This window comes from Plecotus auritus (genome assembly GCF_963455305.1).
Source record: "Plecotus auritus genome assembly, chromosome: 9".
Lineage (NCBI taxonomy): Eukaryota > Metazoa > Chordata > Mammalia > Chiroptera > Vespertilionidae > Plecotus > Plecotus auritus.
The window spans coordinates 135,685,753-135,964,786 of record NC_137783.1 but is presented as its reverse complement, the minus strand read 5'-3'; the positions used below and the strand labels follow the sequence as shown (position 1 = coordinate 135,964,786).

General features: G+C 49.1%; 15 protein-coding genes and 1 pseudogene across 37 annotated transcripts in view; 7 read left to right on the top strand and 9 right to left on the bottom strand.

Annotated features, from left to right (window-relative positions):
* Positions 1-6,847, bottom strand: part of PRG3 (proteoglycan 3, pro eosinophil major basic protein 2) — a 22,516-nt gene extending 15,669 nt beyond the window's left edge. The window contains exons 1-7 of the mRNA XM_080640687.1: positions 6,822-6,847; positions 6,344-6,477; positions 5,608-5,924; positions 4,310-4,432; positions 3,421-3,514; positions 2,709-2,718; positions 1,384-1,451 (exon numbers count right to left, since the gene is read on the bottom strand). Of these exons, the coding sequence (XP_080496813.1) occupies positions 1,384-1,451; positions 2,709-2,718; positions 3,421-3,514; positions 4,310-4,432; positions 5,608-5,924; positions 6,344-6,404 (673 nt within the window). The 5' untranslated portion in view covers positions 6,405-6,477; positions 6,822-6,847. The remainder of the gene's footprint in view (positions 1-1,383; positions 1,452-2,708; positions 2,719-3,420; positions 3,515-4,309; positions 4,433-5,607; positions 5,925-6,343; positions 6,478-6,821) is intronic.
* An 8,743-nt stretch (positions 6,848-15,590) lies between these two features.
* SLC43A3 (solute carrier family 43 member 3) lies at positions 15,591-40,267 on the bottom strand. Its single transcript, XM_080688198.1, has 13 exons — positions 40,140-40,267; positions 39,117-39,487; positions 38,311-38,440; positions 29,997-30,043; positions 26,193-26,269; positions 25,898-25,990; positions 23,393-23,532; positions 22,268-22,362; positions 21,011-21,184; positions 20,663-20,782; positions 18,069-18,255; positions 17,326-17,449; positions 15,591-16,779 (listed from the first exon to the last, which is right to left on the bottom strand). Exons 2-13 carry the CDS (start codon positions 39,298-39,300, stop codon positions 16,675-16,677), a joined length of 1,476 nt encoding a protein of 491 aa, XP_080544324.1. The 5' UTR covers positions 39,301-39,487; positions 40,140-40,267; the 3' UTR covers positions 15,591-16,674.
* A 27,644-nt stretch (positions 40,268-67,911) lies between these two features.
* Positions 67,912-81,851, top strand: RTN4RL2 (reticulon 4 receptor like 2). Its single transcript, XM_080688211.1, has 3 exons — positions 67,912-68,147; positions 72,961-73,442; positions 80,518-81,851. Exons 1-3 carry the CDS (start codon positions 68,117-68,119, stop codon positions 81,265-81,267), a joined length of 1,263 nt encoding a protein of 420 aa, XP_080544337.1. The 5' UTR covers positions 67,912-68,116; the 3' UTR covers positions 81,268-81,851.
* Positions 81,852-87,504: 5,653 nt separating this feature from the next.
* Positions 87,505-113,262, bottom strand: SLC43A1 (solute carrier family 43 member 1). Its single transcript, XM_080688196.1, is given in 16 exon segments — positions 87,505-89,142; positions 90,098-90,221; positions 92,093-92,166; positions 92,446-92,587; positions 94,436-94,574; positions 94,781-94,816; positions 94,909-95,055; positions 96,158-96,327; positions 97,233-97,366; positions 99,012-99,104; positions 101,727-101,803; positions 101,934-101,989; positions 102,098-102,239; positions 102,242-102,274; positions 111,588-111,754; positions 113,026-113,262. Coding segments are annotated over 15 exon segments (1,668 nt in total). The 5' UTR covers positions 111,742-111,754; positions 113,026-113,262; the 3' UTR covers positions 87,505-88,995.
* Positions 113,263-122,108: 8,846 nt separating this feature from the next.
* Positions 122,109-125,417, bottom strand: TIMM10 (translocase of inner mitochondrial membrane 10). 2 transcript variants are annotated; one of them, XM_080688368.1, is made up of 3 exons: positions 125,223-125,417; positions 124,630-124,739; positions 122,109-122,529 (listed from the first exon to the last, which is right to left on the bottom strand). In XM_080688368.1, exons 2-3 carry the CDS (start codon positions 124,698-124,700, stop codon positions 122,328-122,330), a joined length of 273 nt encoding a protein of 90 aa, XP_080544494.1. In that variant the 5' UTR covers positions 124,701-124,739; positions 125,223-125,417; the 3' UTR covers positions 122,109-122,327. The 2 variants fall into 2 exon arrangements, with proteins under 2 accessions (XP_080544494.1, XP_080544495.1); XM_080688369.1 differs by having other exon boundaries at positions 124,841-125,231.
* A 4,043-nt stretch (positions 125,418-129,460) lies between these two features.
* On the top strand, positions 129,461-143,643 carry SMTNL1 (smoothelin like 1). Of its 8 annotated transcripts, none has more exons than XM_080688203.1 (9): positions 130,401-130,552; positions 133,504-133,602; positions 135,749-136,440; positions 136,691-136,823; positions 136,930-136,981; positions 138,041-138,199; positions 138,406-138,520; positions 138,633-138,784; positions 142,755-143,643. In XM_080688203.1, exons 3-9 carry the CDS (start codon positions 135,751-135,753, stop codon positions 142,897-142,899), a joined length of 1,446 nt encoding a protein of 481 aa, XP_080544329.1. In that variant the 5' UTR covers positions 130,401-130,552; positions 133,504-133,602; positions 135,749-135,750; the 3' UTR covers positions 142,900-143,643. The 8 variants fall into 8 exon arrangements, with proteins under 8 accessions (XP_080544328.1, XP_080544327.1, XP_080544331.1 ...); XM_080688206.1 differs by having other exon boundaries at positions 133,504-133,683; XM_080688204.1 differs by having other exon boundaries at positions 130,417-130,552; positions 133,504-133,698.
* A 943-nt stretch (positions 143,644-144,586) lies between these two features.
* UBE2L6 (ubiquitin conjugating enzyme E2 L6) lies at positions 144,587-202,752 on the bottom strand. 4 transcript variants are annotated; one of them, XM_080688341.1, is made up of 8 exons: positions 202,681-202,752; positions 202,504-202,547; positions 191,978-192,581; positions 190,255-190,423; positions 189,781-189,929; positions 150,737-150,832; positions 146,766-146,952; positions 144,587-145,403 (listed from the first exon to the last, which is right to left on the bottom strand). In XM_080688341.1, exons 4-8 carry the CDS (start codon positions 190,289-190,291, stop codon positions 145,252-145,254), a joined length of 621 nt encoding a protein of 206 aa, XP_080544467.1. In that variant the 5' UTR covers positions 190,292-190,423; positions 191,978-192,581; positions 202,504-202,547; positions 202,681-202,752; the 3' UTR covers positions 144,587-145,251. The 4 variants fall into 4 exon arrangements, with proteins under 4 accessions (XP_080544467.1, XP_080544469.1, XP_080544468.1 ...); XM_080688343.1 differs by lacking the exon at positions 190,255-190,423; XM_080688342.1 differs by lacking the exons at positions 202,504-202,547; positions 202,681-202,752 and adding an exon at positions 193,893-193,934.
* Positions 164,297-174,563, top strand: SERPING1 (serpin family G member 1). 2 transcript variants are annotated; one of them, XM_080688200.1, is made up of 8 exons: positions 164,297-164,382; positions 164,825-164,902; positions 166,540-166,786; positions 168,156-168,290; positions 170,083-170,283; positions 170,478-170,617; positions 173,021-173,240; positions 174,143-174,563. In XM_080688200.1, the coding sequence occupies exons 2-8, from the start codon at positions 164,849-164,851 to the stop codon at positions 174,394-174,396; spliced, it is 1,251 nt and encodes a 416-aa protein (XP_080544326.1). In that variant the 5' UTR covers positions 164,297-164,382; positions 164,825-164,848; the 3' UTR covers positions 174,397-174,563. The 2 variants fall into 2 exon arrangements, with proteins under 2 accessions (XP_080544326.1, XP_080544325.1); XM_080688199.1 differs by having other exon boundaries at positions 166,339-166,786.
* On the bottom strand, positions 188,235-189,651 carry LOC308257762 (large ribosomal subunit protein uL22-like; annotated as a pseudogene). The gene is made up of 2 exons: positions 189,640-189,651; positions 188,235-188,713 (listed from the first exon to the last, which is right to left on the bottom strand). The product of its transcript is annotated as a large ribosomal subunit protein uL22-like (transcript).
* YPEL4 (yippee like 4) lies at positions 200,943-205,569 on the bottom strand. 2 transcript variants are annotated; one of them, XM_080688353.1, is made up of 6 exons: positions 205,339-205,497; positions 204,675-204,768; positions 202,681-203,006; positions 202,504-202,547; positions 202,039-202,147; positions 200,943-201,870 (listed from the first exon to the last, which is right to left on the bottom strand). In XM_080688353.1, exons 3-6 carry the CDS (start codon positions 202,819-202,821, stop codon positions 201,781-201,783), a joined length of 384 nt encoding a protein of 127 aa, XP_080544479.1. In that variant the 5' UTR covers positions 202,822-203,006; positions 204,675-204,768; positions 205,339-205,497; the 3' UTR covers positions 200,943-201,780. The 2 variants fall into 2 exon arrangements, with proteins under 2 accessions (XP_080544479.1, XP_080544478.1); XM_080688352.1 differs by lacking the exon at positions 204,675-204,768 and having other exon boundaries at positions 205,339-205,569.
* A 3,788-nt stretch (positions 205,570-209,357) lies between these two features.
* Positions 209,358-212,548, top strand: CLP1 (cleavage factor polyribonucleotide kinase subunit 1). Of its 2 annotated transcripts, none has more exons than XM_080688209.1 (3): positions 209,358-209,492; positions 210,438-211,065; positions 211,446-212,548. In XM_080688209.1, exons 2-3 carry the CDS (start codon positions 210,460-210,462, stop codon positions 212,115-212,117), a joined length of 1,278 nt encoding a protein of 425 aa, XP_080544335.1. In that variant the 5' UTR covers positions 209,358-209,492; positions 210,438-210,459; the 3' UTR covers positions 212,118-212,548. The 2 variants fall into 2 exon arrangements, with proteins under 2 accessions (XP_080544335.1, XP_080544336.1); XM_080688210.1 differs by having other exon boundaries at positions 209,399-209,492; positions 210,413-211,065.
* Positions 212,549-220,051: 7,503 nt separating this feature from the next.
* Positions 220,052-243,962, top strand: ZDHHC5 (zDHHC palmitoyltransferase 5). 4 transcript variants are annotated; one of them, XM_080688186.1, is made up of 12 exons: positions 220,052-220,382; positions 223,687-224,875; positions 232,517-232,638; positions 236,981-237,138; positions 238,324-238,496; positions 238,649-238,751; positions 239,422-239,513; positions 239,944-240,076; positions 240,787-240,910; positions 241,553-241,665; positions 242,112-242,971; positions 243,466-243,962. In XM_080688186.1, the coding sequence occupies exons 2-12, from the start codon at positions 224,772-224,774 to the stop codon at positions 243,629-243,631; spliced, it is 2,148 nt and encodes a 715-aa protein (XP_080544312.1). In that variant the 5' UTR covers positions 220,052-220,382; positions 223,687-224,771; the 3' UTR covers positions 243,632-243,962. The 4 variants fall into 4 exon arrangements, with proteins under 4 accessions (XP_080544312.1, XP_080544313.1, XP_080544314.1 ...); XM_080688187.1 differs by lacking the exon at positions 220,052-220,382 and adding an exon at positions 220,433-220,603; XM_080688188.1 differs by lacking the exon at positions 220,052-220,382 and adding an exon at positions 220,559-220,603 and having other exon boundaries at positions 224,751-224,875.
* Positions 241,891-252,284, bottom strand: MED19 (mediator complex subunit 19). 4 transcript variants are annotated; one of them, XM_080688328.1, is made up of 6 exons: positions 251,906-252,284; positions 247,236-247,492; positions 246,976-247,072; positions 246,614-246,708; positions 245,625-245,679; positions 243,071-243,140 (listed from the first exon to the last, which is right to left on the bottom strand). In XM_080688328.1, the coding sequence occupies exons 1-5, from the start codon at positions 252,210-252,212 to the stop codon at positions 245,656-245,658; spliced, it is 780 nt and encodes a 259-aa protein (XP_080544454.1). In that variant the 5' UTR covers positions 252,213-252,284; the 3' UTR covers positions 243,071-243,140; positions 245,625-245,655. The 4 variants fall into 4 exon arrangements, with proteins under 4 accessions (XP_080544452.1, XP_080544454.1, XP_080544453.1 ...); XM_080688326.1 differs by lacking the exon at positions 245,625-245,679 and having other exon boundaries at positions 241,891-243,140; XM_080688327.1 differs by lacking the exons at positions 243,071-243,140; positions 245,625-245,679 and adding an exon at positions 245,815-246,419.
* Positions 252,285-252,471: 187 nt separating this feature from the next.
* Positions 252,472-260,835, top strand: TMX2 (thioredoxin related transmembrane protein 2; the record flags this gene model as incomplete). 2 transcript variants are annotated; one of them, XM_080688349.1, is made up of 8 exons in its annotated part: positions 252,472-252,741; positions 257,044-257,104; positions 257,350-257,463; positions 257,725-257,801; positions 258,036-258,142; positions 258,318-258,383; positions 258,476-258,605; positions 260,028-260,835. In XM_080688349.1, exons 1-8 carry the CDS (start codon positions 252,553-252,555, stop codon positions 260,172-260,174), a joined length of 891 nt encoding a protein of 296 aa, XP_080544475.1. In that variant the 5' UTR covers positions 252,472-252,552. The 2 variants fall into 2 exon arrangements, with proteins under 2 accessions (XP_080544475.1, XP_080544476.1); XM_080688350.1 differs by lacking the exon at positions 260,028-260,835 and having other exon boundaries at positions 252,481-252,741; positions 258,318-258,372; positions 258,476-258,568.
* Positions 260,836-261,290: 455 nt separating this feature from the next.
* SELENOH (selenoprotein H) lies at positions 261,291-263,333 on the top strand. The gene is made up of 4 exons (XM_080688355.1): positions 261,291-261,548; positions 261,633-261,778; positions 261,887-262,017; positions 263,119-263,333. Exons 1-3 carry the CDS (start codon positions 261,427-261,429, stop codon positions 261,985-261,987), a joined length of 369 nt encoding a protein of 122 aa, XP_080544481.1. The 5' UTR covers positions 261,291-261,426; the 3' UTR covers positions 261,988-262,017; positions 263,119-263,333.
* A 135-nt stretch (positions 263,334-263,468) lies between these two features.
* Positions 263,469-272,456, bottom strand: BTBD18 (BTB domain containing 18). Its single transcript, XM_080688370.1, has 2 exons — positions 271,408-272,456; positions 263,469-265,867 (listed from the first exon to the last, which is right to left on the bottom strand). Exons 1-2 carry the CDS (start codon positions 271,529-271,531, stop codon positions 263,850-263,852), a joined length of 2,142 nt encoding a protein of 713 aa, XP_080544496.1. The 5' UTR covers positions 271,532-272,456; the 3' UTR covers positions 263,469-263,849.
* Positions 272,457-279,034: the final 6,578 nt, after the last annotated feature.

Below are 279,034 nucleotides of genomic sequence, written 5' to 3'. Positions count from 1 at the left end.
TTTTTTATTTCAGTCAGTGTATGCTTAATTTCTAGTTGGTCCTTTTTCATATCCTCAAGGGTCTCGCTAAATTTATCGGCCTTTTCTAGGAAATTCTTGAAAAACCTTATAACCATGGTTTTGAACTCTATATCCAGTCATTTGCTTTCCTCCATTTCTTCCCTTTGTAATCTGTTTCTTTGTCTCTGCATTTTGGCTGCTTCCCTGAGTTGATAGAGTGGCTTTGTGTGCTAGGTGTCTTAGAGGACCCAGTGGCTCAGCCTCCCCAGTTACCTGAGGTGGACACTCTTGGTGCACTCCTTTGTGAGCTGTATGCACAGTCTTGTTGTGTTAAGCCTTGATTGTTGTTGGTATCACTGGGAGGAATTGACCTCCAGGCCAATTGGCTGTGAGGATCAGCTGTGTCTACGCTGGGAGAACTTCTGTGCTGGAGACAGCCTTATGAGACAGGACTTGCAAAAGCCTCTCTGCTCAGCTTGGATGGGGCAGAGTCTCAGGGCGGAGCAGACAGCATTGGTTTCCCATCAGCCCTGCCCTAATAGGCCCCTGTGTCTCAGTGTCCCGTGGTAATCGCTGCAAGCACCTCTGAGAGAAAGCCGCCCGTGAGTTCCGCCCGCAGGCAGACAGTCCAGTTTCTCCCCGAATGAGTCTGGATCCCCAGAGTCTCGCCTGGAACTGGAGTTCAGTGCATTCGGGAGCTTTTGTCTCCCTCCCGCTTGAGAAAGCCAGCCGCGTACTCAGTTGCCCATCTCTCTGCACGCCTCGATATCTCTGCCTTCCACAGTTCCTCTGAGTCTCAGTGTGCTTTTCTCTTTCCTTCTAGTTGTAGAATTTCCACTCAGCCAGCCTTCCTGTGGTTCTGGATGATGTCCGTCTTGCTTTTAGTTGTAGTTTTGAAATTGTTGTGTGAGGCAGACCAAACACTTTGCTACAAGGAGGCTCTGACATCTATTTCCCCACTTAATCTTTACAATCACTCTACAAAATAGGTATTGCCGTCTCTAGTCTACACACCTACTACAGAAGCTCGGAGAGGTTCAATGACCTGCCCAAGTTCAAACAACTAGAAAGGAGTGGCATGGCTGACTCCTAGGTCCTTGCTTCTTTGATTCCCCAAGACAGTCTGCATTACTCCCAGTCAGTCCATCCAATGCTGCCAACGTTTTCAGCATCTGTGAAACTCCGACTATCTGGCTTATGTTTGCATTTATGTTCCAGGGGGTTTCAAACTCTGCCTTTTGTCTAAAGGGTCAGTCCAGTCCCACATTAGGCATTGGGTGGGTCTTAAGTGTAGTGTGATGCAAATGAAGGGCAAGTCCCAGAGTGTCAGTTTTCTCATCTGGGAGCTGAGGCTATGACAGAACCTGCCTCTAATGAGATCACCTCCAGTAAAGCTCTCAGGACGGAGCTTGGACCTGGCACTGTCAGGAAACTGGAACTGGAACTGGGACCTGTGTCCACAGATAAGCACTGTCTGGATTGCGCTTCCACTCTGTGCTGGCTCAGTGGACAGAACACCAGGAGTTCCGCCCTAAAGACGAAGCTTAGTTTCACAGAGCTTAGCTAAGCACCTTGTTGGGATGGAAAAGCGCATATTTTGAGATGTAAAAACAGCCCTTTTATTTCATTACTTTTACTTTTTTATTTTTAATCCTCACCCGAGGATAATTTTCCAGGAAGCTTTAGAGAGAGTGGAAATGAGAGGGAAAGACAGAGAGAAATATTGATGTAAGAGAAACATATCAATTTGTTGCCTCTTGCACGTGGCCCTCGCCCTGGGACTCAGGAGGAGCCTGCAACCTAGGTACTTGCCCTTGACCAGAATGGAACCCAGAACACTTCAGTCCGCAGGTCAAAGCTCTATCCACTGAGCCAAACCAGCTAGGGTTGGTAATCCTCTTGATAGACCCCTTCCAAAGAAAGGTGACCTCCCCTGAAGCAATGCATTCTTTGCTAGAACCTTCCTTCTGCCCCTTCTGCCTATAAACGCCTTCCATTTTTACAGCTTCTCAGAGCTTCTTTCTCTTTGCTGGATGGGATGCTGTCTGATTAATTGGCTTATCGATGAATAAAGCCAATTTCATCTTTAAATGTACTCAGTTAGATTTTTAACAGTATTCTAGTTCTTGAATCAGTGATATCACAATCATTTGGAAAGCTGCCCCACTCCCACCCCACCCCCACCCTATACTGAATCCAAACAAAGCAGGAGGGCCAGTCCCCAGCCCCCAGCCCCCACCCAATGAGAACTTCCCCCTGTGCAAGGGGTCGGGGGGATGGGGCGGGGAAGGGGTGGAATCTCCCAACCTGGGCTGAGAAGGGTCTTGGGAGAGCCACCCAGCCCTGGATCCGCCCCTAGGTGGCGCTGCTGCCCAACCCGTCTACACCCCATCCCCATTCCCACACCCCCGTGGGCTACTGGCCATCCTTTACTTTCCTCAAAGCCCCACCCTGCACGAGTGAGGGCTTCCAGGATTTCCGACCCCTGGGAGTCCTCCAATGAGCAATGAAGAATCAAGAGTCAGGAAATGCGGTGGGAAACATGGCTTTATGACCAGGAGAGGTGGGGAGTCCAGCCCAGTGCCCAGGGTGGGCCAGGGGCAGCCAGGATGGATGTAGGAAGGAGACACCGAAGCAGGATCTCTTCCGGGCCACTGGCTTAGTAGGAGCAGATGAAGGGCAGATGTGTTGCACAACTTGATTGTTGCCAGTAACCCCCTAGCAATAGAGAACACGGTGAGGTCAGCTGCCAGCAGAGTGTGGCCTGTGCCCCCCTTGCCCTCCAATTATCATAATATGTTTGCCACACACCCCTCCCCCCTAGCTTGTGTTTGTTAAGTTTTCACCCCAGGAAAACAGGGTGCTGAGTGCTTTCTGTGGGCTCCTGGCTAATCCTCACAATGACTCCCAGAGGGACGTGCTGGCATCATCCCCATTGCACAGATGAGGAACCTGAGGCTCAGCGGGGAAATCACTTGCCTGTATGCCAGTGGGCAGGTGGCAGAGCTGGGATGGAAATTGTGGCAGCCTTCCTCCAGTGTGTTTGACCTTAGCCATAGTCCTGAGTCCCTCACCTCTGGCATTCAGCCATTCCTCATTCCCACACCTCTCCCTTGTCCCTCATCCACACCTTTCATTCACCTCAGCTACTCTCATTTGTCACCTCAGTAGCAGAGGAAGGAAAGAAGTCCCCAGGTCCCAGCCGAGCTTTGTCTATGAGGATGGAGAGCCCCCATCCAGCCCTCACACAGGGCACCCCCTCTCCCTACTTCACAGCCCTCCTCACAGACTGGACGTTGGTTCTCCAGTTGTGGGGAGGCTGTGAGTTTGATAAGGTGTGCTCAGGCAGCTCAAAGGGTCGGTGTGTAAGAATCCACCCTGCCATTCCTTCCCTTTGCCCTGGTGCCCAGTCCCCCTCACCTCTCCATAGGGACACACAGTGGCCTTGCCCATGATAATGTGCCCAGTAATTAAAATTTACACTGCTTCCATCAATCCAGTGAAACCCGGAGCACTAGAACGAGAGAGGGGATAGGCTGGGTCAGAGGCTGATGTTCAGAAACACATACAGATCCAGAGGTTCCAGAAAATGCCCACTGAGTGTCCCTTTCTGGGCACTGCCCAACCAGCTAGGAGCCAGATATCCAGGACACCCACCCCTCGGGGTTCCCAAGAGATCACAATGGAAGTGTAGTGGTCCCTACCCCCCGCCCCCCTGCACACAGCTGGGCATCTCAAACTTTCTGTGAATACAAGTCTCCTGAGGATCTTTTAAAATGCAGATGCTGATTCAGGAGGCTCAGGTGGGCCCAAGACTGTGCATCTCTAACAAGCTACTAGGTGATGCTAACACTGCCTGGTTACATATGAGTGGCATATGTAATAGCACTTATTCACCCACTATCCCAGAACCACTCTGATAGAAGGACCCCATTTTAGACATGAGCAAACCATTCAGCTTGTAAGTGACCAACTGTGAAAGTAAAGGATCTCCTGATTCCAGTGGTGTGCTGGTAACTGTTTATCAACCAGCTCTGGGGGAAGCTGAGAAGGCAGATGAGGGAGGAACCCTGATTTGTAACAATAGCCTATTTTCTTGGGGTAAATACACCTGCCATGGCAGATTTCATGCCACAGGCATAAAGTCACTGAACATGGACTTGGGAAGAGATGCGCACAATCACCAGTTCTCTTTAGCCAGCACCAGCCAGCTTCCCTACTGCCTCCCACCGGAAGGTCACTTGGCTGCTGAAATGAGGCCTAATGCCAGAGAGAGCTTCCTGTACCTGGGAGCTGGCCCCTCACTTACCCAGCCCCCGATGGCGCCTCCAATCCAGACCTGGAGCATCCTGGCCAAGGCCTGGATTTGATAGTTGATGCTGAGGTTATGGACAGAGACCAGGTTGCCACTGTAGCACCTCCTGCAGGTGTCCTGCAGAAAGAAGAGGTAGAATAGAGAATTCACTGGGTTTTTTCCCCTCTAGTTTCTGAGTTTCCAGGAGAGAACTCTCCATCCCTGGTTAGGTCAGAAATCAGGGATCTCCTTGCTGCTTCAATCCTACCTCTTGCTCCTTTATCTGTCACCTGGAACTTCTTGCAGGAAATAATAATAATACTGAGAATAATTTTAGCCACTGTTTACTGGGAGTTTACAATGACTCGAGAACTGTTCCAAATGCTTTCCATGTATTACCTCATTTAATCCTCCCCACAACATAAGAGGTTGGTACTATACACTGAGTGGCCAGATTATTATGATCTCTGAATGCATAATAATCTGGCCACTCAGTGTACATCCTATATAATAAAAGACTAATAAGCAAATTGTCCCCTCGACCAAGAGTTCGACCAGCAGGCTGGCCAGTCAACTGCCCATGTCTCATCCCCCTGGCCAGGCTGGCTGGACCCCACCCATGCACAAATTCATGCACCGGGCCTCTAATATACACTGAGTGGCCAGATTATTATGATCTCTGAACGCACAATAATCTGGCCACTCAGTGTACTTCTCTTGAGTACATCATTTATTTGATATCAAAGATACTATAAATTGTGCACCTGATTAGTTTTCCCCTTTGCACTGGCTGATAGACAGCTCAGGGCAAAGAGGTGGTTGATCTCCAGCAAAAGTCTAGAATACTCTTGGTACCCATTTGAGATACAAATACACTGAGTGGCCAGATTATTATGCGTTCAGAAGTCATAATAATCTGGCCACTCAGTATATATTTCCACTGTACAAGTGAGGATCCTGAAGCTCTAAAAGGTGAGGTGACTTGCCCATGTAACATGCCAATGATGGATGGAGCCAAGGTTTAACACAGGTATACCTAATACCAAAGCCTTTTGGCCAAATCAGTGATTCTCAAAGTACTGTCTCCAGACCAACAATATCATCATCACCTGGCACTTAGTCCTAAATGCAAACTCTTGGGCCCCACCCCAGACTTGGTCACCCTGAAATCTATGCTTCAACAAGACCTCTAAGAGATTCTGCACACTAGGGTTTGAGAACCATTAGTCTAAATGAATAGGGAACAGGAGGTGGAACCCACTCTCTTCTCCTGCCCCTGGGCTTCCTTCCACAGTAGTTTCCCTGCCATTTACCTGAGCGTCTGCAAAAGTTAGGAGGGTCTGCACCAACACGTAGTGGCAGGTCTTGCACCCAGGACGGCCACTTATTTCCACTGTGTCCTCTGCCCTGGGGCACTGCAAGTTCTTGTCTAGGGCACCTGAGTGTGACTCCATGGCCTTCTCGTCATCCTTAAAGGCATCTTGGTAGCTGGAAACCTGCACATGCTCTCCTTCAGACTGAATCGCCTCCTCAGTCAGGACTGACTCTCCCTCCTGCTCCCCTGAGCCTTCCAGATCCTGGCTCAGGTCTGCCTGTGACTCTTGGCTGTCCAGATAGGGGGCATTATTTCCTGGGAAGTAGAGGAAACCTGCCATCAGGTCAGGGGCTCCCTTCTTCCAGGACCACGGACAGCTCTGACCGCCCCACTCAAATCTTCCTAGTGCTTCTTTCTGGAGCCTAGGCCAGAAGGATCTCCTCCCTGTTGGGTGAGGTGAGAACTCACACAAAGGGGTGAGCACCTGGTGCTGGCTGACAGGTGTGCATTTTGGGGGTAGGAAGAAGCTGCTCTGAGAAGGTGGGTGGTTTTTACTTAAGGAGGAGACCTGGCAGAATATTCAGGTCACATTCCTGAGCCCAGGAGAGATCTTACCTGAGAGGAGCTGCATCCACTGAAGAAGGAAAAGCTGTGGCCTGACCCAGAGAGAGCCAAAGAGGTGCCAGAAAGAGGAGAAGGGGTCAAGCTGGATGAGAAGGGAAGGAAGGACTTACTCAGATGAAAAGCAGCAACTGTCCCCAGCAGGAGGAGCAGCAGGAACAGGGGGAGTTTCATAGTCACTGGTTCTTGTGGCAGGGACACCGCTTCACTTCCCACCGTGGGGCTGTCCTGTATGTCTGCACAGCCTCTGTCACACAACAGAGATGCAATGTTTGCTTGAGTAGCTGATTAAGGCAAACTAGAGAGCTTCCTTCCCCTCCAGTGAACACATGCTGACCTGGAGAAGCAGGAAAAGTCCCTTTTACCGGAGGGCTCTATCACTGGCCCCGGGAAGGCATTTAGCCCAGACCCTGCCCCTGCAGGAACAGGTCTGCTCAGGGTCAGGGCCCATTTTACTACACTGAGGACGGAGTGGAAGGACAGTGGCCATCAGGGTCCGAAGGACGGGCCTCCTTGGTGTTTGCCATATAGGCTTCTGCTTCCTCCCAAACCTTGGACCCCTCCTCCCTGGGCAGCTGGGGGAGCACTCACCTCTCAAGTGTTGGAGACCTCCACTCTTGGTGACTTGGACTGCTGGGTCCCAGAGGCAGTCCTTATATTGGGCTTTTGGGGAAGTGCGAAGAGCCAGGATGATTGCCCCAGGCTGGGTTGCTGCGTAGGGGAGCTGATAATAAGGCATTTACTCAATTCTCTCACCTGCTCCCTGCTGGGACTGCAGGGACTAGCCTTCTGGAGTCCACTGACACATATGGGTGTCCAAACACCCAGGTGTGCTGCAGAAGACCCCAGATGTCTACTGCCCAGATGTGCTTACTATTAGCACCCCTAAAGTGCCCCAGTCTTAACCCCAGGAGCAGCCTTCTTCTGGTCAATATCCCAGCCAATGAAGTGGAGCATCCTTGGATGCTGGGGAATCAGGAGGCGAGGAGGGAGGAGGTGCCCAGCTCCTGATTGCTTGTCTAGACCAGAGACTTCATATGCATCCCATCCCAGAATCCTCACCTTCTCCTCATTCCCATGAGAATGTATGATGACCCTAACTTCACAGGTGTGAAAAATGAGATTCAGAGAGGAAAAATCTCTTGCAAGTGTGCACAGATAGTGGCGGATCTGGGATTTCTAGTCCCTCTGGCTCCCAAACATTCTATCTATCTATCTATCTATCTATCTATCTATCTATCTATCTATCATCTATCTATCACTTTTTTCTCTCTCTCCCTTTCTCCCGGTCTCCCATCCATCGCTCTTTTTCTCTTTCTCACTCTAGTTCTCCCTCTTTCTCTTTTTTCCTCTTTAATGTGTGAAAAACTCATGCTCTTTCTTCTATGCTATAGATCTAGATCAAGGTTCTCAGTCTTTGCACTTTTACTATTTGTAGTAAAGTAATTCTTTGTTGTGTGTTGGGGGAGGGGGGACTATAGAAGTTTAGCAGCATCCCTGGTCTCTACTCACTAGATGTCAGGAGTACCTCCCCCATCAATCTGATTGTCCCCCAAGATTATCAAAAACATCTCCACATATTTCCAAATGTCCTCTGGGGAGCAAAGTTGCCTCCATTGAGAATCACTGATCTAGAAAATGCCATTTAGTCCAACCTCAAGGCATATCTTCAGGCAAAGAGGCGACAGCTGCCATGGGAAGCTTCATGTAGAATCTTTCAGACACCCTGGGGGCCACCTCCCCAACACCATCCTCATCTCCCACCAGCCCTCTGTCACCACCAGGGTCAGGACTAGGGGCCAGTGAGTGAGGCACTCATCTCAGGTGCAAAGTTTAAGGGGGCACTAAAGAATTCAGTAGTCAAGATAAATAATGCTTTCATTCAATCTTTCTTGGAAAGAAAAATAAATGCAAAAACATCTCTGATGAGTAAAATATAAAAATTTTAATCAACCCAGCTCCAGCCACATTCACTGCAGTCCAATGAGAGGCCAACAAGTGCCGAGCCCTGGCACTGCTGGATATTCCTGCCTGGTGTAGTGGCCTTGGCAGGGTGGGTGACCCACTCTGTGACATTCCCCCTGGGCAGTCATATTTCTTCCTCAGACCCCAGCCCAGTCCTCCAGGGCTCAGGGCACTAGAGACAGGTAGCCCAGAGGGTGAAAAGGCCTTCCCTGCCTCCCATGTCCCAGGCGACCTACAAATGGAGAAGTGTCCGATAGGTTACTCCTGGGCCTGATTGCAGAGTAACGGTCTTGGCTGTTATCTCTCTGGCCCAAAAGACCAGATCCCCAGCTTATCTAACGACATGGAGTGGTGGTAGTGGGGGGATTGACCAATTCTGGGGCCCAAGAACCTGATCTTGGATTTAAAGTTTGAGTCCACCCCAGGTTGGGGGGAGATGGAAGAGGTAGACCCCTCCCCGGCATTCTCCTCCCTCTGGGAGCTCAGGCCAGGGGCATCATATCATTGGCTGGTTGGGAATCTCAACTGCTCTCAAGGGCCATTCAGCCTCACGATGGGCTGTACACACACTTCCCTTGAATAGCCCTGTGTTACAGATGTGGAAACGGCACCTCAAAGAGTTTGAGCAAGTTGCCCAAGATCACACAGCAAGTCAGAGACAGGCCTAATGGCAGGTCTTCCAGCTCCTTGTCCCCCATGGCGGCTTGTCCTCTGCCTCCTCTCACTCACCTCCCTTCTCCACAGCCTGCTCCCCGACCCCCGTCTTGTTTGCACTCCAACGCCATGCAAAGACATTTCAATGGCTTCAGTGACCACAGTAATGTCTGATTTAAAACTGGAAATATCATTTTTGAAGGGCCACCACAGACCAAACACTTCGCTACATGAAGGCTCTGACATCCATTACCCCACTTAATTTTTATAATCATCCTAGGAAATAGGTATTGCCGTCTCTAGTCTACACACCTACTACAGAAGCTCGGAGAGGTTCAATGACCTGCCCAAGTTCATACAACTAGAAAGGAGTGGCACGGCTGACTCCTAGGTCCTTGCTTTTTTGATTCCCCAAGACAATCTGCATTACTCCCAGTCAGTCCATCCAATGCTGCCAACGTTTTCAGCATCCGTGAAACTCCGACTGTCTGTCTTATGTTTACATTTATATTCAAAGGGGTTTCAAACTCTGCCTTTTGTCTCAAGGGTCAGTCCAGTCCGACATTAGGCATTGGGTGGGTCTTAAGCATAGTGTGATGCAAATGATTGGCAAGTCCCAGAGTGTCAGTTTTCTCATCTGGGAGCTGAGACTATGACAGAACCTGCCTCTAATGAGATCAGCTCCAGTAAAGCTCTCAGGAGAGTGCCTGGCACCTGGTGCTGTCAGGAAACTAGGACAGGAACTGGGACCCAAATTCACAGATGAGCACTGGCTGGATTGTGCTCCCGCTCTGTGTTGGTGCCGTGGATGGAACTCCAGGGGTTCCTTAGTTTCACAGAGCTTAGCTAGCACCTTGTTGGAAATGGGAAAGCCCATATTTTGGATGAAGGCCAGTCCTCTTATTTCATTTTTTTTAAAATATATTTTTTATTGATTTTTTACAGAGAGGAAGAGAGAGGGATAGAAAGTTAGAAACATCGATGAGAGACATCGATCAGCCGCCTCCTGCACGCCCCCTACTGGGGATGTGCCCGCAACCAAGGTACATGCCCTTGATCGGAATCGAACCCGGGACCCTTCAGTCCGCAGGCCGATGATCCATCCACTGAGCCAAACCGGTCAGGGCCTCTTATTTCATTTTACGTTTCTTTTTTTAATCCTCACCTGAGGATATTTTTCCTTGATTTTTGGAGAGAGTGGAAGAGAGAGGGGGAAAGACAGAGAAATATTGATGTGAGAGAAACACATCCATTGGTTGACTCCCGCATGTGGCCAGAGCCTTGGTCAGGGCCAGGAGGAGCCTGCAACCAAGGTAGGTGCCCTTAACTGGAATTGAACCCAAGACTCTTCAGTCCGCAGGCGTACACTGTATCCACTGAGCCAAACTGGCTAGGGCTAATTTTACAGTTTTAAAACTTTACTTGTGGACATATATTAGGCATCTGGTAAAGTAGATGAGCTGCTTGGGGAATTTTTACAGAATGAGTGTACCCACATAACTGTGCCCAGATCAAGGTACGGAGTGTTACCAGGAGCCCAGATGCCTCCTTCTTACCCCCTTTTTGACATTAATACCCCAAGGGGGTCCTTACAGACTGGACACCACACTTCTGTCACAACCCCCACAGAAGGTTTATGAGGGACAAGGCAACATTCACCCACCACTTAGTACGGAGACTGGAACCTGGTAAATGCTTAATAAAATGGAGTTTTTCTTGCTTTTTATTAGGAATATTTGAATAAAGGGAAGCAATGCCTTCTCACACCAGGATGTGAAGTCCTTGAGTTCAAGATGGCAGCAGAACTTCAGCCGTACCCTGCCCAGCACCCAGCACCTAGCACAGAGCTGAGCCCCGCACAAGTTTCAGAACTCCAGCTTCGGTTTGATTTCTATCTCTTTCTCAACTTACTGTGCAACCTTGAGCAAGTAGCTTCTCCGATATGGGCCACACTAAAAAAAAGTAAAGTTCTTCACTTGCCTCTCTAAGACCCTGGTCCCATCTCTAATCCCCTGAATTTGAGGAGTCTCGGAGGAAAAGGGCTTCAGGCATGGACTTTCTGCTCACCTCCCCAGTGCAGAGAGGGTCCGGGATGCCTGCCTTCCTCCCCTGCAATTGGGAATCCCTCATCTCCACCTAGACTGGACTCCTGTGCCCCAAGATGTACCCTAGGGTAAGGGAGTTTGCCTGCCTCCCCGCAGTGCTCCATCCCCACGCGATCATGTCCGGGAGGCAGCCAAGGCTTCCACCACGGAACCTAACGGTTAAAAGAGCATGCTCCAGTGAGTGAGTGATGGAAGAAAGCAATCCTTGTTTAAGATTGCCACGGAGAGCCGGAGAGCCAAGCAGATGCTCCCCGAAATGAGATCTCAGGCAGGAATGTCAATGACAATCACAGCAGCAGCCAGTGTTCAGGAAGCACTTTCTGCGTGCTAAGTGTTTCTGGGGCTTCATATCATTTAATCTTCTCAACAATGCTAAGGCACATACCACTGTCACCCGTGAATTACAAAAAGAATGGGGCTCAGACTGGTTAAGGTACTTGCCAGGTAAGCGTCAAAGGCAGGATGAGTGGAGAGCCTGCCTTCTTACCCTCCACACCACACTCCCCAGGGAGGTGAATAAATGGCACAGAGCACCCATGGGGACCCTGGAAGTGAGTGGGACAGGTGATGACACGGGAAGCATGGAGAACGTGCTTCTTGGAATTAAAAGGACCCTGGCTAGGCGGGCACCTCACCTCCCAGGCTCTACTTGCCTGTCTGTGAGTTTAGTTAAGGATGACAACCTCAGGGGGTTTGAGAAGGATACCCTGGGAAGCTGGTTGTGCAGTGATCTACGGCACATGGTGGGTCTTCAACAGACTCTCCTGAATATTATCCCCGTTGTAGAAAGCAAGGCTCAGAAAGGTTAAGTGATGCTCCAGAGTTCACGTACTAGTAAACGGTGGAGCTTGGAAAGGCATCTGTCATCCACGAGAAGAGATTTCTGAGCATGTTCTACATACGCATCACTGCATGGGGCAATTCACAGCTCCCACAAGAGGAGCCGAGTCACCAGCACCTGGAATTACATCTGCCCCTCCCCCCGCCCTTGGAAGCTCAGCAACGAGATTGGAGGTTCTATCCAGCAGGGAGGTTTGTGTCTGCTCAATTAGGGCCCATTGATTTCAGCTGACTCGCTGATTCCCATTTGGCAGAGGCCGGAGGAAGTGAATGGGAAATCGGGAGGCCATGGTTATTAGTGGACTGGACTTTCAGGCTTGTTGGTCTCAGCACCAGGCTGATCACACAAACCATCTCTAGGCAGTTCTGCCAGACCCCCAGAAGACTCCCCGAGATGACTGAGGGGGCCCAGGAGAGGGGCGGGGTGGCTCGGGGTCTTCCTCCTCGATAGGCCATTCTCTCTTGGCCAGGTGTAGGGGGACAGCATTCTGACTTAAACCGTCCATCCTTCCATCTCTTCCCCAACATGACACCCCAGAAATACCCAACCTTCTACAAGGCCTCCTAGCTCACGTCTCCCTACAGTCTCTGCAAGCCAATCCCTGGGAGGGGGGGACCAGAGATCTCAGGGTGGTGGGGGAGTTAAAGAGGCTCCTTCTCTTCCTTCCTTTATTTTCTGTTTTCCTTTCTTTCTCTGTCGCTCTTTCTTTCTTCCTCCTTTGAAGATTTCCCATTATAAACAGTACAAGAGAATCTGTGTCGCTTTGTTAGGCAGAAACAACTCATGTTGTCAGCTGTCCTTTTATTTTTTAACTAGTAGCCCTGCGCACAAATGCGTGTGCCAGTAGCTCCCCAATAGCTTGCTGCCGCCCTCCAGTAGCTCCCCGCCCGCTGCACCACCCTCCTGTAGCTCCCCCCTCCCCTCCCCATCATAGCTTGCTGCCCTGCCCCCTCCTGTAGCTCTCTGCTGCCCGCTTGTAGCTTGCTGCCCCACCCTCCTGCTGAACCGTGATCCTGTCCTTATGCAGTCAGCCATTACACTTCACTGCGTAATGACCATTTGCATAGTACATCTTTATTATATAGGATGTTTTTAATTGATTTTGGAGAGAGAGAAAGGAGAGGGAGAGAGAAACATGGATGTGAGAGAGAAATATCAATCAACTGCCTCCTGCATGCACCCCAACCTGAGATGGAGCCTGCCACCTGGGCATGTGCCCTGATCCGGGATCAAACCAATGACCTTTCAGTGCAAGGGATGATATTCTATCAACTGAGCCATACCAGCCCAGACTCAGCTGTCCTTTAAATGGCAGGGGCTCTCCAACTCATGAGGAGTCCTCTGCTCCCAGAGAAGGCCCACCCCACTGGGCAGGCAGCCTCTGGAGGGGACAGATTTGCTCCATTCCCTCTGCTGAGGCTGGTAAGGGAGAGGAGGGTTGGGCAGGGACCCTGTTGCTGAGTGAAATGAAAACTTGTGAAATTCATGAGTTGCCTCCTTCCCCCTTTGAAAGAGCGGTTGGTCCCTTTGAGGAAGAGGTTACAGGAGGCAGGCTCTAGGGACAGAAATAGGAGGCTGTGCACATGGCTGCTTCCCTCGCTTACTCATCTGGCCCAGAAATCATCTCTGACTCTCTCTGGATATGTGTTCCTGAGGAATCCAGGCACTATATATATATTCCTATATAATAAAAGGATAATATGCAAATTGTCCCCTCGACTGGAAGTTCGACGGGAGTTCAACCAGGGGTGGGACCAGCCCTACCCCCAATCAGCCCCCTGCCCCCAACCGCCCTCGGCCCCTCCCCCCAATTGGCTCCACCCTACATGGAAATGTTCATCACCCTACAAGGGAGCCCCTTCCCCATTAGCCGTCATCACCTGCTCCCCCTGCCCCGGGCAATGCCTACTCTACTTTCTGCCTCTAGAGATGTGCCTATTCTGGACATTTCACAGCCAAATGAATCAAAGACTATGTGTCTCTCTTGACTGGCTTCTTCCACTTGGCATAGAGTTTTCAAGGCTGATCCGTGTCTTAGCTTGTATCAATACCCCATTCCTGTGTGTTGCTGCATAATGTTCCATTGAATGGCTCTATCACATTTTATTTCTCCACTCAACACTTGGTGGATGTTCGGCATTTTTTTTGAATTTAATATATTAACTGTAATGATAGCTGTGATCTGTTGAATACCTACCATGTGTAGGCACTTGACCAAATTCTAATCCTTAACAGTCCAGGGAGGCAGGAGTACTTTTCCCATCATGCTGATAAACAAGCTGAGATGTAGAGGTGAAATGGCCCATCCAAGGTCACACTAGTGACAGAGCTGGGATGACAAAAGGGTTGGCCTGGCCCCTCCATGTACTCCCACTGCACCTCGCTGCCCCGCCACCCTGGGTGCTCTGTTATCTCCTTCCAGCTGGCTCTGAGGCCAGAACAAGAAAGAGTCCACTCACCTAGAGATTATTACTCAACAAGCTCCAACTGGCACCACACAGGTGGCAAGCACACATTAGTCATTGAGCAGTTGAGACCCGGATGCCGCCTCCAGGTGAGGTGAGGTTGTCATTTGAGGAGCCAGATGCTTGTCACCAGGAAGGGTGTGACCAAGTGCCAGGAACTCAGGGCTGCTGAGAGCCCAAGGAAAGTTTTTAGAGGAGATGGCAGGTTTCCCTGGCAGAGACGGGGCGAGCCCTGGGTGCAGAGGAAGTGGGCGTTCACAGACCCAGAGACCAGGAACTTGGGTCCATGGGGATGAGTTCTGTGTCCCTGGAGGTGGAAGGTGAAGAGGGCAGGGGAGAGGAAGAGGTTGGCATCACATTGCTAGGAGCCTTGAATGCAAGGCAGGAATCTAGACTTTTTGTGTGGGCAACAGGGAGCCTTGTTGAAGACAAAAACAGGAACTTTCCGAGCAAGATTAGGTGAAAGATACCCGTTAGGGCTCTGGTGTCGGTCTCCAGACCAGGCTCCTGGACCCCTGGAAATTACCCTTCAGCAGTTCAGAGAAGAGCTGGCTTCAGACCCTGTGCATCTCATATTCCCAGCAGCTAGGACCATGCCTGACCCATTTATTGTAGGGGCTCAATAAACATTTGTTGAATGAATGAATGAATGCCCCCTCTCCTTCACTGTCCTCCCCCAGTTCCTCTCCTGGCTAAGTGGAATGTAACATCTAATGTATTGCAGATTCTCCCATCTCCCTCATCTACCATCTCTCTCCCTTCTGGCCCCTCTTCCTCCCTCCTTGCTACCCTCTCCTCTCTGGCCATGGGCAAATAAAAGAACAAACACTCATGTGTTCCAGCCATGTGCTAAGCAGTAGCAATTACTTTAAATTCTCACCAACGCCCTCAGGATAGAAATGACTAACTGCACTTCGCAGGTGAGGAAATTGTGATTCAGAATGGTGCAGGGACTTGCCCTGGCAGCTAAGTGGCAGGCGTGAGACCCACATGGGGACCTTCTGACTCACCTAGTGTTCCCAGCTAGCAGGGAGGGAGGGTGCAGTGTAGAGGTGGAGGTGGGGTAGGGAAGAAGAGGAGACAAAGGGAGAGATTCCTTGGGGCAGGAGGTCTCAAACCCTCATCCCAGGACCAGGTGGGTGGATCCCAGTCTCAGGGCTTCTGTTCCACCTGTGAATCCAGCAGCCACATCAGGATGCTGCAGTCAGATTCCTCCACCTCCACTTGGGTGCTCACTGCCCCAGGCTGGGGACCAGGCAGGAATACACACCCATGCCCATGCGCCCGTGCACACACACACACACACACACACACACACACAGCCCCAAAGCCTGGAGAGGCAGAGCAATAGTTGCCTTAGGCAGAGATGCTTTATTTATCTCAAAATTATCCCCCAGAGAAATCTTTTGTTTAACACTCTAAGTTTAAGTAATCATGCCCCTTCTTGAAGATGAAAACATGCCCAAAAGGCTTCGTCGGAAATCCTTTGGTCAAGCAGGCCAGCTGGTTCCTAAGGCTCCTTGGGTGGCCTGACTCCGTCACTGTTCTTAACGCCTTCCAGAACATCAGAAAGAGCCTCCAACTCCAGAATCCTCTCGTTTTACAGATGGGAAGATTGATGCTTAGACCAGACAAGGGTCTGCCTCTGGTCCTCCAGCATCAGTGGCAGAGCTGGGACTTAGGTCCAGGGACCCCACCCCCACCCCGTCTGCTCCTCTTTCTCCCCACGGCTCACTGCCATCCTACCACTAAGGCTGTGCCTGTGAGGGCGAACTGGGTGCCACCACTAGATGCCAGACAGCGTAGCTGAGGCATGACGACCTGACCTGGCACTTCACCTGGAAAACCACCTGACAGCACAGAGCCCAGGCACATCCGGGCTTCAGGGCCAACCATCACCTCACCTCCCCTGCGCCAAGTCTGCCGAGGCCCTGGGCTTCCTGCCCTGGACGGAAGGAGAACCTCCACGTGCCTTTGCCTCAGGTATACATGATGTCAATCAGCCTGGCAACTGAGCTTTTTTTCCTGCTGATAAACAGTCTCGGCTGGCAGTTAAATACATCTTCTTTTTTAAAAAAAGATAAAATAATGGCTACTTGCCCAGCCAGCATGGCTCAGTGGTTGAGCATTGACCTATGAACCAGGAGGTCACGGTTTGATTCCTGGTCAGGGCACATGCCTGGGTTGCGGGCTTGATCCCCAGTGTGGGGCATGCAGGACGCAGCCAATCAATGAATCTCTGTCATCGTTGATGTTTCTTTCTCTCTCCTCCTCTTTATTCCTCTCTCTGAAGTCAATAAAAATATATTTAAAAAATAATAATAATAATGGCTACTTAATACAAGTAGCCAGGGTGGGCAAAGTCTTTCTGGACACAGGTCCTCCAAGAAAGATAGGCAAAAGCATCCGGAGGGTTAAAAGGTGGTTGCAGGGGCGGTTGCTTTCTGCCAGCACTCGCGGTACACCAGGACGGGGTGGACGAAGGTCAGGAGAGTGACCAGCACCAGCATCACGTTCACCTGGAGGGGGAGAGGCGGAGTGAGGCGGAATCCAGGACTCTGAGTAGCATCCACCACCAGCAAAGGGACCAGAATTCTCCCTGGTTCCTCTTCCACTGTCCACTCAGACACAATGGTGCCTCAAGGAAAATCTAGTGGGTACTTTCATTCTGCTCTGCGGAGCAGGCTGGGGAAAGGATCCTATGCCCATGTCACAGGTGAAGAAACAGAGGCTTCCAGAGCAGCCAGTGACCTGTGCAAGGTGATGTGGGAAGTGGTAGAGGCCCCAGCTAAACACACCTCTCCTGACTATTAAGTGAGGGCCGTCCAATGTCAATCTAGCAATTCTCCTCGGTTGTAGGTTCAGTCCTTTCTTTTTCTCCCAACAACTGGTTGGAACTCTCATTCTACACTTTGCTGACCTTTTAAATGCAGCTGACAGTTGTGTGGTGGTCAGGGCACTTTCAGGTTTGGGGGTGCCCCCTGCTGGGGTCCCACAGAGTTGCCCCAGACTGCATGTCCTGGCTGGTCAAAGGCCAGGACCCCTGATGTCCCCAGGGTACTCACATAGAACGGGTCGTTCTGGAGGGGACCTTTGATGAGCATGAAGATGGGGAACTGCAGCAGAGACACAATGGCTGACAGGGCCATCACCAGCCCAAAGAGCTTCCCAAAGTGCTCGGAAGGGAAGCTGGGGAGAGACAAGGGGGTTGCAGTGAGCTTCAGGGTCCCTCCCCCCAGCAGGGGCCTGGCCTCGGTGGCCCTTTGTCAGCCACTTGCTCCCGACTCCCCTGACCTAGGCTTGCCTTCACCCCCCCACCCCCACGCAGCCTTCCCCTCTGCTGTGGCTCAGCCTTTCAAACCACAGAACACAGAGAAGGCATTGTGCCAGGCCTGGGAAACCAGCAGGGACCCAGACACAGGCTGTGCCCCGGGGAAGCCTCAAGGAAAGGACAGACACATCACAGATCACTCTACGCCAGATGATGCGAGCGCCGAGGAAGCAAGACTAGGTTGGGTGCCAAAGGCACAAAGAAAGAAACTTTCTATCCTGGGAGAGTTGGAACAGGGGGCCCTGCAGGGTGAATAGGAGTTCACTGAACTGATAACAGAGGCAGAGGGGAGAGCTGATGTGAAGGCTCCCACCAGCTCCCACCTCCAGGCATCACCCCCTCCACCTGCTCCCAGACTCTATCTCCCTCACCTGACCACCTCCAGGTCCATCCTCACCTCCTGATTTCTTACCTCCAGCACACTTCTTTTTGCCCCAGTGTGTCCCCCATTATGTAACACACCCCAACCCCACTTACGCGACGGTGAGGAAGGCAGCGTTGCCCCCGTAGAGGAAAGAGCGACTGATCACTTGCAGGACGAAGGTGCCGTACTGGAGAGGGAGGACGGGGACCGAGGCACAGATGGCAAAGCCCAGGCACAGCAAAGCCGTCAGGGCCAGCGAAGGCACCGCTGCGGAAAGGGCCACGACTGAAGCCGAAGAACCTGGTTCAAGGGGGGAGAGGAGAGGCTGCCTGGAGGGGGCACCATGGAGGGCAGGGAGGAGGTGAGAAGACGGGGAGAAAAGGAGGAGCCACCATGCACCCAACCATCCAGGCCGAAGCCTGGGGTCATTCTTGAATCCTCCTTCTCCCACATGCCCCATCTCCAATCCATCATCAATGTTGATAATCACTGCTTAAATATCATTCAGATGTATCCACTCCTCTCCATCCCCACTGGCACTTTCTGGTCGTAGGCCACCATCAACTCACTCATAGATTCTTACAATGACCTCTGACTGGGCCCCGTATCAGCTCTGGCGCCCTCCAACCCAAAGCCAGTTTTTCTCAGTAGCACTACAGGTGATGGCCAAAGACTGGAAACCATCCAAATAGCCACCAAGAGGGGAATGCCACATCCACTCCACTGCAGCCACACCCGGAGAACCAGGCAGCAGCCCAAGGGATGAGGGCAGATCCCTGTGGAACGGGATGGGGGTAAGGAAAGAGTGAAGAAACCAAATGGAGTCACTGTAGTCAAGCTGACAAAACCAACCCCTAAAACCGAGAGGATTACGCCTAGAGGTCACAGGTACTAGATTGGTAAAATTTCCACTGGCAAAGATGGGACAATTCGGGCATCCAGAAGAATGTTGATAGAAATACATTCAAATATATTTAAAATGAAACTCTTAAAGACAAACAACGGGTAGTCACCCTAGAGGTTGCTAAGGCAACGTCATTATTATGAAATGCAAACAGAGGAACAACCAAGCATTTATTTCAGGATAACAAATAGAACTTTCCCTCTTTCCAGGGGAATTCTAGCTATTAAAATCGAGAGGGAAGCTAGGAATAGAAAATCGCCATTTTGTAACCCTAATACAATAATGGGTCCAGGCATTGATCCTCAATGGCGGCTAAAATCATTAGGCAGGCAGCTGATGGGAAACGTTATAATGGGCCATCGGACGGACGATGTCTGAACCTACTGATCAATCCTAACATCATAAAGCAGGGACAACGGTACCAGGGGCCCACTGAGCTCCAGCGCTGAATCATTCTCACCAAAAAATATTACACCAAGACTTCTCAGCCTCCAATCTGCCTGTTTACAAGAAATACCCAATCGAAGAGACATTTTTTTCAGTGACAGGAAAAGGATGCCAAATCCAAAACTGGGAGATTTCACAGGCCAAATGACCCGGTTTCTTCAACAAATAAACAACAGGGTGGGGGAAAAGTGAGAGCAGGATACAGATTTTAAAAGACAGAAAAGGAACACCAAATAAAAATACACTATGTGGGTAATATTATAATAGTTAAAATCCTTTTATTCTTGAAATATTAATGTTTATTGCATGTAATATTATTATATGTAAGATTATTTTTCTTGAATAAAAAAAATACACTATGTGGACCCTAATTTGAACAAACCAACTGTAAAAAAACCTATTTGAAACAACTGGAGAAATCTGAACAGAACTGCTTATTAGATGATAGTAAGAAACTACTGGGGGTGTTTTAGGGGTGATAATGACATTATAGGGATGTGTGAGTAAGAGAGGCCTCATTTGTTAGAGATACTAACTGAAGTGTTTACAGATGAAATGATTTGATGTCTAAAACTTGCTTTCACAGACTCCATCCAGCTGGGGTAGAAGAGAAGCAGTGCCAGAAAGTGGGGGAGGGGTATGGATGAAACTGCAGAACAGTTACTCTACTTTAGTCTCTCCCCACCCCCGACCTCCACAGGTTAATATATCTCGGTGCCCCTCTCTTCCTTCAACACCTCCAAGGAGCTTGGCCTGGTGTGCTGCCTGCCCCTTCTTACTTCTCTCTCTCCACCCCTTTCCCACCACTCCCTAGCACTCTGTGCCCTAGCAAGTCTGAATCACTTTCTGGAATTCCCCAGATTCCTCAATGTTTCGCTCTCTCCTTCACCATCTTAACCCCACTATATTCTTGGGCCACTCCCAGGACCCTCCTCTTCACTCCTCACTTCTTACTCATCCTTCAGGTCCCGGCTCAGATGCCACTTCCTCCAGGAAGCCTTTCCTAACACCAATCCCATCCTCTCCTGGACCAGGTTATGTGCCCTTCTTCATATCCCCATAGCCCCCTGCAGGTTTACTTCATGGACTGCAATGACTGATACCTGCCTTTCTCCAACCTCTAGACTGAGAACAGCTTGACAACAAGGTCATATCTGCCTCGTCCATTGTTGCATCTGGAACTGTGGATGGCACATAATTGGCACTCAATGACTAGTGGGTGAGTGGATGGATGGATGGATGGATGGATGGATGGATTCAAGTACAAAAAAATTAAGAACAAAGAGAAGATGGGCATGGAGGTTAATGAAGACCTCTCCCCTCCTGCTCCTTGATCCTGAGGAGCCCAGTTCTCACCCGTCTTTCTCGCTTCCTTTTGGTACTTCTGCTTAAGCTGGTCCATGAGCAGGCCGTTCCAGGGGGCACACAGCATTCCAAAGAACTGAGTGATGGCAAAGGCATTTGTGTAGCTGCTGACTGCAGAGGACAGAGGGGGGTTGGGTGGTAAGAAATTTCCAGAACTTTCTTACAGGAGAGGATTTTTCTCCCCCTGCCCTTACCCAGCCTGATCCTCCTGCCCATATCCCTGCTCAGATCTTCCTCTGGAGCACATAGCCCTGCTAAGCTTAGCACCCCACACCCTCGAGGTTCCAAGTCCCCAGTGGGATATGCAGTGGGCTGCCTCCCCCCAGCCCTGCCACATACCCAGTGCCCTGTCCCCACTGGCCAAGTTGGTCAGTAGAGAGTTGAGGGTGCCAATGAAGAGGTAGTGCCACAACTGTATCACAGACAGCCACACCAGGTGCCAGGCAAAGCGCCGGGAGAGAACAGAGCTCTTGAAAGAACGGGACTCCTCCAGCTGCCCTGGTCCTGGGATCTCTGTCGGGAAAGGAGGGTCTGGCATGAATTACAAGGCATATGGAAGGCTGGGATGGGCAAGAATGTGGAGGCCCTAGTGGGAGAGCCTGAGGTCCAAGTTCGCCTTCTCTTCTGGCCTTCTAGAACTCATCCGGCGAGCAGTCCGAGCTGTCTGCAACTCACACATCCCCTCCTCTAAGCCTTTGTCATCGGCTCTACCACCTTGAATGACCCTCCCTGTGTTCTCTGTCTGTTGAAATCTCATCTGTCTTTCATAGCTTGGATTCAACACCACTTTTTGTACTGACACTTTATATCAATCTTTCTCAGCCAGGGTGGTGAACAGAAAGACAAGGAGAGGAGAATGGTAGAGATGAGCGGAGGGTTAGTGGTAGACAGCTGCTGTTTTGCCTGCTCCCCATCCCCCCGAGTTCTGTTTGGTCCCAGGATCCAGGTTTCTTCTGGAAATCTCCCCTGCCCTGCTCTTCGTGGTCCAATGGGACTGTGAGTCCTGTGTTCTGTGCCTCAACCAAGGTGAACCAATCGATCGTTCTTCCTGGAGAAGCAGACAGGCTGTGAGTTTGGACTAGGACCCCTGATTCTGTGCTTCCTGGAGCCTGGCAAGTTCATTTTCCCTTAATTTTGTGAGCTTCCCAGAATCCTATTCTTGTTTCTACCTTAGCCAGCAGTGGTTGGTGATGTTTATACCAAAGATCCAAAACAGACAGAGGAGGGAAAGGAGGAGGCCATTGGAGATGGGACAGTGAGAGAGGACAGACCCAGGAGACCTGCAGAAATGGGGACAAATAAGCCAGACTTGGGACTAAGAAGTTAGGGGGAAGGAAGACAATGATCGAAGAATGACTTCAGGGGGGGAAGGGGAGATGAGGAGATGAGAAAGAGGAACAGAAAACGGAGAAGAAACAAGTCTTGCCCCTCTCTGGACTCTCTATCAAATGAGGGGATTGAGAAGATCCTACAGGTCCTTTTCCACCTGCCTTTCCTGACTCTGAGCCCTGGGGGAGGCTCTGGAGGTGGGGAGCCAGGTCAGCCGCAGGGAAAGGCAGGCTCTGAAGGGGAAATGGCTTACCCAGCAGGGCTCACCTTCCTTTGGTGGCAGGAACTCCTTGGCCTGTAGATCCAGCTCTTTGGACTCGGCTGTCTCCTTCTTCTCTCTGGTGCCAGCCCCAGAGCAAAGGCTGTGGAAACAGAAGCCCCACCAGCCCGAGGACTGTGAGCAGAGTCTGGGGTTCAGGCTGGAGGACACAGTGGAGTGGATCTCCAATGTCACTGCACATTGGAATCACCTTTCACCAACCCTGATGCCCAGGTCGCAGCCCAGGCCAGTGAAATCAGAATGCCTGGGCATGGGAGCCAGGCTTTCGTATTTTTCAAAGACCTGCAAGTGATCCCAGTGATTCTCATATGCAGCCAAGTTTGGGAAGTGTGGGAAGAGTAGAACACGCCTGGGTTCAAATCCCAGCTCTGCCTCTTCCTAGCTAGCAACATGGCTCATACTTAACCCTTCTGAGCTTCCATTTTCCCATTTGGAAAATGAAGAAGAGGATATATAACCGATAGGATGTTCGAGAGACAAAACAAGAAAGCACAAGGGTCTGCAAACAGTAAGTGAGTGGCAAATGCATGCCCTCCCTCTGCTTTTGGTGGTGATGGACTACAAACAGTCGAATTTTCCTTCACCTCCTCTGTTCCCCACCCTAGGCAAAGGGACTGCAACTCCAACTGTTCCCCACGCCCAGAGTTTGGGCCAACCTTGTCAGCAGCGTCAGCTAAGAGGATGAAGCAGACACAATGCTGTACCAATTCCAATTCTCAACTTTAGGAAACCTCTCTCGAACCCTGGAACCACCATGTGAAGAAGCCCAAGCTAGCCTGCTGGAGGATGAGAGCCAGGTGACCCAGACCTCCCTGTCACCGTAAATGACCACCATCCAGACCAGCCAGCCCCCAGCTAGTCTACTGATCAGATGAACTAGCCAGCTACCCACAGACTTATGAAAAAGAATAAATGCTTAATGTTTTAGACCACTGAGTTTTGGAGTTGTTTGTTATGCAGCAATAGCTAACTGATACACCCCTGTTCTACTCTTCCTCTTCTGTGATGGGTTTCCTCTGCCCTACTATTACCATGTCTGTCCCTTCCCCTGCTTCCTACCTCAGGTCACCGGAGGGGCTCTGGCCAGCAATCACCAGATCAACAGTCCTTACCCATAGCTGTAGTTGGGGGGCAGTGGGTAGGGGATGTGCCCCCGGGGCATCAGGAGGAAAGTACGCCCAACATGCCACACACTGCAGACAGAGAGGAAGATGAAGGAGGCCCTGAGGCTGATGCCCTTTTCATAAAGGAGCTGCAGAAAAAGGAGGAAAAACTTAGTGTAACACCCATGTTCACAGCAATAGTTTTCACAATATCCGGAAGGTGGAAGCACCCAAGTGTCTATCCACAAATGAATGGATAAATAAACTGTGGTTATACATACGATGAATATTACTCAGCCTTAAAAAGAAAGAAAATTCTGCCACATGCTACAACATGGATGAACCCTAAGGACACTATGCTAAGTGAAATAAGCCAGTCACAAAAGGACAAATACTATGTGATCCCACTTATATAAGGTACTTGGAGTAGCCAAATTCACAGGAACAGAAAATAGAATGGTGGTTGCCAGGAGCTGCTGAGGGGGAGCAGGAAGTTATTGCTTAATGGGCACAGAGTTTCAGTTTTACAAGGTTGAAAAGAGTTCTGGGGATGGATGGTGGTGATGGTTGTACAACAATATGAAATAACTTAATGCCACTGAACCTCACACTTAAAAATGGCTATGATGGTAAATTTTATGTTATACATATTTTGTCGTACAAAACAATGTCAGTGTAAGAAGCAAGGGCAGCCCTGCTGGTGTGGGTCAGCGGTTGAGTGTTGACCTATGAACCAGGAGGTCACAGTTCGATTCCCGGTCAGGGCACATGCCCGGGTTGCAGGCTTGATCCCCAGCAGGGGGCATGCAGAAGGCAGCCAATCAATGATGCGTTCTCATCACTGATGTTTCTATCTCTCTCTCCCTCTTCCTTCCTCTCTGAAATCAATAAAAAATATTTTTTTTTAAAAAAGAAGCAAGGGCAGGGACCCCCATTTCCAAGAATAAGTCTCTTGCCCTCCATTCTAGAAGCTAACCAATGGTACACACATAGCCTCACCCTCACCCTGTGGCTCAACCAGCAGCAGAGGAAGCAACATGCCACCATTCCCAGAGCCTTGTAGAGCCTCCAAGTATGGCTTCTTGGGGGCCTCCTAATCTTTTTTTTTTTTTTTCAATAGCAACAAAGTCTTTTTTTGTCCAAACAAAAAAAAATTATACACAAAAATTCAATTCATGAAACACATCAGTAGAGAGCGTCCCAGTCATTCTCCCCTCATTCTCCTTGGTTTACGGCATAACATCAAAGGGAATCCTTCAATGTTCCTCAACACTCAGTTTAAAGACCATTAATCTAGCCCAACTCCCTCATTTTACAGAGGGTAAAAGTGACATCCAGAGAGGAGCAACGAGTTGCTCAAGGTCAGAGTAAGCAGCAGCAAGGTCAGAGTGCACTAAGAACTCCAGCTCTTGCTCTGGCCCTTTCTCTTCTTCCAGCTCTAAGGAGGGAGGAGGGGAAGGGAGGAACATCCAGGGGAAGGAGGGTCAACCCAGGAAGTGGCTCTTATACCAGAGGTAGGAAGGCTTGAGTAAGTACCCTAGAGGCTCAGTCTTTAGGTGACCTTTCAAGCCAAGGTGCTCATGGGACGAAGCTAGTCTCATGTCTGGGCGGTGACTCCCGGAGCTCCTTCTAATCTTCCCCCATGGCCCACAGGCTTTGCCTCTGGCCTAACACAAAGCCCAAAGGGAAGTGCCAGGTTTGGCAGGTTGGAGTGTCAAAGACTCACACTCATTCTTTTCACTCATTCTTAGTGTACTAACTTTTGTCCTGCAACCAGTTGCCTCATAATCACAGTATGGCTGCCACGTTTCCAGCTATAACATCCACATACAAAGAGGAAGGGTGGGAAGGGGACCAAGGAGAAAGGCTTTCTTTTCACTCTGCTCTCACCTTCTATCAGAGAGGGAAATATCCCCTTCCAATATCTACCCCCTTCATCTCATTAACTAAGACCACCTCTTCCCCCACTAACAAGGGGGAAAGGGATTGTCAGTCATTTAGATAAATCAAGATTCATCCCCTGGGCTTGGCACTTCGCTGTCCAGATGAAATCATCAGCGCAGTGAAGAAGGTGGAATGGCTATTGGATGGGCCACAAATAGCCTGGCAACAACCCATCCTCCTGAACCCCAGCAGTAGCCTTTAGGAGAGCTGGAGAGGCCTTAGTATCTGCTCCTGCAGTCCCTTCTAGCCACCTCCCACCTCCTTGTCCAAACAAGAGGCTCACAGGTGCAAACATCCCATTGCAAAGGGATCCCACCCTATGCCCAACACTGACCCAAGCACATCATAGCCATGCCTTCCCTTAGCTTCTGCCCAAAATCCTATTAAGTTGAAAAAGGGGGCTAAAGGGTTACAAGCTCAGGCTCTAGAACCAGACAGGCCTGTTGTCAAGCTCAAATGTCACATCTCAAGCTGCAGAAGGGATGATGGAGAGAAATCATGCAAAGTTTACTAGATAGGTGTCTGGCATACATAAGTGTTCAGTAAAGCTTGGCTGGTGCTAATTTTTACCTTAACGATGAGAAAGACGGCTGAAGAAGAATCAAATGCTCCATTGTAGAGGGTGATGATGGTCGAGCGGTGTTTGCCAAATAGGTTCCCAACCTGGAGAACATATAACCAGCCTGAGTCACCTACATATTCATGGGAGCAATGTGCACCCAGCCTGTGCCAGGTCGTTATACCCAGACCACCCTCCACCCAGCAGCCACCACCCTGGCTTGGGCCAGCCCCCTGTTGAGGCAGCTGATGTCCTTATCCCTCCCCAGCCTCCCGCCAGGTGCCTGGGATGTGGGCAGGCTTCTACCTGCAGGTTGGTCATCAGAAACAGGATTCCCCCAACGGTGAGCATGGGCATGGCCAGGAAGAGCAGCATCGCTGAGCCTAGAACAATCAAAGACAGAGGTGGGTGGGTTCACAGTGTGGCCCAAACACGGAGCCTCAAACTCTGGCTCCCACCTGCTTCAAATTCTCGACAGCCCTGGAGGCAAGGCCCCAATTCTACCCAGCCTTCTAGACATTAGGGTCTTAGGATACTGGTCTGGGCTCCCCCAAAAGGAGGGACCCTGCAGAGGTCTCCTGAATCACCTTAGTCCGCACCAAAGCAGGCCCTTGGTCTGTGGCAGGATCCCTAAAAACATAGGAGGACTCAAAGTGAAGCCACTGCTCCCTGCCCTCACCGAACCAGAGCGACCCTCCACTCATCCCTGATACTGTGGGGAGAAGCCTGGACTCCCCAAGCCCAGCCCCTCATTCACGGCATGACTTTGAGCGGGATTCTAAATCTATGGCTCAGTCACCTGCTCCTCCTGCCTCATGGGGTGCTGTGAGATCTCAGTGAGAAAATGGCCATGAGCTGTCCTTCCTTTGTTCATTCAACTTTGAGCACTTTTTTCAAGCCAGGCATTGTGCTCGGCATTGGAAATGCAAGCTGAGTAAAGAATACTTCTTGCCCTTGAAAAGACTGACACGCAAAAAAAAAAAAAAAAAAAAAAATCATTACAATAGGTCTGGAAAGTGTTGGATAACAGCGAAACAACTAAAATGCCGAGGGGGAAGGGCGGCTTAATAATTAGTCTTTCCCAGACCACGAACTTCTGCCCACCTTCATGATTTTGGCCATAACCCACGCCTGTCCTAGTGTAGCAGGATAGTAAGAAGCTAGGAAAATTCCTGGACAAGTGGAATGGGGAAACTGAGAAAAGAAAATTAAACAAGGCCAACCAGTTTTGGGCAGCTTGCAGCCAGCTAGTGAATTGCAAGACTTGATCTTCCCTAATCAAGGACACTTGAGAACAAATGGTTTCTACCTCTCCTCCCTGACAGAGAATAAATAGCTTAAATCACCCTGGTCAGAGAGATAGAGAACCGAGTCCCAATTAATGCCAGCCAAACCCAAGGACAGATGAAGTCCGGGGAACAAATAACAAAAACCCGACTAGAGCCAGACAGGCTCGAGATAAAAGCAAAACAGTAAAGCTGACCAAAGAATAATCCCACACTCCCCTACATGCTCATTTTGATGCATCAGCATATTTAAAATGCACATGAATATTCTGCTGAAACCCTCCCCTAAGATTCTTGCCCGCCGAGATAAAAACCCTCAAGACAAAGGATGCCAGCGCAGGCTCTCCCAGCAGCATGCCCTTGCCTTATCCCAGGCATGAGCTTTTTTAGTTTCTTTCTCCTAAACTCTAAGGGTCCCCACAAGACTGCAACTAAGGGTGCAGTGGGCAACAGCAGCTCATCCCAGGCTCACCCCCTGAACCCATCTCCAAGGCCCCCCTTTCTCTGACTTTCCAGTGAGCTGACAGCAGCTGGCCTTGATTCACTTCTTTCCTATAACGCTTCTAGTGAGCAAAGCAGAGTCCCACCTAGGCTCTCTCCTGCTGCTTCTTCTACCTTAACCCCCGCTTCCTGGTTTCACTGTCCCCAGCTTTAATAAAAGTAAAGTCACCTGGACTCAAGTTGTGAAAGCTTTCCTGCATGAAGTCAAGAACCCACACACTACCAGCTGGCCTGAGGAAAGACCCACTCTGGGCCAGGTCCCCGTCTGGTAACACTAGTATTTGCTAACATGTTTTCTTTAAGTTGACTCACTTTTTTAAAAAAATATGTTTTTTATTGATTTCAGAGAGAGGAAGGAAGAGGGAGAGAGAGAGAGAGAAACATTGATCAGCTGCCTCCAGCACACCCCCTACTGGGGATCGAGCCGGCAATTTCCCTGGCCTGTCAGTACATGGGACCACATTCAGCCAACTGAGCCACACCCGTCAGACTTGATTCACTTTTATCCAAAAGAAATCTATTATTTTTAAGGGAAATTTCATATCACTGCTGTAAATGAAAAGCAACCTGTGTTGCTTGTCATGAATACCAAGTAACTTCGAAAACAAATACAATGAAAGGAAAACAATATTATTAAATTGTAACCGGATGCATTTGCCCTCGGAACGCTCACAGCCTGGAACCTGCTCCTGCCGTCGTGCCCGAGTCCCACCAGCCCCACCTCAACACCTCCATTCATGAACTCAGAGGACTGAGAGGGAAAGAAAAGAGAACGACTTTTCCACCAGGTGGGTGACTCGGTGTTTGTGAATGTAGCATGTGTGTGTTTCCTAATATCCACTGAAGCAATAAACGATTGTTCTACACCTTAAGGAGCAGGTAAAACGCCCAGGGCTGTGTTCGCACTATCTACCTTACCATTTCCGTCTTTATACAAGGTAAGGGTCTCCTAAGGCATGAAAGATTGGTTGCAATTCGTCTCACAATAGGGTGGGTGTGGTCCCGACATTTCCCCAAAAACAAAATGCTCTGTTATGGAGGAAGGAGGAATTGTTCCTCCAATGATTCATAAATGAATCACACACCCCAGCCACTTGAAAATCCTTTACGAGCTTTTAGGAAAGAAGAAGCTGGTGTGATGAGGAGAGTGGCTTTAAATAACTGGCTACAGGTGCCAGGCTATGAGGTCTGTTTGGACAAAGATACCCAGCCTGTCCGAACTGGGCACAGATGGAGATGATCCTGTGTCACCCTCCGGCTTCAGCACAGGTGCTACATGCGCACGAGTTACGTGCTGTTACTGACTCCAAAACTGAGCCACGTGATCTGACACTGGGAGTAATGTTGGAAGGCATCTCTTCCAGTGGTCGGCAAACTCATTAGTCAACAGAGCCAAATACCAACAGTACAACGATTGAAATTTCTTTTGAGAGCCAAATTTTTTAAACTTAAACTTCTTCTAACACCACTTCTTCAAAATAGACTCGCCCAGGCTGTGGTATTTTGTGGAAGAGCCACACTCAAGGGGCCAAAGAGCCGCATGTGGCTCACGAGCCGCAGTTTGCCGACCACGGTCTTAGCCAGTCAGAGAGAGGTCTCTCTCTGGCTTCAGTTTTCTCCACTACATAATAGGGAAGAGGTTAATGAACCAGCTTGGAATTCCCAGACTTGGGACATTTTCTATGTTTGTAAACCAGTAAAATTTAATACAACTTTTGACTACCAAAGGGTGGTCCACTTTTACCCTGCTAAGTAAGGCTATTTTCTTTTCTTTTTTTCCTAATATATATTTTATTGATTTTTTACAAAGAGGAAGGGAGAGGATAGAGAGTTAGAAACATCAATGAGAGAGAAACATCGATCAGCTGCCTCCTGCACACCTCCTACTGGGGATGTGCCCGCAACCAAGATTCATGGCCTTGACCAAAATCGAACCTGGGACCCTTCAGTCCGCAGGCCGACGCTCTATCCACTGAGCCAAACTGGTTAGGGCAGTAAGGCTATTTTCAAAAGCAACTGCCATTCATGTTATTATTTCATTTTTAAAAGAGAGCATTTTAACACATACCAGAGGAAGGATGTATCTCTTGAATAGATGCTACTGTCTGAAGCAATGCCTCCGTTGTCCTTACTTTTCAAATTTCTCAGTAGACTAAACTGTTTCCATGGACCAGCAATAATTCTTTCAAGGATTCTTTCAAGCTCAACGTCTGTGGATGTTTGCATAACCGTGGGGGTCAGTGTGTCCTGCCATTACCTTCTGCACCTGCCCCATCCACCAGGTGCCCCTGAGGTGTCCCTCCCTCCACCTGACAGCACTCACCTGCAGAGATGAAGGCTATGATGAGCGTGGCACTAGTGTAGAGAAATCTGAAATAGACAATGGTAGATGGAGAGTGTCGTCAAGAAAAGAGAAACCTGGAAGGGCAGGGCAGATGATGACCGTCCAGGCCAGTCCCTTGGAGAAATTTGCCTGGTCTCCAAATCAAAACCTTGAGTCCTGATTCCTCTTGGCTGTGTAACCATGGGACAGGCACTGCCCTTCTCTGAGCCTCGGTAGCCTTTTCTATAAAAGGAAATGTCTGTACCAACCTAGACCCCAAGATGAAAGTTCTGGGGTACTATAAGTCAAGTCCACAATCCCAAGGTCATGGGGATCTCTTAGCAGTTTAGGGGTCTTGAAAGCATGGGGTAATAAAAGTAGTGCCTAAGTGTGATATTGTGATTTATCATAAGAAATGTAAATTTGGTCTTTGTCCTCAGCCCCTGACACAGGGCTCCTAACACCCTTTTATTTATTTTTTAATATATATATTTTATTGACTTTTTACAGAGAGGAAGGGAGAAGGATAGAGAGTCAGAAACATCGATGGGAGAGAAACATCGATCAGCTGCCTCCTGCACACCCCCTACTGAGGATGTGCCCGCAACAAAGGTACATGCCCTTGACCGGAATCAAACCTGGGACCTATCAGTCCCCAGGCCAACGCTCTATCCACTGAGCCAAACTGGTTAGGGCTCCTAACACCCTTTTAAATTCCTAAGTGATAAGAGCTCTAGGAGTATCTTTCTCGTTCTGATGAGGCAACTCTGGGTAGGCTCCTGGATGGGGCTGCTCACCAGAAAGACTAAGCCATGAAGTGAAGCTTGGAGTTTTCAGCCCCCGCCCCTCCCCCAACTTCTCTAGAGAGTGGGGAGGGGTTGGAAACAGAATTAATGACTGGCCATGCCTACTTGAGAAGCCTCCATAGAATCCCAATAGCAAGGGGTTCGGAGAGCTTCCAGGTTGGTGAACACATCCACATACCAGGAGGGTGACACACCCCAACTCCACGGGGACAGAAGCTCCTGTGCTCGGGACCCTCCCAGACCTCACCCAATGTGTCTCTTCATTTGTCTGTCTGTCTGTGTCCTTGATCCTCCCCTTTAATGAACCAGTAAAGCCCAGCTGATATGGTTCAGTGGTTGAGCGTCAACCTAGGAACCAGGAGATCATGGTTCAATTCCTAGTCAGGGCACATGCCCAGGTTGTGGGCTCAATCCCCAGTGTGGGGTGTGCAGGAGGCAGCCAATCAATGGTTCTCTCTCATCATTGATGTTTCTATCTCTCTCTCCCTCTCCCTTCCTTTCTGAAATCAATAAAAATATATTTTTTTAAATGAACCAGTAAATACAAGCCAGTGCTTCCTTGAGTTCTGTGAGATGTTCCAGCAAATAATTAAGTCCAAGGGGTGGGGGTGGGAGTCATGGAACCTCTAATTTGTAGCCAAGTCTGACCGAAGTTGTGGGTAACCTGGGGAACCTACCATTGTGGTTGGCATCTAATGTGGGGGGCAGTCTCGTGGGATTGGATGCTATCTCCAGGTAAAGGATGTCAGAATCGAGTTACACTGAAGGACACCCAGCTGGTGTCCAGAATTGCTCAGTGTGGGAAAACTCCACATACACTTGGTGACCAGAGTGTCAGAAGGGAAGTGTTCTGCATGGAAGTAAGGAGAAAAGAGAGTGGTAGGTTTCTCAGATATAGTTGGTGTTGGTGAGGTGGGATTGGCCAGAGTGACCCTGGCTCACAGAAACAAGTGGTGTGTGAAAAGAAAGGATGAAAGGGTGTGGGGTGAAGAACCTCTGATTCCTGGGTGACCACATGGTCCCCCATGGTGTGGACCAGCAGCGGTGCAACAATAAGTTACCAAAGGTAAAATTACCAACAGAATTTAGAGATGAATCCAGCTGTCTGGGAATTGGTTCACTGGATGCATAAGAAAATGCAAACTAATAAGGAAAAGGTGAAACACATAATCTCTTGGTCACCGTTAGCTGTAATAGCTCAAGTGAAATTAAAAGAGAGTGCTGGGTCAGACCTTGAGGCTGGGCCAAGTTCAGAGCTGGGTCAGTCTGAGCCACAGCCGCTAGCCTCAAAGCCACCCACCAAAGGAAAAATTATGCAGGGACAACAGAAAGTACCTCTAAGACCTCCGGGCACCACGAAGGCTGAAGGCCGTCAGTGCGAGAGGAGAGCAAAACCAAGATACCATTGAAACCAGGGGCACAGCATGAAGGAGGCGTTTCAGTTTGTGGATCGGTGTCATCAGCTTCCCGGGGAAGCTTTACTGAAATGGATTGTGAGGGTAACTTACTTGGGGCTGTGTCTTTGGTTCTGAATGCTGCGGTGGAAGAGCATGTCGGGGTGGAGACAGGACCCACATGGAACAATGGAACAATCGCAGATGGCTGTATGTGATCCAGACACAAGGAGGCTGTTCCTGAGGGAGGGGCCAGCCTGGTGCACTTGATAAAAGCCACTGTATGGTCTGGCCGTGTCCCCCATCTGTGCCCAGTGGACACCCCAGATGAGGCAGCTGCTACGCTTTGTATGCAAACCACCTGGGAGTGACTCTAATGAGGACCAGGACAGGGACCCACTGAATATGCCCGTTACCCAGGTCATGGTGAATGCTGTGGTTAAGGGGGCCCTTTCTCGTGGGCACCCCACATAACCATAATACGGCAAAACCGAAAAACAGTTCAGGGAGCCTTATTGAGTTTGGTGTCTCTGCTTCCCCTCCAGGCTCTTACAGATGTTAATAACTGCATTAGTTTCATTAACAAGAGAATGGGGGAAGGCAGAGGAGAGACTCTAGGGACTGGTTTTAGCAGGGTAGAAATTTTCTTTTTTTTTTTTAATCCTCACCCCAGGATATGTTTTAATTGATTTTAGAGAGAGAAGGGAAAGAGAGAGAAACATTGATGTGAGAGAGAAACATCGATCAGTTTCCTCCTGTATGTGCCCCGATGGGGGATCGAACCCGCAACCTAGGTATGTGCCCTGGTCGGGAATCAAGTCACAATCTTTAGGTGCATGGGGTGATGTTCCAACAACTGAGCCACCGGCCAGAGCAGCAGGGTAGAAATTCTAAATGGGGAAGGAATAGGTGATTAAAGCAAATAGCACTGTGTTTTCACCATCAAATTCAGGATTGTGGCCTTTCCTTCCTGCCTTTGTATGGGACCCAAGAGATACTGGCTCCTTTGACAACCTTAAAAGTGGACTCCAGGAATGTCACGAACACACTGACCTTTGCGACCAAACCCAATGTCACTGGGCACAAAGGCTGCGGCTTTTGGCCATCCTCCACCAGCCAGGGCCTGACACACTTCAGGGTGATAGAATGGAGCTTCTGCTCCTACTTTTCCCAAAACAACCCCTTTTAGCATGTTAAGTGGCTCCAAAAGAGCCGGCCTGCGGGCTGGGCCCAATGGGTTTTCTGGTTCTGTTCATCATGCCGCCACCCCGCTGACCTCAGCCTCCTGGCCCAAAGAAACCTACACTTGCCTATCCTGCCAGCACCGTGGGCCTTAATCCAGAGGTTTTGATACAGCACTACCAAAGGCTGGCTGGGCAAAGGGGACCCCCTGCAGGTCCCCCAAACAAGTGCCGTCTGTTTATCCCAGGTTAGAAAATGTTGGAAGCCAGAGACAGAGATGACAATGAGAAACCTGATCAGCAGTCGCTTGTGGCAGATTCATCAAGTTAAAGATTGACAACAGGGCCAGAGTCCCTTGACCCCTCACGGGGGACCCAAAGCCTCTCCTACACAAGAGTGGGTAAATACCGGGGTGAAAAAGAGAAGTACCAAAACCCATTGGTGAAGCTCTGAGGAGGGTGACAATTTTTTGTAAGAGAACACGACAATGTAAGAGTTGATAAGATTGTGAAAGTGGGACTGTTGAAACAGGTTTTATGAGAAGCGGTGTGTTCCCTTTACGTAATGTTTTATGAGCATGGCTAATACGTCATCCTGGGGATCACAGCCATGTGGAGCTAGACCAGCGAGATGGCAAAGGCCTGTGGGCACCTCCCAGCGACAATTACTTGGCTTTGACCTAGAGAACTTCCACCTGAGGGGCATTTATTATCTTGTTATCAGACATGAATTGAAGCTACATGGATGACTAAAGAATACAAAATGATCGTAAAATCTGCAATACCACAATGTCTAGGACGATGTTGTAGAAACGCCCCAAAGCGGGTGGCAGAGCCCAGGAGAGTTCCCTAATGGAATGGTTTATACGGGATCACACTGCCTGGGAGTCAAGGAGGAGATACTGCCAAGCAGGAGCCTCTCTCCCCCTAGGTCTGACCCCAGACCTGTGTGAGGGGCTACCGGAGTCTCCTGTCACTTGGACTCTACCTTACAAAGGATGCTTAACTGACCACCAAGGAGCTGCCTGGCTTGTGGATGGCAGTTCCACTGTGAGTGGACAACATCCTGTTTGTGAGGCCACCACTCTGATCAAAGAAGGTAGAAACCGATCAGCTCCGTGGCTGAGCTGCAGGCTGTTCTCCTAGCAAAGACGGAAGAACCGAACAATGGAAAGGGGCCCTGAGTTTGGGTTTTTACTGACTCATAGGCAGTGGCAATGACCTGGCCACATGGACGAGCAGAGGGCAGCAGAAGCTTAGCCTATTAAAGGGATGCCTGTATGGAGTATAGCCCTGTGGAAATCACTATGTCCATCCAAAGAGCCCCTTGCCAGGCTCAGAGAATGACTGAAATCAACAAGCCTATGTCCCTATGTGCTCACTCAAAGTGGCCACCTGGGTCCATAAAATGAGGGGACCTGGGCTGCTGCAGCAATGCACAGATGGGCTGGACCTAGACATTGCCCTCTTGCAACCTCTAAGGCACAAAAGTCCAGTAAGAGCTGTCTGCCTGCCAGCAAAAGAGACAGAGACTGCAGATGGCCTTGTGGCAGATCCCTGGGGGGAAGGACCTGAACAGAGTTGGCAAGAGAAACTGGCGCTGCAAGCCCTGGGCAGCTACAAATGATCCCGACAGGAATAGCCTCTGACTCTGGACCAGGCTTTGCTGATCAGTGGTAGCTGCAAATACTCAGCGTGCTATAAAAGAACCAACATTGTACCAATCTGGATGGGTGACCATCATTTCTTCAGGCCAAGGAGACAATGTCTGACAATGGACAGAGCTATCCTCAGAGTACTGATTTGATAGAGAATTGGGATGAGCTATTGAAACACTGGTTGTGGAAAATGGTGGGAAATGAGGGCATGAAGGACTGGCTTACACGCACTCACAAGTGTGTGCTCAGACTCAGCATCAGGGAGACTTAAAGGAATGTCCCCATTAGACAGATGTCCCTGTTTTTCTAGTGGATCTGAAGAAGAGGATGTAGGGAAGGAAAGTTGCTGGTATTCTTTCTGCCTCACATTGACTCAACTGTGCTCCCCACTGGGCACAGGACCACTACAAGGAATGGAAGCGGCCGGATTCCTACCCAAGAAACTATAACTGTGTTTGACCTTTATGTAACAATTCCTAAGGGCTCTATGGGGCAGATTGTGCCTTCAGTCCACCTGGCAAAACTCGGGGCCAACAGTGAATGCTGCTAGATTGCCCACCTGGTGGTAGAGACAGCCCGCTAGTTCTGCACCTGTGTAACCTGACCCCATCTGAACAGAAATGGACAGAGGCGAGGCGGGGAAGGGCACTTGCTAGACTAGTATTGCTGCCTGCAACCCAGACCAGCAGGGTGGAAACATTTGAGTATCAGTGGAGGAATAGTAGCTGGAAGTAAGGGAATGTGTAAAAAATGCAGTATGTAGTGAGGGAAGTCCAATATTACATTAACACCTCAAAAGAGGCTCCGAGCAAGAGATGAAACTGTCTCTTAGCTCAATGACACCAGCTGCCTAGAAGGGTGAAGCCAATAAATTGCTGACACCACTCCTGCCTTTGGAACTGGGCAAGATCGAAAAGAAGCCTGCAGACCCGAGTGGCCCTGGAAGACATCCTCAGACGATACGATGATGGACTGGATAGTTATTAAGACTGAATGGGATTAATAATGTGCTATATCTTTTGAACTTTATGATTGCTTTGCTATAAGGAATTCATGCTCCCGCACCAGGGGGTGATCTGTGATACTATGATATTATAATAAGAAATATATATTTGGTCTTTGTCCCCAGCCCCTGACACAGGGCTCCTAAAACCCTTGGAAATTCCTAAGTGATGAGAGCACTAGAGGATCTTTTATTCTGATGAGGCAACTCTGAGTGGGTTCCTGGATGGGGCTGCTCACCAGAAAGACTAAGCCATGGGGTGAAGCTTGGAACTTTCAGCCCTGTCTCCCCCATACACTTGTCTGGAGAGGGGGGAGGGGCTAGAACTAGAGGTGATGATTGCTCATGCCTCCTTGAGGAAGCCTCCATAGAATCACAATAGTATGGGGTTCAGAGAGCTTCCAGGAGGGTAAAGCACCTCAACTCCACGTGGACTGACGCTCCTGTGCTCGGGGCCCTCACAGCTTTAGGTAAAGAAGCTGCATTCCCTTTACCTGAATGTTTTATGAAAATGACTAATATGAATCTATCTCTTCATCTGGCTGTTTATCTGTATCCTTTATCCTGTCTTTTAATCAACTGCTGAGCATAAGTGTTTCTATGAGTTCTGTAAGCTGCTCTATCAAATAATCAAACCCACAGGGGTCAAGGTCATGGGAACCTCTGGTCAGTAGCCAAGTTGGACAGAAGTTGGGGGTAAATCTGGTGAAGGGAAGCAGAGCTTGCCACCCCAAAATATGCCTCTTTGGGACACTGATTATCTTAAGCTAATTCTTTGGAAGAAACAACAAACTCAGAAAGAACCTTTGACCTTCCCCCTAACTGCTTAAAAAAACTTAGAGGACCTGCTCCAGGATGGGAGGTATCATCACAAATAACAGCAGTTTAATCTGAACCTAGCAAGGTTGCTTGATCAGAGTCCCCTCTGTGTCCCATTGCTAAAGATGGTCCAGCTCACATTTGTTTACCAAACGTTTGCTTTTCCACCTCCATGTGAATTGCCTTCCTCCCCTTTGAAGTCCCAAACCACTACCCCGCCCCCTTTTCTCCTTAGCTCAAGATGACAGATTTTGAGCCTCTTATTCTTATGGAACCCCTGTATGTACATATGTAATTAAATTTGGTTATTTTCTCCTATTAATCTTCTTCATGTCAATTTAACTATCAGATCAGCCAGAAGAACTAAGAGTGGAAAGGGGAAATTTTCTCCTCCACCACAAGGGAGATCTACCCTCTGGGACATCTGAAATGGGGGGCAGTCTCCTGGGACTGAACCCTTAACCCATGAGATCTGACACTGTCTCCAGGCAGAGGATGTCAGAAATGAGTTACACTGTAGAACACCCAGCTGGGGTTGCAGAATTGCTCGGTGTGGGAAAACCCACACATTTGGTGACCAGAGGTGACAGAAGGGAAGTATTCTGTGGAAAGGAAAGAAGAAACACAGAAAGGGAAACTGGGATTTCCTTAACATGCTAAGGCTGGGAAAAGAGTTAGGGGCAAAGGAAGGGGAGGGAAGAGGGGAGATAAGGACCAAGAAACTGAGATAAAGTCATTCTGCACCCAAACACTTAAGAAGCAAGGGACTAATTTGACTCTCTGGGTATTTCCTGGCCCAGCCTGCCCTCCAGTCCCCGTGTCTGACAACTCATCTCTGACACACCTGCCAGGAGGTGCCTGCTTTGGGTCCTATCAGCCCCCAGTAAGCCGCTGCTTATCACTGAACGTGCCAGCACCAGTGGTACCTGTGTGAACAAGATAAAGCCCCTGACCTTCCCTGACTCATGTGCATGGGAAACCCCCACTGTCTCCCTTTCAGTCAGAAGAGATGGGAAGTTCCACCACTGGAGACCCCCTAAGACATAACCAGCTAAGCCTTTAGGGGGATGATGGAGGGAGGAGGAGGATGACTAAGCCTGGGCCCCCTGGGTGTGAGGCCTTGCAGGAGATGTGGACCAGGATCTCCAGGAAGAAGGCAGAGTGGCAATTTCAGGTATTGCTAATTTGGTAAGCCTGGCCCCAGGAAGTAGGCCTGAGCTCCTTCCTGCTCAGTTCAGCATCAAGCTGAACACACATTCACATGGAGCCGAAGGGGAAGCGAGGAGAGGGAAGTAGGAGTGCGGGAAGAAGGTGAGTCCACCCCCTGCAGAGCTTCTGGGGCAGGGCCTGGCAGGGCTGCCCAGTTGCCTGGCTTGGGTTTCCCTCAAGTGAGGCTGCTGCCAGAGGAACTCCTCTTGCCCACCTGTGCCCAGGCTGGGCCTTCAGGACTTACATGGCTATGAGGCGGGCCACGGTGGTCTTGAAACGGTCAAAGATGAAGCCGGTAGGGAAGGTCATGAAGTTGTTCATGAAGGATGCCAGGGTGAAGATGAGTAAGAACCTATCATCCTGGGCTTTGCAGTCTGGAGGAGAGACAGGAAGAGCTCAGGAGCCCGGGGTGGAGGGGCCAATCTCTGCTCCACCCTGGACTTCCTGCCAGGTGGGCATCCAGCCTGGCTCCCATCTGGGGCAGCCCCTGCCACCTCGGACAGCTTGCCTCTGGAAAGTTCTCCCCTAGGTGAGCTGTAATGTGACTGCCCCTAATTAGCCCTCAGAAGCTGGTACGTCCCTCCCCAGGCAGTCCTTGGACTAAGGTTGGGGCACAGAGGAAGGCTGGCTGACAATCCCTCCCTTTCTCCATAGAAAGGATGGCAGGGCCCTAGCCAGTTTGGCTCAGTGGATAGAGCATCGGCCTGTGGACTGAAGGGTCCCAGGTTTGAGTCTGGTCAAGGGCGCATGCCTGGGTTGTGGGGTCAGTCCCTGGCGACGGGTGGGGGGTGGGGGGGTGGGGGGTGGGGTGCAGCATGCAGAAGGCAGCCGATCGATAATTCTCTCTCATCACTGATGTTTCTCTCTCTCTCTCTCTCTCTCTCTCTCTCTCTCTCTCTCTCTCCCTTCCTCTCTGAAATCAATAAAAATATATTAAAGAAAAAATATATAAGGATGGCAGGGTAGCCAGGAGGTGGAGCCCTTCCTTCCTACCCCTCCCACCACCTGGAAACCAGACTCAGTGTCCCAGAGAAGTCATCGCTCCCTTACCTTCCATGCCCGTGGCATTGCCCATCAGCCTGGCGTCGGGTTCACACAGCTCCTCAAAGTAATGCTCTTTTTTGAAGACAAACACCAGGGATGCCCAGCCAAAAAGGACGCCTGCAAAGCCCAGGCATTCCAGCAGCCCCGTCAGCAGGGTGGCCACACGCAGGGGCAGTCCCTGGCCCGGCATGGCCTGGGCTGCAGCCGCTCCTCAGATCCCGCTGGCACTGGTGGCCTACCCAGCTGACCGCAGGAGCTGCAAGGCCTGGGGCTGGAGCACTTGGAAAATGCCTCTGGCAGGCCCTTCCGTGCACGTAGCACTGGTCCTGGCTGTGTGGGCTTGGGCAGAAACCATCAGTTGGGGGTGTCTCCAGATCCTGTAAAAGAAGGCAGAGGCTGCTTGGTGAGGGCGAAGGGGAGGGGAGAGGCAGAGGTGGACAAAATCGTTCTGTGGACTGGAGAGCCAGGCCAGCTGTTGGAAACAGCTGCAAAAGGCCTTGCCATTCCACCACCGCTGGCAGCAGGTGGCGAAGCGGGAACTGAGCCCAAATTCTGGACACTGTCCATGGACACAATGACAGCAGCAACTCTGCACCAGTCGCAGGAGGTGAGGGGACTGTACATAGGTTCTCACAAATCCTCAGGACAATCTGGCAGACTTGGTGTTTGGTTAGCTTCCCTTTACTGCCAGGAAAGCAAACGCTTCAGGGTATTTTGTCAACCTATCCCAGGTCACATGGGTTAGTTAGTCACAACTTGGGCCAGTCTAATGCCCAAAATATCCCAACTCCAACAGGAGCCTCCAGCCCTGACACTCAGACAGGACTCCCATGTCCCCTCCCCCCTCCACCCCCCTGTTCATTAGCATCTGGACAGAAAGCATGCCCAGAGGCCCAGCCCTCACCCCAACCCCACACCCACCCCGCAGAGGGCCCCCCAGGAGTCAGTGGCCTCACAGTCCATCGCCCCCCACCCCATCCCCTACTCCCTGTCCCTTGGCCAAGGGGCCAGCCCCTCCCCGAGCCCTACCCGCCTCCTCCTCCTGGGGCTCCGGGCTGTGGACTGTCTGTACTCTCCGCGGTTCGGATTCGCGCCTCTTTGTCGCCGCCCCTCCCAGTCCTGTCGCTGCCCCAGTTCGAGCACAGCCGGAAGGACCCGGACAGGCGGGGCCACGTCCACGGAGGTTACACCTCCCACTCTCCATCACTTCCTTCTCCTGCTCGCTCACAGCCACTCCTGCTCGCAGCCTCTCCCACCTTTGGGATCCTGCTCTTGGATCTTCTCTCCTTTCTCTCCCTTCAACCCCAGCGGGACGGTCTCTCTCTCTCTCTCTCTCTCTCTCTCTCTCTCTCTCTCTCTCTCTCTCTTTTCTTTTGCTAATCCTCACCCGAGGATATTTTTTCATTGATTTTTTAGAGAGAGTGGAACCCAGTTCCCTGGCCTCTCCTCCCTCCCAACCAAGTTAGCTCTAATAACACAGCAAGCACAGCAGACCCACAGAACCAACCCGACCAACCTCACAGGACACACACAGAGGACACACAGCCGCCTGCAGACACACACACACACACACACATACACACACACACACACACCCTATGCCTTGTGCTTTTCTTTGACCTGGTGGGAGGGCACAGAACACTCTTTTCCCCATTTGCCCACCAGCTTAACTCTCTCCTAAGCACATGCTCCCAGGGTGGCCAGCAAATCCCAAGCACAGCAGATCTGCCAGCACAGAATCCATCAGAGGCCCAAGGACCAGGACCAGACAGCTTTGCAGAACACCCCCGCCCCCCCCCCCCCCCGGAGGTGCCCTACCTCTTCACCTCCCCGGACCCTTTTGATTACCTCCTGCCTCACCCCCAGCTCAGGTTCTGAAGGAGCCTCCCGGCCAGACTGCGTTGATTAAGTATTCATTATCACCCCATTTTTTATTAATCAAAGACATGTATAATTGCCCATTGGAGCCTGTGATCAGCATGAGATAGCCAGCCGAACCAGCTGCGCTGCTATCATTCTGGCCCAGAGTAAGTGAGCTGCCAGCTTCCTGGCCATTTCCTCCTCCTCAAAGCTGAAGGGGGGGCAGGGGGGAGCTTCTTGCTCATTCAGTGCAGTAGGTAGACCCTCATGCCGGGCCTCCTGGATCCCTGCCTCCGGGGTCCCAGGGACTCAAGCTATTCCAAGCCCACTCTTCTTTTTAAGGAGGAAGAAATGAGAGGTTAGGACAGCAGAAGGCCAGAAGAACCAGGGGGTACTTTCCAGATCGCTACCAAAACACAAAGGATAAAGAAAATGCAACCACCCAAGCCACTGACCGCATGGAGTGGGGGCAGCCATGGTCCTGTTCCCCAGGGTGTCATAGTTACACAGCCCTGAGCAAGCTCGTAGCCTGCCCCACTGGGAGATGAGAGCTGTAGTGCTTAATTACAGTCATTTCACAAGAGAAATAGTTTTTGCTGCAGTTTGTTGCTGCAGGGACTTAACCTAGACTATTTGGACACTAGAGAAAACCATGTCTGATGCTCTCTCTATCAATCTTTTCCTTCAGAATTAATTGATGGAATATATTTTAAAAAACAACAATTAACTGATGGAGCGGGGGTAAAACACATGCGAAAATATAGCCTGGACCACTGGTCAGCAAACTGCGGCTCGCAAGCTACATGCGGCTCGTGAGCCGCGGTTTGCTGTTCTGTTGACTAATGAGTTTGCCGACCACTAGCCTAGACAGACAGGACTTAAGATTTTCTATTACTGCAAGACACAAAGACACTGAAATTAATTCAAGCCCTATCTCCTGCTCTGACTTACAATTTGGTCTCCTGAGGACCTGGGGGATCAGTGAGTGTGGACGTAGCAAGGAAGGAACAGAAGAAGTCAAAGCAAACAGATTTTAGAATGTCAATTGGCAGGAGCCTGTCAGAAAGGCCCAGCTCACCGGCTGTCTGGGCCTCCAGGACTGGAGCTCAGGACTCAGGACAGGCCATCAGGGCTCTGTCCACCTCATCTTGTTACCTCTCTCTTGGTTCTCAGTGTCCTGGCTCACACCCACATCAATGTCTGCAGAAGGCACTGCCCCTATTGCTGCGACAGTCTCATGGAAACTGTTGGGACAGAATGACAGGATGAACCATTCCCGTTCGTTCTGGTTCGAGTTCCAGCAGCTAGCAGAGGCACCTGCTCATCGGATCACTCTCATGCCTCACTCGGATGAGGATTAACAATGTAACATCAGAGAGAGGAGTGATTATAATAAGATCTGATGGCACCCCAGATGTCTTCATTCTTTCTCCCTTTACTTCCTTTCCTCTTCACCCTGCATCCTTTTTTAATGTATTGATCCTCTCAACAAACATGCGTGGTGCCTGAGGCTTCATGCCAGAGGCTTTGTGCCAGAGGCTGGGATTCCGAGAGAAGAGATTCAGCACCTTCCTTCCAGGAGCTCGTTCTCTAGCTAGGGAGATAGACAAAGAACCCCAAGATTTCTGGAGTGATGGAATGCTCGTCCAGGCAGAAGCTGGCACAGCACCTGCAGAAGCATGGAGCCTGGACAGAGCAAGAACATTCAGGAACCAGCTAGAGCAGACATGGCCAGGGGAATGGCCACACTTGAGGCTGGAGTGACGGCCTACGTGAAGGCACTTGGACAGCAGCCCATATCACTTAATCACGTCTATTGATTCTACCCCTGAATATCTCTCCTGCCCATCCTTGGCCACTGACTTCTTCAAACATCATCTCTCACCCGGACATTACCTGCTTTCAAACCATCGCCATTCTGCCGTTGATTTCCACGGTTCTCTTTTGATAAAGGCCTTGGATTTCAGATATGCCAAGCAAAAAGACAAATGAAACAAAACATAAACTTTTTGTCCTTGCAAAATCCAGGCTTGTGCAAATCAAAATATCTGGGTTTTCCAGCTTTGGTCTTCAAAGTGGTTTCAAGAGTTTGTTTTCAGAAGACAAAAGGTAAATTCAAATTTTTTTCATTCCAACTCAGGAGAAAATATGCATCATCTTGAAGCAATGCCAAAAAAACTAAAAAAACACCCACAGATTTTGGGCCAAGTTACTGGTTTTTATGGATCCCTTTGAGCTTCTGTCTCCTCACCTATAAAAGTGGAATTGGGTTGTTGTATGGATTAAAGATAATGCAAGAAAATCGCCCAATTAGTATACTAGCTAATTGATACATGCTGCTTTTGTTGTTAACAAAAAGTATTAATTACTGGAAAACAAAGGAAATCATGAAGTCATATTTGAGGACTGCGAAGTGCCCCAACCTAAAAAAGAAATAAAGGAAGGGAAATATCACTGCATGCTGCGTGAGTGCAGCCATCTGCATCAGGAGTCACACCCCAGGGAACTGAGCTCTAGGCAACACCCAAGCAAACATCAGTGTAACCAGGGTGCCCTCCCCACTCAGTAGGCTTGTCCAGAGAGGGGCCTGTGCGTGTACTGTGAGCTGTGGGAAGGAAGTCTCTTCAAGAGCTGGAGAGGATAGAGGGGGAGGGAATCTGACAGCTGGCCCTTCAAGGTGTCTCCCGCTGTGCTCAGCAGTTCTGACAAGCCTGGGAGTCTCTACGTAGCCCTGACTGAAGATGAGGCCTCCTTGCTCTGGGGAGACTTTTCTCTAATCAAAGGTGAATCCGAAAGAACGCCTTAAAGCAGGCGTCCTCAAACTATGGCCCGCGGGCCATATGCAGCCCACCGAGGACATTTATCCTGCCCGCCAGGTGCCGCTGCCTGTCCTGCTTAGCAGCCGACTCGTCCTGGGCCCTCAGTGCGCATAGGAATTTGTTCATAGTTTTGTTTTTTTAAACTATAGTCCGGCCCTCCAATGGTCTGAGGGACAGTGAACTGGCCCCCTGTTTAAAAAGTTTGAGGACCCCTGCAAAAGCTACTGGGGGTTGCTCTAGCCAGTCAAGTCAACCAGCTCAGCCCTGGAGGATGTTGGAGTCAGCAGATGTTTGCAATCAGATCAGCCCCCCTCTGCATGCGTGCGTGCAGGGGAGCAGGGCTCCCGGACCAGCCACAGGGAACTTCCGGGCCAGTTCCTGTGATAGAAATGAGGCCATATGAGCCCCCTGCTGCTCGTTGCCCTCCACCCAGCTCTATGTCCATGTTCACCAAGAAACTGTCTATTGGTAACTTGACTTCTCACATAGACTTTGCCAGAACAGAGTACCCTGGGTGCACTGACAGCTTCTGAACCTCCAAAGCTAAGGATCAGGCTGAGAAATGCTGTCAACGCCAAGGCACACCTACCCCTGAGAGGAAGTAACACCTATTAGTAGGACCTCATATTCACTGAGCGCTGACCACCCATCAGGCACCATTCTAAATGCTTTGTGCTGACTCTCACGACCTCTCACGACAATCCTGTGGGGGCAGGTGTCGTTGTTAGCATCCATTATCTGGGCCACCTGAGATAATGCAATTAATTAATGAATTAAGCAATTCCCCCAAGATCACAGAGGTAGTCAGTGGCAGAGCTGGGATATTCTTAACCAGTACCCCACCAGCCGCCCTGAGCCCCCCACCCCAGGCACTGGACAGAGCATGACCTCCGAATTGGGTTAATATGGGCAGCAATTATTAGTAACAGGAATGAGAGTGGGTACCCCTTTCAGAGGTGTCATTGGTTAAGACAAGAGAGGAACACTGCCTCTCATTCAGCCATAGGGCTGTGTCTCCCGGCCTGACTTTTCTAACCACCCACCCCCACCCACATGCACTCTCATGAAAAGAGGAAATGGGTCCAAGAGGAGGAGACAGGATTCCTGAGTGAAAACAACAGGGTTTATGAACCACCCCAAGATAAAAGGAACAGGAAATAGCTGGGGCCAATGGGACACTCCCCTTTTGCTATGGGGAAAGGCCAAGGGAACAGTTTCCAGGGTACAGAAGAGGGGGGTGGCGGGGGGGGCTGTCAGGGACTAACTGGAAGGAGGGGGAAATTGGGGAGAAGGGAAACCACTCCACCTGCCAGGAGAGCACACATATGGCTGAAACCGCAGCACCCCTCTCACATGCCTTCCTGTCCCTCTCTACCCTTCCTCCCTGCATCTGCCAGATCAAGTTTCTGGACACACTAGAAAAGGCCCCATCAGGATGTGTAGACAGGACACTGGGCAGAGAAGCAGAGATGTGGGTCTGGAACGCCCTCACTGGACCCTCTTGAGCATCTTTCCCTTTGGGACTGGCTGTGACACTGGGACTCCGTGCAGAGACTGAAGAGGAGCAGGGGTCTGCTGTGGGGTGCAGCCATCTCTCCTCCCTATTCAGATGGTGAGTCGGCCCTGGGCGTTTCTGCTTCGAAGCTGAAATGGCCTGACAGTGACTCAGAAACCGCGGAAGTTCTCGAGGCTGATGGATTCTTATAGATTGTATGGCAACTCTGCTCATGGGCTGCAAAACCACAGACGGGCTGTGACCACACTCAAGGAAGGAGCCTTCGGCTGCAAAGAGCTTTCTGCCCTCTGAGTCTTAAAGCAAACCGACTCGGCGTTCACTACCTTTGAGACAAACTTGCCTTGAATGTGTCTCCTTCTCCTAGAATTCCCCTCAATGAAAACATCATTCGGGTGTTAATAATGACAACAGGATGGCCACCATTTACTGAGTGTAGCTTGTAAGTCAAGCACTGTGCTAAGAGAATCACTTCACCCTATGGCCACCCCAGTAAGGTAGCTGCTAACATTATGTCCACTTTATTTGTTTTTATCTTGTTATTGTTGTTTTTTAATTCTCACCTGAGGGTATTCTTCCATTGATTTTTAGAGAGAGTGGAAGAGAGAGGGTAAGACAAAGAGAAATATCAATGTGAGAGAAATGCATCGATTGGATGCCTTTTGCATGCACCCTGACCAGGACCCAAGGTGAGGAGGAATACGCCCGTGACCAGAATCAAACCCAGGACCCTTGTGTCCGCAGGCCGACGCTCTATGCATTATGCCCACTTTAAAGGTGAAGACTCAGAGGCCCAGAGAGAGAGTAATTTGCCAAGTCACACAGCTGGTAAGTGGGAAGAGATAGACTTCCAACCCAGGTAAGTAGATTCCTCTAGGAAGCCTTCCTTGATGCTCCCCCACCCCCCAAATTTCCCCGATCAGAAATCCTCTCTCTGTCCTCCTTGGTCTTGTTATCGAACAGAAAGAGTTTGTCCATCTGGTGCTAGCAGAGCCAACACCAAGAATTGCAGTGGAGAAATCGGCTATTTTGTTATGAATGGTGCCACCCAGGAGAATGGGAATCCAATGCTGAAAGGCCCAAACTCCCCTACAGCATGTAGGTTACAGGTTTATAAAGGTAAAATTACAGAATGATAAGGGTTAGGGATTCCAGTCTTGCTGGGACCTGATTGTCAGATGTGAGGAAAGGGTGATGAAGCATTTCCTCAGGTCTTGAGGACAGTTCTAAGGGCTGCTCCAGCATCCCTTTGTCTGGCTTCATGGGAAAGTAGCCAGGGGAACATTCCACCTTAGGGCTCAGGGGCTGAAACATACCTTAGGGCAAAATGTAATCTTTAGCCTGCAGAGGTCCAGACTATGTAATCATTAGGCAGGTCCGGGCTGCTGTCTTCTGCCGCCTTGAAGCTTGCTGATTATTGGGGGAAAGGCTAGGTCTCTGAAGGGTATATAGAGAGATGTGGTTTCTAGAGCTAGGATTTAAAGATAAATTTAATCAAAGTTATAAGGATCCTTGGTTTCAGCCTCACAGCATACCTTTTCATACCATTCTTTGGACATCTCACTTATACTACCCTGATAGTGTTTCCTCCCCAGCCTCCCTGTGAGAGCTTAGTTGTTGTGATTAGGTGTGAGGGAAAAGACCTGCACTAAACAAACTCATAGGAGACTGATTGATAAACCTGAAAAGCAATTTATTAATTTACACTGAGAAGTGAAGCCACCCCACAGACAGGAATCCTGAGGTTGGCTGGTTAGCACAATCTCTTTCAGGAAGGATACTTTTGGGAAAGGAAATCAATACCAGAAGGTTCTTTGTTCAGTACAAAGTCAGAGCCAAGGGATTTGATGGATTGACACTTAGATGAAGCCTGACACATCTGTCTAAAGCCTCCTACCTACCAATGGGCCAAAATACCCAAGGCAGGGAGCCATAGGGGTGTCTTCTTCTTTGGATAATGCTGGATTTTTCTGGATCCTACCTTTTGGGCTTCATCTATCATGATCGTGGCTGGCTTTTTTGTTTGTTTAGATTAATTTCTGCATATTTTATAAGACGGAAAGGCAATTTCCCACTGAAGCCCATGGAAGAAGAATCACTGTGTACTAGCTGTCCAGCCTGCCTGCGCAAAGCCTTCATTCCCATGCTCTCCTTTCATCCTTGAACTGCCTCGCGATGGCGACAGAGGAGTGGCAGGTGGAGAAAGCCAGGGAAGCCAGATGGCCTGGGTGTGAATCCCAGTAAGTCTGTGTCCCCATCTCTAAATTGGAGATAACAATAGCACCCACCTCATCATTTGTCAAGAGAATTCAATGAGTTAATACACATACAGTGCTTAGAACAGTGGCTGGCATCTGGTAAGCACTCAATACTTGTTAGGGATTATTAATAATTCATTGTATAGATGAAAAAACTGAAGCCCACGAAAATGAAAAGTCAACTGGGATCATACAGCCAGGAAGTGGTGAAGATAGAATTCCAAGTCCAGCTGGCTTCCTTCAAGTGCCAAGATCTTTCCCCGAACCAGTTCCTTATCCTGGATCATTCATAAAAATCTGAAGGAGAGCTTGTTTAAAAATACAGCTACCCAACCCTGGCTGGTTTGGCTCAGTGGATAGAGCATTGGCCTGCAGACTGAAGGGTCCCCGGTTCCATTCTGGTCAAGAGCACATGCCTGGGTTGCAGGCTCAGTCCCCAGTAGGAGGTGTGCAGGAGGCAGCCAATCAATGAGTCTTTCTCATCATTGATGCTTCAATCTCTCTCTCCCTCTCCCTTCCTCTCTGAAATCAATAAAACTATATTTTTAAAAAATACAGCTACCCACTCCATCTCCCAGATGGGTAAAATTTTAAAGGATGAAAATAGGGCTGATTCAAGAGTTTTAGGATTGCAAACCGGAAATGCAACTTACTCAGTGCCCAGAGTGTTCTGAAGAAGAGAGAAACGCTGAGGGTTCTTATAGTAACAAGTACATTCTTGAGAAGAATTGTATTCTTAGCCTCTGGGTTGGTCCAAGGCATTTCCTCTAGATCAGGGGTGAGGAACCATTTTTCTGCCAAAGGCCATTTGGATATTTATAATATAATTCAAGGCCCATACAAAATTATCAACTTAAAAATTAGCCTGCTATATTTAATTAACTCACCCCTAATGCCTTGGCAGGGCCAGACCAAATGACTTCATGGGCCTTACATGGCCTGAGGGCCGGACATTCCTCACCCCTGCTCTAGATGACCGGTGATCTGGATAATGGATGGCAGGCTGTCTGGGACATTGACTGAGGACTGGAAAGTTCAAAACTTTATGTTTCCAGGCTAATTAGAACAAGAATAAATTTTTAAAAATAATAATAGAATTGTTTCCTTGTGCCTCAACCTGCTTGATTTTTAGTAATTTAGCAGCTTGACTACAGTGACTCCATTTTAGTTCTTCACTCTACTTCTCACAACACACAAAAGAGTATATATATATATATATATATATGTGAGTGAGTGTGTGTGTGTGTGTGTGTGTGTGTGCGTGTGTGTGGTACAATTCTATTTGTGTGAAGTTTAAGAACAAAAAAGTGAGCCAATAGTGATAAAAATCAGATCAGTGGTTGATGACTGCCAGAAGGGTACAAGTGGGTTAATTACCTCTATTGAGAAGAGGTAGGGTGGAGCTTTCAGGGAACTTGGACGTGTTCTATGTCTTGATCTGAGTGGTAATTACACAGCTCTATTCACATGTGAAAATTCATTGGACTGTTCACACCTTTAGGCTTGTGCCCTTTACTGCGTGTATGATATACCATCATTTACAATGGAATGCAGCTTCCTGGGCCCCACCCCCAGACATACCTGATGACTCTGATGCAGTTCAAGGACCACTCTGGGAAGAACTCTGCCCTGCACCCCATTTCTTCTTGCATGTGCTCCACATCTGTGTAGTCAGTTATTTCTTAATTACTCCTAAAACTAACTTTTTCAAGGAGAAAGAACACCCAACTTTAACCCTACTTCTCTGGGATTTGAAAAAGAAAATTCCTGGTCACAATGTCATCTTGGGCATGGGACTTTGACCAAGTGCCTTCCTAGTGACGGTGTCGGAGGTGTGTTAACCATCTCCGACGTGGAATCGCTCTTGGTTTGAAGATGCCGAGTAGCTTTGTGGTTTTCCGCTTTTGTGGACGTTTCTTTGGGAACTGCTAGGAACTGAAGCTTCTTTGTTTACATACTTCCCCACATTCCAAACACCACCCAGACGCCCTCCCCTGTGTGAACAGGGCCAGTGAGCAGCTGAGTCTTTTAAACTCTGGAGTCTCTCGCTCCCCAAGCCGAGGGGCATCTTCCCTGAGGAAAGTTCTTGAAGATCATGAGGCTCCTGGACACAAATGGCCTGAGTTTCTGCACAGCTCAACATGAGCACGATTTTCTTTTCTCCCATCTAGAACACAGATGTACCTGTGGATGAGACGACGGCACCAGTGCCCACTCGGAGACCCTATTGCTCTATCTCCCCTTCCCAGCCAGTTTCCATCCTTCCTAGTGGAGCCTGGGCCATGGGCTGCTGCTTCCTAGTGGAGGAAAAGGAAGAGACAGGATAATCACGCACTGGTGTGTACACTGTTCTCTACAATTTGCCAAACAAAGCACATCCCCAGGCCCTCTCCGAGCGCCTGCCACACCAGCCAGCAGGTCTACAGGCAGAGTCCTTGGGGAAGGGTTAGGTTTCAGATACCTCCCAGGGGTAACCGCACAGATGCTATCAGCTGTTCATCAGCCCACATCTGATGCCTATCTGGTCTCAGATTCAGTGATTGGGCTCAAGCCCAACACCTGAGTAGGTGAGAGGCAGGGGTGGGCCGGTGATGCTCAGACTCCATTTTGCAGCTGGTGGCTTGAGTCTTCTGGAAGAGCTGACCAGGCTAAGGGTACTTTATCTGTAATCTCCCCCTGCCTCCCAGGCACAGTCTCACAAGTCAGCCACAGAACCTCTCTTCCGTCTACCCAAGCTAGGCAGCCAGGGCAGCCAGAGAGCCTGGACTGAGGCAGGAAGGAGGCCTCCCGCACTCTTGCCTCACTTGCCAGTCTTCCTCCAGCTCCCACTGCCCTCGCCCACTGGGGCTGCTGGGGCTAGTTGTAGCTGCCCTGCCTCATCCTATAACATGTGCACCTCAAAGTCAGGGATCATCAGAGTCCCCCCACATAGGGTCCATCTTTCTTTTTTTAATATATATATTTTTATTGATTTCAGAGAGGAAGGGAGAGGGAGAGATAGAAACATCAATAATGAGAGTCATTGATTGGCTGCCTCCTGCACACCCTACACTGGGGATGGAGCCCGAAACCCGGGCATGTGCCCTGACTGGGAATCAAACCGTGACCTCCTGGTTTACAGGTCAACACTCAATCACTGAGCCACGCTGGCCGGGCTAGGGTCAGTCTTTAAACTATATGAAGGTGCAAAGGAGAGTCCTGTAATCAAGTCTGGAAACAGAGAGACCCAAAGCAAGTGATGGAATTAGAGAAAAGCTGACAAACAGGGTCTGAGAAGCAGGGCTGGCAGATCCAGGAAGGACAACTGGAGGGAACTGGTCCCCACTGAGGTCTGTGCATGGTCTGGCCTAGACCTGGTCATGCTGACCAGTTGGGTCCATGCAGGATATGGGATACCTGCGGGGTTCCCTGTGACTGGGGACTGGGAGGGCCCAGAGCTATGAAGAATCCAGGTCAGTCTATAAGATTCTGGAGTGGAAATGATCCTAAAGAAGATGGGAGATGCCCTAGGTTTGGCTCAATGGATAGAGTGTCAGCCTGCAGACTGAAGGGTGCCAGGTTTGATTCCAGTCAGTGGCACGTGCCCAGGTTGCAAGCTCGATCCCCAGTGAGAGGTGTGCAGGGGGCAGCCGATCAATGATTCTCTCTCATCATTGATGTTTCTATCTATATCTTCTCCCTTCCTCTCTCTGGAATCAATAAAAATATTAAATAAAATAAAAAAAGATGGGACAAAGACTGCCAGGATATGTTTGGGACAGCCATGCCCCAAAGGGGTTCAGAACAGTGACCCCCCGATGTGCCACTTGAGCATGTGGATTATTTTGAGCTGATGGCAATTAAGACCTCACGGGCTCACAAGAAACTTTTACCTCTCCCTTAAAGAATTTAAATTTGGGGCCTTGCCCATAAGAGTTTTTACTAGAAATAACTCTTTATGACCTATCTGTAGGTCAGGGCAAACTTCTAATTACTGAATACCTGCTCTTATTGTCCTGCAATGACCTTCCTCCCTTCTGAAGCTCCAAGACACCTTACCTCATCCTGGGCTCAGAATTTTTAACTTTCTGTCTCTGTTTGTGGGGTCCCCATACTTACATATGTAACTCAATTTGGTAATTTTCTAAAGAGATAAATGGGTGGGAAAATGGATGGATGGTCTTTCTTTAGCTATGTTCAATGTCCACCTAGGACACCATTACCTGGACCTAGGGGATTGAGGTGGTCATTGTGGTTGACCCCTATCCCCAAGTCTCCCCCCACCACCCCACTGTTCAGCAGTGTGGCTCCGGATCTGCTCCACCTGCAGGGCTGCCATAATGAGTCCAAGATAATCATGGAGGTGCCATACTCCTTGCCAGACTCTGATTTGGGAAGCCCGACTTCAGTCGATCCGTGTATGTTATCCTCCGGGTGACAATTGTCTCAAGTGGGGTTTGACCTAAGACATCCTGAGAGAAGAGAAAGACTTTTGTCCCATGATGGGGAAGGCCTGCTTTCTCCTGAAGATGGACAAAGAGGTTTGCATAAGCCAGTTTGGGTAGGGGTTCTATAACTGGCACCCCAAAGTACTGTAACTGGTGGGGGCATTCTTCCCACTCCACCATGCATTGATTTGACCTCTCATGGGTCAACTTTTCCCTTTTTTCCAAGGTCATAGAGTGTCCTCCTTTTTGCCCTTTTCTGTCTCTATGCTCCACCCAGTACTGCTCCTTCACTCTCACAACCACCCTGGGGGTATAGATTCTCCCCACCTTACAAAAGAGGAAATACAGTCCTAGAGAGGTGCTGTAGCTCGGCTCAGGGAAGCTCCTGAAACAAATCTCAACCCCAAACTTGCTCTGAAGCCATCAGCAGCCACTGCTGGGAGAAAGGAGAGGATAAAACCTCCCACTGAAAAGAGACTGAGATTGAGGGTCCCGGGCCCTGCACGTGCGGTGGGAGCAGCCTTCGCGCCGTGGCATCTCAACTCCTCCGTCTGGGTCCACCTGCAGCCTGAAGAGTCTGCATTCCTTAGGTGGGTCTTGCCTCAGGCAGAACATTCCTCTTTTTTTAATTTTAAGCTTTAAATTATTAAAGAGGTAATACACGCACAGGTGTTTCCTTTTGTTTTTTGTTTTGTTTTTTTAATTAAAAAAAGTACAAAAGGTTACGGAGTAAAAAGTAAGTTTCCACGATCTGGAGCAGAGCCTGGGGTGGCTGTTGTGGGCATGGCGGTGGGGGAATCTCTATTACTCACTTTCCCAAACCCCTCAAATTACCCCGAGACGCGAGTACAGTCTGCTGGCTGGACAAGCACTGGGGCAAAACCAGCCCTTCCCCTGTCATCTCAACCAGAGTCCTTCCGACACACAATCTGGCAGCTCCTCTCACCTGTTTGGTTGATATCTTTTCAGAGAGCATCTATGCATGTTATCTGTATGTGTGTGTGCGGTTGTATATATTTCATCCCACACGGTTTTGACACAAATGGTAACATACTATCACATTGTTCTGCGTTTTGCTTCGTTAACTTAGTATCGTTGAGATTATCCCATATAAAAACATACAAGACCTTTTTCATTCTTTCTGATGGCTGTGTATGGATGGGCTGAAATTTAAGTAACCAGTCTCCTACTGACGATATTTAGGCTGTGTGTGCTACATCATATGCTACTGCAAACAAGGCCGCAGTGACCATCAATCTACACATGTCTTTGTGCACAAGAATAATTGCAGGATAATTCCCTAAAAAGTGAAGTGTGGGGTCAATGAGCATGTGCATTTTAAAGTTAATAGCTGTTGTCAAATTGTCTTTAAAGGGGTCATAGCACCCAGCTGGCATGGCTCAGTAGTTGAGCATCAACCTATGAACCAGATGGTTATAGTTTGATTTCTAATCAGGGCATATGCCTGGATATGGGCTTGATCCCCAGTGGGGGGCATACAGGATGCAGCAATCAATTATTCTCTTTCATCATTGATGTTTCTATCTATCTATCTGTCTCTCTCTCCTGTCCTCTCTGACATCATCAAAAAATATGTAAAAACAATAAAATGAAATGAAATGAAATAAAATAAAATAAAATAAAAGGATCTTACCAGTTAAGACCTCCACCATAATAAATGAGTGCCTCTTTTCCCCACACCCTGGAGAGGCAAGAAATTCATAGACCCACTTTGGGAAGAGGGTATGTTGGCCTGTTTTAGACCCCTCGTATTTAATAAGACCAAGGGAGGACTACAGTGGTAAGAGAAGAACTCTGGGGTCAATCAGCACTAGACTTGAATCTAGGCTCTGTGACTTACCCACTATGTGACTCCCGCAAATGCCTTAATCTCTAAGGGCCTTGGTTTCCTAATATGTAAAGTAGAAATTAAAAATCAAATCCATTTCATAGGGTCATTATAAGGAGTCAATAATAAAGCTTCAGTTATGCCTATAGATAACAATACTGCATTGTGTACTCAAAAATCTGTTAAAAGGTAAATATCATGTGAAGTGTCCTTACAACAATAAAATAAAAAGAATTGTTTAATGTATATTCTTTGGCCCCCCAAAAAAAACAATAAAGATAATGTATATGTAAAGCTTCTAGGATGGTGCCTGGCACACAGTAGGAGCTTAATAAATAGGAAATAATTATTGTGGTGGGCAACCTTATGAATATGAGTGTCCTCTTTGTCTGCTAATGGCTTTGATCAGCATTTGGCTCAGAAGCCTTGGGGAGGCACTGCGCCTGGGGACAGGAAGGACACGGGACTGAATGCACCCAGCTGGGAGGGGCTGGGAGAGCCCAGGGAGGGCTTCTAGCTGGGATGGGTTCAGGCCTCAGGAATGACTGTACCTGAATGCGCAGGGGGTGTAAGACTGGAACCGAAGGTTGGGGCATAAAATAGTTCAAATTTTCCAAAAAGGAGTGTACAAGATGATCTTAGGTGATTTTTTATACTATTAATGTTTTTTTATTTTATCGTACTTTGGTAAACATAACGAACACATTTAAGAGATAATTCCAGCCCTGGCCGGTTTGGCTCACTGGATAGAGCGTCGGCCTGGGGACGATTCCGGTCAGGGGCATGTACCTTGGTTGCAGGCACATCACCAGTGGGGGGTGTGCAGGAGGCAGCGGATTGATGCTTCTCTCTCATTGATCTTTCTGGCTCTCTATCCCTCTCCCTTCCTCTCTGTAAAAAATCAATAAAAAAAATTTTTTTTAAAGGAGAGATAATTCTGTAAGACCCCCAAAGGGACCCTTACTCTATCTCACGGATCGGCGGCAACCCCAATCATCCGCAGGAGGCGTCACTTGATGCAAACAGCAAGAGGCTTTATTCCAGCGCACTGGGGCTCAACTCCTGACTCACGCGAGCGAGGAGTCGAACCCCGAGCAGACAGTCTTACAAGTATATATAGGCAAAAACTATACATCGGGGGGTTACACATGTGAGGGGGAAGAGAGGACAAAGCCGCCAGGAAATTCCAACAGGGCTCGTTAATAACATGTTTAATGACAGGACCTAAGTTTTCAGTCAACAGTCCCATCCTGTAATCTCCTGTCCTGCTTTTCTTATCTGTCAGAGCACTATTTGCTTTATCTGCTCTTAACTCAGTGCTGTTTTCCTGGGACAGGTCCAAGGGTCTTGTTCCCACCACCAGCGAAGGGGGAAGACCTTGGAGTTTTAAGATAAAACGGACAGCTGTAAGAAAACTTTACTCTTTCAGTTAGGGTTTGCTTTTTTCCTGAAGCTCCATTTTCCATTGTTGCTTTTTAATCTCTGGAGTTAAGAAGTTCAGGATTTGCCCCGATAAGATAAAGTAAACAAAATTCTTTACCTTTCAATTCCAAGGCAATTCTTGCTCAAGATAATGCTAGAGAAGGTGTTCAAATGTTTAAGGAGTGCATTGATTTCAAGTTAAAGATTAAGTAAATCATAGCACATGGTGTGTGAGCCAAAGTTATCCCCCAGATTGTGATGGTGATACATTAATAACTGAAGTTCATTAAACAACGACACACAAAGCCATGGAAATCAGCACAAGTTCTGGAGTCAGACAGCCTGCGGTTGAAGTCCAGCTCGGCCACTTACTGTGAACAGTTAGGCAGGTGGGCTAACCTGGAGGGATCTCAGATTCCTCATCTGTAAAACGAGTGTAATATTAGTTCTTACTCACAGAGTTGTCATGAAAAGCCAATGAAATCACATACGTGACTCACCTCACTGCCTGGAAGGTAATGAACACCTAACAAATGTAATCATGGTAATTATTATAGTGAACGTAGGCTAAAGAGTTTTGACTGTATTCTACAAGCAGTGAAAGAGGTTTTGTTTTTATAGAACTCATTCTGTCATGAAAATAACACCTCAACAACATGAACAAGGTACATTCTTTTTTTAAAAAAAAATAAATCTTTATTCAGATTATTACAATTATTTCTCCTTTTTCCCCCCATAGCTCCCCTCCACCCATTTCCCACCCCACCTTCTGCCCTTACCTCCCCCCCACTGTCCTCATCCATAGGTGTATGATTTTTGTCCATTCTCTTCATGAACCCCCCATACCCCTTTCCCCCTGAGAATTATCAGTCCATTACCTTTCTATGCCCCTGATTCTATTATATTCACCAGATTATTCTGTTCCTCAGGTTTTTAATTCACTTGATTTTTAGGTTCGCTTGTTGATAGATATGTATTTGTTGTTCATAATTTTTCTCTTTACTTTTTTCTTCTTCCTCTTCTTTAAGAATACCTTTTAGCATTTCATATAATACTGGTTTGGTGGTGATGAACTCCTTCAGCTTTTTCTTATCTGTGAAGCTCTTTAACTGCCCTTCAATTCTGAATGATAGCTTTGCTGGGTAGAGTAATCTTGGTTGTAGGTTCTTGCTATTCATCACATTGAAAATTTCTTGCCACTCCCGTCTGGCCTGCATAGTTTCTGTTGAGAAGTCAGCTGACAGTCGTATGGGTGCTCCCTTGTAGGTAATTAACTGTTTTTCTCTTGCTGCTTTTAATATTCTCTCTTTGTCTTTTGCTCTTGGCATTTTAATTATGATGTGTCTTGGTGTGGTCCTCTTTGGATTCCTTTTGTTTGGGGTTCTGTGGGCTTCCTGGACTTGTAAGTCTATTTCTTTCACCAGGTGGGGGAAGTTTTCGGTCATTATTTCTTCAAATAGGTTTTCAGTATCTTGCTCTCTCTCTTCTTCTGGCACCCCCATAATTCTGATGTTGGTACGCTTGAAGTTGTCCCAGAGTCTTCTTACATTATCTTCAACTTTTTGGATTTTTTTTTTTTTTGCTTTTTGCTTTTTCGGTTGAGTATTTTTTGCTTCTTTGTGTTTCAATTCTTTGACTTGATTCTTGTGTTCCTCTATTCTGTTTCTGGGTCTCTGTATAATATTTTTTATTTCAGTCAGTGTATGTTTAATTTCTAGTTGGTCCTTTTTCATATCTTCGAGGGTCTCGTTATATTTATCGGCCTTTTCTAGGATATTCTTAAAAAGTCTTATAACCGTGGTTTTGAATTCTATATCTAGTCGTTTGTTTTCCTCCATTTCTTTCGTTTGTGATCTGATTCTTTGACCCCGCATTTTCACTGATTCCCTGAGTTGGTAAGGTAGATATTTGTGCTAGGTTTCCAATATGGCCCAGTGGGTCTGCTTCCCCAGTTAACCTGAGGTGGACACTCTTGGTGCACCCCTTTGTGGACTGTGTGTACAGCCTTGTTGTAATTAAGTCTTTATTGTTGTTGGTATCACTGGGAAGAATTGACCTCCGGGCCAGTTGGCTGTAAGGATCAGCTGTGTCTATGCTGGGAGAAGTTCGGTGCTGGAGACAGCCTTATAGGATTAGACTTGCCAAATTGCAATAGCCTCTGTGCTCAGCTTGGATGGGGTGGAGTCTCAGTCTTGGCTTCCTGTCAGCCTTGCCCTTGCGCGCATGTGCGCTTTCAGTCCTCCGCCTTCCCCAGCTCGAGTCTTCGCCTGAGAGTCCAGACTCCCCCCACAAGAGCGTGGGCCCCCAGGGGCTCGCCTGGAACTGGGGTTCACTGCAGTCAGAACTGGGGCTCAGTGCCTTCAGGAGCCTCTGACTCCCTTTCACTAGGGAAAGCCTGTGGCAACCTCCGCAGCCTTTGTGCGCACTGGCACGCGCGCATGTGCGCTTTCAGTCCTCCGCCTTCCCCAGCTCGAGTCTTCGCCTGAGAGTCCAGACTCCCCCCACAAGAGCGTGGGTCCCCAGGGGCTCGCCTGGAACTGGGGTTCACTGCAGTCAGAACTGGGGCTCAGTGCAGTCAGGATCCTCTGACTCCCTTCCACTAGGGAAAGCCTGTGGCAACCTCTGCAGCCTTTGTGCGCACTGGCCCGCGTGCGCCTTCAGACTTCTGCCTTTCCCAGCTCGAGTCTCTGCCCGAGAGTCCAGACTCCCCCCGTAAGAGCGTGGGTCCCCAGGGGTTCGCCCAGAACTGGGGTTCAGTGCAGTCAGAACTGGGGTTCAGTGCGGTCGGAGGCTTCCTTCCCCCTTCCGCCAGAGAAAGTCAGCCAGGCTCTCAGCCGCCCTTCCTCTCTGCGCGCACAAAGCCCCTTTGCTGTACCTCCAATTCTCTGTGAGGTTTTCTCTTTCCTTCTAGTTGTAGAATTTTCACTCAGCCAGCTTTCCTGTGGTTCTGGATGGTGTCCGTTCTGTCTTTTAGTTGTAGTTTTGAAATTGTTGTGCAAGGCAGCAGTTTAGGTGTTTACCTATGCCGCCATCTTGGTTTCTCAACAAGGTACATTCTTAAACAAAAAGGAGAACCAGTTGTTATTCTCCCAATTTTAAATAATTTTCATTTTTGCATATTCTCCCCCAGACTTTGTCAACACGAGTACTTACTGTTCATGGTCTGCATGAACCACAATGTTCATGCAAATTTTGTGTTCCGCTTTTTCTCAACAAATGTGCTGTTACACACCGTTTCCATGCTTCAGCATATTCCTCATAATGTCATTTTTGTGGCTGCATTTTTGCATTGGTTAGATTAGCCATGGTTTTCTTAACCATCTCACTGCCTGGAGAAGTGCAGCAGGGTCGCCCCAGTGGCCCACCTGGAGCTTTTTCATGTTGCATTTCCTTAAGATCAATTCCTGGAAGTTAAATTAATAGGACAAAAGGTAATATTTTTCAAGGCTCTTGTTACACATCCCTAGATTCTTTTTTTTTTTTTTAAATCCTTACTCAAGGATAGAGGAAAAGACAGAGTGAAATACCAATGTGAGAGAAACACAGCAATTTGTTGCAGACCGATGCTCTATCCACTGAGCCAAACCAGCTAGAGCCACTTTCCTGGATTCTTTTCCAGAGTTTCATGTATTGCTTCACTTTCTCATTTATATAGTGAATGGACAGAAAACAATTCCTTTTCCCCATAATTCTGTGGGCTGAAGTCACTGAATTTGCAAGGGAGAGTGAGTACCTGTGTGAGGGGCGTGGTAAGAAGCAAGCTCTAGTTCAGGGGATATGGACCCTCCTGCCTATCCCCACTGCCACTGTACAATTCAGACCCCACTAGGGGACCAATCACAGAAGCCTACTGACAGATTTCTCTGTCTCTCAGCCCATTTTCCTCAATAAATCTCAGAATTAATCTTCCCAAGGTGTAGCTTTGATCATGTGCCTTACAAGCCCCCAGTGGCCAAATCTGGTTACAAATGATTAATATCTATCGATCTAAATGCTCACTCAAACCTATAAGTAAAGCCTTAAGACTTCAACAGGTAGAGGAGAAACCAAGATGGCAGCATAGGTAAACACCTAAACTACTGCCTCACACAACAATTTCAAAACTACAACTAAAAGATGAAACAGACATCATCCAGAACCACGGAAAGTCTGGCTGAGTGGAAATTCTACAAGTAGAAGGAAAGAGAAAAGCATACTGAGACTCACAGGAGCTGCGGAAGGCAGAGGTACGGAGGTGTGCACACGCAGAGAGGGCTGACAACTGAGTACACAGCTAGTTTTCTCAATTGGGAGGGAGACAAAAGCTCCCAACTGCTCTGAACTCCAGTTCCGGGCGAGAATCTGGGGACCCAGACTCATACGGGGAGAAACTGGACTGTCTGGCAGTGGGCAAAACTCGAGGGCAGCTTTCTCTCAGAGATGCTTGCAGCCATTACTGCGGGACACTGAGACCCAGGGGCCTCTTAGGGCAGGGCTGACAGGAAGCCATTGCTGTTTGCTCCGCCCTGAGACTCCGCCCCATCCAAGCTGAGCGCAGAGGCTTTTGCATATGAATGGCCTGGTCCTTTGAATTCTAAACTTACCTAACAAACTGCAGCTGAGTCAGTGAGACCCAGAACATCCAAAAGAAGGTCCAAGGCCCCACAGCAGCTTGCATTGCTTCACAGCTGGGCCTCATCTGGGCACCTCCAAAACCCAAAAAAAGAAGAGGAATCTACAGATCTCTCCATAGCTCCTGCTGGGTGGCCTCAGGCATAGGCTAAATTAGCACTTCCTTGGAGATCCAAGAGCCAGTGTACCCAGGGGTCAGAGTAGGACCATCCAGATTACAACTCCTCAGATCCATAAGCGACACACTCAGGGGGCAGACTCAGTGAGCACCAAAGTCCCACTGAAGCAAGTCTTGCCTCATAAGGGTGTCTCCAGCACAGAAGTTCTCCCAGAACTTCCATAGACACAGCTGATCCTCACAGCCAATTGGCCTGGAGGTCAATTCCTCCCAGTGATACCAACAACAATTAAGGCTTAACTACAACAAGACTGTGCACACAACCCACAAAGGGGTGCACCAAGAGTGTCCACCTCAGGTAACTGGGAAGGCAGAGCCACTGGGCCCTATAGGACCCCTAGCACACAAAGCCACTCTATCAACTCAGGGAAGCAGCCAAAATGCAGAGACAAAGAAACAGGTCACAAAGGAAAGAAATGGAGGAAAGCAAACGACTGGATATAGAGTTCAAAACCACAGTTATAAGGTTTTTCAAGAATTTTCTAGAAAAGGCTGATAAATTTAGCAAGACCCTCAAGGATATGAAAAAGGACCAACTAGAAATTAAGCATACACTGACTGAAATAAAAAATAATATACAGAGATCCAACAGCAGACTAGAGGATTGCAAGAATCAAGTCAAAGATTTAAAATACAAAGAAGCAAAAAAAAACCCAACCAGAAAAGCAAAAACAATCCAAAAATATGAAGATAGTGTAAGGAGCCTCTGGGACAACTTCAAGCGTACCAACATCAGAATTATGGGGGTGCCAGAAGAAGAGAGAGAGCAAGGTACTGAAAACCTATTTGAAGAAATAATGACAGAAAACTTTCCCCACCTGGTGAAAGAAATAGACTTACAAGTCCAGGAAGTGCACAGAACCCCAAACAAAAGGAATCCAAAGAGGACCACACCAAGACACATCATAATTAAAATGCCAAGAGCAAAAGACAAAGAGAGAATATTAAAAGCAGCAAGAGAAAAACAGTTAGTTACCTACAAGGGAGCACCCATACAATTGTCAGCTGATTTCTCAACAGAAACTATGCAGGCCAGACAGGAGTGGCAAGAAATATTCAAAGTGATGAATAGCAAGAACCTACAACCAAGATTACTCTACCCAGCAAAGCTATCATTCAGAATTGAAGGTCAGATAAAGAGCTTCACAGATAAGAAAAAGCTAAAGGAGTTCATCACCTCCAAACCAGGATTATATGAAATGCTGAAAGGTATTCTTTAAGAAGAGGGAAGAGGAAAAAGGTAAAGATAAAAATTATGAACAACAAATACATATCTATCAACAAGTGAATCTAAAAATCAAGTGAATAAAAAATCTGATGAACAGAATAAACTAGTGAATATAATAGAATCAGGGGCATAGAAAGGGAGTGGACTGACAATTCTCGAGGGGAAAGGGGTGTGGGAGGTGCAGGAAGAAACTGGACAAAAATCGTACACCTATGGATGAGGACAGTGGGGGGTGGGTAAGGGCAGAGGGTGGGGTGGGAACCCGGTGGAGGGGAGCTATGGGGGGAAAAAAGAGGAACAATTGTAATAATCTGAACAATAAAAATTTACTTAAAAAAATAAAATAAGGGGGGAAATTAGTTCCTTAAAAAAAAAAAAAAAAAAAAAAAAAGACTTCAACAGGTAAACTGGTGAAAGCTGTGGACAAGTACTTCCCCCAGCAAGGTGAGCAGAGAGTCAGCACATACATAGAAAATGGTTCAACAGAAAACAAGGTGAAAGATGTGGACAATCACTTTGCCCAGGAGGCTAAGCAGAGAATCAATAAATACTTGGAAAATAGTTCTACCCATTAATGATGAAGGAGATGGAGATGAAGGCAGTATGGGGGGAGCGTTTCATACTTACTGATTAGCCAAATTTGCAAGCACCATCAGCCAGTGCTGACAAGGCTGGAGGGAGTCCCTTCATTGCTGCACTAATTCTCCGCCCCTCTCACCTCCTTGGAGACACCTTCTTCTTGTAGTTAAGAGGAGCCGCAGAAGTTTCTTTGTGCCTACAGGATGTTGGTTGTCTTTAGCTCAAAATACTCTGCATTATACAAAGACACATCTCAGGGTGACTCATTCTGAATCCTTAAACCCCATAAAATGGGTTCCCAGATTAAAAGAGTCAAAGGCAATTCATTTAATAGGCGTCCCAGGCAATGCTTCCCAATACTCCCCCACACCCACCCTCCAGACTTTCCCCACCTGCTGGACATCAGCATGACCACAGCACCTTGCAACATGACTAGCATCTTCCTCTCTTGACCAGGGGTCTAGCAGATCAGCAACATTTGCCAAGTGCCTACTCTGGGCCAAGGCTGGGCCAGGTGCATGAAATAAACAAAGAGAATATGGACCCTACACTTAGTGAAGTCACAATCTAGGGAGAAAAGGAGGCTCTCTTCTCTTGGAAGGGAACTCAAGCAGATACAATGGGACCCAACTTTCTAACCAATACACAGACCTCCAGGGAGTCAAAATTCTGATTTGTGGCCAAGACTGACATGGACTTTCATGAAGGAAGGAAATATTTACATAGACCTGGATTCAGAGCCTGGCTCTTCAGCATCCTGGTCATGTCCCCTTTGGTTAAGTCATCTGCAGGGCTGGAGTGCACATGGAGGTACTGCTACCAGGGACTGGGAGGTTTCTCCCCACCCCACAAGTCTACAAGGTACCCCAAACCTCCTACTACATCAGCATTGCTCCTTTGTATTCTTCTAAGAAACCTGACATTGAAAAGCTAGGTTCAGTTGTAGAGTCTGACTCCTTGGAGTTCTATACAGAAATACAGCCTCCTCCTCTTCTCTTAACAAATACATCTCCATTCCAAACAACAAGGGGTCTCATGGACATGCATGGGAATATCCCACCCACATGTCCAAGCTTCAGCCACACCCTTTGGTCAGGATGCACACACTGGCAGAAAGGTAGATGGGAAAAGATGTCCATACAGATCCTGGAAGTAGACTTGAGCCATTTGAGCAAGAGATTCCCATGTCCTGGCTACTCAAAGCGTGATCTAGCAGGGAATTCAGGCTCCCAGAGGGCACATCCCTCGGTCTCAGGGACTTTTCACTCCATGGAGGGAACGTTTGGCTGGAGGAGAACCAGAGCAAAATCCTCTAAAGCATGGGACCCAGGCCAAGACCCTTCTTATCCAAATCTAAGCATAGTATTACCTCTCTGAGTTTGTTTCTCCATCTGTAAAAGGGGGAGGGGTATTAATAGACCTTCCTTCATAGAGCTACTCTATTAAATGAGTCAATACACATAAGTTCATGACATAAAGTAAGTGATTAATAGAAGCCAGTTATATTATAAAGAATATAAATGGACAGGGACTCTAGAAACCAAGCAGGAAGGAGAAAACACCTCTGACACCCTTGCCCTTTAAACTAATCTAGTTTAGGCTTTCTTTCCTGTTTTAGAAAGAACCTGGAAAGGAGCCATGTCCCCATTTGGCTGGGCAAAGTAGGCTGAGGAACTCACTGTGGGAAGGGTGACAAGTGCAGGCCCAGCCCCTCCCGCCAGAGTATGTGGTCACCGACAAGCTCAGGGGCAGGCCTGCTGGCCACTGGGAGGGCTGCAGAACCCAGAGTGGGGTCTAGGTCGAAGATCTCTAGAAATTCTGATCTCCCCCTGGAACTCTCATCACACCCTCAGAGCTGGGAATGAGATCCAGCTGAGATGCTCCATTTTCGGTAGTTTCCAATTCCAGAGCTACAGAGAAACAAGGATGTTGCAAAGTCATGGCTCTGTGAGATTTTCAAGAGCATTCAGTTTAATGTTCCTTTCGATGATGGGGAGCCTGAAGGCTAGAGAGGAGAGAGGTCTGTCCCAGGTTACCCAGCCATTCAGAGGCAGAGTCCAGGCTAGAACTCAGGACTTCTAATTCAGGTGGAGATTGCTTTCATCACACTGAGCAGCCTGGTCTGAGCCAGGGGAAGGTGGAGAAATGGAGGTTAGCATGGGGTCAGACACACAGAGGGTAGGAGATTATAACTAGGAACTGACTCCCTGACCAAGCTCTGCCACTCACGACTATGAGTCCTCAGGTTATGACGGTGCTTTCTGCCCCCACACTGCAACATCTATTTCTTGGTGTGCTGTTAGACTAAAGGAAAAAATTAATACTATTATTATTAGTGTTTATTGGCACAGGGTCAGATAGTCTGTTAGGTTCTTTCATGGTTTATCTCATTTAATCCTTAAGCAACCCTATGAGATAGTATTGCCTGCCTCCCATTTTCTGGATGAGAACATTGGGCCCCAGAAGAGTGAAACACCTTGACCAAGGTCGTCTCGCTAGTGAGCAGCAGAACCAAGACATGAACCCATCAAAGCCTGTGCTCTGACTATTGAGCCACCCTGCCTCGTGCAGTAACTGCCAAGAGACCTACACAGTGAGGTTGCCAAAAAGGTGGAGAAAAGGACCAGGGGAGTTCTGTGGACTCACTCGGTGGGTTCCCCCAGATGGAAGAGAGGCCTAGGGTGTCACACAGAGTAGGGGGTGCTGTTACTAAGGGGAAACTCAGAGAAAGTGTAGACTCCTCTAGTTTGGGCCAATATCCTGCTTCTTCTACATGACTTCCTTTCCACTGTTCACACAGCAGGTCGTCCCCCTTCTCAGGGAAAATCTATCCAGCAGCTGGAGATCCTTGGCGTCCTGTGGAGCTGCAGATCCATCGACAGCCACCAGAGGGCGGGCCAGCTCTATGGCCAAGTCTAAGGACCCAGTACTCCCCAGGGTCTAGCCAAGTGTCCAGCCAGGGAGGCACCTAGTTGCGCTATGGCACAGCCCTCCAATACACTTTGCCATCAGCTTTCTCCCTCGGTTCTCAAAACATCTCACTGCAGAAGTTCAACTCACCTTGAAACAAGGTATCTGGTTCTACAGGAATAAAGATCTTATGAGTCACCACCCAAAAGGCAATGGCAACAGGCACCACCAGTCTCTGGTCAGAACTTCATTTTACTAAGCACTTTCTCATACCTTGAGTGACAGGAGATTTATCAAAGCCTTATGAGCGAGTGGCATATTCACATTGTACAGATGAGGAAACTGAGGCACCAGGAAGGGGAGTAACTTGCTTAGGGTCACCTGGAGACCTCTGGTCTTCAGACTCCAGGGAAAGCTGTTTCCAATTCCCTGTCTGTCTGGAGCGGGGAGGGGCAGCGAGGGAGACTGCAAACGTGGGTAGGGAGCAACAAGGGGTCGAATGTTCTACCAGGAAGACCAAATGCATGGTGGTATTTCCTGTGGACAGACCAGCCAGCGACCCACCCACCCACCACCACCCCTCCCCAAGTATACCAGTACACTGAGCACCTGCGGAGGACACAAAGGTGGACGGCAGGCGTCTCCTGCCCTCAAAAAGCTGGCAGTCTAGTGCGAGGAAAGTGGTGAGTCAGCAGATAATTACAGGAAACCGACGCCTGTATAATGGGATATGGGCAGAGGGGTTCATAAACGTCAGGAGCATACCCAAGTTGGGGGTGTCCCCTGGGGCTCCAAGGCCTGAAGAAGAGACCTAGAGCCAAGGACTCTTGGCAGATGCACCCCTTTCCCTGAAGCTCACCCCGGGATGGGGGCTCCCCTCCCAGCTTCGGGTGCCCGCTTGTGTTGGGAACCCGGGGTCCCCCCCCCCAACCCCTCTCAGAAGAGCGCGGGCTCCGGGAGCCGATGACAGCACACCTGAGTCAGCCCGCCGCCCACCCACCCCTCAGCGTCTGTCTACGCATCTTGTGATATTTCGCTCCCCGGGAGCCAGCCCCACTGCGCTCCGGAGGCAGCTCGGCAAACAAACCCAGCGACAGATTGTGCCGCGGCTCATTCCGGGGAAGGACGCCAAACCCACCCTGCTACCCCCAACACTCCCTCCCCGCCTCCCCCTCCAGGGCCTCCTCCCCAGGCGCGGGCCCTCCCCCGCTGGGTGGGTCCCGGGAAATGCGGGGCCTATTCCATCTAGAGATGGGAGGGGGAGCGGAGCCCCAGAGACGCCCCTTTCCGCTCCTACCGACCCGATCGAGAGAAGGTGGGAGAGGAAATCAGGTGCCCAGAGGGCCTGGTAGCCCAGGAAGAGCAGAGGATTTGGGCCAGCAGGGGGCGCCCGAGCTCAAGGTGCAAGTGGGCCGGGAGCCCGCTAATGAAATGCGGTGGGAAAGGTGATAGAGGCAGAGAAAGAGGCACACAGGCTCACAGATGGAGACGCACGGAGCCACGACGACCGGAGGGAAGCGACAGAGCCACGGAGAGACGAGAGAGAGACAGAGACAGCGAGTGCACAAAGGGAGGAAATGACAGGGAGGGAGGGCAGAACAGAGACGGAGACTATAAACTATGAATAAGAGGCGGGGTGGGGGGGGGGCGAAAATGAGAAAAACCGAATAAGAACGAGGGAAGAATGAGGCTGTGGATGGAACAGAGAATGAATGGAAAATTAGACCAGCACTTATACAGCGCCGACTGTTTGCCAAGCACTGCGTAGAACTGAGACAGGAGAGGAGGAGCCAGAGAGAGGCGGCGGGGCGAGGGGTTCCTTTTCTTTGTTCCCAGGAGGGACCGTCGGGGTTCCCGCGCTTCCGTGGGCGCCGCTGGGCTGCACGCAGATGGCTCTGACACTGGCCTTTCTAGCCACTCCAGCTGCCCCCGACCCAGGGCCGCGCCTGTTGGCCAGTCCCCTAAGCGACTCCCTCAAAGCCCCCGTGCCTATCCGGCACCGAGATGGCCTCCAAGGGCCGCACGCAGGGCCCGCTGGGCTGGGTCAAGGCCAGGATGTTTGGCATCGCCGCCTTTGTCAGGAAACGGCCGGCTGGTATCTCCCCGAACGCTGCCACGAGGGGCGCGAGATCAGAACGCACCTCTCTTCAAAGGAAAGAAGCAACTCGCGTGAAGCCAACGCTCCCCTGCCCACCCTTGAGCCCTCTCCTGACCCCACGTGGGAGATGGGATGTCCCGTTTAGGACACATCAAACATACACATAAAAATGCGCCTACATGCTCACCCAAATTTGCACCCGCTCACAAATGCATCAGACACGCGGACACATGTCCCCTGGCCACCCATCTCCAAGTTCGCTCGGCCAAGCTCACACAGCCTCACGTTTCCCACCAGCACGGACACGCATGCGGGCGGCACGCAGTGGCTCACCCGTTGGCACACTCACGTGCTCCGCTCTTCCCTGGGCCCATAGAAAGGTAGCGTGTACGCACTCAGAGTCACACCTGCACAGGCGTCCTTGAGCGCGCGTGCACGCTCCCATGCACAAACTCTTGCCTACACTATTTTCCTGTAGTCTCACACCCGGGGCTTGGAGTCCAGGAAAGGAAGGGGAAAGTGGAGCTTGGAGCGCTCCCAGGGGAGAGAAATGTTGGAGGTCTGAACCTTGGCACCAGGGACGCCACGAGGAGGCGGGGAGGGTGACCCAGGAGCCCATCTCCTCCGGAAAAATTGGGAGGGGGGAACTGGACAAGTCCGTGAGGTTCCACACCCTAAAGCGCTCCCCCTGCCCCTCCGCCCCCGGGATTTTTCTGGAAGCGAGGCGCCGCGAAGGCTATCGAACACAGTCCTCCGGGTCCCCCAAGGAGGGGCGGGGTCCGGCATGGAGGGGGCTAGAGAGCCGCTCCCGCCTCCTAGTGGCCAGGAAAGGGTTACGTCGGCAAGCTAGGAAGCGAGGGAGGAGCCAGCGAGTGCGGGAAGGAGTGGGGGTGGTTGGGAAAAGCATCCTCGCTGTCCCCACTCTCCCTCGGCTCGCAGCCGGGGCGCACGGACCGACGGACTCGCGCGCCGCCTGCGCTGCTGGGGAGCACCCTCATCGGGCTTCGACGGCTAGCTCCAGCCCTCCCCACCCCGTCGCGCCCCGCCCCGTCCCGTCGGGGCCGATGGCTCCTCCCGAGGCCCGCAGCCCGGGGGGCGCAGGGTAGAGCGCCGCTGCCCGGTCTCACTGCCCGGGGACTCCCGGGCCCTCCCGGAGCCCCGCGGAGTCCCCGCTGTCCGTCTGGCGGGCTCAGGGAGCGAGTGGGAGAGCCCCCCACCTCCCACCGCCGCCCCCTCTCCGAGCGTCGAGACAAGATGCTGCCCGGGCTCAGGCGCCTGCTGCAAGGTAGGGACCCCTGCCCGCCAGAGGGCGGAGGACGTCCTGGGGAAGGGAGCGGGGCGCCCCCGCCCACAGGGCTGAGGTGGGGCAGTTGCTGGGTGTGGGGGTAGCCTGGCGAGGGGAAAGCCTTAGCCCCGGCCCCGCCCCCAGGGCTGCCGACCGGAGGAGCGCACCCGATCGGAGCCTGGAGCCTGCGGGGATGTGTGGGGAGCTGGTGACAGTGGGGGGACGCAGGGGCCAGGTGGGCCGGGCCCGGAGGGGGGAGGGAAGCTCAGGTTCCGCTGTCCCGGCTCCACCTGCTCCCGGGGACGCTGAGGACTCGGGCCGGCTGGGGAAGCGCCGACTCAGCAACTCCTGTGCTCGGTGCCTCAGCACTTTCCAGTCACCTGAGAGGACGAGGGCTGTGAGTAGGGGGCTGTCTGTGAGCATAGGGGCGCAGAGGAAAATCCAAATGTGCCCCCTGGTAGGACAGATGGTGGGCGCTGGAAAAATATAGTTCCACGGATTGATTGACAGCCAAGGGTGTGGGCCAGAGACTGGGGGTGGGGCGGGGAAGGGGTCGGAGGCAGGCGGATCGAAGGGGGCCATCACGACGCGAGAACGTGGTTAGAGAAGGAGGGAGACAGGGAGGAGGAGGAATAAAGGTCAGAAGGGAAAGGCGTGGAGGGAAGTGGGACCCAGGTTGGGACCGAGGAAGAAGGAAGGAGAAGGTAGACCATGTTAGGGGAGGGGGTGAACAGAAAACTAGGGACAAGCACCCAGAATCTGGGGACAGGGTCATGGGAAAGAGCCTGGGACCCTGGAGACTGCAAGGAAAGGGGAGTGAGAAGATCAGAAACCAGAGGAGGATGGGGATGGTGGACAGAGACGGAGTCTCCGGCACCGGGAGAGGACCGAGGATGGGCGCTAGGGTTGGGAATGGGTAACCATCGAGGAGAGAGGGGCTGGGAGTTGATGCCAGGGTGGGGATGGGAGCTGGAAAGGAAGGAAGGGGAGGAAGAAGAGAAAGGGGTGGAAGAGAGGGATGGGGTGGGGGTGGGGGGTATTGCCAGGGATGAGACAAAGAGGCTTGTGGTAACCACTTCCACGTGGGAAGCCCTCCATTCCCGGAGCGCCTGCCCATCACATCCCTTCTTTCAGGGAGTGGTCGGGGGCTCGGAGCTCAGGGCTTTGGGGGGTGGCCGTGGGGGGAGAGGGAAGGACATTTGCATGGAGTGGCAGCCTCAGAGGGTGGGCACCCTGGCTGGCTCCATGCTGCCATTTATATCTCTGGACCTCACGTCGGATCCTGCCGCCGCCACGGTGACTGCTTATTTTGGGGTGTCACATTCTGGCAGAGTGAGAAGCCGTTTGCAGCAGTCTAAACCTCCGAGGCAGCGTCAGTGCCTCCCAAGGCCCCTGCGTCACCGGCACTGCCACCACCTCCACCCCGCTCCTGGCTCCCACCTCCTAGCCCCTGCCCCCTCAGCATCTGCCCCAGGCCCCAGCCTTTTCCCAGGCTTTTCTGCGTGGAGCTGTTGCTCCTCATCTGGGAGCCTGGGACCCTCCTTCAGAGTCAGAGGCCTTGACTTCCCAGGCCACTCTGCACTGGCCTCTCTGCCTGTGGGCTGGTGCCCTGGGTCCCTCTGCTTCCTGTCACTGGGGCCTCTGAACCAAAGGGTGGCTCCAGGGGTGAGAACGGTGTTCCTGAGCCTTGGTTCTCCAGGGTGATGGCCCAGATTCCTTGACAGTGGTCCCTCAATGAATGGATACTTTTTGGCTCTGGGCACCTCAGCTTTCTGGGATCGATACCATGTTCTGGCCTCTCTCCATCCCTCCTCTGGTCAGTTCTGACCATATTTTCTGGGCACTGGTCATCTCTCCTTGACTCCCAACAGCCTCCCCGCTAGAGCAGCCCTGACCTGGAGCCCAGGAGAGGAAGGTTGCAGAGAGAGCCTGATTCCCTCTTTGCCTTGACCCTGAACAGCCCAACAGACCCAGGATCATGGCTCCCTGTGCACCTGGGCGCAACTTTTGTCCTCCCTTTATCTCAAGGGCAGCGTCTCTGGCACTCAGAGCAGTCTCCTTGGGTGATGTGAGGTCTCCCTTTGGACATGTGCTTGTCCATTCTGGGTCCCACCTGTACCAGCTGCGTGGCCTGAGGCAACTCATTCCATGTTTCTGAGCCTCCCACCTCTCTTCTGCAAACTGGGGCCATTGTATGGATCTCACAGGGCTTATGTTGTATTCTATGTGCGTAAAGACATGTACAAATAGTGTCTGGCACACAGTAGGTGCTTAGTAACAGATGGTTTCTGCCTGTCCCTGCTCTACACACCCCTGCAACATTAGCCATTACCTGCAGACTTTAGAAAAAAGGAGAAAAGAGAGGAAGGGATGAGCAGAGAGGGTGGGGACACTTAGAAGGGGCTTTCCTCAGCCCATAGAGGAGCGGGGAGATGACATGAAGACTTCAAGAAAGGAAGTGAAGGCAGGCTGTCAGATTCGAGTCAGAAGCTGAGCCTTCTCCTCTCAGGCCTCCAGTGGTGTTACCTGGGCAGTAAGAGCTTTGCTCTGATGGCCGCTGAGGTGCCCCCTTCCAGCTCTGATGCCCTGTGCATCCTGCCCCAGTCTTTGCCATGGATTCGCACACTGAGGGCTGGGAGTGGAGCTGTGGTCCTGGAGAGAGAGGAGGCCACAGGCCTGGAGGGAAGGACTGATGGGGAAGAGCCCTGAGAAGCAGGGATGGGGAGAGGACCGTGGTGAGAGGAAAAGGGCAGGGACAGGAGGGCAGAGGAGGGAGAGAAAGGCACAGCTCCCCATTCCCCCCCCCCCTCAGCCCAGGAGCACTCCAGCCAGGCCTAGGGGCAGAGAAACCAGTGCCTCCCACCTCCCCCTCCTCCGAGCCTCCAGTGAGAGCTGCAGCCTGAATTATGGATGAGGCTCCTTGGGTTACAGCTGCTTTGCATGGCGGCGATGGCCAGAAATGGCAACAGAGTCACTGTTACGCAGCAGCTGTCGTGGAGGGGCCCTGCTCAGACTTGGGGAGGTGGGCCATAATGGGAGAGACATGGGGACACGAGGGAGGGTGGGGAAAGAAGGGAGGAGCCCCTTATGTGGGCAAGTGGGGGCCAGGGAGCTGTGGGGAGAGGGATGCTGGCTCCCCCTGAGCTGCTGAGCTCAGCCTCCCGCTGGGAGAGACCCTGGTGCCACACAGTGGCCCCTGACTCTGGAGCGCTCCGGATTGCACATCCTTCCCTCTGTCTCTCCTGGGGTACCAGTCAGCCCTAGAGGCCGGGGGAGAGCAGTCCTCCCTAGGGCTGGCGGCCTTCAGGGCTCACACTCTTGTGAGCTTGTGGATAAGGGGTAGGATTAAGGGATCAGAGAAGGATTTGGCTTTCTCTGGTGTCAAGTCCTTGGGGAAGCGAGCTCAGAGGGTGCCTCTGCCAGGAAGGGAAGTGCCCTGGCCAAGCATGAGGAGATTCCTTTCTGGTCCTTGCCCTGCCAACCACTTTGCTGTGTGACCTTGGGCAAGTCGCCTGCCCTCTCTGAACCCCAGTTGTGACTTCAGTAGAACAAGAGCTTGAACCAGATGGACTGGAGAACCTTTCCAGCTCTGACATCTCCCGTTCTAGCCCCAAATCTCAGCCCTGCTGAAGCCCACTGAGGTTCCCTATCCGCTCCCACATCCCACCCTGCCAGGTTCTGATGAGGGGTGAGAGACATGCTCCTCCCCGCCACGTGGCTCTGAAACACTCAGGAGAAAGTCATCGTGAACTGCCGCACGGAGGAGGGGTGAGAAGGGCCGAGAAACACGGAGGTGGTGTGAACGAATAGCACCGCCGCGCTGTGTCACTGAATGTTACATCACACCCAGCCTACACACGCCTGGGGCCGGCACTCGGCACTCGCACACGCGTGGGGACAGCCCGCACATGCAGGGAGGACCGGGGATGCTCGTGGTGAGCCCCCAAATTGAGGAGCGGGAGCATCACATCGGCATGGGGTTCCCCATCCTTGCTGTGTGTCCCCCACGGGAGGAAGCTCACGGGACATCCATAATGTCTACGCCACTCAAACACCCCAGATCTGCCGCTCTCTGGATAGTGTGCACACGGCTCAGACATAGACATCCACGCGCAGCACCAGACATCACGTGCAGTCATGCACCCCTCAGTCTCCCCCAGGGTCTCTGAACCCCAGGGAGCCCTGGAAATAGGTCCTGGGTCCAAGGCCCACTCTTCCTCCTCTCGGCCTTAGATTCGCAGAGATCTCAATTTAGCCCCAGCCGGTCTCAACTGGGGGCGATTTTGCTCCCCAGGAGGCATTTGGTAATGTCTGGAGACATTTGGTTGTCATAATCAGGGGGAAGGTGTTACTGGCATCTAGTGGGTAGAGGACAGTGATGCTGCTAAACACCCTAAATAGGACACGGTATAGGACCGTCCCCCACAACAAAGAGCGATCGGCTCAACTCTCAATGCGAAAGTTCAGGGGCCTGACAGTTAACACAGTCAAACCCACCGCAGTGACAACAGGAAGGAAAAGACCGCCACTCGCCAAACAGCCTGCAGCACAGCAGTGCTTTCCAGTGTCCTCCCGGCATTTCTTTCTTTCTTTATTATCTGTTAACGTACCAGGGGTCTCAAAAAGTGGACGTGGCCAGGGCTTCTTGCAATTAAGTTGTTTGCACCCAGAACCCTTCCACATAGATGGAAGGCATGCTTCCATTGGGGGAAGTGGGGCTTCTGGCCATGGGGGGAGGTGGGGGGGGCGGGCCCCTGGAGGGCACTCCTGCCCTTGCAGCCTGCTCAGAAAGGCCTGCCCCCTGGCCCCACAGGTCCCGCCTCAGCCTGCCTCCTGCTGCTGCTCCTGGCCCTGCCCCCAGCGGCCCCCAGCTGCCCCATGCTCTGTACCTGCTACTCGTCCCCGCCCACCGTGAGCTGCCAGGCCAACAACTTCTCCTCGGTGCCGCTGTCCCTGCCACCCAGCACCCAGCGCCTCTTCCTCCAGAACAACCTCATCCGCACGCTGCGGCCGGGCACCTTCGGGCCCAACCTGCTCACGCTGTGGCTCTTCTCCAACAACCTCTCCACCATCTACCCGGGCACCTTCCGTCACCTGCAGGCCCTGGAGGAGCTGGACCTCGGTGACAACCGGCACCTGCGCTCTCTGGAGCCTGACACCTTCCAGGGCCTGGAGCGGCTGCAGTCACTGCACCTGTACCGCTGCCAGCTCAGCAGCCTGCCTGCCAACATCTTCCGCGGCCTGGTCAGCCTGCAGTACCTCTACCTCCAGGAGAACAGCCTGCTCCACCTCCAGGTGAGCCACCCACCCATGCGCAGGCCCCTGCACACACCCTCCTGCTTTCCCCTCACTCCTCTGCCCCTGTGTGTGTCCCTTCGCTCTCCCCAGCCCACCCTTCCTGCCTCAGCATCTCAGCATCCCCCTCCATGTCTGTCCCTTTTCTAAGTGTGTCCCTCTCACTTTCTCCAGGGGCTTTTCTCCATTTGGTCTGTCTGTCTGTCTGTCTGTCTATGCCTGTTCGGTTCCCTTGCTGCCCCTCTCTCTCACTCCCTTATCCCCCCCACCACCACCACTGTGTGTCCCCTTCTGCCTCTGCCTGTCTTGTCTGTCTATCCCGCTCTGTCCCTCTCTGCCTCTCTCACTGACTTGCCTCCCCCATCTGTCTTCTGGTCTTCTGTCTGTCTCCCTTCACACACCCACTCCACGCGCACCCCATGTCTGGTTGATGTGTCTTTCTGTGATCTCTCCTTTCCCCTTCATTTGCCTTCGGGGGCTCTATCTCTCCCCAGGCACCAGGCCTGAAGGCCTCTGTGTCTGCTTTCTCCCCACCCCACCCCTTCCCACTGCCGCTGGTGTCGCAGAGAAGGTCCCACCTCTCTGGAGCACACTAGCTAATGGGACAAGGAGAACCCTACCCTTTCTAGATCCCCATCCCCAACCTGCTGTCTCAATGAAAGGGAAGAAGGAAAAAAAAAAAAGGGTAAAGAGCTGTTAAGTAGCTGGAAGACGGATGCTCTGAAAACGGAAGGAATAACAGTAATTGCTATTTATTGTTATTATTATTGATCTAAATATTGTTTATTGTTGTTATTAAGCTGACTGTCTGACAGTCAAATCCTCCCATTCTATTTCCCCAGGAAGCAATAACACACCCTCCAAACCACCCTCCCTGGGCTCCACAGCCTCAGGCTGGAAGGGGGCTGGAATATCCAAACCCTCCCTTCCCCCACATAGATGAAGGCATGCCTCCTCCCACCCGGGGTGGTGCTGATTTGAAAATCAGGTCAAGGCTTATGCTGATAAAGATAGTAACAATGGCAATAATAATTTAACAAACATGTATTGTGCACCCACTATGTGCAAGGCACTGAGAATACAGCAGTTAACAAAACAGACAAAGCCCCCTGCCTTCACCGAGATAGCACTCTACATGGTGGAGAAAGACAGAAGTGAAATATAGAGATAAGAGACACAAGTGTAGCCCCCCCTCTTATCTATGGGAGATCCGGTCCAAGACCCCATGGATGCCTGAAATCTCAGATAGTAATGGAACCTTATATGTGCTATGTACATACACACCTATGATAAAGTTAGTTTATAAAATAGGCACAAAAAGAGATTAACAACAATAACTAATAATAAAACAGGACAAGTATAACAATATACTGTAATAAAAGTTATGTGGATGGCTTTGGGGCCATAACGAAGTAAAATAGAGGACTTAAACACAGGCACTGTGGGACCACCACACTTGATCTGACAACTCAGGTGGCTACTAAGTGTCTAACAGGCAGGGAGCGTACGCAGCATGGAGACACTGGACAAAGGGATGATTCACATCTGGGTGGGATGGCTTCGAGATTTCTCCACACTGAATAGAACAGCATGCAATTTAAAACTTATGAATTGTTTATTTCTGGAATTTCCTATTTAATCTTTTTGGACCATGGTTAACTGCAGGTAACTGAAACCATGGAAAGCAAAACCGTGAAGGGGTGGGGGGGACTGCTGTACACAGTATGTTGGAAAACTATGTCGTGTTATTATGATTGCATCAATCATGATAATAGTACCCACTACCACTTAGTGGGCACGCTCTGTATTGGGTGCTAGGCTAAGGCCTTTATGGGTATCAACTCTGCCATTTACAAGTGTGTGACATTTTTAAATCCCCCTGAGCCTCAGTTTTTCCATTTGTAAATTGGGGGTAGCACCAGCCCATCTCCTAGGGATTTCGTAAGTGTAAGTGCATGAATAATTCGTAGAGCACTTAGAATAGTGTTTGGCATGCGATAAGCACTATACAAATGCCTGTTAAAATACTATTTAAAAAGAGGCAAGCCTCATTTAACATTGATCTCAGTGAAATGGCCCATCTTGGACCTCATCTTGGAGATTTGGGCCAACTTCATGGGTGATGCCCAGGCCAAGGGTGGATCCTAGAAAACTCCCTCTTTTCTTTCCTTCCTACATTTACCTAGCACCTCCCAGTTTCCAACGCATGTTCAGCCACCTCATTTCATTTCCACAGCCCTGTCAGGAGATGCTCACACCTCCCCACAGATGAGAAAACTGAAGCCCAGGGTCCCAAGACTTTGTAGATGTAAGGCCTCTTCACATGAAGTCTCTTAAACCATTGCCCATATGACTGGGGGCTCACATGTTCTCAGCAGCACGTTTAACCTCACAAAAGCCTGGCAATAGAGACAGCTGGGGTCAGAGGGCCTGAGTTGGAATCCCTGCTCTGTTGTTTCCTGACTTATTTAACTTAAGGCACGATGCCTCTCCTCTCTGAGCCTCAGTTTCCTCATCTTTAAAGTGGAAATAATAAAAAGCATCCTCTCCACAAAGAATGGCTGTGCAGAGTAAATGAGTTTGTAGATACAGCACACAGTTCAGTGCTGAATAAATCCTGTCATTAGAACTGGTCCTCCATTGACTCTCTGAACTGGGAAGTTGGTTCTACACACCCCTGGCATGAATGGTATGGCATCTTCACACCAGGTCCTTTATTGAGAAAGAAAGAGTCAGCCTCTGCCTGTGAACTGCCTGGAGGAACTAGGCTGGGAGATGCCACCGGTGGGGGAGGAAATGTGGGCTGGGGTGATGTCCACAGAACGCAGGTGTGACCTGAGACAGGGCTGGGCCTGCCCCCAGAGGGGAGCTTTGGAGGAGGCAAGGGGACCACAGCTTGTAATGGTTAGGAAGGTGGAAATGGAAATGGGGTGGGCTGGAGGTTTTCACAGACTGTCTTTTGTGTGCCAGGTACTGTGCCACGTGAGTTCATTCATCAACAGATATGTATTGAGTGCCTACTGCATGCCGGGCAGTGTTCTGGGTGCCAGGGACTCAGGGGTGAACAAAAACAGTCTCTCTGCTCTCCTGGAGTGTATTTCCTACTCGAATGGAACCAGAATCTTTCACTCATTACAGCAGCCTGCGTGGTGTATAAGAGCAGTCTTTGTACTCAGGCACATCTGAGTTTGAATGCCAGCCCCACCTCCACTTTGCTCTGTGGCTTTGGACAAGTTACCTCACCACTTTAAGCCTGCATGGCCCCATCTGTAACATGGGGAAAATGCCCTGTGCCTCAGGGTTTATTGTGAGGGTTCAAGGAGATGCTACCTGAAGAGGGCTCAGCAATGTGTCTCATTCAGAGTAAGTGTAACCGGACAACCAATGGGTCCAGGCCACCTGTCACTACTTGAGCCAATTAAGCAGAGACAGGGTCGAATCCTTTAGGAGCATTTATTCCAATAATGCCGGCAGTGTGGGAGAGGGGCAGGTCATCCACAAAAATCTGCTCTCCCCTCCCCCTAAGCCATCTGCTTATATTGGGCAGAAGGGCAAAGATTATGTGGGAAAGAAAGAATTACGGGTCTGGGAAAGTAGGCAAGGTACAATGGTTACAGGTTACAGGCAGCGCGGGCTTGGACAGGGGGGGTAGGGGAATTGTAAAGGGCGGGCATCTCCAGGACCAGATTGTTTCAGCCATGAGGCTGTAGGCAGCTCTTGGGAAAGGAGGATGGACTTCCTTTGTTAGTTCCCATGTCACAGGGTGTGCAACTGTCAGCCAGGTGAGAATGTGCTTTCTCTAATCAGAACAGAACAATCACGGCTAACAAGGCATGATTAATATTTCTCATAATTATAGCTAGCCCCCAATATTCTATTTCTGCCCCTAACATAAGCATCATTTCCCCCATTTAACAGCTAAGGACACTGAGGCTCAGTGAAGTTAAGGCACCAGCCCAAGGTCACCCAACTAGCAAAGGCTCAGCCTAGAATTGGCGCAGGTCTATCTGACTCAAGTGTAGCCGTTCAGAATCCTGTCTCCACATTCTACTACATATTAGCTGTTGAAACCTAGGCTTGCCCTCTCCCAGCCTCCCTTTCCTAATCTCTGAAAGGGGAGATAATAACATCTGCTTCATGGGGTTGTGATGATCAGGTTGCTACAGGAGACGTGTGTAGCACAGAGCTCGGCCCATAGTTAAAGCTCAGTAAGTCACCTGCTTGCCTATGCTGACGCAGACCATGACAATGACACCAGGCATAGATTGGTGATCTGGGGGAGCGGGGGTGCCCCTGGCATAGAGTAGGCACTCGATACAGCTTTGTTGAATGAATGAGGTACATTCCAGGATTCACTCACTCATAAATATCAGATGAGGATGGATCTTAATGATCAACTATCTCAAGTCCCTTGTTTCACAGATACTAGTAAAAAACTGAGACTCGGAGAGGTACCTGGAGCTGCCCAAGGTCACACAGCTCAGCCACTGGTGCCAAAGACTGGAGCTTGGGAGGGTTGGAAGGAGGCAAGGTTAAGAACAGGATGCTGTCCAGAGAAGGGGGGCAGGGATGCTGCGTTGAGATTCCATATGGATGTAGAGAGCTGTGAACTGGCTGGGGGAGGTGAGGGAAATGTGGTTTTGGAAATGGAAGAAGATGACTTTAGCAGCCACTCTCAGCCCAGAGGGAGGGGGCGATGGGGGGGGGTAGTGGGGGAGGGCGAGGGCTGTGAAAGTCAAGAGCTTATTAATGCACAGAGAAGGTTTTAACAGTGGAGAGAGGACTGGATTTGAGAGCTGCAGCCCAGGAAGCGGCAGCGGGATTTGGCAACAGCTTGGATGGGGGGAGGGGAAATGGACCCCCAAGCTGAGGTTCAGAGAGGGAAGGGGCAGGACTTTTGCAGAGGGAAAGGCGGGGAGGAGAGGAGGGTAGAATCAAGGAATTTTGTAGCCCAAAAATTGGGGCTGTGGGCCAAAGGCGCCTGAATTCCCTAGGGGCTCTGAACCTTTGATCTTCTCTTCCTAACCCTCCCAAGCCAAACTCCATTACCTGTGCTCCCTCAACGCCCCCACCCCCAACTAATCCTCTCACAGGTATCTTGGAGGGTGTCCCACTCTTAATGACACCCATAAAAAAGAGAACCCCTAGCTAGGTGTTTGAATAGAAGGGACTCAGAGCCCACTCTCAGGGTGAACCGGAAAGAGGACAAGGGTACCAAGCCAAATTGGGCCCAACCAAGGCCACGAGGTCCAGGGAGCCCGCTGGAGACCTGAACTGAGCATGGGGGTGGCACAGGGAGTGGAGAATGCTGGTGTCAGAGGCAGCCGAGAAGGTTGAGGGGGACGGATCTCAATGTGGCCAAGAGGAGGGTTCTTGGCAGGCTCAGTTCCTGTAGCGGAGAGGGCGGAAGCCAGATGGGAGGGGGCGAGAACACGCAGGAGCACAGGAAGGTGGAGGCTGTGGGTGTGGGCTGGGAGTCAATGCCCTGCCCCCACCTGAGAGCCTTTGACCAGACTCCTGCGTGGGGTAGGGGAGTCATCCCCCCAGACAGGGAAGGGTGGGAGAGCCACCGTGGGGAAACAGGTCCCCCAGGGCGTGCTGGCTTGAGCATAGAGGATGCCTGTGTCCCTAGGAACCAAACCTCCTGGGCCTGCTGACCACAGTGATGTCCTGCATCACTGAGGGAGGGCCTCAGTCCTGGGTCTCTGGTCCCCTTTGGCAAACTCTCCATCTCTCTGGGCCTCAGTGTTCTTCTCTGTAAAAAGTGGGCTGGGCTGGTAGATCCTGGAGCTGATCATCACCTTAGTGAGCTGGTTAAAATGCAGAATCCAGCCCCTGGACCCTCCCATCCATGAAGCATATCCACTCCCCCACGCCCACACCCCCCTTCATTCTGAACCACAGTCCAAGATGAGCATGGCCTGATTTGGGCACTGCCCAGCCCCAGACAAGTGGGACAGCCCTTCTAAGCGGGCAGTGATGTAAGACATCAGGCAGCAGCCTTCTTTCCCCTCCCTGGCTGCCTTTGGGGGTGGGGGAGAGCTGACATCTGGTCCCCTTAATATCTTAGCCTAGTGGCAGGACTTTGGGACTCGGGGGAGCTCCTCAGTTATCTAACTGAGCCCCTATGGTCGTAATAACCATCATTTCTTGAGGGTGGTGGAGGTCCCCACCAGGTCCTTATAGCATGATCTCATCTAACCCTCCCCCAGCCTGCTGAGTATTCTCCAAGTTATACAGACTGAGGAAAAGAGACTCTAGGAGGCTAAATAACTTGCCCAAAGTAACGCAGCTGGGAAGAGGGCAAGCTGAATGGGCACCAGGGGCTGTGACTCCTGAGCCTGTGGGCTTCATCATTGGACTGGACACTGGTGTGCCAGGCACTGTGCCCGGCACGTCACCATCTGATCTTTATTGGATCGTCTTCTTTAATCCTCAGAACAAGCCCAGGAGGAGGTACACTCATCCCCATTTCATCGATGAGGCAACAGGCTTAGGGAGATTACTGGCTTGGCCAAGTTAAAGATAATGGCCAACTCCTAGAATGCCTTCCACATGGAAAGCTTGTTCTAAGCACCTTAACACATGTTGCTTCACTTAATCTCCACATCTTACAGATGAAGAAACGGAGGCATAGAGATACTGTGATTTGCCCAAGGTGGCACAGTCAGCTATGATAGATCCAGGGTTTGAAGTCAGGAAATCAGGCTCCTCCGTCTGCACGCTGAATGAGTATCTTCTTCTCCACGTGTGGTCCCCTGACCAGCAGAGGCAGCACCTCCTGGGAACTTGTAGACAGGCAGATTCTCGGGCCCCACCTGCTAAATCACAAACTCAGGGCAGCGCTTCGGGATCCCCAGGGATTCGGATGGTCCCTCAAGTTTAAGAACCACTGGCCTCAATTATATCACCTTTTCCACATTAACCTCTAACAAGGTTAGAGGAGGGAGGATTCAAACCCAGGACTCCGAAAGGAAAAGTCAAATTGTATCCCACGGTGCTCCCCACCTCCGGGCCCTGGGGGAGAAATCTCCACCTGTCTCAGGACCTCTCTCTTCTCCACCCCTCCTCCCAGGATGACCTGTTCGCGGACCTGGCCAACCTGAGCCACCTCTTCCTGCACGGGAACCGCCTGCGGCTGCTGACGGAGCACGTGTTCCGCGGCCTGGGCGGCCTGGACCGGCTGCTGCTGCACGGGAACCGGCTGCAGGGCGTGCACCGCGCGGCCTTCCGCGGCCTCAGCCGCCTCACCATCCTCTACCTGTTCAACAACAGCCTGGCCTCGCTGCCCGGCGAGGCGCTGGCCGACCTGCCGGCGCTCGAGTTCCTGCGGCTCAACGCCAACCCCTGGGCGTGCGACTGCCGCGCGCGGCCGCTCTGGGCCTGGTTCCAGCGCGCGCGCGTGTCCAGCTCCGACGTGACCTGCGCCACCCCCCCGGAGCGCCAGGGCCGGGACCTGCGCGCGCTCCGCGAGGCCGACTTCCAGGCCTGCCCGCCCGCGGCGCCCACACGGCCCGGCAGTCGCGCCCGCGGCAACAGCTCCTCCAACCACCTGTACGGGGTGGCCGAGGCCGGGGCGCCCCCCGCCGACCCCTCCACCCTCTATCGAGACCTGCCCGCCGAAGACCCGCGGGGGCGCCAGGGCGGGGACGCGCCCACCGAGGACGACTACTGGGGGGGCTACGGGGGCGAGGACCAGCGTGGGGAGCAGACGTGCCCTGGCGCAGCCTGCCAGGCGGCCCCGGACTCCCGCGGCCCCGCGCTCTCGGCCGGGCTCCCCACCCCTCTGCTTTGCCTCCTGCTCCTGGCGCCCCAGCACCTCTGACTGCGGTGCTGGGACTGCAGAGGCCGGGCTGGCCCCCAGTTGCAGCTCTGGCCCAATCCCCGCCCCTGGCCTTGCTGCCTCCCTCTCCCTTCTCTGCTCCGCCCTCCTCTGGGACCAGGCCGCCTCTCCCTGCCTCCTGGGATGCTGGCTTAAGACTATCCCAAGAGGCTGTGTCGGGTGGCTCAGCCCGATTCTCCCCAACTCTGGCCATTAACTCGGCCCCATCCCAGGGTGGGGTGGGGCATCCCAGGCAGGCGCTGACCCCTTCTCGCAATGCCCACCGCGGACTCGAGAGGAACCTTTGTCTGCAAAGCATCTTCCACCAGCAGAGCCTTCAGAAGCTCCGGAAGGGAGCCCCCCAGGAGCCCTGCGGAGGGATGCACAGTGGGGCCAGGCTGACCCTGGGCCCCTGCTTCTCTAGCCCCTCTCAGTCTCCCGACACGGGAGGAATACTTTTCTCCTACGTCTACCGGGACACTTTTTAGGGTGCCTGGAGAGAACTTTCCTCTCCACCGTGGCCCCTGTGTGGTGAAGATCAACAGAAGTTGTTTGGGGGGGAAATTTATTAAAAATTCTATTATTTTATCTCCTTCTGTAAGGTTTGTTGGCTCGGGACCTCAAAAGTGGGAGGAGGGCGAGGAACCACCAGGATTTCAGGGCCAGGAGGATTAGAGAAAGGGGGGCCCACTGTGCCCCTGAAGAGCTTCTTGCTCCCCCTAGGAGAAGAGGCTGCCCCTGAGGAAGAGGGGTGTGGCCTGGAGTCCCAGGCAGGCCAAGATGGGGGCTGACCGCGCCTCGGCTCCCCATTTGTCCAGGAGAAGTGGCTCCAGCCAACCCCAAGGAGCTAAGCCTGGGCAAGGCCTCCAGCCTGGCTGACTCCCTCCCAGTTCCCACCTTCTCCTTGCAAGGAGGAATCAGCCATCCATGGTCACAGCCAGCCCAAACATGGCTTTGAGCAAATCCGAAAGAGACACCTCTTCTGCGGGGGAATCCAGCCCCACACCAGACCAAACACTCAGCAAGCAGAGCCTCAGGCTGGATTTCAGCTCCCACGTGCCCCTCCGCTGCGTGCCTGTGCGCAGTGCACAGCCTGCACACTGGTACACAGCCCTGCAGCCAGCCCGTCCCTGGCTCCTGCGATGGACCGTATCAGAGAACCAGTTCTCCAGGTTCCAGGAGAAACCAAGGGGCTGGGTGACCAGAGAGACAAGAATCCTATGTTGGGGTGCCTTGCTGGCTTGAAGCATGATCAGAAGCTTCATCTGCCCAATGTGGGGAGGAGAGGCTGGAGTAAGGGAAGAGCCTGGGCTAAGAAGGACCCGTGATGGAGGTGAGACTCATCAGACAGAAGCATGAGGAGATAGATGTTCGATGGTTTAAATTGAGGGTTAAGAGTCTAACTTAGGAAGTGGGAATGGAAAGAGAGGACCTGGATGCCAGTGTTCATGTAGGAAGAATGCTGAGATTCTGTGACTCTGGCCAGGCAAGTCAGAAGGAAGATGAGATGAGACGAGGTGGCAGAAACAGGAAGGGGTCAACATCTAAGGCCTGAGGCAGGTGGACTTAGGGAAAGGGTGTGGGACGGGGGGTGAGGGTAATGAGAGCAACCAGCTAGTCAGGAAGCAGGGGGTCTCTGAGGCTGGGGTCTCACAGGGGCCTGTGTCAGGCTGGCTTTACAGAGGCTAATGTTGGAGGGGAGGGGGATGCAGCCAGGCAAGAGCTCTGATGGAGGAGGGGCTGCCAGGGCCTGGGCAGGGGGAGGGAGGATGCTGGTAAATCAGCAGCAGGCTGTCCAGGTCACAGAATTATCGTTGTGAAATATTCATGGGCCTTCGGTCCAGATGCTATTTCAGAACAGTGAAAGCAAGAGGAGTGTGTGAGCCTCAGGAAGAAGCCTACAGTGATGCCACTTTCCCCACCCTCACCCCCACCAGCCCAGACAGATCAACGGATGTCCATCACGTGCACTCCCACGCTCGCACGCTCTCTCACACACATTCCCACAAAGCGGAGCTACAGAACATGTGCAGGCATGCCAACACCCACGGGTCCCACAAAGGGCAGATGCACCCCCAATACTGACATGCACACAGCCGCTCAAACAGGACCCCACACAGAGACCACCCACAGAGGTCTCACACACACAGACCCCCAGCCTCTCCAAACCTCCCAGATTCACTACCTTCACACACCCTGAAATGGGAGGGACTATGACGGCCATCCAGTCCAATGCTCTGATGGGGAAACTGAGGCCCAGAGAGAAGGGACTTGTCCAAGACTCCCAACATAAAAGAAACAACACTTATTCACCTCCCCCATTCTGTGGGTGTACCCACATTCTGTGTTCTCCTGCCTTCCTAACACCCAGCCTAAATGTAGTTATCTCCTCCCTTCTCTAATCTCTTATATCTACTCACCCGGTCCCTCTCCAGCCCCAGTCCATCCCTTCCCTTCCATTCTCCCTGCCACCTCCCTGCTCCATCTCTTCATTACCTCATGCCTAGAAATGCAGGAGAAAATAGCACCAACCTCCTCTCCAGTTTTCCTACATTCAGTCTCTCTCTCCCTCCCACCAGCCTGCCCATGGTGGCCAGATTCAGGCTCACTGAAATGTGCATTATGTCCCTGTGTCACTCAGGAACCTACAATGACTCCCTAATACCTACAGGTTAAAGGTAAAACACCTTACTTAGCAAAGCATCAAGGATCCTTCGGAGTCTGGTACCAGTAGCCTTTCTAGTTTTGTCTCATGGCCATGTCCCAAACCTCCACTCCAGCTAGAATGATTGCATCATGTTGGCCATCAATTATCATGCACTTGAAACCTATAACTGACCTTGAACTCCCCCTTAGGTCCCTCAAACTCCCCCAAACGAGGAACCCTCTCTCACTCTCCTCGGGTGCCGACTCCAAAGCCCTTCCCCAAGGCCAAAGCTGCATCTCTCTAACCTTATCCATAGGGATTCTTTCACTGTCCTTCAAAGCTGCAGGTACAGGCTCAGGCTCAGGCTGCCTCCAAGCAGATGGCTGCCTCCTACTGGCCACTGGGGAGTCACAGCCAGGCTTCAGGGTCCTAAACTGAGAGTGAGCATCCATCTATCTGGGGAGAGGAATAGAAGGCCGCCAGATGACAAGGTTTATAAGCCCTTAAGCCTCTAAGGTTCTTACACTAGGAGTGGGAGCAGGGTTCTCCGTGCTGCTTTCTGAGCTGCTGGATCCTGAGTTTAGTCCATAATCCATAAGAGAACCCCTCTCCTGTGGAATACAAAGACTTGGGGCTCCCAGGACCCTGCTGAAGGGAAATTCGCCCACCAGGCTCTGAGAGACCACAATGCCAGGGACAGTCCAGGTGGCAGGCCCAAGGTCCAGCTGGGGTCAAGTTTCTACATGAATTTTTAATGCTTCCAGCCAGACCTGTCAGATGTTCCGAAACCTGAGCATCTCCTTTCATCTCTGGACACGATGCCCTTCCCAATCCAATGCCCCTGGGGGAGGGGCAGGAGGGCAGGTCTGGGACAGCTACCCAGCAGCCTCTGGAGACAGGATTCTGGGCAAGCAAAAGGGTGAATAACCTAGTTATTCTCCCACTTACTGTGTGACCTTGGGGGAGTTACTTAACCACTCTGAACATCCCTTGTGTTTTCTGTTTTCTTTTTCTCTTTTGTAATTTGTAACCTGGGAGCAATAGTGCCTGTCTAAACTGGGTTGCTGTGTTAAGTAAGTGTATAGCCCATGGAAAGGTGACCTACATGTTCGCTGTTATTATCTTTCCTCCTGCCTCCCTCCTTCTGTTTTTTTCCAACCCCAGGGTGCCTCTACCTCTTTCCTTTGGCGATGGGGACTTTGGTTGGCTCTGCCATTCCCGGCTAAGATCCAAACTGCCCACCCCAGGACGCTTTGGCCTTTCTAGAAACTTTGGGTGAGGAGGAGGAAGGGAAGAGAAGTGAGGCAAGGCTGGTGGGGTGAGAGGAAGATGGAGAAGCGAAGGCCGAGGGGAGGGAAGCAGGCAGCAGACAGTGGAAGGGTAAGACCCTGATCAAAGAAACAAGAGCACTCTCTCTCCTCCTCTTCTTCCTCCTCCTCCCTTCCTTCCCTCCTTCCTGGCAACTTCTCCACACCTGGTCCTATCAGACTGGGAGCAGAATGGCCACACTGAGCAGAGGTGAGGTCAGGAGCATGGAGGAAGGAGGGGAGAGGCGGGCAGGGCTGTTGAAGGAAGTATGCTGAGTCTTTCCAGCCCACGGGTTCCCTGCACCATGTTTCTAAGCCTCAGAATCTACGGGCTTTTACATCACACTTGGGTCGGAAGCTGCTAAATGCAGATTCCTGAGCCCTCAGACCCGCCCAGTCAGATCTCTAAGGGGCCCTGGAATCTGCATTTCAGCACGTGGGGTGGGTTCCTGAAGCACTCTAAAGGTTGAGAAACATTTCCTTAAATGTGGGTGGTCGGTGGGGGTGGGGTGTAGACCGGAGAAGGCAAAGGAAGAAATGTTAGATCCCGCCCCCTCCACGCAGACTTGATGGGAGTTACAGACAAGGCTCCTGCTTGGAGAGGGTGATGCCAGCGATGGGGAGCAGAGGGCACGGAGACAGAGGGGGAATGGGGGACTCAGAGAAGGTGACACCCAGAGTAAGCAGCCGCAGAGGAAACAGACTTGTGGGGGTTTCCCCCCGCCCGCCACCCTCCTGACGGTCTGAGAGACTGAACTTCTGGTCCGGGATGCGGAGACCCTGGAAGAGGAGTGTCAGGGAGGACACCTCCCAACTCCAAGGACCAGCGCCCTCGCAGAGGTGTGATGCGCACGGATACCCGGATACACACCTGCCACTCTCCGGCCAGAGCCCTCCAGTCCTCCCCTCGGAGCTGGCTCGGGTCCAGCGCCGTCTGACCTCCCTCCCCCTCCCCTCAACCCCGTCCCAGCTCATCTGCATAAAGTTCCAATTAACACTCTTTCCGACAGCTATTTAAGATCCCTGAACACTCTCCAAGCTCGGGAGCCCTCTGCCCGCCGCCCCCTCGCCCCCCGGAGTGCGGCCCCATTAACCCGCACAACCGGGGCAGCTCCCAGAGCCTTGACCCCGCCGGCCTGGCCAGCGCCGGGCTGGCGGGGGAGGGGGCGCTCAGGGAGTCGGGGGCGCGCCCGGGGCGGGCGATTGCGCGGCAGGGTCTGTCGCAGGCCAGAGGCCAAGGCACCCCAGAGAAAAAGACAGGCGCTGCCCCCTCCCTCTTTCTGGGAAGCGATGGGGAGGGGGCTTCTCCTGGGAGACTCGGGGCGTCGAAATTCTTGGTTCCTCATCCGCCGGCCCCCGCACCCCTCCTCCTCCCGCCACGTACCCTCTCCCCTCCCAGCCATCTGTTCCACTCGGCAGCGCAGCGACAAACACGGCTCCCGCTCGCTTCCGCCCCTGCCCAGCCCCCTCCCCAAGCTCCCACCCCGTTCGGAAGAGTGAGAAGACACCCTCCCCCGGAGGCCGAGGTTTCTGCGGGCACCGCCCACCGGGCCCCGAGCCACAGCCCAGCAGGGACCAGCGCCGAGATCCCCTCCTTCTGTCTCCAGGGCCGGAGGGCTGGAGGTCCCGCTTGAAAAGGTGGGGATCGGGTAGGGCGTGGGGAGATCTCGAAGGAGGGCAGAGCAAGCCAGGGTAGGGGCTGAAGGTCAAGACCCAGGGGAGCAGACTCCTGGGCAGCGCGTGCGTGTGCAAGCGCGCGGGGTTCCCTTCCGGGCTCGCCTCCCCCTGCCACCCCTCCCCACGCTCCCCCACCTCGTCCCAGTTGCAGCCACGCAGCGCCGCCTGCTGGGCACACCGCGTACCCGCGCACACGCTGGGTTCCTTGGCCGCCCCTACCCGGGATCCCACTGCCATTCACCACTGGCCATCAGTCTCCACCAGCCAACCAACACCCGAGCTCAGAAAGTCAAGGTCCGGGACAGAAAGTGTAGTGACACCCGGACAGATACTCTGGCAACCCACCCAACCCATTGGTGGGTGCCATCCGATTCTGATTTGGTATTTTGCCAAAAAGGCAGTGTCAGAATCCAGGAGACTGGGCTGGGATCTGCTGTGTGACTTTGCCAAGTCTCCAGACCCCTCTGGACATGTTTTCTCACCTATAAAATGGGTGAGTGAGTCTTTTTTATTAAAAGAGTTTAAGACCAAGGGACGCCTTATCTGTAATACTGTCTTCTCAGCTCTAACATTTGGCAGTTTTCCAAGCTTTTTTTTTTTTTTGAGGGGGGAAGGTGGGTAGGACCTTTGAGGTCCCTCTCAGCCTGAGAGGACGGCTGAGAGCTGGGCTGAGGAGCGTGGCCCTCCCTTCTGCCCCTGGCTGCCCTGTGGTTGGGACTCCGCAGCCAGACTGCCCAGGTCCCAAGTTCAGCTCCACCGCCACCAGCTATGTCCTCTGGTCTTGTGCCCTAAGCTTTCAGCATGGCGCTAAGGACCGCTGGGCTGCAGTTAGGATGAAATGAGATACCTGTGCAGATCAACACATGTTAGTGCCCCTTCCTGCCCCCTCCCTCCGTTCTGTGACTTACTCTAGTCTCTAGGACAGTGGTCGGCAAACCGCTCTGTTGACTGTTTGCCGACCACTGCTCTAGGATTTATGTCCTAGGGGCCCACACAGGTATAGCAGTGGGATAAATAAATATATCTTCCTGGAATATCAAAGATGGTATCCTCCCTTGCTGCAGGTAATTTTAAAGCCTCGCTTTAATGTTAAAAGTAAGTATCGATATAGTATAACGTGAAGCTCAAAATTTGCATGACGTTTTAGGAGACTATTAAAAAGTCACTTTCAACGGGCCCCTAGGGATGGTTTGGTAGGAAAGTTTGAGAGTCATCCATTCTTTCTAAAGCATCCTGCCCTGGCCCCCTGTATGGAAAAAGGCCAGCCTCCTGGATGTACCCCAAACCCGGGAAGCCGGGGTAGAAGCAGAGAGAGAAGGGTCTGAATCCAGACTCTTAAGGACAGGGCCTGGCCCAGAGCAGGGAGGTCAGCCAGCCAGGTAGCCAGAGGTGGACAGGCTGGCACTTCAGGTGTCCTACTTCATGCCCAGCCAAACCTGGGTGAGGTGATGGGTGGGGGTGTGGGAAGACACAGGCACACACCAGCCAGTCTCTCACTTCCCTTTTTATTTCCTCTGACATCTGCAAAAAGCAGCACCAGGGAGGGAACCCGCCCTCCGGCCCCTGGAAGGGCCTTACCCCCCCCACACACACACCCCATCCAGGACACAGCCAGCACCTCAGGCCCCTTTCCCCTAGGGGAAGGTTGGTTCACACACACACACACACACACACACACACGTGCACACATGCACATGTACACCCTTCACACTTACATGCACACTCTGAGCATGACACAGCTGGGACTTGGGGGTAGCCTGTTTGCTGATCCCAAGCCCCCAGGAGGCACTAGGAGGATGAAGGCCCAGAGAAAGGGCAGGCCCACACCCTGGTCTCCCCCAGTCCAGGAGGAAGAGGCCCCATCCTTCTTGCGCAGTGGCTGTCTTCAGTCAAGGGCACATTGCTTTGGGGGATTTTTTTTTTTTTTAGGGATTTTTTTTTTTCCTTTTAGCAAGTCCCTACAAAAATAGAATTTCTCCTGGTATTTATAAATCCACGGCCCCTGGCTCTGCGTTGTCACAGGTAGAAAAGCCACATGAGGCGTTCCCTTTGGTTCTCAGGCCTTGGCCGCCTGTCATCCGGTCCGTTGTCTGTGGAGGTCTACGCAGTCACCTCGGAGTTGCTCAGCGCCTTCAGTGGGCCCTCCCAGTCGGTGGTGTGCTCCCTCTGCAGCCGGGCTCGGTAGTAGAAGAGGTAGGAAGGTAGCAGGAATCCCAGGAGTGAGAAGAGCAGGAGGCCCAGGTTCACCTTGAGGGCAAAGAGAGAGAGTCAAGCAGGTTCCCGTTCTCCCTCTCTCCTCCCAACAGGGAGGAGAAGGCCAGAATGACACACAGCTAGAACTCATTGTGTTCCATCACTGTTCCGACAGTGCCTCTCTTAATGTTGAGTGGCCTTGCAAAGTGGAGAGCCTGGTTTGACCCCTGGCTGACGCCAGCGCCCACATTGGGGACACTGACAGTGGGGTCATTGGGGAGGTGAGAAGAGCCTCCCAGGCAGCAAAAGGAGCTGGGTGCCCAGCCTGGAGGACGGAAGGCTCGGAGGCCCAGCCCAGTGGCCTCACACGGGCGTGGACCCGACTCGCTCTGCATCCCACTCTGCATCCCGCTCTGCATTGCTCTGGGCTCTAAGTGCCTCCTTCTCAGCACCCTTCCGGCCAAGATGAAGCGATAAAGCACACGGTGTGCTTACGCCTGGAGAGCGCTCTGTAAATGGTAGTGGTCACGTCATGGTCTTTGTGGGAGAAGGGCTTATGGGAGTGAGTGGTGCATGGGGCAGGGAGATAGGCTTTCGGGGGGCAGATGTCGGTTTGATGTAAGGAATAGCCTTCCCAACAGTCCCAGCGACTGCTGCCGCATGCAGGACCGGTCACTGAGGGACCCCTGACAAAGGAGAGGGTCCCTGCATTGGGTGACCTGGGTGGGATCAGTTCTGGGCCATTTCACATGTCACCAGGGAGCTTATTAAAAACAGACTCCTGGGCCCAGGCCAAGAGCTGCTGATTCAGCAGGCGGGGGAATTTGTGTTCTTAACACTCTGCGAGGGGTTCTGACGGGCAGCCAGCTTGGGAACCCCCAGATTACAGACTTCCAAGGCACCTCCTGGCTGTGATGAGAAGAGGGAAGGATTCTATCACATACCAGCTCCTGGGCTGCACCCAGGAAGGGGGCTCCTGCTCCCCCCCACCATCACCCCCAGTTCTCACCCAGAAGGGGTTTCCTTTCAAGGGTCCCACCATGACCATGAAGAGCGGCTGCTGGAGCAGGGCAAACACGGCACTGATGAGGGACTGCAGGCCTGTCAGCGTCCCAAAGTGGTTGGACGGGAACCTGTCAGGGAGAGGGGCCAAGTGTGAAGGGCGTGTGGTCCTCTCCTGCCCGGCGCCCTGCCTGTCCCCTTCCCCAGACACCGCCCTGTTCGCCAGGCAGGGTAGAGCTTAAGAGTTCAGGCTCTTTACATGTGCTCTTTGGTCCCTGGCCTGGAGGGTGTATGCCATGACTTCAGGGCCACTACACTGGCTTCTGATACCTCCTCCTTGTGCAATTAACTCAACCTCTCTGAGCCTCACTTCCTCCCCTAAACACAGGGCTACCCCTAGCCTCACGGAGCTGTTCATTTATGCTTTTAACAAATATTTATTGAGCTCCTACTATGTGCCAGGTGCCAGTCCAGGTGCGTGGATATTCAGCCATGAACCGAACCAACAAAGACTCCTGGAGGTGGCATTCTGGTGGGGCGGGTGGCAGTCACCCACTAAGCGAGAGAAAGGCCTCATGTGCTAGCCCAGGGGTCGGCAAACTGCGGCTCGCGAGCCACATGCGGCTCTTTGGCCCCTTGAGTGTGGCTTTTCCACAAAATACCACGGCCTGGGCGAGTCTATTTTGAAGAAGTGGCGTTAGAAGAAGTTTAAGTTTAAAAAATTTGTCTCTCAAAAGAAATTCCAATCGTTGTACTGCTGATATTTGGTTCTGTTGACTAATGAGTTTGCCGAACACTGTGCTAGCCGGTGATAAGAGCCAAGGGGAGAAGTTAAGCCGAGATGGGGCAGATGTTGAGGGGTTGCAATTGCAGATAGGATGGCAAGGGAGGTGCCACTGAGGGCAGCGAGGTGAGATCTGGAGAAGGTGAGACAGCTGAGAGCCTTGGGGAAGAACGTTCTGAGAAGAGGGAACGTGCTTGGGGTTGATGAGGCACCAGGGTTGCTGAGGCCATAGGTGGAGGGCAAGGAAGAGGGCAGAGAGGTCCCTGTGCCAGGTCTTGCGGGGCCTTTTAAGCCATAATAAAGCTTTTGGCGTTTTCTCTGAGTGAGACAAGACGGGAAGCCATGGAGTGCCACGAAGAGACTTATGTCCTAACAGGTGTCTCCAGCTCTTGCGTTATAAATAGCCCGAGGGAAGGCGAGGGCAGCCAGGGCGGGGTGCAGGGGTGGGGATGGTCAGAAGGGTTGGATATGCAGCGGGCAGGATGGTTGCTAGATTGGACGTGGGGTGAGAGAAGATGAAGAATCAAGAGTAACCCCACAGTTTTAATGTGAGCCAATGCGGGGGGGATGGAGCTCAGATGGCTGGCGTGAGGTTTCAGTTAGGGGGTGCGGTCAAGTGTCCCGCAATGTGTCCGCCACGGAGCACATGCTCAATAACGGTCAGGATGTTGTCACCGCTATTGTAATATCCTATGTTACCGCATCGCATACACAGGGAGAGTCACCCGGCAGCGCCTGGCAGTGGGAATCAGAAGAGAAAGAAGGGAATGGGCCGTCCAACAGGGAGCAGGAACATTATAAGGCAAACAAGACTGTGGTCTGGAAATTTCTACAGGGCTGACACGGGGAGAGAGGCCACTTGGGGGCCATTTCAGAGAGCAGACATAGGACCCACATGTCACCAAACCAAGTACTGCAGCTTCCTCTAAGGGAGACTTCCTGACGGGGGGACGTGTCCTGCAGTGGGGTGGGCTGCGTCTGAGGAGTGAGCTCCCCGTCACTAGAGGAGCTCAAGGGGGCAGTGGACCAGACGGCCTCCCAAGATCCCCACCAATCCTCTCCATCCACCCCCTCCTCGGACATGTCAGCATTCCAGGGAGGCTGGGGAGGGCTGGAAGAGGTGCCTTAAGGGGTGTCTGGGGCCCCTTCCTCTCTGCTCTGGGACCCTCTGCTTATGGGGGGAAGCTCAGCAAGGCAGGTGGGACCAGGTTGACTCACACTGCCGCGTAGAGGCCGCCGCAGGCCGAGTGGTAGAAACCTCGAACGATGGTGTGCAGGACAAAGGTCATGAACTGAAACCAAAAGGGGGAGGAAAGCGGTTTAAGGGCTCGGTGCAGGCAGGATGAAGGGTGGGCAGTGGGAAGAGGGAAACGGAGTCTCGCAGAGCCCGCCTACACATGCCGACCCTCTCCACGATCCAACCTGCTAGAAACACTCCCCGGAAAACCCAGGCAATAGATCCGGAGGAGGAGAACCACATTTCCTGGACAGCAGGCACCAGGGGAACCGTCCAGAACGGTCCCTTTGGAGGAGCCTGAGAGGCAGGGAGAGAGGGAGACGGAGGCAGGTACCTGGAGGTGTAAGTTGTTGATGAGGCAGGTGATGCCAAAAGCCACCAGCAGAACGTTGGTCAGGGTGAAGGCGTTGATGGCGTTGGTGAGCTTCTGGATCTTGCGGTAGCGGGGTCTGACGGACTTGGTGGCAATCCCGTCCCTGCCGAGAACAGGGTCACTGGCCGCTGCCGCTGTCGCTGCCTCTACCTCCCCGCAGCTCCCTGGTGCTCAGCCTGGCCCCTGCCCCTTCTGCTGTGGCTCCCCACCAACTACACCAGCATCACTGGGACCTCCTAAAATGCAGACCCCAGGGCCTCAGTCCAGACCTCAGACTCTCAGGAGTGGGGCCCAGGAATCTGCATTCAGACAGAGATCCCACGTATTTCACATGCACACGGACGTCTGAGACTCGAGGATGAGAAGGAAGGTAGAGGATGGGGAGCTCGCACACCGTCTCTCATCAGGAAAGTGTCTCTGCCCAAAGCCCCTCTCTGCACAGGGTCAGGGCTCCAAGGCTGGCCCTGGGGAGAGGGCAGTAGGCTGGGATGAGGGCAGGCTGGCATCGGTCCTAGACAGAAGGGCCCTGCTAATAGGCCGTGGCCCCTAAGGGCAGAGGGCAGAGGGCAGAGGGCAGAGGAGGAAGGCTGGTGCCAGAGCCGGGGCACCGCTGGTGGGAAGGGAAGCCACTGATTGCTCCTTAGCTACCTTCTCTCCTCGTCTCCCTCTCCCAACCTCACAGGAGACTACTGACTGAACACAGAAAGAACAGCAGTTGGTCCTTGGACCCAGCGGTGGTCCGGCCAACAAGTGGCCCCGGTGACCCCCGCCTCCTATATCCACACCCTATACAGTCCTTCCACACAGCACTGAGTTACTCTGTGTGACCAACAGAACATGATGGGAGTGATGGTGTGGTTCTGAGATTATGCTACAAGGACACTGCAGCTTCTATCTTGGTCTCCCCTTAGGCCTTGCTCTGGGCAGCCAGCTGCCCCGTCCTGAGCAGCCCTGTGAAGAGGCCCGGGTGGGAAGGACCAAACCTCCTGCCAACAGCACATGAGTAAGTGCAGGAGCAGATTCTCCACCCCAGTCAGCACTTCAATGACCACAGCCTGGCCGACAGCTTGACCGAAACCTTATGAGAAAGGCCGCTACGCTCCAAATGTCCATGTCCCCCCCAATCCATATGTAGTGTCCAAGGCGATGGTATGAGGAGGTGAGGCCTTTGGGAGGTGATTAGGTCATGAGAGCAGAGACCTCATCTTAGGATTAGTGCACCTAGAAAAGAGGCCCCACAGAGCTCCCTAGTTCCTCGGCCATGTGAGGACTCAGCGAGACGTCTGTGACCCAGAAAAGGGGCCTCACTCAACCATGCTGGCACCCTGGTCTCAGCCTTCCAGCCTCCAGAACTGAGAAATAAATTTCTCGTTTTTATAAGCTGCCCAGTCTGTGGGACTTTGTCACAGCAGCCCGAACAGACTCAGACTCTGAGAACCACTTAGCTAAGTCATCCCTAGATTCCTGACTCTCAGAAACTACATGAGATTGTTGCTTAAAGAAGCCAAGTTTGGGGGTAATTTGTTATACAGCAATAAGTAACTAATGCACCCCCTCTATCTCGTGCTAGCCTTAAAAAGTGTACCCTTTATAACACAGGTTCTGGAGCCTGCTACCAAAAGCTGTGTGATCTTGGGTATGTTACTTAACCTTTCTGTGTCCTAGCTTCCTCATCTGTGAAATGAGGATAATGTACCTCGCTCAGAGAGCTGTTGCAGGATTAAATAAGACAATGCAAGGTGCCTAGTGCACAGTCGGCTCTCGCTGTGAGCTATATTTATCAAGCAGGCCATGTCCCCTCTTAGCCTCAGTTTCCTCATCTATAAAATGGGGAGGTACCTCTGCTATCTCAGGGCTCTTGGGAGGATGAAATAAGATGCTGGGTGTAAAAGCACATAGAAAATGGAAGCACCATCTGATTACTTGCTGTCATCATCCCTTTGCTGGTCACCTGGCATCGTCGAGGGCCATGCCCTCAGTGGGGTTGTCCACGCAGTCCTTGATCCGCCAGTCCATGAGGTAGCCAATGAGAGGGCAGGTGAGTAGACAAAGCAGCTGCATGGCCCCAAAGACAAAGGAGTAGAACCCAACTGGGTAGGACGGGAAGAAAGCGGGGTCAGGAGCTGGCACAAGGGATGCCAGAAGCCCCCCCACTCCCAGCGGAGAAGAGGGAATGCCAACATAGCCCTCCTCTGGCCCCACATTCTTAGATCTGATCAGCCTGTGTCCAGGCTCCCTGCCAGGTGGGCAGCGGCAGGGTGGGTGCAGGCCAGGGTCTCAGCTTTTGTCCCCCTACCTGTCATTTCCACTCTTTTCTTCAGGGAGACGGTCTCTGTTGGGGGTAGCAGGGGGAGAAGCCAGGGTGAGAGGAGCTCTACCAGGGTGACCCTCCTGTGCCCCCCAGTGGGCTCAGCAGCACCTCACCATGCTCCTGGCTGCTGGTCACGATGAACTCCAGCATCTTGTTCATGGCGGCCATGTAGAAGATGACCCGCAGCTGGGTGATGCCCATGGTGAGGAGGCTCCACAGGAAAATGGGGGAGCAGAGGCTCTTGCGGAAGGGGACAGACTCTGGAGAGACAGCAGGGGGCACCCCTGAGCCCCTGATCTTCCATTCCCCTCAATGTCCCGGCTCATGCAGTTCTAGTGAAGGCTCTGACACTATGTGCCTTTGGATAGAAGCCAGTTTCTTCAAAAACAAGGATTCAGACTCACTGACCTCCAAGTTCTTGCCCAGCTCTGTAACTATCTCAATAGCACATTTTCAGCAACCTCTGGGTATAAAACCGCATGCTTGGTGTGGTAATTACTCCAGCTACTATGCATTAAACACTTACTATGTGCTTTAAACTCAACACAAATTATCCTTTTTAGTCTGATTGTGCAACACCCCTACCTTTGCCACATATTACAGATGGGGAGACTGGGGCTCAGGGAGGCCAATGACTTGCCCAAGCTCATGGGGCAAGCCAAACTCAGCTCACACCCATAACTCGGCCATGGGAGAACCAGCAACGGGAATACCACCCTAGGAACTGCACAGCATTCTGCCTTTTCCAAAGGGCTTCCGTGTCCATGGCTTCATTCAATCCTCACAACTAACTTCCCCGTGAGATGGGTGCTATCAGTGCTGGTTTAAGAGATGAGGAGAGTGAGAGCAGGGTTAAGGGATCTACCTAAGTCACTTGGCATGTAACTGGGGAGCGGGACTCAAACCCTCATCTGATTCCAAGGCCGGTTGGTGCTCCTGCCACTAATAGAACTGACACCTTGGGAAGTGGTCCAGACAGAAGGCGGGTTGCGGCTCCTCCTGCGGCCAGCAGGGGGCGCGAACCAGACAGGTGTTGGAGGGCCCAGCTCACCTGATGCAAGAAGCTCAGAGGTTGCAGGGAGCCCTGCTGAAACCAGTTACCCCACAGGCCTGGAGTCTCTGCCCCCATCCTCTCTCTGTTACCCCAAGAATCCACCAGAGTAGCCCCAGATCTGAACTTCGCAGAGTTCTCTGAGCCCTATTCCCACTCCCCCTATTCTGTAAATGGGGATTGCCCACCTACATCATGTGGTGTTGTGAGAACTGAAGAGGGGAGAGATAAGCCCTTGGTGTGAGTGCTTACCAAGTGTGAGGACCCGCCTTCCCCAGTCCCCAAGGCTGTCACCCTGACCAGATACTCACTCTCACGAGGGTTTCCTGAGGTGCCACGAGTGTCCTGGGAGGAGATGTCATCCTCCTCCATGCTGGGGGCCCTCTGGCTCAGCCGCTGGCCCACATTGACCACATGGGTGTAGAAGCGGTCACCTGTCACCTTGTGATCCAGGGCCAGCCCAGTGAGCTTGATCTTCTTCCTGCCGGCAGCCAGGCCGGAGCAAGTAGTAACCAGCCCCGCAGAGCCCACCCTCAACAGCCTGCCTCTAGGGGGCTATCCCAGTCATCCCTGGGGTGCTGAGCACCCGTTTGCCCAGCACTAACATGCCCCCTGATGAGCTCCCTCAGATGTGTGCAGGGTTCACATCTGAGTCCCTCAGAGCCTGGCCCAGGGACCAGCTTAGCGCCCAATTAATGAAGGCTGGATGAGTCCTTTTCCACTGGGGTTGTTACCATGGAGGCAGCATTAAGAACTCAGACTGGAGTCAGAGAGCCTGGCTCACCCCCCTTAGGAAAGTCACTTTGTTAATAGCAGAATCCACGGTCATAGGGCTGTTTGAGAATGGCATGAGGGCTAAGCGCAGTGCCTGGCATACAAGAGACAATAAAGACCAGCTGCTTAACAGGCACCCTCTGTGCTTGGTTTTGAAGCATCATACACACACACACACACACACACACACACACACACACACACCCATCTCCTGGGGAACTGACAGGAAGTTGGGAAAAGCTGGCATTCAGGCTGCCCCACAAAGGGTGGTATATTTGATTCCTTTCTATCCCCCTCCTGAGTCCCACTGGCTATTTCTGGGGCCCCTCCTATTCTGATCCTGTCCTCAAAATGCAGAAAGGATAATAATAATAGCAGTCCCCATGTTCTGACTGCCTGTTATGCTCCAGGTCTATTCCAAACACCTGTGGGTGTGCAGATCAGGCCCATGGTAAGAATGAGAAAGCAGAGCTTGGGGAACTCAGGCCACTTGCAAACCCAGGTCTCTCTGACTTCACCGCTCATTCACTCCATCACACCACCACTCCCCTGGCCTTCCTCTGCAGGAGGGAGGTCCCCCTCCACCCCAGTACCCCCCACAGAGCCACTCACGTGTAGCTGCCTTCCTCAGGAGAGGGAAAGGCTTCACTGGGCCAGTTGAGGGCACAGTTCAGAAAGATGAGGCAGGCCAGGCCCGACCAGGTGAACATGATGACCATGAAGGACACGCCGACATCGTAGATCAGCTGTGGAAGGAGGAGCAGACTCGTGGGGAGGCCGCCAGGCTCCAGGCCCCCCTCTTCCAGCCCGAGGTAGAACCCGGGCCTCCAAGGCCTCAGAGAAGGTCTCTTCTACCCCATTGCTTGTGTCCAGTTTGAAGATAAGAAAACCAAGGCCAGAAGTTAAGAGTCAGGCCCAGAAGCCAGCCCTCCTCTTCCTTTTTCACTGCTTCACCCTGGAGTGGGGTGAAATAGTTCCCACAAGGTACTGAGGTTGCCGGCCACAACTCAGAATGTCTTTGAAATCTCAACTGTTATCTTTAAAAGACACATACATTTTGCCTATGACTCCATACATGTTTGTTTTACACAAAAATGTCATCTCATTTTATGTACAAAAGAGGAGAATTAAGGCTCTAGGTTTACCAGGCCTAGCCATGTTTATCCTGCCCCTTCCTGGCCTGTTCCCCGGGGCAAAGACAAACCCAAGCTAACAAGCCTTATCTCACCTTTCACAGGTGCTGACGCTGAGGGGGAGGGAGGTGTGTGCAGTACTCTGCCCAAGGCCTCCTGACCCAGGACAAGCAGGTTCTGAATAGACTGGAAGCCAGGTATGTGAGATGGTGTCTCTCCTCTCTCCTCTCAGCCACCCTCTGCCTGGGATGACCGATGTCCGGCCTCCCCTCGGCCTCCTGCTCAGAGCTCCAGTGCTGCCCAGGAAAACTGCTCCTGCTGGGGGCTCCGTGGGCCTTGGGGTTCTTTCTTCCCTGAAGGCAGCACAGAGCTTCAAAGGGCCACATCCCAAATGAGTGGGGATCAGATCTGGCTCCTCAAACCCCACGGTCTGAGTTGAAAAGGGAGAAGCTCCACCTTCCATGCCTGCTGCTACCTGACCAGCTGGCAGCCATCCCACCAATGCACGCTCTCAAACTCCTTTGGGGATGCTGGGCAAGTGCCTTCTAAACTAACAAATTAACTGCACCCCGCGGAATGTGAGGGGCATACTGTGGCCCAGTTGAAAGGGTGATTTGTTACCACTTGATATCAGAGGAAGAAACGAGGCCCCGAACTTGCTCAGAACTAAACTCAGGCCTTCTAGCTCTAGGTCCACTCACTGACCTGTCTAGGATCTGGCCTGGCATGGACTAGCTTTGTGACCTTGAACCCAAGTCACCCAGCCTTTCCAGAGCAGGGGAAGGAGATGTGGCTGGAAAGACTGGGTGAGGCCAGAGAACCAAGAGCCTTGAATGCATGTGAACAGGTTGGACTTGATTCTGCAGGTGAAGCAAAGTGGGTGTGTGAGTGAGTTCTCCATCTAAGATCCTTCCGTAAGTCATGTGAATGACAGATGGGAGAGGGAAATGGCCAGAGACAGGAGACCAGCTGAGAAAGCCTGTTCTGGCCCAGGAGAGAGGGTGGAGGCCTGGACCAGGACAACAGTAAAGGAAAGGAGGGGAGCAGAGAAGTCAGACCCGCTGGTGGGCAACAGCACCTGGACTCTTCCCATGATGCCTCAGTGCTTTTCCCAGAGGTGGTGGGAACTGACTGGCAGGAACTGGATCACCGGACACTAGCCACTGCATACATACCCAACCCTACCCAATTCTTACATCAAGGCAAAAAGAAAGCACAGTGGCCTCACTGTCCCCCCTCCCCCCAGGCAGTTCCAAACCTTGACTCCTGGAAACGTGATGGCAGAAGAGGCGTAGGAGCCGATCATGAGGGCCATGATAGTGGAGCGCAGGTTCCCAAACATGTTGGGCAGCTGAGGGAGGAGGACAAGGCCAGTGAGCAGGGGAGACCCTGACACCCACCCCGGCCTCCCCTTTCCCAGCCCCGCCTGTGAAACTTGGAAGCATCCAGCCCAGTGTCCTCACAGTGAGCTCCAAGAACACTAGCCCCATGAGACACCACAGACAAGTTATAAGGCAAATCAATGTTGGAAACTGCTCTACCCCCTCCTACAGACTCTCAAGGCACTTTAGAATCTAAAAGACTACCAAAAGTGCCCTCGCAGAGAAATGTTGTCAATTTTGTTTAACCCAGGGTTTCCCAAGTTCGTTGCTTATGGAGCCACTTTATCCTGTGATGCCTCTTAATAACCCATGAAATGAATGTTTAAGAAGCATTGATCTACTTTGTAAGGTATATAAATGTCAAACCACCACCCTAGCTGGTTTAACTCAGTAGATGGAGCACCGGCCTGCAGACCAAAGAGTCCCAGGTTCAATTCCGGTCAAGGGCATGTAGCTCAGTTGTAGGCTCCTCCCCGGCCCAGGCCCTGGTCAGGGCTTGTGCAGGAGGCAACCAATCGATGTTTTTCTCTCACATCAATATTTCTCTCTGTCTTTCCCTCTCTCTTCTACTCTCTCTAAAAATCAATGGAAAAATATCCTCGAGTGAAGATTTAAAAAATAATAATAAATGTCAAATCACTATGTTGTACACCTGAAAGTAATGCATATCAACTGTAATTAGAAAATAAATTAATTTAAAAAAAGAAACACTGATCTAGTGCAACTCCTTTGACAGATGAGAAAGTTCAGGCCCAGAAAAGGAAAGAAATGTACTCAGCTTCACAGAGCACGTGAATGACTTTGTCCCTTGTCTGGCCATTCTAGTTCTATTTATTCCAGACCCCAAGACTGTGGCCATGGTTGGCTCTGTCACGAGATGGTGCCCCTTAACCTTCCCGGTGGCCCCAAATGTCCCAGTCCACAGTTTCTGCTGAACCTCAAATAGCTCTGGAAAGGAAGGTAAGCCAGGACAAGCCTGGGATAGGCTAGGAGGTGAGGGTGGGACGAAGGGAGGCCAGGTGTCCAAGGAGGTGGCTCTGACGTGCACAGAGCTCCCACCAGTAGAGAATTAACTGATTGTGTGTTCTGCTCGCTGGCCGAAGCCAGGCCCTCAGGGTAGGGCAAGGCAAAGTCATGCTGCCCTCTGTGTACACTCTGGCCCCGCCATCCTCCCAGGTCAGTAGATCCCATAGCTGGGAGGGCCTTAGAGGCTTAAACCCTCTCCAGAGGGGAAAACTAAAGCCCAGAGAGCTCTGGAAAGGAAGGTGGGTAAACACAGAGAACCGAGTCCCCCACCAACTTCCAAGTAGCTATGAAAAGGGTATAGAGCCAGGTTTCCCTGGCACCTGTATCTGCCAGGCACGCTGCCAAGGCCACAGGGAAAGTGCCAGGAGCGAGAACAGCCCGGCCTTTGACGCCGCCCCGCCACCCTGCCCCCAACTCAAGGGTCCCAGGGCGCTGTCTCCACCCAGCACAGCCGGCGCAAGGCCAGCTCCGCTAACCCCGGGCTGACGCGCGGGCGGCACTGGATGTCCTGCCGGATCTGTCCTGGCGGGAGCCGAGCTCGCGCGGAGGCCTGGGGGCGGGGCCGGGGCGGGGCTGGCGCCGGGCCCTGCCATTGGCTGGAGATCACTGGGCAGGGCCGGGGAGGAGGGGGGGCTGCGATCCGCAAGCAGAGCCCCCCAAGCCTGACCCCTAGGCGGGCCGGGACAGGGTCCAAGGGTAGGCCCCCCGCCCCGCAGCCACGCAGGGCAGGGAAGAAGGGACTGCGGGCCCTGAGCCAAGATGCACAGCGTGGAGAAGGGGCTTGGGCGGCTAGGCGGGGAGGAGGGATTTGCTTCCTTAGAGAGTTGTGAAATGTCCCAGGCTGGAATGAAGAAGGGCCGAGGGGAAATTCGGCCAAAAACACCCAGTTTGGTGGTCAGGCAACCCTCATCCGAAATAAACAACCAGCTCCAGCCAGAGTCTGGCCCAGCCAGAAACCGCTTCCCCCACCACACACTCATAAGCCTTGAACCCTAGACTCAACCACAACACAAACATACACACTTAAAGTAACACACAGGCAAAATACACACATGCATAAGAGATGGATCTATGTGATAAAGCCATTTTTGTAGGCCAAGTACTGTCAAGTGTTGGCAGTTTCACACGGTTCAATCAAATGCACGCACAAATACCTGTGCCTTCGCATGCCCTGCCCGAGGAGGGCACCACAAGTGCACAATGAGGCAAACATGCTGTCCCAAGCTGTCCCCTCCCTGTCACTATCACATTACCCCTCTTATTCTCTTTCCAGCACTGATGACTACAGATGTAATGTGTTCGTTTACTTGTTGTGTCCCCCCAACCCCACAATGCAAGCTCCAGGAAGCTGAGGAAGTTCAGTTCTGTTTGTGCTGCAGCCCCAGTGTCTAGAACAGAGCTCAACGGACAGTGTGGGCTGGGGACACACACACACACACACACACACACACACACACACACACACACATTTCATCTGCATCCACTCTCCACTCTCACCTTCACTCACTCCTACCCCCACCCACTCCTGGGTGCCCTGCTGACAAGCCAGAGCCTGTCATACTCACCGTGAGTGAAGAGAACGTTAGGCAGATTCCACCAAAGCCATTCAGGGACAGCGCCAGGAATATCAATGGAGACAGAACTGGGGAGAGGCGAGGAGTGAATAAGGGCATTGGGGAGCTGTGGGAGCCAAGGGCAGAAGCTGGGGTAAACATCCACCTTCACCCCACTCATTCTTTTCTCGTGGGGGCACCAGAGGCCAGACCTCTCACCTTGGGTGTCCCGAGAGGCCAGGGCCATGAGGGTGCAGGATGCAGCAAAGCTGGTGCTGTGGAGATTGGGGGCGGAGAATGGGACTGTGATCACTGAGCCTCCCTCCCCCTGCAGCACCAGTCCCTGCCCTCGAATTCCCCCAGGCCTGGCACAGCCACCTCACCTGCCCACCAGCCGTGTGGGCCGGGGGCCAAAGCGGTCCATGAAGATCCCCAGTGGCAGGGTGGTGGCGCTGAGCACGAAGGAGCCGATGGTGAAGCCCAGGTTGAGCATCTCTTCCTGACTGTCACAGCTGGGCCACCGAGCCGTGCATCCTGAGTGATGTTAGTGGTGTTCACAGCTGAGGAGGGAGGGGAGGGCTCAGCACGTAACAGCAGGAGCAGCTGGGTGCAGGAGAGGGCGGCCTGGGATCAGGGGTCCTGTGCTCAAATTCCATGCCTCCAATTCACTGCCAGCCCGGTGACTTTGGGGGTGGCTAGAGTCATATCTACTCTGGTGGGGAAGGAGCTCCATAAATGGCAGCAACTAGTATCTTACTCAGGGGAGTCACACACCTAATTGGAGGCCTCTACTAGCTCAAACATGATCACGGACATCAAAGTATTCACCAGGTTGTAAGACTCACTCAATGTCCGAGCTTAGGTTAGGCAGACCCCCAACAGGAAACACCTTCGAATCTGGGACAAAGTCAGTGAGTGATGCTTAGCTGATGTAACAAGAATTCACTTAAAACTTGGATGAAGCTTTCCCCATAAATGACATTCTGATAAAATATAATAATAGCTAATATTTATAGAGCACTTTTATGTTCTAATCTAGGCATTGTTCTCGACAGTCACTGAATTAACTTACAACAGCCCCATGAGTCAGCTAATAAAGTATCTCCATTCTCCAGATGATAAAACTGAAGCACAGAATTAGGCCCATGGCACTGCCCTCCAATACCCTTTAGAAGTCCTCCAGGTAAACTGCCAACTTGGAGTTGTGACAAGGTCACGAAAAAGGCTTGTGGTGGGGGAAGGAAGGTGATTTCCCTTCACTCAGTGCTCAGTGAGCCATGAGGTGGCGGGTCCCCTGCCTATCCGTTACCTAGGCATCACTGCCAAGGGCAAACTCAGGGTGCACCTGGAAGGCAGACAGTCCAGGGTCTGAATTCCCACCACCATTCTTCCCACTGTGCAGCTTAGACAAGAAACTTCCTCTTTGTGCCTCAGGCTCCTTGCCTGTAAAAGGGAGCAGAGAATGCCAAACCCACAGGTTCCTTAGGAGATTCTGTTGGAGAAGGTGAAAGGAGACATATGCACAGGGCCTGGCCCAGAGAAGGTGCTCCTGAAATAGCTGATGAAGGGGACACGATGCCCCCACCTTCAAGGGTCAGATGTGGTCAGCCACTTCTCTAGGTGCTGAGGATCCCATACTGAGTAAGACAGAAAGCTCTCAGCTCTCATGGGGCTTCTATCCTATCTAATAAAAGAGTAATATGCAAATTGACTGTCACTCCAACACACAATATGACTGCCCCCATGTGGACACAAGATGGCTGCCACAAGATGGACAGCAGGGGAGGGCAGTTGGGAGGGACCAGGCCTACAAGGGAGATCAGTTGGGGGCAATTAAACCTTCAGGGGAGGGCAGTTAGGGGTGACCAGGCTGGCAGAGGAGGGAAGTTGGGAGTGAGTGGGCCTGCAGCAAAGGGCATTGGGGGGGACCCAGACCTGCAGGGGGGGCAGTTGGGGGGGACGAGGCCTGCAGGGGAGGGCAGTTGGGGGTGACCAGGCCTGCAGGGGAGGGCAGTTTGGGAGGACCCAGGCCTGCAGGGGAGAGCAGTTGGGGGCGGGGGGGACTAGACCAGCAGAGTCAAGCAGTTAGGGGCGATGAGGCTGGCAGGGGAGGGCAGTTAGGGGTGACTGGGTTGGCAGGGGAGGGCAGTTGGGGGGGACCAGGCCTGCATGGGAGGGTAGTTGGGTGCGACCAGGCCAGCAGGGGAAGGCAGTTAGGGGTGACCAGGCCGGCAGGGGAGGGCAGTTAGGGGCAATCGGGCCAGCAGGGGAGCAGTTAGGCATCAATCAGGCTGGCAGGGGAGTGGTTCGGGGGTGATCAAGCTGGCAGGCAGAAGCGGTTAGGGGCAATCAGGAAATCAGGCAGGCGAGCAGTTGGGAGCCAGCAGTCCTGGATTGTGAGAGGGGTCCCAGATTGGAGAGGGTGCAGGCTGGGCTGAGGGACACACACCCCCGTGCACGAATTTCGTGCACCGGGCCTCTAGTTAGATAATAAACAAGTAGACGCTATTTTAAAATGGCAGGTGCTGTGACAGGATGATGTGATAGTGCCTGAATGCTGGGGGCGGGGATGGGGGAACACCTGCTCGCAATGGTGACAATGACCCAGATTTCAGATATTTGAAGGGCTTGCAGGTGGCGGAAGGGTGAAGTGATCTATGGGATAACAAGGAAGAACATAAAATACGTTCAGATTATGAGTGCTGGCCAACTAGGCGCGAAGCACCTGGGACCATGGTGAGTTTCCCATCAATAGATAGCAGCTGCTGAGGAAGCTGGGGAAGGTGCTTAGGCCCCTGGAAGAAGCAATTAGAGGCTTAGATCACACAGCCTTTGGGGTTCAGACTGACCCCTTGGTTTTGTGATCTTTACGATCACTGTTCATTTCTCCACCAGGTTTATCTACGCCCGTTTATTCAATCTACACTCACTTATTGGGCACATCTACTGTATGACGGGCACTCTATTGGGAAACTGTGTAAAGCAGGAAGAAATGCAAAGGTCATTTAGGCTAGAGGCTGCAAACAGGGGACCAGCAGTGTCCCCCACACAAGTTTCACTTGGCTTGGAAATTTTAACTGGGTGCCAGTTTAAAATCAAGAGTTCTTACATAAAAATCCGGAATTCTGGCTTCTCTGTGAGAAGTCAGATCTGGCCATTGCTGGGCCAGATGGGGGCCACCCCTCTTCACCAGAGCTTGCCCTCTCGAAGTCACCCAAGTTCTGGCTCACTTTTAGCTCTGACATTAGCCATCTGACAGCTGCCCCAATTTGCCAAATTATTAACTGGTTGGCCTCTGTTGGCATTTCAGGTTGCAGCCCCTGAACTAGACGCTGTCCCTGCTCCTAAGTCTTTGACAATCAAAAGACACGTCTCTTACAAACGGTCCCACTAGCTCTACATTAATTAATCCAGGCTTTGGGTGAGGCTTTTTCATAGAGTATCTCATTTAACCCTCACAAGAGTGATCCTCATTTTATAGCAGATGAGGCTCCGAGAAGCAAAGAGCTCTCGGCCTCACAGCCTCACAGCTTCTTACAGGCAGGCTCAGGTTCAAAGTCAAGACAACCTCAGGAGCCAACGCCTTTCCACTGCACCACCGGGCCCTTCTGTCCTGAAGAGGGTAGCTTAGCTAGTTTCCCCAGGCAAAGCGCCTGCTGCCAAGGAACTTCATCCTCTTACTGGTGCAGAATTCCAGCCCCGTGGGTTGCTAATAGCTCCAGGTCAATTAATGCATTCGTTTCTCCAGTTTATCGATCAGCCTCTTGTGAGTTTGACTAACATAAGCTAGTTCCTGAGACCTCATCATTTGATGTGGCTGGAGAAAGCCAGACTTTTGAAACAAGAGGGAAGCAGGCCAAGATGCAAAGATCTCTCCCCAGGTCAAGACAACAGAAGAGGTCTTTGAAATCCAACCCAACTGCCCCACTTCATAGACAAGTCAGGTGAGGCATAGGGAGTGGGACAGGGAAAACATACTCGTTAAGTTAGCACTGGAGTTAGGCTGAGAAAAGCCATGGAAAACAGTGTCTCCCCAGGGTGGTATGCATAGCAGGTGGGGTTTAAGAGGCACATGGAATGGGTTTTGTTTCATACTTGTTAGCTATATGAATGAGTAGCACACACACACGTGTATTTATACATACAAATACACACATGTATGTATAGGAACATATATGTGTATATATTAGAAACATATGTGTACATGTGAACATATTAGAAATGTGTATGATGTGTATGTGCATGTGTAAGTAATATCAAACCCGATTCCAGGCATCATGCACTTTAAAATGAGGCTTTTTTACGTGGGTTGATTTAAAAGGAAGGACTAAGTAAGTAACAGCACCTCTGGCACACAGAAATAGTAAAATTGTGAAGGTGAACTACAAATGACCTGAAAAACAATGGAAAACAGGATCAAGGTTACACATTCTGCCTCTGGAGTCAAGAGTGTGGCTAAATGCTGGCTCTACTAGCTGTGCTGCCGAAACCCTGAGGCTCTGTTATTCCACCTGCGAAACGGGGATAGTGGCAGCAGCACCTGAGAGGCTAGCTCTGAAGATGCCGCACACAAACAGGCACAAAATGACCCCATTTTCTTTGTCTCCCGGACAGTGAGCACTTGCTCACCCCACTGCTTCCCTTTCCTGCAGTTGACACAGTCCCTTTCACCAAGACTCCTGGAGGACTGGGCTCTACCTGGCTGTCTTGTCTATACCTGAACTCTGGAAGGAGGACTCTAAGCTGAAGGAGGTCGGGGACAGCCGTCTACACCATTTCCATGAGGCCTAGGATAAAGATTCCGGAGTCAGGTCTGGGGTTGAATCCTCACTGTGCTCCTTATTTATTAGCTGTGTGACCTCACGCAAGTTACTTAGCATCTCTGAGCTTCAGCTTTCTCTTCTATAAATGGGGTTAATAATACGTCACATCATCCACCTACATCACAGACCTGCTGTGAGGACTAATGGTCTAACTAACAAATAGAATTGTTTAGTTAACTTAAGCCATTGTTTTCTTATTTGGGCACTTATGTGGGATATACAGTAGTGTGTGACAAATTTAACTGTCCCTGTCTAATTCTGAGTCCTATTTATTTATTTATTTGTTTGTTTGTTTTTTACCCTCACCTGAGAATATTTTTCCATTGATTTTTAGAGAAAGTGGGAGAGAGAGGGAAAGACAGAGAAATATCGATGTGAAAGAAGCACATCAATTGGTTGCCTCCTGCATGCCCCCTGACCAGGGCCTGGGCCGGGGAGGAGCCTGCAACCAAGGTCCGTGCCCTTGACTGGAATCAAACCAGGGACCCTTCAGCCTGCAGGCCCACGCTGAGTCCTCTTTAGATGTGATGTCCTTACAGGTGGCTCAATCACCCACCCAGGCGGTCCCTCATTAGAGGGACAACAGAAAGCACTGAGAAGACAGAGGGTGTGGCCAGGGAAGCCCAAAGCCGACACTAATGAACACCTCACATCACTGTACAGACTTCGAAGTGGAGACCCAGAGAGGGTAGGTGACTTGCCTAAGATCACACAGCAAATGCTGGCAAAGCTGGGTCCAGAACATAAGAACAACCCCCACCAGTTGTCTGAATTTTGAAATCTTGCTCTCATTTCATTTTCACGACAGCCCTGAAGTGAGGAGTATTGCTCTATTTTTATAGATGGAGTAACTGAGATGGTAAGAAAGTTAAGTAACTGGCTCACATCAGCCAACCAGACCATAGCAGAGCTGGAAGTGATGCTGCCTGTCTGTTTCCACACACTATGGGACACAGATTCCTGGGCTGAGTCTATGTTCTCGGGACCCTGTAGAGAGAAAGGTTGAGGCCACAGTGAACGGGGCTTTAAGAAGCAGAAAGCTGGCATATTTTATAGGGTAGCATGATTAGGCAGAATAGGGTAGCACACCCCCAATCAGCCTGCTGTCTCAAGGATTGAGGCTGGAGCCCCTTGAACAAAAGAGAGGTGAGGGTAGAGGTGTCATGCTTTCCAAGAGTGGACAAGTAAGTTCTGAGAACAGGAGAAGGGTTCACTTCGGATCACCTCTAGTGATCCCAAACAACCGGCTCAGATGTAAACGCCTTCGGGGCAACCCAAAACACCAAGTGGATACCTCACACCGCATACAAAAACTAACTCCAAATGGACCACAAATCTAAATGAAGAGTAAAACGCTGAAACTCTCAGGAGAAAATATAGGCATAAATCTTTGAGATCTTAGATCTGGCAATGGTTTCTTAAACATGACACCAAATGACAAATGGCAAAAGAAAAAATACAGCCCTAGCTGGTTTGGCTCGGTGGATAGTGCGTCGGCCTGCGAACGGAAAGGTCCCAGGTTTGATTCCGGTCAAGGGCACATGCCCGGGTTGTAGGCTCAATCCCCAGTTAGGGACTTGCAGGAGGCAGCCAATCCATGATTCTCTCTCATCATGGATGTTTCTATTTCTCTCTCCCTCTTCCTTCCTCTCTGAAATCAATAAAATTATATTTAAAAAAAAGAAAAAAATACATAGATTGGACTTCATCAAAATTGAAAACTGTTGTACTCCAAAGGGCACCATGAAAATGTGAAGACAACACACAGTGGGAGAAAAAATTTGCAAGTCATTATCCTACACAGGACTTGTATCTGGAATATAAAGAACCCTTACAAGTCAATAATAAAAAGGCAAATAATACAATTAAAAATTGAATAGATGTTTCTCCAAAGAAGGTATGCCAATGGCTAAGAAGCGTATGAAAAGATTCCCAACATCATTAGCCATCAAAAAATGCAAGTCAAAATCACTTCATGTCCACTAGAACGGCTATAATAAAAAAGATGAGTAATAACAAGTGTTGTCTAGGATGTGGGGAAACTGACACCCTCATACAACACTGGTGGGAATATAAACTGGTGTAGATACCTTGGAAAACAGTCTAGCAGTTCCTCAAACGGTTAAACATAGTCACCCTATGGCCCAGCAATTGCACTCCTAGGTATGTACCTGAGGGGGAGAAAGCGTATGTCCACACAGAAACTTCTACACAAATAGGGTCATTTTTTATCAAAGCCAAGAAAGTGGAAACAACCCACACGGCCATCAACTGATGAATGGGTAGAGCGTAGTAGATCCATACAACGGAGTATTCGTCACCAAGGGAAGAAACCCAATCCTGACCTGTGCTACCACTGAGATGAACCTTAGAGACATTATTCCAAGTGAAAAAAGCCTGTCACTGAAGACCACATATTATAAGGTGCCATTTATATGAAATGTTCAGAATATGCAAAACTATTATTGCCATAGGCGGACCTATGAAAGTAGATGAGCAACTGAGGGTCGAGGGGGGGTGAGGAGAGTGGGTACTGCTAATGGGTACAGGGTTACCTTTGGTGTAAAGAAAATGCTCTAAAATTGATTGTGATGATGGTTGCACAACTCCGAATAGACTACAAACCATTTAATTATATACTTTATTTTTGGTTGTTTTTTTCTTTGCAGACATTAAGTACATTTATCCAACTGCAACTATTTCTTCAAAGACCATTTCTTTATTTTTAATACGTTTTTTAAATTTTATTTTTCAAGTTTTCAATTACAGTTGACATACAATATTATACTAGTGTACAGCATAGAGATTAGACATTTATATTTCTTATGAAGTGATCAATCACATGAAAAGCCTATTACCCCTATGACACTATAGTTATTACAATATTATTATTATTATTTGTTGTTGTTGTTAATCCTCACCCGAGGATATTTTTCCATTGATTTTTAGAGAGTGGAAGGGAGAGGGAGAGACAGAGAGAAACATCGATGTGAGAGAGACACATCAATTGGTTGCCTCCTGCACACATCCTAACCAGGGCCGGGGAACCTATAACCAAGGTACGTGCCCTTGACCAGAATTGAACCCAGGACCCTTCAGTCTGTGGGCCGACGCTCTATCCACTGAGCCAAACAGGCTAGGGCTACAATATTATTGACTATATTCCCTGTGCTGTAATTTACATTCCCCGTAACTGTTACTAAATTGTATTATTTAAATGGGTGAATTGTAAGGTATGTGGCATATCTTACTAAAGCTCTTGTCATTTTTTTTTAAAATATATTTTATTGATATTTTACAGAGAGGAAGGGAGAGGGATAGAGAGCTAGAAACATCGATGAGAGAGAAACATCAACCAGCTGCCTCCTGCACACCTCCCACTGGGGATGTGCCCGCAACCAAGGTACATGCCCTTGACCGGAATCGAACCCGGGACCCTTCAGTCCGCAGGCCGACGCTCTATCCACTGAGCCAAACCGGTTTCGGCTCTTGTCATTTTTTTTTAAACTCAGGTGGAGGGATGGGCAGCAAAAGAGAAGCAGGAGTTTGGGGGTGATGGAAATATTCTATTTTAAATATTGATTATGGTGATAGTTCCTGAAGTGTACAAATTTGTCAAACCTCATCAAAATGTGTGACGTAATCTTCAATAAAGTTGATTTCTAGGAAAAAGGCAGGAAGAAGCTACTGAATTGGCAGTGGCAGGCATCAAGGCCACGAACACAAGTCCTCGCAAGTATCCAGGGTAAACAACTCTAAGGGGACCTGGGTTCCCCACCTCCATTTGCAAATGGGGTTTCCCAAAACCCTTCTAGCGCTCTGCCTGGTTCTCTCAGCCACCCTGAACGCCTATCGCTTCATCCCAAGCCCGCTCCTCCTAACCCGACTTGCCTCCCCAGGCCAGCTGCCAACTCTAATCTCCACCTCCTCCAGCACCAGCACCCTGTCATTGGGGCCATCCCTTGATGCCACCTGCTGCTTCCTTACAGATAAGGGTGGCAGGGGTGGAGCAGCAGCCTTTGGTGGAGGAGGTGCTGCCCCGAGCAGAGATCAAGACCCTTCCAGGGCTACCCACAAGGCCTCCGCTTTCTCCCACAACCAAGGGAGGTGCCCAGAGGGAGTTGATTTGAGGGGCCACATAAAGTCAAGACACTAATATTTATCAAGCACCATTGACTCTCATAGCAACCCCATCGTCTTCTCATTTTGCGGACCAAGCAATTGGAGCTCCGTGTGTTAAGGAACTCACTGACGTCACCCACATGGTAAAAGTAGTAGAAACTGGAATTCAAACCCAAGCTGGTCTTCCTCCAAAAGCCTGTTCCACAATATGGAGGCTGGAGGAAGAATGAGGAGAAGGGCCAGATTCCACACCCATCCAGGTCCTCAGGCTGAGCTTGTTGGCAGAGCTCCCCTTCTCAGAAAAGGAAGATGCCCTTCCAGCAGACAGCCCACAGCGGTTAAGTAATCTTAGAAATGGAATGTTAGAATTCCCACTTCCTCAATGGGGGTCACACTAAGTCAAGGTTATTGAAATGGGAAATAGGAACCATCCACAATGCCTGGCCTAAAGGAAATAAGGCTATTATTAACTTTGTACAAATGGGTGATTGAAGGCCTGGGGACTCAAGGTCCTGAAAAAGGACTGCAGGCCCTTTGTAGTCAATCTGTTTTGTAGGCGCTCCTGTGCCTTATTTAGCCACAGTCAGAAATCCCTCACCATTTAGCTGTAGCACTTCCCCTTCTAGAAGTCTCCATCATGCTCTAGACCTGGGGCTGCCAGAGGCTTAGGACTCTGCCAGTCAGTCCCAGGATGGGCATTCGGCATTCAGTGAAGACTGGATTAGATAAACTGGGTAGAGTGGGCAGAGTGCCGCCCATCCTCGAGATGAAGTTTGAAGAGGTCAAGAAGCGGGCTGTCCAACTTCCTGCCCAGTGCTCTGGTTTAAGCAACCCTGCTTTCTGTCCACTCAGCCGCCGGTCCTTCTCCAGTGTCCACCTCCCCCTCTGCGGCCCCTCTCCCCGCAGACTGGCCCCTTCTTGGGCATACCTGGGCACAAGCTGGAATAGAAGCCCTCGTTCTTGAGCATGATCAGCAAGGAGCCCCAGCCCAGGAGCACGGCAGAAAAGAAGAGATTCTCCACCACAGCAGTGCAGGCCATCCACCAGCGCCTCCGGTACGCCTGCTGCAGCGTGGGGGCCATGCTGGCCGCGAGCCTGCACAGGAACAGAGCGCTGAGCGAAGGGCCCCCCAGCGGCACCTGGTAAGGGTCCTGCATCCTGGTGGCTCCTGAGACCCCTCGAGCCAGCCCATGAGGGGGCCTTCATAGAGGCCCCATAGCTCCCTGGGCTTTCCAGAGGGTGCCGCCGAGCTGGCTGTGGGCGCGCTGGCAGTGCCAGGGGCGCACGCGGCACTGAACTCCCGCCAGGCCACTATCAGAGATGAGAAAGGTCCAGTCTGCGCGCAACAGCTTGCTGGCGCGCTGCCAGGCTCTTCCACCCCAGAAGAGGACGCACTCCCAGGGGCCAAACCTGCACTTCCCCAAGTCCCCAAAGGTCAGCAGGGGCAGAGCGCGCTCTGAAGCCACCAACAGCCAGCATCCGGCCTTCCGCGCCAGGAAGGACCCCCAGAAGCAAGCGGGAGCAGGAAGGGGAAGTCTGAAGCTGGCCTAAGACACCCCCCTTCCTGTTGCCCCAATAAGACCACTCCTCTCCTCTGGGGCTGGGCGACAGCTAGCCCTCCTCTACTCCGCAGCAGGCGACCTGTGTCCCTACAGTGTCTCGGTCCCAGCCAACAGCTGCCACGTGGACCAAGACCTAGGGCGGGCACACTTGCGACCCCAGCGCCCCGGGCGCCCCTCACTCACTCCTTAGGGCACGGAGCACCTCGGAGCCCGCCCCCCAGCTCCGGCCCGGGGAGGGGGCTCGGGCTCCGGCAGGAAGTCCGGTGGCCGCTGACTTTATAAGGGCAGAGGCGGCTGCTGGGCAAGCGGTCGGGCGGGTGTGTTTACCAGAGGGAGGGAGGGAAGGAGCCCGAGCTCCCCCCGCCGAGGCCGCGCGGCTGCCACCGCGGGAGGAGATGGGACTCGGGCGGCGCAGGGCGGAGGACAGCCAGAGGATGAGACCATGGAAAGCTGCGAGGAGCGGGACAGGGCGGGCAAGGGGGGTGGGGAGCTTCACCGGGGATCTCATTACCCTCATCCAAGAAGTGGCACTTTGGATTCCCGCGCTCCTGCAGGTCTATTCAACCCCCAGAGAGTCTCTCTAAACAGAGGAAGTGCGGCCAGATGGGCCCAGAGGAAGAGGGGGCGGGGAGCAGAGTAAAGGGGAGGGAGGGACGCACTTGAAGAGACGGGACAGGGCGCCCGGGGACCCAAGGGATCGGATAACGGGTTTTTCTTGGAGAGCCTGGGAGTGTCGTGGCAACTGGCCCGTACTCTCAGCTGACGGACGCGCGGCCGGGACCCCGAACCCCACCAGCTGCTCACCTCGGGTGGGGGGCAAATGCCCCTCGTGCAGCTGCGGACGCGTCTGGGAGCGCAGTGCCTCGGCGGCGCGCACACTCGCGGTGCCCGTGTCCCGCGGGCTCGGGCGCTCGGCACTTCTCTGCGCGCCGGGTCCCCGCGGCCCAACTGCTCGGTGTGCTCGCCTCCCCGGCCCAATCGGAACAAGTCAAGGAGCTGGGAACCCCCTGGAAGACACCGGTCCACAAAGCGAGCCGGGGAAGAACTGGACCTACAGGGTTGATACTTGTATTTATACCCCTCTGGGGCTGCACCCTGAGGTAGGGGCGGGGGCTCCCTTCCCTTCCCCTCCTCCTAGGTCGAATTTCACGCACACGTGACTCGCGCTCTGGTCCCCTGCACACGCCGCAGCACCTAAAATTTCCACCGTCACCTCCTCCCCTCTTCCTCGTGCCCCCCCCAGACCGATCCTTGATCAAAACAACCAGAGATTTGGCTGCAGCCGACAGATCTCGACTCAGGGCCCGCTTGGGTGGGGTTTTTAACTGTGCAGTTGGGAGTAAAGTTTTTCAAGAGACAGAATGACACAGGTTCCTTTGGAGTTAGATGGAGGTCTGAGTTTGGAAATGGACTGGCCTGGGTTACCTTGGGCAACTTGCTTTACCTCTCTGAGACTCAGTTTCCTTCTCTGTAAATTTGAATTATGACATAGTAGCACCTGCCTATCTTTGGGGAAATAGCAGGTGTAATTGGAGGTTACCCACATGGTAGAAAGCTCACTCAGCATAGTGCTTGGTACCTAATAAGCATAATAAATTTTCATTGCTGTCACTTGTCATAATTTTTTTTCAGAAGGCCTGATGATGGGATGCTTCCAGACACTTATTAACTGACTGACCCCTAGTAAATTTCTCAACTTTCTGGGCCTGTTTCCTCAACTGTCAAAGGGAGGTGTCACTGCTTGGGCTGGGGTGTGGACTGATGAAATGACAAAGGCAAATCGATAGGGAGTGACACACTGTGTTCCAAGTAATATTGGTGATAGCCACCAAGTTCTGTGGGCATGTGAGCAACTGTCCAGGAAGTACCGAGAAGAAGTCAGACAAGAGGGCATCTCTGAACAGCTGAGCCACCAAGCCAAGGGAGGAACTAAGATTTGCTGAGTGGCTACTATACCCTGGGAACTTCCCAAACAAAAATTGTCAGTAAGTCCTTAAAACATCATGTTCTCATTTAAACATCACCACTTTTCACAGATGGAGACTGGCGCTGGCAGGTGGTGCACCGTGGGTGCAGGCAGGATGCAAACTCAGACCGGTCTGGCTTTTATGTGGTCCTTCTCCCTCCTCCAGGTCAGGAGGACGGCAAGAGCAGAGGCCTCGCGGCAGAGAAGGCACCGGGAGTTCTCTCTGGCAAGAGCGCAGGGTCAGGCTCTCAGGTTTTCACTTCTTAAAATTCATTACTGGCTCCCAGAACTTCCAGATCAAGGTCAAGCTCCTTCGCTTAGCACAAGGGGCCCTAGAATAAGGGCTCTAACCCAAGACAGTTACGGATCCCTTCGAGAACACAATAAAATACTGTGTCCACTCCCTAGGCAAATGCATGTGTGAACCTAAGCACACACACACATTTCCATTCATATTTCAGGGTTATTGTGGACACTCCCCATGCTCCAAAGGTCTTTGGACACACACACCCCTCCCCCCAGGGTAGGCCCGTAATGGTTGGCCTTCCCCAACCCACATTTCAATGTTTCCCCCTGTCAGCTCCCTGAGGGCAAGGGCCTGGTTTGTTGTGTTCACTGCTATATCTCCAGCATCTAGAACAGCACTTGGCATCTAAGAAGTGCTTGGTAAGCACCTGCGGAATGAAGTGTGAAGCCATCTGGGTTTCACACCTCCTTGCCATTGCACCTGTTCCTTGTGGGGATGACAGAGTCCTTTCTTAATTTCTAAGGTACTCATCCTTTACAACTCACCTCTTTCTGGAATCTGTTTGATCTCTTAGGGGCTGTTCCCACATACTCCCCTCCCCTCCCCCATTACTATTCTAATCTCTACTGAAGCCCTCACACTGAGCTAGAATCATCAGTTCACTTGCCTGCCTCCCTCCTGGTGAGATATGAATCTCTTGGGGGCAGGAGCCACGTTGTAGGTGGTTTGTAAACCTATCGGGACCTTGCATGTCACAAGCGCATGGTAAACACTTGTTGAATAAAGAAAACGGAGTGGTGGGAAACAGAGCTGAAGAGGCAGGCTGAAGTCAGTTTAGAATGACATCTGCCAGGCCAAGGACTTCCAATGTTGTGAGATAGGTGAACAGCAAATCTTGGATTATGTTTTCTTTTGCCTTTGTTTTTAAGGAAGGGGATAATATGGTCAGGTTTGTGTGTTAAATGAATGGAGGAGGAGACTCTGATCCCCTGGCACTACCCATACTTCCAGTAGAACAGTGTTATCACATTGGATCTCCTGTGGCTCTGGCTCAAAGCTGCTTCACAGATGAATGGACAGGAGGACTGGCTCAGGAGTGACCAGGCAGGGTCCTGATCCTGGCTCTGCAGCTGATTAGTCCAGCAACTTGGCCCAAGGCACTTGCTTCCAGAGACCCACTTTTCTAGCCTGTTAAGTGCCAAAAATAATAGTAAATTGGGTTCCTGAACCCAAGTCTACTGTTGGAGGGGGTGCCCCATACCAACAAACAATTCTCAGAAGCCAGCAGGGTGTCCAAGAATTCAACTCAATTCTGACATTATCTACCCAGAGATAACATCAGGTTCCACAGGTTAATCGTTTAGTCTTACAAGACTGCCTGCGCTCCAAACACACACACTTCGGAAGCCAGCCGTAAGTCCGGCTCTCTGTGCTTCTGACCAACTGGCTACAGATTGGCGGTTCCAATGACCGACTGCAACTCGGAATGCCAACCGCAAGTCCAGGTTGTCGCCTGTGCTTCTGCCTGACTGGCTATGAGTCAGAGGTTCCCACATCCCCCTCCTTGGGTTCGATTAATTTGCTGGAATGGTTCTCAGAATTTAGAGAAGTGTGTTACTTACTAGATCACTAGTTTATTGTAAAAGGATACAACTCAGGAACAGCCAGATGGAAGAGATGCATAGAGTAAGGTATGTGGAAAGGGCATGGCAGATCCATGACCTTTCCAGACCCATTTCTTTTCCCCAAGTCTTCACCTCTTCACCACCCAGAAGCTCCTGAGCCCCATCTTCTTGGGTTGTTATGGAGACCTCAGTACATAGAAATGACTGATTAAATCACTGGGCATGGACAATTGATTCAATCTCCAGCCCCTCTGTGCTTCTGACCAACTGGCTCCCCTAGAGTCATAGGTCAGAAAGGAAGGAGGGTGGGACTGAAAATGCCAACCCTCACTTGATTGATTCCCCTGGCAACCAGCCCCCATCCTTCGGGGGTTTTAAAATTCACCACATTGACATAACAGGAGACACCTGTATCATTCTCAACACTTAGGAAATTCCAGTGGTTTGGGGAGCTGTGAGTCAGAAACTGTGAAGACCAAACATATATGAGAAATATATTTCGGTCACCTGAATGACCACACACATATTTCTTACATTATCTCAAGTAGTAGCCAGTTTACTATGTAAGAAATTATCTATTCAGCCTAACAAATAGTTATTATATGTCTTTGCATGAGGAATGTAAATAGAATGGACACGCTGCTTTGGAAAAATTTGGTAGTTCTTCAGATAGTTAAACATAGAGCTATCATTCTGACCCAGCAATTCCACTCCTAGGATTATATCTGAGAGAGAATGGCGAATGTACATCAACACAAAAACTTAGACCCAAATACTCATAGCTGCGTAATTCATAATAGCCTAAAAGTGCAAACCCAATCACGCATCGACTGATGGATAAAAAATGTGTGCATGCTAATACACAATATCAGTTGGCCATAAAAATGAGGTACTGATACTTGTCACAAGAAAGATGAACCTTGAAAACATTATGCTGGGTGAAAAAGCCAGACACAAAAAAAACATGTATTTTATGATTGTACCACATGAAATGCCCAGAATAGGCAGGTATATCGAGCCAGAAGTAGACTAGTGGTTGCCAGGAACTGGGGGAAGGAGAAAAATGGGAAGTGACTGCTACTAAGTATGGGGTTTCTTCTAGGGGCAATGAGAATGTTGTGCAATTGGATGGTGGTGATGGTTGTACAATTTTGTGAATATACTAAACTCTACTGAATTATACACTTTGAAAGAGTGTCCATAATCTCATCATCCAGTCAAAATGATCTACTGGAAACCCAGTGTTGATCAGGCCACTCCCCTTGAACACTTCCAGTGATGGCCGGGGAAATGTACAAATTCGCAACAACTCTTACCAGTATGTCCCGGGTTCACCTACTGCCCCCAGCCTTCCTCTGGCCTCCCTCCTCTCTATGCTTTTGCCTTGGTGACCTCTTCTTGCCCATTAACACCCATCTCCCACCTGAAGTTCCCACCTGAAGTTCCTCCTGGGCATGGAACATTCCCGTGCCCTGGCCTATCTAGTCAATCCGATTTCGAATTAACGGTGACTTCCTTAGGGAAAGCTCCTTGCCTGACTCTAACAATATATCCCTTTGCTGTGTGACCTATGTATCATGCGAATTTCCCTTAGGTGAAACTCGTCATAAGATGCCTGTTTCCGCTGATAAACTGTATACCCAGGGGGCAGGGACCTGTGCCTACCTGCCTTACCACTATCCTCCCACAAGTAACAGATCCCACCATCCACTGTGCCCCCTAGTTGACAAATTCCTACCCACCCTTCAAATCTCACTCAAGCCCTGGCCTGTATAGCTCAGTTGGTTGGAGCGACATCCCCTGCACCAAGGGTTGCAGGTTTGATTCCCAGTCGGGCATGTTGGCAGCCGATCAATGTTTCTCTCCAATCAATGTTTCTCTCTCTCCCTCTCCTTTCCTCTTGCTTTCTAAGATCAGTGAAAGCATATCCTCAGGGACTTTCAGGAGGACAGTCTTCTCTGAGCACCCAGACCTGGGGGCACATTCCTTTATGTAGCCTCACAACTTCCCGGACAGCCCTCATAGCTCTTAGCACAACTGTACAAGCCACTGCTTTTACTGTCTCCCCTCCACAGACCTTCCGTTTTGCTTGTTTCTTTGCCCCAGCACCTAAAGCAATGCTCATCACAAGACTCCTCTCAGGGCAGACCACAAGAATTCTTATGAAAATCCCTAAAATTGCATGCAGAATTCCATGTGCATGTCCATTTTTCTAAAAAAAACAGTCCGTGGCTTTTGTTGGAGTTTCAAAAGTGTCTAAGACCCAAAGGAAGAACTTCTCCCCAGAGCTGAGCGAGTTTGTCTTTTCTTCAAAACAGCACTGCCAGCCCAGACTTCTACTATGTGAACCATCCCCACCAGAATAGGAGTTCCTAGAAGGCAAGGATCTTTATGTTATGTTGATAAATGTGTCCCAAATGCCTGGAATGGTGCCTGGTCCATCCTCAGTAGAGGTGTGGAATGACCATTGTCTCAGACAATTATAACAGCTGTGAGAACTGTACATGGATTGAGTACTTACTGTTGCACAGAAAATTACCCCAAAATGTAATTGCTTAACATACATTATCTTAGTTTCTCTAGGTCAGGCATTGGGGCACAGCTTCAATGGGTCCTCTGCTTCAGGGTTGCTCACAAGGCTGCGAAGAGTGGACCAGGGCTGTGGGCACCTGAAAGCTTGACCAGGAAGGGACCCACTTCCAAGCTCACTCATGTGGATGTTGCCAGGATTCAGTTCCTCCCTGGCTGGAGCTTGCCCTCTATTCCTTCCCACATGGGCCTCCTCACAGGGCAGCCGACCAGATGGAAGCTTGCTTCATCAGTCAGCAAGCAAGGGGGGTGGGGGCGAGACAGAGAGAGAGAGAGAGAGAGAGAGAGAGAAACACACAAGATGGCCATTACAATCTTCTTAACCTGAGAAGTGGCATCCCATCACCTTTGCTGTATTATTAGAAGCAAGTCTCTAGGTCTCGGGCACACCCAAGGGGATGAAACAGCAGCAGGCAGGATATTGAGAGCCATCTCAGAGATTGCCTACAACACATTTCCTCATATAGCATCCAGCTCATCCGAGCACCCAGAGCAGAAGGCGCAGACCAAATGCCTTCAGGTCAGGCAGACGATGACAAGAAGTGAGCGGAGGGAGGTTTGGTGAACAGCCGAACCTCTGCCCACCTCTGCCCGTCCTCCAGAGACAGCTACCAAGCAGCAATGTGGGACGACTTGTCAGATCTTCTAAATTTTCAAAAGAAACCAAAGTCCAGGTTTTTGTGAGACATTTCCTGATTTTTAAAGCTGTGATAATTTAGCAAGAACACATCTAAGGATTAGTTTTTGCCTCTTCTCTATGGCACAAAGGGCCTAAGCCATTCTAATATCCTTTGCATGTCTGTTCCATCTCCTGCACTCACCCACCCCTCACCCCCCTGCACTCACTCACTGAGGGCAGGGGCCTGGCTAACTCACCTAGGGCACTTTATGTACTTCTTTGCATGTAACAGGCCAACAGTAAATATTGTTGAATGAAATGTGCAATTGCTGACTCATTGGGAAGCACTCCCTTGCCCCCAATCCCAGAGGACTGGTTAGAAGTAGATGCTGCTGTCTGAATAAGTTGGAATCCTGGCTCTGCTACTTTCTTGCTGTGTGACTTTCAGCAAGTTATTAACTTTCCAGAGCCTTGGCTTCTTCATCTATAAAATGAGAATAGTGGTACCCGCTTCACAGTTATTATAAGGATTAATTGTAATAAATATACTTATTAGCACACTATAGCAATTCAATAGCTGTTCTTACTCCCATCGCCCCCCTTCATTCCTCCCTGGCTCCCTGGCCCAGCTCCCCTTAATCCATTAAACCATCATCTACCACTATCCACCCGGCTGGCGGCTAGAGGGAGCCTCTAAAATGAGAGATCTGTCATGTTCCCAGCCAGGGTTTACGTCCTTCAACAGTTTGCTGATCCCCTTAGTAGGAGAAAATCCGAACTCTTTAACAGCTCACCAGGCTCCTCTGGACCTGCGTCTGCCCAGCCTTCAAGTCTCATCTCTCACCACCAGCTCCCTGCACACTCGGCACTCCAGGCACACCCAAGCTTTGTTTCCTGAAACCTCCATACTTTCTGCCACTTCAAAGCAAGTGTTCTTCTCTCCACAACTACTGCCACTTCAAAGCAAGTGCTCTTCTAGATGTTCCAATTACGCACTCAGAGAATTTGTGGCATTCCTTGCTAAACGTGAAGGCAGGTACGACATCAATTTTCTTCACTCTCCACTCTTCCTAGCACGCCTGCATATAACAGGCAAATAATGCATAATTGTAGAATTGCTCACAGCAGTGCCGATCCTGTGAGCTGACAGCGCCACCTGTTGACCCAATCTTGCACTTCAGCACTTAGAAAGGAACCTTAGCTCTCTGCCCCACCACTAGCATAGATGGACAATGATTTTGAAGTTTTCCAGGGGTCTACCCAGTGTCCCCTCACACAAAACTGAGCAATTAAAAAAAAAAAAGAGCTAACATTATTGAGGCACCCTCCTAAATGCTTTAGTTACTAACACAATTTTTACAACCACTCAATGAGTTATATACTTTCATTGCCATTTTGTGGATGGGGTAACTGAGGCACAGGGCAGTTAAATGCCTCACCCACATCACACTGCTAGGAAATGTCACCTCATGTGGACTGGCTTGAACCTGCACCTTTAAGCCTGAAACTCACTGCTTCTATTATTTCCTTCACTCATGCCCAGTGACCTCCCAGACATTTCCCTCTACAGCAGCAGTTCTCAACCTGTGGGTCGCGACCCACAGGTTGAGAACCACTAGCAGGGTCGCCTAAGACCATCGGAAACACAGATATTTACATTACGATTCGTAACAGTAGCAAAATTACAGTTATGAAGTAGCAACGAAAATAATTTTATGGTTGGGGGTCACCACAACATGAGGAACTGTATTAAAGGGTCGTGGCATTAGAAAGGTTGAGAACCACTGCTCTACAGGGAAGGCCCACTGTGAAGGTACTAGCACAGTGGCATTGGTGCCAACCAAAAACTCACATAAGAGTGAGTGTCCCACACATTCTGAAAGCTGCACAACTCTCAGAGGGCACTCCTTGGGAAGGAATTAGATGTGGTGGCAGCCTCTCCTGTGAGACAGCCGATGTGGCAGGCAGCCCCGGCCTCCATGTTACTGCTCTACTCGAGATCTCCACAAGCACTGCTCCTCGGCGCCTCCAGCTCCTCAGAGGACCCATGGCCCAGCTGGGTGGATCCGACTGGGTAGACAGTGTCGGAAGAGTGAGGAGCGCAGTCCCTGATTCAGGTGGACGCTGAAGGGCAGTGATCACTCAGTCCCCTGCCTGGAGCACTCCCATCACACACCAAGTTGGGTTCCCTCACATGCTCGATATTGCTGTGTAGAACCAAAAGACTGACTGCTTCCTTCTTAAACACAACTATTTTCACTGGCTCCTCTAAATATTTTTCTATATAATTTGTGAAAATGCCTGCCTCCAGTTAATTTTGTTATTAAAATATACTTATACTATCAATAATTACTTATTTTATTTATAATTAGTTTATTACTCATTACTTTATAATTATATAATATAAATGTATATTTTACAAGTTATATCATCTATAATATATTTATACATAATATTTAACAGCATATATAGCATGTTATCTAAATGTGTATATTTAAATATACAATATATATACATAGCCATATATATGGCTAAAATGTATTACTTCCTATGTCCCAGTCATTATTCTAAATACTTCACACATATTAACCCATTTTATCTTTACAACAGCCCTATGATTATCCCCATTTTACAATGAGGAAGCTAATGCACAGTGAAATGACATGTTCAGGGTCAGACATCAAGTTGCTCACCTGGAGTGCAAACCTGTCATTAGACCAGTCTATACTTTAAACACTATGAGACTCCCTCTGCTGGTAGAGGTTGTGTCTGTCTGCTGCCTTTACTCTGATGTGCCAGGCATCTTGATGCTAAGAGCATTTTTTATTTGCACACAGTAGGTGTCAACAAAAATTTTTAATACATACACACACACACAGTCACATTCCAGTGTGACAAATACCCACTCTTCGACTGGGGGAGAGCCAGGCTTCAGGCTCCGGGAGACTCTCTAGAGATAGCCTAGGCCTGGCAGTCTTCACAGATTACACCCAACAGGGGCACTTTAATTAGACAAGTGGGAAGGGACAGGGTGCACCTCGGGGTGGATCCTGTGGGGCCTCATGCAGGCCCAGAGCTCTGCTGCATCCTCTTCATCAGCTCTTCATCCTGCATAGACAACTCTGTCAGCTTCTTGCCCATCCGCTCATGGATATCCAGGTACTTGGAGACACACCGGTCCAGGCATACAGACTCGCCCTTGGACAGTTCTGCTTCCTTGTAGTGGGGAGGCACGCACTTTCGGTGGCAGGCACTTGTCATTCTGGGGGGAAGGGAGGGCAGGTCAGGTCAGCAGCACCTTGTGGCATACCAGGAACTCTCAACCATTCCTAATGTGCTAAACTGATTTCACCTCTGAGGCAGGCAGTATAAATCCTCAGTTTACACCTCAACTATTTTGGAAGGTCCTTGAGAGTAGGAACCTTACCTGAACCCATGTTTATAACTAATTAAATAGAAACCATTAGTTGAGTACTGGCTATGTTCCAGGCATCATGCTAAGTGCTTGACATGATTTTTATGATAACCCTATAGTTACACATGATAAATATCCCCATTTTACAGATGAAGAAAATAAGGTACAGGGAGCTTCAGGACCACATATAGCTGAGGTATTAACCCAGGAAGTCTGACTTCACAGCCTACATTTTTATTTTAAATATACTTTTATTGATTTCAGAGAGGAAGGGAGAGGGATAGAGAGATAGAAACATCAATGATGAGAAAGAATCATTGATCGGCTGCCTCCTGCATGCCCCCAACTGGAGATTGAGCCCGCAACCCAGGCATGTGCCCTTGGCCAGAATCGAACCTGGGACCCTTCAAGTCCGCAGGCCAACTTCGCTTAAGAAATGTTAATTAAGTGGGATATGCTCTATCCACTGAGCCAAACCAGCTAGGGCTCAGCCTACATTTAAAAATTATTCTAACATATAGCCTCCAATATAACCCAACCAATAAGCAGAGGATACCAGAGAGCTCAAGCTAATAAAAATAGCAGACAGTCCTGACCGGTTTGGCTCAGTGGATAGAGCATCGGCCTGCAGACTGAAGGGTCCCAGGTTCGATTCCGGCCAAGGGCATGTACCTTGGTTGCGGGCACATCCCCAGTAGGGAGTGTGCAAGAGGAGCTGATCAATGTTTCTCTCCCATCGATGTTTCTAACTCTCTATCCCTCTCCCTTCCTCTCTGTAAAAAAATCAATAAAATATATTTTAAAAAAAATAGCAGACATTTGTTGACTGCTTACTATGTATTGGGCTTGATGCTAAGAGCTTGTCATACATTTTAACATTTAATACATTTTTTAAAGATTTGTTTTTATTAATTTTTGGAGGGGAAGGGAGAGTGAAACATCAATCAGCTGCCTGACTCCTGAAAGTCCCCTACTGGGGATGGAGCCCGCAAGCTGGGCATGTACCCTGACCAGGAATCGAACTGGCAACTCTTCAGCGCACGGGATGATGCCCAAGCAACTGAGCCACACTAGCCAGGGCAACATTTAATATTTATAATGTCTCTATAAGGGAGGTAGTAGTATTGCCTCCATTTGACAGACTGGGAAACCAGTGGTCAAATAGTCCAAGTAATTTGTCCAAGCCCATACTAGTGGTAATTGATGGAGCTATGAATTGTTCCCAAATTTGCCAAAGTACTGGACCTCACACTGCTACTGACCAGCTGCGGACCCTGGGAAAGTTATTTAAACTCTAGAAGCTTCACTGTCCTCACAGTAAAATTAACCCAGTGGATTATTTTCTGTTTGTTTAATTTTTATTTATTGATTTTAGAAAGGAAGGGAGACATGTATATAGAGAAACATCAATTTATTATTCCACCTATTTATGCATTCATTGGTTGATTCTTGTATGTGCCCTGACCAGGGATCAAACCCACCTGCAACCTTCGCGTATCAGGACGGCACACTTAACCAACTGAGCTACCTGGCCAGGGCCACCCACTGGATTATTATGAAGATTAAAAAAGATAATGCATGTAAAACGCTTAGCAACTGCCTGAGGTAGAGTAAGAGTTTAAGACATGTTAAGTAAGTGGGATATGTTCTATTTTTCAAAAAGCAAATACTTCCAACTGTTCTTGGAACCCAACCAGAGACTGAACTGGACCTTCTCTCCTGCTCAGCTCCTTCATCGCCAATCCATCCCAGTCTAAATGCCCAACTCCTTCTAGTGACCCTATACTGAATCTGCATTGGCCTTTAACCATTGGGATTGGGGGTGGGGTGGAGTCAGTGGGGGTGGGTGCCCCCTTAAATTGAGCAAAGCATTTTTCATAAGTCATCCACCTCTACATTCAGCAAGAGCAACCTAGGATCATTCCCTAAGACAGAGTCGGCTCTTACCTGTTGTACATATCAGCCATCATTTCTACCTCCAGCTCCGCCGCCAGCTGCTGGGCCCTGAGCGGATCCATCTCAGCCCTGCACGGTGATCTCCTTCCTACCTCCTAGTCCTGGGAAAAGACATCACCGTCAGCACCCACCTCTCCCGTTCACTTTCCCGTCCCAGGATGCAGAGTCATCATAGGGCATCAGACCAGCAGGGGCCACTGACCTGAGTTCAACCATCCCATTTCACAGATGTGGACACTGAGGCCCGGAAGGGGAACACTGCCTAGCCCAAGGTCACACAGCACGTCACTAGCAGGGCTGGAAATCGAGTCCCCGGGCCTGACGCTCAGAGCCTCTCGGTCACCTCTACCCAGGAGACCGAGAGACCGGGACGGAACTCTCTAAACCGCAGGCCTGATACTCCGCAGCCCTAGGAATTGGATCCTACGCGGACAACGTGCCCGGGCCCCGGTCCAGGGGCTGCACCTCTGAAGTGGCGGCGACATCGCCAGTGCCACCTTTAGGTCAGACGTCACTCAACACAGCCTGGAGCCAGTCACAAAGCCCCCGGTGTCCCCAACTTCAGGCAAACACTAAAAACTTACCAAGAACCCAGGTGAGCAAAGGTGGAAACACGTGGGCCACTTCCGGGAGGAAGTCCCGCCCCCTTTTGGATCCGGACTTGCTCTCGGAATGAAGTACCAACGAGGCGGCGCTAGGAAATCGGCTCCGGCTGAAGGCGAAGGCGGCTTGCAAGTGCTAGAGAGGACACCCAAACACCATAGAGGCTTCGGCGGAGTGCAGAGCGCCAGCAGCCTGGAGGTCAAGTCCCTGGCGTTGTCAAGGGAGAGGCTTGAGTTTATTGGTTCTCTAGGAAGGGGCGGGATTACAGAGCTCAGGGAACCTCGTCTCCGGTCCTCCGAGAGCCGACACCTGAGGATAAAGCTGGTGCGTGGGAGGAAGGACGCCCCAAACAGCAGTTCTCAGTCGGTGCTGCACGTTAAGGTCACCTGGGACGCTTTAAAAAATCCTGATGCCCAAGGCGCATCTCATACCAATTATACCAGAGTCCCTGGGAGTAGAGCCCAGATACTATAAACTTTTTAATTCCCAGGTGAATTATATGTGCATTAATGTGCATTAGATGACGTGAAGAAATTACTATAATGTTGAGGGTGTAAAATGGCACTGTAGAAAAAAGACATAGATAAAAATAGATGAGGAAAATATGGCTTGATGTGAATAATGGTTAAATCCTGGTGCTAGGTATTTGGAAGTTCAATATACTGTGCTCTCCACTTTCCTGTATGTTTTAAATTGGCCATAATAAAGTCTAAAACTTAAACACCAATGATTTTTTTTTTTTTTTTTTACTGAGCATCTGCCATGGACTAGGTGCTTTAAGTACATTATTTTGTTTATTTTTCTTTTTATTTTTCTTTTTTTAAAATATATTTTATTGATTTTTTACAGAGAGGAAGGGAGAGGGATAGAGAGTTAGAAACATTGATGGGAGAGAAACATCGATCAGCTGCCTCCTGCACATCCCCCACTGGGGATGTGCCCGCAACCAAGGTACATGCCCTTGACCGGAATCGAACCTGGGACCCTTCAGTCCGCAGGCCGACGCTCTATGCACTGAGCCAAACCGGTTTTGGCTATTTTTCTTTTTAAAAGTTGACTTTGAAATAATTATGGATTTGCAGGAAGTTTCATAAATTGTACATAAATTCCTTTGTGCAGCCAAGTTTGGGAACAAGTGCTTCAAAAAACTTTGTGTGAATACAGCTGCGTGCCTACAGGTCACTAACCTTCCTCTGGGATTACAACGATAAGGGAGACATAGTTCCTGCTTGCAGAAAGACAAGACATATATACTTACGTTTTATTCAATTTCTGTTAGACTCACTGGGCCAGAAAGAGGTGAATAGGAGCTATTTTGATTGCCACTAGAGTTAACCTAGTGTGTTTGGTCATGGGAGAAGGAGGGTGAACTCTTGTGAACTATATCTTTCAAGACTTAATTGTATTCATTGCCCCCCAACAACAACAGTAAAACCCCAAACATCTAAATTCCTTGATTTTTCAAGGGATTTCCCAGTAACTGAAATTTAGGAGATACGAGTTAATGATGCAAGGGTACACTTCCCATTGGAGAAGGAGGGCTGAACACTTTATATGGTTGGTCACCAAATGCTCCCCTAATTGTCCAAGAAAGTCCAGATTTTCAACACTATGCCTTACTATTGCTCTATGGACACATCTTTATCAAACCTTGTGCCCTGACATTTTAAAATATTTTTTTTATTGATTTCAGAGAGGAAGTGAGAGGGAGAGATAGAAACATCAATGATGAGAGAGAATCATCCATGGGCTGCCTCCTGCATGCCCCCTACTGGGGATTGAGCCCACAACTGGGCATGTGCCCTGACCTGGAATCAAACCAGCAACCTTTCGGTGCACGGGGATGACACCCAACCAACTGAGCCACATGGGCCAGGGTGACACTCTGGCTTTTTTTTTTTAACTGATGAAAATAATACTTATTCATCGCAGAAACTGAGAAAATGCAGAAAAACAAAATGGGTGGAAAAAACACCCTCTTTTTAGAGATGGGGAAATATGGCATTCGAGTAACATTGGGTATTTGTTGCTCGCCACGATCAGTGCTGTCCTGGATGGGCCTCAGCCTCGAGGAAGGGATGCAAGGTCGCACCCAGGATCTCCCCTCATGGGCCCTGACTGACCACTCGTGAGAGGTGTGGAGAGTACAAGAACAGCCTAGTTGAACTCCCCTGAAATGAGCAGGAGACAAGGGAATAAGCATGTCAAGGGCTTGAACAGACTGGTCATTCGATGAGCTTGAAGAGAAAGACAGCGCAGTCTTAGTCACTGTTACCCACTGGCACCATTCCTCACCACCCCTCACCTCCACTGCTGACGCTCTGGTCCACATCCCCAACCACCATCTTGCATTGCTGTAGCAGTCTCCTCGCTGGTTTCCCCTTCAGGCTATTTTCAAAACAGCAGCCAGAGTGATCTTGTCAAAATCCAAAGTTAGTTCGCGTCACTTCACAACCTAAAATACTCCAATGGCTTCCAATCACAGAGTAAAAGCCAAAGTCCTTACAATGGCCTCTAAGGCCCATGTGATTCAGCCCCCGCCCCCCACTGCCTTTGTCTCCTACCATTCTCCAGCTCCATCCCTCTGCCCAGCCTTGCTGACCTCCTTCCTAGGAACCAAACACCAAGCACACCCCTGCCTTTCCCTTGCTGTGCCCTCTGCCTGGATTGTTTCCTCCCAGATAGCTGCATGCCTCCCCCCTCACCTCCTTCAGGTGTTTAATATCACCTTGTCAGTGATGCCTTCCTTGATCACTCTGGGTACATCACCCCACCCCCCAAAATAAAACACCTCCTTTTCTCTGCTACATTCCCCCTGTAGAACCTATCACCTATAGAACATACTCTGTATTTTTATTTTCCTTCTGTCTATCCACACTAAAGTGTAAGCTCTATGATCTAGTTTTGCCCATTTTTTTATGTATTTTATTGATTTTTCACAGAGAGGAAGGGAGAGGGATAGAAGGTTAGAAACATCAATGAGAGAGAAACATCAATCAGCTGCCTCCTGCACACCTCCTACTGGGGATGTGCCCGCAACCAAGGTACATGCCCTTGACCGGAATCGAACCTGGGACCCTTGAGTCTGCAGGCCGACGCTCTATCCACTGAGCCAAACCGGATAGGGCAAGTTTTGCCCATTTTTTGTTGTGTTCACTGCTGTGTCTCCAGCACATACAAGGTGTTCAAAAACCATTTGATCAATGGATACACGAAACTGTCTAAGAGAAGTTTTTTGTTGTTGTTTGTTTGTTTTTAAATATATTTTATTGGTTTTTTTTAAAGAGAGGAAGGGAGAGGGATAGAGTTAGAAATATCAATGAGAGAAAAACATCTATCAGCTGCCTTCTGCACACCCCTTACTGGGGATTTGCCAGCAACCAAGGTACATGCCCTTGACCGTAATCGAACCTGGGACCCTTCAGTCTGCAGGCCGCCACTCTATCCACTGAGCCAAACCGGTCAGGGCAAGAAGTTTTAATGAGTGATTCAGTGATCTCATATTTTGCTGTTTTCAATACCTAATGATAGTAGGGCTAGAAGATAATTGAGTTTTAATTTTAAAAAAAGGACAGCAGGGCCCTAGCTGGTTTGGCTCAGTGGATAGAGCGTCGGCCTGGGGACTGAAGGGTCCCCGGTTCGATTCCAGTCAAGGGCACATGCCCGGGTTGTGGGCTCAACCCCCAGTAGGGGGCGTGCAGGAGGTAGCCAATCAATGATTCTCTCTCATCATTGATGTTTCTATCTCTCTCTCCCTCTCCCTTCCACTCTGAAATCAATAAAAATGTATTTTTAAAAAGAAAGAAAGAAAGAAAGAAAGGAAGGAAGAAAGAAAGAAAGAAAGAAAGAAAGAAAGAAAGAAAGAAAGAAAGAAAGACAGCAGGCTAGAGAGATATATGAAAAAGCTCACCTATCTTGGGTAAGTAAACTGTGGATGTGTGAACATCCATCAATATTGAACTGTTCAACATTGGTACCCAAACGTCACTTTCAGATCATCCCAAGCACAGGCCCCCAAGTTCCAATTCCAAATTTCTATTAACTAAGTAATTAACTCATGTTTTCAATATATTGAGCACCTCATATGAACCAGGCAATTTGCTAGTTCCTGGGCATACAGCCATGAGCAGAGTACATACAGTCCCTGCCTCAGAGAGCTTAGAGTCTAATGAGAGAGTCAGATAATAAGGTAAATTTGGATCCAAATAAATAGTATGAAGAAAATAAAACAGGCTGAAATGATGGCGTGGAACTGAAGGTCACAGAGCCCTTTCCGAGGAAATAAAATTAGAGCTGAGAGCAGAAGAATGAGAAGGAACTAGTCTTGCAAAGAGCAAAAGCAAAAAGGTTACAATCCTGCGTGTGGCAAGGAATCGATTTATTTAAGGAACAGGAAGGAGGTCAGTGTGGCTGAAGTGGTGGGGGCCGGGAGTGGGGCCTGGGGGAGCCACAGCTTCCTAAGTTGTGTGCGTGGGTAGGAGGGGGGGCAGGGAGGGGGGAAAAACTCTGCACATATTTTCCAAAAAGTAGTGCCTCTCATAGGACATATAGAGAAGGTAAATATGTGTTTGGTTTTTCTGAACAAAATCTAGATTCAGTACAAAAATGTCACTTCACTCAAAACAGAGCTCAGCTTTGTGTTCCTAAACTCTAAGCCCAGGGATCCATCTCCTTGGCCCATCGATCTTCTCCTCTTTGCCCCTCCCCGCTCCAAATCTCTGTCTGGTGTGAAGCAGGAGACTTCCAAGACACCCCAGTATAGTCCGGACAGCAGCTGCCCCACTCTCTCCCTCCTTAGCCCACCCTTCAGCAGCTGCTTTTGTCTGAGGAAGAGTAAAAGGGACTATTTAAAGACACAAGGTGGGGGGCGGGGCAAAGGAGGCCTAGCCTGGGCTCTGGATGAACAGGGGAGGCCAGAGGGCTGGGAACCATCCAAATAGGCCTGCAGATGGTTTTCCAGGTCTCCAGGGCCAGGCAAGTACATTGGGAAGAAAGATGACCAGAGAACGCATGCTGCTGGGGTCAGGGCAGGAGGCACGCACTATGATTGAAAGGTGCCACCTGTCAGATCTTCATGGGAAATCTGAGCCTCCCAGGACAGGGGAAAGTGTTGTACCAACAGGGCCGTAAACAATGCTCTTCAGAGACCCAAGGCTCTTGAGATGGGGGTGGGGTGGGGTGGAAGGAGGGTGGAAGGTGGAGGGGGCAGGGACAGAAGCACTGGGGGCTAAAGGCCTCTAGCAGCCAGGAGTGAGACTGCTCAGCTAGAAGAAGGAGACAGCTCCCAAGGCCCCGGGCAGAGGCCCCCCAGGTAAGAGAAACCCTGGGCTCCTTTCTAAGGGGCCCCCCTTTATCTGCCAACCCCCCTCCCACATTCCAAGGGCGGCAGCCTCCAAGCAGGGCCCCAGAGTTGGAGGAATCCAGGCTTCTTTCTAGATGCCAGAGCTCAGGGACTCAGCCTCTGGGGTGCTGGGCAACCGGAGATCACCTGCAGGGCAGCCTGCAGGTGGCCATCCACGGGGAGGCCTGCTGGGCAGAGGGGCTCACTGGTTCCGTTGGGCAGGATGGCAGACTCTCTAAGCAGCTAGGAGTGGCCTCAGGACCACCGGAAGGCAGATGGTGATGGTGGGTCTGATGGTGTCAGCAGAACCATCAAATGTCATCAACACTATCTGAGGCTTGGAACTGGGGCTCCTGGGTTCTTTTCCTTCGGGTCTGCCAAGAGCAACAGGAAGGGGAGAGGAACTGTCTGCAGTGCAGGCCTGCTATGAAGGCTTCCTGGGGGAGGAAGGAGGAAAGAAAGTAGAGAGGAAGGAAGAAAAGAGAGAGCCCAGCTCCTCAGCCATGTCTGACTGTCCTTGCCCATCAGCGAGAGGCCCCGCACTCTGGGCTGGAGCCTTTGAAGGACACTGGCTGAGCACCTGGTGGGAGCAGCAACTGTGGTTCAGGCTCTGGCTAGTTGTCAGGAGACCTGGGTTCTAGGTACGGGTTGGCCATCTAATTGTCCTATGACTTTATCAAGGGACTTCACCTGCCCCAGCTTCAAATTCCTAATTTGTACCATGGGGCCAATCCCGCCTGTTCCCAAGGGTTAGAGGGGGGAACCAGCAAGGTAAAGCAGGGTGTTATGTGAGCTATAAGCTGCTCTAGAGTTGTTCATGCTGGGGGTGGGGTGTTTCTGAGTTTCTTCACTCTTATCTATTTATGACAAGCCTGGAGGGTGGGAAGCAGAGGTGATGAACACGCAGCATGGCTGAGGTGTGTGTGTGTGTGTGTGTGTGTGTGTGTGTGTGTGTGTGTGTGTACACCTGTCCTTCCCCTCCACCACCCTAAGGGTGTAGCATGTAGATGAAGAGAAAAATGGTTGCAGCACTTTGCTATGTCTTAGCCCAGTGGTCAGCAAACTGCGGCTCTTTGGCCCTTGAGTGTGGCTCTTCCACAAAATACCACGTGCAGGCATGCACTTACAGTGCGATTGAAACTTCGTGGCCCATGCGCAGAAGTCGGTTTTCGGCTCTCAAAAGAAATTTCAATCGTACTGTTGATATTTGGCTCTGTTGACTAATGAGTTTGCAGACCACTGTCTTAGCCAATTACTACCACACTTTGAGGTCTAAAAAGGGCTGGTTATCAACTTACTGGCCTTCAGTTCTTTTTGCCTTGTCTCACCAACAATGCCCTCACAGCCTGGTCAGGGCCTTAATCTGGTACATGGCTTGGAGGAGGCCAACCTACACAGTACCAGCTGATGTGTGCTGAGCATGCCCTCCCCAGCAGGCAGGTTTCAAAGTGCTTCCTATGCAGTGGTGTCCTTAACTCTCCACCATCCCTATGCAACGAGACCTATTTTTACCTCCAAAAATCAAAACACCAGAAGGGCAGGTAGCTTGCTCAAGGTCACACAGTTAGTACACAGTGGGAGCTGGGATCCCATCACAGGAAGACTCCTGAGTCACTAATCTTCACCACTACTCCATACCACCTTCCAAGCAAGAGTGCAGGGCAGTAAGGGGTTGTGCGGGTCATTTAGACCAGGGTGGGCCATACTTTCTTCTGCTAAGCATGGCATTGCTCAAGGAGTAGGTGCCTCAAGAAAAACAGCAAAAAATAAAAGAAAGCAAGAAAAAATCCATGGTCAGAGAGGTTTGGGGAGCCCTAGCTGGTTTTGCTCAGTGGATAGAGCATCAGCCTGCAGACTGAAGGGTCCCAGGTTCGATTCTGGTCAAGGCACATGCCCGGGTTGTGGGCTCGATCCCCAGTGTGGGGCATACAGGAGGCAACTGGTCAAGGATTCTTTTTCATCATTGATGTTTCTATCTCTCTCCCCCTCTTCCTTCCTATCTGAAATCAATAAAAATATTTTTTTTTTAAAAAAAAAAAGAGGTTTAGAGAAGTTAGTTAAATAAGGCTAAGCCGAGTTAAGGTTTCTTTACTATGGGGTATCTAAGTGCTCATGAAGTTGCATAGTTTAAAAGGGTAAAGATTAGGTTCTGCTGGGGAGGGCACCCTCAGCCCTTATTAATGTCTTAGGAGACCCTAATTTTCCACAGAACACAGTTTGGGAAAACTGATCTAGACACATCATGTCATTATTGGTAGAAACTGAGGCCCGGAGAGGCAAAGGGACTTGCCCAGGTCTCAGAGTGAGTGACTAGGAGATGGGGGTCAAGGCCAGCTCCCTGTGCATTCCATGTCCTGGCTCACTTGTCCCCTCTAATACATGCTGGAGCAGCCGAACCATGAAGGGCTCTGGTGGGAGGGGCAGAACTAGGACAGTGTGAACACCTTTGCCAATTCCACCTGCTTCCTAGGAAATGGTGGGCACGAGTCCAGGGACCTCAGGACCCTGGTCTGGGGCAGTAAGACCCAGGAACAGAGCCCTGGTCCCCCTCTGCCTGTCCTGCCTCTGTCCCAATTACCCAGGTGCCCTCTCTTCCAGAAGGATGGCATTGTGGAGGGCAGGAGGTATTTTTAGTCAGTGACAGGAGTGTCTACTTTTCTTACTGGCTGAGTCATGCCCTGAACACTATTTGGGGGTTGATTTCTTTGTAAACAGACCCCTGAGAAGGGCAGGGTGATGAAGGAGCTGGCCCCAAACTCCCCATCCACCTATTATTGTAGATCCTAGAGTACATACAGTACTTAAATAGGAAACCCCAAGTTAAGGTGTCATAACCTCCCTCCCCTCACCAACCCTAGGCAGTTGGAGGATCACATTTCCCTGCAGAGGTTCGAGAGAGTCATTTCTATTCTTCTCCAAAGGAAACTCTTCCAGGCCCAGGCTCACCTTTTCCGAGAACCAGAGGCTGGCAGAGCTGGCAGAGGCTGAGACCAGCGGGCCCAGGGATCCCCAAACTTCAGGCACTCTTACACCACCTCCCTGATTTAGCTCTGTCTGTGCCACCTGCTTTCCTGAATGTCTTCCTCTGAACTAACTTATTTGTAAATTCAATAAATGTGGGTGTGTTTTTTTTTTAAGAAACGTTATATCACTACTATAGGCCTGGTGCATGAATTCGTGCACAGGTGGGGTCCAGCTGGCCCGCCCTGATGGGGCCCATTGGGCTGGGCTGGTGGGGGGGAGGGGCCACGGGTGGTTGGCCGGCCGGCCCCACCCCTGATCAGGGTGTTGGGGGTCAATCAAGAGCCGGGCTGGGCCCTGTCCAGTTTGGCTCAGTGGATAGAGCGTCGGCCTGCGGACTCAAGGGTCCCAGGTTTGATTCTGGTCAAGGGCATGTACCTTGGTTGCGGGCACATCCCCAGTGGGAGGTGTGCAGGAGGCAGCTGGTCAATGTTTCTCTCTCATCGATGTTTCTGACTCTATCCCTCTCCCTTCCTCTCTGTGAAAAATTAATAAAATATATTAAAAAAAAAAAAAAAAAAGAGCTGGGCTGGTGGGGGGAGGGGTTCCAATGGGGGCCCGGATCAGGCTGTTGGCTGCTGCAGTGTGCATCATAGCCACTGGTCATTCTGGTCATTCTGCCGTTCCGGTCACTGGGCTTTTATATATATTGATTGGAAATGGAAGCAGTGGAGACAAAACAGTATTATTAAACCCTGTCTATCTTCTCCTTTCTGCTTTGGGCTCTGTGCCTAAGGCACGCTACCATCACTGTTCCAGAAAGCTAGTATGGAATTGTAACCACCCAAGCATCATCCTATGCACTGAAAGGTTGCTAGTTCAATGCCCGGTCAGTGCACATACCTGGGTTGTGGGTTCTATCCCTGGTTGGGATTTGTATGAAAGGCAACCAATCAATGTTTCTCTCTCACATCGATTTCTCTCTCCCCCCTCTCTCTCTCTTTCTCTCTTTCTCTCCCTTCCTCTCTCTAAGTATGTCCTCAAGTGAGGATTAAAAAAAAGAGAGAGATGCCTAAACCGGTTTGGCTCAGTGGATAGAGCGTCGGCCTGCGGACTGAAAGGTCCTGGGTTCGATTCCGGTCAAGGGCATGTACCTTGGTTGCGGGCACATCCCCAGGTGGGGGCGTGCAGGAGGCAGCTGATCGATGTTTCTCTCTCATCGATGTTTCTAGCTCTCTATCCCTCTCCCTTCCTCTCTGTGAAATATCAATAAAATATATATATTAAAAAAATATATATATATATATATATATATATATTTAAAAAAAAAAAAGAGAGAGGCAAAAATCATTGAAAAGGCATTATGTGACCTAATATTCTTTTGTTGTTGTTGTTAATCCTCACCTGAGGATATTTTTTCCATTGATTTTAATTTTTATTTATTTTTTAATACATTTGTGTGTTTTTGAATATATTTTTATTGATTTCAGAGAGGAAGGAAGAGGGAAAGACAGAAACATCCATGATGAGAGAGAATCATGGATCAGCTGCCTCCTGCAAATCCCCCACTGGGGATCGAGCCCACAACCCAGACATGTGCTCTTGACCGTAATCGAACCTGGGACCTTTCAGTTTGCAGGCCGACACTCTATCCACTGAGCCAAACCGTCTAGGGCTTTCCATTGATTTTTAGAGTGGAAAGGGGGAGAGAGAGGGAGAGGGAGAGGGAGAGGGAGAGGGAGAGGGAGAGGGAGAGAGAGAGAGAGAGAGAGAGAGAGAGAGAGAGAGAGAACATCGATGTGAGAGAGATACACAGATTGGTTGCCTACTCATGTACCCTGCAACCCAGGTATGTGTCCTTGACCGGAATCAAACCCGTGACACTTCAGATGCTCTAACCGCTGAGAAACACTGGCCAGGGCATGACCTACTGTTCTTTAAAGCCCAAGCCACAATCTGCAAAGGGCAAGTAGGTGGACACCACCCAACATTAAGTCAGCGTGGCCCACTCCCCACCTCTGGGGAAGCAGCACTCTGACCCTTCATTTTACCCCAGGGAAGTGGATTCTCTGGTCACATGTCCAAGCAGGGGGCACCCAGGACTGAAGCCCAGGCCTCCAGATTCCTGGCCAGCGCTGTCTGAGGGCGGGCTTTCACCTCATGCAGGATGGGGCATGACCAGGCCTGCTTGTCTTCTCTTCCCAGAGATGGAGCAGAAGGAAGGGAAGCCCTCTGAGGATGGGACCACTGTCTCCCCAATCCCAGGGACTCCAGGGGCACCAGGAGGTGACACCTCTGCAGGGGAGGAGGCCAAAGGCACCAGCACCGCCACAGAGGGGCCTCCGGATGGGGCAGGAAAGCAGGAAAGAGCTTCAGCTGAGGGTGGTGCTTCAGCAGAATTCCAGGGGGAAGCCAATGGGTTGGATGAGGTCAAGGTGGAGTCCAAAGTGGAGGCTGAACTTCCAAAGGAGGACAGTAGGAAGGAAGAGACCAAAGAGGCTCCTCGGGAGATGACGAGTGGGAAAGAAGAGACCAACTCTGAACCCAAGGAGGCCGAGGGAAAGGAGGGGACGGTGCTGGCCACTGAGAAGCAGAAGGCTGAGGAGAAAGCGGCCACGCCCGAATCCAGGGAAAAAGCTGATGTGGAGGACCAGGCCAAAGCTGAGCTGAAGCAGGGCGCTGCGGAGCAGGAGGCCGGGGCTGGGTCCAGGGAGGCTGATGGGGAGCAGGAGGCCACGACAGCCTCTCGGGAGGAGAGCGCCGAGACAGAGGAGCCCAAGGCTGAAGCCCAGGCGGAAGCCAGTGCCCCAGAGGCCACATCGGACTCTGAGAAGAAGGCTGCTCTGGAAGATGAGGCCCAGGCTGAGCCACAGGAGAGTGACACGAGGGAGGAGGTGGTGAGTGAGGCAGAGGAGAGGAGGGAGGAGGCCCCACAATGCTCAGGAGTCCCCTGCCCCCAGGGAAGCAAGGCCCCTGTGCTTTATTTCCTGGGGAAAGTCCAGTCATCCTCCCATGGATATCAGGAGCCTGGGGTGGGGGCTGTTGCACCGTGTCCCAGGCTGCCTTGCAGATCTTTCTGAAGTCCTCACAAAGCCCTGGGCAAGCGCTTGTGTGACTATGAGCTCACCCGGATCACGTCGGTTCCAGGAGTCAGGCGGTCCCAATGAAGATCAGGATCAGGGTGTGGAGAAAGAGTCGGAGGAAGGGGCAGGGGTGAGTCCCAGCTCCCCCGAGGAATGGCCCGAGAGCCCCACAGAGGAGGGTCAAGGCCTCAGCCCAGGTGAGTGAGAGCCAGGAGCCCACAGGCTGCTGCAGGGCTCTCCTGGAGGGCGTGCAGGGAGTGGTCATGGCGCACTCACCTCCCTCCCCCTGCTCCTTTCCTGCAGAGGGGCTGGGCCCAGACACCGCAGCTTCTGGAGAGACCAGTCCCTCAGCCAGGTAATGTCCAACCCCGGGGCCCGGCTCCAAATCCCCCTAACTCCAGCTCCCCTCACCTGGGCCTGGGCCTGGGCCTCCCCAGCACCCGGCCTGGAGAATTCCAGGATTCCTGGTATTCAGCGCCTTTCCCAGGGCTGAGCCCAGGAAGCTGAAGGAGCCAGGGCTTGGAGCCCAGGGAGCATCAGCAAAGCTGGTCCCCCCTGCCCCTTCCATCCCTGGCCTCTCAGCATCCCTGGCAGGTCTTATTGAGGCCCTCACCTTGCTGCTCAGCATGTTTCCATGGTGCCAGCACCTTATATAGAGCATGAGCAGAAAGCCCGAGTTTGGACAACGACTCTGCCACTTACCAGCTGTGTGACCTTGGCCATGTCACTTCGCCTCTCCTCATCTGTGAAGTGGGTGCAGTAACTGTACCGCCCTCGTAGGATCAGTGTGAGGCTTAAATGATATCATGTGTATAAAGTACTTAGCACAGTGCCTGGTGTCCAGTGGGTGCTGGAGAAAACGAGAACCTTACTGCCCAACTTTAGTCATTGGAAAAATCTTCCCTTATTTTGACCTGAGATCCACCTCTGTGTTACTTTCTTAGAGAAAGATAACTGAATACTCACTGAGCACTCAGGTAGTCCAGTGGCAGGCTCTAAATCCCCCTTCTTACTCAAGCCTTAGAGCCATCTTGTCAGATAGGTGTGTTCTTGCCCCCATTTTACAGACGAGGAAGCTGAGGCTCAGAGAAGTAACATGAGCAGTGCCAAGATCACACAGCAAATAAGAGGCAAATAAGAGGCTTCAAACTCAGGTCAGACCTCAGACTTGCCCGAGTTCTGCCCTCACATACCGCTAGACCACACACTCCCCAAGTTAGACTGAGCCTCGCTATTCCTTCCAGCCCCTCCCAGTGCTGGGCACAGGAAACGGGTGCCAAGAGTGGGTGCCCCAATTGTCCATGCCCCTTTGGACTGCAGGGACCCCCACCCCCAGCCCGCTCCCACCCCTTCCCAGTACCCTGTACAGACTGGTCCCAGCCCCTCTTACTGGTCTCTGCACCTTTCTGCATAGTGAGTCTTCACCCAGCGAGGTGCCCCAGAGTCCCACGGAGCCCCCTCCCTCACAGGAGAAGAAGAAGGAGAAGGCACCAGAACGCAGGGTGGCAGCCCCTGCCCGGCCCCGGGGGGCCCGTGCGCAGAACCGCAAAGCCATCGTGGACAAGTTTGGAGGGTAGGATGCAGGCGAGAAGCGGCTGGGTTGGGCTTTCCCAGGACGTGGGTTGGTAGGATGGAGGCCTCAGGGGTGGGAACAGCCGAGGCCAAGGTGGGAGGGCTGACTGGGGGGTGGGGGGTGGGGCGGCTGGGGCTCCTCCCTGATGGCGCTCTCGGTGGCCTCCCACCTCTCCGGCCTGGCCTTCTCCATCCCTCCGTTCACAGGGCAGCCTCGGGCCCCACGGCCCTGTTCCGGAACACGAAGGCAGCCGGGGCAGCCATCGGCAGTGTCAAGAACATGCTCTTGGAGTGGTGCAGGGCCATGACGAGAAACTACGAGGTGGGCGCGGGGCAGGGGCCCTTCCCCGGGGTGCAGAGCTCGGGAGGTCTGCGTGGTGCAGAGCCCAGAGGGTGGGAGGCTCACGGAGGCCGCCCCTTCCCGCCACCCGCAGCACGTGGACATTCAGAACTTCTCGTCAAGCTGGAGCAGCGGCATGGCCTTCTGCGCCCTCATCCACAAGTTCTTCCCCGATGCCTTTGACTATGCCGAGCTGGACCCCACCAAGCGCCGGCACAACTTCACCTTGGCCTTCTCCACCGCAGAGTAAGCCACAGCCAGGACCGAACAGCCAGAGGGGGCCGTGGCCCGGTGCCCAAGGCGAGCGCTACACCCACCCACAGGGGTCGGGGAATGTGGCCACACCTTGGTGTAGCCAACAGCCTTCTTATCACCAGAAACTGTTTCAGGACAGAGTAGCGGGTGAATTGGCAAAATCCCTGCTTGCCCTGTAGCTTATAGTCCAGAGGGAGAGAGATCATTAACACACACGCATAGGAAATATCATGCCCAGGAGGAGTAAGTGCCATAAAGACAGCGCCAGCAGGGGGAGGGGTAGAGAAGGGGGAGGGATAGAGAAGGGGGAGGGGTAGAGAAGGGGGAGGAGTAGAGAAGGGGGAGGGGTAGAGAAGGGGGAGGGGTAGAGAAGGGGGAGGGGTAGAGAAGGGGGAGGGATAGAGAAGGGGGAGGGATAGAGAAGGGGGGGCCAGGCCTGCTGTTTCAGACAGGGTGGTGCGGGGATTTGGGGTCACATTCTGACTCGGCCATTTGTTGGCTGTGTAATCTTGGATAGGTTCCTTTACCTGTCTGAGCCTCATATTCTGATCTTTAAAATGGGCATGAGGTTTCCTCTTCTGCAGGGCTGTAGTGAGAATTAAGTAAATAATTGAGTAAAGTCCCTGTAACAGTTCCTAACACACAGAAAACACTTTTAAAGAGTCTTAGCTGCTGTTCCTGTGTTATAATGAACGAGATCACAGATGTTAAGGTGTGTTTCACTTAGGAACCTGGAGGAGGGTTTATTCCTGAGACTCAAATAGCTGGGTGCCAGCAGTGGTGTGGGATGGAGACATGGGTGGTCCTGGAACGGCAGGAGGGGTGTGAGGAACAAAGTGGCCCAAGGAAGAACTTGAGAGGCAGATACGACTGCTGAGTGGGGGACAGGGCGGCACTCCCACCACCGAAGCACTAAAGCCAGACATCTGCGCCCACCAAGGCCTGAACGCTTCCTGATGCCTCAGGACTCCCAAGGAGCTCACGCCAGGAGCTGTCCCAGGGAGAGGCTTCCGAGCCACCTGGCAGACAGGACTGTGCTGAGGGCGTGGCCAGTGAGGGAAACTCTGGCCATGAGTGGGTGCCCCAACTGTCTGTGCCCCTGGGGGCATTTCTAAAGCCCGGGACAGGGAGGACATCACTGCAGATGTTAGCAGCACCTGGGTCTGGGAGGCTGAGCCCTCTGCTCCTGGGCAGGCCTGGCCACCAGCCTGCAGGGAAGCCTGGGACAGCAGCCTCCCCTTCTCTGGGCCTGCGTGTCCCCATCCGCAAAATGAGAGCTTTGGATATTGATCTGTGCTTTCAGTGGGTGTTTTCCCCCCAGAAGATTTCTTTTTTTTTTTTTTTAAATATATTTTATTGATTTTTTACAGAGAGGAAGGGAGAGGGATAAAGAGTTAGAAACATCGATGAGAGAGAAACATCGATGAGCTGCCTCCTGCACACCCCCTACTGGGGATGTGCCCGCAACCAAGGTACATGCCCTTGACCGGAATTGAACCTGGGACCTTTCAGTCCGCAGGCTGACGCTCTATCCACTGAGCCAAACCCGTTTTGGCTTCCCCCCAGAAGATTTCTCAAACAAAGTATCATGTGAATGCCCAACATGTAAAACAAATTAAAGGACAATCTTTTTAGGTTGGGGGATTCCTGGAGCTTAATGCCCAACCTCCCTTCCCAAGATGGTCCCTGAAGCATGTCTGTAGGCCCTAGGGCAGGGGTGGGCAAACTTTTTGACTCGAGGGCCACAATGGGTTCTTAAACTGGACCGGAGGGCCGGAACAAAAGCATGGATGGAGTGTTTGTGTGAACTAATATAAATTCAAAGTAAAGGAGTGGAGGAGAGAGCAAGAGAACCCTCCGCTCTTTCGGCTCCGCGGGCCGGATAGAACAGCCGAACAGGCCGGATCCCGCCCGCGGGCCGTAGTTTGCCCACGGCTGCCCTAGGGCACCTAGAGTGCCACTGAAAACCACCGACTTGATGGTCCGGAAGATTCCTTCCAGTTCCACATTATCCCGCCAAGGGAAGGGATGTGTGCCTGGGTGGGGGCTCAGGGGCTCAGAAACACCTTTAAGGACAATGACAAGTCACATAGATTGAGAGGGTTGTCTGCCAGGCGTGCTGCTAAGTCCTTTCCTTGGCTTATCCTGTTCAAGCCTCACAGCATCCCAGAGTGTACTAGTAGATGTAGAGATGTTTCGTGACATCCCAGGGTGGGACAGGAGGGCTGTGGCAGAACTGGGGTTGGAAAGTGAACTCCTAGTCACGACTGAGAGCTCCAAGTGAGCGTCAGAAGGGTCACAGCTCCGCCCTGGCCAGGGGTCCCTGGCCTGTGGGGCATGAGGCATTGCCCTCCTCTGGCAGCTGCCTCGCCTTGGTTCCACGCCAGGCAGAGCCACAGGAAGGCAGAAGGAAGGCTCAGTAATAATGATGGGATGACAGGATGCATCAGACAGCAGGGTGAAGGGGAGGATGAGGTAGGGACCATAGGGATGGAGGGTGGAGAATAGAGGTTGAGGTGCCGAGTGTGAATCCTGCCTCCTTAGCTCTGTCACTCTCGGCAGCTGACTTAACCACCCTTATGGGTTAGAGTGAAGATTAAATGTGCCAACTAAGCTGGCCCCTGCCAGGGCCATCGCACCTTACCGCCCCGTAGAATTCTCCTCTGATTCCTGTGAAGTCCTGACAGAGGGGAGCAGCCCGTGCTGAAGCCCCCAGTGGGCTCAGTCAGCTGTGCTGCTGGAGGAGCCTGGCCCCAGCTCCTATTGTAGGGAGACCCACACCCAGAAGCCAAGGTCACTGCATCGGTTGCAGGGAGCCAGTCCTATTCTTCGAAATCCTCCAGTCTGAGCTCCTCCCCCGGCACCCAGACCAGTCTGGCTTGGGTTTCGGCCCAGCTGTCTCAGCCCCAAGGGAGGACTTTAGCTGGGACCCTGGTTTCTCCTACTGCCAGCACCCATGTGGCTTGGCAGGCTGAGGCTGCTGAGGCCTGGCTTCAGGGCACAGATGCCAGAGGCGTCAGGCCAGCCTGGGGTTGAGTCCCAGCCATATCACTCACTTCAACCTTGGGCAAATCATCAAAATGCTCTGCGTGTCCAGTCCCTCTTCTGCTGGTTGAGGACGGAGGGGAGGTGTAAATGAGACAGTTCAAGGGGAAACACTTGCTAAAGCAGCTGGCCCATGGTAGCAAGGCCCCAACAGTGGATAGCTCAGATTATCAGCCTTCGCAAAGCCAGGAGTGGCACGTCACCCCAAAGAGCAGCTGGGAAGATAGAAAAAGAGGACTAACCTCCATGCAGTCCCTCACACACATCAAGCACACCTGCCTCAGGGCCTTTTGCACATGCTATTCTGCTGCCTGGCATCCTTGTCCAAGATCTGGACATGATTTACTCTCCTTAAGAGACCTTCCCTGAGCACCCTTTTAGACATACTGTCAACACAGGAACATACCCTGCCTCCCTCCTTGCCTTATTTTCTTCCACAGCACCTCTCACCATCTGATTACCATCTATTTCGTATGTTTGATTACTGTCTTCTGCCACGAGAATGTCAGTTAACAGGAGAGCAGGGAAGTCTGGGTTTTGTTCAGTGCTGAATTCCCTCAGCAAATACACGGAGACGGAATGAAGATGGAGATGGTTCAGCTATAAGCCATCCTTCTAACTAGGATTGGGGTTCTGTCCTTTAACTCTTCCGGAGGGGCTTGGCCTTCCAGAGGACAGATACAGGAGCGTGTGAGAGGGGCGGGTTAATGCAGATCTGGAGACCAGAGGGTCCCATTCCACGTGAGGCCACAGTGCAATGAAAACATGGGCTCTGGAATCAGACCAAGCTGAGTGTCAGTGTTGACTCCGTCAGGGCCTCAGTTTCCTCATCTGTGCAATGGGATAGTTGACCTAGATGCTCCCATGTTCTTCATCTTGGCTCTGGTCCTCACCCCATCCCTCCTCTGCCTCTCAGGAAACTGGCCGACTGTGCCCAGCTGCTGGAGGTGGATGACATGGTGCGGTTGGCAGTGCCTGACTCCAAGTGCGTCTATACCTACATCCAAGAGCTGTATCGCTGCCTAGTGCAGAAGGGACTGGTGAAGACCAAGAAGAAATGAGGAGCCGACTGACCCTGTGGGCAGGGTGCCCCGCTGACCAGCCACGGCCCAAGGCTCCCTTCTGCTCCAGAGAAAAGAGAGCCGGGGCTTGGGCAAAGGCAGGTGGTACCAGTCTTAACTGCATTAAAGGTACTTTTGTAAAATCCTGTCTGGCCCTCAGTGCTCCCTCCCTATCCCAGCCAGGAACCTGTCCCTCTCTGGGACAATAAACCCTGGCTGCCAGGATTCCTCAGCTGACATTTCCTCACCCGACACAATCTTTTCTCTTTTTTCAGAGATTTTTAAATTGACTTTTGGAGAGAGAGGAAAGGGGGTGGGGGAGGAGAAACAGCGATGTGAGAGTGAAATATATCGATTGGCTGCCTCCTGCATGCTCATTCTGGGGGATCAAGCCTGTACCGACTGGGACTCAAACCAGCAACCTTTTGGTACATAGGACGATGCCCAACCGACCGAGCCACACCGGCCAGGGCTGACACAATCTTTTCTACCGGTATGAAAGGCATTTGGGAAAGGACAATGGCCTGGGTCCCACCAACAACCAGCTGTGTGACCTTGGGCCAATGAGCTAACTTCTCTGAACCTATTCACCATCTGGTTGTGGATAAAAGAAGTTCAAACCTCATGGAGGTGTTGTGAGGGTTAAAGGAAATATTAAATGAGCAAACGCCTTGCCTGGTGCCTGTCACATATATGTTCAATAAGTGGTGGCCAAGAGTAAAAACAAATCCCACATTTCCAGCCATCGGTGGCACTTTTCCTGTCTCTTCCCGCTCTCCACACTTCTCCCGGATTAGAGAATTCCAGGGCAGGGCTGGAATAGAAGATGCTCTAGAAATCGTACCCAAAGTAGGCTAGTGGGGCCTATAGTGAGGCCCTTGCCTCAAAGATACCCCACATTTCTGTCTCTTAAAAGCAGACGGGTTTCCTGTAACTCAGAACCATCACACCCAGAAGGTTCTTCCTTCCGGTTAGTTAATCCCTCCAACTCTGGCTGAAGTTGTGGCTTGTTTCTGTTTTTCCATTGCTCATTAGAGAAGAACGGCTGAACTGATGACAATGTCCTGCTAACAATCCTGTCTGGCTTTATCAGCCACTGGGGAATGCTGTGCTGATAACAGCCCATGAAAAACACAGAGACAAAAGCCAGCCAGGTTGGCACCGAGGCAGGAGGTGACCTGGCAATCCACTCTGTGCCCTGTGCCGCTGCTGCCTCATCTATGAAATGAGGACATCACCCCTGTGACGGTGTTGACGGCCCTCTGGCCAGGATGGCCTGGTCCCTCGTGGCCCCACAATATTTGGGGTTACTCCCGGCTCAAGAGCATCAGTTCATGGGAAATAGGGTCCCGCCTTTTTTTTTTTTTTTTTTTTTTTTTTAATATATTTTATTGGTTTTTTTACAGAGAGGAAGGGAGAGGGATAGAGAGTTAGAAACATCAATGAGAGAGAAACATCGATCAGCTGCTTCCTGCACACTCCCCACTGGGGATGTGCCCGCAACCAAGGTACATGCCCTTGACCGGAATCGAACCCGGGACCCTTCAGTCCTCAGGCCGACGCTCTATCCACTGAGCCAAACCGGTTAGGGCTAGGGTCCCGCCTTTTATTAGACAGCAGCTAACTCCCCAGCCTCCTCTTCTCCTGATGAAACCGCCCCATCCCCTCAATGAACACGGAGCCAGACTCCACAAGTCATCTGAGACTTTAATGGCTGGAAAAACACATGGTTTCCGTGACTCCCCCTTGACTGGAAGCTGAAGGGGCCACTCCTCCCAGCCTGAAGCCTGGCCCCCAACCTAATGGGATTGCAAGTGGTTTGGAAACTGTGTAGTCAGATTTCTGGGACAGAGATGAGATTCTTCACTTAAGTGATTCATCAGTGGAAAAGAAAAGATTTAGCACTTAAATCTACACAGCCTGGCTGATAACGTAATCAACAAATCACCCAATTGCAAGGGACTCCCTTCCATGTGCCTGCCTCCCGCTCCCACTCCCCCAGATGCCTGGGTCCCAGGGGTTTTCTGGTTGGCTGCCGGGCTCATTTCCTGCGAGCTGGCCTGGAAGGTGATCTCTAAGATGGAGCCACTAGTAGAAGCTGGCCTGTGACTCTGCAAACCTAAACTGCCTGGCTCTGGGGCACAGAAAGGGAGTGGAAAGCACACCTGTGGCCAGGTGAACCTGGAACTGGGTCCACACATACCACACACACAACTAACAACTAACAACCTAAGAAAGGAAAAACAGAAAAACTGAGCAGGACATGGGCCACCAAGAGGCTCTGGCTCCAGTCCATGTGGTATGTCCGTCCATCACACGGACAGGACCTAGTGCAGAGGGCCAGAACTGGAGCTAGGAGGGCCGGGGTTCTCCAAACTGGAGGGTGAACTTTTCGGCGCTCCTGTGGAACTTCTCCGAGTTCAGTGTTAGCAGGTCAGCAAGCTCCAGGCGCAGGGGCTCCCCCAGGTCCAGTTTATTCACCAGCACATTGAGGGCCTCCAACACTGGGGAGAGAGGCCAGAGCAGGACATGAGGACAGAGAGAAAAATCCTGGGAAGGGTCCGATGGCTGCCCACTCCCAGATTCCCCTGAAACTCCATGCTCACTCCCTGGGGAACCCCCAAGAAGGTCCTACCTCTCAGGATGACTCCCTAACCAAACTGAATGCCCCTCGAGTTCCCAGCTGATGACACTGAAAGCTCTGACTGGTTCTATCAGGGGTTTCTAAACTATGTTCTGTGATGAGATACGTGGGGTGTCTGGGTCCCACTCCCTTTTCAACAAGAACCACTTCGTTTCCCTCTGTTTGATATTAGGATTCCAAATGAACTTTTATTTGGGAAAAAGGGTTCTGAGGCTAAAGACTGAGAACCACTACTGCCCGGTGATTGATCTTGCACAGATGCCTTTGGGAACCTGGTGAAGGCAGGGGCCCGTCTCCCCAGGCACGTGCACACGCGCACAAACAGGTAGCTCTGAGGTGAGAGTGCTTCACGGGTCCCTGAAGGTCATCCAAGGAGCACTCCCCACCCGCCCCCACCCCAGGACCCTCCTTGCCGGGGTTAAGAACTGAGATCGTCCAGAGGCAGGATAGATCGCACATTGACTTGAGCCAATAGCCACCTGTGCTTATCTCGTTTTAAATGAATTAAAAAGAACTACAACTAGGAACTCAGTTCCTCGGCCCATTGGCCACATGTCAAGCGCTCAATAGCCACACTGTGGCTACTGACTGTGGAACTGGACAGTGCACACAACACTCCCATCTCTGCAGAGAGACCTGCTGGATGGCGCCGAGATCATCAGCCAAGCCCGGCTCCGCATCCCAGCGCTGCCGCTGGCCAGCTGAACGACCTCAGGCAAGTGCCTCGCCTCTCGGTGCCTCAGTGTGCTCATCTACTAAATGGGGCTAAGGAGAGCACTGTCTTGTGGAGTTGCTCAGGGGACTCAATGAGATTATGCGTGAAGCTCTCTGCATAGTGCCCAAAGTGCTTAATTAAGTGATGTGGATTGTCATGACTGGGCCAACCCCCTCAACTGTCCTTTAGGGCACTGAGCCCTGGAAAGGAATGGAGACTTCACCGAGGTCCACAGATAGAGAGCAGTGGCCTTCTTATCCCAAGCCCGTCCCTCTATAGCTCAGCTGCTTCTCTCCCGTGACCCACAGACACGCTGTTGTCACACCTGACCACATGTAAGAACAGAAGCAGGAGCAGGTATCTCAGGACACATCCCTTCTATCCAACAACAGACTCCACTGAGACCCACAATTTTTATCTCTTCTCTTTTGCGTTTTTCTAACTCAAAATCAGCCCTAAAACCCCTCTCCATCATGGGCCCCTCCCTGGAGGCAGAACCCAGCCCACCTTGGTAGGCCTTGGTAGAAGGCTTCCAGTTCTTATCGCTGATGATGGGTAGGCACATCTGGCCATCAATGCCCACGTTGGGGTGGTAGATCTTGGTTGTGAACATCACCGTGGGGGGTCTCATTGGATATTCCTCGGGGAAGCTGATGCGCACATTGAAGGCCCTGAGGTTGTAGGGCGGCTTCTCCTGTATAAGAAAAGGAGTGAAGCTCTGTTCCGAGGCAGGGCTGCTCTGAAAAGATCGTTTTCCTCCTCGGGCCTTGGTCCGGTTTCCCCCTTCCCTGCCCCCACCCCAGGGTCCAAGGCAGCCTCTATTCCACTCCTAAAAAGAATCATGAATGGGGACAGATGGCACCTGCATTCATTTGGCAACTGAGCCATGGGTTAGTGGAAGAGTGGAATCACAAAAGAACTCTGACCTGGGGTGGAGGGGGATGGTCACAAGCCAGATTCTGGCTTTCGCTGGGTGACCCAGGCCAGCGCCTCCCATCTCTAGGCCTCAGTTTCCTCATTTGAAAAGTGGGTAAAATTTGATAAATGAGCTCTAAGAACCATCTCATCTTTTTTTTTTTTTTTTGTACAGATAATTAACCTTTCCCCAGATTTATTGAGAAATAATTGGCACACACCATTATATACGTTTGAGGTGTATAACCTGAAGATTAAGGTCACATGTATTGTGAAATAATTACCATAACAGTACCAGCTAACGCTTATCTTCTCATATAGATACAAGAAAAAGAAAAGAAAAAAATGTTTATCCTTGTGATGGGAACTGTTAGGATCTACTCTTTTTTTTAAATATATTTTTATTGATTTCAGAGAGGAAGGGAGAGGGAGAAGAAGACAGAAACATCAGTGATGAGAGAGAATCATTGACCGGCTGCCTCCTGCAAGCCCCATACTGGGGATCGAGCCCACAACCCGGGCATGTGCCCTTGACCAGAATAGAACCTGGGACCCTTCAGTCCACAGGCCCATGCTCTATCCACTGAACCAACCCAGCTAAGGCAGGATCTATTCTCTTAAAACAACCTTTCTATAGACCTACAGCAGTGTTAGCTATGATCATCACATTATATATTTCATCCCTAGCATTTACTTACCTTATAACTGGAAGTTTGCATCTTTTGACCACTTTCTTTCATTTCCCCTTCCCTTCACCCTCTGATCTCTTTTTCTTGGAGTTTTGGGGTTTGCTATTTTTACTTTTTTTTTTTTTTTTTAGATTCCTCATTGACGTGAGATCATACAGTATCTGTCTTTTTCCATCTACCTTCAAGGCCCATCCATGTTGTTGCAAATGGTCATCTCAGTTTAAAGCCTTCCTGAGAATTACGGAAGAGAAGGACACACACCCTCTGTTTGGGAGCTGTTAGCAAATACAGGAAACACCGTGGTTGGAGGGGATGAAATGGAGAAAGAGAGGAAACGGTAAGAACTCAGGGGACTGGAGATGTAAAATAGGGCAGCCACTGTGGAAAGCTGTACAGTGGTTCCTCAAAAATTTAAACAGAATTACCATATGATCCAACAATTCCACTTCACTTACTCAAAAGAAGAGAAATCAAGGACTCAAATAGGTATTTGTACACCTGCATTCACAGCTGCGTTATTCATTATAGCACACACCGTGGAAACAACCCAACTGTCCATCTACGAATGAATGCTTAAGCAAAATGTAGCATAAACATACAATGGAATATTATTCAACCTTAAAGAGGAAGGGAATTCAGCCCTAACTGGTTTGGCTCAGTGGATAGGGCATTGGCCTGTGGACTGAAAGGTCCCAGGTTCGATTCTGGTCAAGGGCATGTACCTTGGTTGTGGGCACATCCCCAGTAGGTGTGCAGGAGGCAGCTGATCGATGTTTCTCTCTCATCGATGTTTCTAACTTTCTATCCCTCTCCCTCTCCCTTCCTCTCTATAAAAAAATCGATAAAATATATTTTTAAAAAAAGGAAGGGAAATCAGCCTGGCTGGTGTGGCTCAGTGATTGTCGACCCATGAACCAGGAGGTCACACAGTTCAAATCCCAATCAGGGCACATACCTGGATTGCAGGATCGATTGGCGGGGGCGGGGGGGGGGGTAGCGGGGGGAAGAAGGGGGGCATGCAAGACATGCAAGAGGCAGCCGATCAATGATTCTCTCTCCCTCTCCCTTCCTCTCTGAAATCAATAAAAAATATATTTTAAAAAGGAAGGAAATTATGACACATGCCACACCATGGATGAACTCTGAAGACATTATGCTCAGTGAAATATGCTAGACAAAAAAGAACACATTTTGAAGATATCTAGAATAGTCAAATTCATTGATATAAATTAGAAAGTTAGCAGGGGCTGGAGGGAAGGAAGAATGGGGAGGTAGTGCTTCCTGGGTACGGAGTTTGGGGAAGATGAAAGAGCTCTGGAGACGGATGTTGGGGCTGGTTGCACAAGAATGTGAATAGACTCAGTGCCACTGAACTGTAAACATAACCATGGTTAAGATGGTAAATACTGTTATGTGTATTTTAACATGACTTAAAATAAAGAAAGAATACAGTGGCTAAAGAGATCGAGGGATGGAACCAGTAGGAAATCCTCCAGAGTTTGAGCAACCTGAAGGCTTGCCTGAGCACCTACTCTGTGCTGCCCTGTGCTAAGGGCTTGGCACACATTAGGTCGTGTAGCAGACTGTAGGGGTTGCATGGACTTTGGAGCCACACTGCCTGGGTGTGAATCTTGGCTCTGCTCCTCACTAGCTGTGTGACCTTAGGTAAGTAACTTAACTTCTCTGTGCTTCCATATGGGAATAATAATATACTTCTTCATAGGGCTTCTGTGAGGATTAAATGAGTTATGCTAAGGACTTAGAACAGGGCCTGGCACATGGCAAGCACTATATTTGTGTCAACTGTTGTAAGTATTATGAAAACTCATGACTATCAGCATCTCCAATTCCATGTGAGGAAACTCAAGTTCAATGCACGTAAGTAACTTGCCCAGGCCCACAGTGGCAGGGCTGGGATGGGAACCCACGCTGTGGACTCTATTTCCACACATGAACACTGTGCTACACCCCGAGACAAAAGAAACTCCGGAACTTCGGTGACCCCAGTCCAGGCTGGTGCCAAAGCTCCAGACCTTTCAGAACCTTTGCTGCTGAGAAGACAGGACAAAGACAGAATGACATACACATTTAGGCACAGTCAGGGTTTTAAGAGAACTCCTCTGCCTTAGCAGAAGGCAAAACAGAAGCCATAGTGGTCCTGGATGTGTCTGAAATAAGAGATGGGGCAACTACTGGGCAGATAAAATGTCTCAGCTTTTATGTTCTTGAATAACAAGAAGGGGGTGGGACCAAGAAGCAGAGACAAGGCCAAGGATGAGGCCTCACAGAAGGCTAAATGACTTTTGCATCTTATCTGTGAGCTTTGAAATCTGAACAACACGACTCCATGTAATTAAGCACTAACACTGTTGGAGAAGGGCCTCCTAAGGAAAGTATTCTCAGCTGAACTGACTCATTTCTGTGCCCATTACCCCTGACCCCTTCAGGACACGGATGAAACGTGCTTTCTTTTATCGACGCCACTTGTGTAGATGTCAGCTTCACTGACCGTCTTGATATAACAAACGCCTGGGGAACACTTTGAGGTTGGCATAATTTGGGGAACCACTCTTTACCCTCGATCAACTGTGGGAAACAGGAAGTTTATCTCTGGCCCCTGACAAAGGTCCAAGAAATCTTTTCTTTGTTTTTTCAAAGAATAAAATCTTACCATTTGCGACAGCATGGGTGAACTAAAGGGTATCTGCTTCAACCTCAGAAGCAATAAATTCAGAGAGAGACCCCTCTACCAATGGCAGAGGCAGTAAAAAAGGGACCCCAACACAGGGAAAATTCTTGCCCAGTCCTAACCATCCCTGCCCAGGCCCATGGCAAGTCACCCCAACCCAGGACCAGGATCCCAGGGACACTCACGGGCAGAAGGAGGGCGTGCCACACCAGGACATCCGCATCATCGCTGGACAGGTTCCGCAGGTACTGGGGAAGGTTCTTCTGAAGATCCTCCAGCTCCTGAGGGGGGGCAGTTGGCTTAGTCTCCCCTACTTCAGCCGCTTCCCCCTGCCCCAGCACAAGCTGTCCTAAGTCCCAAATGGGGCAGAAGCCGGCAAAGTCAGAGCTCCCATTTATTGAGCACTTAGTATGTGCCAGGCCGGTGCTAAGTACTTTAAGTGACAGCCAGTATTAGTCTCACACAGCTCTGGAGGTGCCAGGTGAAGGGAACATGAAGGTCACTGCTTCCAGATGTTAGAACTTGGGAGTCAACTCTCTTAGGAGTCGTTTCTCCTGAAACCAAGGCACTTAACCTCCATCCTCTAGTCCTTTTCCTAGAGAGTCACAAGGTCCTAATACCCTCCCTCCCTCTGGCCCTCCCTAGCATCCACTAGTGTCCAGCGTGACAGTGTGTCCTTACATGCTTACAGCAGCAGAGACATCACCCTGTGCCTGGCAGACTCCTCCATCCCAGGGTGAGGGAGGGAGATGACTCAGACCATGCAAAGCAGAAGTCTACACACCACACAGAGAAACAAGGGACAGGAGTGACTCACCTTCCTAGAAACGTGGCCCAGTCACCTGCACATCACTGAATTCTCCCAGCAGCCCTTCCTGAGCATCCTCTGCTAACACCTGACTAAGACAGGGCCCAGTCCTCAAGAACTTCACTGGAGCAATGGAAGAACCAGGGGTGTGATGATGTGGACAGTAACGGGGAAGGAGAGGAGGGGACAGCAGGAAGGCTTTGCAGAAGGTGACACTGAGCTGGATCATGGGGCATTAAAGGAGCCTGCAGAGAAGGGGAGAGGCACCAAGGCAGAGGGCCCAGTCAGAGCAAATGTGTGTCTCCTGCAAGGTTCACAGTTACCACGGTCAAGCTCTGGGAAACGCTAGCTAAACAGATTTCTCTACAGCAGGCACAACATGCTATCGTGTGTCACGAACCTCCAAGATGTGAGCCCACAACATACAGTACTTCTCAAACTTATTTGACCAAGGAGCCCTCTCCCTTTCAGGGTTCAAACTGTGGGACAACAGACCTTTGGTGGGGGGAACAATTAAAAGATTAAAAGACATTCAAGGGCAGGTCATATGCTCTGGAACACAGAATGGGGGATGCTACCGGCATTTAGTGGGCAGAGGCCAGGGATGCTCATACACATCCTACAAAATATTATCTAGCCCAAAATGTCAATGGTGGCCAGGTTGAGAGACAGACCCTGGTGTAAACAAAAGCAGAGAGAAGGCTTCTCACAGCCCATCCACAAGGAGGGGTCCCTTAGTACTGTGGACCACCTGAACTTTATCTGCCCCCCCCCCCAATATATAAACACACCCATTTCCTAGGTTCAGCCCATAGTCCATCTCTGTTCATGCCAACAAACTACTATCTGACCCTCATTTATCATTTCCCCCAAACTAGAAGCATCTGCTACTCCAAGTCCTAGTTCCAATATAATCTGTGACTCTTTGGAAATAACGAAGGCCAAGGTTGAACAGAGAAGCTGTGGGATAGACCAGTGGTCGGCAAACCGCGGCTCGCGAGCCACATGCGGCTCTTTGGCCCCGAGTGTGGCTCTTCCACAAAATACCATGTACCCTAATTAAGTTAATAACAATGTACCTACCTATATAGTTTAAGTTTAAAAAATTTGGCTCTCAAAAAGAAATTTCAATCGTTGTACTGTTGATATTTGGCTCTGTTGACTAATGAGTTTGATGACCACTGGGATAGACATTTCCTGGCTTGCTATTAACTGGGATCACTCTTATAGGTGAGTTCTGCCAAAACTTTCCCCAAGCCCGAGAATGTGGAAACCCAAGCAAGGACGCACAGCTCTTTCCTGAGGCCTGTAAGGGAATTACCTGACTCAAAGGAACAGAAAATGAAAGCAGAGAGGCCCCGGAAAGAAGCTGCAGGTTGGAGCCCCATCCACCTGGACTCAAATCCCAGCCCCTTCACACCCTACTGGATGACCCTGACAACCAAGTGATTCTGAGCCTCAATTTCCTCATCTGTAAAATGGGGGTAAATTAGATGAAATGACTAATGTGTAAATTGCTTGGCACCTAATGGTGCTAGTGGGATAAATACCAAATACAGCTCCTAGCTCTTTCCCACTTGGCTGGAAGACCCTCTGCCCAACCTTGAGATTTCAGTTCTGGGCTGTGCCTGCTCCAGGTGACCCAATCTGGGACCACCTTCCTCTCAAAGGCTGAAGGTAGCAGGCACCCCCTGTGACCCTTCTCAAGCCTGTCCCCCACTCTGCACATTAGAGGGGCACTTCTGAGAAGGTCAGAATCTGGGGGATGTCAGACTCACTTCACCAGGATTGCTCTTCCTTCCCCTTCTATCTCCTGGCTCCATCCAGTCCTGAAAACACCCTGGGTTTCCCCACCTCCTGGGGGAAATCCTCTATTCCCCATCCTTCCAGACCTAATTTCAAATTGTGTCCCCGACTGGAAAGCAAGCTGGGTGAGGGCAGGATTTTTGCTCATCTCTGCACAGGAACCAGCACATGGTAGGCATTCAACATTTGTAGAACGAATGAATGCACACTCTTACTCCAGGACACCTTCCAGGCCCGCTTTGATAGCTTTTCCTCCTAAAAATACCCAGGGAACTTTGTTCCCAACTTCTACTCAGCACCTCCCCCTCCCGCCCCCCGCGCCCGTCCCCCTACATCTCGGGACTCTAGTGATGTAGGTACCAAATAAGGAGGAGGGTCCCGGGCTATTCCAAGACAAGGACCTAGATGTCCTCCGTTCAAGCCCACCCCACCCGGCTCCTGGAACCCTTCAGCACCTGAGAGGCAAGCAACAGTTATCACAAGTTTCTGGAAGTGAAAAGAAACTGAAACCAGTTTGCGGAGAGCCGGCTCATCCCCATCTTCATTACGGCTCAGGGAGACAGCGGCACGAAATGGCCCTCCGCTCCCAAAACTCCAGCTCCGACCCCTCTCGCAGACCCTTCTTCCTCTGGGAGGGGACGGGGGTAACAGGGTTCAGCAGCCCCGGAACCTGCACAAACAAGTGCGCGCGGACAAGTCTGGGGAGGGATGGAGGGCAGAGGGACTGGGGACGGCGAGGGGAGCCATGAGAAAGGGGTCACCTACGTGCGCTTACCTTCGCCACCCGCTTGCACGCAGTCATCTCGGGACCGAGTGTGGGCTCCGGTGACTGCAGCGACACTGAGCAGCAGGCGGCCCGGGTTCGTCCCGCACCGAGGACCCCGCCTCCGGAAGCCCCGCCCACGCTCCCGCTCACCCGCGCGCCGGCAAGCAGGCGGAGGGACCGTGGGAACCTGCTCCCCGCCGACTTCGCTGATAACGGGAGGCCGCCGAGAGCAGGAGACTACCGGACCCAGCCCGGCCCCTGGCGCGGTGGGCTGGATCCCTGGAACTCGCGCACTTTGTTGGGAGAGCGGCGGGCCTGGGAGCGCGCGGCGTGGCTAGATCCTGGCGTCCCACTGGGGGGCGCCGTGCACCAGGCGGCGAGCGCTCCGGGCCGCGGGGCTGGGGTCCGCCCATCCGGGTTCTGGTTCCACTCCGCTGCCGGACGCGCGCCCGGGCTCCCCCAGCTCCCCGCCGCTCCAAACACATACTTGCCCCAAGTCTGTGCAGGTTGCTGGTTCTGCAAACGCAGCTCCCGACAGCTCGCTCGGCGGCCTCCACCCTCAAACCGCTGCCCTGAGCCCCCCTAGCGAATTTTGGAGTCCCCTGGACTATATGCCCTCCAAAGGCCCCTGCCCTGGCAGTTGAGATCCTTTGTGCGGTCTAGCCTTCGATGGCGCAACTGGGGGTCATTTCTCCCTGGTGATGGCGTGGTGAAGAGCGCCGCAAGGGGCGCTGTTGGAACCATTCTCTCTTGCTTTGGGTCCTTTATTAGATTTAATATTTAGTAAGTGCCTGCTATGTGTCGATTGGGAAAACAGTGGGCGGCCCCAAGACGGACTTCAGGAACCTCCCTTATTTTACCACCGATCTATTACAACCTGCGGGCCTACTGTGTGCCTCCCCAAGGGGCCAGGAGCGTAAGGCAGAGACCCATTCCCCAGCCTGGAGCCGAGGCCACCGTAGAAGAGCAGTCCCTGGGCACTGAGCAGCATCTGGGGAAGAATGCCCTAGTAATAATGAGACGCCTTGGGAGGATTGAACCCACTTTCCTTACCCCCACCGCTTTCAGTCGAGCTGAGGAGGAAATGAGCATGCTTTGAGCCCCTATTTTGAGTTCTGTGCCCACCACCTCACAGGGTTTTTAAGTGTCTTGGAACCGAATTGCTTTTCTGCGCAGACGTACGATGTATTTGCAGAACGATTAATTGTTTAATTCAATTCAATAAACTTTAACTCGGCTTCCTCTACATGCCAGAAATGAATAGGACACTGGCCACAATCTTAACCTAGGTAGAGATGAGGGAACCCCGGGCGTTTCACCCTACCTCTGGTCATTCGTCTCATTTAACATGCATTTACTACTGAGTGTCGGGCCCTGACCTTTAGAGAACAGCACGATGAGAAAGTGGGGTCCTTGCCCTTGAGGGAAAGAATGCGGCCCCTGCGTTTTTAATGCAAAGTGGTAAGCAGGAGGATCTAGGGAGCCACCTAGTGCTGTGGGAGCCTGGAGTAGGGGTCACCTGATGCAACCTCAGAGAGGGGCAAGGTTTCCTGGGAGACATAAAAACCCAAGTGCATTGCAACACAGAGGAAGTTCGCTAGAGTAAGAACTTGCATGAGTGTGTACCCAGAAGAGAGAACAGAAAAAGAAAAGGTGTGGTCGCAATGCCTGTGGAAACTGAAAGCAGATCCACAATGTGGAGCAAAGTCTGTCCAAAGTTCTGCGGCTCTCCTTCCTTTCTCATCCAGAAACCCTACAACCCCGAAGTGAATTGAATTTAGTCATGGATTCAACCCAGCCTCCCCATCCTGGGGTGGACTCTAACCGCCCATACAGCTGGGAGGCCCACGTGCAGGGCCTTGTCCTTACACGATGCAGACCTTTGTGAGTGTGCCAGAAACAGCCCCAAGGAGAACCTGGATTCTAATTTCACATGGGCCCCCAGTGCAGTATGGCCTTGGGTGAGCTGTGGAACCTCCCACCTCCTTCCCAGGACCACAGTGAGGCTAAGCTCACAGAAGTGGAGGAACTTTGAAAATTATAACTCCCAGGTACAAATAATCAGGATTCAATCCCAACTCGACTATTATTATCTGAAAAACCTTGGGAAAATTACTTAGCCTATCCATTTCCTCATCTGTAAAATGGGGCTCTTAACAGTGGGTGTAAGGAGTAATGAATTGATATTTGGACAATAAATGATTGTGTAATCATCTATAATAATAAAAGGGTAATATGCTAATTAGACCAGATGTCCTTCAGGCCGAAGCCGGCGGCCGGAGGGAAGCCAGGAGTCCCAGGTACCTGCCGGCAGCCAGAGCGAAGCCCAGGTCCCGGGTGCCAGAGGGAAGCCGGTGCTGGCAGCTGGGGGAAAGAAGGCTACTCTGCACAAATTTTGTGCATCGGGCCTCTAGTAATATAATATTCACCTTCATATGCCTGCAGCATGTCTGAAGATACAAGATACTGTGATGGTCCCTGGGGAGGGTAACTAGGTGACTGTGTATGGGAAGGGAAGGAAAATTTTTCACTATAAATCCCATTTCCTTTTAAATTATATTTTACTAGAGGCCCGGTGCACGAATTCGTGCACAGGTGGGGTCCCTCGGCCTGGCCAGTGATCGAGGCCTACCGGGGGGGGGGGGGGGGGAGGGGAGTCGAGGGGGGCCGGCCAGCCAGGGGGAGGGACCCTGGGAAGTTGGCCAGCCAGCCCCCTCATAGGAGTCTATGGGGGGTTAGCCAGCAGGGGGGAGGGACCGCGGGAGGCTGGCTGTGGGAGCACACTGACCACCAGGGGGCAGCTCCTGCATTGAGCATCTGACCCCTGGTGGTCAGTGCGCATCATAGCGACTGGCCAACCGGTCGTTCTGGTCATTCTGTCATAATGGTCGCTTAGGCTTTTATATATAGAGATTTTTATATAAAGAGATCCTATAACCTGATATGAAAAACAAAGCAACTATAGTAAGTACTATAAAGGCAAAGTACATGAACATTTGATCAAAGAGAAAACATAACTACTAAAAAAAATACAAGTATTTAACCTCACTAATAATAAAGAAAATGATTGGGATACCATTGCTTGCTTATTTAATGCACAAGGTTAATAGCAATTTCTACTTTTTCTATTTTTCTAAATGTACTCAAATTTTCTATTTTTAGTAATAAAATTTTGAGTTATTTAAAAAAACACAGAAAGTATGAATACTTCTGCCAATGCGGAAATCATAAAAAGCATAAAAATGAATCAACCCTTGCATGGGCAGCAAGGCTCAGATCCCTTGAAGTCAATTCCTTTTGTCTTGGTTTCTGAGTTTTATTATGGGATTGTCCATAAACAAAAGGCTGTTCATGGTTTACACTATGACAATCTCCCAAGCACAAAGATATACATATCTACTTATGCATATTAATGTCTGTATGTAAATTTTTTCTTCAGGTAGACTATGATTCCAGGAAAGGACGCCTTCAGAATCACTCCCTACAGAGGACTCCTATGATTCCATTTGCTGAGAAGGTCCCATTAAGTTCTCCCCATATGGGTGTCAACCAGTAGGAATGCCCTTGATATTGAATTGGATGAAGATCTACTTAAGTGCTGCCCGTAAGACAGCAGGGTCCTAGGCTTTTTGTAGCTGGCTCCTTTTTGAATCGGAAGTGGGTCCTGTCCTTTAGACACAGCCAGACATTTTTCTGATTTGATGCAGACCAGCGTGTACTAGTATCTCCTGCTTGCTCAGACCATAGCCTGAAGGTAGCTCACACAAAGCTCAGGCCGGAGCAACACCAGGGCAACCACCCCAAATAAAATAATCGTGTTAGAATGACTAAGTTAGGAGGCTGAACTTAAATCCGATAACTTTGTTCAGCATATTTCTTTTTGTTTTGTTTTTATAATATCATAAGTTTTACTGAACAAAAAGGTCGAACATAGCAGAGCCTAAATTTACGAAGCAAAAGCACTCTGAAACCTGAACTTTGCTAAATAATCCGTATGAAAGCAACTCTATGGAAAACAATATACAAGCAGGAAAAATAATACAAGTTTCATCTGAAGTAACAGTTTAATCAAATGACAAATTTGGTTGTCAATTTGTTTAGTTGTAGACCCTCTCTATTTCAATTCAGTAGGACTCTATAGACTCACTTCTCTTGTACTGAAATCCTCCTGGCGTCTATTTCATAGGTACCTCATTCCAGGGCTGCATTCTGACTTTCAGGGGCCCTGGTCACTTTTACCTTGGGTGGCCCCTTCTTCCAGTAAAAAAAAAAAAAGGTTAAAAATTACATTTTATTGCCCAGCTGGCATGGCTCAGTGATTGAACCGGGAGGTCACAGTTCAATTCCCAGTCAGGGCACATGCCCAGGTTGCAGACTTGATTCCCAGTGCAGGAGGCAGCCAATCAATGATTCTCTCTCATCATTGATGTTTATATCTCTCTCTCCCTCTCTCTTCCTCTCTGAAATGAATACAAATAGATTTTTTAATGTTACATGTTATTATTTCATTACTATAAATAAGAATATAATCCAGCCCTAACTGGTTTGGCTCAGTGGACAGAATGTCGGCCTGCGGACTGAAGGGTCCCAGGTTCGATTCCAGTCAAGGGCATGTACCTTGCTTGCGGGCACATCCTTAAGTGCAGGAGGCGGCTGATCGATATTTCCTACTCTCTATCCCTCTCCCTTCCTCTCTGTAAAAAAATTAATAAAATATATTTTTTTAAAAAGAATATAATCCAGAACTGATTCATTATTACATTTATTGTTTCTTCTGTTAAATTTTTTAATTAAAATTAAAGTATTTTCATAAACGCCTAAAAGTATCTTGGGCTCAAGACCCTGTGTCTGGTCGGCCCTGATTCATTCTATTAATAGTGAGCGCTACTGATTTTCCATTTACAGAGAGGTCAAGTTTCCTTTTTATATAAGTGTATTCAAGTAAATAAAACAAGTCCATTAAACAATATTGTATTAGTCAGCTCAAGCCACCACAGCAAAATGCCATTGACTGGGTGATTTAAATAACAGAAAGTTATCTTCTTAGAGTTGTAGAGGCTGGAACTCTGAGATAAGGGTGCCAGCATACTATTCTGGGGAGGCCCCTCTTCCTCGCTTGCAGATGGCCTTGACCTCTTCACTTTGTGTCCTAACACGGAGTGTGTATCTGTGGGTCTCGCTCTTCCTCTTCATATAAAGCCAAGTCCTATTGGATCGGGGACCCATCCTTATGACCTCCGTTAAACTTAATTACCTCCTAAAAACTCTCTCTCCAGATACACGCATGCTGCAGATTAGGGCTTCAACATATGAATTTTGGGGGACACAATTCAGTCCAATGCAAATATGAAAGAACTTATAGTACAGGGGTGTGTGAGATAAAGCAAAAATGAAAGCCATTCATTTTACAGATGACTGAGGTCTAGGAATAGAAAGCCTCAAGGAGCCAGGATTGGAATTCCTACGCATTCTGGGTCCTTCAGGACACCTGGGCTCCTCCAGCACACTCCCAGGAATGGGATGAGCCATTCCTGCCCCACGGCCTTTGACCTGCCCAGAGAGTCAGGACTTGGCCCACAGCCTGCTCTTGCCAAGCCCTGCATCCTGGGGAGTCAGCTTCCCAGAGGAGCTAAACAGAACTGCATTTTGTTTTCATCAGAACACTACCAAAGAAAAATACAAATACACAATAAGCATGAAAAGGTGTTCAATCTCATGAGTAATCAACGAAATAAAAATTAAGACCATAATGAGACATTAATAGATTGGCTAAAAGTTTACATTATGACAACCCCAGGTGTTGGGAGAATTTGATGGAATAGTAACTTTTTGTTTTATTTTTTTAAAAATATATTTTATTGATTTTTTATAGAGAGGAAGGGAGAGGGATAGAGAGTTAGAAACATCAATCAGCTGCCTCCAGCACATCCCTGATGTGCCCACAACCAAGGTACATGCCCTTGACAGGAATCAAACCTGGGACCTTTCAGTCCGCAGGCCGATGCTCTATCCTCTAAGCCAAACCGATTAGGCCATAACCTTTTGTTTTAAACACCTCTTATTCATCCCTTGCTGAGGGAGGGGGTTCCTGCCCTATAGTTAGGGCAGTGGTCGGCAAACCACGGCTCGTGCTCTGTTGACTGTTGAGTTTGCCGACCACTGAGTTAGGGGGATGGCTGAACCCATGGCACCTAACACTGGACAGATAAGATAATAGCTGGTGATTGCTCACATATGCTCCCATCCTGAAGGAGGGGGACATCACATGCCACACAGGGCCGCACGGAGTTGCACTCAGGAACAGAGCGAGCAACCAGGGGCTCTGGGGCTCAGCCTTTCTAGTACAAAGAGGATGCGGTGCCCCCTGGTTCCCATGGGAGGATGTAGAATGTGGTTGGCTTGTTTGAATAATTCTGCAGGCTGGCAGGGAACCGAAACCCACTACTCAGAGTAAGTGGGAACTCTGCCTGGTCTCCTTGATAAGGAGAGTTATTTGGCTACAGGACCTGATCTGAGGAAGCAGAGTGGGGAGGGGACTTGAAGTTGGACCATTCATGTCTCTCCTCGTTTTACCAGCTGTCAAAGCAGCACATAATAGTGAGCCTTCAGTTTAGGTCTGCATTAGGGTTATCCAGAAAAACAGAACCAACAGGATGTGTGTGTGTACATCCATATATACATGTACATGTATAAATCAGTGGACACTGAGTAAAGCAGATTGCCCTCAATAATGTGGATGGGCCTCAACACAATTAGTTGAAGACCTTACTAGAATAAATGCTTACCTTTGTCTTTCTCTATATATAAATAGATAGATAGCAGATAGATAAGCATATATAGATATATATAAATTTGATATAGATATAGATTAGATATAGATATAGATATAGATATATAGATATCTCAAAACAAAATTCAAAACAAGAACTTACGATCTGAAGAGGACTAAATTCACAGCTGAGTAAATAGTCCAAACCTGGGTTTTCTATCCAAAGAGGTGGCAACAGAGAGTTGGAGGCAAAGGTCAAAGACGGAAATGTGGCAGGGAACCCAGGTAAGCTGCTGAGCGAGAAGTGTAAAAGTGGGACCAGTGTGCAGTTGGGGATTGGGGGGTCAACCCAAGTGTATCTCAGTGTGTGATCAAAGAAATAGATTGTGATAACAACCATACAATGGAATACTATGCAGCTGTTAGGAAGAATGAGATAGAACAATGCTCTGACACTTAATTAAGAAAAGAAATATGGAAGCGTAATAATTATGTGTTTGGGAAAGATGAATAAAATTCTGTATTTTTATAAATAAAGAGGAGGTCTGGTTGATTTCAGAGAGAAAGGGAGAGGGAGAGAGATAGAAAAAAATAAAAAAAATAAAGAGGAGGTCTGGAAAAAACACATTTACAACTGTTACCAGCAGTTGTATATGGAATATCTTTTCATTTTACAAATGTCTGGGTTGTCTGAAAATTTTGACAAAATATATACATGATATTGCCGTGACAACTTTGACAGAGTAATGTAAAAATTCCTTAGAACGAAAGAAATGAGCCCATTTAAAACACCTGTAAAAACTCATCCCTTGTTTCTGTTTACCCAGAAAAGTTCTGTATTCCTTGGCCTTCCAGGGTCTTCAAATACATTGTGAGTTTGAGGTTCTGTGTGTTTGTGTCTGAACAATTATTTGGATCTAATTCCTGTCTTTGTCTCTCATCCCCACCCATCTCCTACCAGAAGACTGAGGGAAGATGAAAAGAAAAGGGACTATTTTATTTTACCTTCATGAGAACATAACATGAGATTTATCCTCTGAACATATTTTAATTGCACATTATTGTGGACCAAAGGTGCAATATTGTTCAGCAGAGCTCTAGAATTTCTTCATCTTATTTAATTGAAACCGTACACCTGTAAGAAGTTAAAGAAAATTTTATTCCCCTCCAATGGTATTTTGCAGCCGGGTTTCTGAAAAGAGGATGGAGCCCTAATGCCCAAGGCATTCTTTGTAATCAATCAGCATCTTTCTGCGTCTAGAGTGGTCCTAGTTGAGTCCTTTCTGTGGGAGAACTGAGAAAATTATCACTTGAATGATTCTCTGTGTTGTGAGAATCAGCTAACCCTGATCCTTCTGCCTTATTTCCAAGTTTTTGTATAATTTTTCTTCAGAGGAGAAAGTATAGGTATATTGATTGTGAGAAAGTGTTCACCCATAGCAACTGGAACCTTTAGTATCTGAGGACCTGCCTGGGAGAAAAACGTGATAAAATGTTCTGAGTTCAGAAAGAGCTTTAGTGAGAACTTAAACTTCATCCAATACCAGAAAACGCACAGCGGGGAGAAGCCATGTACAAATAAAACAAGGGGGAAGACATCCCTGCGGGCTCATCCCGCCTCACCCACCAGAAGAGAAGGTTCTCATGGCAAAGACAACCTAGACCTGCCCCCAGGGCTGGGGGAAGGACCGAAGTCACAGCCCTAAGCTGACTGACTGTCTGAACACCCACGCCAGGGAGGAATTCTGCAAACACCACAATGAAGTCAACCTCTGGCCATTCTGTTAGGGAAAAGCCAGGGAGAGCTTCAGCTTCAGCTCCAGCTCTTCAGGCAGGAAAGTCTCCACAGAGCACACACAGCGCTAAACATGCAGAGTGAGGAATGGCTTTGGCCAGAGAGCTGAGATGGCTGAAGGAAATAGACACCCCCCCCCCCCCGCCACCCCCGGCTGGGAAACCTCTCCACCGGGCCTTGTCCACCTGAGACTTTGGTCCACAGAGCATCAGAGTCCTGCAGCTGGGCAGAGGATGCTCAGATCCTGCCTGCTTCAATATAGCCTTGGTGTATGCCAGTAATGTATAGGGTCAAAAGACTCGGTCCATATTTTGGCCCTATCACTTACTATGTTGGCTGAGTCAGTTAAATTCTGTGAGTCTCTCTCTCTCTCTCTCTCTCTCTCTCTCTCTCTCTCTCTCTCTCTCTTTCATTTAAGGTGGGATTAATATTAGCACCCACTTCATAGGTGACATGAGAATTAAGGAGATGATGAGTGAGGTTGTTTTCCACCACCTTCTTTTTGTTTGTCTGACCTACTTCCCAGAACTCACAAGCTCAATGTGTTTTCGAGTCCCTCAGTTGGAACCAGTGTGCAGTTAGGGGGTCAACCCAAATGTATCTCAGTGTGAGTGCAAAGAAGTAGGTTGTGATCTCAGTTGGGCCCTGGGATAGAGAAGTGATACTGTGTGTGCAGCTGCTCCAACCATGTGTCATATAAACTCAAAAAGGGTCTGGAGGCTTTGGCTAGAGATAAGTGATAAAGGTTTATTCAAGGGCCTTTGAGTTTGCACACGGGCAACACAGGTAGGCAAAACCCCAGAAGTGTTCCAAAGAAGAAAGAGCAGTTAAGTGTTCTTATATATAGTAAAAAGAGCCTTCTTGAAAATAACCAATCCTGCACTCTTAGCCCTAGGATTGGTCCAGGAAGGCTATCGGTCAGACTCAGGATGATGGATGCCAGGTGGTCTAGACACATGAGTCCTCTTGGGGGGCAATCAGAGGTTTGGTGTATATTCAGGCATTGACACAGGACTGGCAAATACAAAAGTTTAAGTCCCCCAGTTAGTTAAAATGAGAGTAGACTCATGCCTCAGCCTTCTTGATCTTAGTAATTCAGCAGCTTGACTAGAGTGACTCTGATGTGAAGGAACTTACCCACCATGTAGGAGGTTCCCAAGTGGCCACAGGAAATGAAGTTCCTGCAAAGCAGGTGCAGAGTCTTCATAGGTCTTTTCCAAGCCCCTCTCTCTGCCCCCCAACGTGACATACAAATATTCTCTCCCTTCTGTCCCTGTCAGTCCCTTAGAGAAGCACTTCTGGTGCTAACAGCCAACTTTCCTGACAGGCCCAGCAGTGAGACAGTCATAGACCATGCAAGCGGTATCAGGTCACCAGAGAGGGCCTTGTTTTTCAGAGGAGGCATGCATGGTTGCCAGATTTAGCAAATAAGCTCAATGACTTAACTATCAAATGGTCACAAAGGGGCCAATTTCCAAGGGGTTACTTGGAAGATCAGCTGAGATGAGCAACTCTGCTTGCCTGGAAACGGGAGCAATTTGTGTCTGTGCTGCTTTTATCATGACCCACGAAGGTGGAGGGGGTAAGCTTCCTTCTGTAAAGCTCAGAGCTGCACCCAAACTTCTCCACTTCCAGCTCCCAAAGGGCTTCAAGCTAAATCCCTGCTCCAGCCCCCAAAGCCCACCAAGGGACCTCTCCCAATGTGATTTACAGGAACTCACACCAGCGATCAATCATCCTTAATTTGTAACTGGGCTGTGTCCTGGGCCAGCCAATAGCGAAGACCGACCCCCCCACACACACATACACACCCCACCCTCCCTGACCCGTGGGACTATCCACTCAGTCTGCACTAAAGCTGCCCGGTGACCAGGAGTTGGGGAGCAGGTTTGGTTCTTGGGAGGGGGCGTTGGGAAGGGGTCTTCTCATCTCCCTTTTCCCCTCCCCCAGTTTCTGGGCCCCCCTTTTATCTCTGCAGTCTCTACAGACCTGGTTCCCCTAGAGACTTCTGCCTCCCCCTTCTCTTCCCCTCCTGGGCAGCCCCCTCTGGACCTCCCCTCCTCCCCCAGCCTCTGGCCTCATTGTTTGGCTAAAGCAGGACCCCCAGGATGGAACAGATGGACGGAGACCCGGGCCTGGGGGAGGCTGGGGGAAGGGAGGGGGAGACTAAGCCAGCCGGTGCCGGGAAAGGGAAGCGGTTTTGGGAAAAACAAAACAGAGGGAGGAGCCTGGGAGAAGGTGGCGGGGAAGGACCCGGAATGGAATGGGGGCGGGCCCGGGGGCGGACCCCATGCCTCGAAGCTGGCCCTGACGCTGGCTGGCTCCGCAGGTCCAGGCGGACATCGCCTCCCAGATGGCTTCCAGGTTGACCCCGCTGACCCTCCTGCTGCTGCTGCTGCTGGCTGGGGTGAGTGGCCCTTCATGGGATGGGAATGGAGGGGTGCCTAGGATTAACCCTTCAGGCCCCGGAGAATGAGGCGAGTTCCTCTTGGGGTCATACAGTGTGATCCTTGCAGCTCCATTCATAGACTGGAAAGAGCTGGAGACTCAGAGGGACACAGGTTCGAAACCTGACCCACTAGGCACCAGCCTGGTGGCCTTGAGCAAGTCACTTCCTGGAGCCCTCCTGCTCTAATTTATGAAGTGGAGAATAAAGGAGGACCAAGCAGGGCAAGGAAATGGACAGCATTTTGCGATGTAAAAGCAAGGGTTGTTGTGGACACTGAGCTGTGGGTTTGCAGCGGAGACACAGGTTCTCCCGAGGCCGGGCCTGTGAAAGCCGAGTGGCAGCAGACACACCTTGATGGGTGTTAATCCCTGAGAGGTCGCAGTGGTCTGGGAGGTCAGGGGAAAGCAAGGTGGATGCTTGCTCTGGCCTGTGTGTTCCTGTGTGTGGAAGGTGGCACCCGCAGTGTCCTTTGAGATTCAGCAGGTGATGTAGTGATGCGCAGGGACCCGGAATCAGACTGCGGGTTGGCTCCTAGTTTTCCCTCCAGTTTCTGCGAGACCCTGGGCCAGTTACTTAGTATTTCTCAGCATCAGTTTCTTTTATCAGTGAAATGGGGATAATAAATACATGGCTTCTCAACCCAGAACAAACAGCATTTGGGGCTGGATAATTCCTTGGTATGAGGGGCTGTCCTGTGCATTGTAGGATGTTCTGCTGTAAGCCTGGCCTCACCCACTAGATGCCAGTAGCATCTCCCCATCCTCTTCTCTCCCATATGACAACCAAAGGTGCCTCCAGACATTGCCACAGGTCCTCTGGGGTCAAAATGGTCTCTGCTTGAGAGCCACTGGTCTATACTATTTCTCCCCCCCTTTCTTTCTTTCCTTCCTTCCTTCCTACCTTCTTTCCTTCCTTTTGGAATGCCGATTGTTTTCAATACCCACTAATGTGTTGCAATCCACAATTTAAAAAAACACTGTTCTAAAGCTAAGGCCACAAGCTCAAATGTCTATACTGGGCAGGCAGGTGAGCCAAGACAGACAGATATATTTATTTATCTCAAAAACACAGATAAGTAGCTGCTGACATTCAGCTCCAAAGTTTGGCAAACAACTTCCTATATGGCAGTAATTGGTCAGCGGTGACAGAGTCCCTGCCTACTCTGCACCTTCTGCAGAGAAATCCCTGCCCACACCCCACCCATTGCTGCCTTGCCCCCTATTCTGGAGGAATCCGTGGCCATGGTTCCAGGGCAGGCCCCTCACCCACTAGGCCTTTTCAGAAATTATCTTGGGTACAGAATATTGTCCACATCCCCACCTTCTCTTCCCACTTTGAGTGTTTGAGGGGACTTTGCCTCATAGAAAAATGAGACACAGTTTCTTGAACCATAGGATAGAGCCTCTTCAAATCCTAATGGTACCAGCTTCAGCCTCATGGATTCAAAGAACCAGACATGGGAAATCAAAGAAAACATCTCAGAGAAAGAGATCCCCGAGATTCAATCCATTCAGCCCACCATGGGCTCGTCCACCATGCCAACAACCAACTCAACTATCCTAAGAGCCAATAGCACTTTGTATCCCACCTCCCAGCCCTGCTTCCAGTCAACCACTCAACCTATCGACCCAACTACCCTGCCCACTTCTGGGCCCCCCTGCCCAGAGCCCGAGACCCACTGCCCTGACTTGGAAAATCCTTCAGCGGAGACCATGTTGGGGGAGGCTTTGTTGGATTTCTCGGTGAAGCTCTACCACGCCTTCTCGACAGTGAAGAGGGCCGAGACGAATATGATCTTCTCACCTTTCAGCATCGCCAGCCTGCTTACTCAGATCCTGCTTGGTAAGAACCTGACTGAGTTCTCTCTGGGTTATATGTTGAACTCTCCCATGGGGGTCCCCAACGCAGACACCTATAAAGCTATGCCTCAGTGAGGAAGCTATAAAAAAATGGGTTGCAATGGAGTGTGGGGGGGGGAAGGTGGTAATGTTTTTATTCTTGCACTTTCATGTAACAATGATTTAATAGGCACTATTGCTTATAAAAACCCTATGGACTATACAAGAACATATAAAACAAGGTCCCAGCCATTAACTATGGTTCAAGTTCAGACAATAAGGGAGATGAAACCATAAGAGATAGAAGTAGATTAGAATCATGATAATGGGGGGATGCTTCTAGCATCTAGTGGGTAGAGGTTTGGGGTGTTAGGATTCTGGGATTCCTAACTGTGTGAACTTGAGCAGATTACTGAACATCTCTGAGCCTGAGTCCTCGTGTATAAAATGGAGATGGTTGTATTTACCTCCTAAAATTAAGTAGATAGCCCAGTGCCTGGCTTGATGGGAGGTCAAAAAATGCTAATCCCTCTGCTTTCCTGAAGGATTACTGTCAATTGCCACAGGTTAATTACCCTAGGAGTGACACAAACAAATTGCTATAAGCAGTGAGGACAGAACTGTCACTCTAAGGGGGAAATTCCAGGAAGGCTTCGAGAGACAGAGTGAGCATATATAAGAACCTTTCCTCTGGAATCCCAGAATCCTAACACTCCTAACCTCTACCCGCTAGATGCCAGTAGCATCCCTCCAGTTAAGACACCAGAGTATCTTCAGACACTGCCAAATGCCTCTTGGAAGGCACATTTCAGTTGATTGGTTTTGGTTAATTTCTTTTTTCTTTGTTTAATTGATTTTAGAGAGGGAGGAAGGGAAAGAGAGAGAGAGAGAAGCATTGATGGGTTGCCTCCCATGCACACCCAACCTGGGGTCAAACCCATGACCTTGGCATATCAGGATGACGCTCTAACCAACCAAGCTACCCAGCCAGGGCTGATGTCTCCTAATAGTCATCTCGTATCCCTGCCTATATGGTGAACCCTTGTAAACCTAAACCAACTAAATACTAGTTCATGTAGAACAGGCACCAGGCTTTGAATGATGAGTGGGATAAAAATTAGGTGGAAAATAGGGGAGGAGAGTATTTGCAGCCCTGGAAAAGCCTAACCATGATTATTCATAATCCCCCCACCCCTCTCTTTCTGATATATGTACTGTCTCCTGAAACCATGCTTCCGGCTCTGATGATATGTGATCCCCTTCTAGCAGTCAATGACCCCCGCCCCCATTCCAGCTGGTCCCTCTAAAGTGGTCCTGATAGTGGCTCCCCCACACCTCCTGCACTTGGCCCTCGTCTCTGCCTTTTGTTGTAGGGGCCGGGGACAGCACCAAGAAAAACCTGGAGACGGTCCTCTCCTACCCTGAGAACTTTTCCTGTGTCCACCAGGCCCTGAAGGCCTTCACATCCAAAGGCTTCACTTCAGTCTCTCAGATCTTCCACAGCCCAGGTGAGTGCCGGGGAGAGGGACAGCTGCTGAGCAGGGTCCTGAGAGGATGCTGAGCGGGACCCAGCCCTGGGGTAAAGGACAGTGGGAATGTTAGAGCTAGAACATCCAGGATGGACTGCAGAGCAGATGAGGGCTTCAGCAGGCAGACAGTCCCCATGGTGAGATTTTGGGTAAGTCATTGCATTCATCAACTCCGTTTAGAATAAGAGTTCATGAATAGATAGGACTAGAGCAGCCGTGGGCAAACTACGGCCCGCGGGCCAGATCCAGCCCGTTCGGCTGTTCTATCCGGCCCGCGGAGCCGAAAAAGTGGAGGGTTCTCTTGCTCTCCCCTCCGCTCCTTTACTTTGAATTTATATTAGTTCACACAAACACTCCATCCATGCTTTTGTTCCGGCCCTCCAGTCCAGTTTAAGAACCCATTGTGGCCCTCGAGTCAAAAAGTTTGCCCACCCCTGGACTAGAGAGTTATAGACATAAAATAGGCAAAGAATGTTTGCTAATCTGGGTCAGGGGAATCTTGGGCCCTCTAGTCAGCACTTTTTTTATATTATATGAATTCGTTGTCATTAACATGTGTTAGATGAATAAGTAGGTAATAAGAGCAATAAACTTCCAACATGATCAAATGCTTTTTTTTTTTTTCTCAAGGTTTGGTCCACAGAGCCCTAGGGTTCTGCAGAGCTCCTTCAGAAGTAACAGTGGGAGTGGGGATCAGGGAGGCAGAGTGGGGTGGGGGTGCCACTTCCTGTGAGAGGGACATAGAGCCAACTGGGCTCTAAGCTCCTGCCCAGCCTCAACCACAGCCCTTTTATATTGTGGGCTTCAGACATGACATTATTTGAAAACACAGCTGTGCTGCTTGAAAAGGTTTGAAAATTATAGATGCAGTCTGACCCTCTCTTTACTTTTTTTTTTTTTTTTACAGAGAGAGGAGGGTAGAGGGAAAGAGAGAGAAAAACACTGATGTGAGAAACATCAATGGGCCTCCTCCTGCATGCTCCCCTACCAGGGATTGAGCCCACAACCTGGGCATCTGCCCTGACGGGGAATTGAACCAGCCGAACCAGCAACCTTTCTGTACACGGGGACGACACCCAACCAACTGAGCCACATGGGCCAGGGTGACACTCTGGCTTTTTTTTTTAACTGGTGAAAACAATACTTATTCATCGTAGAAACTGAGAAAATGCAGAAAAACAAAGTGGGGGGGGAGGGGAACACCCTCTTTTTAGAGATGGGAAAATATGGCATTTGAGTAACATTGCATTTACTTATTTACTATAAATCAGTTTGATCCTCTGTTTTGCTGGGTTGGTGGTAAATACAGCTGCATTCAGTATCAGTTGTTTAGTTCAGGAAAAGTTCCAATTTCAGACACTGTTTTCTTTAGTGGGTCTGGGCTTTGGAGCGCCAAAGCTAGGAAGTCTTACTACAAACTTTTGCTGAGGCTGGGAAGCAGACTCCATTGCCTCTTAAATTAAGAAAAGAAGGGAGGGAAAATACAGGCAAACGGAAGTTCCGAAGTACCTCACCAGCCATGCTCACATGGCAAGCAGAGGCAGGTGGGGCCTGGGATGAGTTCTGCTCCAAGTTCAGGGTTGCCTTCTTTGGACTTCATTGTCCCATCTGTACGAGGAGTGGCCTGGACCCCTGCTCCAACATACTGTGTTCATTGGAGTGAGCACAAAGATCGACGGGAAACACACCCCCTCTCAAAGCCTGCTCTTGGAAGCGGGGAGAGTGTTCAGGGGACTCATGCCTCCTTCTCTTGACCTGCATCCCCCACCAGACCTGGCTATAAGGGACGCCTTTGTGAACGCCTCTCAGTACCTGTATGGCACCCCCAGACCCCTGGGAAATGACAGTGATGCCAACTTGGAGCTCATCAACACCTGGGTGGCGGAGAACACCAACCGCAAGATCAACTCTCTGCTAGACAGCCTGCCCTCCGACACCCGCCTTGTCCTCCTCAATGCTATCTATCTAAGTGGTAAGGGGGCCCTGGACCAGGTCATCTTCCCATCCTGAATCCTTCCTCCCCTTCTGGCTTCAAAGCCCACCAGACCCCACATTCCTTGACTGGATCCCATTGTACCTGTCTTACCCTTTGCTTACCGGAATTTCAGCTCTATATCCTTTCCCCACCTGTATTAGAATAACTGTCCCCCTCTCTCTTCCCTCTAGCCAAGTGGAAGACAACATTTGATCACAAAAAAACCAGGAGGGAGCCCTTTTACTTGAAATCCTCAGTGATAAAAGTGCCCATGATGACCAGCAAGAAGTACCCGGTGGCCCATTTCACGGACCCTATGTTGAAGGCCAAGGTCAGTCCTTGCCTCTTCCTACTCCTGTTTCAGTGCCTCTTATGTGTCCTGATTTCTTTTCTGCTATGGCCCCATTTGTTTGGGGTGCACCCTTACTAATTTCTACTTCTTCCCTCTGTATTTCCACCCTGCCTTTTCTCTTTCTTCCTACTCCAGCCTTGGCCGAGGCAGGCATTGTATATTTTAGGCTGGAAAGCAGGATTCTAAAGTTTCTTCATTCATCTCTACTCCATCAAATGGCAAAAAGTGAGTCGTGTTTCTGTCCTGTGCATCTGATGTATGCATGCATGTGCAGCATGCATATGTGTGTTCACATGTATAGGTATAGCTGTATGTACATACATGTGTTTAGTGGCTTAAGTTCCTTAGCAGAAATTGAACAGTATCATTTTGGTGGATGGGGAGGGAGGGAAGACGGGAAATATGGAGCCCAGAGGATTCTAATTAATAAAATGTCTCATGCCCAGTTCTCAGATGTTTCCGCCTTGTTAGGACATCAAGACACAAACCTGTTAGATAGAAAACAGTGGGAGACACCCAGTAATTCAGTTCCAGGCGAGAAGTAAAGGATTTGTCCTGGAACACACCGGGCTTGTTTCCACCTTGGGAGCTGGCCTTAGCTTTCCCTCTGCCTCGTCCCTCTTCACTCAGATTTTCACATAACTGTGCCTTCTGCTCATTCAGGTGTCAGCCCAAAGATTATTCTTTAATTGAGTCACTTCTAACAGATTAAACTTCTATAAACCATTTGTTCCGTTTACAAACATGGTTACAAATACGGTTAATTAATATTCCCATAAGCACTTTGAGCTTATGGGTATACTTTATAAATAAATATTATACTTTTTTTTTAAGAATACCATATACCCAACAAGGCAGAATTACAGCCCTGCTTGGCCACATCTTCCAAACACCTGTGAACTGAAAACTAAATTTAAAGAGTAAATCCATTTTAACCCCAACATCTCAACATTGTTCTCAAATTTAATGAAATGATCCTATACCTTTTTAAATATATATATGTTTTTTTATTTATTTCAGAGAGGAAGGGAGAGGAAGAGAGAGAGAGAAACATCAATGATGAGAGAGAACCGTGGATCAGCTGCCTCCTGCATGCCCCCCACTGGGGATGGAGCCCGCAACCCGGGCATGTGCCCTGACCAGGAATCGATTCACAGGTAGACGCTCAACCGGCTGGGCCCTATACCTTTTTGCTTAGAAGTATAAAACTAGTGTGTCTGATTTTCTTAAGATTATCCTGAACTTATCATCGGGTGTGAATATTATGAAGTTGGTTTACTTTGTCCTTTCCATACTTAATTCTCAATCTTCCTGGGACTTAAAGAGTATTCATGCAACTAAGGGGATTAGAGTTACCAGCTCAGGAATGTTCAGGTTACTGGCTTGGAAATTCAAGGCCATAACATAGTACTTTTTAGTCAGAGACTCGAGATCCATCCACAGGGTGCGTACTGCCCCAATGATCCATCCCTAGTTGAAGCCTCCATCAACAGGGACCCCATGTCCGTGTTCCTCAGTCAATAGCAATTTATATCCTGCTTCTTCTGGGCCATATTTTCAAATTCCAACAATTGACTGGTTTCCGTTCATTTCTTCATTGCTCAATTGAATTCCACTCTAGATTCTTCTCATCCATCTTTCAACCTCAACCACATCCCCTTTTAGTGATATTCTCTTACATCCTATTCGTCTAAGGTGCCACCCTTGGCACTATTGACCTTTTGGGTTGGATAATCCTTTGTTATGAGGTGCTATCCTGGCATTGTATGATTTAGCATCATCCCTGGCTTCTACCCCTCCTCTAGCTATGACAATCAAAATGTCTCCAGATATTGCCAAATGTCCACTAGGGGCAAATTCACACTGGGTTGAGAACCACTATATTAGACCCACGAGTCCTGCACTTTTCTTATATTTTTGTCTGGCCATCAGTGAAAGTCCATCTAATGGCAAACTGGAAAGGTAAGCTAGGACCCGCTTGTACAAAATCTTAAATGTCACACTAAGAGATTTATACTTACTCCTGTAGATACTGCAGAGCCATCAAGTCTTTCAAAGGACTGACCTGGTAACTCTGGTGTTACCCTATGCACACTTGAGTGGAATGGAACAGGGTTCAGAAAGATCAAATCACTTGCCTGTATTACATTGCTCATCAGTGGTAGAGTCATCTTCAGCCTGTGTGATCAGAAACTTGTGCTCATTCTTGTGCATCTCACCAGCACTGTTCACCTAGCTGGCATCCCCATTTCATGGCAAAACCTGGAAGTTCAAGTCTGGCTGCTGTTTGCTGAAATGGTACAGATTGGAACAGCAGACTGAAGATCAGCCTTGGAACCCAGAGGGTGGGAAGACTGATAAGGTGCATCTTTTTTTCTCCAGGTGGGGCAACTGCAGCTCTCCCACAACCTGAGCCTGGTGATCATGGTACCCCAGAACTTGAAACACAGTCTCCAAGACGTGGAGCAGGCTCTCAGCCCCTCTGTCTTAAAGGCCATCATGAAGAAGCTGGAGATGGCCAAGTTCCAGCCCACTCTCGTGATGCTGCCCCGATTCAAACTCAAGAGCAACCAGGACATGTTGTTAATCATGGAGAAATTGGGTGAGCCCTGGCAGCTCAGAGTTTCTCCCAGATCATCAGAGGAGAAAACTGTGGCAGGATGGAGGGAGCCCCTAAAATGCACTTAGCACTCTCTAGAATACTTTGTACATCTATAATCTCAGGTTGTTCCTCAATCCTGTAAGTTAGAGGGATATGCTTTTATCTCATTACATCATGAGGAAATGACTCAGAAAGTTTACATAACTTAGCCAAGATCCCTTGAGCTAGGTAGAAGTGAGCCAGAACAACAATCCAGGTCTTCAGCTCTCCTGACTGTTTCCACTATGGTTCATTGTGACACTGTGACAGGTGACGTAGGTGGGCCATGGATGCTCTTCCCCCACAGACATTTCATAACACTCAACCATCCCACAGATTGTGCAAGAAGCACTCAGGATAAGAGGGTAACTGGAGGCTTCTGAGTTTAGGAGAGGCAACAGAGGCTCCATTTCCTAACCTTTGGCCTCACTTCCTGACCTTTGACCTCACTCCAAGCTATATCGCTTCATATTCTGTTAAAGAACTTGACCTCCTAATAGATAATCTTGTTTCCTAGTATATGACCTCATTTGATAACGTATGACCTCTTTCTATATAGTTCCTTACTTCCAAGGTCCTTGTTGACAGAGAAGCAATGACATCATTTTTCAGGGGGTAGGGGGGAAGGGGCAAGGCCTCTCACCACTTGAGAGAAAGTGGTAGTTGGTGTGAAGATAAGCCTTCTGGCAGAGGATCCCAGGAACTGGACCAGAAGGTATGATATACATTTTGATAAGCAACGAGGAGGAAGAAGAGAGCATTGGGATTTGGGACCAACCCAGAAAATTCCAGACAAATGTCTCCGACAGCTGAGGGTTTCATGCTGTTCTTGGACTCATTATTTTTCTCTGATTATGCCCTAGAATTCTTTGACTTCGCTTACGATCTCAACCTGTGCGGGCTGACGGAGGACCCGGATCTCCAGGTTTCTGCGATGAAACACCAGGCGGCGCTGGAGCTGACGGAGAGCGGGGTGGAGGCGGTTGCAGCCTCGGCGATCTCGGTGGCCCGCGCTCTGCTGATCTTTGAGGTGCAGCAGCCCTTCCTCTTCCTGCTCTGGGACCAGCAGCACAGGTTCCCTATCTTCATGGGGCGGGTGTACAACCCCACAGCCTGAGACCTACAGGGGCCCGGCTAGGGCTATCCCTACTCCTCAAGCCTCTGCTTGCCCAGTAGCAGCTCTCCCTGCTGCTGCCCGCCTGAAAACCACATTTTGCAGTTTTCTCTGGTTCAAGTTCACTAGACTCTACAAATAAAACCTGGCAGATCCTGACTTCCTCTCTCATTTGCCTTTCAATTTTAAAGAACAAGGGTAACCATGCCCTTGTGTCAGCTAGCTACTGCCTTGTAACAAGTCACTCCCAAGACTGGCTTCAAACAACAACTATCTATTATTTCAGCCCAAGCCTCGGGTTGGCTGAGTGGTCTTACTGATCTGGCCGGGACTTGGTTAATCTTCCCGGGCTCTATGACACAGCTGTAATAGTTGGCAAGGAAGGAGTCGGAAACAGGCTTTTTCACACCTCTGTGTCTCTGCTGGCATCAAGTTTACCATTGTGCCATCAGCCAAAGCAAGCGAGTCACATAGACAGACCTGAAGTTTGAGTGGACAAGCACTAGAGTTAGAGGGCAAAGTCATTAACCAGAGGCTATTCATGCAATCCATTTATGCCCTTCTCCGTCTCGATTGTTTGCCTTGATGACAGTAATAACAGTAACTAACAGTGTTGGGAGCTTACACAGGTGTCTGCTGAGCACTTTACAGATGTTCATCCTCCACAACTTGATATGTAAGCTCTCAGCTTGGAGGGGCTCAGTCTTGCTCAAAGTCATGCAGTTGGGAAAGGCTGATCGGAGGTTTGAAAGCATGTCTCTGTGACTCAAGTCTAAGCTCAGAGCCACTACCTCTGTCTCTGCCCTTCTAGCTTAAAATCCTGCCTTTTATTTTTTTTTTTTAATCCTCACCCAAGGATATTTTTCTATTGATTTTTAGAGAGAGTGGACAAGAGAGGGAAGGACAGAGAGACATATCGATGTGAGAGAAGCATACGGGTTGGTTGCCTCCTGCAGGAGCCCCGACCAGGGCCAGGAAGGAGCCTGCAATGGAGGTACCCGCCCTTGACCAGATTCAAACCCGGGACCCTTCGGTCCGAAGGTCGATGCTCTGTCCACTGAGGCAAACTGGCTAAGGCCTTTTCTTAATATTGTCTTTATTTGTTCAACAAATACAGTGCCCTTATGTCTGCTCTGTGCTAAGCACAGAGGGCATAAAGATGACTTAAGCCAGTGCCTGCCTTCAAAACCTACAGCTTGATGAGGGAGACCAATGGGAAGGCAAATTTTCACACAGCGTTCTTTTCATCTCTGAAGATGTCTTAGTGCAGTGGTCGGCAAACTCATTAGTCAACAGAGCCAAATATCAACAGTACAACGATTGAAATTGCTTTCGAGAGCCAAATTTTTTAAACTTAAACTTCTAACGCCACTTCTTCAAAACAGACTCGCCCAGGCCGTGGTATTTTGTGGAAGAGCCACACTCAGGGGGCCAAAGTGCCACATGTGGTTCGCAAGCCGCAGTTTGCCGACCACAGTCTTAGTGTGTTTTTCTCGTTTGTAGCTTATCTTCACAGATTCACTGGTGCTCTGGTTCTTAGCCCTTCTATCTCCCTCCTTCCCTCTCCCTCCTAATCCCATCGTTTTGTCTGTCCCCTGTCTCTGTTTCTTCCTTTTTCCCCCATTTCCCCTCTCGTTGGTACAGTGTTGTCCACCCAACGTTCTGACTGCGATTCTGGGTTTAGCCTTTCCCGCTGCAGGTCCCCTCATCCTTGGCCCCGCCCCCTTGCTCCTCTCCCCCAGCTGTCACACACTCAGACCGTCAGGTTCACAACCAAAAGCAGCCCAAGGGGTACATGTGCTCCCCACAACGACAATAGGGATTCAGCGGTCAGTCCACAGCCATTTCTCAAGCACCTGTCCTACCAGTATAGGGTCTCACCATGGATCAAGCTAGTCCTGCCCGAAATATTGCTATGGGGTGAGTGTTTTTCTTTTCTTTTTCGTTAATTCTCATCTGAGGATATTTTTCCCACTGATTTTCAGAGAGAGTGGAAGGGAGGGGGAGAGACAGAGAGAAACATCGATGTGAGAGGGACACATCTATTGCTTGCCTCCTGCACATGCCCCAACTGGGGCCAGGGATTGACCCTGCAACCGAGGTACGTGCTCTTGACCGGAATCGAACCCGGGACCCTTCAGTCCTCAGGCTGATGCTCTAACCATTGAGAAAACTGGCTAGGGCATGCATGAGTGTTCTTCTTAAGGCTGTCACAGCCACCAGGATGTAGGCTCACATCCCTGCTGCCCCCACTCAGGAACTTATGCCACCTGAGGAATCTGGCTTCCCAATTCCCCTCTCACAGAATCCCCTGGTGATATGGAGAAACTGAGGCATAGGGGCAGTGTGGTAACTGACCTAGCTGGGTACTGCAGCTGGGCTAGCTGCTGTCAGTCCTTGGGGCTGGTCCCCTTCTCTATGGCCTAAGCTGGGTGCCAAATTCTGGGCTGAAATGCAAGGTGGGAGGTGACCCAAGCTCCCAGTGTGTTCTTTCTAATTCGTGCATGCTTTGGTTGAGGTCAGGGGTTTCTGCGAGGGAAAATAAGAAGACTGGGTTTGAGGATTATTTGTGGTTTAGCCCCTACCCCATCCTCTACTACCATTGGCTTCCCCCTTTAGGACCTGGCTGCCCATGTGGGCAAAAGCTCCGGATGCCATGTCAGGTCTGAGGCCTTTCTTGCAGCTCCCAGCCAAGGCTCAGAACCAAACAAGAGTCACCCAGACTTGACTTGTTGCTCTGGGGGCATGGAGAGATCACCACTTCACATCGGGTTTGATTGGCAGAATGGTCTCTGTGTGCCCAACCTTTCTCAGTGCCCCTAAAGTCAATCTCTCAGGCTGCTGGGAAGATGCCAAATTTCTGTCTGGGCTACTGTTGAACGCAGAGGCACCTCCCAAATTCAGGGAAACTGCCCTCTCCTGCAGGAGACCTGATGTGATGAAATGTGACTGAGCAAAGGCAGGGGGTGGGAAGTGATTCTGATCCAGGGGCACAGCACTTTGCACATGTTTTTACCCCCCTCCCCCCTCTCATGCTGAGAGCCAGGTGTTATCCCTGCTTGTGAGATAAGGAAGGGAAAACTCAGAAAGGTTAAGTAACTATCCAAAGGTCACACAGCTGTACAGTGATCCCACGGCTGAATTCGAATGCACTCAGTGGCTTATTTGGCCAGGCTTATTTCCTTTCTGCCCAAACCAGGCTATAAATCAGGTCTGTGTTTTTTTATGCCCTGTACCCTGTGCCCCCACCAAACCTAACAAAGTGCCTTTACACTGGAAAAAAACAATCTATTGAGTGAATGAATGATTGAATGAGTGAATCACTACATGCAGATAAAGGGAAAGAAAAGGTTCTTATTTTTCTGGGAAGAGTAGAAAATCTGGAAGAGAAGAGACTTTTCTGTTCTGAGCCTTTTCTTGTAAGAGAGCATGTGTCACTTTGGGAGGGGGTGGTGTTTGTTAAAACAATAACATTTATTTAGCTCATGCGTCACTGAGTCTGTGTGGGCCTGGCAGGTTTAGCTGGAGAATTAGCTGAAAGGTGTGATGAGGTTTGGCTTTGCTGAGCTTGTATAGCCTCTTTCATTGTCTTTGGCCTTGGCTGAAAGGAATCAGCTGACAGGTTCTGCTCCTCTTGGTCTGTCATCTTCCAGGAGGATAGTCTGGTCTTACTCATATGTGGAGGTTGCAGGGATCTAAGGAAGTGAGCAGAGGCAGTATAACATCACTTCTGCCTCATTCTATCAGCCAAAGCAAGTCATCAGACCAGCTTAGGTACAAAGAGTAAGGAAAACATCTCTACTTTTTTTATGTAATTTTTTTTTCTTTAGAGAGGGAGAGGAAGGGGGAGAGAGAGAGAGAAACATGGATGAGAGAAAGAAACATCAGGGATAGAGCCCACAACCTGGTCATGTGCCCCAACTCAGAATCAAACCAGTGACCTCTCAGTGCACAGGATGACACTCAACCAGCTGAGCCATACCAGCCAGGGCAAAAGTTGCCACTTTTAAAGAAAAGACTGCAATTATTCATTTAAATGAATAATTGTGGCCACTTTTCCAATCCACTACATATTTGTAGAGAAACTATTAACAGTTTCCCCCAGCAACTTGCTACTTTTTGCCTATATCATATTAGAAATGATTTATTATGTGAAATTTCAAGTTTCTTACATATCATTTTACTCTTTTCTGCTCTCTGTCATATTTAACCCCTGGCTCCTCCATCTGCATGTGTCACTCTTGAGAAAGAGGGCCATGCATTCATAGACACACACACCCCTAAGACCCCCCACCCTCCCGCCCTGCCCTGCAATCCTACTCTGAGATAGACAAAGTTCCAGTGATCTGCTTCCCCTCCCCAAGGACACAGTCCTCCACACCTGGGTTTGCTTGAGGGCTTCCTGAGAAAACCCTGAAGTGTGATCGATGGTCCGTTGTAGTTATTCCTTATTGCCACATGGTGTCGCTGTTGAAACTTTGTCTTGCATAGCCTTTTGGACATTTGTAACTTCCGGTGAGGTACCTGATTCTTAAACAACCACTGTGGAGATTTAAACTTTGATCCAAAGTTTACTGTTCACACTTGTTCAGCCATTGTTTTTTTCTTTTTTAAAAAATATATCTTATTGATTTTTTACAGAGAGGAAGGGAGAGGGAGAGAGAGTTAGAAACATCCATCAGCTGCCTCCTACAGACCTCCTACTGGGGATGTGCCCACAACCAAGGTACATGTCCTTGACCAGAATCGAACCTGGGACCCTTCAGTCTGCAGGCTGACACTCTATCCACTGAGCCAAACCGGTTAAGGGCCAGCCACTGTTTCTTGAAGATCAATATCTTCAGGTCCTGCCTGTATTCTGGAAGGCTTCTGACCTGAGCCACGAGTTGTGTCAGAACCATCCTGGTCCCTACAGATCTTTAGGGCCAAGGATGATAACCATAATAGTACCAAAACAATACGCATTGAGCACTTACCAAGTTGTCAGGTGCTGCTGTGCTGAGAATTTTTCATGGATTACATTTCCTTTAAAGGGAGACGACGTGTGACTTAAGACATCGAGTAATTCAAGACTTGTGTGATTTGACACTATATTTTCCAGACAAATAAGTGTAAAAGGCGGGGAGAGGAATCCTTAACCACTGTAGCATATGTTTGCCTGTGTGTTATTTTTTATTCACTAAACTCACTAATGTTTCACAGAGTTGCCCCTCCTAAGTTAACTGCTTGGCGCATCATGGAAGTAGGTTGGGCTGTTTCCTAGCGTCTTATCACATCTAACTTCCACTAGAAAGCTATTGAGTTTGGAGAGTGGATTTTGGCACTCACGCCATCAGTTATTAAACTCTAAGATAACATCATTCTAGGATACAGAAAGTATTTTAAATGATAATGCTGGATATTAAAGTAACAGCACATTAGTCATGAATGTCACTATCAGAAGTCAGGAGGAGCATCAAGGACAGCTTGGTTCACAGGATATAACGCTGATGGCAGTTACTTACTTTGCAGCTCAAGTGATGCTGTCATGTGGCACGGTCTACAACCCACTCGGCTCACCAACTAGGACAGTGGTCGGCAAACTGCGGTTTGCCGCTCTGTTGACTAATGAGTTTGCCAACCACTGCCTTAGGGAAAAACACTTAAAAAACATTTTAATAATGTACTAATGTCTTTAACCTGAAGTCAAAACTTCTGGGTAAGGGTAATGCCTTACAGCAGTGGTCGGCAAACGCATTAGTCAGCAGAGTGGCAAACCGCGGCTCGCGAGCTGCATGTGCCTCGCGAGCCACAGTTTGCCGACCACTGAACTAGGACATCATGCAACCCTGGTGGTTTTTTTTATTTAAAGGGATTTGTAGTTTTTCACATTTGTATCATTTAAGTGTATATAATATATGATAGCACCACACCATTTTTCTCCCCTTTTTGTGAGTGGAAAATGAAGCCTTGGAGAGCAGTTAATCTACTCCTTCAAGGACTCAGCTGGTGAATAGTGGAGTTGAGAGTAAACCCGAGTGTTCAGTAACCTGGATTCCATTTCTCTCAAGGTAATTTTATTTTAGAGGATTTACTGATATTCTTTGTCCTAAGCTTTGGTTGAAATTACTCTCTACAATTTTGAATCTTTGGAAAAAATGTTGGGGAAATATGAATTCCCCTTATCCCAGAAAAACCCATATGCAAGCCTGGCAGGAGTGGCTCAGCTGGGTGTTGGCTGAGTGTGTCCTGTGCACTGAAGGGTTGCCGGTTCAATTCCCCATCAGGGCACATACCTGGGTTGCGGGTTTGCTTCACCATCAGGGAACATATGGAAGGCAACTGATGGATGTTTCTTTCTCACATCCACGTTTCTCCCTCCCTTTCTCTCTCTAAGCATTTCCTCCAATGAGGATTTGAAAAAACAACAAAACTGTATGCAAATTGGGACAGCCCCTCCATCCTGATCTGCTTTGGCTGCTAGGCTGCTCAGGGCGTGGCAGCTCCACGGAGGCGAGGCGGAGGCACGGAGGCTTCTGTTACTTCTTCCCTCAGGACAGGGGCTGCCTGCCACGTGGATGACTAAGACAACAAGTCAAGTGACTTCTAGAAACTGAAAGTCACGTCAAGTGACCCAGACAAAAGTCTAACATTTCCCGTTTTCCTCTCATTGCATGTTTTAATCTTTGTCTTGACTAGCAACTTAGCACAAAGCACACTCAAGTACATGTAAGTACACACATAGTTGCAGATGTGTTCACACACGCACTGGTACAGGAGTCACAAATATGCACATACACACATGTACATGCGTGTACAAAAAGCACATGCACACCAACCCCTGGGAGTCCGTCCCAGAGTTTCAGGACAAACTTTACATCCAGTCCAGCCCCCCTCCCTGAGGAGGGCCTCTGGCCATGGAGCAGGGAGCTCTGCCTCAAGGGAAGAACCTCAGAGCCAGTCAGCACTAATTACAAGCCATAGAATAGGCTCATCCATCATCCTGGAGTGACAGGCTGGCTGTGCAGCCGCCTCCTGGCCTCCCTGCCCCCTCCCCCACTCCCCTCCATTTCTCCTTGAGTGACCGCAGATTGGCTCCACAGAGTAAGGAGCAGCATTTTAGCCGAGTCTTCAAATCCTCTCCAAAGTCATAAACGTGGACCTGCCCTGGCTCAGCAGTTAGGCTCTGCTCTTCTCTCTACACACTGCGAGCGCACGGAAACTCCCCCTCCCTCTCAGGCATAACCCCCTTTCCACCGGCCTTTTACCACCTGCCCCACGGGGGGCTTCACATTTTAGTATTTCGCGGCAACTGCAACTTTGCAAGAATCCTGTGACTTGGTATCCTTTTGCCAGATTTACAAATGAAGAAAAGGAGCCTCTAAGCTACAATTTGCTCAGGGTCACCCAGCTGGAAGGCTAGATATTCAAACCAGAGTTGGCCATGAGTATCTCCCAGGATCCAATGCTTCTCTCACCCCTCCCGCCTCCCTGTGTGACTCCCCCACTCACCATCTCAGTTTGAAGAGCTGGTTTATTGCCAAGCATTTCCTCTTGGAAGCCCCACTTCCAAGTGGCACCTCTTCCTATCTTTTCTCTTAAATCAGCTTAAGAGCCAAAGTCTGAGGAATAATCACAGTGGGAGACCAAACACCAGTCCCAAGAATCAAGGGTCAGGGGCTGAGCAGGAAAATGCATGGGGACAGCCAGCCTGGGTGAGATGTGCATGGTGCCGGACGATGGCCACACTGAGGACAGAGGGGTGTGGTCACAGTGAGCCAAGTCCTGAGCTGCTGCCACAACCAGACTGTCGGCCCTGGATACCCGACCCCTGCTCATCAAGCTGTGCTTCAGGGACCTAATGTCCTGTAGATGCCTCTGGGGTCCTCTCAGAGGATGAGGCCAGGACAGTGTGAGCCTCATTAGAAAAATCTGCTCCCCCAATGAAATAATTTTTGGAAACCTCCTGGAAGGCAGGGACCATGTCTTTCTGTCATTGTCCTCATCTTGGCTAAAACAAAACAAAGCAAAACAAAAAAATGTCTTTAGGAACCCTGTTGGTTTATTTAAATGCTGTCATTATTCTGAGTCTGGTGCAAACTCCATCGCCCAGTCATGCTCTCTGCTCTTTCCAACCAAACGCCCTTCCCCTTCCTCCAAACACCACACTCAACATACACCACTGCCTTGTATAATTCATACCATGTTCATGAGTATTTGCCTTTTCACTCCAAGTACTAGGAAGCCCCTTCGGAACCTGATTCAACCCATGTTTCTCTGACACCATCTATGCCTATAAATGCACAGCAAACACTTTTGATCCAAAGTGTGCAATGTCCACACTTGGATGAAGACTTTATTTTATAATGATGACATTAATTTTAGTCTTATTTTATGTGCCTCCTCAAGAAATCCTTGTAGGAAGGAGTACCCAAGCATGGCTTCTCATAGTTATTAGGGTCAGTTAGGGTTTTGCCCTTAAGAATTGTCTCTCAGCAGCGGGGATTACACATTTGTTTTGGGGTGGTCTTTCTTCCTCACAGCTGCCCCAGGCCTTTGATCTTGGGGTCAGGATTTAGCTCTCCACTGATGGAAGACCGCTGTGAGAACCGGGGGGAGTGAGGGGGTTCTGCACCCTTCCTGTAGGTAAACATCTGGAGTCTGGAATTTTAGCTGTGCTAGGATTAAACAATGTGACAGCCTTATGGATTGTCTCTCCTTATCTATTCAAACAGACCACCTAAAGAGCATCTATAGGCTGTTATTGTCCTGGGGCCTTATCCCTTTCCCTCTCATTGATATGTGCCTTCTACAGAATTCCCAGATTCCCCATGTTTGTTTCCACCTAAGGTATTTAACCTAACAGTTATTTACATACAGAAAAAAAGACACACACACACACACACACACACACACACACACACACACCCAGGATGTTAAAAGAAAGGAGCGAGCTAGTCTCTTAGTATACTAACTAGTCTCTGATAAGAAGCACCATTTTTGCAGCATCATTCACAATAGTCAGAGGTGGAAGCATCCTAGAGGTCCATTGGATGAGCAGTATGTGAATTTTTTAAATGTGGCATATACATACAATGAAATATTATTCAGTCCTCAAAAAGAAGAAAATCCTGCCATATGCTGCAATATAGATAAAACTTGAGGATGTCGTGCTAAATGAATAAGCCAGTCATAAAAAGACAAATATTGTACGATTCCATTTATATGAGGTATCTAAACTAGTCAAACTCTTAGTAGAATGGTGGCTGCCAGAGGCTGGAGAGAGAGAGAGAAGGGGGGTTGTTCAACAGGTGTAGTGTTTCAGTTTTGCAAGATGAAAACATTCTAGAAATCTGTTGCACTACTGTATGGTACGGGAAAAATAGTTAAAGGGTAAATTGTGTGTTATATGTTTTTACCACCAGAAAGAAAGCACCATTCAGGGATAATAACTGTCCCAGGAATTCCCCAGTAGTAAAATACCACAACCTTGCACAATGGGTATTGTTTTCCTCACTTCATAAAGGGAGGAAAGGAGAGGTCCAGAGACATATTGGAACCTACAACCATCTGACTCCAGCAGCCATGCTTTCTAGCCAGGTCTCAGACTCCTCTGCCCGCAGGTGGCATTTGGGGCTGGTGACATCGCTTGGTAGAGAAGAGCTGTGAGTGGGAGCATGAATTCAGAGAAGTTTCTCTGGTTTGGCAAGGCCAGACTTTCCCTGTCAAACCACCTCCCCAACCATTTCAACTGTCTCTCCCAATATACTATTATTTCCTACTTTGTAATAGAGCCCCTGACTTTCAACTGATTGCACAGCCTCCTGAAATGAAGACTTCCTTCATTGAAGCTAGCTGTGGCCATGTGACTAAGTTCTGCCTAATGGGATGTAAGCAGAGGTACCATAGGTAAAATTTTTTAAGGGTATTTTTTCTTTTTTTAATATATTTCTTTATTGATTTCAGAGAGGAAGGGAGAAGGAGAGAGAGATAGAAACATCAATGATGAGAGAGACTCATTGATCGGCTGCCTCCTGCACACCCCCTACTGGGGATCGAGCCTGCAACCCAGGCATGTGCCCTTGGCCGGAGTGGAACCAGGGACCCTTCAGTCCGCAGGCTGATGCTCTATCCACTGAGCCAAGCCGGAGGGCCATAGGTAAATTTTGGGAGGTCTCCTTAAAAGAGGGGCGCACTTTTCTTCAGTCCTCCTTCCACCATTCTGCTGGCTGGAATAAAAGATGATGGCTGGGCCCTGGCTGGTTTGGCTCAGTGGATAGAGCGTCGGCCTGTGGACTGAAGGGTCCCGGGTTCGATTCCGGTCAAGGGCATGTACCTTGGTTGCAGGCACATCCCCAGTAGGAGGTGTGCAGGAGGCAGCTGATTGATGTTTCTCTCTCATCGATGTTTCTAACTTTCTCTCCCTCTCCCTTCCTCTCTGTAAAAAATCAATATAATATATTTAAAAAAAAAAAAAGATGATGGCTGGAGCCTGAGTGGCCATCATGGGTCATGAGGTAGAATCCAATCTTAATTGATAACCCAGACCTTAGCAGGTTGATAGCATCACGTGAGGCCCTCCCACACAATGCATCTAATTTACTGATGCTGCAAATGTTGCACATGGGAGAAATTTGAAGTCATCCCACTGGTGCTGACATGTCTAGTAGAACCCACATCCTTCAATGCTTATGGTTGGATAAAATTACAAGATATCAAATGCCTGCAAAGAAAGTATAGAGGTTTCTGAAGACAACTTTTACAAATTAGAAGCCAAGCTCATTGACTTCTCCTGTTTTCTCATTTATTCATTTGTTCAGCAAGTATTAATCGAATGCTTAATATGTACTAGGCATTGTTTCAGGCACTGGGAAGGCAGTGTTACACAAGACAGAGTGTCCTTGTCCCCATACCCCACCCCAGAATGTGCACTTTTATGGATTGATAACGTCTTTCTTCCACTTCCCACCATGTAATGGGAAATGTCCCTGTGTATGTGGGGGATGTGGGGGAGGACTGAAATGCAGGAGGAATTTTGAGATATGGCCAAGGAAGAGCAATTTTCTTGTCCCAGATTTCCTTGGAATGTCCATTTTGGAGGCACACAGGACACATTCCTTCCCTGGCTTATGTGGGAGTTAGGGTTGAGTCAGAGCTTTAATATGAAGTCAATTAACTCACCTAGGAATCCACGAACCAAGGCCAGTTCCTTAAGTTTCTCTGGGGTCCCAATGGATCCCAACTACCAAAAAAAAAAAAAAGGATTTCTGGCAGCAGTAACCGGCAAATGTGGTCAGTTCACCAGGGGGTGACCTGTATTTTCAAAACCAAATCATGGCACACATCTGAGAAGTCCCAATGCCTATGGGGTCCACTAAAATTGTAAACAGAACTCTCTCCAAATATAGATTTGAAGCAGATGACATTATATCATGTTAGCTAGGCCCATCACCCCAAGATCCCTTCCTGCTTCAAATGACTCTAGCAATTCATTGCAACACAAGTACAGTACTAAAGATGTAAACACAACTTGAATGCCCATCAACCATTGAGTGGGTTTTAAAATGTGGTGTATACATGCAATGGAATATTATTCAGCCTTAACAAAGGAGAAGCCCAGCCAGCACGGCTCAGTGGTTAAGTGTCGACCTATGAACCAGGAGGTCATGGTTTGATTCTCTGAGTGCAGGCTCGATCCCCCATGTGGGGCATGCAGAGGGCAGCCAATCAATAAGTCTCTCTCATCATTGATGTTTCTATCTCTCTCTCCCTCTCCCTTCCTCTCTGAAATCAATAAAAAATATATATTTTTAAAATAAAAATAAATAAGTCAAAATAAATAAAAAATAAAGTGGGTAGGTCTTATGTTAAGTGTTTAAGTGTTCTTTCCACAATAAAATAAATGAAAAATAAATCTGGTGCCCTAACTGGTTTGGCTCAGTGGGAAGAGTGTCAGCCTGCAGACTGAAGGGTCCCAGGTTTGATTCTGGTCAGGACACATGCCTGGGTTGTGGACTTGATCCCCAGTAGGGGACGTGCAGGAGGCAGCCAATCAATGATTCTCTCTCATCATTGATGTTTCTATCTCTCTTTCCCTCTCCCTTCCTCTCTGAAATCAATACAGATATATTTTTTTAAAAAATAAATAAAATAAATTTGGCAATGAACCAATAATTTATCTAGCACTATTCTGGGCCTTCTGGTTGCTGCTCCTGAGAAACTTCCATTCCACCCGGGAAGATAGAGCAAGGAAAATGAAAAGGCACCATTCAGGGAGGCTCTTGGTCTGGCGGGAAATCAAATATCAAATAACCCCAACCGCCCAAGGCAGAGGTGCCACCAAAAAAGCAGATAAGAATAAATTTGGAAGGCCTTGAATGCCATGTTAAGCAGTTTTGGAACATATTCTCTTTAAGAAGGTCTAACCTTGAGGGAGGAGAGGATATGTCATCACATGGGTCAGGTGTATAAAGGGACTCCAGAGGGTTCATGTTCCCCTTGAAATGTACAGCAAAACACAAAACACAGATTTTTCTAGAAAGATTTTCATCAACTTTTTATAAAAGGGCCCATGACCCAATAAAGGTTAGGAAGCATGGTCTACCACTTGGGAGCCATCACAGTTTGAGGCAGATAAACGATCTGAGGTTTGAGTTATGAAGGTGGAAAGGAAAGTTTTTCAGAGGTGATACAAGACCCCAAGGTGGACATTAAACTAGCAAGGGAATGGAGAAAACAGGACATGTCTGAGAGGAGAAGGCACAGGGTTTAGAGCAACTTGATTGAAGATAGCATAGGGAAGGAAAGGGAAGGATTCGAATTATGACTGGAACCCTAAAGAAAAAGACATAAAAAATTATGACTGACTTTCAAACGGCAGAATTTCCTTTAATCTGCCTTAGATATGGAAGGAATATTTTCACAAATGCAGCCCAGGGTGCCTTCCAAACCACAAGCTCCCCAGGCAGTTTGCCAGAATTTCATTTTAGTCTATGGTGTGTTTTGATATGAGAGTCAGATACACTCTTCTCATCCTCTCAATCATGTGATTCACATCCAGAAATTCTGTTACAGTCTAATGACTTGGAGAAAAACCTAGAGCTACTTGTTTGCCTATACTTAAGATTGTGTTTCATTGGGTCACCTTAGGGCATCCCCTATCATTGCAAAGCAGAAAGTCTCTTTTATGGTTCTATAGAATCAATCCATATTCCATGGGCTGTTCCAATTTCCACAGCAGCTAAGGAAGAGCAAAGATGACAGCAAGGTTGTCAGTCTAAGCAATTGTGTTATATTTTTAACTGCAAAATAGAACCTAGCAAGAGGAGCTGGTTTGTGAGGAAGATGAAGGTAAAGATAATTAAATTGGGTTTGGGCAAACTGAATCCAGGGCATCTCTGAGACATTTCATCTGTTAGGAACCTTTGGTTGTGGATGACAGAATCCAACTGAAACCAATGTAAGAAGAAGAGGGAATGCCTTGGTTTATTTACATAACTAAAAGCTTCAGAGGTTCTGCTGTATCAGTTCTCAAATGATGTTATCAGGCATCTGTCTCTCCCTATCTTTTGTTTATTATGTTTTCACTTTAAGCAGATTATCCTCCAGTTTCAAGCTTTCCTTCTTCTACCAGCAAAGCCACTTTCCCAAAGATTCCAGTAAACATCTGATTGACTCTGATTGGATACTCATCCTTGAATCAGTTATTGTGATTTAGGCTAACTCAGCCTCTAAGTCAGCCCCCACTTCCTAGTAACCATACTCTTGTGTAGTCTCCACCTCTTGAGTAACTTATTTCTATTTTTTGTTTGTTTTACTTTTATTAGCATCTATTTTATGCTGAATATACTCCTAGAGTAAATTTATTTCTTCAGTTTCTTCTGCAATATATTCTTCTGTGCAACCTCCTCTTCTGGTTTAGGAACAATGCTCTTTTTCAGTAGGATCACCTCAATGTGGCAAGAAAAGTTCATGTAGGGTCAATCTGTCCATGAGCTCTGTAAATTCTGGGCCGTATCTTGGAAGCTTTGTTCACCTGGATGTGCTCAATGACCAGAGAATCTACATCTAAACCCTTAAGTTCAGCATTACTCTCTGCTTTTTTAAGCATGTGCTGCAAAAATACAGCACTCTTTTTGGACCACTGACCCTGTGTCCAGCCCCACTGTTTGGTATGGCGCATGGAATGGCACTCATTGCTTCTGTAATGACATCCTTCAGATACTTGGTGGCTCTTTGAATGTGTATACCCTTGAAGGCCTAAGCAGTTTTATGAGTATTCATTTGAACCCCTTGATTTGCATGATCTTGTGGGGTTTTCTGGATCAAGTGAATAGTGAACCTCACTGAGAGGTTATCTTAGGCTGCTTATGGGAAGAGAGCAACTTACTTCTAACCAATAGTATATGGCAATGTAGAAGGATTGTCACTTCTGTGATTAGGTTACAAAAGACTGTGACTTCCATCTTGCTATCAGACTCCCTTGTTGACATAGATGCAAGCTACCATATTGGAGACACTCACATTGCCAAGAAATGAGGGTAGCTTCCAGCCAACAATCACCAAAGAACTGAGGCCTTTGGTCCAATAGCCCTTGAGGAACTGAATCCTGCTAACAACCATGAGAGGGGGTTTGAAAGCAAATTCTTCCCCACTGAGCCTTCAGATGAGAATCTAGCCCTGGGTGACCCTTTAATTGCAACCTCATGAGACACCATCATCATAGGATTCAACTAAGCCCTGCCCAGATTCCTGACCCACAGAATTCGTCTTAAGCCACTAGGTTTTGGACTTGTTTATTACACAGCAATAGACAACTAATACACCTGGGTTGTGTGACTGCTCTTAAAGGGGCAGATGGGGTCAGTCTCATGTCAACCCTAGGGACTAAAAGTAGAGAATAAGTGTCTCCCCAGAGGAAAGTTAAAGTGTAGTTACCAGCCTGGTCAGTGTGGCTCAGTGGTTGAGCATTGACCTGTGAACCAGGAGGTCATGGGTTGATTCCTGGTCAGGGCACATGCTCAAGCTACAGGCTTGATCCCTGGTGTGGGACGTGCAGAAGGCAGCTGATCAATGATTCTCTCTCATCATTTATGATTCTCTCTCTCCCTCTCCCTTCTTCTCTAAAATCATATATATATACTAGAGGCCTGGTGCACGAATTCGTGCATGGGTGGGGTCCCTCGGGGTGGCCTGAGGAGATTGGGCCCCAGCTCACACCCCCATCCTTGCCTGGCACCCTACCTTGGCCTGGCCCTGCCCCCTCACCTGTTCCCCCATCCTGCCAGCAGGGCAATTGGTCCAGGGCCAGAGGGGGGTGCTCTACACCCGGCTCCCTCACCCCTGCTGCTGCCACTGGGCGATCAGGCCCCCACTCACACCCGCCTTGGCCTGGCACCGCCCACTCACCTGTTCCACCATCCCCGCCATGGTCCCACTCTCGTCAGGGCCCATCAGGGCTGGCACACCTCCACTGCCACCTGCTGCCAGTGCTGCGCCATCCCCTGGTAGTCTGCACACGTCATAGCGAGCAATTGAATCTCCCGGTTGATGACTGCCTGAGGGGACAATTGCATATCAGGCTTTTATTATATAGGATATATACACACACTAGAGGCCCAGTGCACAAATTCGTGCACCAGTCGGGTGCCTGGGTGTGGCCTGCGGGATCGGGCCGAAACCAGCTCTCTGACATCCCCCGAGGGGTCCCAGATTGTGAGAGGGCACAGGCCAGGCTGAGGGTACCCCACTAGTGCACAATCAGGGCCGGGGAGGGATGCAGGAGGTTGGCCAGCCGGGGAGGGACTATGGGAGGGCTCCAGGGCATGTCCGGCCCATCTCGCTCAGTCCAGATCAGCAGGACCCCAGCAGCAAGCAACCTACCAGTCAGAGCATCTGTCCCCTGGTTGTCAGTGCACATGATAGCGAATGGTTGAGCTGCCTTAGCATATCATTAGCATATTACGTTTTGATAGGTTGAACGGACGACTGGACGACCGGGCACTTAGCATATTAGGCTTTTATTATATAGGATATATATATAGTGTAGTTCCTAGAAGGGAGACAGAATTGGGCAGGCAAAGTCACCAGATGTCTGCCTCACACATCTATTTGGGAATCTATGGAAGCAGCTACAAACACACCTGGAGATGGAGATTGGGCAGTGATTCATGCACAGGCATGATGAAACTGTAAGAATGGGTGAAATCGCCCAAAAGAAGGATCAAGGGTAGATCTCCTGGAAACAGTAACAATTAATGGGCAGATGAAAGAAGAGGCAAAAGTGATTAAGTTAGAGCAGAGATGTAGGAAGTTTTGTTTGATGTTGGACAAATTCAGCTTGTCTGGTCAATAAGACATGCAGCTGAAGAGGCACAGCCTTCTGTTAGCAACCTGGGCATCTTTAGTTCAGAAGTTGTATATTGGGAAGCCACAAAAAAGAAGAGGCTGTTAAACTCAGGCACAGGGATGATTTTGTCCAGGGCGAGGGCATGGAGAAAGAAGAGGGCCAAGGTCAAATCTTGCAGAAGTGTACATATAGATAGCAAGGGAGGGAAGAAGACCCACAGGAAGGGACCTGAAAAGGAATCTTTGCAGAAGTAGAAGGTAATCCATTCTAAAAGTAATGGGCATTTCAAGACTCATATAGTCAATGGAGGCAAATGCTAAAGATAGGCTATGTGTAATAATGACTGAGAAAAGAATGGTGGATCAATAATGAGGAGGTCATTGATGTTTCCAGTAGAAACCATTTCAGTGGAAATGAGGGGCAGAAGCCAGACTGCATGGATTTAAGAATGCGTGGGACAGGAAGGAGAGATGATAAAACCGAGTAGCGTTGTGGGAAGTTTCATGGCAGGTTGTGGGAAGACTTGAGCATGTGTAGGCTGTGGGGAAAAATATGGGCTGTGTCCTTCCACTCTAATCTCAAGGTAATTTCAGTTGCTTTTCTTGAGTTCTGTTACATCTTTCTGAGATAACAGAGTCCAAAACTTCCCACAAACTAGATGTTGGCAAACTTGTGTTATAAAGAGCCAGTGAGTAAATATACTAGGCTTTGTTGGCCATAGGGTCTTGTTGCAACCACTCAACTCTGCCTTTGTAGTGTGAAAGCAGCCAGAGACAATATGTAACCAAATGAACATGGCTGTGTTCCAATGAACTTTATTTACAAAAAAAACAGGCAGAGGTCAGGATTTGGCTTGTGGGCTGCAGCTTGCTTGACCCTTGCTCTAGGCTCATGGAAAGGGATTGAAAATGCAATAAATGGGGCAATTGATGAAGCAAGAATAGGATCAAGACCTCAGGGGAATATCTTAGCCTCAGAAATAAGGTTCTTGCATCTATTGGGGCACTGTTGCAGTCTGACTTCTTCTTCGAGTGTCTGCCTTGTGCTCCTCCACTGTGAGCACCTTGGGGCCCGGAATATTTCACAGCAATGATTCCAGAACCTTCCACACAGGAGGTGCTTAGACACATATGTGGTTGAGAGATGCAAGACTAAGAGGTGCCAATTGTGGAAGGAGAGGAAATTGAAGAGGTTCAAAGGGAAAGGTCTCTATCATCTCAGTGAATTAGGAGCCATGTGATTAGTAACCCCGCTTACCTCTGTGGATGTTTAAGCAGGAAGCCAAATCTTCTCCAATGTTTCAGATTCAGTCCTCCCGAGAGGCAGAGGTCTTCCCATCTCACAATTACAGAATTCCATGAGATTTACCCAAATAGAGATCTGGGTAGGACTCTGAGCATTGAGGAAGAAGACAAAGAGAGTACCTCCCGACTGGTCCTGGACTCGCTGTGGGGACAGCAGGGAGGGAGGCTACTGCAAAGCACTGGCACATTATGGAAGGATGCAGAGGTGGGGTGGGGTGGCGAGGAGCCAAATAGCTCCTGGGTAAATTTTTTTTACACTCCTATAACAAGTTGGACCATGTCTAGCTGTTTCTGGCCTCCATTTTTGTTTTACTTCCCTAGGAAGGTATGGAGCCAAGCAAAGATTTGGAAAGCAGAGAGTGAAAAAGGAAGTTCCCTTTGTGCAGCTCATCTTTGGGTACGGGATTCCAGAGACTGGAGGCTGAGCTGAGAGGGACCAAGTACAGTCCATTCTTTCAGTCTGCAGGCCGATGCTCTATCCACTGAGCCAAATTGGTTGGGGCATACAGTCCATTCTTGATGGGGAACTGAAGTCCACTCTGCCCTGGGAAGCAGGCCTGCAGATTAAGGCAAAAGCAACAGAAAGCAGAGGGTGAGGAGGTGGGATGTGTCTCTTGGCAGAGAAAAGGGCAAGGGCATCTTCTTACCCTTTTACCAACTCAAATGATGTCATTGGAGTTGAGCAAGGGGCTCAAGGAAAGTGTTCAATCCTTGCTATTCTTCTTCCTAGGTTCTCACTGACTTTCCAATCTACCCTGAACACATCCCATTTCCCCACATTTCAGTCTTTGTGTTTGTGGTTGCCTCTCCTTGCCATTCCTGGTCTCCTTCCTCCTGTCTTCTTGATGGAAGTCCTTTCTATTCTTCAAGTCTTAGATGCTACTTTCTCTAGGAAGACTTCTTAGATTCCATTCTCTATTGGGAGCAACACTTCCCTCCTCTGAATTCCTTGTCTGTCACTAGGGAAGTCATTTAGTCATTATCATCTAGTAGTAAACAAGTATTGAGGACAAAAGCCAGGCAGCTCTGTCTTCCTTTCACCCATAGAACATTACCCAGACACAGGCCCTTCAGAAGTGGGGACTGTACAAATACTGTACAGGTTCAGACTGGTGCCGCATTCCCTTGACCAGATTCCTATGGCAGTTCTCTCTCTGCTAAGTTAGGGCCCTGTATGCACCAGTCCTAGCCTGTAGCTACCAGAATCCTGGACTCTTCTCCTCTAGTGGTTCCAGTCCCCTGTTAATTCTGCTTCAAACGTGAACCCAGAGCATTCTTTATCTACCTTACAACTTCCTCCCCTTATCCTATGGGATGTCACCAAGGGGGTCCCTCAACCACATTGATTCAGGAAGCAGATTCTGGGCTATCCATGTCCTTGTAACCTGGTATACCCCAGAGCTCTGGGTTTTCACATGCTGGTCAGAGGGCCTATCAGGCACTCCCATGGAGCTGGCTATAGCTTGATCTCAGCCATACTGGCTGATTTCAATCCCAGTTCACATTTGGCCTGGGTCAGAGAAGTACTTATTAAATAAACTTAATGATGTACATGTGTACATGGGCAGTGCCCCCAAAGAGATGTACTAAGTTTATGGTGCATGTTAACTTGTAAACAAACGTAACTTACTTCTTGCCCTTGGGCAAGTGACACCCCCCATCCTCACCCCATCAATATCTTGGTTTCTATCCTTGAAAAGACAAGCAAGTTGGACAAACTTGCAAAGTTCCTGCTAGTCCTAATCTCTCATTGTGTCCTGGGTATATCTCAGCTTGCTTATCAGAACAGAGATGACAGCCATAAGGGAAGGATTCCTGATCAAGGTGGGAAGGATTCCTGATCAAGGTGGCAGGGATTGGAACCTCACCTGGCTTTTGAGGCCCTTGATGATTTGTGATTTGGAGTTGGACGGTTTTGTACCTGAGGAGGAAGAGAAAGAATACGTTTCCCCTAGCAAGAATCTGAAAATGTTCTTCACCAGAAGGACCACAAGAATTTGAGAACTGCACTGTCCAATAGGGAAGCCACTGACTACGTGCGGGCTATTTAAAAGTAAATGAAATTAAATATATTTTTAAAAGTCAGTTCCTCAGTTGCAGTAGCCACCTTTCAAGAGCTCAATAGCCACATGTGGCTAGTGACTACCCATATTGGATGACGCAGACACAGAACATGTCCATCTTCACACAGAAATGTCTAAAGGCCCTAGCCGGTTTGGCTCAGTGGGTAGAGCATCCCGGGTTCAAGTCTAGTCAAGGGCACATACCTGGGTTGCAGGCTGAATCCCTGGCCCCAGTTGGGGTGCATGCAGGGGGCAACCAGTGGATGTGTCTCTCTCACATCGATGTTTCTCTCTCTTTCCTCCTCCCTTCCACTCTGTCTAAAAATCAATGGAAAAATATCCTTGGGTGAGGATTAACAAAAAAACCAAAACAAAACAAAAGAAATGTCTACATAACAGCAGTCTTCTAGACTAGTAATTTTCAACCTTTCTTTAATTACTAATTACTAGCAATTTTCAACCTTTCTCTAACACATAAACTAATTACTAAAATTCTGCAACACACCAAAAAATACATTATATTTTTTGCTGATCTGACAAAAAATAGGTATAATTTGGATTCATTAACACTGGACGACTATTATGTTGGCGTCATTTTTTAATTTGACAATCTAAGGGAGAAGAGGTTAGTGCCCCTGACTAAAAGTCAGGTATTGCATGTTTTAAAAATTCTGTGGCACGCTGGTTGAAAATCGCTGTTCTAGACCAATCTTTTGCAAATAAAGAAACTGAGGCACAGAGAGGAGATATGACCTCACCAAGCATGTTATGGGCAGATCTGGGCCTAGAGAAAAGGTGCCCTGACCCCCAGGCCTGACTCGCTGTCCTATTCCCTGCTGCCTATTTCCTTCATGTTTCTTTGGACTCCCAACTCAGGGCCTCTAGTGGGCCCAGCACTTGGGCCAGGCGGCTGGGCTGGTCCCAGGGGATGTTTATGACTGAGCAGAGCTCCAGATGCTGCACATTCTTCAAAGGGTCAGACCTGCCCCCAGGCACTCAGGGAATTAGCTTCTCTGAAGAGCCCCAGATCTTCTTTCCGGAGCTGCCCTCTTCCTGGCCAGCCCTGGAAAGCTGGTCGGTTCAGGAGCGCTGTCCGGGCTCTCCCATCGCCTTGGGTGAGGCTCAGAGGCTGCGTGGATTCCCTGTTGGAGCGGTACTTCTGGGCAAGGAGAGGTAGAAGTGGGGCAGGAAACTGTACCCCTTGCATCTTCCTAGGTCTACAAGTCCAGCTTAAGGGGCATCTGGGAACAGGGCTTCTGCCACATTTGGCGGGAAATGGACCTGCCTTCACCTGCAGTGCTGTGGGGGGTGGGGGTTGATGGAAAGAGCCGAGAGTGGGGCATCCTGGGGTGGGGATAGGGAGGTGAGAGGCCAGGGGAGGGGGCGCCCGGGAGCGCCCTGACCTCGCCGGCTGTTGGGAGGCGGAGGGGGATGGGAGTTGGGGGAGAAGAGGGGGGCCAGGCAGCCAATGGGAGGGAGGATCTCGTTTCAAAAGGGTTAACCCACAGCCAATGGGAGCCTGGGGGAGCGGATCCTGCTCACTCCATTCAAGAATCCCAAGTATTCAAGATGGACGGCAGGGAGTGTGGAAGGAGAAAGGGGGCACGGGAGGAAGAGCCAGATCGCCATGGAGAGGGCGCAGCGCCCGGCCACCCGGGCCCTCGGTCCCGGGATGGCGGGTGGAGGCGCGGCCGCGGGGGATGGAGCCAGGCCTGGGAGCGGGGCTGGCGGGGGAGGAGAGGGCGTGAGAGAGGGGGAGCGCGGCCGGGGAGGGAAGCCAAGAGGGAGGGAAGGGCAGAGAAAGAGCCCGGGAAGAAGGAGGTGGCAGGCAGAGGAACGTAACGAAGAGCCATGTGTAGGTATCGGCAGCTCCCAGAAGGGTAACGCCACGGATTTTCGGGTTTCTTCTCTGCTGGGGAGGGGAGGGGTGGTGTGGGCTCTTTCTGTCTCCTCTCTCCCCTCGTTCTCCTCCACTCATGATCTCCTCTATCTTTTCCTTTACAAGCAACTCTTAACTGGGAAGCACTAGGCACGTCTTGCCGGGGCGGCTTCACTGTCACTTTCCAGTGGGGGGGTGTGGTAGGGTGGGGAGGCGTGGGGGGCTCCGCTGAGCAGGGCTGCGGCTGGGCCATCTGTCCGCCCGGGTGTGTGAGGGTGTGGGGCAGGGTGTGGGGCCTTGGCGGGTGTGTTCGGACGGGAGCACCGTGGCCAAAGGGCTGGAGCAGGGCAGGGAGTTGTGCATCTTAAGAAGTTGGACTGAGCTAAGGGACTGTGTGTGGGGGGTGAGGCCCACCCCTGAACTAAGAGTTGTGGGGTGTTCAGGGGTGCGGGAGGTTGGGAGCAGTGTGCTCCCACCCCAGTGCTGGCTGTTTGGGGTAAGTGTGTAGTAAGGGCTGAGTTGTGCAGCAACTGTGAGAGTTGTGTGTGTGCGCGTGCGTGCGTGCGCGCGCGTGTGGTCCAGCCTCGAGGTGTGTGTGTGTGTGGGGGGCACAGTAGGGTGTTGAGGGAGAGCGCCCCTCACCCCTTTCTTCCCCCCTACCCTTCTCATCCCATTCACAGAACATGGCTTTCAGGACCCTCCTGGTCTCCTCCTCCTGTCGCCATGGCTGCGGGGAGGGGGTGGGAGGAGACAGTTGGGGCCAGCCGCTGCCCCCGCTGCTCCAGCTAACCCTCACCGGTCCTTTCTCTCCCTTCCACAGGCTGGGCCCCATCCCCTGCTGCTCTGGGGGGCAGGGGCCGGAAGATGGTGGCCAATGAGGAGGGGGAGTAGAGAGAACTTGAGCCGGGCCTCCCCTCCCCCATTTCCTCCTCGGTCTCTACACCCGCCTCTGGAAGGAGCTGGGGGATGGCTCCTGGGCCCAAGGTGGGGGAGGGGCCCTGCTGGCTGGTGAGTTGCAGGGAATCCCGCTCTGGAATGAGTTGGGTGTGAGAGCTGAGGGGATCTTGGCCCAGGCCCCCTCTCCCTTCTCTTCCCTAGGAGCACTCCTTGGTGAAGAATCTTCCTCTAGCCTCCCTAAAGCTGGCTGGGCAGTCCTGTTTTTGCCCCTCTGCCCTCTGTTGACATGATCCAGTTCCCAGTTGGGACTGGTTTGCCCAACCCCGGAGCAGAGGCCTGGTGACTGACCCTAGCGGGGCCTTAGTTTCCGTCCATTAGAACTGTGCAAACTACGGGACAGGGCCCATGTTTGCAGATTACAGGAACAAACTCTGCCTGGGAAGGCGGGAGAGCCTCCTACTTCCTGAGGGGGGTGGGAGAAGGCTGGAGGGGAAGCCCAGAGGAAGAGCTCCCAACTGGATTCTGTCCTCCATTCCTCCTGTTGGCCGTGGATGGGGGAGAAGGGCATCAGCATGGTCGAAAGGTCGGTACACCCGAGGAACCTCTGCACCCCTGGGCTGGCCACAGTTCACCAGGTCAGAACTAGAGCTGGGCTTCTGGGGCCACAGCTCCAGCCAGGAGTGTGTCCCGCTAGGGCTCTGAATCTTTGGCTCTCCAGGTCCAGTCTTCGAGCTTTGGGTTTTAATCAGTCTCAGGATTGTTTACCCAGAGTTTAAGCCCCCTCCAGTAGGGTAGGATGGGGAAGTCCTGGGTGAGCTTGAAGACTCCCTAATGAGAGTCCCTGGATAAAATAGGAAGCACCCTAGATTCGAATCCCACTGCCAGTGAAAGCCTATCCCTACCACTCAGTATAAGAGACGGAATCACCTTCACCATTTTGATTCATGTTGAATCTATGAAGTGGATTTTGAAGACCTCAGAGGAGATACAGGGCCATGGCATCACTCACAGCTTCCACCTCCAGACCTGGAAGCTTATCTATGCTGCCTGGGGACTTGTGACTATAGTCCCTCACTCTCTGGTCCTGGAGCTTCAGCCAAGATGTGCCCTTGAGGCCTAGAACCCCCTTTATCTAAAAAGGAGAGAGTGCTTTAAAGTAGGGAAGAATAGAGGGCTCTGTGGTCCTGGTGGGCAAGCTTCTCTCCAGAAGAGAAGCTGACAGAGATACAAACCCAGATAATGTGAGTGTCCCCAAAATTTTTGGAATTTCCACCAGTCACTTCCTGTGAAGACGGAGAGTCAAGCTCAAGGTATTCCTTCAGCTGCCTTCTTGCCCCCTGTTCCCCATGCCAAAACTCAAGAAAATGGTGGTCGCAGTGCTGGGTGAGCATGAGGAAGAAGTCGAGGAGTGGAGAGAAAATAGAGGATTAACACTGGGAACAGAGGAAAAGGGAGGGAGGCTGAGTGGGCCGGGGACTGGGAGAGGGGTGAGGAGGCAGGGCCGGCACGCCTCTGCTGCAGGCCGGAGCTCTTTTCACATTGTGCTACTGTCTGCACCTACCACTAGCAGTGCAATGTTAAAAGGGCATTGGCCGTGTAGTGCTACCAGCGCCGGCTGCCTCCTCAGCATCAAGACTTCCTCTCCCATCTGGGCACCAATCAGCTACCCTAGTGGGAATTTGGGAAGCCTTGCTATCACAGGCGAATAGCTCACATTTATGGAAGGGCTGCTATATGCAATCTGTGTGCTAGACCCTTATTACATTATGGTGTGCACTCATGACTTCTTGGCAAGTCACAATCCCATTTCACAGATGGAGAAACTGAGCCAGACCGTTTGAGCAGTATGGCCAAGGTTATAGAACTCTTAAATTGCAGAGCCTGGGTATAACCTTGTCCTGAATCTGACAATTCACCTATCTTTTTGTAGAACCATCTGAAGAGGTTTGGGTAGGTTCTCAACTGAGCTGAGGGGTGGAAGGTTTGAATGCCATCTGCTGGTTGTATGAGGGTATCATCCAAAGTCTGAAGCCTTTAAGGATAAAAGTGGTGGCTTGTTGGCTAAGGAGGTCTCAGACATGGCTTGGGATTGGAGGGTGGTGAATGGAGAAAATTGGGAGAATCCCTGTTATGACCCGAGTAGACCTCTATGAGAAAAAGCAGATGCACAGGAAAGATAAAAGGGCTAACTCGAAAACACTGCTCCCCAGGGATGAGGACATGGATGCTCCTGGCATTCAATGCCTGTGGCTTTTTCTCTGGGTCTTGGCTGTAGAAAGGAGAGCTCATATCCACCTGTAATTCCCAGCATGACCCCTCTTGGTCACAGGTGTTTGATGTTTCTTGAGGGTATACCTGTCTGAACCTCCAAGGTTTAGACCGCATTGCCCACAGCCTGATCTCAGAGACTAAAATGGGATCCCCGGGCCGAGCCCACAGAAGATTTCTTCCAGGAGAGATTGCAGGAGCTTGAAAGCAACAACTATGCCATTTACTCCTTTGCTTCCCACAGTGCCTAGTTGGCTTAGTACGAACTTAAAAGTAAATTGAGAGACAGGCATATTTGGGAGCCTTAAGAAGGCAGCTAGTTTGTGCCCGATTTTCAAGGTCAGAGATTGAAGCTTCAAAAACCCTCCTGAACTTTGCTGCAAGAAATGGGACCAAGAGGGACAGGGTTCTGGGTCCCTTGCTGGAGCCGAGAGGATCTCTAGACATCACCAGGCATGCAGACACTGAACAGGGGGACAGACCGCACCCCCCCCAAGACCTCTCCGATGGGGATGAATTTGCTTTCTTGCACCTGACTTCCAGTTCTCTTCTGTTCTTCTGCCCAGACAGCTCCATTCTGACATCTGACAGTATTGGAGATGCTACACAGTTTATGTCCCATACTTCCTTCAGTCTATTAATCGTTCTGCTTGAGTGTCTTCTCTGGGCACAAAAAAAAGACATTTGACGATGCCACTCCATTCTTGTTAAAAAACAAGAACTTTTCAGTGTTTCCCCAATGCCCTTGGGATGAAATCTTGATTCCCTAAATGGTCTATGACTGCTGCCTGTCTTTCCTGCGTCCTCTCATCTCTCACCCATTTGCACCTATACTCCGGATAGGGGAAACTTATTTCCTCCTCACACTGGCTAAGAGCCACTGACGCAGTTCTCTCTGCCTGAACTATTCCCCCACCTCCCACTCTTCTCTTCACCCACCCAACTTCTGATCCTGCATTTGCCATCACAGTCATCACTTCCGCTAAGCCTACCTTGACTCCTCAGATTTTGACTAAGCCTCTGCTGCATGCTCCCAAGGTTGCTCCCCACCCCTGTTCAGATCCTGTCACCTTCTGTTGGAAGTGCCTGATTACTGTTTGTCCTCCCACTAGACCACCATGAAGTCAGGCCATGCTGCCTCGCTCTTCACTTGAATCTCCAGTGGTTAACACCATGCCTGAAAAGCAATAGTCGTTTTGCAAATATTTGCAGTATCCATGAGTGAATCTGGACATAACAAGCCAGCTTGTTATTTGGTTTTTATAATGTGTACAGTCCTCTCTGCAGTTGTCAGTGACCCAACAACAATAGCAACCTCGCATCACTGCCAAAAATTGCACTTGGGTCACATGATTGCGTTGATGCTGCAATTTTGAACTGTTTTGTTCCACTTTGTATCAATTGCCAGGGCAGCACCTTGGCTGGTCGACTTTCCTCTTAGCCTTAAGTATGGCCGTGAGCTGACCAAAATATGACAGAATCAGGCGCAAAGGCAATGGGACCCAAGAACACCCTAGCTCTGGGATGAGTTTCTTCCAGATGTCCAATCATGAATCCAGGCAAAATGGATTAATCATCAAGGGCTCCGGTAGACTCAAACTGTTTTGGATGCTCCAAATGGAATGACTCACAAAAGCCATCCCTCTTACTAAACAAAACCTCACCTGAATACCTACCTATCCCTTAGTAAAAACTCCAGTGGGGTTGTGCCACAGGCAAAGCAACTGCTGCCCCCTAGCGGCATGAAGGGACGGTGGGGGGAGGTGACTGGTTACTTGCACAAGGAAGGAAAGTCAGAGGACAGCACTTCATAGCTGCTTTTCCTCTTTTTATTAAAAATAAACCCAAACACTTTAAGTCTCATACAAAAGTTTCATTCGCTGGTGGCAGCCACGAGAAAGCCTGGCCCCGTAGCACTGGTTTTCCACCTCCCCTCCCAGGGAGCAGTAGCTGGGCCTCAGGGAATGCCCATAGAGACCGCTCGCTCCGGAAACAGCCAGCTGGGGGTGGGGGCTGCTCCAGAGGCAGCTCTCCCCATCCCACTAAGTGGCAAAGGTTAGATACTGGAAAGTGCCTCTTTAGTGCCAAGATAAACAAGTGGAGTGAAATGGAAACCCCTGTGATTCCTTTATTTCCCAGGGCCTGGGATTTGAGAATTTTCCTTTCACCCTCAGAGACTGGTTTCTCCCTGTGTATGAGGCCCGAACTTCACCCCAACCGAAGCTTTTTCTCTGATATTCTGTGGCCCAGGACATACCAGCCCCTGACTCAAGCTTTGTCCTTTGTTTACTCGAAAAGGTGGAGCAAAAGCAGATTCCTCCTACTGGCCTCTGCCTAACGCATGGCCTGCCATCTCCTCCATTTATAAGACCTTGGGGCTAGGAGGAACCCACAACCACCCCTTCCCCCAGTTCTGCCTCTCTCCTGACTGCTGCCCACTCCTGAGCCTTGGACACCCCTGGAGTACCCCAGACCCCTGTTCCAAAGAGGCCTGGGAGTGATGAGGTGGAGGCGGGAGGGGTTGGTGGGAGCCGGGATCCCCCCAGGGGTGGAGCAGTACTCATGCTGGTATGGACTGCTTGTCAGGGCCAGGAGACAGGTGTGGGAGGGTGGGGCATGCGGAGGAAGGGCACTGCCTGCCTGAGCCCCTCAGTCCCAGCCGTTGTCCTTCACCATGTGTGACATTTCAATGATGTACTTTCCCTCCTTGTACTTCTGGCTCGTCTCAAAGGCTTGCTCCTGGTGGGGAGGGAGTGGTGAATGTGGGACCACGCAGTCCCCGCCAGGTCCTCCTACCTCCTCCTGTATTATTACCCCTGCCCTGAAAGTCCCCCCACCCAGTCCACCCCACTGGGGCTTGGAGGCCATGGAGACTGTCCATTTTGGAGGGTGCCCCCCTGTACTTACATATTTCCAGCCCAGTGTGGTTTTGCAGCTCTCACAGAAAATATCAGCTACCGAGTGGAGCCCCGTGAGCAGAAGGCGCTGTTCTGCCGGCCCACAACCCACGTTGACCCTGTCTCAAGAAACAGGAGGGACCCAGCACCCAGTGGGGTCGCTCTGTCAGTCCAGCCCCCAAACAGCCCAAAGGAACTTCCATCTGGAGAACTTAACCCGCCCAACTGGAAGCCCCCTGCCTTCAGCAACCGGCCTCTTTAGGACTAGTGCCTGGGCCTTCTTCTTCCAACGGGGGAATTCCAGTTCTGCCCAGACTCCCCACAAGAGAACTGCAGCCTGAGTTTCTGAACCCCTTTGCAAGAGGGGATGCAAAGCAGAGTTGCAAGGCCACCTTCTGGCGGCTCACCTTCTTTGTCCACAGAGGAACATTAGGCACACACACAAGCACACACACACAAAGAGAGGTGGACTCACACGGAATTAAACAGGTAGGCTCGGCCATGGCTCCCTTGGAAGGACTGTGGAGACACGGGACAGGCAGTGACTACTGGGTGGCCCTCTGCACCCCTGCTTCAATCCCCAGGGACATGGAGGAGGAAGGGCAGGCTGGTGGGGGAGAGGAGGGGAGTGGCAGGCCCCCATGTGGCGTACCTTGGAAATAAGCTCATCATGTTTGGCCAGGTGTGCTCGGCAGTGGACGCAGCTGTAGGTGCGGTGGCAACGGGGCAGGTAGCTACGGAACGTCTTGGTGGGGAGGCAGGCAGGGCCCGGGCCAGGGTCACAGCTGGGCATGACGGGCTGGAGGACGATGCCCTGGCGGGCTGGAGGGGCCGGCGCTGTGCAGCCCCCACACAGGCGGTCGCAGGTGAAGCAGCGGAGCAGGTTGGCTAGAGCCGTGTTTCAGGGCAGGAGAAATGTGGGGGGGCTGCCCGGCCAGGGCCCCCCCCAGACGTGAACCAGGTAGAAATAGAAGTCACCTGGGAAGAGGGGAAGGTGCATCATCAGGAGAGCTGTGACCTCATGTGGAGCCCCTCCCGAGGGAATGGCGAACCTGGTGCTCATCTCACCCCTGCCCTACGTGCCCCATCGCCATCAATTCAGTGTTGTCGCTCTGAGCCTCCCTGGATTCCCATCTGCTCCGGCAAGCCTGGCAGCAGTTCCAGGCCGCAGGTGCCCTAGCTGGGGAGGCGCTGTCTCACCCCCGCCCCCGGGGCGGGAGCAGCCTCCAAGCATCTCCATGGGGAGCAGCCGCCGGTCCACGCTGCCATGGGAGCCATGCCATCTGCAGGGCTCTCCTTGATTTCAGTCCTCGGTGAGGATCTGCCTCCCACATGCTCTGATAGGCTCTGGGGCTCTAAGCCTCTTAGAATTTGGGTAGTCTGGCAGTTTTTCTATTTCATCGCCTCTATTTACAATACAATTGGCCCTTCCTACATTTTGTGTGGGAGGAGGAGGGGAAGATGAAAGGGAGAGCAGGCCAGGCCAGCAGGTGCACACGCCGTGCTTCATCCCTCTCCTGGCACTAGAACTTCATAGGTGTCTCCTTCTCTACCAAAGACCTTGGAAGTGGCCGTTATTGCCTGATCCTGCCCCTTGGTCCACTCTGTGTGGCTCAGAAGCAGTGGCTGGCTGTCTTCTCAGCCACTGAGCCCCTGGGTCTCTTTCTACTGCTCTTTACAATGACCTTAGCCCTCAATTCAGGATGTAGGCCCCTAGCTATAGGAGAGAAACTCTCCTTCAGGCAAGCAGGAAGGGCAGCACTCCTCCTGGGCTGAGCAGGGCTGGGGGTGTAGTGTATGGATAACATCTTCCAGGAGCAGCAAGAGGGGGACTTGAATTTTCAAAAGCTGTGCTTTGGGGCACAAGACAGAGAATGTTTCCATCTTCTGCTGGGGGCAGGGACAAACAGCAGTGCCCCTGTGGGTGACAGAAGATATATTTGCCAGGTTCTGATTAGGAGTCTTGAGGAAGATGTTGACATCTGTTCAAACTCCAGCCCGAGTGGCTGAGGGAGCTGGAGGCAGAGGATAAGAAGGGAGGTGGCCTCTGGTGGCTCTGATAAGCAGGTGAGATGCTGCCTTCTCCTTCATGGGGCCTTCAGGGCTGGGGCGGGTGGTTTTGCCCAAGTCTGGTTCAGAGGTGCCAGCTGGGTGCTCTGTGGCAAAGGCAGGCTCTGAGGCAGAGCAGAGGCACTGTGGCTCCGGGTAGCCAGGGCGAACAGGCTGTCATCCTGCCCTCTGCAGTGGCTGCTAGTGCCCAGCTGCTCCAGTCCTTCTTGGGGCCGGCAGTCTCTCCATAAAACCCCGGACAGAGACCATCTTCCGTTTCACGTCCTGTCCCTGTGGCTGGGCCCCAGGAAGACACCATGGGCTGAATTCAGGGTGACATTGGGCTCTGGTCGCAAGAAACAGGCTCTCCTCACCAGCACAAACTGGTCAGCATCCACTTCACAGGTCTGCCGCCAACTTTGCCTGTGGTGGCCCTCTGTGCCGCTCCACCTAGCACACCTTCCAGGGCCCAGGAAGGGGCTGGCCAGGTCCCTGCTCAGCCTCCTTCCCCTGGCCTCCGTCACGCCTCCCACCCTCTCTCTCCCCTGCTTCCCCATCAAGCAAAGCAGAGGCTGCACAGGCCAGAGAATCACTCACAGGAGGGGCGGTAGGGGTCATATCTTCTCCATCTCAGATCACAGAGAAAAGCAAGTTGGGCAGATGACAGGGAAAAACAAAGACAAGCGGGGTGCTGGGGAGAGGATGGTCCCTGAGTGAGCCAGAGCTGGACTGTGGGAGGCAGGGGAGAGGGAGGGTTGGGGAGGGCGGGCTGCTGAGCAACCATCACCGACAGCAGAGGCCCCAAGGCAGAGGCTCCAAGAACCAGGTGCGAATCCTGTGCCTCTCAGGGGGAAAAAACGGAGGGGGCCACACGCTCACAATGGATTTTCTCATCTGCTCTGAGGCTTCGGCCCCCTCTGGGCTGGCATTCTCGCATGGTATGGTCCAAAATCATTAGCAGCGCAGCCAGCTCCCGGGGCGGGCTTGGGGTGGGGGGTGGGGGGTCTGCAACAGCCACAAAACAATCAACAGCGATGCCTGATGCAGCAGCCAAAGTTGCCGGGAAATAAGTGCGGAACCGTCAGAGCTTGGTGAGGGATGGAGGAGCTGAGGAGCTGAGGAGCGGAGGCAGCAGGGAGGGGGAAGGGAGGACAAAGGATGGATGAATAATGCTTTTGCAAAGGGGAGAAAGCAACACGCAGCAGGAGGAGGAAATTTGCAAAGGGAAAAAAATTCATTTGGAGAAGGGCTGCCCCCTCACCTTGAGGTCTGCTCCAGAGATCTCCGTCTATCTCTCTCTCTCTCAATCTCTCTGCTCACTCTTCTCTCTTCTCTGTCCGCTCCTTCAATTGGGGTGGGGATGGGGGTGGGGGAGGGGATTTAGGGGCTAAAGACTGGGGCTGCAGAGCTGGCCAGCTGCTGGGGGGCCAGAGGTTGTCTCCCGTCTGTACCTCGGTCTGTGGGTGAATGTAGCTGTGTGTTGTGGAACTGCATCATAACACTGTGAGTCATCCATCCCCCCACCCCCCTCACCTCCCACGTCAGAGCAGGGCTGGGAGACACAGGAGGCGGGTCGGGAGGGAGAAGGCAGGCATCCAGAGAAGGGGCTGGGGGGGCGGGGGGCGGGAAGGAGGTGAGGCAGGGATGGGAACAGAAAGCCGGGACAGGAGGGGTGCGAAAGAGGAAAGGCTGGTTGCTAAGGAGGAAGACAGTGTGGTCAAGGAGAGAGAACCTTGGGGAAGGACAGGGCTGGACAAGGATGGAGTACTGGTGGCAGGGCTGGAGGAAAGGAGGTGGTGAGGCAGGGGACTGTGAGAGATGGATGCAGGGAGTCAGGCTCCTGTACACACATTGAAGATGACATTTCCCATTTCAGCTCGGATCCCAGTCTGACACAGAGAAAAGACGTACTGATTGTCACATACAGCAAATTGTGCCCCCAAGCTTGTGCCAGGTACTTCCTAGCCTCAAAGCCTCAGCTTAAGACCCCCAAAGGAGTCACCGACCAAATAGGACATCTTACATGCAGGAACCTCTGAACCACCTCCAAATTCCTGTGCTTCACGAATGGAGACACCTACATTACAGAAGGTTCCCTGCTGGGTAGTAGACTTTCTGAGGCAGGTGCTCTAGGCCAGCGGTTGCCAACCGGTGGTCCACGGACCACTGGTGGTCTGTGAGGTCCGAAAGGTTGGCGACCGCTGGCCTAGACCACAAGCCAGGAAGTGAGGAAATTAGCAAAACCCCTTTTGGACACAGGGAAATCTAGTGGTAGGGAAAGTGAGGAACGCAGCCTGTTAAGAGACCCACCTAGGCTGTCATCCCCCTACTTGACACAGTGCTTGGCACCTAGAGGACATTAAAATTGTTTTTAATAAAAACAAAAATCCAAGCCCTAGCTGGTTTGGCTCAGTGGATAGAGTGTCAGCCTGCAGACTGAAGGGTCCCGGGTTCGATTCCAGTCAAGGGCATATGCCCGGGTTGTGGGCTTGATCCCCAGTAGGGGGCGTGCAGGAGGCAGCCGATCAATGATTCTTGCTCATCATTGATGTTTCTATCTCTCTCTCCCTCTCCCTTCCTCTCTGAAATCAATAATAAAAAAAACAACCCAAGAATTTCTTCCAGGTATTCTGTAAAGTCAGTCTCTACCCAACAACCTCTCTCCTATTGAGCAGGGAGTTTTACTGGGGACTCTTTCCCTCCTTGAATCCTAGACAGTTAGACAATGTCGATCATTTACCCTGCAGGCAACAGGTTGGGCCACGTCTATAAGCCTCTTGTCACGAGCTTGGGCTTTGGAATCTTGTATTTTTTGCTATGACACTTGCTCACAGTGTGACTTTGAGCAAATGACAGGCTTACACTTTCTGAAACCCAGTTTCTTGTCTGTAAAATATGGGTAATAACAGTAACCAACCTCTTAAAAGTTGTTTTGAAGATTGAATGGGATGATACACATAAAGTACTAAGCATGATGCCTATAACAAGAAAGCATCTGATGTTAGCTTTTAAGTTTTTATTGCAGTTTGAGGAGGGGAAGCTATGATAATGCCATCCATTTGTAAAGTGGCTTACATTTTTCAAAGCCCTTTCAGATATCTTCTTTCACAGACACCCTGTTCAGTCAGTTTTATTATTTCCAGAGGAAGGAGGAGAGATAGGTGGAGGAACTTGCCCAAGCTAGGACTCAAACCCAGGATTTTGGAGACTGAGTCCAGTTATTATAACAACAGCAAACACATATGTAGTGCCAGGGACGGTCCTCTGGGCTTTACAGGTGTAAATTCATTTAATCCTCACTGTCATTGTCATCCTCACTTTACAGATGAGGACTTTTTTCAGTCTAGCTCACATGGTTAATCCAGACTGAGAAACCTGAGATTTTCCTGGTTGCCTTTTTCCTGTTGGCCCTACCTTAGCACTCGCTTTCTTAGCATGCCATCCTCACTTCTCAGTTTTTTTCCTCTGATGGTTTGCTTGAATTATTTCATTCGTTCACTATGCATGCATTAGTTCTTCAATGAACTATTAGGTATCCCCTGATCTTTCACCATTCTTCAAAAATTCAATTCCAGTCTTCCATTCGCATATTTTCTCCCCAAGTGAGCTCATGCTGTCCTGTTTCTCTACAGTGTGTCTCCTAAATCTGTTTCTTCGCCTCCACACTCTTTCCCTTAAGGCAATTTCTCCCAATTCTCTGAAGGTCGTCTTTATTTGGATACTGGATAGCTATCTCAAACTGAATTTAGGGAGGAGAACCCACCCCACCCCCTTTAGACTGCTCTCCATTCTGCTTCTTAAACACAGAGTCAGGGCACAACATTTAAAGCATCTGTGCTTGCCTACACTCTCTTTTCTCACTTTCACCAAGCCCTCCTGTCATCTCCACCCCCGCCCCCAAATAGCACTGTCCTCATGGTCTTTTTCAATCTCCTCTCCAGCTAAGTCCTTGATTATTATTTTCCTGAGTTAAATTGATAACCTATTTTGCTTCCAAACTTTCAATCCTTACCCCCCAAAACTACTCACCTTTTCCCCCACTTCCCACTATTTTCCTCAAAAATGGTTCCTCATATTCCTCCAGCACTTTCATTTCCTTTCTGGTCTGCTGTGTAGACAAGAGCACTTCCTTCTCCTCCCCCTCCCTCTCTTCTCCTTTTTGTCCATCTTTTTTTTTTTTCTTTACCCAATTCTCCCTCTCAGTGTCAAACTTCTGGTACTCTCACTCAAGGTACCAGAGAGTGCTTATCACTCAAAACACATTATGTTTTCAAAATTTATCTTAAACCCCAGAATCTTGTGGAGTTCCTTTCTTCATACCCAGGCTAGCAACGTCTCCCATTACATTTCCCTAACTTAAGGTTTCCCCCTCCTTACACGTGAAAAGAAAAACAAACCACCCACAGGCAATCCTTTGTGTAAGTCCCTACCTTTATGATACTTCATGTTCTGAATGTTAGCCTGTTAGAAATCAGGACATGTTCTGTGACTACACACTTTAGTGATGCGCACAGGGCAGCACTCCATGAGAAATATTCTGAGTCAAAATGAAATATAATTGGAATCTGATAGAAAAATAACACTGAAAGAGAGAAGTTCTTAAGACACAAATTTAGCACGTGTCTCTTGAGATAGAATTTTTAATAATAAACCCTCTTTAGGTTTCAGGGTATGAAGTTGAGAACAGTGTTTTGAAATAACAGCAACTACTGTTCACTAAGTGCCAGTTAGGGTCCAGGCAGTTTATTTCACATCAGGAACTTGTCCAGCGGTTGCTGGTGAGTATATTGGCAGGTCTGGAATTCCAATTCAGGTCTCTTGGACACCAAAGCCAGACACTTGGACCCTGTCGAAAGGTGCAACTCAGCTGCTGACTTGGGAGCATCATCTCTTTGCTAGGCATTGCTGTCCTGGGATGCAGAGATAAGATGCCTAGGCCAGCAGCTTATCTTGGGACCTAGACAGTGAGTCTCCCTCCATTCCCGCCGCCCTTCCCCTTCCCCGGCAGCGGATGAGCGAGAACAGGGTGGAGAGACCGCTACCGCTGCACTCCGGCAACCCTTGGCCCCTTGGCCGGTCCGGGCCGCGCGGGGGCGTAACCGCCACTCCTACGGGATCAAGTCAGCAGGCGAACAGTGACCGTCGCTGCTCCGCCCACCTTTCGCGTCACAATCAAAACAGTCCTGGAACTACAACTCCCAGAAGGCCGGGCGGCTGCACGAGCTCAACTGCACCCAGCCGTTTCCGCATAACTACATATCCCAAGGGGCATCGCGCGACCTCGTCTCCTCCACTGCGCAAGTGCAGAACTGCTCGAGTTTCCGGCGTGGGTCTCGGCCAGCCCGGCTGTAGTTGGGCTAGGATCCTGCCCCGAAGGGCTTCTCAGTTTACCATTTGGGGGTAGTGGCTGTGCAGGTAAGCTCAGGAAAGCAACCGTCACCTCCTTGGGACATGGGCGGATTTCGTATCTGGGTCAGCTGGGACAGATGCGGGACCTAGAGCTGCGGTCTGGTATCGGAAATAACTTCCTGATCATTTCTCGGCGTTTCCTAGTTTACGAAGTGATGTTTTCCTCCAACAAGCCCTGCTGGTCCCCAGAATAACATTTTGTGTGAGGAAGTGTAAATGCCAACAGTTGGCAGCTGAGGAAAAGATTCAGAGAGGTTAAGTGATTTGTCTGAAGACACTACTAAACGTTGCTGAGCGGGATGTTGAAATGTTGTTTTCTTTAAGTCCAATATTGCTATTCTCTGGTTTGCATCCGGATTTTTGTTGACTAAGAGGGTTGGGGAGTAGGCACCTCTTGCCTTCTCTGGAGTATCCCAATGGAGTGATGAAGGGAGCGATGAGGTGATGTGATCAAGTGTTTTGTCAATCTGTAGATATAATGTTTTTTAAAATATATTTTTACTGATTTCAGAGAGGAAGAGAGAGGGAAAGAGAGAGAAACATCAATGATGAGAGGGAATCATTGATAGGCTGCCTCCTGCACGCCCCCTACTGGGGATTGCGCCTGCAGCCCAGGCATGTGCCCTTGGCTGGAGTGGAACCTGGGACCCTTCAGGCCACAGGCCAACACTCTATCCACTGAGCCAAACCAGCTAGGGCTATAATTTTATTCTAATGTCTCAGTCATGTATTCGCTCGTTGTATGTACAGAGGTGCCTGTGGGTTATCAAAGCCTATCCTGGGTACTAGAGATACAGCAGGAAACAAAAATGCCCAACCTTAGTGGGGTAGACAGATGGTGATGAAAGAGATAAGGAGAAAAATAAAGCAGGGTCAGGGGAAACATTCATTGGAGGATTTTGAACAGAGTTCTAACTTGTATTTAGATCTGATATTTAATTTGTGTACTAGGCACAGCAGCTACACAGAAAAGATGGGAGAGGAGACCAATGATGACAAGAAGCCAACAACTAAATTTGAACTAGAGCGAGAAACAGAACTTCGCTTTGAGGTGGAAGCATCTCAGTCAGTTCAGTTGGAGCTGCTGGCTGGCATGGCAGAAATCTTTGGCACAGAGCTGACCCGAAACAAGAAATTCACCTTTGATGCTGGTGCCAAGGTAGCTGTTTTCACTTGGCACGGCTGCTCTGTACAGTTGAGTGGCCGCACCGAGGTGGCTTATGTCTCCAAGGACACCCCTATGTTGCTTTACCTCAACACTCATACAGCTTTGGAGCAGATGCGGAGGCAGGCGGAGAAGGAAGAAGAGCGAGGCCCACGGGTGATGGTAGTGGGCCCCACTGATGTGGGCAAGTCCACAGTGTGCCGCCTGTTGCTCAACTACGCAGTGCGTTTGGGCCGCCGTCCCACTTACGTGGAGCTGGATGTGGGCCAGGGCTCTGTGTCTATCCCTGGTACCATGGGGGCCCTCTACATTGAGCGGCCAGCAGATGTTGAAGAAGGATTCTCCATCCAGGCCCCTCTGGTGTATCATTTTGGCTCCACCACTCCTGGCACCAACATCAAGCTTTATAATAAGGTCAGAGCTAAGTTGGGATGGAGGGTAGGGTTGCTATCAGGGTAGGAAGCTGTGCAGAAGTTGCTGGTTAAAACTATAGCCATCTCTTTGGTCCCTCTCCGCTGGTATTATTGCCATATGATTTTGGAAAAGACATTTTTAAATATAAGTTAATCTCAGATTATTAAATGTTTCTGTGGACCTATTAAGTTATTTATTAAATTCCCAACTTAGGAGACAGAAGAAGCAACATAAAAATTAAATCCATGTTATGGGATCAAAACCATAGCCATTAAAAATATTTTTCTTGTACCTAATAGTACTTATTCTAAAGAGGGACAAAATAATAATAGGTTCATTCATTTTTGTGTTTTTTTCCTCACCTTGGTTGTCTTTTGCAGATTACATCTCGTCTTGCAGATGTGTTCAACCAAAGGTGTGAAGTGAACCGAAGGGCTTCTGTGAGTGGCTGTGTCATTAACACCTGTGGCTGGGTCAAGGGCTCTGGTTACCAGGCCCTGGTGCATGCAGCTTCAGCCTTTGAGGTAGATGTGGTTGTGGTTCTGGATCAAGAACGACTTTACAATGAACTGAAACGGGACTTGCCTCACTTTGTGCGTACTGTGCTGCTCCCTAAATCAGGGGGTGTGGTTGAGCGATCCAAGGATTTCCGGCGGGAATGTAGGGATGAGCGTATCCGTGAGTATTTCTATGGATTCCGGGGCTGTTTTTATCCCCATGCCTTCAATGTCAAATTTTCAGATGTGAAAATCTACAAAGTTGGGGCACCCACTATTCCAGACTCCTGTTTGCCTTTGGGCATGTCTCAGGAGGACAATCAGCTGAAGCTAGTACCTGTCACCCCTGGCCGAGATATGGTGCACCACCTCCTGAGTGTCAGCACTGCTGAGGGCACAGAGGAGAACCTTTCTGAGACGAGTGTGGCTGGTTTCATCGTGGTGACCAGTGTGGACCTGGAGCATCAGGTGTTTACCGTTCTCTCTCCAGCCCCCCGTCCACTGCCTAAGAACTTCCTTCTCATCATGGATATCCGGTTCATGGATCTTAAATAGCTATCAGAGAGTCTTGCTGCCTGGGGCATGGAGATCTCTGGCCATCAGCAGAGGCAGATGGGCTGAAGAGTGAGAGTCTTTTGAGACCAGGCTGACCAGTAAATGGTGGACCAGTAAAAAGCATGTATTCTACCTCTTAAAACGGGTGATGGTAACTTAACTACTAATCTTGAACCAAAAGAAAAACCACGAGGCTATAATTGGTTTCTTAGATCACCTAAGGTGCCACTTCAAATTCTCTAAGGCCCTGGAGAATCCCATTTTTTTCATCGTGTTACTATGTGGACTCATTTTTTTAAAAAAAACCACTGCTTTATATACTATATATAGTACTTGTTACCTTATTTTTCCAGGATGTACGAGTGTATTAGGAGGACTCTTTACAATAAAGTTCAAACTTGGAAAAAATTTTAATAAATATTTTTGCCATATCACAGAAGTTGGTATAATTTTTTTAAATTCTGTTTTTCTCCCTAAGAATTATAGAAAAATTATTAGAATGATTTATTGCTGAATGCTTAGAAAAGAGGAAAACAAAGAGCCCACCTATAAGGCAAGCAGGTAAATAGATGCTAACGACTCTGTTCTCAGTGCAGAGGGATAACTCTGAGGAACCAAAGAGGCTAGTGATAAACTTGGGATGAGATTTCAGATCTAATAACTTTCCAGAGATCATTTTCTCCCAGCTGCAACTATCTTTCCCATTGTCTATTTGCTTGGAATCAGAATCTAAGTCAAAGTGTAAATTGAGCTTTCAGGTAGTAAGAAGCCGGGAAAGCCCATTCTCTGATCTCCTGCAAATGCTTGGTGTTCCTAGTTTGGACTTGGATTACTGATAAGTATCTGATGCCCTTCATCTGTTCATTGTTTCCACAAGTATTTATTGAGCACCTACTGTTTGCCAGGAATCATTCTAGATGGGGAACAAGATAAAGTCTTATGGAGCTTACATTATAAAACAAACACAAAGATCAGTGCTATTCAAAGACTTAAAATTGGGTGATACAGGACAGTGACTGAGAGGCTACTTTAGAATGGGGTGCTCAGGAAAGGCCTCTCCTGAGTTAAGAACTGAATGGTGCACGGCTAGTGTGGCTCAGTGGTTGAGAGTTGACTCATGCACCAAGAGATCGCTGGTTGATTGCTGGTCAGGGCACATGCCTGGCTTTCAGGGTTGATCTCCAGCAGGAGATGTGCAAGAGGCAGCCGATCAATGTTGATGCATTGCTGTTTCTATCTCTCCCTCTCCCTCTCTAAAATCAATAAAAACATATTTTAAAAATTATTTTAAAAAAGAGTATATGAGCCCTAGCCGGTTTGGCTCAGTGGATAGAGCGTCAGCCTGCGGACTCAAGGGTCCCGGGTTCGATTCCGGTCAAGGGCATGTACCTTGGTTGTGGGCACATCCCCAGTAGGGAGTGTGCAGAAGGCAGCTGATTGATGTTTCTCTCTCATCGATATTTCTAACTTTCTATCCCTCTCCCTTCCTCTCTGTAAAAGAATCAATAAAATATTTTTTTAAAAAAAGAGTATATGAGAGATTAAAAAAAGACTTGAATGGCTGTGCAAAATGTGGCCAAAATCTTGGTGGAGAGAACAGTGCAAAAACATAAGGAAAAAGTTCAATGTGTTTGGTGAAGGAAAGGTCTGCTTGGCTGGAGTATAGTGAATCAAGTGGAGCGAGGTAAAAATTGAGTGGGGAGGGAGCAGCCAAGACAAGATAATGGCAGGGGTCCTCAAACTTTTTAAATGGGGCCAGTTCACTGTCCCTCAGACCGTTGGAGGGCCGGACTATAGTTTAAAAAAAAAAAAACTATGAACAAATTCCTATGTGCACTGCAGGCCCGGGACGAGTCGGCTGCTAAGCAGGACAGGCAGCCGCACCCGGCGGGCCGGATAAAAGTCCTCGGCGGGCCACATGTGGCCCGCGGGCCGTAGTTTGAGGACCCCTGATAGGGCTTTTGTAATCCCAGAGCAGTGGGAAACAATGGGTGAGGATGTATATCTTAGTCCTTTAGAACTGTTATAACAAATACTACAATCTGGGTAGCTTATAAATGTTAGAAACCTCACAGTTCTAAAGTCCAAGATCAAGGCACCAGCATGGTTATGTCCTGATAGAGGCTTTGTTCCAGGTTGCTAACTGCCAACTTCTAGCCTGTGTCCTCATGTACTGGAAGGGGGGTAAGGGAGCTCTATGGAGGCTCTTTATGCATGACCTAAGCACCTCTCAGAGGCCCCACTCCTAATACAGTCATCTTTGGGGGTTAGGATTTCAATATATGAATTTAGAGGGACAAACATTCATACCATAGCAGATAATTAAACAGTAATGACATGATCTGAGTTACATTTTGAAAGATCATTGCTGTGTGGAAATGGATTAAAGAGGCAAGAGTAGAGAAGCAAGGACACAAGTTAATTTCAATGTGATAATTGATGGGACATTAAGAGTATGGCAGCAGCCCTAGCCGGTTTGGCTCAGTGGATAGAGAGCATCAGCCTGTGGACTGAAAGGTCCCAGGTTCAATTCTGATCAAGGGCCCATTCCCCGGTTGTGGTCCCTGGGCTCAATCCCAAGTATGGGGCGTGCAGGAGGCAGCCGATCAATGATTCTCTGTCATCATTGGTGTTTCAGTCTCTCTCCCTCTCCTGTCATCTCTGAAATCAATAAAAATATATGTATATATTTTTTAAAAAGAGTATGGCAGCAAAGGTGGAGTTGGTGAGTAGATTGCCTGGAGATATTTTGGATGTAAAGTTGATAGGCTTGCTGATGGGAGCAATAAGGAAAAGAAACTGGAATCAAAGATGATTCCTAGCCCAGTCAGTGTGGTGTTGACCTATGAACCAGGAGGTCATGGTTGGATTCCTAGGCACATGCTGGGGTTTGGGGCTCCATCCCCAGTAGAGGGTGTGCAGGAGGCAGCCAGTTAAATGATTCTCCTCATTGATGTTTCTATACCTCTCTCCCCTCCCTTCCTCTCTGAAATCAATACAAATATATGTGTGTGTGTGTATATATATATATATATATATATATATATATATATATATTTGCTACATTTGTTACTTGAGCAACTTTGATTGGCTATGAGATTGGGGAAACTCAGGGAGGAGGTAAGGGAATATCACGTTCTACTTTGGCACTTAAATTTGGGCTATTATTCATCCATATGGAGATGCCACATAGACAGCTGGAAACATGAATCTGGAGGGTTAGGGCTGAAGGTTCATGGGAGCTATTGTCCTATAGAAGGCATTTAAAGCAGTGGTATTGGATGAAGTCCCTTAAAGACTGGAAATCAGAAGGCAAATGGACTTTCAGGGTACTCCAAAAAAAGAGGTGAAGTATAATGGCAGCTAGCAAAGGAGACTTGACTATGGATCTGGAGGCATGGATTTCAGCAATAATGTTGAAGAGTGTAGTCTTGGAATGGTGGGGATAAAAGTCCTATTGGAATATACTGAGATATAATCTGAATAAATATGTATAACAATTATAGACAACTCTTTGAAGAAGCTTGCTAAGGAAGGGAGTAGCGGGGATATGGAGTCAAGGGAGAGTTATTAGGTTTTTTTTGTGTGTGTGTTTTTTTAGATAGAATGCCTTTCAGCATAACAGACTCAAAAAGGAGAGAATTTAATGATGGACATGGTATGTTCTTGACACTATCCTATTTTTTTCTGTATTTCATTTTTCAAATAAAATGTCAAAGAAAAAATTCAGAAGAAATTGCAGGAGTTGAAGGGGAGAAACTGTCCTTTAACACAAGCAGAGACATTTCATGAGGACAGGAGGGAAGGTGGCAGTATTTAAATATAAAGAGATGGTTGGTGCTGAAAGATAGATCATTCCCCTCTAATTGAGTCTAAACCCAAGGGTAGCATTTTGCTCTTGTCTGCCTTTTTATTTACCAGTGAGTTGAACTAAAAATGACCCTGTGGTTTGCCATCTATAGGCATGAGGGAATACAAGTGAAGATAATTTGAAAAAGTATAGGTAAACTACACTAAAAACACTGTATTTTTTTGTTTTAAATTTACCTTTATTTTTGAAAGTATTACAAATGTCCTCCCTTCCTCCCCTTCCAGTAACCCTCCCCCATGCCTTCACCGAATTCTTGTCTGTGTTCGTGGGTTGTGGGTTATGTATATATGCATATAAGTTCTTTAATCTCTTCCCAACCTACCCTCCACCCCCACCCTCCTCTGAGATTTGTCAGTCTATTCCATGCTTCTGTATCTCTGGGTTTATTTTGTTCATTAGATTCCACATGTGAGTCAGATCATGTGATACTTTTTGTCTTTCTCTGACTGGCTTTTTTCGCTTAGCATAATACTCTCCAGGTCCCTCCATGCTGTCTCAAAGAGTAAGAAATCCTTCTATTTTATAGCTGCATAATATTCCATTGTGTAAATATAACCCATCTTTTTGATTCACTCATCTACTGATGGGCACTTGGGCTGTTTCCAAATCTTAGCTATTGTAAATAGTGCTGCTATGAACATAGAGGTGCATATATTCTAATTGGTGTTTCAGGATTCTTAGGCTATATTCCTAGAAGTGGGATCACTGGGTCAAATAGCAGTTCCATTTTTAATTTTTTTGAGTAAACTCCATACTGTTTTCCATAGTGGCTGTACCAGTCTGCATTCCCACCTGTAAGGTGTTTCTTTTTTTTTTTTCCTCTACCCACTTTTATTTTATTTTTTTATGGATTTCAAAGAGAAAGGGAGAGGGAGAGAGAGAGAGAGAGAGAAACATCAATGATAAGAGAGAATCATTGATCAGCTGCATCCTGCATGCCCCACACTGGGGTTCGAGACTGCAACCCAAGCATGTGCCCTTGACCGGAATCGAACTTGGGACCTTTCAGTCCTCAGGCCGATGTTCTATCCACTGAGCCAAACCAGCCAGGGCTGTAAGGTATTTCTTGAAATACAAAGTAATTTATTGGAAGTTTGGTGGTCTAGATATCCCACTGTTTTAACCTGGATTATACTGCGCAATACTTTTCAGAAATGGCTGGCAGTTTAAACCTTATGTTCTATTAAACAACCTTTCCAAGAAATATGTTGCATGCTCCTAGGGAAAACTGGACAAGAAATTGGAATCTCCAAACCTTGGGATAGTAATTATGCCACTGTTAGTGCTCATCCAGATAAGAGTTTGGCATCCAGTAGTCAGTGTCCCAGGGGAATTTAGAATGTGTGGTTGTACGGTGGAAGATCGAATTTTTATTTCCAGTTAGCACTGTAGAGACAAGATACAAAACAATTTACAGGTTGCAAGGGAAAGAGAGATGCTTAATCTATGAATTTGGGGAAATGAGAAGTCTTAAAATCCAAGAAAAATATGCAATAGAAAAAAATGAAATGGATTTCTTCCTAAGGAAACAAATCAACCTGACAGAAAAGCCTCTATAAATAAAAAAAATATGCTATCCAGTAATATCTTTACTTCCATAAGGTCAAAAGAATTTTGAAGATACAATTAAAAATATTTTTATTGATTTCAGAGAGGAAGAGAGAGATAGAAACATCACTGATGAGAGAGAACCATTGACTGGCAGCTTCCTGCACGCCCCCCACTGGGGATTGAGCCCGAAACCTGGGCATCTGCCCCTGACTGGAATGGAACCCCGGACCTTTCAGTCCGCAGGCATAAATTCTATCCACTGAGCTAAACTGGCTAGGGTGATACAACTTTTTAATACACATTGTCACTAAAAGGAGAACCCTCCGAAGTGTGTGGCAATAAAAGATGGGTTGGAGCCCTTAGCAAGAATAAACTAGAACTGGAGGTATATGCTATCCTATCTAATAAAGAGACAAATATGCTAATTAACCATCATTCCGCCACAGCTGAGGCCAAGTTCCCATAAGGAGCCTTAACAAGTAATCAGCAGGGACCTGAGGCTACGCCACCCCCACCCCCTGTGGGGCTTGACAGGGGACCTCAAGGTGCACTTCCCGTCCTGGTGCTGGGCTAGGGGACCTCAGGCTGCTCCCCTGGCCCCAGTGCCAGGCCGGGGGTCCTCAGGCCACACCCCCCACCAGGTGGGGCTTGACAGGGGACTTCAGGCCACGCCCCCCCACCCTGGCACCAGGCCAGGGGACCTCAGGCCGCACCCCCAGCCCCAGCACTGAGCCAGGGGACCTGAGGCTGCGGTCCCCTGCCCAGCAGGGCTTGACAGGGGACCTCAAGGTGCACCCCAGTGCTGGGTTGGGGGAACTGAGGCTGCGCCCCCCACCCAGGGGGGACCTGAGGCTGCACCCCCCTGCCAGTGGGGCTTGACAGGGGACCTGAGGCTGTTCCCTCCTCCCGGTGCTGGGCCAGGGGACCTGAGGCTTCGCCCACCCCCCCCCCCCCCCACCTGGCGGGGCTTGACAGGGGATCTCAAGGCACACACCCCCACCCCGGTCTGGGCTGGGGGACCTCAGGCCATGCCCCCCGTCCTGGCACCGGGCCAGGGGACCTGAGGCTACGTTCCCTGCCTGGCGGGGCTTGACAAGGGTGGGACTAGCCAGGTCTGGATCTATCCCAAAGGGGGGGGGGGGGCTGCTGGGTCTGGGTCTAACGCGATTTTGAGGCACATGTGGGTGGGCGGGGACTTGACTCTGGGTCCCGTGGTGTGCCTCAGACTCTGACAGGAGGAAGGTTTTCATATACATTTTACTAATTTTCTTTCATCTCTGACACTTCTATTATAGAGAAAGGGCAAATAGCAATATTAAATTATTTCCTCTAATTAATCCCCTTTTAATGTGCACGAATTTCATGCATCAGGCCACTAGTGTTAGAGAAGGAACTAGACTAGATCCCAGAAAACAGAAGGTAGACTTTTCTCCTTCTTGCTACCTAGTGCTTAAGTGTAAAACCACGGTTAAACCAGCAACATTTGAGAAACTCAAGGGTCAGACCGCAAGATTTAGAAAGACACTTTATAGATGAGGACCCTTGGCTTCAGAAGTGGCTGGTGGAGCACTTTTGTTTTTAAAGATTGTTATGTAACAACGAGAGCGGCTTTCAGAAGAGACATGGCCTCGAACTGAGGAGAGAACACTTGGCCTTACAGCAATGTGAGGCTAATTAAGGCCAAGTGTGGCGCAGGTTTTCTAGGGAACTTTTCCCTTCCAGCGAGGTTAGGGATGCAGCGCCCACTCCTTGCTTTGCAGTGAGAAACTAAGGTAATTAAACAGAGTCAAGAGCAGGCTCGCACTCGGGGGGTGCCGCCGCCTCAAATGGCACGCACTCCAAGCGCCTCCTTCCTCTTCATGCCCGGCGTCTGGCTGGAGCTTCGCCCCTTACGGACTCTTCTAGTCCCGGCGTCCCTCGCCGTACGGGACCTGCAGCCCTAGACCATTCCATTCTCCTGGGATTCTGCTGATACCAGGAAACTCGCTGGACCGAGAACTGCTTCATCAAGATTGTTTTAAATAAAGTTTTCGCCATTAAAAAAAAAGGTGAGGGGGCGGGGAAGAGGAGGGCTATTTAGTCGCCAAAAGTTTGGCCAATGGATGAAGGTGCTAAAGCAGGAAGACGGCGGGGCCTCTATAGGTGACTGGTTATACTAGAAGCCTGTCTGGACTGTACCAACGTACGTGGAGGAGGTTTGGCAAACTCCCGAAGGTAGCTGCTTGCTTTTGAGTTCTTCCAGTAAACACGTGTAACTACTTTTACCTCCGAAGATTCCTTCTTGGATACAGTAGGAAGAGAAAGTAGGACACAGGAAAAGGGAAGACTCGCCCGGCCACTTCCCCATTTCCGACTCCTGCGCAGTACGCCAACCCCCTTTTCCCAGTCGTCCGCGGGACCCGACGGCCTTGCGTGCGCGTTCTCGTTGTCTTGCGTGCGTACGGCGCTGTGCTCCTGCAGCCAATCAGACCATGAGGTCGCTGCGGTCGCCCGGGTTCGCGCGCACGGCCTAGAGAGGGGTGGGGGTGGGGCTATGGGTGAATGGGAGTGAGCGGGGGCGGGCGCGGCGGCTAGAGCCGCATGAATGAGAGAAACGTGCCCGGCGCGAGACGTCGCGCGCGCCCGGGACAGGGAGCCAATGGGAACGCTGGGAGGGTTCGAGACCGGGCACTGAGGGCAACGGCCGCGCGCCGGCTCGGAGACGAGCGTCACCGTGCGGGAGCGCGCGTAGCAGGGCGGGCGTGGAGCGTGCGGGGGCCGCGCGCTGCCTCTCAGAGGCCGGACGGCACTGCCGAGAGGCGGCCGCGATAACGACGGCAGCGGTGACGGGAACTGTGCCGGGGGTGAGTACCAGGGACACCGGCCCCTGCGGAACCGGAAGTGTGGGGCCAGTGAGATGGGAGGGGAGAGTGACCTCTAGGGAAGGGGGACCTGGAAGGGAGAGGTGGTTTGAGGCCCCACTGCTCCTCCGGGCCGGGTCATCCAACTGCGGCGGGACCCTTGGGCCCCGGAAACGGACGACGAGCAGAGGCCGGGGATCCACGGCCCCTCGGGCTCAGAACGGGTTAGTGCCGGCCGCTCGGTTCTACCTCGGGACCCCGGTCCCCCTTGGCGCCTGGTGCCCAGCCGCCGCCCCTTCCGCCCCCGGCCCTGCGCTGCTGGGCTCTGCAGTCTCCCGCAGCCCCAGTGGGCCCTGCCCAGTGAATTCTGTCTTCTCGGTCTCAGTCAGCTCTGCCCCATACAGTGATTCTCCTAGCTCACCTTCTGAGTGGGGACTGGGTGCTGTTCCCCTTTTACCTCCCTCCGTTTCAGGTCCCTCGCTCCACTCTGCTGATACTTATTTTGGCTCAAGCCTCATCCTGTTACCTGTTCTCTCCCGTCTGTCTGCTTCCTCACTCCCACCAGCCGGTGCTTCATGCTTTTAGTACTTTGTACTTAATACAAGCGGAGCTCGGATGTATTTGCTAATATTTTACCAATAGGAATCTATCTCTTTGTGGGACAGGAAGTGGAAGATGTTTTATCCACTTGGCTGAATGAAAACACTTAAATGAGAAGTAAGAAAGTGACCTAAAGTTATGAAAGGTATAAGATCAGATATGTGTTATATTGTAGTGTAGACCCTTTTTCTGTCTTGGATTTTTCACTTCCTGATTAATGTTTTCTTGTCTAGGCTGATCTTCTATCCGCATTTCTATCTTATCCCAGTATCCCTCTGTACTGTATCAAATCTCTTCAGAATGCTCATTATCACCCATTCTTCAAAACCCACCTAATGCTTACAAGAATCATATACCCGTGTACTTTGCTACCTTGGTATATAATGATAACACCCATGTTAAACTTCTGCTTGACTCTTCAGCTCTCTTGCCATGTGGATTATTCCATGAGACCTTGTGTACTTTGTATTCAGATTTACTATGTTGTACTGTTACATCTCTTTGTTTCAACAAACAATACTTGTGTTTTACTGGTACTGTTCATATCCATTCACCCTTTAAGGAGGTCCTTTTATTAAACCTTTATTAGAGCCTTCAAGCACATATTCTCTAGTTTCATATATACATATTCCATTCCATAAATTACTCTGCCTGTGTCATACACATGCTTGTTGTACACCTCATACTAGTATGGATCCAGACTACTGGCTCTGATGAAACACACTCATCTTATCCTTACTACCCACATCCTTCTGCTAAGACTTGGTATGTCTTTATTATACCCAATAAATTCTTAGGTTATGTCTTGTCCATTGTAATGTATATCCCCCAAACATCTTAGATGTTTCTCAGTATAATACTCCCAAACTTGCATGGCCTTTTATGATCCTGCATTACCGTGGCAGTATTAACCCAAGTTACTTTTTTTTCCTGTTAGAAAATATAATCTGGAATATTAATGCTGTCTAAATTATAGCCTGCTCTAGATAAAATATAAGCAGTACAATTTTCCATTTTTCTCCAATCTTCAGTGTTTTGAGGGGAAAGCTTAATAGTATTGTCTGCAAGTCAAGAATTTGCTTTTCATTGTTAACAAAGTTTTAGGCCTACATTCAGAAATGGGGATTTGATTGTTTTAGGAAACTGAGAATTAAATAGTCATAAAATTAGGGGCTAGCAAGGATTTAAATTTTTTTAGGATGTTAACAATTTTTGTGCCATCTGGGTGTTCACTTCTAATATTGCTGTTTGGCCCTCTAAAACACTGTTTTTTAAAGAGAGAGACAATGCATCTTTTTTGAAGAAGGGCTCCTTTGCCTTCCATGCCACAGGTAAGAGAGGGAGTGATAAATTCTAGGGCACATTTGTATTTCATTTGAATCTTCTGATACTTTGATCTCCGCCTTGGTATTAAGGGAAATCCTAGATCACTTGGGTGTGATAAAACTTTTATTTTTAAATTCTAACAAGTAAAATGTTTGGTTTGCAGATTGCAGTTGTCATCACTGGGCAGGTAGTATAGTGGATGAGAAGGAGAAAGGGTTTGGGTTGGCAAAGGGGCATGTGAACTCTCGGGGCTCTGGACTTGACTGCTCAAGTGATTCAGTGGAATAGCCTCAGGCATTCTCTAGCCTTCAATTTTACGGGGTGGGATAAGGGACTCTGTCACCGATAATGTGAGTTAAGTGCTTTGAGATCACTAGATGAAAAGCACCCTATAAAATCCAAAATGCTAGTGTTATTTTGCTACTACCATCAACAGAATTAATTGTTACTTTTAATCATATTGAGGAAGGTGGGGGTTCAGTTGACTTCCTCATAGGCCAATGTAGGAATAAAAAAACTATTGAATTGGGAAAAAAGGACCAGCCCCTATGGTTGACTCAGTTTCCTAAAGAGGGCATCTCACCTTTCAGTGCAAGCACATTTCTCATTCAGGTCCTTTCAGGTGTTACTCTAGAAGACCAAATATTCAGCTTCTACCTCTTCAGGGTTATAACTAAAAAAGCATAGAGGGATATGGGAGAGAGAGAGAGAGGCATACACAGAAAAGAAATGAGACTTACTGCCCTAGTTTTGAGGTTATTTTTTTCTCTTTTCATCGTAGCAAGAAATATTCCTTGTCCAAGGAGAAATCTCTTGTCTAGGACTGCCCGTCACGGCTGGCCTTTTGTTTGTTTCTATATTTTGATATTTGTTACTATTTGTGTCAGGTACGATGGCCCCCTTACAAGAACTAGTTCTTTGATGACCTTAGGCCAGGTGAAGCCATGTTCTTCTCTTTCTAATATGAACAGCATTTAGAAGAGTGAAGAGTTCACTCTTCTAAATGTAAGAGCCCATCATACACATAAGTGAAGTGGAAACTAATCTTTCTTTCAAAAGGCACTTTTAAACAGTGGTCTGTGGCAGTGGTCGGCAAACTCATTAGTCAACAGAGCCAAATATCAACAGTACAACGATTGAAATTTCTTTTGAGAGCCGAAAACCAACTTCTGTGCATGGGCCACGAAGTTTCAATCACACTGTACGTGCGCGCCCGCACATGGTATTTTGTGGAAGAGCCACACTCAAGGGGCCAAAGAGCCGCATGTGGCTCGTGAGCTGCAGTTTGCCGACCACTGGTCTATGGTGTTTGAGCCTTGATGATCTTAAGAAATGCCCTGAAAGAATTTCTTTGATAAAGATATTTGTTTTTGTTTTCCAGGTGAGGCACTGTAACCCAGTTGAACTCTGCATTCAGACAGCCCAAGATTGAAGACAAAAGAGCAAACACACTAACCTGGAAACAGGGACCTCTTTGGAACTTTGCTTTCATTCACAGTAATCTTTAAAAAGTATCGAGTGGAATTGGTTTTTTTTTTCCATCTTAATTTTGCTTATTGGGAAGAACATGGCCTCAGGGATTTTATGTTTCCCTTTAGTTTTGCATGATCTCTCTAGGAAACGGAGCCCTAAAAGGGCTTGAGAATAACAACAAGAGATTGAAGACAGACAAGCTTGCTCTTTCTCTGTTTTCCGTCCCCCTTCAAAGAAAAGGATTTACAACTCAATCTTGTAACAGCTGCTGTCCAGCTTTTAGCCATCAAGAGAAAAGAAATAAAATTAAATCACTATTGCCATACTACAAGCCCTGAAGTCAAGGTGTGGGAGTGGTGACATTGAGAAAACTGCCCAAAAGAGACAAGGACTACAGTAAAAACAGTTTCTCTTTAAAGCTGAAAATCCCAGTTTCCTTCTTGGATTAAAATAGAAGCACAGTGCACACCTCTGGGTGAAGCTCACATTTTGTGGAAGTGTGGTAGTCGTGGAGGTACTACAGTATCTCTTCCGAAGAATTTTTCCTTGTCCGAAGTGTTCTGCCCTACCCTGATACTCTCTCCTCCTTTCCTTTTGAAGACTTATCTCCATCCATGAGCTATTCCTTGATCTGTCTGACTGTCTGTGTTCTCTACCTGCAACCATTTGCATGTGTACAGCCTCTTGTTTGTCTCCAGTTTTTAAATTGTAGAAGTTGTGTTTCTTAGTCTCCTTCTGCCTCGTTCTGGGGAGGTGGTTATTCATTATTTGGAATCACCTTTCCCCCTCCCATATGCTCTCCTTCATTTGAGATCTTTTGACCTTTATTTAGTTTTATTTGGGAGGGGGAAGGGTGATAATTTAAAATTTTCTCTTTCCCTGGTGTCCTGTGCTCTTACCTTCGGTGTTGCCCTCATCCCATTTTCTTGTCTGTTCTGCCGTTGTGTGGGCCTGGGCTATGCGGCAGGGCAGATCTCCCATCAGACCTCCAACATGCCCGCAGAGTCTGGAAAGAGATTCAAACCCAGCAAGTATGTTCCGGTCTCAGCAGCCGCCATCTTCTTAGTGGGAGCTACGACCCTCTTCTTTGCCTTTACGTGAGTTTTCTCCCAGCAGTGGTATTTGGGGGGCACTCCATGGGAGGTGATGGGCTAGTTTTTCTCTTGAGTTTTGCTTTCAAAGCCAAGCAACTGGGTGTTAGATGTCTGATAGAGGTAAATCTGAATCCCAGAAACATGGTATATATTTTACTCCATTGAATCCTTTACCTTCCCCTGCCTCCCTTCCTCTGGAATCACAGGTGTTCATATTTTCCTATCCAGCTCCATCATTAGATGATCCTGAACTAGAAGGAAGTGGGAAGAAACCATCAGAGAGGCTTGAAGCAGCTTAAGCAATCAGCCACTAGCAGTGGCTTTTCCCCTGGTTATTTGAAGCTTAAATTTAAGGTTATGGGAACAGAGTACTGGAGAATTTCAGAATTGATTTAGAAGATATACCATTGAGAGAGTTTTAGCATTTAGTGTTGCTTAAGGAGTGAAGGTCAATGGGAAGTGAACGCAAATTTTATTTAGGAGGAGAGTCCTAGAAGACTTTTATATTAGTTCCTGCTGAAGGGAATAGCAGCAATTCTTCCATTCCCTTGTTGTGTTAGGAAATGCAGTTGGTATTAAAAGATTTCCCACTTAGGATATTCAGACTTTGTTCGTTGGCTTGTTATTGGAGGAGACTGATTTATTCTTCCCCTTTTCCCCAGTATTTTAACTGTCAACCACCCAGGAAACATCTTTGCTGTTACCTGTTTATAATTAACATGGACCAGCCTTCTGAGCCTTAAACTGTTGAGACATTGAGTTGGTGTTCTAGTTGTAGCTCTTGGAACAATCTGAGCATGGTAGATATTTCTGGGGAGTTCACTTTGCTGTAGTTCAGGCTTATACCTAATTGTGAGGTGCTATTTAGAGCAATGGGAGGTTGCTGGGAAGAGGAAAATGAAGTGGTGAGGAATAAAGCAGTTTGGACTCACTGAAGGATGAATGAAGCAGGAATTGCTGGCAATTACTATTATTGGAAGAAATAGCGAACAGGAATTAAATCTGAGAAAGGAGGGAGGGAAACCTCCCAAATTGAGCTTATGCCAGAAGGAATTCTAAAAAATATGGGTCAGCAAAGTAATAGTGATGTTTTCTATTTAGTTACTTCCTTTTGGTAATCCTCATCTGAGGATATCTTTCCATTGATTTTTAGAGAGAGTAGAAGGGAGGGGGAGAGACAGAGGGAGAGAAACATCATCGATTGATTGCCTCCTGCATGCGCCCTGACCGGGCCAGGAATCGAGCCAGCAACCTAGGTACATGCCCTTGACTGGAATCGAACCCGGGACCCTTCAGTCCACAGGCCAACACTCTATCCACTGAGCCAAACTGGCTAGGACTCTTAGTTTTTTGATAAGGGGAAGCTCTGTAGGCGTCCTCAAACTACGGCCCGTGAGCCACATGCGGCCCGCCGAGGACATTTATCCGGCCCGCCGGGTGCCCCTGCCTGTCCTGCTTAGCAGCCGACTCGTCCCGGACCCACAGTGCGCATAGGAATTTGTTCATAGTTTTTTTTTTAAACTATAGTCCGGCCCTTTAACGGTCTGAGGGACAGTGAACTGGCCCCCTGTTTAAAAAGTTTGAGGACCTCGGCCTGCGGACTCAAGGGTCCCAGGTTCGATTCCGGCCAAGGGCATGTACCTTGGTTGCAGGCACATATCCAGTGGGGAGTGTGCAGAAGGCAGCTGATCGATGTTTCTGACTCTCTATCCTTCTCCCTTCCTCTCTGTAAAAAGTTTGAGGACCCCTGCTCTATTGCCTAAGGTACAAGCACCATCCTATTTCTCGCCTCTTCCTCTGATGAGTAGAAGTCATAGTTTCCTTGCCCCCAGCTCTCCAGCCTGAACTTACCTGTGGAATCCTTCAGGGATCTAGAGCAGCCCTGCTCTTCTCTGTTCTTTATAATCTTTGTCTCAACATGTTCAGTGTTCTGCCCTTCTTCATGCATTGACTGCCAATAAGGAGGAGGGAATTTTAGTGTCATCCTTATTTTGGTTTTTGCTCTTATGGGTAGGTAGAATCAACATTTTAACCATGGGACAATTATATGGGATCTTAGTATCCTTGTAGCCCTTGTAGCGCTGTGTCAGGAGGGATATATACAAGACCACTTTGATACCCTCAGACCAGCTTAATTGGGGAGGTTCTATATTCCTTCAAGGGGCAAAGCTTTGGGGGAAGTTGGAAATTCAGGGGACTAAGTGGTTTCTCTCTTTCAACCCATTTGTTCTTGAGCAGAATCCTTGCTCTTCATTTGCTAATCTGGAAACATTGAAGTGCTTGGCTGGTTATACCAGTTTTGCCACAAATTGTTGTCCTGACATAGACATTTTCTCAACTGATAGTTGAAGCTATTTAACCTACTTTTTCATTCCCTGGTGCCAGAAAAGTAGGGGCCCTCCTTATTCTATGGTCTTTTAGCCTGAGGAAAAAGGATTTTGGAGGACAATATTGACTCTCTTTGGAATTACTGCCTCTAATCCAAAATTAGAAGGCTTAAGTCCTAGTGAGAGTCCCCCCTTGGCACTTTCCTCAGGACCAACTTCTGGGCTCTTTTCCTCCCTAGAGTCTCCTCGCCCATCTGTGGAGACATAAACACCCTGAACCTCTGAAATTCTCATCTCTTCCTCTCCATCTAACCATAGCAGTTCCTCTATAAGCATACATCTGGACTAAGGTGCCACTGATCTCAAAAACTGTTCTCCCACATATCCTATCCCTTTTGAGGTTCAAGTCCTTGGAGAACCCTCTGTTTAAAACTGTATACAACCTAAGGAATAATTTATGGTTTCAAGTAGAGAGACAAGAGGAAGGCTCTCTTTGAACCTGCTCCTATTTGGGGCCCTAAATCTGTAACTACTCTGTCATCCTCCTATTCTCTTCCCTAGGCTACCACTATCTTTTCAACCATTTGTACAAGCCCAGGTGAGAATTACTTTGGGATCTAGAGGACTGTGAGTAGGAGAAAAAGTCCCTTTCAGCTGGCAGACATAATTAGTGGAAGCATATAGGCTTCAACCAATTAGATGTAATATACTCGCCAAGTAGGGAAAGCTATGAGCAGAAATTATCAGTTGGGCTTGATCATCAAAAAATGGTGATCTTCTTTTCCAGAGAAGCTTGAATAGAACAGTTCAGGTCTTCCTCCTAGAAGCCTAATCCCCCTCATTCACTGAATATTTTCAGTACTAAAAATAAGCAGGTGAGTTATTGGAGATCATGTCTTAATTCTTTCCTCTTTTTACTGCTTGGGAAGGAGAGTGTCTGCTAAAGTAACCCTCCCCCTTCTAATTAGGCATTAGACTCTGCATTTAAGATAATGTGCCTGTATCCTCATCTGTCTTTGCTAAGCCTCCTTTTGTGATTGGCAAGGGGGCAGTGCTAGGTAAAAGGAATGCACACTTTTTGGGGGTCAGGAGACAGATTTTGGTAAAGCCTGTTAAACTTTGTGGACCTGTTTCTTCCTCTGTATAATGAGGAAGTTGACCTGGAGCAGTTATTTAAACACCATGACCTTTTTCAAATGAGATCTTATTTGGAACCCCAGTACATAAAACATAAGGGTAGAGCTGTCTGGTTCAGCTGAGGCTGATGCATAGAGGCCCAGCTACTTGGTGCATACTCTTTGTCTTCCCAAGGAGCCTTGAGACCTTTTTAGGGTTCCTAGCAGTGGTCTTTGAAATAAATCACTGAATTGTATCCTCTAAAGTCTCCTCAAACTGTGAGTAAAGTTAACCAGTGTCTCATTTTGTTTACTTTTAAGGTCAGTAGGGTGGGCATGGGGGTGCACATCTCTGCTGCAGGTGGTCCTCAGTGGTCCTCTTCAGGAAAGATAAAAAAGTCTGGGTTGTATAGAAATCTGTGGTCTTTCCAGTGTCACATCCGTAGAGAGCTTTCTTCCTTTCAGTTTCTACCTCTGGGCCCTCCCAACCCTTTTACCCCAGAGAGTTGGGCAACTGGAGTGACTCTCCCTCTGGTTTTTTTTTTCATGACTGTGGAGGTGCTAGCACCTGATTTGAGTGGGAGCAGTCTCGTGATTTAGGGCATTAATTGAGCAGTGGTTGTTCCTTTTCCTTCCCACGTTTTTTTCCTCATCCAGGTCCTGTGTCTTGCACTGAGCTGCTTGAAAGTCTGAGTAACACACACACCATAAATGAAGTGTTTTAAGGGGAACTTACCTACCTATAAGAGAAGAAATTGTTTTCCTGGGGAATCTTGATCCCCAAGGGGCAGGAAGTAGGGTATTCATTTCAACCTTTCCTCATTAACAAGGAACACTACTCATACATCCAAACTATGTGCTAGGCATGGATGGAATGCATAGACCTGTTCTTTAGGAGGGTAGTGCCTATGTTTCAAGTGTTCTTGAATGTCCAGTACCTTGGAATGGGGAAGTGGAATGAAGGATGAAGGTGGAGCTGGAATGATAATTGATGATGGTTGTAATAGTAATGTGTGTGTGTGTGTGCTTGTGTGTGTGTGTGTGTATCTTTTAGCCAGTGAATGCCCAGTATTAAGCCATCTGGTTTAAAAAGAATTCTAGGATCTTTTCAAACTTTGTCTCATTCTCATATTTGTATTATGTAGTTGAAGTAATGAACTTGGAGAGTTTTCTGTGGATTACCTTAGGTTACCTAGCAAAATATTGATTGAGAGAGGATTAAAATCAAAGCTTCTTGACTCCTACTTTTTTTTTGTACTAGGAATTGAACCATTTATAATAGGAAGTGTGAGAGATGGCTACGCAACAGATTTTTCAAGAGTGTAGGTATTGAAACCTACTCTCCTCATTTTATTTGGCTCGAAAACAGGAGGGCTGAATGGGTGGGCAGAAGAACCTGTTCTTTCTGGGTTGGTATAGGACTGGGAGTTTCATCAGTGAGTCAGTCAGCCAGCCTTCTGGGCTGCGGCCACTCCCTGTGCTTTGGAGCACTATGATTATTGCTATAGGCTGAGGACGAGCCCCAACAACTCCTCTCAGCTCAGCTCTCATCTCCTTCCATCAAAGGCAACAGATTCAGACAGACTACTTGGAGTGGTCACCTAGGATCTGACAGAATACTGTAGCAACAACAGGCCTCTTCCTGAGCTAAACAGAATGGGATACCAGGCACTGCTCACACATGCCTCTCCTTGGTAGGGTGCTCTCTGAGCTAGAGTGTTTAGGTTGGAAGCAGTAGGTCCCTGATTTGCATCTAGGAGCAAATACTGCCTATGCACTTATTTGTATAATTTCTAGAAACTGCCAACTCTGGGGCAGGCTGTATTTTGGCAACAGATCCTAGAACTTGATTCTAGGTTTTCACACTTTTACTGGGATAGGTTGATGTCAGGAAGGTTGTAGGGGTAAAGTTCATTATCCCAGAGTTTGACCAGATACAGAAGAAACTGTGTGATTTTCTTTGTTTGGAAATTCAGAAACTGAAGAAAGAATGGAGTCAGAAAGGCTGACATTTGGGCCTGCAAAGTAGCTGCTGTCTCATTGTCATTTAACTTGGTTTCCCTCAAGAACAGAAATACCCTTATTTTTTTTTCAGGCGCTCAAGAGGCCACCACAGTAGCCATAATGGCCAATTCTAGGAATGAGACTTAAATCATGGTACCTCAGTGTTCTAAGGATTTAATTTCTTTTTCCCTTCTAATTATCTTCCCAGGCTGTAGGAGTCAAGTGAGTCACCCTTTCTCCTCTTCCCCAGGCGGAAATTAAAGTGACAGCTAAGTACTAGGGAGGGGCTCTGACCTGGATGACTGGTTTTCAGTTTCTCTCCCTCCCTTCCAAGGAGCTAGGAACTCAGGCTTTAGGTGGGGCTGTGTAAGGACTCTTCCTTCTTGCTTATAGTTCACCCCAAAAACTGCCAAAGTAGGGGGACATCTTTTCTGAACCAAAGAAACCCCAAAGGAAGACGCTTCCATAGGAGACTGATAATAAACCCAGAACTGTGATGGGAGATCTGTTTTTTCCTTGAAATCAGTGCCTTTATTCTACCTTCATTATCTTCCAGTTTTGATCCATCAGAAGCTAAGAGTTAATTGATATTTACTACCTAAAAAACCTTGCACATAATATTTACTTAAAAATTTTTTTTAATGGAATTTGACTAAATAAATGGTGGTGGTCAAGACTTTTAGATGCTTTGTGACAATCACCTTTGTCTCTTATCGTTAGTTTATTTATATCTCATTATGGAGTTCAATTCCTATGAACTATCTTGAATCACTGTTCAGGGCTGTGCTTTTTGTTTTGGTAGAGACACATCACAACAGAACCGGGACTGCTGTGGATGAATTCTCCAGACTCATGCTGTCATGTTCTCTTGGCCCTTGCTTCCTTCAGTGAACTCTTCCTTTCCTTCTGAGTGGTCTAGATAAAGGGGACAAAGACAGATGCCATCCTAATTCTGGAGATTAAGTTCTCAGCCACAAAGCAGATTAGGGTAGTTAGCCACTGTTTTGTAATGGGAAGTTTTTCCTGAGCTGAGACAGGAGAGAGGGTCTTTGATATTACTGACCGAGCAAGCAGCACATCTGTGTTCTGAAACTTCCAGCTCCCAGAATATCATCAGAGAAAGGAAGAGCACCTACAGCATTCCTGCTAGACTCACATCCCAACAGAAACTGAGTGTAATCCTGGACTGGGGCACTTTTTTTTTTGTAATCCAAGAAAAGTTACCTCATGCATATTTCTTGATTTGGACCCTGTGAAATACTGGATATATTTAACCAGCTTCTTTTACCTTCAGGATTTAGGGTGGTTTGGTCTGGTATCTCCTCTTTTATTTTTATTTTTTTTAAAGCGTTATTGATTTTAGAGGGAGAGAAAGGGAAAGAGAGAGAGAGAAACATCCTTTGGTTGCGTTCTGTACATACCTTGACCGGGGATTGAACTCGAAACCTAGGTGTGTGCCCTGTCCTAGAATAGAAACCATAACCTTTCGGTGCATGGGACGATGACACTCCAGCTAAGCTACTCAGCCAGGCCTGGAATCTTTTCTTTATTCCCCACTCTTCTGCTTCATTTATAGACCTCAAGAAGTCTAGTTTTGTGCCATTCATATCTGAACATACCGGTATTATTTTTTCCCTTTTTTCACCTTGAGAACTAGTTTCTAGTTGAATAAAACTCTCAGGTATATCTGACGCAGTGAAGAAATGTCAGGCAGTTGAGAGTGGTACAAAGCCAGAGGGAGTGGAAGCCAGAGAGGCAGGTGGTATCTCATGCTTTGGGCCAATGTACAGGTCACTGGGGCATGGCTGGGATTCAGAAGCCTCAAGGCTGCTACAGAGAAGGAAGTGTAGTTGGTATCAGTGTAGTTGGTACATACTCAGTCCCTAACTCTTGTGCCCTTTTAAAAAGGAGATAAGAGCAGATTCTAAAACCTTGGAAAGATCCACCAGGGAAGAAAGAATCTGAAGAACACAGACCTTTAGTGCAAGGGGTTATGGTAGGAAAGAGTGTCTTGTACCTTGATCTAAAATGAGCATTTCTTTGGGAAACTAGACACATTTGTTGGGAAGAATACAATAATTTGAGACAGCAAAGGTGAACTACACAAGATTTAAATATAAGTATGGGGGCTGAATCTTTATATGGTTGGTGTCCAAAGTGTTAGAAGCAGCCCCTTATTTTCTTTCTTATCTATGCAGCTGTCCAGGACTAAGCCTCTATGTGTCACCTGCAGTGCCCATCTACAATGCGATTGTTTTTCTCTTTGTGCTGGCTAACTTCAGCATGGCCACCTTCATGGACCCAGGGATTTTCCCTCGAGGTAAGATTTTCCTCTTTTGTGGAAGCTCCTTATTACCTTTGAAAAAATAATGATTTTTTGGACATATACATTGAGTGATAAGGTTTTGGATACTTTTATAGTCTAATGATGAAAAGCAGGTCAGGGCCTTTAGTACTACTATATGTCATAACTTCTAGCCATGTGATTCACGTTGAATCAACTCTTTGTTTTTCAGTTATCTGTTCAGTAGAAATATATTTTGAACATACCGGTTGGGCGGTATTGCTAGGCACAATACTATCCAAGATGAATTAGGCAGTTATAACAGTGTGATACAAACTGTAATGGAGGCATGAACAAGATTCTGTGAGACCATAGTAAAGTGTGCACTAATATGTGCCCAGATAAACTGGGAAATACTGCCAATGGTAGGTAGGAAAGACTTTACCAAGTAGAGGATGGAAAGGAAGGACATTCTAGGCAGAAGCTTGTAGCCATGAAATGCTGAACTCAGTGGGGTGGAAGGTAGAGAGCATGGTATGGCTACAGGGGCAAAAGAGAAACCCAGAGGCAAATTGTGGAAGACTTTATATCAGCCGTGGGCAAACTACGGCCCGCGGGCCGGATCCAGCCCATTCGGCTGTTCTGTCCGGCCCGCGGTTCTCTTGCTCTCCCCTCCGCTCCTTTACTTTGAATTTATATTAGTTCACACAAACACTCCATCCATGCTTTTGTTCCGGTCCTCCGGTCCAGTTTAAGAACCCATTGTGGCCCTCGAGTCAAAAAGTTTGCCCACCCCTGCTTTATATGCTAAATCAAATAGATTTTCTTCCTTTAATTGGAAGAAGCACAGGACCAGATTTCATTTTACAAATATAATTCTTGTAAGAATGTACAGATACCATTTGGGAGGCTATTGAGATAATGCAAACCAGATGAAAACTTGAATTCAAGGCTGGATTTACAGATTTTTCAGAAGAAGACTCAATAGAACTTCTCACGACCAGTGGCTTACTGGGGAAGAGTGAGAGGGTAAATGAATTGTCTAGGGTAGTTCCTAGGTTCCTAACTTGGGAGATAAGTTTGATGCTAATTTTTGTAAACCAAGATACATGTTACAGGAATGTTGAACAAGTTTGGAGGGAAGACAGCATCTCAGAATGTTGAATTGGAGATATTTATGAGTCATTTAAGTAGAGTTAACCTGTGCGCAGTTGAGTAGTCAGACTCTCCAAGTCTTTAGCCATGTGGTATTTGAAGCAATAGGAGTAAGATTGTCTAGAGAAAGTAGAATGAGATTAGGAAAAAAACTAAGATCATACCTGACCAGCACTGACATTTTAATGAGGAGTAGAGCAGAGGAGGAGCAATTGAAGAGGGATTGAGCAAGAAAAGTTAGTGCCCTGGCCAGTTTGGCTCAGTGGATAGAGTGTCTGCCTGCAGACTGAAAGGTCCCAGGTTCGATTCTGGTCAAGGGTGCATGCCTAGGTTTTGGGCTCAATCCCCAGTAGGGGGCGTGCAGGAGGCAGCCGATCAATGATTCTCTCATCATTGATGTTTCTCTCTCTCCCTCTCCTTTCCTCTCTGAAATCAATAAAAAATATATATTTAAAAAAAAAGAAAGAAATGTTAGTAGGAGGAGAAACTGGACAAAGTGGGAACTAAAGGAAGTTCATGAAGCAGCTGATGGTTATTAGAAAGTAGATCCAGTAGTATCGAAATTCTAAATTATCCATTATTTTGGTAACTAAGAAATTAGTGATCTGGCCTGCCTGGTGTGGCTCAGTGGTTGAGCACTTACCTATGAATCAGGAGGTCACGGTTCGATTCCTGATTAGGGTACGTGCCTGGGTTGCGAGCTCAATCCCCAGTAGGAAGAGTGCAGGAGGAAGCCTATCAATGATTCTCTCTCATCATTGATGTTTCTATTGCTCTCTCTCCCTTCCTCTCTCTGAAATCAATAAAAATATATTAAGAAATTAGTGATCTGAACAAGAACAGTTTAAATAGTATATTTACTTATGTATATGGGAGAAATATAGTTAAATTACCAAAATTGTAATGGTTTGGAAGGCAGTTAATAGGAAATGAGGAAGAGTCAATGAGTATTAAGATTATTCTCTCAAGAAGTGAAGCAAAGAAGGCAAAAGATAAATATCTTATGGGAAGAGGAGGATTTTTTTTTATGATACAGAAAGAAAACTTTAGCATTTTGGTAGGCTGAGGAGCCAGAACCAGAGAAGAGAGAGAAGCTGAAATGACAGAAAGGGGATAATTGAAGAATTAGGAAGGAGATGCTTTCCCATACACATGGGAAAAGAGTTTTGCATGCAGAAGCAGTAAGCTGTTTCTGAGACAGGAGGTGAGAGTAAGAACTGTCATTGGTAGAATAAGAAGTAGAAAGAAAGACACTGATGAAGACACCTACTTTTTCTCTCAAATGTGAAGTTATCTTGTAAGAGTGAGACAAGTGGGATTGGGATAGCAACTTTGGTGAGGTGAAGTTTTTCTGAAATTCATTGTGTTCAAAAAAGCTGTGTTACTGTGCTTCCTTTGTAACTTCTGTTTCAAATATCAGATGAATGAAAGGAACTTTAAGTTCCTAAAAACAAGTAGGACTATTTTAATGAGCTTTTAGTGTTCTTTTGTCAAGTATTTATCTATTCCAGTGATTTCCAACCAGTGTGCCGCAAGAATTTTTAAAACACGACTATTTAGTCGGGCACTTTTTTTCTAGATTGTCAAATGAAAAAAATGACAACCAACACAACAGTAGCCATCTGATGTGAATAAATCAAATGCATACCTTTTATTTTGTCACATCAGCAAAAAGTATATTTTTTGGTGTACCAAAGAATTTTAGTAATTAGTTTATGTGTGCCATGAGATAAAAAAGGTTGAAAGTCGCTGATCTATATGGAAGACATTATGGTCATGAGGGGTGATTTTTTTTTAAAAAAAAAGGTTCTTGCTTTCAAATAGAAGGGAAGATAGGAAAGATATTTGTATGAATAGGTACACTGTGTATCCTAATAATAAAAGCCTAATATGCTAAGTGTCCGGTCGTCCAGTCGTCTGTTCAACCAATTGAAGCGTAATATGCTAATGGTATGCTAAGGCCGCTCAACTGCTCGCTATGACGTGCACTGACCACCAGGGGGCAGACGCTCTGACCAAGTAGGTTAGCTTGCTGCTGGGGTCTGGCCAATTGGGACTGATCAAGATGGGCCAGACAGGCCCTGGAGCCCTCCCACGGTCCCTCCCGGGCTGGCCAACCTCCTGCCCTGGCCCCGATCATGCACCAGTGGGGTCCCTCGGTCTGGCCTGCGCCCTCTCGCAATCCAGGCTGAGGAAACACCCCTCCCAAGTGCATGAATTTTGTGCACCGGGCCTCTAGTTAAGTTATAAGAGTAATCAAATAACTATATAGTACTTTAAAAAAAATAAAGAACTCACTTCTGATAGATGATGGTGTGGAAGTATCAGAGATTTCAAAATAAATAGCATTAAAATTTTTTTAAATATAAACATTTTTTAAAAAGGTATATGTTATTGATTTCTTACAGAGAGGAAAGGGAGAGGATAGATAGTTAGAAACATCGATGAGAGAGAAACATCAATCAGCTGCCTCCTGCACACCTCCCACTGGGGATGTGCCTGCAACTCAGGTACGTGCCTGCAACCCAGGTACATGCCCTTGACTAGAATCGAACCCGGGACCCTTGAGTCCGCAGGCCGATGCTCTATCCACTGAGCCAAACCGGTCCGGGCTAAATATAAACATTTTAATAGTGTATGTTCATTATATAGAAAGTATAAACAAGACAAGTATCATCTGTAATTTCACAGCTCAGAGATAGCTAGTTTATATATTATTTGTAGTATGTAAACTGGGAATATTAGTGTACCCATATCACAGCCACCTGAGTCATATTCTCTTTTTTCTCTCGCTTTTTAAAAAATATATATTTTTATTGATTTCAGAGAGAAAGGGAGAGGGAGAGATAGAAACATCCATGATGAGAGAGAATCATTGATTGGCTGCCTTCTGCACACCCCACACTGGGGAATGAGCCCGCAACCTGGGCATGTGCCCTGACCTGGAATTGAACCATGACTTTCTGGTTCTGAGCCATGCCAGCTGGGTGAGTCATCTTCTCTTGAACCTCATTTCCCAGTGCAGAATAAATTGCTTCTTCAACTGTGTTCCAATAATGTTGTATGAAGAGCTGGTCTCACAGTATTAGTTCCTAGTTCCTAGACTCTCCCCCATTAGTCTGAATTCCTTGAAGGCAGAGGCCATATTTTAAATATCACTGCATCCCTAGTGCTTGGTACAGTTCTGGCACAGCTGTTTTTTCATTGACTTTCCTCTCTGCAGCTGAGGAGGATGAAGACAAGGAAGATGACTTCCGAGCTCCCCTTTACAAAACAGTGGAAATCAAGGGCATCCAAGTGCGCATGAAATGGTGTGCCACCTGCCGATTCTACCGTCCTCCTCGATGTTCCCACTGCAGTGTCTGTGACAATTGTGTGGAGGTAAGAACCTTGAGTGGGGTATCACTTGATGCTTAACCCAAGTGGTCTTCTTCCGACTCATAGAGTAAGGATCGAATTCTGTGCATGAAATATAGTCCTGGCTAACTATGTGGGCAGTGTGTACATGAGAGGTAGAGCACAAATATTCTGTTACAGGAGGGATCCCAAGTGCCATAGGCTTTCCCAGCACCAGGATTCATGGCTCTAGCCTTCCTTCCCTTGGCTCATCTTTCTGGTTATGTGTCCTGGCTTTGTGTTATCTCTTGCGTCTACAACATCATATTGTTGCATTCAATTTTTAGTTATATTTTTCTTCCTGTGTCCTTTTTATTTTTCTTAAGGTTTTGTGTTTTTTGGGGGGTTTGTAGAGAGAGAGGAAAGGAGAGGGAGAAAGAGACAGAACCATCCATGTGAGAGTGGAACACAGGTCAGCTGCCTCCTGCATGCCCCTTCCCAGGGATGGAGCCCACAACCTGGGCATGTGCCCTGACTGGGAATTGAACTGGCAACCTTTCCATGCCCAGGATGGTACACAACCGAGTCACACTGGCCAGGGCCCTTACTTTTATTTTTGACTTCCCGCCCCCCCCAGTCAGTTTTTTGGGTTTTTTTAAAATATTTTATTGCTTTTTTACAGAGAGGAAGGGAGAGGGATAGAGAGTTAGAAACATCGATGAGAGAGAAACATCGATCAGCTGCCTCCTGCACACCTCCTACTGGGGATGTGCCCACAACCAAGGTACATGCCCTTGACCGGAATCGAACCTGGCACCTTTCAATCCGCAAGCCGACGCTCTATCCACTGAGCTCCCCCAATCAGTTTTTACTTAGCTGTAAGCATTTGCCTGTCAGATTTTCCTTCCAAGCCTATTTTTTCAAGAATCTTGATGTTTTTGCAAAGCCTCTGATGTTCTTCTATTTCAGAGTTCCTTGGTCACATAGGATAAACTTTTGAGAGGCAACTTTGGTCTTTGATCATCAACCTTTGGAAAGTCTTCCTTAGAGACTGGTAGAGCAAGATAAACTGCTTGATCCTGTTTCCTGTTTTAATTGTGCAACTAAATAATTAACATGACCATAGATAAAAACAACAGTTAAGTTCTGCCATTTGTTTGTCTTCTTGACTGAAAAGTGATCTAGTGCTTTGGTCCAAGGATGCCTCTCATTCTCTCTTTTTGCCCCTAGGAATTTGATCATCACTGCCCCTGGGTGAACAACTGTATTGGTCGCCGGAACTACCGTTATTTCTTCCTCTTCCTCCTTTCCCTGACAGCGCACATTATGGGTGTGTTTGGCTTTGGCCTCCTTTTTGTCCTCTACCACGTGGAGGAACTCTCAGGGGTCCGCACGGCTGTCACGTATCCTTCAAGGCTTGGGTTGTGGGAATGGGAGGGGGAAGAGTGAGGAATGTTTAATCCTGTGGTAGTAAGGCTCAAGGGAAGATGGCTACGGTACAGGCCGGAGAAGATGAGATCATGTTGCTCTGCTCTCCTTGACTGTTTGGCTTCAGGATGGCAGTGATGTGTGTGGCTGGCTTATTCTTCATCCCTGTAGCTGGCCTCACGGGATTTCATGTGGTGCTGGTGGCTAGGGGACGCACAACCAATGAACAGGTACAGGAAGAAGTGATGGGAGACCTCTGCAGAGCAGGGCTTGAGATTAGTGTTTAGTCCTGAGATTAGTGTTTAGCCTGTGCTTCCACACATGGATACCTAAATAATATATTTTTTGCCCCACCACCTAAATATGTTTTACGAGGCGGTGTCCAATTTCCTCATGCAAGCATGAGAATAGAGGCCATCTCTAGTTAACATTTTCAGAATGCCCACTTATACTAGACACTTTGGGCTCCAAGCTTAGAGAAGCTTAATAAAAGACCTGCGCCAGCCCTCAAGAAGCTTGTAGTGCTGCTTAGAGCCAGTTATTTTTGTGCATAATTAACCTTGCTTGCTTGCTGTTTTGTATATTATCTTAGTTTTCAATATCCAGAGAGGTATTTATCCCCATTTTACATGAGGAAACTGATGTTGAGGGTGAGATAGCTATGGTGAGAAAGACCTAGGATTTGAACTGAGGACACTGACTCTAGAGTTGCCATTCTTAGCTATCACAGGTAGAAGTTGGTTGATGGCAGGATTGTGTTTAACTCATTTTTTTTTTTTTTTTTTTTTGTATCTCCCAGATAGTGGGTATACGATAATTTGTCATTGGTTCGTGTTTTTGGTCTTGGGAAATCAGGGACCCATTGTCTGACTGCTCCGGCCCTTTTTTTCCTCCCTCTAGGTTACGGGTAAATTCCGTGGAGGTGTGAACCCCTTCACCAATGGCTGCTGTAACAATGTCAGCCGTGTACTCTGCAGTTCCCCAGCACCCAGGTACATCTATATCTATCCCTTTGGTCTGCTGTTCACCCTTCATTATAACTTTTGTCTTCTTTGGGCTGCTTCTGGTGCCAGGTCTGCTGGGAGACTGCCGTTAGGAAGGGTTCTCTTAGAATGGGAAGTACCTGCTTGGGAAAGACATGCCATCCTTTAGTGGACACTATGAGTTCAGTTGATACTCATCAGGTATTATGGTTACTTTCCTCTGAGAGTTGAGATTTACTACAGAGTGTCCTGAGCTAGCTATCTGCCCAAAGGCCTAGTCTTATTGCAGTCATGGAATCAAAGAAATCTGTTCAATGTTGATCTTTTCACTGGCCTGGTTGGACTGTTTATTGTGTATAAATGCTTTACACAAGGTAGGCAATCAGTAGATAATTTGAATGAATGAATGAATGAAAGCCTTTTTACTCTTAACACTCAGGTATTTGGGGAGACCAAAGAAAGAGAAGACCATTGTAATCAGACCTCCCTTCCTTCGACCAGAAGTGTCAGATGGGCAGATAACTGTGAAGATTATGGACAATGGCATCCAGGGAGAGCTGAGGAGAACTAAGGTGAGGAATTTAGGGGAGCAAAACTAGGTACTTGGAGGCTCTCACTCTGGGAAAGAAATGGAAACATACTTTCAGTTTACATCTCTCATAGTATTTATCACTTTCTGTCTTGTGTTAAAATTACTTAAAAAATGTATCTTTTTTTTCCATTAGATTGTGATTTACTGACATTATAAATTGAGTCCATTCATTTCCATGTCTTCATAGGACTTAACATAGCAGCTTGCAGTTGGTTGGAACTCAAGTAGTAGTTATGATTAAAATGAACAAAGCCCTGGCCAGTGTGCTCAATGGTTAGAGTGCCAGCCTGCACTCCAATGGTCATGGGTTCAATGCCCGGTCAAGGGCACACACTTGTGTTGCAGGTTCGATCCCACATGGGGGAGGCAACCAATTGATGTGTCTCGCTCACAATGATGTTTCTCTCTCTCCTGCCCTTCTACTCTCTCTAACAATCAATGGAAAAATAACCTCAAATGAGGATTAACAAAAAAACAACAACCAACTCACAAATGAATGGCAGGATGAAACCCTTGTTGAAAACTTTTTTTAAATCCAGTACCATTCTCAAACTGACTCTTGTCCCTTGTCTTCCAGTCCCAGTTTAGAAATATATAATTGACTCTCCAACACTCCTGTGTTACCAGTTTAATACTTGTGAGTTGCCTAATGCCCAGTTCTCCAAATCTGATTTTCCCTCCTTTATCCAGTCTAAAGGAAGCTTGGAGATTACAGAGAGCCAGTCCGCAGATGCTGAACCTCCACCTCCTCCTAAGCCAGACCTGAGCCGTTATACAGGGCTACGAACACACCTCAACCTGGCTACTAATGAGGGTAAGGGCAGCAGCAGGAGTGAGAAGGTGACTGAATTGTAGAGCACATACAGGCAAGGATTAGGAGATAATGCTTTTGTTGTAGCTGAGAACACCCAATAGGTGGCACTTGAGCCACTACTTTGAACAGCTGGGAGAAAGGGGATACCACTTAGCTAATGGCAGTGAATTAGAAATTAGATGTTTGTGGGGGAACTGCCAGCTTTAGACAGAGAGCATCCTAGACCTGTTTGGTATATTCACTCTGAGATCTGAGCTAATTAGTCTTGATTTCAACAAAATCATGTTCCCTCGGCTGAGTATACCTAATCCTACCTTGTTCTCTCCTGTACCTTAAGGAACTCTAGCCAGGTTAAGAGAATAGCTTATAGCCGAAACCGGTTTGGCTCAGTGGATAGAGCGTCGGCCTGCGGACTGAAAGATCCCGGGTTCGATTCCGGTCAAGGGCATGTACCTTGGTTGCGGGCACATCCCCAGTGGGAGGTGTGCAGGAGGCAGCTGATCGATGCTTCTCTCTCATCGATGTTTCTAGCTCTCTATCCCTCTCTCTTCCTCTCTGTGAAATATCAATAAAATATATTAAAAAAAAAAAAAAAGAGAATAGCTTATAAAGTGGTTCTCCTGGGCCTTATTTTCCCCACAGACAGCAGCCTGTTGAGCAAGGACAGCCCCCCCACACCTACCATGTACAAGTATCGGCCAGGCTACAGTAGCAGCAGCACATCAGCCGCCATGCCTCACTCTTCCAGCGCCAAGGTACTGGGTTCTCCCTAAGCAGTAGGGTTGTAAATATGCCACTTGTTCTGGGAAAAAGATTGGGAGAAGGGAAAGAAGAGCAGAGGGAAGAAAAGCAAAGCAAAGGCATTTTACTAATTGTTGGTGTTAGGGGGATTGAATCTCCTTGATTTTACTTCATTTAAGGGGGGCAAGGAAGCAAAATAGATAAAAGCACTGATTGTCATACTAAGTTCAAAACCCATCACGAGCAAGTTACTTAAGTTTTATTTTTTGCACCTTAAAATGTGGTATTATTTGTACTAACTCATAGATTTGCTTTAGGGATTAAACAAGATAATGCATACAAATGTTCTAAACATTGCTGGCATGTAACAGGCCATTTTTGAGGGACACCTTGGGCTCTGGGACCTGGCATCTATCACATGAGGAGCAGCACTAAGAGCCTACTTTATTTTCTCCCCCAGTTGAGTCGTGGTGACAGCTTGAAGGAGCCAACCTCAATTGCAGAGAGCAGCCGCCATCCCAGCTACCGGTCAGAACCCAGTCTGGAGCCAGAGAGCTTCCGCTCTCCCACTTTTGGCAAAAGCTTTCACTTCGATCCACTGTCCAGTGGTTCACGCTCCTCCAGCCTCAAGTCGGCCCAGGGCACAGGCTTTGAGCTGGGCCAGTTGCAGTCCATCCGTTCAGAGGGCACAACCTCCACCTCCTATAAGAGCCTGGTCAACCAGACACGCAATGGAAGCTTATCTTATGACAGCCTGCTCACTCCTTCCGACAGCCCTGATTTCGAGTCAGTGCAGGCAGGGCCTGAGCCAGACACACCTTTAGGCTACACCTCTCCCTTCCTGTCAGCCCGGCTGGCTCAGCAGCGGGAAGCTGAGAGGCACCCACATTTGGTGCCAACTGGCCCAGCACACCGAGAGCCCTCACCAGTCCGGTACGACAATCTGTCGCGCCATATTGTGGCCTCCCTCCAGGAACGAGAGAAGCTGCTACGCCAGTCACCCCCACTCCCAGGTCGAGAGGAAGAACCAGGCTTGGGGGACTCAGGCATTCAGTCGACACCAGGCTCAGGCCATGCCCCTCGTACTAGTTCCTCCTCAGATGATTCGAAGAGGTCACCCTTGGGCAAGACTCCATTGGGACGCCCAGCTGTGCCCCGATTTGGCAAGCCAGATGGACTAAGGGGCCGGGGACTAGGCTCCCCTGAATCAGGCCCAACTGCTCCATACCTGGGCCGATCCATGTCTTACAGCAGCCAAAAAGCTCCACCTGGTGTCTCTGAGACTGAAGAAGTGGCCTTGCAGCCGTTACTGACACCCAAGTAAGTATTAGTTCATCCTGGCCTTCAGCGAACTTATAATTAGCATTCTGCCCTGCAGAAGGTATCAGGACTGCCCTTGTATGTTCTAGTGCAAACGGACCCAGGGTTGTCCTGCTTGTGGATAGCTCTTCATTTTCATTCTCACTCCAGCTGCCTTCATGGGCCATTCCTGTTAAGAGACTGAAGTTTAATACTTTTTCTTAATCCTGTCCTAAAAATTAATTTGAGTGTAAATATACAAGATAGCTGCTATTGGAGAGAATAAATAGGAGATAGGGAATCAGGCTTGTTTCAAGTAGTGCAATAAAACAAAAGGGAATGTTTAAAATATATATTTACTAAGTACAAATCATTTAATTAAGTTATTCATCATACTAAAAAAAGTATGTATGGAGAAAAGTACATCATTTTTTTTTTTCCTGAACTTTTAAAACTGTCTCCCTTTTCTGTGTTTTGTGTCCCAGTTCCTGACACCTCTCTTCTTTTCTTCCCAGAGATGAAGTACAGCTCAAGACCGCCTACAGCAAGTCCAATGGGCAGCCCAAGAGTATAGGCTCAGCTTCCCCTGGCCCAGGCCAGCCACCTCTCAGTAGCCCCACAAGAGGAGGAGTCAAGAAGGTGTCAGGAGTAGGTGGCACCACCTATGAGATTTCGGTGTGAGCCTTCGGCACCTCCCCTCCCCCACACCTCTGCGCCTGCACCAAAGGGCCCCCCAGGTGGCCACCTTCCTTTCCTCAAGGGGCTCTCCTCCCCTGCATGGACATTTTTCTAAACCACCGATTCCAAGAGGATGAGGAGCGTTTTATAAAATGCAATGGGGTTGGGGAGTCGGAGAGTTGGGGCCCTGAGACTGGGGTAGCAACCCCCTTTACCTATTAAGACCTTCCCTTCCTTAGCCCCTGGACCAGACTCAGTGGACATTTGTGCAATTGCTCGCCCTGGAGAGAACCAGATCATTTTTAAACCAGAAATAATTTTTTTTATTATTGTTACGGATTCTATTTTTTTCCTCTTCTGCGTTACCAGGTGTGTGTGTGTACATATATATATATACATATATATATTATAAATATCAAAGAAATTATATATCTATCCTGGGATGGGAAAATGAGGGAGGGATATGTTTGAGGGGGATCTTACTCTTCCCATTCCTGGGACCAGCAGGAAAAGAGGAAAGATGTGGATAGAAGTCTTCCTTTGCCCCAGGGTTCTCTCTTTTGTCCATCACCAATTAAGAAAATAGCACCCCCTGTTGTTGGTGCTTAGTGATCAGGAAAGGAACTGGAGAGGCGAGTCTGAAGTCTTGGTCAGAGGAGAGAGTGAAGTTTTCAGGGCTCATTGGCACTTAGTTTCCCCAGGAAAGTGGTCACACCCCCATGATTTTTTTTGGTGGAGGGGAGATCAGGAAAAGAACTTGGCCAAGCTCCAGAAACAACTGGATAATCCCCTTTTGGGGATGGAAGGATTAGGGTGGGCTTCTTCAACAAGCCCCCCAAAGCCTTCCCTCATTTCACACAGTTAACATTTTAAAATCCAAGGCCAGGAGAGAAGAATCCAAACAGCAATATTTTTCATCACATGCCAAAAACTGGGGATAGAGAGGAGCCTAAGCCCCTCCGATTATCCCTTGAGAGGTACCCCTCAGCCCACCTCAGTATGGTGCTGGGTAAAGGAGATACCTGGGTTCTAACCTCTAAACAGGGAGACCCCAGCCTCTAGATAGAGGCCATTTTATTTTTTATTCTGATTAGCCATTTTAAACCAAGGAATAAAAAGAAATCCTGATCTAACCAGCTCCCCCCTGACTTGTGTTATTTTGTCTGGTTAAGGCAGGGTGAATGATCTCTGGTGGGGAGTCACAAGGAAAGCCTCATAAGTTTTCTGGTCCTGACCCATCTTTAGACAGGACTATAGTGAAAATAACTACTTTAAGACAACAGGTCCTGGTGTTGTTGTTTTTTCCCAGTGATTTAATCCAAAAAATTCCTGGGGAAAAAAATCATTTGCAACTACTAAAATCTGTCATTTCAAAGCTTAGAGAACTCTTGACTTGTGCCACACTTGTTCCTCAATACAGAATTGTCTGAAAAGTAAAGTTCATTTTGGTTGTAGCCAAAGGGAAGACTGAATGATCAAAGTATGAAAGCCCTCTTAATGGCCAACTGTACAGATGGGTGGCAGTTCAATTTGGTATCTATTTTTGTCTCTGTTTGCAAAAGCAAAAAGCTGTGCCCTAATTTTAATAGGCACCCTTGGACACTTAATCTCAGAAAACTGGCTAGAACCCTTTATTTTCACTGTTGATAAGTATATGAACTCTTCCTATGAAATCCTACTTTAAAACTGAAGATAAATGAGTGAGTGGTTTTCCCTCTACGATCTAGGGACAGCCTTGGCTCGTAGCAACAGATTTTAACTGTTCTGCCAATTTAACTTCAAGTCTGATTACATTAGGCTGGGTTTTCTCAGATTTTTTTTAGTTATTTGGCCTGCAAAGACCAAAGGGATTTAATTTTACATTTTGTTAGTTTAGGCTGCCTTTTTGTTGCTGTTTTAGAAGCTTATTCACGTCAGCCAAATACTTTGTCTTAACTAAGGAATGAGGCAGTTCCAAAGTTCTTACTACTAGTATAAAGATAAGAGAAGCATTTACCTTTGCTTGCCAGATATTCACTTCAAAAAAATCATGGGCTTGACCAAGAATCAACCTGTTGAAGTACAGTGGTGATTGTAGGTGCTTTTTTGTTTGGCTATTCTATTTCAACACAAAATTGACCTAGAATACAGTCAAGCCCTAACTGAGTCAGCTCTTCAGATGGAGTATGAAGATCATCCAGGTGTTTGGTTGTCAACATTATGGGCAAGGTGTTATTTTATTTGTCTTCTGTGGAAAGGTATTAACAAGCTCTTCCTAACTTTTGGACCATGTTCCCCAATTGCATTTTGGTTGGTTCCCTGCCTACTGATAATATAATACAAGGCCCAAATCCCCCCAGATCTTAGCATGCCTTGGCTTAAACTCTGACTCTCACAGAAAGGCACTTACCTCTTAATAGGCAGCCATACTTCAGCCAGTTTGATAAATGCAATTTTTTTTTTTTTTTTAAGAAAAACCCTAACAAATCAGAAACTGCACAAAAGAGATGAAAAGAAAGCTTCCCTAGGAGAGGAAGAGATGTTCATGAGAAAGCTGGACTGAGCCTTACAAAAGCATGGCCCTTCTCTCTCATAATGTATTCCTCTTATGAGCACAGTAGGACTGCTTCTGATCCAGCCACCGGGATGCTCCTAAGGCAGTGTCCAAGAGCCAGGAAGGCAGCTTTTGACAGCAGGTTCAGTACAGCAGGAAAAGTCATTCTGGTAGAGTCCAGTTGTCCTGTTAGCGGAGGCTGCTGCTGCTGCTGGCCTGAGAACTGCCCATACCTGGGTGGTCTGGACTGTGTCGGTTCTGGGGAAGACAAAGCAGGAGCAAAAGAACAACTAGGAAGTAGCCTTGGCATTGACCAGGAGTGGATGGGAAAACAGTGTAACCTGCCCTGAGTTTTCAATGTTGGGTCCAACCTGAAGCCAAGGACTCGACCTAGTACAGGGGTGAGACATAAGGGAAACTCACTGGGCTACAGCAACAGGCCCCTATTTTACCTTCTTTTTCTTCTTCTCTTTCTTCTTCCTCTTCCGTTCAGGATCCTCTTCTTTTTTCTTTTTCTTTTTCTTGTGATCTGAATCAGATGGTGTTTCTGTTGGAGATATTAAGTGCCTATCAACTGTAGAGCTCAAAATCCCCTCCTGCTAGATTTGTTCAAATGGCCAGAGAGGATATGGAGGCACTGCTAAGGTCCCTGTCCCAAGGTCCTACTTGCCCAGGAAACCCCAGAATATCAATTTCTTCTTTCAGGGGAATTTGGGAGTCCAGGACTCTGTAAGGAACTTTTTTTTTCCCTGAGGATGGGTGAACCAGATTCAGAACATCAGGTTTTCTGGCTTTGAATAGAACTGCTGCTTACCTGGGGGGACAGGATCCTGGGTACGGCTCTGTTTGTGCTTGTGCTTATTCTTCTTCTTGGGAGGCTGAATATGCATCAGACGACATTGCTCGGGCAACTGAAGGAACCAAAGAAAGGTTTGGGTGAGTGGAGGGAGCAAATCCCCTGCTCCCCACTGTTCTGCTCAGTAAGTTAGGAAGGAACAGACTTGGACAGAAAAACTACCTCCATGCCTTTCAGACCTCCCCATCTGCCTCCTTCCTCCCCAAGAGGGGACTCACCGGGCCAGTGTGGAGGCGGAATCCAGCCAGCATGGTCCCTGTGATAGGATTGAAAGAGCCACCAAGAATAGGGGGCTTCTCAATGAGGGAGCGGAGGCTGCTGTTATCATGGGAACCTGGCAGATCAATCATTCCGGGTAGGTCAGGCAGAAAGTTACTCAGCTTCTCTTTCACTTTCTTCCCACAGAATTTATTATAGGCATGTTCCAGATTGTAGTGTGTGATCAGGTTGGTGCTGCCTGTCAGCTCCGTGCTACCTAGAGAACACAGGGAGAATAATAAAATGTTTTTAAGTCAGCCACATAATATTTATACTTACATTTATATAATACTTTATACTTTTCAGTATGTGTTCATTTGAACCGTAAAAAAAAAATTCAATGTATTTAAGATATTACCACATTCCATTGATAAGAGAGCAGCCCTGGCCAAGTAGCTAAATTGGTTGGAGTGTCGTCCCCATATACCAGGGGTGGGCAAACTTCGAGGGCCACAATGGGTTCTTAAACTGGACCGGAGGGTCGGAACAAAAGCATGGATGGAGTGTTTGTGTGAACTAATATAAATTCAAAGTAAAGGAGCGGAGGGGAGAGCAAGAGAACCCTCCGCTCTTTCGGCTCTGCGGGCCGGATAGAACAGCCAAACGGGCCGGATCCGGCCCGTGGGCCGTAGTTTGCCCACGGCTGCCATATACCAAGGTTGTGGGTTCAATCTCTGGTCAGGGCACATAAAGAATCAACCAATGAATACATAAAAAGTGAAACAGCAAATTGGTGTTTCTCCCTCCCCAACTCTCATCCTATCTAATAAAAGAGTAATATGCAAATTGACCATCACTCCAACACACAAGATGGCTGCCCCCATGTGGACATAAGATGGCTGCCAAAAGATGGCCAGCAGGGGAGGGCAGTTGGGAGGGACCAGGTCTGCAAGGGAGGGCAGTTGTGGGCGATCAGGCCAGGAGGAGAGAGCAGTTGTGGGGGACCAGGCCTGCAAGGGAGGGCAGTTGGGGGCAATCAAGCTTGCAGGGGAGGGGCAGTTAGGAGTGACCAGGCCAGCAGAGGAGGGAAGTTGGAGGCAACCGGGCCTGCAGGGAAGGGCAGTTGGAGGGGACCCAGTCGTGCAGGGAAGGGCAATTGGGGGGGGGGGCGGCCTGCAGGGGAGGGCAGTTGCGGGGGGACCAGGCCTGCTGGGGAGGGCAGTTAGGGGCAATCAGGCTGGCAGGGGAGCAGTTAGGCATCAATCAGGCTGGCAGGGGAGTGGTTAGGGGGTGGTCAGGCTGGCAGGCAGGCGAGCAGTTGGGAGCCAGCAGTCCTAGATTGTGAGAGGGATCCCAGATTGGAGAGGGTGCAGGCTGGGCTGAATTTCATGCACCGGGCCTCTAGTCAATAAACTAAAAACACACACTGTTAATGGTAGGAGACACAGTGCCAGAGTACCTCTCCTCATAACTCAGCATTGCCTCTAGCCATTATAGTATTGATTTTATCCCCCCTCTCTGTTGACTCTCCTCCTTCCAGGCGGTTATGCTCAAGACTCAGGTGAGAAGACACTGTGCCTTTTCTGAACTTTAAGAGTCATTCCAACTTTCTGTCAGTTCTATGAACATGACTTAAAATCTCTCTTCCCAGCCATGACTCCTCTCCTGAAAACTACTCTTGCATTTCCAATCTCCTCTTAGTCCAGGGGTTGGGAACCTTTTTTCTGCCAAGGGCCTTTTAGATATTTATAACATCATTTGTGGGCCATACAAAATTATCAACTTAAAAATTAGTCTGCTATATTGCCGAAACCGGTTTGGCTCAGTGGATGGAGCGTCGGACTGAAGGGTTCCAGGTTCGATTCCGGTCAGGGGCATGTGCCTTGGTTGCGGGCACATCCTCAGTGGGGGGTGTGCAGGAGGCAGCTGATCGATGTTTCTCTCTCATCGATGTTTCTGGCTCTCTATCCCTCTCCCTTCCTCTCTGTGAAATATCAATAAAATATATTAAAAAAAAAAATTAGTCTGCTATATTTGATCAAACATTTAGTTAACTCACCCCTCATGCCTTGTCAGAGCTGGACCAAATGATTTCACGGACCTTAAATGGCCCACGGGCCAGATGTTCCTCACCTCTGTGACTTAGTCAATTCTATGTAGGTACTATGGCTTTTTATTTATTGACTAGAGGCCTGGTGCAAGAAATTCGTGCATGGGTAGGGTCCCTAGGCCTGGCCAGTGATCAGGGCTGATCTGTGAGGTGACTGGCAGGGCAATCGGGGGGGGCCCTGCTGGCACCCGCTTGGCTAGGGCCTGCAGGCTAGGGGCAGCTCCTGCATTGAGCATCTGCCCCCTGGTGGTCAGTGCGTGTTATAGCGACCAGTCATTCAGCCATTGGCATATTAGGCTTTTATTATATAGGATTTTAGAGAGAGAAAGAAGGCGGGGATGAGACAGAGAAAGAGATATTTGTTTTTCTGCTTATTTATGTATCCACTAGTGGCCCGGTGCACAAAATTCGTGCACAAAGGGGGGGGTTCCCTCAGCCCAGCCTGCACCCTCTCCAATCGGACATCCCTCTCACAATCTGGGACCGGTGGCTCCTAATCACTCACCTGTCTACCTGCCTGACTGCCCCTAACTGCCTCTGCCTGCCTGCCTGATTGCCCCTAACTGCCCTCCCCTGCCTGCCTGATCATCCCTAACTGCCCTCCCCAGCTGGCCTAATCTCGTCCCCAACTGCCCTCCCCTGCTAGCCTGGTTGCCCCCAACTGCCCTCCCCTGCCGGCCTGATCTTGCCCCCGACGGTCCTCCCCTGCCTACCTGATCTCGCCCCCAACTACCCTCCCCTGCCGGCTTGATCTTGCCCCCAATGGCCCTTCCTTGCCGGCCTGATCTTGCCTCCAACTGCCCTCCCCTGCCGGCCTGATCGCCCCTAACTGCCTATGCCTGCCTGATTACCCCCAACTTCCCTCCCCTGCTGGCCTGATCTCACCCCCCAACTGCCCTCCCCTGCCAGCCAATTTGGTTTTGATTGGTTGGTTTCTATGCCAGTCAGTGTCACAAGTTCTGCCTCCTAGGTTCCTCACAGTTCACCCAGATTTGGTTCTGGTTGGTTTCTATGCCAGTCAGCATCAAAAGCTCCGTCTCCTAGGCAGCCATTGGCTCCTCACAGTTCACCCAGATTTGGTTCTGATTGGTCGGTTTCTATGCCAGTCAGCATCTCTGGGCCTATCTCCAGGCCTGATCAGAGAGGCGGGGCTGATCAGCAGCCCCTGCGGAGGCCTGGAGAGAAACAGAGGTGCGGCTGCTAGCAAAGCCCAAAGAGAAAGAGAGAGGCAGTGGCTGATCAACAGCTGCCACAGAGGCTGCGGATCAGACCCTGCCTCTCTCCTCGGGCCTTTCTCGGGGCCTGATCAGCAGCCCCCTCGGCAGTCAGCGCTGGGTCGCCACGGCAACCCAGCACTGACTGCAGACTGACTTCCGGTGTTCAGTGGAGCCTTCGTTCGGCTGTTGCAGACGTTTTTATATATTAGGTTTGGTTGATTTTTGTATGTGCCCTGACCAAGGATTGAACCTTGGCATATGAGGATAATATTCTAACCAATTGAGCTACCCAGCCACAATACATGGTACCTCCCATTCTCTAGGTATTTTTAGAAGCAGTACTCATCAGTTTAAAAAAAAAAAAATCTTCAATGATTTCCTATAACCCTCAGGAAAGAGCTCAAAATTCCTTTGGCACTCATGGTTAAACATTGTATTTTAACTTAGCTTTAGGACCTAGTCAACTATTAGTCCCCTATGCAAAATTTCTGGTCCATCCAAATGGGTCTCCATCATGTCCTGAAAAAAACAAAAAACACCCCTCATTGTGTTTCCTTTTAGGAAAACTGACCTAATTATAGGAAAAGTCTGCCTAATATTCTTCAATAATATAAATTCATCAAGGTCTAGCTCAAGTGACAACTTTATTCTTGCTCTTATTTTGGATAATATTTTCAAAACCACCACATAGTTATGTGAGGCATGACCACCAAATAATGAGATTGGCCTTGACAAGAAATATGGTCACTATCCTTAAACTACATACTTTGCATCCCTAAGTAAAACAAGCTTCTTAAAAACAAGGACCAGACTTATTAATCTTGTTCCTCTTCTCACCATATGTCCTCCCCTCTACTTCCTACACACTCAACATTTGCCCAAAACATATATTCAATATCTGTCAACTGATAGGTAAAATCAGAATAAGGTTAGTGGAAGACATCAACCAATAACTAACCAAAGGAAAGTTCTATGCTTCAACCTCTCTATGCTTCAGTTTTTTCAACTATGAAATGCAGATAACAATGCCTACCTCAGGGGGCTGTCCTATATATTGTTACATATATAATTACGTCGTGAACTTCAAATTACTGTACCAATATCCATTATTATTTCCCTCAACTCTTGATGTAGCTGAACTTGGGATGAACTAAAAGGCATTTTGGAGCCTTAACATGTCCAAAATGACTCTTGATTTCCATCTCCTCAAACTTGTTACACAGAGGCCTTTCAACTTAGAGCTCCTGGGTTCCGGCACGAGTTGCCTAGGTTACCTTGTACCTCCGCTAGCCGGCTAAGAATCACGCCCATCACCCCCTCGTTATGATCTGATTGGCTGATTTTGGCCAGGCCTAGCACTCACCTGGCAGTTCCCGCATTAGGTAGAAGGGACCGCAACCAGCTACTGACTTGTCAGCACCAGGAGGGGCCGTGGCCGCGGTGGGGGGCGGAGCCGTACCGGGCCCCCCGCCTGGAGGAGGAGGAGGCGGGGGTGGAGGTTTTCCTGGTCCGAAGCCGAGTGCGGTTGGGGGCGGAGGTGGGTCAGCCTGAGCTCCGAACAGCGCCGTGAAATTCTCCATCTTTCCTTCTGCCCCAGCGCTATCCTGGTGTCTGGCGCTAGTGGTTTTCATTGGACAATCCTTCCCAGGCGTACCGCCCTCTTCCTCCATGAGCCACTTATCATTGGATATCTCGGGACCTGCCTACCTTGTTCCGGCAACTACTTCCGTCGCTTTATGAGTACGTACAGGAAGTACTATCTAACCTTATTCCCCTGGCATAGTCGCATATCCAATAAAATGACTTAACTGGAAAAGCGACAGCTAGATTGACCAATAAAGTATCATATGCCTTTTTTAGTGCGTCCCTACCGTAGCGTCCAATCAGAAATCTAGTTTTGGCTCTAGAGGCGGTGCATCCAAGTCTTGGCCCACTGGAAGTCTCAATGGTGGAAGAGGCGGGGCCAGGCCTACCGACGCCCGAGAGTGGCCAGTGCCGCCGGCCAAGAAGATGGCGGTCCTGGCACCTTTGATTGCATTGGTGTATTCAGTGCCGCGCCTTTCACGATGGCTGGCCCGACCTTACTACCTTTTTTCAGCCCTGCTCTCTGCTGCCTTCCTACTCGTGAGGAAGCTGCCCCCGCTCTGTCACACTCTCCCCACGCAACGCGAAGACGGCAACCCGTGTGACTTTGACTGGGTGAGCGACCCCCGCCTTAGTTAGGACCCCGCGACCTTGACGGTCCCTTTCTCTGTGGTTGCATCCTGGGGACCCGAAATTCCGAGCCTGTAGCGGACTTACCATTAAAGTATAGAGCCTGGACCGTAATCAAGTCTAAACCTCTTTGTGTTTAATTAAGATGGTAAAAAGGGTTAGCCTGCACAACAGCCATACCCAAACTCTGCGTATGTCTGCACAGTCATTAACAGTGCTGCTCATATGTAAAGCCTCTCAAAGAGCCTTTGAGATAAACCAGTAGTAGTGTTCCCGTTTTCTTGGTGGAAAAGTTGATCTCGGCGTGATTAGGAGGCTTGTCCAAGGTCACACAATTAGGACTTGAAACCATGCTCCTGGCCATATTACCTACATACTCACCATCCACTTCTTAATACACACTGTATGCTAGGAACTATGCTGCATTCGGAGGATGCAAAAATGAATAAAATTGTTACACCAATTGAAAGGAAATTGTAAAAAATACATCATAAATTATCCCAAGCCTTTTGCTGTATACTTCCTGAGTAGGGGTGCAGGGATCACCCAGACAAATCAGTTGAAGAAGCTCTGTGCCCTCTGCTGTATAGCAGCATCTGTTTCTGAGGAAGAAGGGTCATCCTGAGTTTTGATCTTTTTTCCAAAAATGAGTCTTGACCTTTACCAGAGCCCACTCCCTTACTTTTATCCTCCATCCCTTGTTTACTCTTTAATATTTCCTCTGTCCTTTCCCAGATCATACTATTAATTAGCTTAAGTTTAGCCATGTTACTCCAAAAGATCCTATTTTTATCTGATATTCCATACCACTTTCACCAAAATGGGACTAAAAAATATAACTATGTTAGTTAAGATTTTACCAAAGAGGTGGCTTAAAACTCTGGCTTATAGTGTCTTAAACAAAGAACAGTAAAATTATGGAGAAATGACTAGACATAGAAGTTTTAGGCTTCCAAAGGCGACTATGAAGATAAACTAATGGTATATAAAGGCTAGTATCCTATCTAATAAATGTGTAATATGCAAATTGACCATCACTCCAACACATAAAGATGGCCGCCCCCATGTGGACACAAGATGCCTGCCACAAGATGGCCGGCAGGGGAGGGCAGTTGTGGGCGATCAGACCAGCAGGGGAGGGGAGTTGCAAGGGACCCAGACCTGCAGGGGAGGGCAGTTGGGGGGACCAGGCCTGCAAGGAAGGGCAGTTGGGGGCGATCAAGCCTGCAGGGGAGGGCAGTTGGGGGTGACTGGGCTGGCAGGGGAGGGCAGTTGTGGGGGGACCAGGCCTGCAGGGGAGGACAGTTGGGGGTGACCAGGCCTGCAGGGGAGGACAGTTGGGGGTGACCAGGCCTGCAGGGAAGGACAGTTAGGGGTGACCAGGCCGGCAGGGGAGGGCAGTTAGGGGCAATCGGGCCAGCAGGGGAGCAGTTTGGTGTCAATCAGGCTGGCAGGGGAGTGGTTAGGGGGTGATTAGGCTGGCATGTAGAAGCGGGTAGGGGCAATCAGGCAGGTAGGCAGGTGAGCGGTTGGGAGCCAGCAGTCCTGGATTGTGAGATCGGGCCTAAACAGGCAGTTGGACATCCCTCGAGGGGTCCCAGATTGGAGAGGGTGCACGCTGGGCTGAGGGACACCCCACCCCCGTGCACGAATTTTGTGCACCAGGCCTCTAGTATTATATAGACTCTTCTGGTGCTGTCTTCAGGTTGATAGGGATTAAGGTTATCTCCCTTGATTAACTGTTGCCCTTCCTGGTAGAGTGGGTTAGAGCCCTGGTCGGCAAACTGCGGCTCGCAAGCCATATGCGGCTCTTTGGCCCCTTGAGTGTGGCTCTTCCACAAAATACCATGGCCTGGGGGAGTCTATTTTGAAGAAGTGGCGTTAGAAGAAGTTTAAGTTTAAAAAATTTGGCTCTCAAAAGAAATTTCAATCGTTGATATTTGGCTCTGTTGACTAATGAGTTTGTCGACCACTGGGTTAGAGGAACACCTTTGAAACTTTATGTCTTGTTTTTAGACAGATGGGTTGGGGCTTTTTTGGTATTTAGTTCTCAATTGCCTTCAGGCTCAAAAAAATCCTTCAGCCAAAGTGGCATATTTTGGGGTGTCATATTCTGCTACCATTCAGTATCCTCTCAACTTATGTGTATGTTTGAAAATGTCCATAATAAAAAAAGTTTAAAAACAATGAGCAAACAAGCAGAACAATCAAAAGGGCTCTGCTGCCCTAATCGGTTGGGCTCAGTGGATATAGCGTTGGCCTGCAGACTGAAGGGTCCCAGGTTCGATTCCGGTCAAGGGCATGTACCTTGGTTGCGAGCATATCCCCAGTAGGGAGTGTGCAGGAGGTAGCTGATCGATGTTTCTCTCTCATTGATGTTTCTAACTCTCTATCCCTCTCCCTTCCTCTCTGTAAAAAAATCAATTAAAAAGAAAAAAGGGCTCTGCTTCATATAGTTAGTCTGGAATCCAGTCTCACACTGTCTTCAATTTATGGACTTAAGGTCATCCCAGCATCATCCAAGACAGCAGATGAAGAAAGAGACCTGGAGTGCAAGGACACACCCTTTCTTACTGCCTGTGTGCAACAGTGACACATCACTTCCATTCACATTCCATTCAGGAGTGCTAGTCACACAGTTCTACCTAGATGTAAGGAGACAGAGAGTCTAGCTGCAGTTTGCCCAGGAAGAAAATGAAATAAGATTCAGAGTATACATAGCTAGTCTTTGCTATAGAGCCAGAATATTTCAGTTAGTCCTATCGTTGATCTCCTGATTGACCAAAGTTCCCTTTTTAAATCCATCTTTCCACAATTTTAAGTCTCAATTCTAACCAATTTCTTTATTTTTAATCCTCACCCAAGGATATTTTTCCATTGATTTCCAGGAAGAGTGGAAGAGAGAGGGAAAGACAGAAATATCGATGTGAGAGAAACACATAATTGGTTGCCTCCTGCACGAGCTCTAACCAGGGCCAGGCCAGGGAGGAGCATGCAACCCAGGTATTAGTGCATGCCCTTGACCAGAATCAAACCTGGGACCCTTTGGTCTGCAGGCCAAAACTCTATCCACTGAGCCAAACCAGCTAGGGCTCTTTTTTTTTTTTTTTTTTTTTTTTTAATTGATTTCAGGGAGGGAGAGAAAGAGAGAGATAGAAACATTATTGATAAGAGAGAATCATTGATTGGCCTCCTGCATCCCTCACACTGGGGTGGAGCCCGCATCCCAGGCATGTGCCCTAACTGGGAATCGAACTGTGACCTCCTGGTTCATAGGTTGATGCTCAACCAATGAGCCACACTGGTTGGGCTAACCCAATTTCATTCGGGAAAACTCTTCCTCATTTCTGCTCAGGTATATGTAGTAAGGTCTGTCATCTTCCCTAACTCCCACTTTGCATAGCCATTTCTAAATCCAGTAAGTTACTTTTTGTTGGAAATTGAGGCTAAAAACCTAAGTTTCTGTCTCCCAGCTGTAAATCATAGTTGATTGGTTCTGTCTGACATTGATTTGCCCCTTGTGTTATAATTATAAACAGAAAGGTATGAAAGGCCTCAGACCATCCAATTTATAGTTGCCCTCCTCCCATGCTTTCTTTCATATGGTCATTGTTATTCTTCATTGCAGTTATTACTCTTTCAAATTACTTGTTTCTTTGTCATGTTTATTGTCTTTCCCACTTTGCTCACGTGGAGCTTACATTCTGGAATGTGAGAAAGAACTATAAGCCAAAGATACTGAAAAGGACCTTTGGGAGCTCTGAAATGCCTCCTTCAGGTTTCAGATTATATTAAAGGTGCATGATTATTACTGTGAATATTAGATGAAGAGGAGTAATTTAACTTAAGCAAAACCAAATAAAGTAAATAACCATATATTGTATGAATGCAATATTACAAGAAAGTCTCCCTGGAAAAGTTTCATTTTCCCAGGGTCACAGAATTGGTTGTAATTTCTCACAGTTTTATTCCATGTTATACTTTATACAACTGTTTTATATCCATTACCATTTAATCTTTACAATAGCATTTTGAGGTAGATGATGTTCAGCGGAGGAAACCAAAGCTCAGCAGTTGATTCGCTGAAAGGCACCAGTCAGGTTGTGGCAGGGTTAGAACTTGAATCTAGATCTTCTGACTGGTGTTTTTCCCACTACGCCTCAGCGTAGTTATTTATTGTTATCATTCCCTCTTTGGATCTCTGTTGGGTTTTGTTCCATATTGGCTCCTTTACCCACCCAAATTATCTCTGCTGATGGCATTTCTGCCACTTTGATTCTGTTGCAGAGAGAAATAGAGATCCTGATGTTTCTCAGTGCCATCGTGATGATGAAGAACCGCAGGTCCAGTAAGTTTAGCCTGTTTCTCTGTCTCCCAAGGGTAGGCCTAAAGCCCTTCGGAGTTGTTTTCATTCATGTTATGAGAGGGCATTATTTACTGTACCAGTCCCTCGTTCAATGCCAACGCTGAATTTGATCTTAGACTTTTATCCCTTTCCCCCTCTCCCATTTCAAAGTATTCCAGGAAGAGGGACAAAGAATGGGATATAGGACCTTGCCACCTAGCCTGACCTATGACATCTCTGTGTTTCAGTCACTGTGGAGCAACATATAGGCAACATCTTCATGTTCAGTAAAGTGGCCAATGCAATTCTTTTCTTCCGCCTGGATATTCGCATGGGCCTGCTTTACATCACACTCTGCATAGGTAAGGAGACTACAAGACTTGGTTGGAACCAAATTCAAACCAGTTTCTCCATAGTCTTCTTCCATATCTGTTCCTAATTACGTGTGTAGCTCAGACGGTATGAATCTACAGAGACTTTAAGAGGAAGGGGATGTCAGTGGTCTATATATGCCCACAAAGTGTGTTCTTCGGTGCTTGAAGTCTTTGATTTGGTTTGAAAGTAAATCCTTGCCCAAGGCCTTATCTGTTTCCTTCAACATATTTTTTTTTGTGTGTGTTTAGTGTTCCTGATGACATGCAAGCCTCCCCTATACATGGGCCCTGAGTACATCAAGTACTTCAATGATAAAACCATTGATGTGAGTGATCATCCTCCTTCCCATTTCTTGGGTCTATTGTGGGTAATTTTGTAGTTGTGCACCCTACTCACTAGGAGGAGCAACTGTGGAATGGAAGTCAAGGATACTTGGTTCATCATGGGAGCTAAGGGAGGCAGAGAGGGGAAGCCCTGATGAGGAATTAAGATGCTAAGGTCTGAACCTTTCCAGGAGCCCGTGTGATCCAGCTCACTGTTTCTTCCCTGTGTGTGGCAGGAAGAGCTGGAGCGGGACAAGAGGGTCACTTGGATTGTGGAGTTCTTTGCCAATTGGTCTAATGACTGCCAATCATTTGCTCCAATCTACGCTGACCTCTCCCTCAAGTGAGTGGTGCAAAGGGAGGGATGATGGGAATTGAGAGGCTGTACCTTCCCTCTCATTGATTTTTGGCCTTGATTTTTGTACATTGCAACCAAAGGCATCTCCTCCAATAGCTGTATTTCCACTTCCCTTGATCCATTCTTTCTTCTCACACTATGTTAAATAATATATTCTCAGGTACAACTGTACAGGGCTCAATTTTGGGAAGGTGGATGTTGGACGCTACACTGATGTTAGTAAACGGTATGTAAGGGCCTGAGTAGAGGGTGTAAACAGGGAATCACTTTGAGTGATGTATACAGATGCGTTTACAGAGTACTTTCTGGGTCCTGTAGGTACAAAGTGAGCACATCCCCCCTCACCAAGCAGCTTCCTACCCTGATCCTGTTCCAAGGTGGCAAGGAAGTCATGCGGCGGCCACAGATTGATAAGAAAGGACGAGCTGTCTCTTGGACTTTCTCTGAGGTACAGGAAAGAGTGGGCAAGTGGTTTGGAGAAGCATATGGGACAGTAGGTGGTCTTTGAAGCCCAACCTGGGTTTGATTCCTGGCTCTACCACTTACCCACAATGTAGACTAGTTATTAGACCTCATTCATGAGTTCACTCAGCAAATTTATATTATGCTTCTCCTGCTAGTACTGGGGAATTATTAGTTAAGATTCAGTCTTAAAGGACCTGTATCTATAGCCTGTAGCCCCTAGGTTCCTTAGCAGTAAATTGGAGACAGTAATACCTAGCTCATAGGGTGGTTTTGCAGATTACATTATTATGTAGCTACTAGTGACCGGTGCACGAAATTCATGCACATTAAAAGGGGATTAATTAGAGGAAATAATTTAATATTGCTATTTGCCCTTTTCTCTATAATAGAAGTGTCAGAGATGAAAGAAAATTAGTAAAATGTATATGAAAACCTTCCTCCTGTCAGAGTCTGGCGCTCACCATGGGACCCAGAGTCAAGTCCCCACCCACCCACATGCACCTCAAAATCACGTGAGACCCAGACCCAGCTGGCCCACCCCCATTGGGCTAGATCCAGACCCAGCCAGTCCCACCCTTGTCAAGCCCTGCCAGGCAGGGGGCATAGCCTCAGGTCCCCTGGCCCGGTTCCAGGACGGGGGGGCGTGCCTTGAGGTCCTCCGTCAAGCCCCACCAGGTTGGGGGACATGGCCTGAGATCCCCTGTCAAGCCCCACTGGGTGGGGGGCATGGCCTGAGGTCCCCTGTCAAGCCCCATCAGGCAGAGGGGGCACAACCTCATGTCCCCCGTCAAGCCCCGCTAGGCGGGGGTGCGGCCTGAGTTCCCCCGACCCAGCACTGGGGGTGCACCTTGAGGTCCCCATCAAGCCCCACTTGGTGGGGGGCACGGCCTGAGGTCCCCTGTCAAGCCCAGCCAGGCAGGGGGGGTGTAGCCTCAGGTCCCCTGGCCCGGTGCTGGGGTGGGGGGCATGGCCTGAAGTCCCCTGTCAAGCCCCACCTGGTGGGGGGTGTGGCCTCAGGTCCCCTGGCCTGGCACTGGGGCGGGGGGCCGGCCTGAGGTCCCCTGTCAAGCCCCACGGGGGCGGGGGAGGGTATAGCCTCAGGTCCCTGATTGCTTGTTAAGGCTCCTTAAGGGAACTTGGCCTCATCTGTGGGTGCAGCCATCTTTGTGATGGAGTGATGGTCAGTTAGCATATTCCCTCTTTATTAGATAGGATAATTCTTGGTATAGCACATAGTAGGTGCTTAAGTATTAGTTGACTTGTAGGTACCCATAAAAGAGATTTAGGTTAGAGTAGATTTCTGTGCTTTGCTTCCTCTTTTCCTAAACTGTGCCTAAATACTTCTTATTTCCCAGACTCTGAACTCCCGCCTCCCAACCCTGACCTCTGTATCTCTTTTGTGCAGGAGAATGTCATCCGAGAATTCAGCTTGAATGAACTGTATCAGCGGGCCAAGAAGCAATGGAAGACTGGAGATAATATTCCCGAGGAGCAGTCTGTGGCCCCAACTTCCACAGCAGTGCCAAATGGGGAAAGCAAGAAGGACAAATAGGTTTCCTGCCTTGTTAGTGCTTCCTTCTGGTCAATCCTAGGCACCTTTGAAGCCCTGCCCCTTCTGTAACCACAGCCTTGCCTGAGTGAGGCTTCGCCTTTTATTTATGGTTTCCCTGTTTGGCTATGCCTGGATGGTGCAGGGTGCTGCTTCTGATTTTAAAGAGGCATCCAGGGAATTGACAGGCACACGCCTGTGGCCAGCTATTTCACTGGAGGAAGGGAGAGATCTCACATAATGGAAGAGGAAATGCTTTCCAAGCTTGGAGTGCTGCCCTCCACTCACACATCTCCACCATGTTGTTTTTCAGTATTCCTTACTGGAGTTACTTTTACAGTAGGTTGAACTCTAACATAAGATGCTGGGGTACAGAGTCTGCACTAAAAATTTTCCCTCAAGGACCCTTACTTCTTTAAGCCCTCTGGCTTGGTCTTTGGCTTTCATTAAAAATAAACCTAATTTTGTTACTCGTCCCAAGGACAAACCTTTAACCACAATATGGAGGTTGGGAGGAAGGGGAATAGAAGTTTGAGACCTTCCTTTGTGGGGTGGGGCCTGGAAGAGAGCCCTAGGGCAGGATTGGGGTTTCACTTACCTTCCTACCTACTCTCCCACACCCAGTTGATGGTTTCCATAATAAAGACACTGGGATTTCCTTTTGTTTGCGCCTCTGTGTATTAAAAAGCCAGGCAACTGCAAAGGAATTGCTTAATTTCTTCGTAACTTCAAAGGCCATTCTCATTAGTTTCACCAAATGCTAGTCATTGGTACCCAGGATTGGGGAGAGTTGGGGACGAACAGTTCCTTTAAATCCGGAGTTTGGGTCGCACCCCGTTAGATTGTAGACTTGGCTCGGTTAGGTCCCAGGGAAGTTTTAATTGCGGGGGTGGGGGGTGGGGTCCGAGGTCATTATGACTAGCCGCTCGTGCGTTTGCGGTTAAAGAAAAACCTGAAACCAGGATTGATTTTAGAGCTACCTAGTCCCTGTCCTTGTCCCTGCCCCTGCTGTGCCTCATGAATTCACTAAGCAAATTTTATCAGGCGCAGGTGGTTAGGTCTGGTGCTCCCCCTACCCAGCGTGCAGAGTGGCTGTGCCCGGAGGTCCCGCCCCAGACCACGTGTGCCACGCTTTCCGCTGCTTGGGAGACGTTTTGTTCTGGGAGCCGAGTTTTGGGCCTGCGGTTTGGAGCTGGCAGAGGGGCTGTTCACTGCTCCGTGGCCGCGTCTCCGCCCTGTTCCCGGGCCAGGTTCCATGGCTTCCCGCGGGAGGAAGCGGAAGGCCGAGGCGGCGGTGGTCTCGGCGGCTGAGAAGCAGGAGAAGCTGCCTGGCGGCCAGAAGGAAGTGGAGGAGGCGACGGTCGTTATCGAGCATTGGTGAGGGGCCCGGAGAGTCACGGAGAAGGGGGGTAAGGGCGTCGCACACCCGGGCCCTGATCTCTGACCCTCCTCGTCTCCTAGCACGAGTTGACGCGTGTACGGGCGCAACGCCGCGGCCCTGAGCCAGGCGCTGCGCCTAGAGGCCTCGGAGCTCCCAGTGAAGGTGAACCCTGCCAAGCCCCGGAGGGGCAGCTTCGAGGTGACGCTGCTGCGCCCGGACGGCAGCAGTGAGTGGGGACCCGGGGCTGGGAGGAGAGGGCATGGTTCGGAGGAGAGGAAGGGCTGGTCTCACAGCGGGGGAGATAGTAACGTCGCTTCATCCGGTCCTTCCCCAGGTATGGAGCTCTGGACTGGGATTAAGAAGGGGCCCCCACGCAAACTCAAATTCCCTGAGCCGCAAGAAGTCGTAGAGAAGCTGAAGAAGTACCTTGCGTAGGGAGGCTTGGGCTGAAATCCTCATGCTGAGGTTTGAAATGGGGCGACGGTCTAGGGAGGGATGGGTTGATCTTGGTGTGGATTATTTTCGAAGCAACTCTTTTACCCCGCATTTCACAGAGGAGCTACATTTTTTCCCTAACTCTTTAACTGTTCTCAGTATTTACTCTATTGGGAATACCTGTTTACCTTTATATTGGTAGGAAAAACTGAAATCAGCATTTTTGTTTTGTTTTTACTGTGTTCTATCTAGTGTGCCCTTTATTAATTCCAGGTTTTATTTCATAAGCTAAGTTCTAAGACTTGGCTCAAAGACAAATGTAAATGATTTTTAGAAATGCAATTTATGTCCTTTGAAGGTGCAGTTAAGTATTGTCTTGAGGGTATGGGCCGGTTTTGTAAAATATTTCATTTTATACACCCCTGGTGGTGAGTGTTTTGAATCTTTGAAGTGGATTGTAAATCCTACCAGTACCCTCATTTATGAGTTAAACAAAATCACTGACACGTGTTTATTTGTATGGGTTGTGATTCCTCCTTTTATTGGCAAAATCTTTGTGTAACTTCATGCATACTTACCCCAACCCTCTTATGTTATTTGTTCCTAGTAGGGTCTTTCTATTAATAGTCCCATATGGTACCACTTCATTACTATACTCTTAGTCACTTAAATTTGTCCTTTTTATATCTAGTGGTTCATACAGTGCTTTCACATGTCATAGGTATGTGCCTCATAACTTTGAGATGCTGAGATGTGGGAGGAGGATGCAATCCTTGAGCTCTCCTGAGTCTTTGGGTTCAAGGATGGAGGAACACGCCTTCCTCAGGCTATATGATTGCCTAGATCAGTGGTTGGCAAACTGCGGCTCATAAGCCGCGGTTTGCTGCTCTGTTGACTAATGAGTTTGCCGACCACTGACCACTGCGTAAGGCATTACCCTTACCCAGAAGTTTTGACTTCAGGTTAAAGACATTAGTACATTACTAAAATGTTGAAGTGTTTTTCCCTAAGGCAGTGGTCGGCAAACTCATTAGTCAACGGGGCCGCAAACTGCGGCTTAGGAGCCGCAGTTTGCTGACCACTGGGCCCTAGATCTCTTTACTGACATTTTTTTCTCTCTCATTTTCACAGCTGTTTCTGGTGATGTTGGAGCATTTATGACGGGACATGGCCAAACTTCAGTTATGTGCCTGAAGCTATAGTTTCTTCCCCTGCAGAATTGATGGTTCAGTTGTGAGGCAACACTCTAGTAAGGCATTGAAAAGTTCTTGGATTTGGTTTAATAAAAGTTGAAATAAAGTACTTGACTAATAAAGTAAAACTTAATTATATGGTAAGGGATAAAAGCCAGCCTTATGGGATTGGTCCCCTTTGTATGTTTCATAAACAAGTCCCACATATAAGGTGCTGGACAATGTCCTCTCACTCCCATACACTTTGTGTTCCACTCCAGCACCGCTTCACACCTTTTGGAACATTTTCTCTGACAGAACTACTGCAGAGGATGTACTTAATTTTTCCTGAATTCGCTGTGTCTCATAACCTGGGAGACCTGGCCTTGGCTATTACCTATGAAACACTAGAGTTGGAGACCTCATAGTTTATTATTCTACTTATTTGTCACTGTAAAGTAGATTATAAGGAACGAAGAAGGTTCAAGTTCATAATTTTCTACCCATGGTACTAAATTTCTGCCCAGTTCCCAAAACCTGGGGAGGGGAGAGCATGGCCTAAGGAAAGAAAGGGGAATGCCTGCCTCTTGTGCTAAGAGGGCAGACATGTGTTAGCCTCTCTGCCAATACCACTTTTGCTAGCCAACATTTCCCATCCTCCCAGTGCCCCTAAACTGCCTTCCCTGTCCACTAGGTTAGTATATCTACCTCTGTTTCTGACTCTGAGGAAGGGTCTGGCCATACGGAGGGAATACTGGTAGGTACTAGCTTCCCCTCTGATGTCCAGTCTACCACATCAATCTCTTCCTCTTCAGGGCTGGCAGAAGGTGAGTCTAACAGCTCAGAGTTGCTAAGTACCTCCTTGCCTGGTTCTGGGGCAGGGTATAACACCTCTTCCATAGTTAGGGATAGTTCCAGCCCTGTCTCTACCCAGTTAGAACAGGGAGGTAAGAGGTCCCCATAGGACCTTTGGGGAAGGTCAAGGGAGTCAATGTGGAGAAGTTTGTCCCTCTGACCACCCAGTGGCTTGGAACTGGTAATTTCTTGGTCTTGAGTCCAAGAATGTCCTACAGAAAGCGCCTCCCCTTCACTAATCTTAGAGGGCATGACAAGGGGGCTAAAGGGTTCAATTGTCTCTTTGTTCTCACCTACAGGTTCCTTCTCTAATCCAGTTAGCTCTCTGGGCCAGAGTTCCATGTCTGGTAAATACCATTCTTCCCCTTCCATCCAGTTCTTTCCTGTTTCTGTCAAGTGATAACTAGGGGTCCTGCAGCACTCGGCTTCGGGACTCTCCAGAGATACTGTAGGAGGCTCAATGTCTGAGCCACATAGCATGAAGTCCAGGATCTCCTCCAGCTCACTGGTGGCAGCAACACTTGTGATTCGGTACTCCTCGGCTTCACAGGGCTGCTCTAGCAGGGCCGTGTCAAATGCATATGACTCTGTGCAGTCAATATCGAAACCAGGTTTCTTCCCTACCAGCTCTGGACTGGATCCAAACTCGGACTTCACCACTTGGTGGTCTGGGGAGCGGCTAGCAGAGAGCAGAATGTCTTGTAGCTTACAGGACACAGGGGAGTCCTGACACAAGTCTATTCTAGTTGATGACATTTCTAGCTGGTTAACTGAGGATGACTGAATTCCTGGAGGCTCTTCTGAGTCTCCAGGTTCTGGGACATGAGGGCTATCTTTAGAGGTTTTGAGGGGAGGTTCTTGTACCACCTCCCAGCAGGTCCCATTAACAGTCTTCCTAAGCTTCACTCTCCCAACCTGCCCCTCTTCTGCAGAGTCTAAGTTAGGTGCCCTGACTTCAGGGCTCCATTTCTTACTCCCACCCATCTTTCCAAGACCAGATGGGCTTGAGGTGCTTTGTAGAGGACTAGCTCTCCCTGGTGTATGCTTGTCCTCTAGCACTTCTTTATTTATACTCTTTTGTCGCCAAAGACGCCGGCCAGGAGCTGCTGGCACTGAACTGGATCCACTTAAAATGCTGGAAGGCTTGGATGTATAGACATCAGGTGATGGCTTTGAACGACTCAGCCTGATCTTTCTGGGCAGTAGTCGCTTATCCACAGAGGGGTACAAGCTGGGTGGGGAAAGCTCTGTAGGACCAAGGGCAGGGTCACTCTTGTTTTCTTTAGATCCCTGACTGTGGCTTGATGGCAAAGAGCTTGCTTCTTCTGGAGCTGGGCAGGCTCTGGCCTTCCTCTTGAGCAGAAGAGTGCCAGATAAGTTCCCTGCATTCTGTCGGTTGCTCTTGTCCTGGGGCCCCTCGTCCTTCCCTGACAACTTCAATCTCACTGCCCCAAGAGGACAAGGAGTCTGGGTAACAGGCAGTGGAGTAGGGCAGTGGCTGGATGCCACCACCCTGGCAGAGATTGGTGCAGCACTTGGAGGTTGTAAGCACTCCCGGTTCAGTCTTCGGCCCTGAGGGGCCTTTACTAACTTCCCACCCTCTAACTGAAGGGATTCTAGCTCAGATATGCGGAGCTGACGGGCAGCAGAAAGCACATCTTGGGCTTCTTCCAGAGATACTTCCATTTCTGAGGTATACAGGAAGTCCACCAGCTTCCTAAGTGTTGTGATCTTCAGGCCCCCCAGCTCCAGCACCACCTTACAACCCTGAGCTGGCCTCTCCTGCTCCAGGCGCTTTGTGAAGAAGGGGCTGCAGGCAGACAGGATACAGCAATGGGCTGGGACTACCTCACCTGGAGGGAAACCCAAACATTTGGTTATCTCATGCAGGCTGGCATGTTCATGAGCTAAGCACAGATACTACTACTGAAATGTGTTGCTCCTCTCAATTTCCCTCCATGGAAGTTCAAGTAGAAGGAAAAATATGTCCCTTTTGCTTTCTGGAACCTTGAGCTATTACCTAGCTAACTAAAAATCTAGTTTGGACATTACTTTTTTCAAAAAGCCTTCCCCCACTCTATCCCATGTCTGGGTTTGGTGCTCCTGAACACAGAGAGGTATTCTGCAGCTATCATAGCACTTAGCAATCTGTATCGTCCGCCTTCACTAAATGTAAGGACCAACTGTCTTACTGCAATGCTTGACAGAGTAGGATCAAATACTTGCTAAATAAATTTTTGTGACTCACACGAATGTAAAAAAGTTATAGAGGCTGCTTGTGGTCTAACAGAAAGGGCATGACCTTTGGATATGTACACTCAGAGCTCAATTCTCTCCTGAGCTCTATCTACTGCCTAATAGGCAGTGGTCTGTCCTGAACCACCTTCTCACTTTATGGGCATTTCCTGGGCAATCTCAGTCTCTCCAATGGCTTCAAACACCAAAGGCTTGCTGGTGACGCCACCAAAACTGTTTATTTCAAAATAAAGTATCACATTCACCCAGTTGTTCAAACCTGAGCACTTGAAGTTATCTTTGATTCTTCGTTCTTCCTTACCTACTGCATTTAATTAAACAATTTTTTAAAAATATATTTTTATTGATTTCAGAAAGCAAGGGAGAGGGAGAGATAGAAACATCAATGATGAGAGAGAATCATTGATCGGCTGCTTCCTGCATGCCCCTTACTGGGGATCGAGCCTGCAACCCGGGCATGTGCCCTTGATTGGAATCGAACCTGGGACCCTTCAGTCTGCAGGTCAATGCTCTATCCACTGAGCCATACCAATTAGGGCTAAACATTAATTTTTTAAAAGCAAGTCATTTTTGAGTCATTATATGCCAAGTATTATTCTAAGGGTTTTACCAGTATTCATTTAATCTTCACTAGACCCCTATGAAGTAGCTTTGTTATTTTTTTTTTAAAATATATTTTATTGATATTTTACAGAGAGGAAGGAAGAGGGATAGAGAGCTAGAAACATCGATGAGAGAGAAATATCAATCAGCTGCCTCTTGCACACCCCCTACTGGGGATGTGCCCGCAACCAAGGTACATGCCCTTGACCGGAATCGAACCCGGGACCCTTCAGTCCGCAGGCCAACGCTCTATCCACTGAGCCAAACCGGTTTTGGCAAGTAGCTTTGTTATTATAGATGAGTAAATTTTGGCATAAATATGTGCCTACAATTATATGGTTACTAAGTAGCAAAAAAAAGATTTGTACTGGGGGTTGGGGAGTGAGGCTGATTACAGAATCTATACTCTTTAAAAATATATATATTTTATTGATTTTTACAGAGAGGAAGGGAGAGGGATAGAGAGTTAGAAACATCAATGAGAGAAACATCTATCAGCTGCCTCCTTCACGCCCCCTACTGGGGATATGCCCGCAACCAAGGTACATGCCCTTGACCGGAATCAAACCTGGGACCCTCCAGTCCACAGGCTGACGCTCTATCCACTGAGCCAAACCGGTTAGGGCCAGAATCTATACTCTTTAACTGCAAGAAGTTTTAAAAATTCTTTCTCTACTCAATATCTTAGTTCAGGCCACTATCCCCTCTCTTCTGGATTACAAAACAGCCTCCTATCTGGGCCCGTGAGTAATCCAATAATTCTTATGCAGTTTGAGTGCTGTTTCTAAAAGTAGGTATCTGATCATGACCTTAAAACCTGTAAATATAATTCCCAATGTTCTGAGGACAAGACCTACTTCCTTTGTATAACACTGCAGACCTCACATGGCTGCTGCTAATTTCTCTAGTAATATTTCTGGTCACTTCCTGTAGTCTGCACTCTAGCCATAAGGAGCCACTCACAAATCACTGGTCACATCCCTAATTCTCTGTATATTCTGTTCTTTTTGCTTGGGGAAAACCTTTCCTCAGTTCCTCCTACTTCTGTTTGCCCTTCAGACCTCACTATAGGGGTTACTTCCTCCAAGAAAATCTCCCTAATCCCCACTCCCCAAACTCCTCAAGCCTGTAAAAGATGCTTCTATATCAGCCAATAGTTACCCCAATATGTTATACTATACTGTTACCCTCACTCATTCCCGTGGGAATGCCTGTCCCTCCCGCTCCTACCTGAATACACTGGTTATTTGAGTGTTTCCCTTAAGTCACTGGTCGGCAAACTCATTAGTCAACAGAGCCAAATATCAACAGTACGACGATTGAAATTTCTTTTGAGAGCCAACTTTTTTTTTTTTAAGAAATATATTTTATTGATTTTTTTACAGAGAGGAAGGGAGAAGGATAGTTAGAAACATTGATGAGAGAGAAACACTGATCAGCTGCCTCCTGCACACCTCCTACTGGGGATGTGCCCGCAACCAAGGTATATGCCCTCGACTGGAATCGAACCTGGAACCTTTCAGTCTGCAGACCGAAGCTCTATCCACTGAGCCAAACCAGTTAGGGCGAGAGCCAAATTTTTTAAACTGAAACTTCTTCTAACACCACTTCTTCAAACTAGACTCGCCCAGGCTGTGGTATTTTGTGGAAGAGCCACACTCAAGGGGCCAAAGAGCCGCATGTGGCTCGCGAGCCGCAGTTTGCTGATCACGGCCTTAAGTGATTTCCTTTCAAGGAAGGACTTTTATCTTTATATATACTGTATGCCCACACCAGTATAGTGCACTAGCATACAATAGGTAATACTTTTGTTTGTTCTGAATTAAGGAATGAATCCCAACTCTGCACTTACTAAGAGAACGAACAGGCAAGTCACTTAATTCTCTGGGCCTCAGTTCACTTACCTTATATATAACATTTATTTCACAAGGCTGTTATAAGAGACATATACTGTAGAATATATACTATGTAAACTGTAGAGTGCTATACAATACTGGTTGTCAAAATCCTTTTTTATAAATGAAACTGAGCTCCAGAGAAATGAAGTTACTTGCCCATTTGTCACTTAGTTACTAAAAAAGCCAGAATGTAAACTGACTCCTAGTATTGGGCCTTTCCCAGGCTCAACCTCATGCTGATTTAACATATCAAATATAAGGGGAAGAGGTGGAGATAAAGTATATATATAGGGGTGACCACAAGCTGGTTTACAATTGTGAGTATGCCAAACACAGCTTAGTTTTATATTATTTACTAGAGGCCTGGTGCATGGATTTGTGCACAGGGGATGGCACGGGGAGGGGCGGGGAGAGGGGGACCCTCAACCTGGCCTGCTCCCTCTTGCAATCTGGGACCCCTTGGGGGATGTCCGACTGCCAGTTTAGGCCCAATCCCCACAGACCAGTCTGGCCTGTGGGGATCGGGCCTAAACCCTCAGTTGGGCATCCCCTGAGGGATGTAGCAGTGCGCCAAGTGGCTGGTGGCCAGGGAGGAGCCCGAGCCAGGGCTGGGCGCCGCACCACTCATGCTCATCCCGGCCTGCTGTGCCTGTCGCTGCTTCTTGCTGCTCAGTAGCGCTGCCGTGGAGTCGGGGAGGCTCCAGCTGCAGCAGCTGCTCTCCCCAGCTGTGAGCCTGGCTTCTGGCTGAGTGGTGCTCCCCCTGTGGGAATGCACTGACCACCAGGGGGCAGCTCTTGCATTGCCCCTTGGTGATCAGTGCACATCATAGTGACTGGTTGACCGGTTGTTCCAGTCGTTTGGTCATAACAGTCATTTAGGCTTTTATATATATAGATTCTTGTGTTATATGTTTTTCTCTACAACTGTAATCCTACTGTAAACCTACTTTTGCCCACCTCTGTATTTTAAGTCAAACAATAAAAACCATAAATTTGAAGTCAAGAATAAAAAAAGAAACAGGTTGGCAAGAAAATAGGAAACTATGTAATAGTATCACCTATTAAAAGCACTTTTATGAGTGCTTTGCATATGTTAACTCAATATTCACAACCATCCCATTATGATATTATCCAAGTTTTATAGAATTTCTATACTTAAAGAAACTTTACAATTAATTATTATTATTATTTTTTGGTTAATCCTCACCTGAGGATATTCTTCCATTGATCTTTCGGAGAGAGTGGAAGGGAAGGAAAGACAGAAACACAATGATTGGTTGCCTCCTGCACGTGGGCCAGGGAAGAGCCTGCAACCGAGATATATGCCCTTGACCAGAATTGAACCCGGGACCCTTTGATCTGCAGGCTGATGCTCTATCCACTCAAACTGGGTAGGGCTAATTTCATTTTTTAAGAGAAAAAGAGCATAGTCTCATTTTCACTCTTACAAATATAACTGTCCTAGAAAACGAACAGCTCTTTAACAAATAGCTTACAGTGCTCAAAGGCAAGAACACTTTTTTTTTTCTTTTCTGGTTTTGTCCTCCTCTCCCTGGTTCTAAAGTCTTTTTATCTTATTCTATGGTGAGTTTTCAATTGAGTCCCAACTACAGTAAGTTCTCAATGTCATTGATAGGTTTTTAGAAACCGGAACTTTAAGCAAAATGACTATAAAGAAATTAATTTTACCATAGGCTAATTATGTAAACAAGAGTTAAGTTTCTACAGCATATTTCTGGTCACAAAAATGTCACCAAGCTATTAAATAAGGAACAACCAAAACACTTAAAATATTAAAACATTGTAATAAATGTGAGGTATATGTACAGTTAAGAATCCTATCTAATAAAGAGGGAATATACAAATTGACCATCACTCCACCAAAGATGGCGGTGCCCATAGCCACAAGATGGCAGCACCCAGTCCTCTCAGCCCTGCCGGAGTCCTCCAGTCCCAAGGGGGCGGCCGCTAAGAGCGGGCATCATGAGCGGCCTGATGGAATGCTTGCTTTGTCACCACAGCAAGCATTCCACCCCATCCGCGGAGGGCCTCTGGGCAGCGGGCACAGAGTGGCGGGGGGCGGGGGGGATGCTTGCATCATTGCCCCGGCGACGAGGCAAGCATTCTGTGCCCAGCTGCGGAGGGCCTCTGGCCAGGCTGGGCACGGAACGCTTGCGTCATTGCAGGCTGGGCTGAGGGAACACGCCGCCCCCCCCCCCCCCCCCCCCCGCCGCCCGTGCATGAATTTCGTGCACCGGGCCTCTAATGATTAATAAAAGCAAGTCAGATAATTATTTTCCAACCTGCTTATTCTACTTTAGGGTTGTAGGTGGCCAAAGCCTATAAGGCAGCTCAAGGCAGGTATCAACCCTGGAAAAACACCCTTCCCTTATAGGGTGCACTCACAAACATACTCTTATACCCACTCAGACTGGGACAACTCAGACATGCTAATTCACCCAACATACACATCTTTGGGATGTGGAAGGAAACTAGCAACCGGGCATGGGGAGAAAGTGCAAAATCCACACATACAGTGGCCTAGCTGGAAATCAATTTTATTTTCCTTATTAATGTTGTAATGAAGCAACATTGAACAAAACAATGTTATCTGAGGACCTGCTGCAGTCTCTTACCTTCTGCCTGCAGAAGGACATCACAGAATACCCCACTCTGTTGCTGGTGATACAGCTGCAGAAAAGCCAACCGGAGGAACCGAGAATTTCTATATATGATTTTGGGACTGGCAGGAGAACACATGTTGATCTATTAATAAATCTAGGTTTTCACAGATCAGATTCCTGTGGATAAAAGAACATACATTTCAGAACTATGCTTATACCTTTTTTTGTCTTTGAAATGGCAGGAAAATTTGAAAGTTGAGGATCCATAAGCCCAGAAATTGTGCCAAGGTATTTCAAGAAAGACTATCATAGTTGTTTCATGAGGGAGATACAAGATAAGTCTCAATTTGAATCTCAGGTAAATAACCTAACTTCGAGTCTCACTTTTCTCATCTATGAAATGGAACTGATAACAGTAGTTACCTCTTAGGGTTGTTTTAAAGATTAAATGAGTCAATGCAGGTAAAATTGCTTAGTTCTATGAGTGCCTGGCACATAATAACTATCTCCCCCAAAATGGTAGCTATTATCCTTGAACTTTCCTCATTCACAGTATCTATAGTTCTGACTACTCATATTCTTCCTGAGCATCACACTCCAGAGTTACATGGGTATAATCCTCAATTTAACATTTAAGAAACAATATGAATATAAAATTCTCTAGTAAGTGTATACATCTTTTCTCTGAGCTCACTCTACCACACTAACCAGCAGAGGGTGCACAGTAAAGAAAAGCTGCTGGAGTTGGTGGGAAGGTCCGGCACAGAAATTAGGACATTACTTAATGGCTCAGATGTTCTTGATTAAAGCGAGCCTGATTCCATTTGGCAAAGAATCTGGCCTTTAGGTTTGTCAGTCCAGTTGATTACCTGGCTAACAATGGACAAGGATAATTAACCATTCTACCCCAACCAAAACAAACTGGAAACTCTGACTTCAGCCTAACCACATTTCCAGCTTTTTGCCCTGAACCCCTTACACTTACTGCACAGCTGGTGTTCCTCTCCTGGCATGCAGTTTTGTCAGGTGGCACTGATCATCAGACGAGTTAACATCAAACTATCAGGAAAGAAAAAAGTGAAAAAGTAAATTAAGAAAGGGTAGGTTCAATACGGGTCCAGCCAGAGATGCGGATGGAGGAGGTTGGCACCTGTTGCAAGGGCCCAAACTGAGGCCCTGGGGAAGCTTACCAACCCACCAGCTCCCGCCTTGCCCCCAGACCCAACCTGAACTAGCTCTGCAGTAGGCGTTGCCCCTGCTGTCCTCTCTGTGCTTGCTTCCTCCCAGTGTCCAGCCTCACAACGGGATGGTTATCCAAGAAAGCAGCACAGGTGGGTGAGTCGCCTGAGGTTCCACTCCCCGTCCGGAACCAAGGGAATCGGAGTTGGCGTAAGAAGCAGGGCTTCAGGGAAGGCCCTGCAAAGCTGGGCGCCCAGGCGCCCTGGCCCAACTCCTTTGACGAGAGACTCCTTAACGCAAAGGTTTCTGGGAATAGAGTGTGGGGATCCCGGAGGCCGGAATTCAGGGTTCACCCTCACCGCCAGCTATAGCCGCTCGGCGTTTGCAGCCTCCATCTCTCTGGCGTCCTCTTCCAGCGGGGCACCCTCTTGCACTGGGAGGTGATGACTGTGAGGACCTGTGGCCACGCGCGCCTGGCGCCACGCACCTCGCGCTGCTGCCCTCGCGCACATGCGTCGTGGGGCCGACGTCCTCCCTCCTCCCCAGCTCTCTGGTTTAGTCTGCCGGGATACATCATCCCCATTGGCCGAAGGTTTCTGGGACAGCCAATCACAGGAGGAGAAGCACTTTGGCGGGAGGTTAAGTCTCGAGGTACTTGAGAGCTGGGGGAGAAGGTCGGCGCGAGAGGTGGGGTCGGAGGAATTCTGATGGTAGCCGGCTTCTTCCTCATCGCTGAGCGAACACCCCGAAAACAGGGTCTCCAATTGGGCAGGCCCCAGAGCACTTGAAGGAGACTTCCGGAGTCTCCTAGGAGAGGTTGCAAATGGCGGCAGCCCTGTTAAGATCGCTCCAGGCTTAATGGAGGAAATAGTCCCTGTGATGGCTCTCCTCACACGTCGTCCCCTAATCTCTCATCCAGACATCTCCTAAGGCCAGGAACAAGGTTACCGGGCTACTTTCTGAATTCAAATTTTTCCCAGATTCTACTTCAGCTCCAAATCTTGGCGAACTGCTGACTAGAGAGAGTTGCAGAACTTCCCGTCTGGAGTGGTCTGCGGTGTCCTTCCAGAGATGGTTTGTTTAGAACACTTCCTGACTGGAAACAGCTGTTTTCAGGGATGATATGAAAAATTAAATGATCTCAAGTTTATAAACATCTAGCGAGAATGCCAACCCACGTTATCAATCTGGACAGTCGGTCCTTGCCCTGTGCGTGCTAGGCCCGGCTCCTAGCTTCTGTTAGATGTCACCTGATGTCCAGCGCTGTATGAAAGTGGATGAATCCAAAGCCATTGATGACAAAGTGAGATGAATTAAAACGGAGCAGTCCCTGCTGAGGCCAACGGGAGGCAGAAAAAGAAGACGCCTAAGAGAAGGGGACAAGACGTGGAGGGGTGAGTAGGAAGTACAGTACGCTCAAATATGTCTTTATTGATATCTAATACTCTCTCAAAAAAGGATTCGAGGTAGTTGACTGGGCTATTGGGGAGGGGGGGTGGCTGAGTATTTCCAAGTCTGCTAATATTTTCCCTAGTTTGAGGCTTCTGCTCTTAAGATAGAAAAAGAAAGGAGAACAGGAGACATTTTTGTTGCAGTTGTCATATTTTGAAGAGGAAACAATTCATGAAAGGACATAACACTTAATAGAAGGATAGATTTTATTTTATTTTTATTTTTTTTAATATATTTTATTGATATTTCACAGAGAGGAAGGGAGAGGGATAGAGAGTTAGAAACATCGATGAGAGAGAGACATCGATCAGCTGCCTCCTGCACACCTCCCACTGGGGATGTGCCCGCAACCAAGGTACATGCCCTTGACCGGAATCGAACCCGGGACCCTTCAGTCCGCAGGCCGACGCTCTATCCACTGAGCCAAACCGGTTTCGGCAAGAAGGATAGATTTTAGATCAGCATGCTGATACAAAAAAAAGCAAACAAGCAAAAAAAAAAAAAAAGAAAAGAAAACAGAAGGCAGAACAATATTTGTTTATGGCATCTGTTAGTGTGGAATCAAATCAGGATGGGATTAAGCAGTGGAGTACCAGTACAGTTTTAGGTGATTCTATGGAGTTCTATAACAAAAATGTAAATATTCTACCCCTTCATGAGTATACTATTATCAGGATTAGTAGAGAGACTCACTTCTTGATGTTTTAAAAATCCAGTACCATTATAGTTAAATTATGTATTAGTAGAATTTCTAAAGGGAATGTTAAATGGCCATCCTACCTAGAGCTTCAAAAATTACAAACTTTGGATGGTAATGTGTAGCCACCAGAGGATAGAAAGGGGTAAAAATATTTTGTTTTCCTCTGTACAGGTAGCCAGTGTTTTTTTTGGAATTGATTTTTTTTCATTTCTTCTTGGCATTTATAGTTTTAGTCTATTTTATTTTTTTAAAATATATTTTTATTGAATTTAGAGAGGAAGGGATAGAAACATTAATGATGAGAGAGAATCATCAGTCAGCTGCCTTCTGCATGCCCCCTACTGGAGATCAAGCCAGCAACCAGGGCATGTGCCCCGACTGGGAATTGAACCAGGACCTCCTCCACTGAGCCACACTAGCTGGGCTAGTTTTAGTCTATTTTAGAAGTAGAGTCATCACAGCATAGCATGCTGCACCGTATATGAAGAATTAAAAAAATGTATATTTTTATTGATTTCAGAGAGGATGGGAGAGAGAAATAGAAACATCAATGATGAGAGAGAATCATTGATTGGCTGCCTCCTGCACGCCCCCTACTGGGGATTGAGCCCACACCCAGGAATGTGCCGTTGACCTGAATCGAACCTGGGATCTTTCAGTCTGCAGGTCGACATTCTGTCCACTGAGCCAAACGAACTAGGGCTGCACCATATAAGAATTTTAATATTTATTTTTAAAACACAATTTTATTTCCCAGTTCTTCTCTAATCTTTCACCATTTAATGTTATCTTGTGTTTCTTTAAGTGTTAAGTAAGTGGTGACAGTTATGGGTGGGAAAGTTAAACTGGGAGAGTTATAAAACTGATCACTAAATGTAATATTCCATGTATACAGGAAAAAAAAAAAAAGAAAGAAAGGAGGGGGGAAAACACAAACAAAAAACAACACTATCTAAACATATCCTTAATCCATTGACTTCTCTCCATTGTTACTGCTACCACTGTAGTGAACTGTTATCACCAACACTTGATCTTCAAACTAATTTCCTTGCTTTCACTTTTGTTCCCTTTTCAATCCATTTGTCACATAGATAGCCTGAACTTTTAAAAAATGTGACTTAGAACTTACCATTCTGCTGTTTAAAACTCTCACAGGCTTTCCCCTAGAATAAAATCAAAACTGCTTTCTCTAACCTATAGGAACCCTTCATGTTCTGATTCCTGCCTACCCCTCCCTCCTCATTTGCAACAACTCTGCTGGATCCAGTGTGTTTCAACCCCACACTTCAGAGCTTTGGCATTAGTAGTTATCATTGTTCATATCTTCTCATGGTTGGCTGCTTCTTACCATTCAGACTTCAACTTAAATGTCACCTCTCCAGGGAGTTTGTCTCTGACATACAATCTAAAACAGACCACAAGCCCTTGCCATTTTGGCTCAGTAGATAGAGCATTGGCCTGCGGACCAAAGGGTCCTGGGTTCAATTCCGGTCAAGGGCACATACTTGGTTGCAGCCTTCTCCCTGGCCCAGGCCCTGGTTGGGGCTCATGCAGGAGGCAGCCAATTGATGTGCTTCTCTCACATTGATATTTCTCTCTTTCCCTCTCTTTTCCACTCTCTCTAAAAATCAATGGAAAAATAGCCTCCGGTGAGGATTAAAAAAAAAAAAGTAAAATAATAAAACAGACCACGCCCTAACTGGTTTGGCTCAGTGGATAGAGCGTCGGCCTGCGGACTAAAGGGTCCCAGGTTCGATTCCAGTCAAGGGCATGTACCTTGGTTTCGGGCACATCCCCAGTAGGAGGTGTGCAGGAGGCGGCTGATCGATGTTTCTCTCTCATCGATGTTTCTAACTCTCTATCCCTCTCCCTTCCTCTCTGTAAAAAATCAATAAAATATATTAAAAAAATAAAAAATAAATAAAACAGACCACAAGTCGCCTGGCTTGTTTTGCTCAGTGGTTGAGCATTGACCCATGACTGTTTGATTCCTGGTTGGGTCACATGCCTGGATTTCAAGCTTGATCCCCAGTAGGGGGCATGCAGGAGGCAGCAGATCTATGATTCTCTCTCTCCTTCTCTTTGAAATCAATAAAAAATATTTAAAACAGACCAAAAGTCATTCTCATCAGACTCTGAAATCTCTGTATAATCTTCCATCTGGCACATTACTTATTAACCTCCTCTCCCCTGCCCCCCCGCTAGAATGTAAGCTTACTGAGAACAGGAAATGTGTCTATCTCATTCTTGACATTTACTGGCTCATGGTAGGTGCTTAAAAGAATTAGAACTAGTCTTTTTATTTTTTATAAATTGAGTGTAAACAGTTTTTCCTTAGTGCATATTAATCCTTGAGACGCTTTTTTTGAAGATAGCTGTTTCATATTTAAATTGTAATAACTTTTTCACCATTGAGTTATCTTTAAAAATGTTTTATATATAATTATATATATATACACTAGTGGCCCGGTGCACAAAATTCATGCACGGCGGGATATGTCCTTCAGCCCGGCCTGCACCCTCTCCAATCTAGGACCCCTCAGGGGATGTCCGACTGCCAGTTTAAGCCTGATCCCACTCTGGGACTGCTGGCTCCTAACTGCTCACCTGCCTGCCTGATCGCCCCTAACCACTCTGCCTGCCAGCCTGCTCGCCCCCAACTGCACCCCCTGCTGGCCTTCTTGCCCCCAACTGCCCCCCCCCCGCTGGCCTGCTCACCCCCAACTGGCCCCCCCTGCCGGCCTGCTCGCCCCCAACTGCCCTCCTCTCCTGGCCTGATCGCCCCTAACCACCTCTGCCTCGGCCCCGCCACCATGGCTTTGTCCGGAAGGACGTCCGGAAGGTTTCCTGGAAGGTCTCCTGGTCTAATTAGCATATTACCCTTTTATTAGTGTAGATAGAGGCCTGGTGCACGGGTGGGGGCTGGCTGGTCTGCCCTGAAGGGGGTCCTGTATCAGGGTGGGGGTCTCTTTAGGGGGCGGGGCTGGCCTGGGCTAGGGGCCTGGGGTGGTTTGCAGGCCAACCATGCCGCCATTGGGGTGGGGGTCCCCACTCCCCACTAGGGGTGGTGCTGGCCTGGGCGAGGGGCTGGGGCGGTTTGCAGGCTGGCCACGCCCCCATTAGGGTGGGGGTCTCCGCTGGGGGGGCATGGCCAGCCTGGGTGAGGGGCTGAGGGCTGTTTGGGGGCAGTTTGCAGGCCGGCCAAGCCCCCAGCTTTGTCCAGAAGGATGTCCAGAAGGTCTCCCGGTCTAATTAGTATATTACTCTTTTATTAGTATAGATATTTTAAATATATTTTTATTGATTTCAGAGAGGAAGGGAGAGGGAGAGAGATAGAAACATCAATGATGAGAGAGAATCATTGATTGGCTGCCTCCTGCAAGTCCCTCTCTGGGGATAGAGCCTATAATCTGGGTATGCGCCCTGACCGGGAATTGAACTATGACTTTCTAGCTCATAGGTCGACGCTCAATCACTGAGCCACACAGGCTGGGCTATATTTTGAATATAATCTACAAATACATTAATGTTAAATGACTTGTCCAGGATTACATAAGTAGTAAGCCAAGAGACTTTATTCACTCATTCATCTGTTGATATAAGACTAAGCTCTTGGGATATACCAGTACTAGAAAGACACTGTTCATGCCTTCATGGAATTTATCTTCTGGTGGGGGAAGACAGGAAAATACACACACACACACACACACACACACACACACACACACACACATGAAAAGGGAAGGCAAAACACTTGCAAGTTGTTAGTGGTGGTGTGAGGGAAACAAGACCAATCCATTTCTAGAAAATCATACAATATTTAGAATATGGTTCTGATCTAGGAACCCATGAAATCAACAAACATTTCTGTGCTGATTGTTTTCCTTTGGCAATTACCTTTGGCTTTTGAACTTGCTGTGGAGGAGCAGTAATAAATGGAAAGTAGAGTTAGAAGATGTGATAAGGTAATAGGAGATGATTCTTAGATAATGAGAGCTAAAGTCTGTTCATTCTAGTTTGTTTAAAGCCCATCAAACAAGTGCTGTGATGCCTGTTTGGTCTTCTAGCACTTCTCAGGCATTCTTTTGGACACTTTAGACCAAATATGAGGGTCTATGGGACTATATATCAAACATTGGGTGAATAATGGCTAACAACATATTAAGCTAACTCAGAAAAAGAATACCTGTATAATCCTTTTTACTTTCTAGGACAAGTGTAATAAGAGAATGTATGAGCTAGAAGCTTGAAATTCACAAAGAAAGCTAATTTTCTTGATGTGAGACTTACTTTTTCTTACACATACTG

Excerpts from the sequence above, each read along its gene's own strand:
- SLC43A3 (XM_080688198.1), bottom strand. The coding sequence starts at position 39,300 with ATGCCGGGCCAGGGACTGCCCCTGCGTGTGGCCACCCTGCTGACGGGG. Across the intron at positions 17,450-18,068 it reads GCTGCCTTCCTCACCGTCGC|CTTCCCTTCCGAGCACTTTG; the intron begins GTAAGTGGGGTT and ends GTCTCTCCCCAG. Across the intron at positions 16,780-17,325 it reads TCCAGAACGACCCGTTCTAT|GTGAACGTGATGCTGGTGCT; the intron begins GTGAGTACCCTG and ends CTCCCCCTCCAG.
- RTN4RL2 (XM_080688211.1), top strand. The coding sequence starts at position 68,117 with ATGCTGCCCGGGCTCAGGCGCCTGCTGCAAG. Across the intron at positions 68,148-72,960 it reads GCTCAGGCGCCTGCTGCAAG|GTCCCGCCTCAGCCTGCCTC; the intron begins GTAGGGACCCCT and ends CTGGCCCCACAG. Across the intron at positions 73,443-80,517 it reads ACAGCCTGCTCCACCTCCAG|GATGACCTGTTCGCGGACCT; the intron begins GTGAGCCACCCA and ends CCCTCCTCCCAG.
- TIMM10 (XM_080688368.1), bottom strand. The coding sequence starts at position 124,700 with ATGGATCCGCTCAGGGCCCAGCAGCTGGCGGCGGAGCTGGAGGTAGAA. Across the intron at positions 122,530-124,629 it reads ATGGCTGATATGTACAACAG|AATGACAAGTGCCTGCCACC; the intron begins GTAAGAGCCGAC and ends CCTTCCCCCCAG.
- SMTNL1 (XM_080688207.1), top strand. The coding sequence starts at position 135,718 with ATGACCAGGCCTGCTTGTCTTCTCTTCCCAGAGATGGAGCAGAAGGAA. Across the intron at positions 136,982-138,040 it reads GAGACCAGTCCCTCAGCCAG|TGAGTCTTCACCCAGCGAGG; the intron begins GTAATGTCCAAC and ends CTTTCTGCATAG. Across the intron at positions 138,785-142,754 it reads TTGGCCTTCTCCACCGCAGA|GAAACTGGCCGACTGTGCCC; the intron begins GTAAGCCACAGC and ends TCTGCCTCTCAG.
- SERPING1 (XM_080688199.1), top strand. The coding sequence starts at position 164,849 with ATGGCTTCCAGGTTGACCCCGCTGACCCTCCTGCTGCTGCTGCTGCTG. Across the intron at positions 164,903-166,338 it reads TGCTGCTGCTGCTGGCTGGG|GATAGAGCCTCTTCAAATCC; the intron begins GTGAGTGGCCCT and ends CTTGAACCATAG. Across the intron at positions 170,284-170,477 it reads CAATGCTATCTATCTAAGTG|CCAAGTGGAAGACAACATTT; the intron begins GTAAGGGGGCCC and ends TCTTCCCTCTAG.
- UBE2L6 (XM_080688341.1), bottom strand. The coding sequence starts at position 190,291 with ATGTGCACTGACAACCAGGGGACAGATGCTCTGACTG. Across the intron at positions 150,833-189,780 it reads TGGCGGGGATGGTGGAACAG|GAGCTGGAGGATCTTCAGAA; the intron begins GTGAGTGGGCGG and ends GCCCCCCCTCAG. Across the intron at positions 146,953-150,736 it reads GGCACGCCCTCCTTCTGCCC|GAGAAGCCGCCCTACAACCT; the intron begins GTGAGTGTCCCT and ends TTTCTTATACAG.
- YPEL4 (XM_080688352.1), bottom strand. The coding sequence starts at position 202,821 with ATGCCCAGCTGTGACCCTGGCCCGGGCCCTGCCTGCCTCCCCACCAAG. Across the intron at positions 202,148-202,503 it reads GCCTACCTGTTTAATTCCGT|GGTCAACGTGGGTTGTGGGC; the intron begins GTGAGTCCACCT and ends TTCTTGAGACAG. Across the intron at positions 201,871-202,038 it reads CCACACTGGGCTGGAAATAT|GAGCAAGCCTTTGAGACGAG; the intron begins GTAAGTACAGGG and ends CCTCCCCACCAG.
- CLP1 (XM_080688209.1), top strand. The coding sequence starts at position 210,460 with ATGGGAGAGGAGACCAATGATGACAAGAAGCCAACAACTAAATTTGAA. Across the intron at positions 211,066-211,445 it reads ACATCAAGCTTTATAATAAG|ATTACATCTCGTCTTGCAGA; the intron begins GTCAGAGCTAAG and ends TGTCTTTTGCAG.
- ZDHHC5 (XM_080688186.1), top strand. The coding sequence starts at position 224,772 with ATGCCCGCAGAGTCTGGAAAGAGATTCAAACCCAGCAAGTATGTTCCG. Across the intron at positions 238,752-239,421 it reads GACGCACAACCAATGAACAG|GTTACGGGTAAATTCCGTGG; the intron begins GTACAGGAAGAA and ends TCCTCCCTCTAG. Across the intron at positions 239,514-239,943 it reads TGCAGTTCCCCAGCACCCAG|GTATTTGGGGAGACCAAAGA; the intron begins GTACATCTATAT and ends CTTAACACTCAG.
- MED19 (XM_080688326.1), bottom strand. The coding sequence starts at position 252,212 with ATGGAGGAAGAGGGCGGTACGCCTGGGAAGGATTGTCCAATGAAAACC. Across the intron at positions 246,709-246,975 it reads CCAGGATCCTGTCCCCCCAG|AAACACCATCTGATTCAGAT; the intron begins GTAAGCAGCAGT and ends TATCTCCAACAG. Across the intron at positions 243,141-246,613 it reads AAGAGAAGAAGAAAAAGAAG|GAATGGCCCATGAAGGCAGC; the intron begins GTAAAATAGGGG and ends GTCTCTTAACAG.
- BTBD18 (XM_080688370.1), bottom strand. The coding sequence starts at position 271,531 with ATGTGTTCTCCTGCCAGTCCCAAAATCATATATAGAAATTCTCGGTTC. Across the intron at positions 265,868-271,407 it reads TGTCCTTCTGCAGGCAGAAG|GTGAGGTAGTCCCAGCCCAT; the intron begins GTAAGAGACTGC and ends GTTTCCCTCCAG.